Below are 272,973 nucleotides of genomic sequence, written 5' to 3'. Positions count from 1 at the left end.
GCAGGGGGGGAAGTTGGGCTTCAGTCTAAGGAAGACCTCGGTCGGTCCCGCAGGGCACTTGCAGGCTGGGATATCCCCAGTTGGGGCGTGGGGGCCGGGCCTTTATACCGCCCACGTCAACCCATTATTGGATGTGGGCTGCCTGGGGGAGGAGGGGACATGACCTTGAACGAGGGGCTCTCTGAGGCTCAGGCAGTTTCCAGAGCCGGCTGACAGCTGAGGGCTGACAGCTGACACCCTTCTCAACAGCTGGGGGAACAAATCCTTCAGTGCCGAAGGGGAAGCCTGAGTGTCCACAACAGAGGGTCAGAGAGGCCTCTCTGAGAAGGGGGAATTTGAGTAGGAAACCAAAGAATGGAATCAGAAATACAAAGAGCCAGAAAAAGAGCATTCCAAGCCAAGGAAACAGCACATGCAAAGGCCCTGAGGCAGGACCCAACTTGGCATGTACTGTAGAACAACAGGGAGAGAATAGGGTAGCTGGAGCTCCTGGGATAAGGGGGGAGGGTGGGAGATGAGGTTGAAGCAGTGGGCAGGGTCGACCAGGCAGAGTCTTTTGGCTTCATCAAGGAATGTGGCCTTGATGCCCACGGTACTGGGGAACCACCGCAGGATTTTAAGCAGAGGCAAGGGCTGACCAGTGTGTGTTCTGAAAAGATCCCCCTGGCTGCTCAGCAGAGGATGGACCAGAGAGGATAAGAGTCTTGCCCAGTAGGGAGACCAGTGAGGAGGTGACTGCAGCCATGAAGGCAGTTGGACCCTGGGGTCAGAGATGGAAAGAAGGGAGAAGATCCATTTGTGGGGCGCGGCGCAGAGCAGAGAAATATTTGCTAAAAGGATGGGTAGTACAGAGGAGAAGGCCAGGGTGTGGGTGGTAAGTCAAAGAAGGAGCGCCTCACACCTCCAAGGTTATCCATTAACCTTGGGCCCAGACATCAGCTCTGGAGGCAAGTGGCCGAGGTGGGCATGTATTTTGGAGTTAGATTCCTAGATCTGGGCTCCAGGGCCTGGCTGGGAGAGTGGAGAGTTCATGGCGCTGGGGAGAACTTGGCGTTCTCTGCTGACGATTGTCCGTTCACGTCTGCACCCCCAACAGCCCTGGAGAGTCCCTAGCCGAGTGGGTGAGGGTCCGGGGAAGGTGACAGTCTGTACCCCCCCCTCCAGACCTGGACCCCCTGGAGCTCAGCACTGGGGAGGAGCTTTCCTTACCCCTGGGCAACAGCACAGCCGTGAACTGCTCCGTGCGAGGCCTGCCCACCCCAGCCCTACGCTGGACCAAGGTGAGAGGGAAAGACATCCCCCCAGCACAAGATACCCCCGCTCCCATCGACCCCTCCCTTCTCTCACGGCCGGCCTGACCTTCTCTTTCTCTCCCCACCCAGGACTCGGTACCCCTGGGGGACAGCCCCACGCTCTCCCTCCGCTCCGTCACCTTCGATTCCGCCGGCACCTACACGTGTGAGGCCTCCTTGCCCACGGTCCCTGTCCTTAGTCACACCCGAAGCTTCGAGTTGCTGGTCCAAGGTTTGGGGGCGGCAGAACAGGGGTCGTGTGGGAGAGTGGGGGGCCAGGACCAAGCAAGACAGGGTCCACAGCTGGTCCTTCTCTCTCTCCTCGTTCTCTCTCCCTCTGTCCCCTTCCCCGGGGTGCCTCCCGCTCACCTCCTTCCCACCCCACCACCCGCAGGCCCACCGGAGTTAAGGGCAGAGGAGACTCAGCCCAAGGCAGAGGGCGGCTGGAGGGAAGGAAGTGAAGTCAGGCTGACCTGCTACGCACGCGGCTACCCAGAGCCCAAACTCAGCTGGAGCCAGTTGGGCGGCAGCGTAAGGGACCCTCCTCTGCATCCCGAACCCTCTGGCACCCTCCCCAAGTCCCTGCCCCCCAACGGTCCAAGCACTGTGTGTCACCCACCCCACGCCCCTTCGCCGACCACTTCCTCTTCACCTGTGCCCTCACCCGAGCCCTTGGCCCCGTGGGCCCAGGCCTGACACGAGCCTCCACAGCTAGCAGAGCCAGCCCCCGGAGGCCAGGGCTGGGTGAGCAGCTCCCTGACCCTGAAGGTGACCAGTGCCTTGAGCCGAGATGGCGTCTCCTGTGAGGCCTCCAACCCCTACGGGAGCGACCGGCACGTCTTCCACTTCGGCACTGGTGAGTGACCGCAGTGGGGGGACAGGAGCCGGGTGCGGGGCAGACAGCGCTGCTGGCTGACCGCCTCCCCCTCCGTCCTGCCCCGCAGTGGCCCCCCAGACCTCCCAGGCTGGAGTTGCGGTCATGGCCGTGGCCGTCAGCGTGGGCCTACTGCTCTTCATCGTGGCCGCCTTCTACTGCATGAGACGCAAGGGGCAACCCGGCTGCTGCCGGCGGGGGGAGAAGGGATCTCCGTGAGTGGCGTGCCACCTTGAAATTGACCTCTCGAACCCAGCTCTGACCTCACCCCCAACCTCTACCCCAAACCAACCACATCCCCAACTCCAGCTCCGTCGCCAGTAAGGTGCCGTCCCATCTCCAACCTCAGAGCTGATGCATGACCATGCCCTCCCCCATCCTCATCCCCAGCTACAGCCCCACCCAACCCATAAGCACCTCCCGACCCCCCCAAGCCCACCTTAACCCCAGTCCCATCCCCCGTCTCATCCCCACCTCTGATCCCAACCCCAACCCATAACTATGCCCAAACCCACCCCAACCCCAGTTTAACCCCATCTGTACCCCAGCCTCCTCTGCCGCGACTCCAACCCCAAACCCAGCCCATAACCGTCACCAAACCCGTCCCCGTCTAACCTCCATGTCTCCATCCTCAGCCCTGACACATAAACATCCCCATCTCCAACCCCAATCCTGACCATGCCCCTAACCTCACCCCACACTCCAGCTTCCTGTCCATCCCCAGCCCCTCCCCCAGCCGCATCCTCAACTCCAGCCCGTACCCAGCACCAAAGGCAGCTTCAGCCACATGCCCATCCCCAAGGCCCCCCTGCAAACCCCATCCCGTTCCCATTCCTAGCTCCGAACCCATCCCCATCTGACCTCATCTCCAAGCGCAGCCACATGGCCGCCCTCGGCTCCAGTCCACAGCCATCCCCACACCCATCCGACCCCAGCAACATCACCAGCTCCAACTCCAACAGCATCTTCGACCGTGGCCTCAGCCTATACCCAACCCCAGTGCCTCCTACCCCATCCCGACCGTTCCCACCCGTCCCCAAGTCCATCCCCATCCAACACACGCCGTGCCCAGCTCTTTCCCTGGCCGTGACCACCTCCAACATGCTGCCTCCTCCCACTAGGCCACCTGGGGAACCTGAGCTGAGCCACTCGGGGTCAGAGCGGCCGGAGCAGACGGGCCTTCTCGTGGGGGGTGCCTCTGGAGGAGCCAGGCATGGGAGCAGGGGCTTTGGAGATGAGGTGGGTGAGGGCCTGGGCACCCTGGTGAGAGGGGAGTGCCGGGGGTGGCACAGCCTCTATGAGCCCAGGCTGACCCCTCCATCTTCTCCCCAGTGCTGAGCCTGAGGACCTCCCAGAGGCAGTCACTGAACCCGACCTGGAGTTGCGGGCACCAGAAAACCAGCCCTGCCCACGCCTCCGCCTGCCCCCGCCTTCCCGGCTTCCCCTCATCCCTCTCGGGCCCTCCCTTCCTTCCTCTGTAGGCTGGGCAGGGACCACAGCAGCCCTACCGCTGCTGGGAGGGAGGAGACCTTCCTCCAGGGAGTATGACTCTCCCAGGCCCCAGAATAGCTCCTGGACCCAAGCCCAAGGCCTGGCCTGGGACGAGACTCGAGGGTCGGCTGGCCGGGGCTATTTTTACCTCCTGTCTCCACTGCTGGTCCCCCCACCTGACGTCCTGCTGCAGAGTCTGACACTGGATCCCCACCTCACCCCCCACCCCTGCCCTCGCCCCCTCATCTGTGGACACTGGAGTCTGGAATAAATGCTGTCTGTCACGTGGACACCATCCTGTGGCCAGAGCCTCCTCCGGGGGATGAAAGGGGAAAGAGGCGCAGGTGATGTTCCCCTCCCCCCTGGCCCTCCCGCCCCCTTGCTGCACCTCGGGAGAATCTGATGTCACGGAGAAAGAAATGAGAGAGAGAGAGAGAGAAAGAGGCGACTCAGCTGGATGCGGGTGGAGGAGAGAGGTGCTGGGGGTCCAGAGGGAGGTGAGCCTGGCCCCTGAGGACCAGTGCCTATTTGCGGGGTGGGGTGCCGCCCCCTTAAGTAAAAGTTCCCAGTCTCTCTTGCCAGAGACCCAGGGGAATTGAAGTTTCCAGAGGAAAAGCTCTCTCTGAGCCGTAGAGTGGGTGGAATTAGGGATTTAGCTGTCTACTCTGAGGGTGGCCTGGTGCCAGCAGTTGAGGACTCCCTGGGGGAGGAGGGGTGACTTGGAGGAACCCCAGTGAAGGGGCCTGGGGCAGAGAGAAGAGAGGGTAGAAACGGCAAGGCCAGCTAGAGAGACTTACTGAGGCAGAGGAAGAGGGATTTGAAAGGAGGATAGAGAGGCTTAAGGGGAGGTAGAGGGATGGACTGGGGCGGCTCAGAGAAGAGGGAGAGCCATTGAGTCAGACAGAGATTTGGGGAGAGAGGCAAAGACAGACTAATACAGGCATACCTTGGACCTATTTCCAGTGCAGTTCCAGACCACGGCAATAAAGCAAATATCACAATAAAGCGTGTCACATGAATTGTTTGGTTTTCCAGTACATGTAAGTTATGTTTGCATTATACTGTAGTCTAGTAAGTGTGCAATAGCGTTATGCCAAAAAAAACAATGTGCGACTTCCCTGGTGGCGCAGTGGCTAAGAATCCGCCTGCCAATGCAGGGGACATGGGTTCAAGCCCTGGTCAGGGACGATCCCACATGCCGCGGAGCAACTAAGCCCGTGCGCCACAACTACTGAGCCTGCGCTCTAGAGCCCGCGAGCCACAACTACTGAAGCCCACGCACCTAGAGCCCGTGCTCCACAACAAGAGAAGCGACCGCAATGAGAAGCCCGCGCACCACAACGAAGAGTAGCCCCCGCTCGCCGCAACTAGAGAAAGCCCGTGCACAGCAACGAAGACCCAATGCACCCAAAATAAATAAATAAATTTATTTTAAAAACCAAAAAAACAATGTACATACCTTAACTAAAAAACACATTCTTGTTAAAAACACTAATCATCATCTGAGCCTTCAGTGAGTCCCAGCAGTCACATCAAAGATCACTGATCACAGATCACCATAACAAACAGAATAACAATGAGGAAGTTTGAAATATTGCAAGAATTATCAGCAGAGACAGGAAGCGAGCCAAGGCTGTTGGGAAAATGGCGCCAACAGACTCCCTCGACACAGGGTCGCCACGAACGTGCAGTTTGTGAAAAATGCAGTATCTGGGAAGCGCAATAAAGCAAAATGCCATAAAGAGAGGTAGACCTGTAGAGACAAAGACAGAAACACAAAACTGGGATTCAGAGAGAGCCTTCCAGTTAGAAAGGAAGAGAAAAAATGTTTGAAAGGAACAGCTCCGAAGCAGGAGGAGGGGGCTGGGGAGGGCGGGGGCGGACGGACATGTGTGACTTTGGGCAAGTGACTTCACCTCCCTGAGTCCATCAAATGGAGATAAATCACACTTGGGCCATGGATGGCCACTGTGAGAAGTGAGAGCAGCCATCCCTGTGCAATGCATGCTGGGAGGTCTCTGCAGGTGACCCCACCCCCTGTCATCAGTTTACTCAGCCACGAAGTGGACCAGGTGGGATCTGTGGCCGTGCGAAGTTGGAGCCACGTGAAGTTGATGCTATGGGAGCCTCCTTGTAGGCAACTGAGCAGACGCCCAGAGGCCCCAGAGCAGAAGAGCTCACAGTGGCCGAATAAAGGTGCTCAAATCCCATGGTTTATTGAATCAGATTAAAACAATCGTGAGAAGCAAGCGAGTTGGGGCGCAAGCCATCAAAGGGCCCCCTACCTGACCTCTGGTGTCCATATGGCTCTCTTGTCCTTTCACTGTGGTGTGGTCTCCATGCCCAGAGTCGAGGGGGAGCCAGGAGGCTCTGCACCCAGAAGACGCCAGGGCCACATGGGGGCAAATGCACTCGGCCACACCTGCAGCTGGAGGAATATGTGCTTGGTGGCCATGGCTTTTACCTGCATGACATACGTGGGCACAGGACTCACCAAGCAGAGCGAGAGTCACCAGCGAGAAATACCTTAAGGACTCTCAGATACTTGGGGCTTACTCGATCTTTCCATCCTTCCCCTCTACGTTCAGCTCACTTTTTTAATCCAAGTATAGTTGATTTACAATGTTGTGTTAGTTTCTGCTGTACAGCAAAGTGATTCAGTTATACATATATATACATTCTGTTTCATATTCTTTTCCACTATGGTTTATCACAGGATATTGAATAGAGTTCCCTTGGACCTTGTTGTTTATCCATTCTATATGTAATAGTTTGCGTCTGCTAATCCCAAACTCCCAATCCATCCCTCCCTCCCCAGCTGAATATTCTTTTTTAAAAAAAATACAGCAGGGCTTCCCTTGTGGCGCAGTGGTTAAGAATCCACCTGCCAATGTGGGGGACACAGGTTCGAACGATGGTCCGGGAAGATCCCACATGCCGTGGAGCAACTAAGCCCGTGCGCCACAACTACTGAGCCCGTGTGCTGCAACTACTGAAGCCCGTGTGCCCAGAGCCCGTGATCCGCAACAAGAGAAGCCACCACAATGAGAAGCCCGTGCACCGCAACGAAGAGTAGCCCCCCCACCCCGCTCACTGCAACTAGAGAAAGCCCTCGTGTAGAAATGAAGACCCAATGCAGCCAAAAATAAATAAATAAAATAAAAATACAGCAGACACACATAAAAATCATAGGGTGGTTGGGAGAATTTGATAACTGTGGAAAGTGTTTGGTACAAAGCCTTGCACAGAGCATGTGTTCATTATTATTATTGTTATTATTATTATCATATCATCATTAATGGAAAATGGAGGGACAGAAAGAAAAGCAAGGAAGGGACCAGGTGGAGAGAGGTACCACTCTAAGGACAGATATTGGTGAAGGGGGATTTGGGGAGCTGGAGAGGGAGTGAACAGATGGCTGGGGGAGGGGAGAAAGGGGACCCCAGGGAGGAAGGGGTGCTCTGCCCAGCACCTGGTCCCCGAGTTAATGAAGGGAGGGTCCTGGCCTGTCTCCCAGTAGGGCATATATTTGCATAAGGTCCCTTATCTGCATGGCATCCCAGGCAATTTGCATACAGATGGTATCCTGTGCCCTCCTCAGTCTGACCCCTCCTCCCACCTTGGCCACGGGTCTGGTGGAAGGGGAGAGGGGGAGGAATGAACCACCAGGATCTGGGGCTCCAGGAAGTGAAGGCAAGTTTGGAGTGGACTCCCCTTGCTCCTCAACTTTCTGTGGCTCCCTATTGCTTTCAGGACCTGCTAAGGTGTTGCCCCTCACACACCCACTGCTCTCTCTCTCACACCTTGTGCCTTTGTGACTTTACTATTCCTCCCACCTGGAACGTCCTTCCTCGTTTTCTCCAGCTGTAACAAGGCTTGCCTGTCCTTCAAAGCCAGGACATCTTGAAGAATTCTGACAAGTTTTCACTCCCTGTTCCTTGCCCTTGGAACTTTACCGGAATTTGTGCCACCTCTGGACTCGTGCAGATTTTATTAGTAAAGATATGCTTCGTTGCAAGTGACAAAAAACTGAAGCCAGAAAGTTGTGTAAGTGAAAAGGGAAAATTATTCACTCATATAACCAGGAAGATCAAAGGCAAAGGCTGACTACCTTCAGGCATAGCTGGATCCAGGGGCTCAAATAGTCTCATCAGAAAACTGTCTTTTTCTTTTTTTTTATAAGGGAGGTTTATCCTTTTTTTTTTTTTTAATTTATTTTTGGCTGCATTGCGTCCTCATTGCTGCAAACAGAGGCTACTCTTCGTGGCGGTGCGCAGGCTTCTCATTGCCATGGCTTCTCTTGTTGCAGAGCACGGGATCTAGGCACGTGGGCTTCAGTAGCTGTGGCACACGGGCTTGGTTGCTCCACGGCATGTGGGATCTTCCCGGAACAGAGCTCAAACCCGTGTCCCCTGCATTGGTAGGTGGATTCTTAACCACTGCGCCCCCAGGGAAACCCAGAAAGCTGTCGTTTTCCATTTCTCAGCTCTGCTGTCCTCCATGCACGGACAGGGTCTTTTGCCTCTGGAGGCATCTATAGTACCAGATTTCTACCCTACAAGTTTAGCAACCCCCATCAAAAGAGGGTGTCCCTTTCCTATTAGTTCAAGCAGAAGTCTCAGGGCTAATTCTTATTGGTCAGGAATGGGCCCCACCCCCATCACTGAACCGATCCCTGTGGCCAGGGGATCGAATGCTCTGATTGGCCAGGACTGGCCAGGCTCACTCTGAACCAGAAGGGCTTAGTATGGAAGAGGTTACTGGGCGGGTAAAATACTTGGCATCAACTCCCCAGCTCCATCAGGAAGCCTTTGGCCCTGTGCCCCTACCTCCTGGTGGTTATGGCTCTTCAGTGAACTGTCACCTCTGAAACTCCTTGACACTGGAAATAAACTCCCCAGGTATGAGACCCACCCAGTCATTTGTCAACAAACACACAGGCAGTGCTCAACCTTATCCATGTGACCGGGGCCATGAAACTCTAGCCTACCACCCTCCTGGGCTCACCCCAGCTCACAAAGAATAGCCAGGAGACAGCTGAGCACGCTCCTTGACAGACCAGGAGAAGAATGGGTGCTAAGGGGGGCTTCCTGGAAGAAGTCTCCCTGGGGACTGGTTATTTTATTCAAGGGAGAAATGGGGGAAGGGAGAGAATTTTACAAAGCAAGTTAGTAGCAAAGATGGCACTAACCCAAGAGATCCTGGCCTTAGTCTGGCCCCAGATGGGGAGAAGACAGAGAGTTCTAGAGAGAATTTATTATGTACCTACAGTAGTTCTCCCTTATTTGTGGAGGGTATGTTCCAAGACCCCCAGTGGAAACATAGATTGTACTGAACCCTACATATACAATGTTTTTTCCTATACATACATCCCTGTGACAAACTTTAATTTATAAATGAGGCACAGTAAGAGAATATCTGAATTGCCAGCATCTTTTTTTTTTTTTGGCCACGCCCTGTGGCATGAGAAATCTTATTTCCCCCACCAGGGGGCGAACCCGTGCCCCCTGCAGTGGAAGCATGGAGTCTTAACCACTGGACCGCCAGGGAAGTCCCCAGCATTGCTATTCTTGTGCTTTGGGGCCATTATTAAGTAAAATAGGGTTACTTGGACATAAGCACCGCGATACCGCCGCAGTCGATCTGATAGATCTGATAACAGAGACGGCTACTAAGTGACTCACAGGCAGGTAGTGTATAAGTGAGGATATGCTGGACAAGGGGATGATTTACGACTAGGGCTCGAGACTTCATCACGCTACTCAGAATGATTTAAAACCAACGAAGTGGGCTTCCCTGGTAGCGCAGTGGTTAAGAATACGCCTGCCAGTGCAGGGGACACAGGTTCGAGCCCTGGTCCGGGAAGGTCCCACATGCCATGGAGCATCTAAGCCTGTGCGCCACAACTACTGGAAGCACCACAATGAAGAGTAGCACCCGCTCGCCGCAACTAGAGAAGGCCCGCCTGCAGCAACAAAGACCCAACGCAGCCAAAAATAAAAAAAAAAAAATTAAATTAAAAAAAAAAGATGAAGTTTTATTTCTGGAATTTTCCATTTGATATTTTCAGACTGTTGTTGACTGTGGGGTAACTGAAAACGCAGATAAGAGGGGACTACTGTATTTGTCCAGCTGGCCTCACACCAGCCTAGTGTCGAGTCTGAGAAACACATTATGGGGAGCTCCCAGTCTGCTACTTCCTTGCTGGGTAGCGTGGGGCAAATGATCACTCTGTGTTCTGTGTACTTTTCAGTGAAATGGGGATCATAAGTGTCCCCTTCACGGGATTCTTGTGCGGAATTAACTGACAAGTAGCAAACCCTTTGACTTTGGGTCCAGTCACTTCAGCTCTCTTTGTGCCTCAGTTTCCTCATCACACAGGGTGCTGTGGGGGTTATTTGAGATAATACTTGTAGCGCACTTGGATCAGTGCCTGGCACATAGTAAGTGCTAAATACATTTATTAATAGCATTTTTACCAAGACGTGAATGCCAGTCAGTAAGAGTCTCCACCATGTAAGATCTTGCCCTTCTGAAGGGAAAAACTCAGGTGCGTGGCAGGTGGGAAGAGAGGACAAGTCTATGGGGGTCCTCCTGGTAGGGCAAGAAGCTCCCAAGCATCTGCCCCCAGCTGATCAGCTCCTTTTCAGAGGAACTGGAACGGAGGGATTTCAGGCGCTCGGTGGCATCCCCTCCCTCGGCCTCCTGTTTCCCGCCCTCGTCCCTACACGCTGGGCGGCCTCACCAGCTCCCCCGGGCAGTCCAAGGAATGTGAAGAGGTAGGTGGGGGTGGGGAGGAGCGGGAGCCGCCGGGGAGAGACAAAGGGGCCGAGTCAGAGCCAGAGACACAAAGACGCGAGGAGGCTGGGAAGATAGAAGTGGGACAAGGACACGGGGAGGGACCAGCGGAGTCTGGAGGCCCGATCCTAGCCCAGCCCCGCAGGGCCAGCGGAGCGCCAGGGGTGGTCTGTGCTGCCCCCTGGCGGAAGGCTGCGGTAAGGAGACGGTGCGGACCAGATGCAGGAGAGGACTGGGGAATGCAGGGAGCGAGAGAGAGGTCAAGAGAGACGCAGAGAGAAACAAGAGATACCGAAAGAGACACAGAAACCCACAGAGAGACAGAGGGACAGAGAAAGACAGAGATAGAAACATACAGAGAGACACAGACGCAGAGAGAGACACAGATGCAGGGAGCGAGAGAGACAGAAACACAGAGAACAAAGTCAAAGGGATGGAAAGAGACAAGGAACCAAGTGACACAGAAACAGTGATCGAAAAAGACACCAGGAAGAAAGAGACCAGAAACACTAAGAGACACGGAAACGTGAAGACTGAAAGACCCAGAGATAAACACAGGGACGGAAAAAGAGGCAAAGATAGACACAAAAACAGAGACACTAAAAGAGACAGAGAGAAATCTAAAAAGAAACGACTCCCAGAGTCGCAGGCAGAGATTGAAAAAGATGAAGATAGGCTGAGAGGCGTACAGACCGGAGAGACAGTGGCCCCGGGGAGAGAACTGGGGAAGTCTCGAGGCGGGGAAGGGGGTGGGGGTGGGCTCTCAGCGTGGGGGCGGGGCTCCAGAGGGGCGAACCTATGAGAATCCACGTGCCTCACGCGGGTGTGACGAGACGGCCAGGACTAATACTGAAGGGGGCGGGGTTAGGACTTTGGGCGGGACCGAGGCCAGGGTATACTTAGCTCCTGGGAAGGGGTGGGGCAGACTACCTGGAGAACGAATGGGAGAGGCCGTGTTGGGGGGCGGGGCTTCACGGAGGCGGGACGTTCGGAAGCCCCTAACCGTACCCCGTTAGACAGGGGGCGGGGCGCGAGGACAACCTCTGGTGTAAAGGGGCGTGGCTAGAACACTAAGGGGCGGGGTTTGAACGCTAAGAGAAGGCAAAGATAGAATTCTGGGACAGGGGGGCGGTGACCAAAGAAACCTGGGAGGGGCGGACAGAGAATCCTGAGGAGCAGCGGGTGTAGGTAGAATCCTACGACAGGGAGGGAGAGGAATGCTGGGGGGCGGGGCGGGAGTGGAATCCCAGGAGGGGGCGGGGTCAGACCAGCATGAGGGGGCGTGGCCCGAGCCTAAGAGCGGCTCGGTGCCCGGGGGAAGAAGGGGGTGGGTCCTGTGACGTCAACGAGTCCGAAGCCAGAAAGAAGCCGGGGGCCGGGGGCGCTGAGCCGGGAGAACCGGACCGCGAGAGCAGAGACGGGAGAGCAGAGCGCGGCGGGAGCCAGCCGGGAGCCGAAGCCACTCAGGCACCTGCGCGTCTGCCCAACCGATCGGCGCACGCAGAGTGGCCTGCAGGTCCCCGCCTGGGCCCAGTCCCTCCCCGGGCCCCCCATGGCCCGGGACGCAGCCCTCCCGCCGTCGAAACTGTCGCCGCTGAAGCTGCCTCTACTGCCATTGCTGCTGCTACTGCTCCGGGAAACCGGTGAGAGACCGCAGGCGCCTCCCCGCCGCGCGCGAACCCATCCCCTTCCCTACCCCCAGCAGGAGAGTGGCGATGATGAGGCGAGACCACCCCCCTTTCCTTCACCCAGAGTTGGGAGTCTGAGGCCCGGGGAGAATTGAGGGCAGGGAGCCAGATGCCGAGGTCCTCGAGAGGGGCGGGGAGCTCGGACTTTGGGTCCCTTAGAGGGCCAAGAGTGATAATTCGGGCGACCTGGGGAAGGGCCTGCGAGCTCCAACCCCGAGCCCGAGAGTGCTAAAGGCTCTGACTCCCGGGCCCCAGAAAAATTAGGGGCTGAGGGCTCTATCTCTTGGGTCCCAGGAAGAATGAAGGCTAGGGGCTCTGTCTACTGGGGTCCTGGTAGAATTGGGGTCAGGAAGGGCTCAAACTTGTGGGTTCCAGACTGTGAGCACGGGGCTCTGTCTCCTGGGTCCCAGACAGAATTGGGGGGAGGGGAGGGCAAAAGGCCCTGTCTCCTGGGCTCCAGATTTAATTGTGGGCATTGGAATGTCTCCTGAGATTCAGACATAAATGTGGGCAGAAACCCTGACTCTTGGGTTATAGATATAATTAAGGGCCGGAGACCCTGTCTGGAAGCTGGAGGCTCGGTCGGCTGTGTCCCAGGTAGATTAAGGAGGCCGAGTCCCGCCGGCTGGGACACTTCCCTTTCCTTGAGAGCCGTCGGCGGGGCATCCCTGGGGAAGTTTTCCGGGTTTCACTTTCGCCGAGCCAGGGCAAGGCGGGGGCGGGCGCTCTCCTGGCTCCCGGTCCCGGACTCCCGGTTTCGGGACCTTATCTTTCCTCTAGTCGCGCCTTTGTCCTAGGAACCGCAGCGGGAGGTGGACGCGAAGAGATGCCGCCCTAATCCGCTGTCTCTCCCTCTGCTCGGCCCACCCCCCGCCTCCCGTTTCCCCCACCTCCCGTAGGGGAGGGGTGCAGCCCCGGGAGAGGGAGGGGATGGGAGGAAGCAGGTGAAGGAGGCTCTGGCCCCGCCCCTTTGCAGGTGACCCGGCTGTTTATTCCCAGCTAGAAATTCAGGATACTGGAGTTTCCCAAAGGTTTGCCAGAAACTACGGAGGGAGCTTGCGGGACCCCTGGTCTTTTTTTCCCAGCATGTGTCTGAATTGTCTCCCAGCCTTGACCCAGAACTTTGTACTGACTCTTCCATCGCCTGCCTCTCCCTCTGTGTCAGAAATAGGGAGATAAAGTCAGAACCTGCCACCTCTGTGAGAATGCTCAGAATCCACCCGTCCTTGGGCCAGACATTGACTTGGTGCGTGATCTCATGGAAGGCTCTTGATCACCCTGGGAGACAGGTCCAGTTCCTGTTCCCATTTTGCAGATGAGGAAACAGAGGCTTGGAAAGGGCAAGCCACCTTCCCAGGGCCCACAGCCAGTCTGCAGATTTCAGAGCCTTTCTTGCCTCTGCCCCGCCTGGTGGGCTTCAGAAAGTGTTTCTGAGCCTCCATTTCCTCCTTTGGAAAACTGAGATAATTCCTTCCCTGCGGGGCCATTGGGGGAATCTAGAGGTCCCACTAGTCCCGGGGGGGGGGGGGGCGGGGAAGCTCTTAGCACCTGAGGAGGAGGTCTTCCCCTTTCCTGACCCTCCATCCTTGTGCCTTTTCTCTCTGCTCTCCCTCCCCTCCTTCCCTCACTTTCTCTCCCCGCTTCCTCTCTCCATTTCTCACCCTCTCCCTCTGCTCCTCTGGCTCTCTAATCTCTCTCCAAGCTCTTTCTCTCCTCCTTTCTTGCCCTCTCTCTCCCCTTTCCATCCATCTCTGTTTCCCTGTCCCTGGCTCCTCTGCCTTCCCCCTCCTTGGCCTCCACGGAATGAGGGTGCACCACCTGGGCTTCCTGCTGTGGCTGCCCTCCCCAGTCCTCCCAGCTTTCACTGCTCATCCATGTCAGCCAGGCAGCCCCACGGTAGCGGAGGGGGATGGGAGGACAGGGGACTGCCCGCCTGCTGTCTCTTCTTGTTAAGGAAGGGGGACTGGACAGGGGAGAAGTAAGGGTGGGTCTGCTCACATCCTAGGGGGAGGAGAGGGGAGAGAGGGATACAGGGAGAGGCTGGAGATAAAGGGATGGGGACAGAAGCCAATAGAAGGAGGGCATCGGAAACAAATTTAGGGATGGGGTCAGAGACACATACAGGAATGGAACCGAGAGATGGGGGAATGAAATGCAGCCACAGGGATGGGGCAATGTGGGAGTGGGAGCGGGGGGAAAGGGAGCTGGAAGGACATCTGGATAAAGGCAGGAACAGCATAAAGAGAGAGACAGACGTTTGGTGACAGGCAGGGGGCCCAAAAGACCCCAGCCAGTCAGTGACGGTGATGCCATGACCCAAGGAGGTCGGGGCACAGGCGACCCTCAAGGCCAGCAGTGTGTGGGGGCCACGGGGAGTGGTGGACACGGAAGGGACAGGGAGTTGGGCACTCTGGCCAGCTCCCCCGCCTCCGCCAGGGATGCTGTTACATTTTTAATGTCCCGGTGATGCTGAGAAATGGAGCAGGAGGGGGAGGAGAAGAGGGGACCCAGTAAGATGGCCCAGCAAAGAGAAAGTGTGTCACAGGTGTGGAGAGACATGCAGAGATGGGGAGACCCAGGAGGCAGAGAGAGCTGAGGGTCAGAGACACCGAGAAACGGCGGCCCTGAGACATGGAGACCAGAAACCTGAAGAGATTAGGGACCCCAGGAATCGGTGCAGGGAGCCAGATTCCAGAGACTAGGAGACCCAGACCTCAGATGTTGGGGATACAGAAGAAAAAGAAGATGAGAACAGCTAGGATTTTTTTGGCCTGGTGAAAGTGATCTGAAATTGATTGTGGTAATGGAGGCACAAATCTATGAATTTACTAAAAGCCATTGAGCTGGACACTTTATTTTTGTTTAGTTATTTATTCATTTTTGGCTGCATTTGGGTCTTCGTTGATGCATGCGGGCTTTCTCTAGTTGTGGTGAGCGGGGGCTACTCTTTGTTGAGGTGCACGGGCTTCTCATTGCGGTGGCTTCTCTTGTTGCGGAGCACAGGCTCTAGGCATACGGTCTTCAGTAGCTGTGGCACTCGGGCTCAGTAGTTGTGGCTTGCGGGCTCTAGAGCGCAGGCTCAGTAGTTGTGGTGCCTTGGCTTAGTTGCTCCACGGCATGTGAGATCTTCCCGGACCAGGGCTCAAACCCGTGTCCTCAGCATTGGCAGGCAGATTCTTAACCACTGTGCCACCAGGGAAGTCCCAAGCTGGTCACTTTAAAAGGGGGAATCGTATGGTATGGGAATTGTATCCCAATAAAGCAGTTAGAGAGAAAGACAGACAGACACACACACACACAGAGCAGAGACCAGGGACTCCTGGGAGACACAGCGGGGGGCAGACTCGGAACCCTAAGAATCAGAGACAGAGACACAAGAGATCAAAGAGACAGGACCTGCAGGAGGAGGAGGCCAGAGTCTCAGAGACAGAAATGTTTTGGTGTAAACTCTACGCTGGGCAGATCGGTGGGAGTGGGGTTCTGTCTGAGGGTCTTGACCAGGAAGAGATTCACCCCCAGAAGTATCAGACCCCACAGGAGAAACCTTCAGGGGGGTCAAGCCCCTGCAGAAAGGCAGGGAAATCTCAGACCAGGGAGGGAAGGGGTCCCCCGAGGTGAGTGATGACCACGATCAGAGAGGTGGGCTGGGGGAGGGAAATGCGGGGAATGCATTTCCTGGGGGAGGGAAGTGCCGAAATGCAGGCCCAGACAGACAGCCCCATATCCTGGCTACCGCTGCGCACGCCCTCCTCAGACCGGCTCCTGGATGTCTGCTGTGAGGGTGGGCACTGTGATTAATGCAGTCAATTAATTGGCAAGGTAGCTGAGGCAGCAGCTGAGGCCAGCGCTCCAAGCACGCCGGCCTTCAAGGACCTGCTGGAGTCTGCTGCACCCCATGGTGAGAGGGCAGGTCATGATGTGTTATTGGTCTGGAGGGCGTGAGACAAGCCTGGAGGAGCCAGCCAGGAAGGGACCCAGGAGTCCGGGCCCCCAGCCCCTTCCTCTCTGCCTTGATTTCCCTTCCCCAGATCTCAGGGTCTCAAACTATAAGTCTCTGCACGCCCCCAGATGTTTCCCCTGGGCTCACACAATGCCCTGGGCAGCCCCGACTCTGCCACCATAGGAAGCCTGCATCCCACGGCCCAGGCAGAGGAAGCGTGTCTGGGGACCCAGCTGACACCTCATGAAGCTGTCACCAGCCTGGCTGGCCAAGGGAAGCTGAGGGAGGGCGATGTTCCCATGGCCACACTCTCCCCTGCTGTGGTGCTGGTCACGTCCTGGCCAAGGTCAGGGCACAATCACCTGCCCAGCAGCGTGCTGGACACTAGGGTCCGAACTCCAGGCCAGCCTTCCTCCTGGCATCATTTCTCCTGCTTCTGCCTGAAACGCAAAACATCTGGGCATCAGCCCACACTAACCCCGTCCCCCTCACCCCCACAGCCAGTCAGCTTCTGTGTCCCAACCATTCCAACTTCTGAATGTGTTTCCAATCTGGTTCATCCTCCATCCCCACAACCCTGACCCCTGAAGCCCGACCCACTCCATTCTGAGGGATTTTTCTAAAGCACAAACCAAACCCTGTCCCTCCACCTGCCTATAACTCTCTGTGGCTCCCCAGTGCCCCCAAGAAAAAGCCCAAACTCTAACTCAGCCTCAGCCTGTATGATCTAGTGCACTGCTGATTCCCCGTCTTCACCTTTATCGAGCTCTTACAGTGTGCCAGGCACTGTTCTAGGCTCTGGGGATACAGCAGTGAGCAAGACAGACAAAGATCCCTGCCCCCGGCACTGATGTTCTAGTGGGGAAGAGACATCAGCTGCTATGAGGAAATTGAAGCAGGGTCAGTGGAGCTCCTGTTCTCATCATTAAGGTGGTCAGGGAATGCCCCAGAGCAAAGATCCAAAGGGAGGGAGGGAAAGGGAAGTGTTCCAGGATGAGAGAACAGCAAGTGCAAAGGCCCGGAGGTGGGACTTGCCTGGCATGTCTGAGGAACAGCGAGGAGGATGGTGTGGCTGGAGCAGGGTGAACCAAGGGGAGAGGGTGAGAGATGAGGTCAGAAAGAGGATGAGCACAGGTCACGCAGGGCCTTGTGGGCCGCTGTAAAGACTTGAGCTTTTCTCTGAGTGAGGAGAGAGCCACAGCAGGGACCTGATCTGCTGTAGCTTCTCTGGCTGTGTGTGGGAACAGACTTCAGGGGCAACGGCAACCCTCCCTGGGGGGATGACCCAGGGGAGAGATGCCACTGGCTTAGACCAGGATACAGGCAATGCAGGGATCAGACCTGGTCCGCTTTGCAGATATATTTTGAAGATGGAGCCGACAGGATTTCCTGATGGATTGCATGGGTGGCGCGGAGTGGGGGGCGATGGTGAGAGAAAGAGAGGAGTCAGGGATGACTCCAAAGCTTCCATCCTGAACCTTTTACTGAAGTGGAAATACCTAATAAATGGGCCATTAACCCCACAGGGGCTGAACCATCCTATTCATTCATTCAGAATGAGACACTTAGAATAGGGATTGTAGAGCCATGGGATTTTTTTTTTTTTTTTTTTTTTTTTTTTGGCTGCACCGGGTCTTTTTTGCAGCATGTGGGATCTTAGTTTTGGGGCATGCATTGCAGGATCTAGTTCCCCAACCAGGGATCGAACCCCAGCCCCCTGCATTGGCGCTGAGTCTTACCCACTGGACCACCAGGGAAGTCCAAGCCATGGGATTTTAGAACCTCATTCATTCTGCAAATATTAAGCATCTACTAGAAGCCAGTCTCTGTTGCAGATACTGAGGGTGAGCAAAGCCAGGCAAAGAATTCCTGCTCTCAGAGAGCCAAGAAGGTCATGAAACTCTGCTGTGTGAGATGGAGAGAAAGTGAGGTGCAGGGTGAGGGAACAAGGGCCAGCTAGTTGGAGAGAGGAGGGCTGTGTGGCCATCGGGGACAGAGTACTGGTGATGAAAGAACTTGCTGAGAACCTTGCCCCACAAGAAGCTAAACGTGGGTTTTTTAAATTTAATTTTTATTTATTTATTTATTTTCGGCTGCGCCACTTGGCTTGCCAACCAGGGACTGAACCTGCGCCCTCCGCAGTGAAAGCACAGAGTCCTAGCCACCGGACCGCCAGGGAATTCCTAAAAGTGGGTGTTTTTTTTTTAATCCTCTGAAGCAGCCAGGGCCACTCTAGATGCAGGAGGGCAGCCTCCCTCAGAAGAGCGGATTGAACCCAGGTCACAGCAGTGAAAGTGCCGAGTCCTAACCACTGGACCGCCAGAGAACTCCCCAGAAGAAGACAGGTATCTTGCAGCCACAGTGACTTCCTTAGGACAGGAAATCTGAGTCCCAGAAGGGACCCAGTGACCCAAAGAGGGGTGTGGGGCTCTGTGGGCTATAGCTTGGCTTCCCTTGGCAAGGGTCTCCTCCTCCAGGAAGCTCTCCTGCCTCTCCCCTCGGCTGGGTCAGGCCCCTGCTCTAGGTTCTCCCCCTCCCCCCCAGCCCCACCCCTTCAGTTTTTCCAGCGAAGTGCTTGGTGATCACTGTCTGTACAATGTCTGTCTCCCCTCCTGAATGTAAGCTCCTAGAGGACAAGCAAGTGATTTGTCCTGACACATCTGTGGTACCTGCCCCCAGAACAGAGTTTGATATTTATTCAACAGGTTTTTTTTTCTTAACAGTATTGATTGAGCACCTACTATAACCAGGCCCTGGTGTAGGCTCTGGGGATACAGTAGGAAACAAGACAGGCAAATCCCTGTCCTCAGGGGCTAACCCTCTAGCACCCAGGGCCTGCGGGTTGAGTCACTGTTTTTTGCCCACTGGTTGGCATAGTCTGGGAAAGAATAACTGGTGGGAAGGTTCCTACCATTCATGCCCTTGAAGTTCTAAATCTTCGCTTTAGGGACTTCCCTGGTGGTGCAGTGGTTAAGAATCCGCCTGCCAATGCAGGGGACACAGGTTCAAGCCCTGGTCCGGGAAGATCTCACATGCCGTGGAGCAACTAAGCCCGTGCGCCACAACTACTGAGCCCATGTGCTGCAACTACTGAAGCCCGCGCGCCTAGAGCCAGTGCTCCGCAACAAGAGAAGCCACCGCAATGAGAAGCCTATGCACTGCAACGAAGAGTAGCCTCCTCTCGCCACAACTAGAGAAAGCCCGTGCGCAGCAACAAAGACCCAATGCAGCCAAAAATAAATATAAAATAAGCTTAATAAATAAATAAATAAATAAAATCTTCACTTTAGCCAAGTCCTTCTCCAAGTGAAGAACCCTTAATGGCTCCCACTTACCTCAAGAAGAAAACTTAAGCTCTTGGCCCTGCCCTACTTTGCTTCTGCAGCTCACACTGGCCTGGGTTTTTCCCTGACGGAGTGCCCTTCCCTCCTCACCCAGCTAGAAAGGGGCATAGCCTTTGGGAACCCTTGTCCCATACTCAGTGCCTTTGGGGGCCATGTGGGTTCCTGGCACCTTGAGGGAAGGGGGTGGCCCTTCCTCAGCTCCACCTAACTGTTGCCACCAGAGCCTCATATCCTGATTTTTGTCTGGATTCGACCTTTAATCTCCAGACCCTTCTGTGGTGCTAATTCACTTCTGGAACAATGTTATGTGGGCCAAAAGTAACTATGTGGGAGAGCCGGATTTGGCCTGCAGCGGATGGCTGGCCGCCTCTGCTTGACTCCCCCGCCCTGCCAGCCCTTTGAGGATCTTACAGGAGAAAATCATTGCAACGGAATTGTCACAAGGGACCCTGCAGGGCTGCTTAAACATCCCCATTTCACAGATGGAGGAAATTAGGCTCGAGACAAGGTCCCCACCTGGAAAGGGACAGAGCCAGCTGGAAGCCCCCAGCCAGGTGCTCCGGGGGCCCACACATGACACTCTGCAGTTTGGTCCCGCCGCAGAGGAGGAGCCCATCTTCCAAGGTGGCACCCTTGGGTTTGAGTTGCAAGATATATGTGGGGCTTCCACGAGATGACGTCTGTGTCACACAATGGCCTTCACTGATGACTTGTTTTGAGAAGTGCTTGGGACGGGTCCTGCCCAAGGGGCTGCCTTCTGCTGGGGACCCTCTCACTAGGGGCCCCTGTTAATTTTCCCTGGGTTCCTGTGTGAGGCCAGCGGTGGCACACGCTCCTCCCCTCACATCTGGAGACAGCTGGGCATGGGCCTTGCCTTGAGGCTGGGTGTCGAGGGCTACTTGTAATTACACTTACCTGGCTATGTTTATTTACCAAGCACTGATCTTGTGTTTCCGGTGACCCTGTGTGCCAAGTACTCTACAAACATCCTTTAATCCTTAAACGGCAATCCCTAGGAGATGGGCACCATTATTACCCTCCTTTTACAGCCGAGGAAACTGAGGCACAGAGAGGTTAAATGACTTGCCCAATGTCACACAGTCAGTAAGTTGCCGAGCCAGGATTCAAACCCAGGCACTCTGCCCTCAGTCACCATGCTGTACTGCCTTACACAGCAGAGAAACATTCATCTTTATTCTGGTTTTTATTTTTTTTATTATTTATTTTTGGCTGCGCTGGGTCTTCGTTGCTGTGTGCGGGCTTTTTCTAGTTGCTGTGCGTGGGCTTCTCATTGCGTTGGCTTCTCTTGTTGCGGAGCACGGGCTCCAGGTGCACGGGCTTCAGTAGTTGTGGCTCACGGGCTCCAGAGCGCAGGTTGAGCAGTTGTGGCGCACGGGCTTAGTTGCTCCGTGGCATGTGGGATCTTCCCGGACCAGGGCTCGAACCCGTGTCCCCTGCGTCGGCAGACGGATTCCCAACCACTGCACCACCAAGGAAGCCCCAGATTTTTTTTTTTGGTCACGCCGCGTGGCATGCGGGATCTTAGTTCCCTGACCAGGAATCGAACCCGTACCCCCTGCAGTGGAGGCGCAGAGTCTTAACCACTGGACCACCAGGGAAGTCCCCTTTATTCCAGTTTTTATTAACAATCAGAAAACAAAAGATAAGCTGGGAAATAAAAGCCATACGTTCAGACAAAAACTGGTACGCAAATGCTCACAGCAGCTTTATTCATAATTGCCAAAAGGTGAAAACAACTCAAATGTCCATGAACTGATGAACGGATAAACACAATGTGGTCAATGCATACAATGGAATATTACTGAGCCATAAAAAGGAACAAGGCACTGACCCATGTTACAGCGTGGGTGCACCTTGAAGACATTATGCCAAGTGAAAGAAACCAGACACAAAAGGCCACATGTTGTATGATTTGATTTATGCAAAATGTCCACAAGAAGAGAATCTACAGAGACAGAAAATAGACTAGTGATTGCTAGGGGATGGGAGGAGGGGGAAGGGGAGGGACTGTTTAATGGGTACAGGGATTTCTTTGGGGGATTTTAAAAATGTCCTAAACTTGATTTTGGCGATGGTTGCACAACTCTTGTGAATATATGAAAAGCCATTGAATCGTACTTTATTTATTTATTAGTCTAACTTTAAAAAATATATACATAAGATATAGACATTTATTTATTTACATACTTATTTTGGTTGTGCCAGGTCTTAGCTGCGGCACGCGGACTTAGTTGCAGCATGTGAACTCTTAGTTGCGGCATGCGTGCGGGATCTAGTTCCCTGACCAGGGATCAAACCCAGGCCCCCTGCATTAGGAGCACGGAGTCTTACCCACTGGACCACTAGGGAAGTCCCTGAATTGTACATTTTTTCTTTTCTTTCCTTTTTTTTTTTTTTTTTAGCGGTACGCGGGCCTCTCACTGTTGTGGCCTCTCCCGTTGCGGAGCACAGGCTCGGGACGCGCAGGCTCAGCGGCCATGGCTCACGGACCCAGCCGCTCCGCGGCATGTGGGATCTTCCCGGACCGGGGCATGAACCCGTGTCCCCTGCATCGGCAGGCGGACTCTCAACCACTGCGCCACCAGGGAAGCCCTGAATTGTACATTTTTAATGGGAGAGTGGGAATTATATCTCAGCAAGGCTGTTTTCAAAAAAATAGGCACAGCAACTACTGAGCCCGCGTGCTGCAACTACTGAAGCCCCGCGCGCCTAGAGCCCGTGCTCTGCAACAAGAGAAGCCGCAGCAATGAGAAGCCCGCATGCATCAGTGAAGACCCAACGCAGCCAAAAAATAAATAAAAATTAAAAAAAAAAAAAAGGCACAGAGGGCTGTAGGTTTTATAGAAAGGTGAGAGAAAGTATTATTCCTAGGTAGGAAAAAAAATGAAAACTGTCCTCACACTTTGAATTTTTTTTTAATTTCTTTTGGGATAGATTCAGGTTTTTGTTATTTTTGGAGGATTCTTTTTTCCCTCCAAACATTTGATGATGAAAAGTTTCGAACACACATGTGTAAGTTGGAAGAATGACCCAGCAGCCTCCCTCATCCTCTGCCCCTAGACTTGACAAAGGGTCACATTTTGCCACGTTTGACTTCGTGACTTTATCGTTTTTGTTGTTGTTGTTTTTGATGAACCATTTGAGAGTACCTTACAGATACGACATTTCCACCCCTTATCATCTCCTTCTCCTTCTCCTTCTCCTTCTTCTCCGCGCAGCTTGTGGGATCTTAGTTCCCAGACTAGGGACTGAACCCAGGCCCTCGGCAGTGAGATCGCAGAGTCCTAACCACTGGACCGCCAGGGAAGTCCCATCCGCCATTTATCTTCTAAGAAAAAGGAATACTACATAAAATAGATAACCAGCAAGGACCTATTGTATAGCACAGGGAACTATACTCAATATTTTGTAAAACCTATAAAGGAAAAGAATCTGAAAAAGACTATACAATACACATATATGTATTGAGAGATATATATAAACTGAATCACTGTGCTGTACACCTGAAACTAACACATTGTAAATCAACTATACTTCAATAAAATAAAAATAAAATAGGGAATTCCCTGGCGGTCCAGTGGTTAGGACTCCAGGCTTTCACTGCCATGGCCTGGGTTCAGTCCCTGGTGGGGGAAATAAGATCCCGCAAGCTATGCGGCACGGCATAAAATTAAATTAAATTAAATTAAAAAAATTTTTTTTAACTTTAAAGGAATACTACATAACCACAATTTAATCATCACACCTAAGATCATGAATGGTAATTCCATAATCATATGTCATCTAGCCTGGACACAAATGTCCCTAGTTTTCCTCAAACTCTTTCTGGCTGGCCTTTTGGGAATTGGGATTTCATAAAGATCCCTGCATTGCATTGCGGGTCTGCATTTCAGGGGGCGGCCCCTCAGTGATGGCCCGGCCTGGCCCGGAGGTGTCTGGGTCCTTCACTGACCCGACCTCTCTCTCTCCTCTCTCCGCAGGAGCCCAGGATGTGCGAGTTCGGGCTGCAGCCGAGGTGCGGGGCCAGCTGGGGGACACCGTAGAGTTGCCGTGCCACCTGCTGCCCCCAGCGCCTGAAATCCGAGTGTCACAGGTGACGTGGCTGCGCCTGGACGCGCCTGAGGGTAACCAGAACGTGGCTATCTTCCACCCCCAGTATGGTCCCAGCTTCCCCAGCCCGAAGCCTGGCAAGGAGCGGCTGTCCTTCGTCAATGCCGGGCAGAGCACCGGGGCCGGGCAAGGCACAGAGCTGGAGGTGCGGGACGCCACACTGGCCCTCCGGGGGCTGACGGTGGAGGACGAGGGCAACTACACCTGCGAGTTTGCCACCTTCCCCCGGGGCACCAGTCGGGGAGTGACCTGGCTCAGAGTCATAGGTGAGCAGGGTGGGGGGCAGGGCTGCAACGAAGTGGGAGGGTCGGGGATGCAATGCACGAGAGCCCCTCAGCGGTCTGTTTCTCCTCTTTAGCTGTGATATCGACCTTGTCCGTGATCTTCAGCCAATGGGCAGCTGAAGCACCTACTGTTTGCCACACGCTGTTCTGCAAGTTGGAGAGACAGCCGGCAACATGTGTTCAGCAAATTGAGTACCTACTCTGTGCCAGGCACTATGCTAGGCTCTAGGGATAAAGCAGTGAGGAAGACAGCACTCCCTGCCCTCCTGGAGCTTATACTCCAAACAAAGGAGTAGATAACATCCATAAGAAAAATAAGAGTGAGTCAGGTGGTTATAGGTGCTTCAGAAGTTGGAAGGGAGCAGGTTACAATTGTAAGCGAGGGTGGTCTGGTGCTAACCCATAACCCAAACTAGGAGGTGAAGGAGCCCTGCAGGTCTAGGAAGAGGGTTTCAGGCAGTGGGAATAGCAAGTGCAAAGGCCCTGAGGCAGGGCACACCTGGGGAAGAGCAGGGAAGTCAGTGTGGCTGGAGATGCATGAATGGAGGAAAGTAGAAGGAGACAAGGTCAAGGAGGTGATGGGGGAGCACAGATCACAGCCTCACGGACCACGTGAAGATTTTGGCTTTTGCCTTGAGAGAACAAGAGCTACAGGAAATTCTGAACAGAAGAGGGATGCGATCTGGCTTGGGTTTTCACAGGCTCCTTCTGGCTATGTGGTTGGTGAGGGTGGAGGCTGGGAGACCACTAAGGAGGTGACGGCATATGTCCAGGTGGGAGGTGATGGCATCTAGACCAAGATGGAGGCAGTGGGGGTGATGAGAAGAGATTGGATTATGGAAATATTTTAGAGGTAAAGCCAGAGAACAATCAATTTGGCAAACAAAGGAAACACCAGGATGTTGCAATACTCAGAGTGAGGGCCCCAGTGGACTCATTTAGATAGAATGGTCAGCAAAAGCCTCTTCGTCGAGTCCCAAAGTGTGAGCAGGAGCCACCCCCAGGGACACGTCCACGGGCAGAGGAATGAAGGCACAAGCAGAGGGAACAGCCTACGCACATGCTGGGACATGAGAGCCAGCTTGGCATGTCCTAGAGAGGAGGCTGGTGGGGTTGGTGGCAAGGGCTTGAGTGACCCTCAACAAGGCAAGAAAACAGACAGGGTCATGACGATTGCATGGGCCTCGTAGACAGAGGCCAGGTGGCTCGACTTCATCTGAATTTTTTTTTTTTTTTTTTTCTGCTACGCCGCTCAGCTTCCCGGATCTTAGTTCCCCGACCAGGGATTGAACCCCCACCTTCGGCAGTGAAAGCTTGGAGTCCTAACCACTGGACCACCAGGGAATCCCCTTTATCTGAAATATTATTTGGAGCCATGAGAGGGTTTCAAATCATAAGAACATCCTGACAAGGCTTTTGAAATTGCTTAAAAAAAAATGACTGGCTGCTGTGTGTGGGCCATCAGAAGGGTAGACGAAGGTAGAGGGAAGCAAGGAGACCAGGTGAGAGGAGGCCTTGGCTTGGAAGGGGGAAGCAGCAGGAGGGGAGGGGAGGGGGATAAAAAGAGAAGTGGAAATAATCACATTTTTAAGAGACAGAAGGTGCTTGTTCGTGAATTAAGGGAGGAGGAGAATCAAGAACTCCCAGCCCTCTGGTCCAGCAGGAAGGTGAGCCGCACAACCACTTAGCGAAATGGGGAAGACTTAGGGAAGGCGTCTTTTTGAAGATGCTATTTCTTGCTAAACCTAGGCAATCCCCTGGGATCCCATCGTCCCCCGGCAACTCCACAGAAGCCACGTCACTCTGGACACTTCAGTCCCCCCCTCTCAGCCCCAGAGAGTTGGGGAAGTGTACCGTGTACTGTCCCTCAGTACACACTTCCCTTCCCAAGGTGCCCCAAAACCACAGTTGTTTCACAAAAAGCACAGCTGTTCTCCCCGCTCATCCGTCACAAAGGTCTCTCTTCTGCAATCATTTGTTCTATTCAAGAGATGCATAGAGAGCGCCTACCATGCACCAGGTGCCTACAAAGGTGCAGAACAGAACAGTGAAGCCTCTGCTTTCTTGGGGAGTCAGATGTCAGGGAAGTTTCCTTGAGGAAGTGAGGCTGGGATCTGGAGGAGGAGGAAGAACAAGACAAGGAGAAGGGAGGCCAGAGCACTCCAGGCAGTGCAAGTCGCTAAGACCCTGCAGTGGGTGGGAGCAGGGATGGGGTGGGTGTGCCTGGAGCTGTCATAGGACTGATGGGAGGGTGATCAGGGAGGATGTGAGCAGGCCCATCAGACTTTGGCGGTCAGGAGAGAATGCAGGAAGGATAGGAAAGGAGAGGAAGGCAGTACCACGTTGAGAAGCTCAGGACATATCCAGGTGGAGAGATCCAGGAGGCAGCTAGAGATGCTTCCTGGATCTCTCCACCTGGTGGAGAACTCAGGTGTCTGGTTATGGGCACACATTAGTAACTGTGGGTTGTCATTATTATTCCTCGTGGAGGTTTACCCTGCCTCATATTTTTCCATGTTTTCCAGGAGGATGAGTGAAAAGGGCAAAAAATTTCCAGCTTTGGGAAGCTCCATTGCCTTTATCCCACTTCTGGCACCACAATCTAATGGTGATTAAAGGAAAAGAAGTTGGAGGGCTTTTCAGCTGGACCTTTGAACCTCATTATTCTGCTTTGGCTTTCCTTTTAAAATCTCGGCCTCTTCCAGACTTGTGGACATTGTCTGTTTTTCTAGCAGAGCAGAACAGAAAATATAATGGCTAATACTTAGGTAGCACAGTGAGTGTCCAGTACCATCCAAAGTGCTTTACATATCAATTTATTTAATCTGTACAACAATCCTACGTGGTGGGTACTATGATTATCCCCACTTTACAAAACAGGAAGCTGAGGTACAGAGTTGGGAAATGACTTGCCCAAAGCCATGCAGCAGCAAAGCAGCAAAGCTGGGAATTGAACCCAGGCAGTTGGGGCTTAACTGCTCAGCTCCACTGCTGCTGAGGTGTTTGTTGAATGACTCTAGGTGTGGAGTGACCCATGCTGCCCTCTGTTCCTCTCCCCAGCCCAGCCCCAGAACCATGCCGAAACACAAGAAGTCACACTCAGTCTGGATCCTGTACCCGTGGCCCGCTGTGTCTCCACGGGCGGCCGGCCACCTGCCCGAGTCTCCTGGCTCTCACCCTTGGATGGGGAGGCCAGAGAGAGCCAGGTGTCAGGACCCCTGCCTGGTACAGTCACCGTCACCAGCCGCTTCACCTTGGTACCCTTGGGCCAAGCAGATGGTGTCAAGATCACCTGCAAAGTGGAGCACGAGAGCTTTGAGGAGCCAGTTCTGCTGCCTGTGACCCTCTCTGTGCGCTGTGAGTGCATCAGGATATGACCACACCCCCAATACAGTCTACACCGGCTTCTCTAAGGCACCGTATACATTATCCCTGAGTGTTGTCTACATTGGCATTCTGGGTCAGATTCTGCACTGCCTTCCTGCCCATTGTCTACACTGGCTCCCCGGGACAACATCTGCACACTGTCCCCTCATTGTCTATACTGGCTTCACGAGGCTCTCACCTTGCTGCCACAGTCAATGGTAAATCAGAACGGGTTTGCAAGGGTCGGTATTATACATTTCTTCCCGATTCCACATCCAGTGAAGTCTTACCGGTAGCTTCAATCAGCTGTGTGGAGTATTTACACCAAGGAAATTGGCAAACACCTCAAATCAGGGCTATTCTATTTTTTTTTCCCCTCCCTTTTCAGAGAGCCAGTTTACCAGCACACAACTGCACCCAGCAATCTTCTGGCTCTCATGGACCCCAGTTGACACTGCTCCCTCACTGTCTATATCCACTACTCTGTCTATACTACCCAACCCAATATTGTCTACATACACACCCCCATTCATACTGTCTAAATTGGTTCCCTGGACACTGTCTATACTGACTCTCCTACTTCTGCCCCCCAGTGTAATCACATTGGCCCCTCTGGACCCTATCAACAAAATATGTGTTTTGTTGTTGTTGTTTTTTGGCCACTCTGTGGATTAAACCCGGGACCACGGCAGTGAAAGAGCCGTGTCCTAACCACTGGACCGCCAAGGAATTCCCCGCTGTACGCTGTCAATATCAACCCCTTCTGACATGTGTTGCGCTAGCTCTTCCCCAAACTGCTTACACCGACACTGCCTGATATTACCCAGAGAGGCTCCCCCTGGCACTCTTCCCACAGACCCTGCCAAACAGTCACTTTAGCAGCTTTTCCAGCTGCTGTCCAGTCACACCCCATACCCCAACTCAGCATTTTCTATACTAGTTCCCCAGACAATGCCTTCAGTTAAACTAACTCCCTTACCCACTCTGGGCATGTCAGAAATGACACACGTTATCTAGAGTGGCTGCCCCGGGCGCTGCCTGCGACGAACAGTAACTTCCTCAAAATGACCCTCAGCCGTGTCCCTGGACAGTGTCTATACAGCCCGGATTGATTTGCCCCAGGCATTTTCCATGGGTCCACCTCCTGCCAGCCCATTTCTTTAGGATTCTTATCTATCTGCTCACCTGTCACCCCCTTTGGGATTCTCCCTGTCACTGAGCCAGTCCCCCCATTTCCTCCAGACCCCCCTGAGGTCTCCATATCTGGCTATGATGACAACTGGTATGTCGGCCGTAGTGAGGCCTCCCTGAACTGTGACGTCCGCAGCAAGCCAGAGCCCACAGGCTACGACTGGAGCACGTGAGTCCAGTTTGGACCCAGACTCCTGGGTCTGAGGGGGGAGGGGCCGGGGTCTGGATCCTGGGTCTGAGGAGGGAGAGGCCGGGGGGGCCTGGATCCTGGGGCTGAGGGAGGAGGGGCCGGGGGTCTGGATCCTGGGGCTGAGGGGGGAGGGGCCGAGGTCTGGATCCTGGGGCTGAGGGGGGAGGGGCCAGGAGTCTGGATCCTGGGTCTGAGGGAGGAGGGGCTGGGGCCTGGATCCTGGGTCTGAGGGGGGAGGGGCCGGGGGTCTGAATCCTGGGTCTGAGGGAGGAGGGGCCGGGGGTCTGGATCCTGGGTCTGAGGGGGGAGGGGCTGGGGGCCTGGACTCTGGGTCTGAGGGAGGAGGGGCCGGGGGTCTGGATCCTGGGTCTGAGGGGGGAGGGGCCGCGGTCTGGATCCTGGGTCTGAGGGGGGAGGGGCCGGGGTCTGGATCCTGAGTCTGAGGGAGGAGGGGCCAGGGGCCTGGATCCTGGGGCTGAGGGAGGAGGGGCTGGGGGCCCGGACTACTGTGCTGTGAGAGAGGAGCTCCAGCGGCCTGAAACCGTGATTCCTCCAGAAAGAGGGACTCGCAGTTTGGGGTGTGAAGGAGTAAGTTTCAGGTCCGTAGAGCTTGGCTCCTGAGGGCTGTGTGACCTGTACTCCCCGTGGACCATGCTGTCCTTCTCATGTGACCCCCAAACCCCCCAGGACTTCAGGCGTCTTCCCAGCCTCAGCAGTAGCCCAGGGCCCCAAGCTGATCGTCCACTCGGTGGACCGGCTCTTCAACACCACCTTCATCTGCACCGTCACCAACGCCGTGGGCACGGGCCACGCCGAGCAGGTGGTCCTAGTTCGAGGTAAGCGGGTCTTGGGGATGGTGTGTACGCCTGGGTCTGCTCCCCAAGTGTTCCTCCCTTCTGGGTCCTGGGGCTGCACTGGAGGAGGCTGCGCCGCCGACTTGGGGAGAATTCAGACCCGCCTCAATGATGGGAGGGGGACGGTGTGGCTTGCCCCCAGGTGGGATCTGGATTGGGGTGACAGGGTAGGTGCTGACAGAGGAGTTAGGACGTTGAGACCTGAGCTGGGGTCTTCCTAGAAAGTAGAGGCCTGGGAAGGGCCTTCAGGGAGAGTTCCAGGGACATTGGCCTGGCCTCCAGCCAGTGAGACACGCCCACAGAATTGCACAACTAACAGTCATGTGAGGGCAGCTAGACAAACACTGGGGAACAATGGACTTCTTACAGTGAGGGCTGGTCAGTATGACCCAGAAACCTGTTTGAGTGTGTGTTGGGATGTTTGTGTTTCTAGAGGTGGTATTTTGGGTTTGTTTTGCTTTGCTTTGGTTTTTGGATTTTTTTGGCCTACCACTTGGCTTGTGGGATCTTAGTTCCCCGACCAGGGATCGAACCCACGGCAATGAAAGTGTGGAGTCCTAACCACTGGACTGCCAGGGAATTCCCTGGAGGTGATATTTTGGAAATGGTGGCTGATGTGTCTATGGGTCAATAGTTCTCTGAGTCTCCACAATGGGAACTCAAAAACACAGATAGGACCCAAGACTTAGCTGGAGAGGAAATAAATAAAGCCAAAAATAAAGCCCAGGTTCGGGCTGATGGAAGTGGGGTCGCCATCACAACTGTAGCCCAGGAGGCTTAGAGGGAGGCAGGGGGCCTCAGTGGGTGGGAGGAGGGCCCCCTCAGAAACACAACCAAAGACAAACTCACAGGCATGGGTGTGAAGACAGACACACCCACACCTGGAGACAGACGGAAGCAGGCCCCCTTACTGAGATGATCAAAACACACACGCACACGCACACCCGGAAAGACACCCAAGTGAAAACGGATCCCTCTTGAGGAATTCAGACACTCGCCGGGGAGATATGACGTAGCTACTGAGAAATAGTGTCACAGACCACACACCCAGAAAGACTGTTGGCCCACCTTCAGCGCATCTGACACGGTCAGGTGCACAAACACACACACCTGGAGGCAGACACCATCACGCAAACATGCTAGAAGCCAAAAGAACCGCGGACAGCAACAATTCCACGCGCGGAAACATCGGCGCTCACACACAGATGCTGAGAAGGTAACTCGAAGACGTTCTCAAGTGCACACCCTCGGAAACTCCAAAAACCCCATTGTGGAGATTCTCTTTCAACAAACCGTCATCTGACAAGTATTTGCTGAGTCTTCCTGTTGGCCAGGCAGTCTCCTCTATGTGGGGAATACAATGGTGACCCAGTCTCAGTCCCTGCCCTCAAAGGAACAGCTGGAGGAGGGTCAGCTCCACCCACCCAGCGAGGTGCCCAACTGGAAATACACCCCCTGAACCTCTATCCCAGAAACTCACCAGAGAAACTGGTCTCCCCACCCGCACTGGGTCACTAGGCACCTCTGTGGGGTGGAGCCTGCAGAACACAGGCGGGATCACACTTGAGGGCCATCGGAGGAAGACAGAGCCACGAAAGCATGGACATGCCCCCGAAACACCCAGAAACCCCAGGGATATCCACCATTGGAAACCCCAAAGCGAACACGCTGGGTTCAGAGTTCAGCCTCGAGTGATATTCACCAAGTGAAACACACATACTCAGAGCCCCATCGGGAACCTGGGCAGTTGCGGGCTGCGGGTAATGCACAGAGAATCACACCCCCAGAGACTCTCCCAGTGGTACCCACAGACCCGCAGACAGTCAAAAGCTTCATGGCAAAGACGTGCACCTACGGATGGACGCCAACAAACATGGGGACACCCTCTGAGCACCCTAGAAATCATCACGGGCAGTGAGTGTGCCAACAGGTGGCCTTGCCCGGAGAGGAGATTCACTCACAGCTCTTGACAGGGTCACGTCAGAGGGTCTCAGAGACGCCTCACGTCCCCACGCGCACTCAGAACCGCATACGCTCGCACGCTCGGTTTGGGGTTCGCGCCAGCGAAAACATGAGAACACAGGCAAGGCCACAGGCTAGACATTGCTTCAGAGAATTTCTGACCCACAGACAGGTACACGCTCACCCACCATCTCCAAATCATCATCCCCAGTAACACAGACACACGTTCCGACACGTGCGAAAACTGGGCTCCAGACTTCACTGAAAGAAATCTTTCCCATCTCCAGGGTACAGACAGGTACAGGAATACATTCCCCCTAAAAAGCTTCACAAAATACTACTTACCCTTCACACTTGAGGTAAACTTTTTCTGTTCTATTTTGTTTTACTGCTGCTTGTGAGGCACCAGACTGATCTGCAGCCCGCTAGGTCGTGACCCCCCCCTTTTTGGAAAGCATCCAGAAACAGATGCCTGGGTCCCAGACCCTCTAGTGTGCAGAGGCGCAGGGAGGGGAGGGTCAGGTGTAAGTGGACCCTCCCCATCCCGCCCCCCCCCCCCCCCCCGCCCCGGTCTCTCCCAGTCACACCCTGCATGCAGGGGTGGGGGAAGCGGGGGATCTGATAAGATGCCAGTTGCATCCATGTCTATTCCTGTTGTGGGGCCTGGACGCCCCCTCCCTCATCCTCACTCCTCCCCGCTTAGGGCTCCCTGACTTCCTTCTCCGCCCAACCCCACCCCCCATCCTCCCCCAGACCCCTCCCCTCCCACAAGCTCAGGCCCTGCTGGGAGAGGAAACCGGGAATGGGGGCTTCAGGAGCCCCATTCGCCACACTGGGGACACGTGCTCCCAGCCACTCCCGCTCCCGGTGTGTGTGGGGGGGAGGAATTACCAGGAGGCCCCTGGCCCTTCTCAATCCCCTTTCTCTCAAGTGCAAAGAGCTTTGGAATCAGACAGCCTCACACAAATCTAGGCTGCCTCTTCCTGGTTGGATCAGCCCCAAGATTCCGTGACGCTGACCTCAGAGTTTCTGGGAGGGGGTCTCAAACTCAGATGCCTACAGGGTCCTGGCGAGTGACCGGGGTGGCCAGGTGTGGAACTCTGTCCCCTTCGGAGTCACCAGCCTGACTCATCCACAGCCCATCTCACCAGGTGGAGGAGATGAAAGTTTAGTGTTGCCAGAAATGATTTTTTTTTTTTTTATTTTTTGGCCACGTCTTATGGCATGCAGGATCTTAGTTCCCCCACCGGGGATTGAAGCCATGCCCCCTACAGTGGAAGCGCAGTCTCTTAACCACTGGACCGCCAGGGTAGTCCCTGGGATCTGATTTTCTTTTTCCCCCTAAAAGAAATCTGGAATTTGCAGTGAAATGGCCTAGTGCTTTAAATGTTAGCTGGCAAGTTTAATTTTGGTTGTTGGTTGGTTGGTTGGTTGGTTTTCTATTTTGTTAGCAAGTTTAATTTGGGGAAGACGCTGTGCAGGTGTAAAGAGATCCATCTGGAGGCCACCCACTGGCAACCCCTCCGCATACAAAGTGCCCAGCCTGTAGTGAAGAGGGAACGGGCTCTCCCTTCCCCCCACCTTCTTCTGCCCAAGTTGAGTCACCTCCCTAGTTCCCGTCACTGCCCTGCTGTGTCCTGGGTCCCCCCTCCCCACTCCCAGATGTATCCTCTTGACCTCGTGTCTCCCTTTCTCTCTCACCCCTTCTTCTCTCTCCTCAGACACCTCCCGGGCCTCGCCCCGAGACGTGGGTCCAGTGGTGTGGGGGGCTGGTGGGGGCGTACTGCTGCTCTTGCTGCTTCTGGCTGGGGGGCCCTTGGCTTTCATCGTGCTGAGGGTGAAGAGAAGGCGGAAGAGCCCAGGAGGAGGACCCGGCGGCAGAGGAGGGTCCTACGATCCGAAAACTCAGGTGTTTGGGAATGGGGGTCCCGTCTTCTGGACGCCAAGTGCCCCTGGTCCCCTGAGGCCAGAGGGTAAGGACGAGGAGGACGAAGAGGACGAAGAGGCAGAGAAAGGCCTCATGTTGCCTCCGCCCCCGGCACTCGAGGACGACATGGAGTCCCAGCTGGACGGCTCCCTCATCTCCCGGCGGGCAGTTTATGTGTGACCCCAAGACAGGCAGACAGCCAAGGGTCCCATACTGGTTGAACTTGTTTGTCCGGAAGACACTGGAGTTCAAAGCTACCTCCCGCTTCCTTTCCTGGGATGTGGAGGGAGGTGGAATGTCACACACTGGACTTCTGTCTCCAGGGCTGCATGGGGCAGGGGAGCCCCCCACCCCGGGGAGCTCGGGAATGGGGAACCACAGAGCACCCTCCCCCCCAGAGACTCGATTTGGGCTCCAGCCTGCTCTGGCCCCATGACACTCAGGAGTTAATAAACACCTTGGAGGAAAACATTGGGGGTGTCTTGTAATACATCGGACCCCCTCCTTGGGGGGTGGGACAGGGACTGCTAGGTCCCAGGGGGTGGGCCCTGGAGACTGGGAGCCTGGTGGAGGCTAGACTTGGTGAGGCTGGGGTTGGGGGCCGGCGGGGGTGGGCTCTGGTCACTTGGGTCCTTGAAGGACACATTGGATGCCCGAGACACCTAAAGCCAGTGGGACTGGGAACTGGGCTTGGACTCGGGAGTTCCAGGACAGAGGCTGCCTCCCTGGGTGGAGGGGCCAAACTGGAGGGAGAACTGAGCTCCCCGGGAGAGCGGGGCTGGGATCCTGGACTTGTGGGCCCTTGAAGGTGGGGAGGTGCTGTGATCTGATCCTCTGAGGGCAGCTCAGACCCGACCTCCCAGAGCTTGCTGAGGATACTGGGAGGGAGGACCGCCCCTTCATTCTCGGGGGCCCTGAGGGGATGGGGCAGGGGGGGTTGCTGAGGAACCAGGAAAGTCCCGCCTCTGGAAGAACAAGGCAGTGGCCTTTCCTACCTCCTTTGTGTTCCCTTGTCCCCAGGCTGTGCCCAAGGGGATTTTCGGTGATTCAGAGGGAGGGGCTGCAGCTCTGCATCCTTCTCACTCCCCGCCACCATTAGAAAATCTCCCAAACCCGGGCAGGGAACTGCGGTGGAGGCATGACGGGGGGCAGGGTTACCTCTGCTCTCCTGAGCCCCGTGACCACCTTGGTAAAACACCAGTGGCCTTCATCTCTGCTCCTGAGGCTGTCATGGGATTCAGTCAGGCTGCGCCCGAATGCCCAGCGTGGGGCTGAGCACGCAGGAGGGGCTTGGTGAGCCCGTTTCTTCCACCTGCATTGCCTTCCACTCACGGTGCGGGGACACTGCGGTGACTCGGGCAGAGCTTGCCTTGCCCTCCCGGATATGCAGTCGACAACAGGAATAGCAGCAATTTTAGGGTGAGCGTGTGTAGACTGAGCAGCAGTTACTCTGATATTCCCCCGCGCTCTGAAGCCCTCCAGAGGATGCCAGGCTGTGTAACAGGAAGTTGTGGAAATCGGAGAGTCCAGGGATCCAGGCAGCGTTCCTACCGGCAGCTTTCTCTCTGCATCTGTGAAGTGGGGTGGATGGAAGGGGGAAGCCTGTGGTTGGGGCTTTGGCACACATGTTATTTCCCCTAGTTGTTTATTGTCTGTACCACCCTGTCCAGGGCCGCCCCCCCACCTCCTCCCACAATGGGAGGTAGTGCCAGGAGGGCAGGGGCGGGAATTTGGCTGTTCTGGCAGACAGTAGGTCCCTAAGTGTCCCTGCCGGGCCCCGCCTTACATGTCTAGAAAAACACCAACTGTGTGCCAGACCCCACCCCTTGGAGCGCGCAGTGTGGAAATTGGCAAGTAAACAGGTAATTGCTCCGAAAACGATTCAGGAAGTGGGAAGTGTTACAAAGGAGAGGCCCAGGGGGTCACGGGCTTCTCTCCACCCCTTTTCCTGTTAGGTTAGAGGAGCTATGATTCTCTGCCTAGGATGACTCCATTCTATGTAATGAAGGAGGGGGTCTGATCCCAAATCCAGAATCACGCTCCGCCCCCCCAACTTTTTTGCCTTTTCTCTCCATTCCCCATCACCTCTCTTCCCTTAGCTCCACACTCTCGCGTCATCATTCTGCTCTGGCCATATGGCCTCCTTGCTGTCTTTAAAAACAACTTGAAAAACTGCGCCTGGTGGCGCAGTGGTTGAGAGTCCGCCTGCCGATGCAGGGGACACGGGTTCGTGCCCTGATCCGGGAAGATCCCACATGCCGCGGAGCGGCTGGGCCCGTGAGCCATGGCCGCTGAGCCTGCGCGTCCGGAGCCTGTGCTCCGCAACGGGAGAGGCCACAACAGTGAGGCCCGCGTACCGCAAAAAAACCCAACAAAACAAACAAAAAAAAACCTTGAGCCTTCCTCCCCAGGACCTTTGCGCTGGCTGCTCGCTCTGCCTGGAATGCGCTCATATTCTCATGGTTCACCCCCTACAGCTCCTTCCGATCTTTGCTCAAATGTCATCTCACAGTAAGGCTCTCTCTGACTGCCCTTGAGGACCCCTGCTCTGTCACTTATCACCTACCCTACTACACACTATTATCCTCTATCACTTACTATCACCCGGCATATTAGCTATTGTGTATATTTCTCTACTGGTGTCCTCCCTGCCCAACAAAACATGAGTCCAAGGTGACTAGGACTTTTGTATGTTTTGTTCACTCTATCACACAACAAATGATCATTAAGGATTAAGTGAATAAAAAGAATGTCCTCTGCCCTTGGGAAAAGAGGTAGACAGGTGGGTGGTGACTTGGGAGGTGGGGCTGGGAATAAGGCACTGTGGCTTCCGCCTGGAGACTCCCTCACACTGTCCCTCTTCTTGCAGAGACACCCAACACAGCAGGCGCAGGGGCCACAGGTGGCATCATCGGGGGCATCATTGCTGCCATCATCGCGACTGCTGTGGCCGCCACAGGCATCCTCATCTGCCGACAGCAGCGGAAGGAGCAGAGGCTGCAGGGGGCAGAGGAGGTGGAGGAGTGAGTGATGGGCCCTAAGAAGTGGATGAGGGAGGGGTCCCAGAACTGGGCGCACAGAGTTGGGGAGGAGGCCGGGAGAAAGTCATCAGCAATGGCTGAGTGACCCAAAATAACCATGACTTAAATGGGGTGGAGAGGAGAGTTTATTTCTGTCTCCTAGAAATCACGTCTATGACAGTTCTGCTCTGTGACATCATCAGAGCCCAGGCTCCTGCTATCTTTTTGCTCCACCTTCCCTAGTGCGTGACCTTCATTCACATTCCAAGATAGCTCCCCTCTCTTTTATTGTTGTCTATGTACATGACAACCAGACATGGCCATCCTGGCCTCAATGACCCCATTCCTTTCAGTGGGAAAGGGAAATGGAAATGGAAATAGAAGGCAGTCAGCAGCCCTGTAAGGGAACCCATCACTTCCTCTAATTTCCCATTTCCCAGGGGCCTAGTCACATGGCTGCCTCAGCTGCAAAGGAAGCTGGGAAACGTAGTCTTTATTCTCGTGGCCACGTACCCAGCCAAAATCTCTATTACTATGAGAAAAGAGGAGCCTAGATATTGGGGGAAACTAGCCCCACTTCTCTGTGTAGAACACTTATGTGACAGGCTTGATGAGATGTATGTTATGTACGTGATCTCAGTGAAGCCTCCTATCCATTCATTCATTCGTTCGTTCAATAGGTATTCAGAAAGTACCCGCTTGGGGCAAGACCCTGAAAGCTAGGAACACAATGAGACAAACACTTAAAAGATGTCCAAAAAAATAAAATAAATTTAAAAAATAAATAAAAGACGTCCGCACACAAAAACATATCATATCATGGAAACCTGATTTTCAGATGGAGCTAAGGGTACCCATTTTCTCAAAGAGGAAACAGGTTCAGAGAGCTGAAATCACTTGCTGAAATTCATCCAGCAAGACAGCATTTTGGGGGCAAAATGGTTCTGAAATAATATGACCCAGTGTGTGTGAGGGGGAACACTTGTTAAAAATGCACCTTCCTGGGCTTACACCAAACCTATTGAATCAGAACTTTTACAAGAAGGGCTTGGCATCTGTATTTATAACAAACTCCCTACGATGCACAAGAAAGTTTGTGAACCACTGTCTTAATCATCTAGTCAATGCAAACCAACAACTTGCTGTTGATCTCTTTTTCTAAGCCCATGAGACCCAGTGGTGTCTGAGATGGCCCTGGCCCTGGTCTCCCAGGGTTCACAGTCTCAAGGAGACAGACCTGTTCCCAGACAGTGGCAGTCCATCATGGCCAGGGATGGGCTAGGGAAGCTGAGGGAGCTGGGAGAGGCTAGAAGGGGCACCTGACTCAGCCTGAAAGATGAGGGAGGGCTTCCTGGAGGCAGGGACATCTGAGATGGGGATTGAAGGCATAGTAAGCCTCCATCATTATTATATATATAGGATGCTCTGGTCTGAGGGTGTGTAGAATGAGGGAATTTAACAGAGTTTGGGGGGCAGAAAAGCATTTCATTCATTTTTTTCATTCCCTCTTCTAGATATTTCCTGATATTCCTCATAGTGTGTTCTGGGAACGCCATGTTGACAACACAGATCTCATTTTTTTCCCCTCACTTTGCTCACAGTGGGGTACAGTCGTTGAATGAGATCAGAAATAATATTTCAAATACAAACTCAGTAAGTGCCCTGTGAGGGACGTATAGGTAGATATGATCATATAACAGGAGTTCCAGATCCTCCTGGAGAGTCAGGAGGGCTTCCTGGAAGAAGAGAAATTCATGGGATGAGTAGGAGTAAGCTGGGTAAGGGGAGGTGGATGATGGAAAGAGAGATCAGACAGAGGAAAGAACTGTGCAGTGGCCCTGGGGTAGAGGGCTTCTCAGGGCTTAGCCTTCACCTGACCTACCTCCTACCCCACAGCCTAGAGGGGCCTCCCTCATACAAGCCGCCGACTCCAGAGGCAAAGCTGGAGGAGCCGGACATGGTGAGCACTTCCCCTGGAGCCCAGGCTGCCCCCACATCCCCACACCACTTTTGCCACTGAGGCCAGGGCTGGGAGCGGGGACTGGTGGGGAGAGGCTGTCTGGGAGGGGGGGTGGTCCTGACCTGTCCCTCTCTCTCGCATCACAGCCCTCCCAGCTCTTCACCCTGGGGGCCTCGGAGCACAACCCGCTCAAGACCCCCTACTTTGATGCTAGTGTCTCGTGCGCTGAGCAGGTAGGAGCTCGGGAGAGGACAAGGGTGAGTTTGGGATCTGAGTTTAAGGGCCTCCTTACATAAGAGGTCAAGGACTAACGGTTACAACTCAAGTTCAGAGCTGTATCTCTAGTTAGACCTTAGAGCTCTGAGATACATTTAGGATTCAGTGGGGGAGGTCTTGGTTGTAGAAGTCCAAGGACATGGGGTGAGAGTTTAAAGTCATCCCATCAAAGAAGACTGGTTGAGTATCTCCATTTGCCAGACACTGTACCTGGAGCTGGGACAAGACAGACAGTCACTCCCCTCAGTGGCCTCCTGGAGATCAGAGGTTGAATGTTGAGTTTGAGACAAGTCAGTTTTCAAGGGGCTATTTAGAGCTTAAGTTTAGGTCAAGATTGAAGTCAAAGACTCATGGGGAAAGACTTGGGGTCAGTGATCAAAAGAAAAGGAGAGGCTCAAGATTAACAGGGTAGAGTCCATGCTCTGGGCTTTGAGTTAGGGACCAGCTGTATGATTGTCCCAGTTCAATATCAACCCAGGTGACAAGGGGTGACATAGGGTGAGGTCAGGTCTGGTTGGCATGGGGAGATGGTGGTCAGGATTTGAGGGTCAAGGAGCAGAGTGGGATTCTGTGTCATGTTCAAGAGGTGACCTTGGGTTCATTCCCTCCCGATCCCCAGGAAATGCCTCGATACCATGAGCTTCCCACCTTGGAAGAACGGTCAGGGCCCCTGCTCCTGGGGGCCACGAACCTGGGGTCCCCCATGCTGGTGCCTCCAGGGATGCCTGCTCTGGAGACGGTTTCCCTGGATCTAGAGGACGAGGAGGAGGAGGAAGACTATCTGGACAAGATCAACCCCATCTACGATTCCCTGTCCTACTCCAGCCCCTCTGAGTCCTACCAGGGCAAAGGCTTTGTCATGTCCCGGGCCATGTATGTGTAAGCCGCCATGGTCCTGGCCTCTCATCTCTCATTTTTTGATCCCTCAACTTTCTGCCAGGGATCTAGGGCCCCCTGATCTCTCGCTTGGCCACTGTCAGTTAACACACATGCATCTCATCTGTGTCTTCTATCTTGGTGGCTCCACTGTGACCTCTAATCCATGATCTCTGACTCAGAGAAATGGGCCATGACGATGGAAAACTGATAACCTTATCTTAGAAGGGGCTGGAGAAGGTAGGTTTCTTCACAACCTCTTACCCAAGGGGTCCTCAGACTGTGACCTTAGATTATACCTCTCATGTCCCACCATCTCCAGACTCCCCCCAAATCCCAAAGAAGACCCCAGACCTCTGATTGAACCTCAGGCAGTCACTCCTAACAGCTCTGCTTGGGTGGGTGTTGGGGGCATCCTGTTGCTCAGACCTGAGCCCTCCAGGTGGCAGAGCCCCACTCGCCCAGTCCCCACCCTGTCCCCAGTGGTGGGAGGGAGGGGATTTCCCCAGCCCAAAGCAGAACTTCCCCATCTCCTCCCTCCTGCAGGCAGGAGTCTCAGGGTACAGACCCTTCCCTGAGCTCCCACTACCCCAATTCCTGTGTACAGAGAATTATGCCCCAGCTCAGGGCTACATGGGGTGAGCTTCATGCAGAGTGGACCTTGCTGACCCCAGCCTTCTGAGAATTTGCTGTTAACTTTGAAGACTACTGAGTTCTCTTACTCCTGCCCAGTGGGGTTGGACCCACCCGCCTGGGTGGGGGGTGGGGAATGGATCACCTGGATCAGGGGTAGGGGATGTGATATTGTTTTGTAATACAGCATTTCCTACAAAATGAGTTTGTACTTTGACCAGGTCTCAACTCGTGTTTACTGTGGGCTGTGAACGGGATGGGGGTGGAACATAATGGGTAATGAATAGGGGGGTCCAGGGCTTGAGGGAATCAGTAGACTAGAAGTCAAGATGGGTTACAGACATTAAGAAAAGAGCCAAAGATGTGAAAAAGATAATTGAGGGGATAATGAGCAAAAATGCATAGCCAAAAACAGTGCTGGGTAATGGAAGGAGTGGGGAGGAGTCCAGGGCATTTTTATTAACGAAAAGGAATCTGCAACAGCAGTCTAATGGGTAATGGACCGAAATAAACGAAACAAAGTAGAAAGAGCAGTAATTAAGTACGAGGGGCTCGGGCGTAATGAATAAATGGCAATAAGAATAGGCCAAAGGCAAATTATGAATAATGTTGTAATAGGAGCTCAGGGCGTGATGGGTAATAGGTCTGAAAGAATGAGCCAGGGGCAGAGGGATGAATAATGGAGAAATAGGGGCCGCAGGCATGATGGGCAATGGACCCAAAACCTTATGGTCAATTAAGAATTAGCTAAAAGAATTAGGGAAATGAACGGGCATAAATGGGCTAAAGGTAGTACAGGCAACCAAGCTGAAATGAATGGAGCAGAAGGCATGCTGGGTAATGGGACAGGAATGAATGGGCCAAAGATGGAAGACGCAGTGACCGGGGCAAGGGTTGGGGGGAGAGATCCCGAAGGCATGATGGGTAACGAAAGGGGTGGGTCTACGGCAACTGTCCCGTTAAATAGGTAAGGGGCATTGTGGGTAACAAGAAGCAGGACAGCGTTCACATAACGCGTTAGAAATCTCCCGTGGCACTGTGGGAAGGGCTAGCACTTCCGGCGTTCGGTGTACGACTCCGGACTAGGGGGCCTCCCCTCTGCCGCGGTGCCTGGTGGGACGCGAGGCCTGACCTTGCTGCCTAGCAGCCTCTGCCGCGCAACCCACCTTTATCCGTGTCCCTTGACCCTGGCACATTAGCCAATGAACACAAAACGTTGATTACGTCACCAGGGTCCGACCCCTGTACATGCTGGAGCCAATCAGGATGCTTCAAGGGCAAAGGCCGACCAATTATCATGGCAACTTCGCTGAGGGGCGGAGTCGAAAGAGGGGCGCCTTCTGGAATGGGGCTGAGGCGATTCGCCAATGGGCGTTGCAAAGTGTGCAGCACAGACCAATGGCGGGCGAGCACCGGAACCCGCGGCATCTAGAGCCAATCGGTGTGGGCTCCCCGAGCCAATGGGAAGGCGGGGAGGTGTGCTTTGACCTGTCTGCGAGTGGGAACCAACAGAAAAGGACGTTCCAAAGAGGTGGGTGGGACTTTCATCCATGACTCCAATAGTAAGGCCAGACACTGAAGCTGGTGGGCGGACACCAGGGCCCGGTAAACCAATGGGCTAGGCGGGGCGGGGCGACGGTGGTGGCGGCGGCGGCGGCAGCGGGTTCGGTTGCGCGTGGCGCACGGGGTGGGAGCGGAGCACACCGGGGGGAGGCGCTGCCGCGCGTGAAAACGGGGCTCCGAGCAGAGGGGTGTTCGCTGGCGCTGGGCCTGGAGCCTGCGGGCCTTGACCTCTGCCCTCTGACCTTTCCCTTTGCAGGCGACCATGGGGAACGTGTTGGCTGCTAGCTCGCCGCCCGCAGGGCCGCCGCCGCCGCCTGCGCCTCCCCTCGTGGGACTGCCACCGCCTCCGCCCTCTCCTCCGGGCTTCACGCTGCCGCCGATCGGGGGCGGCCTGGGTGCTGGAGCTGGCGCAGGTCGAGGTTCCGAACGGACGCCGGGGACTGCGGCCGCCAGCGCTGGAGGGACCGGGGATGATAGGGCCTGCGGCTGCCTGCCCAACCCGGGCACGTTCGAGGAGTGCCACCGGAAGTGCAAGGGTGAGGGGCTAGGGGCCCGGCGGGCTTGTGATGGCCCGGATATCGGGGGAAGGAGGAGCACACTGAGGACCTTGGGAATTGGCACGGACCGTTGGAATCATTTAACAGAGCGTTAGGAGTTGACATTGGGATCGAATGGTGGCACATTGAGCTTGGGGCTTAGAACGATGGGATCAAATGGTGGAACCTCAGGATAGAATGCCAGAGCAGTAGAGAAAGCCTTAGGGACCTCAGGAGCCCCAGGAATCAGCCAACCCAGACTCTTGTGATTGGGAGGGAAACTGTGGCCCAAGGTCACAGTGTCAGCAAAGGGCCAGTGGAGGTGGGACCCAAAGCTTCTGGATTCTGGCTTGGAGTAATTGTGATAACAAAAGTGGTGGCAGCAGCTTACTGAGCACCGTCCTGGCATTCAGTATGTGTTAACTCATTAAATCCTTGCAATATTTCTACGTGGTGAGCATCTTCAACTTACAGATGATAAGTTTGACATAGATAAGGTAACTTGCCTAAGGTCACACAGGTAGTAGGTGGTGGCCCTGGAATTTGGATGCAGGCAAAGGCCTTGGTCCTGGGCCCATCCACTAGGCTATTTACTGGTTGGGATCCCTGGAGAAGGGAAAGCGGGGACGGTACGGAAGGAAGGGATAAGAAGTGTGTGTGTGTGTGTGTTGGAGTGTGACAGCACTTCTCTCTCCTTTAGAGCTGTTTCCTATTCAGATGGAAGGTGTCAAGCTCACAGTCAACAAAGGGTTGAGTAATCATTTCCAGGTGAGCCTTCCTGGTCCCATTATCCTCCAGAGGTCATCCCGACCATCCACCTGCATCTGCACGTACAACCCTTTTACTCCTCCCTAAAGGTCTGGGCTCCTTGGTACTTGGAAAGACTCAGAGACTCAGTGCCGGGCTGATCACACAATAGTGGCCAGTGGTAGGGTTTAGGGACCCAGAATCCAGAGATACACCATCCCCCCTCACCCAGCATCCAGGCAGGAATGAAGTACCAGGTGTGTAGCCCCAGCCCCAGCCCCAGCACATCCCTTCTCTGAGTCTCTAATCCAGTCAGGCCACACCTCCCAGTCTTCATCCCCTGTCCAGCCTAGAGATGCCCTGATGGGGAAGCCAGATTGGCAAGTATCTCCCATCCCAGGCAGGAGAGGAGCTGTCCTGGGAGTGGGCTCGACTGGGTTCCTTAAGGGGTGGCCCACAGACTCGTCACCACAGCCCTCCGTCTTATCCCAGGTGAACCACACAGTAGCCCTCAGCACAATCGGGGAGTCCAACTACCACTTCGGGGTCACGTACGTGGGGACAAAGCAGCTGAGTCCAACAGAGGTGAGGTTCCTTTTGCCATTCATTTACTGTATCTTCTAACAATGCAGCCAGTCAGGCGAAGAAGGCCTTGTCAGTAGGAGGCCAGGACTGCTGAGAGTGTTGGGAGGTGGAGACTGTCTCTCCAAGGTGCATCGGAACCTGGGTCATCCCTTCATCCTGACGCCCACGTCTCTGCCCAGCCCTGTGCTGGTTGAGTCTGGGGACACCAAGGTCACCAGACAGTGATGACCCAGAGTGGGCAGGGCTGAGCTGTAGGTCTTGCAGGGCTTTGAAGGCCAAGCTAGGCATTTGAACTTTCGCTAGGGGGCGCAGGAGAGCCACAGAAAGATTTAAGTGAGGGAGACGTGATCAGATGAATGCTTTGGAGGTAGATAGCATTTCTCAGGCTGTCTGCCAAGGCTAGGTTAGGGGAGTGAAGGCAAAACTGGAGACCCGGAAGGAGGCTTGGGCAGGACACAGAGTTGCGGGACTAAATTAGGTCTTTGATTATATTAGTGATTTCCATGCAATAAATTCATTTATTCAACAAACCTTCATTGTAACTCCTATTCTGTGCCCAGCCCTGTGCTGGGTGGTGCTGGGGACATAGCAGTGACTGAAACAGCCATGGGGCTCACAGCCTACTGGAGAAAGGGAGCAGCCTGTCCTCAGAGAGTAACAGTCCAGGGAGAGTGGGACTGAAATGGGGGAACCCAAAGGTTGTGTGAGCCCAGAGGGGAGCCTAACTCAGCCAAGGTGGTCTTGGAGGGCTTCCTGGAGGAGAGAACCTCATTCTGAGGCTTTCTAATCCTAGGCTTCTCACCGAGGCCCATCACGCATATACTTCTATGATGCTAGACCTCTAACCCTGCCCTCTGCCCCACAGGCCTTCCCCGTGCTGGTGGGTGACATGGACAATAGTGGCAGCCTCAATGCTCAGATCATTCACCAGCTGGGCCCCGGCCTCAGGTCCAAGATGGCCATCCAGGTGAGTGGGGGTCGAGTCGGCTGCTCCCCCAGCCACCCTGAGCACCAGGCTGCCCTTGGCATTGAATCCAAGAACCCAACGCACAGTGAGGCCAAACAGACCAAAGCATCAGAGTTTGGTGCAGAGAAAGGTTTATCGTAAGGACCAAGCGAGGGATACAGGTGGCTTGTGCTCTGAAGACCCAAACTCCCCCATAGTTTACACAGAAGAGTTTTTAAAGACAAATTCGGGGGGGGGGGGGGAGGGCTGCAGGACGTTTGACTTTGTTCTGGTTGGTTGATGGTGAGGTAACAGGGTGGAATGCCAGGAATCTTTTGCTCCACCTGAAGTTACCATCCTCCACCTGGGTGGGGGGCCTTTTATATCCCTGAGAAAGAGCTAGGATTCCGCCTTATCGAGGCACTATTGTTTGACTATTATTTGATTGCTTTTCCTTTGTTTCTGCTTTCCCTTCCTTCCCTGATTAGAAAAGGTTTGGATTTGCCCTAGGGGAAGGTCTAGGAGACTGAAGCCTTTTCTCTACAAACAAGAAATGGGGGTTGAGTATGGGGACTAAAAGGCTTTTTGTACCTGGGAGGGCCCCATGGGGTCCTCCTCGCTTTCACCCTCACACTTGCCCCTCCCCTCCACAGACCCAGCAGTCAAAGTTTGTGAACTGGCAGGTGGACGGGGAGTACCGGGGTTCCGACTTCACGGCGGCTGTCACCCTGGGGAACCCAGACGTCCTGGTGGGTTCAGGTAAGAGGCACGGGGCTTGGCGGGGGTGGGGTGGGGGGATCAAACCCCAGTCCCAGCTTTGCCAGCAAATCCATTTCTTTCGCTGGCCCTCTTCTACCATCCAAGAAACAGTCACGGGCAGGTGTGACTTCAGAACACAGAACATCAAGCCCGTAGCATTGTTGGGGAGAAAGCAGGTTCAAGTCCCAGCTCTGCCACTGGCTTAACTGCGATTGTGGGAGCTTCCATCACCCTCGTGGGCTTCAGTTTCCTCATTTGTAAAATTGGGTTGCCTCACAGGGTTGTTGAGTGGGTCATGTGTGGAGAGCTTCGAATGGGGTCAGGCATGTGATGGGTCCCAAGGAAATGAGCTGTTCTTGTTACTACTCGTGGGGCTCTGGGGTTGCTCGGGGGCAGGCAGAGTCTACGTGCAGCTGAGGGGAGGCAAGTAAGTCTGAGATGGAGTTGGAGGAGGAACATTGCTGTTTAGGTTGGCTGGGGGCAGGCACCAGCTGACTAATGTCTGGACTTCTGATCTCTTCAGTTTGCTTCCCCCTTTTTTATTTTTGTCTCTGAGTGTCTGCTTTTGATTTCTCTATATTCGTTGAGTGAGTTTATCAATCACGTACTCTATGTCTTCCGCGTCCAGAGGATACGGTGGTGAACAAAGGAAAATTAGGTCTGTCCTCTGGGAGCTTCCATTCTAGTGACATAAGTAAAGCAGATGGGTGATGGAGCTGTGTGGAAAAATTACGGCCTCGGGAGGGGTGGGCAGCATCTTGAGAGAAGGCCTCGTTACATAGGTGATAACTGAAAATGAAGACTGAAGGATGTGAGGGAAGGTGCCAAGCAAATATATGGGAAAAGAGCTTTTCAGCCGGAAGGAACAGCAAGTGCAAAGGCCCTGAGGTAGGACCCTTCACTGGAACATCAAGGAGGACTGGGGCTATAATGAATGAGGAAGGAGGGCAAGTGGTAGAAGAAGTCAGAGGCTAACAGGGCCAAGTCACTTAAGGCTTTGTAGAGCGTTGGCCTTTACTCAGATTGAGTCTGGGGCCACTGGAGAGGGATAGGATCTGACTTAGCTTCTAACAGGACCACTTGTGTTGACATGTGGAGAACAGACTACAAGGGGTTCCAGCCTGGTGGCAGCAGAGGGGGTGAGAAGTAGTCCGGGATCTGGATGTACTTTGAAGGTGGAACGATGGGATTTGCTGCTGGGTTGGGTGTGGGAGATAGAGGGAGGTCCGAGATGAGAGGTCAGCCTTTTTTGTCTTGAGCAACTAGAAGGGTGGAGGTGGTGATTCCGGATTCTTGTGTCTGCTGTTGGCTCTGTCAGGAAGAGCAGGCTCTTGGGCAGTGCGTGCTGAGCACAGGTGTGTGAAGGTGGGAAGCCAGGATACCTGTATGCCCAGCACCTGGAGCGCTGCTGGGAACAGAGTAGGCGCTCAGAAAATACTGAGCAAAGGAGTGAGCGGTGGTCACAGCAGGTCCTGTTTTTCACCTCCTGCCTTTCATCAGGTCCTAAGCATACTGTGCGTACCCGGTCCTTCATTCAGTCCCTCGAGGCACTAGGGATGGAGCAGTGAGCAAATGGTTCGTGGAATCCTCTCAACAGCCTTGTGGGGTAGCACTGCCGTCATCCCCGTCTGATTGAGGCCCAGAGAGGGCAAGTAACTTCCCAAGGAGACACAGCAAGGCTGCCTCCAGAGTCCATGCTCCTCTCTAGGGCACAGGGCCCCCTGTCCCCTCAAACACTCACCGGCATCAGCCTTTCGTGTTCCTCAACACTGGCCTCTAGGTCCCTCCTCCCTGGAGCCCAAGCCAGTGACACTCTCGTCTCTTAGTTCCTACAGGTGTCCCTTCCTCCCTTCAGGGACTGATCAAAACTTCTGGTCCCAGGTCAGTGCTGAGCGCATGAGTAACTGACCACTGACAGCTGGGCGCTCCATCCGCTCTGAGCCTCAGTTTCCTCATCCATCTCATGGGCACAATTGCAGGGAGGTCACCTTGCTGAAGGAGTCAGTGGGAGAAGCTGTCAGCCCCAAGTGCGGGGCCTGACATGCCTAGTTAGGGTTCGCTCTGGGTTGGATCTCCATGCCACCCCACGTGGGCAGGCGGATCAGGGTTCTCACAGATGAGGAGAGCAAGGCCCAGGGTGAAATCAGTCCCCCAGGATCACAGCTAGGAAGCAGAGGAGCTGGAGTTTGAATCACGGCCTAGGCCTAACTGAGGAGCCACTGGTCGTACGTGGTCCCCAGCCGTGGCCTCGGCCCCTCGTCTGGAGCCTCTGCTTCATTCTGAGCACCTAGCATGTGCCCACCTTGGGCGGGGCGTTGCTGGGACACACACACGTGCGCGCACACGTACACACACAGCCCTTCCCTGTCCTCACCGGGCTCTTAGGCCGGTGGGGGAGACATTTGCCTCTAAACAAACAATCACACGGTGACTGCATTACTGTTGGGAGAAATCCTACGCTGGGAAGGTCCAGGTTGCCGTGAGAGCTTATAACGGAGGTCCCATCTCTCCTGGAGTGACAGGGGCAGTGTCTAGACCGAGGCAGGGGAAGAGGAGGGCACCGCTCCCAGAAGAGGGCTCTGCATGGACAGAGCCCCAAGGAGCGCAGTGAGGGGAGGGTGGGAAGCCGTTCTTTTGGGCCGAGGTGAAGAACCACCTTCCCTTCGGTGCTTGCCTCCCCGCCGCAGCATCTGCCCTGGGTGCCTGCCCTTCCTGCCCGAGGTGACTTTCCGCAGGGATCCAGATGTGGCCCCAGCCCTGCAGGTTTCGGGAAACCATGCTCCTTTCCCAGGTCTGCGCTCTGCCCCTTGCCCAAGGCCTCTTCTTTGCTCACAGACCTCTGACTCACTTTCTTTCCTTCTCATGGGGTTTTGAACTCAACAGGTTCTTCATGGCCACTCCAGACATTGCAGAATGGCCCCTGGTTGAGAGCCACTGGCTTTCACAAAGCCCCTGCCTTGGGGAGCTCCCGGGGGAGCTGGGTGTGGACACAAGTGGGAGGAAAAAACAGAGCAACTTAAGGAGAGAGATGCAGGAAGGGCTGGGATGTTCAAGAAAAAGGCCTGTGTGGAGATAAGCGCTGCACAGTGAGTTGTGAAGCTCTCGGAGGAAGCCTGTTTCAAAGCTGGGGACGAGCCACGTGGGGCCTTGCACCTGTGCCCTGAGGAGCTGGGGTCTCCTTGGCACTGGGGAGCCATAGCGGGTTCTGGAGCGGGGAAGGGGGAGCAGAGCCAGGTGTGTGCTTTAACAAGATCCCTGTCTGCTGCATGCGAAGCTGCTTGGAGTGTGTGAGACTGGGGCAAGAGACCAGGGAGAGGGGTGGGGCTTGGGGAGCAGAGGGCGAGGCAGGCCCGGGAGATGGGGCGTGGGAGAGAAGTTCAGGGCCCGCGAGGCACTCAGTTCCAATCGTGGCCAGAGACTCTTGAGTTAAGTCCCCTTGTGATCTCTGGATGGTCACTTTTCCCTCTGTGGGCCTGAGGTCCCTCTTCTACTGAAGGAGTGGCTGCTCCTGGCCAGAGGTGTGCTGGTAATGGCTTAATAGCCGCCTCAAGGGGTAGGGGCCAGGAGGTGGATCTGTGTCGTCTACTCATGGGGAGAAGCCAGCTCCAGCCCGCCCTGACCACAGCCTCCCCCAGGGCACCTCCAGAGCCCTGGCCAGCAGCCCTCAGCCTTGCTCAGCCCCCGTGGTGGCAACCCTCACCCAGGTGTGCCCGAAGATATGAGCAGCCTGATCCTGTCGTCCCGTCCTGCCCTGCTCCCAGAGCCGGTCCCTAGTCTGTGCCTCTGATCTCTGTCTGGGAAGCGTCTTCCCGTCTCCGGTTCACACCTCGTGCTCCTGTCCCCGAGGTTTCGTCCCACTCCCACCCCCGGCTCTGGGCTTTCCCTGTCCCTACCTTCCCTTCTGCTCTGGTCTCCCTCATTCTGGCTGGGGGTCCAACTCTAAGCTTATGTCGCCTGTCCTCACCTGCTCTGTCTTGTCAGGTTGGGAATCTTCAGTTCCTCCACCCCTCTCCATTTCTTTTCTTTTTTTCTTTCTTTTTTTTTTAATATTTATTTGGGTGCTTTGGGTCTTCGTGGTGGTGCACGGGACCTTTCGTTGCGGCACGCAGGCTTCTCTCTAGTTGCGGCTTGTGGCGCGCGGGCTCCAGAGTGCACGGGCTTAGTTGCCCCGCAGCATGTGGGATGTTAGTTCCCTGACCAAGGATCGAACTGGCATCCTCTGCATTGGAAGGCAGATTCTTAAGCACTGGACCACCAGGGAAGTCCCCATCTGTCTGTTTCTGATTGTTTCCCTGTCTCTACAGAGATGTCTCTTGTTTTCTTTTTCTCTGTCACCACTCCTTCTGCAACCCCCAATCACTCTCTCTTCCTCCCTGGTTTTTCCTCTCCACAGAGATTACATCTGTGGCGTCTCCTCTCCTGGGCTTTCAAAGACAGACGCGAATGAGTCCTTAGGCTCAAGGAATTCAGCCCAGTGGTGGAGTCATGGGTTAACAGACACTCAGGCGGCCTCAGTCAGAGCCATCCCTCCTGCCGAGGGACAGAGGTAGCAGGGCCCGTCCTCCTGACTGCCGGGTGCTGGCTGTGTGCCAGGCACTCCCTGTGCACCGCACCTGCATCCAGCCCTCTACTTCTTCTCACAACCTCATGGGGTGTCCCGTTCACAGCAAAGCGAGGCCAGTGGCCCGCGGCTACTCTACCAGCAAGTGGTAAGGCTGGGATTTGAACCCAGGCTGTCTGGCCCCCGAGGTGTGCTCTTACCAGCCCTATCCTTCCTATTGCTCGCGGCGGCATAGTGTCTCAGAGCCTGGGCTCAGGGCTTGGGGGGGCCTGGATTCTGCCCCTGATGCATCGTGTGACCGTGTGGAAGCGACTTACCCCCTCAGCCTCTGTGGCTTTCTCTGTAAATGGAGACAAATCAACGCAGAGCAGATGAGGTCCCAGGGCGCCTGGGAGGCTGACCTCAGAGCCCTGCGAACTGCTTGAGCAAGGAGCCCGAGTTGGGGCTTCCCCGCTGGCGCAGTGGTTAAGAATCCGCCTGCCAATGCAGGGGACATGGGTTCGATCCCTGGTTCGGGAAGATCCCACATGCCGCGGAGCAACTAAGGCCGTGCACCACAACTACTGAGCCTGCGCTCTAGAGCCCGCAGGGCTTCCTGCGCTCTAGAGCCCGTGCATGGAAGCCCATGCACTGCAACGAAGAGTAGCCCCCGCTTGCTACAACTAGAGAAAGCCTGCGTGCAGCAACAAAGACCCAATGCAGCCAAAAATAAATAAATCAGTTAATTAATTAATTAATTTTAAAAAAGAGCCCGAGTGGGAGGCCTGAGGGAGCGGGAGTCCAGCTGGGCAGAAACTAACCACCGAGCCCAGAAGTAATACCTTCCCATCTCACCTGCAGGAATCCTCGTGGCCCACTACCTCCAGAGCATCACGCCGTGTCTGGCCCTGGGCGGAGAGCTGGTCTACCACCGGCGGCCTGGGGAGGAGGGCACTGTTATGTCACTAGCTGGGAAATACACATGTGAGCCTGGGGACCCTGGACTCCTGGGTCTGAGGGAGGAGGAGCCTGGGGCCCTGGACTCCTGGCTCTGAGGGAGATGGGGGAAAACCTGGGTTCCCAGATGCCGAGCCCCCTTGGTAACCTGCCCCACCCCCCACCCTGCTCTCTTACAGTGAACAACTGGTTGGCGACAGTCACGTTGGGTCAGGCGGGCATGCATGCAACATACTACCACAAAGCCAGTGACCAGGTGAGCTGGTCCAGGGACTGGCCGCGCGGCACACGTGCTGGGTGTGGGGTGCCCGGGGCTGGCATGCCTGAGAGTTCAGCCTGGGAGGCTGACCCGTGTGTGTCGCCCTGGCCCCCCCAGCTGCAGGTGGGCGTGGAGTTCGAGGCCAGCACCAGGATGCAGGACACAAGTGTCTCCTTCGGGTACCAGCTGGATCTGCCCAAGGCCAACCTCCTCTTCAAAGGTACAGGCCTCCATTTCCCTGTGTGGGAAACAGGCAAGAGGTGGCTCTGAGTGGGTATACCGGCCGGGGAGATGGTAGAGGGCAGTGTGCCGGGCCCCCAGGTTGCCCAGGAACACTAGTTGAGAGGGTGGATGGGTGCCTGGGCCCTGAGCTTTGCACCTACCACCCCCCGAGTGGCCCTCTCCCAGTCTGCGCACACGGCCCTCGCTTTTCTTTTTCTCATGAGTGGAAGGCGACTTGGAGCACAGCCGGCCGACCCCACAGTCTCACGTTAGGGAGGCTGCCCAGTCACAGCCAGATCCGGAACCTTCCCCGAGGCCGACCGACTCTAGTCTTAAGTTTCCTCTTGGGCCTCAGTGGCTCTCAGGTTTGGGGTGTGTGGAGAGAGCCCTGGAAGGGCCGCTTCAGTGGGCCTGGGTCAGGGTTTCCGAAGGCAGCCAGGAGGGCCAGGGATTGGGTTTGGGGGTTTTTATTGTTGTCGGGTTTTGTTTTTTTTTTGCTTCTGAAGCCCGCCTTCCCTGCCCACCTCTCGAGCCCTTGCTCTGCAGGCAGCCGGGGTCAGAGGCTGGGTTTGGGTTCAGTGAGTTCTCAGGCTCCACCCTGTGGGGACCGCACCTAGTACTTGCACACCTGTCAGGTCCTGGGGCACAGGCCCTGGAGGAGATTTCAGTCTTTCTCACTTTTTTTAAAAAAACTTTTATTGGAGTATAGTTGATTTACAATGTTGTGTTTCTGCTGTACAGCAAAGTCAATCAGCCATATGTATATATATCTCCACTTTTAGACTTTTTTCCCATATAGGCCATTACAGAGTATTGAGTAGAGTTAGACATTTCAGTCTTTCCTTCAGCAGATGCTCAGCACCTGCTCTGTGCCCGGCCTTGTGCCGAGGATGCTGGGGACACAGCAGTGACCAGGCCCCTTCTCCCACCTCCACCCCCCAAGCCCCGGGGCTCACAGTGGGAGGGACAGACCCATCCCCAGAGAGCAGCGACCTGGTGTGGACAGGACTGGGATGACAGGGCCCATGGGGTGGCGGAGGGCTTCCCGGAGGGAAGGGGTCACTGAGCTCAGAGCTGAAGTACTTGGAGGGCGTGAAGAGGTTTCAGGTGGCGGGGACAGCACGGTCCGTGGTCTGGCCGGTGGTATCTGAGGTGGGCCGGAGGGCAGCTCGCGGGGATGGGGCGAGAAGCCAGCGCAAGGCTCTAAGCTCGGTTGTTCACCCATAGGTTCCGTGGACAGCAACTGGATCGTGGGCGCCACGCTGGAGAAGAAGCTCCCACCCCTGCCCCTGACGCTGGCCCTCGGGGCCTTCCTGAATCACCGGAAGAACAAGTTCCAGTGCGGCTTTGGCCTCACCATCGGCTGAGCCCCTCCTGGCCCCGGCCTTCCACGCCCTTCCTCCTTCAGATCCCACCTCCCCCTCCCCCTGCCACGGAGGGGAGACCTGAGCCCCCCTCCCCCTCCCTTCCCTCCTCCTCGGGGGTCAGGGGGGCAGCGGAAAGGAGGGGACCCATCACCCCCGCAGCTGGCGGGGGGCTCCTGGAACCACAGGCACGTCAGGATTCGGAGTACCAGGGGCGGCGTGCCCGGTGGGCCTGGGGTCCAGGAAGGGATTCTGGAATCTAGGGGCGCCCGGGATTCTGAGCACCAGGGGCAGAGGCGGCCAGACAACCTCAGGGAGGTGTTGGGGTGTCCCCGTGCCCCAGAGGGCCCTAGGCCTAGCCCCCAGGGGGCAGCAAGAAGAGGCGCTTCCCCATCCCCAGTCACTCTACCCTGCCCGCTTTCCCATCCACCCTTCGGTATAAATCATGTTTATAAGTTATGGAAGAACTGGGACATTTTACAAAAAAAAAAAAAAACCTACAAAAAATATACATGGAAAAAAAAAGAAATGGCAGGCGTCTGTTTTCCTCCACGTGTCTGTGGTCCATTTGGCCTGTTCATTTGGTCTGACCTCCCACAGTGACTATCAGGGGCCAAGGGAATCGAGCGGAGTCCCTGGCCAGAGCCCAGACCAGAGAGGGGAGGGGCCTGGCCGAGGATCACACAGCCTCCCTGTGACCTTCCCTACAGGGGCATCACAGGCCTTCCCTCGCATGGTCTTGTGGTCTTGGCCTGGCCAGCATGGCTGCAGAGGACTTTGTCCCTGTGAACTGAAGCAACAGGGGTGAGGCTGTCTCTGGGTGCAGGGGTGGGGGTGGCGAGCTGGGACTCCGGGGTCTTTCCAGGTTCCCCGGGGTCTTTCCAGGTTCCCAAAGGGGCAGGGCACGAAGGGGTGTGAGGACTTTCTGATAGGAAGGTCAGAGCTTCCGAGAAGCTTCAGGAAGCATTCAAGCACCGGATGGAGAGAGTTCAGAGTCGGTCACTCCTGCTCCAGGCAGACCCACATCCTGAGCCCCCGCCAGACAGAGGAGCCGAAACCCCGCCTCTCACACTGGGGAGGGAGGCTGCCGACCTGACCCGTGATGAGCTGTCAGGGCCCAGAGACCACCCCACCGGCTCCATGCCAGCACCAGCTGAGCCCCAAACAACAGGCCTGGGCCTGGCTGGCACTGGGGCTCCCTTCCTGGGATCAGGCATCCAGCCTCCCCTGACCCCATGGCATCCAATGTTCCCACCCCTCAAAGGACCAGGAGTGAATCCCAGCTCCTCCAGTTCATCCAGTGTGGCTTTACCATCCACCTCAATCCTGAATCTTGTCTCAGTTGTCTCCCATCTGTGTAACAGCTGGCGTTCATGTCACAGAGGTGCTAAGGAGGGAGGGGACAGTAAGGGCCCACTGTGGCGCATCACAGAAGTTAACTCCAACTCAGGGCCTGCTGTTCGCGAGGAACTGCTCAGTACTTCCTACATATAGTAGCCTGTTGCTTCGCCGAACGACGGTGTTAGGTGCAACTGTTTTCCCGGTTTTGTGGACCAAGAAACTGGATGTTCAGAGAGGCTAGGTCATTTGCTCAAGGTCACACAGATGGCAACCGGCAGAGCCTGGATTCAGGCCCGGACAGTTCGGTTCCGGAGTCCACAGTCCTAACCAGGCAACACAACACGAATGCTTCAAGCCCTGCGGAAGTTACAACACGCACCGATTCCTGGAATCCACGATGCTTGTGTTGGGGAGAAATGCTGGATTTCCAAGTCATAAATGGGGAAGGGGACTCAGAGAGGCATTCACCCATGCCCCAGGTCACAGCCCAAGAGGGAGCTAGGCTTAAAACCCAGGTTTCACTCTCAAAGCCTGGGCTGTTACCAGATGCCTTACACTGTCCCCAGAACTCCCATGCCATTTCTGTCTGGGCCTCCAGCTCCTCTCTCCCCCAACCCAGAAATCCCAGACCGCAGCCCCGCTTCTTCCTCGGACCCAGGATTTTGGGCCCCCAGCCCTTTCCTCAAATTCTATTCATCCATCCGCTGGAAAAGAGAGGAACAGGGAATGGGTGTTCCGGGCAGCCGCCTGCTTCCCCTTCCATGCCCAGCACCCTGCCCCCAACTCACCCACCCACCAGAATGGAGGAAGGCGCCTGAGTTACTGGGTGAGATGTCATCTCTTTTCACGGAGGCTGGGAGTGGGAGCTGCTAGCCTCCAAGCCCCACCCCCCTCCGCCTCCCTGCTGTGTGTGGAGGGGGAGGAGAGCCCACCTCGTGACCTGACAGGGGCTGGCCCAGCTTGCCCTAGATCTGGAGGAGTGGGCGGGGCAGGGGGAGCCCTATAACTGGACGAACCTGGGATCCCTGACTCCTACTCAGCCCCGGAGGAAGCGAAGGACACCATTCCCCAGGAACGGGTGAGAAGCAGAGCTGGGGGCGCAAAGTCCAGCTCAGGGCTTCTGTGGGGGATGGGCTGGGGGTGCACGGGGTGGGGGGAGGAGGAGGTGGCGGTCCTACGCCCGGGCCAGGACAGAAGCAGGAGCAGGGGATGAGGCCAGAGGCAGGGGACTGGACCTAGAAGAAGGGGGGGCAGCAGGGGCATCCCGTCTGGGCTGGAAGGTGGGGTCAGGGGAGCAGCTGGACCTGTAGGAAAACCAGACGAGCCATAGCAAGAGCCCACCAATTGTCACTGTCGTTTATTGAGCACCTACTGAGTGCCCCCATCATCCTAAGATCTCCGTTCGTGGGAGGCGCAGGGGTGGCGGCGACCAGGGGTGTCGGCAGGGTAGCTAGAGCGTCGGTTGAAGGACTTTTGAATGAGGATTAAATTAGCGAATATGTGGAAGATACCGTTTAGATGTGAAGTTGGAGCTTAGAATGTGAAGGTACGATGAGGAATGCGAGGTTGGAACTTAGAAAGTCCAGTTGGGGCTCACAGGGAACTCCGGGGTGGAGGGGAGGGTGGGGTGAGTGGAATTTGAACCCTGGGAGAGAGGGATAGAATTTTTGGCAGGGACCGCCTGAGGATGGGGAGATAGGAGAAGACAATGGGAATTAAATAGACAATGAAGGGGCCGGGCCGCTTCGTAACTATTTGTGATTGGATTAGCTATGGGGTGCAAGGCTTTGAGGGCCGAGACCTGATGGGGCGGGGCTCTGAGTGGGAGGAGTCCCCACTGCTGTTGAGTGACAATGTCTCCCTCCCCCAGGTTGGCCAATCGCAAGCCAGAAAATGAAGGTTCTGTGGGTCGCCTTGGTGATCACGCTCCTGGCAGGTATGGGGATGGGGTTTGCTTAGGTTCCTTGCCCCTCCCCCTCCCATCCTCAGCCGTACCCCTTGCCCTCTTCCCGTCCCTGGGTCCCCTCTTTTGCTGGTCTATCTCCCCAGGTCTGAGGTCTCTCCGACATTCATTCGTTCTGAGCAGCTGTTTTATTCGCTCTGAGCCTCAGCTTCCCCATCCTTAAAATGAGAGTTGTAACAGTTTCTAATCCTTTGCTGTCGGGCAGGTAGTGAGCAGTAGTTAAGCGTCAGCTGTGATTAGTTTTATTCTCCATCACCCCAGCATGGCGGTGCATGGAACACACAATCAATGCTTGCCAAGTGATTAAAACAAGCTGGGTGTCCCTCCACCTCCTCCCTGCCCACCAGTGCTCTGATGAAGCCCACCAGCCTTTGTGGAGCACCCACTCTGTACCAGGTACTGTGTGCCTGGAGGGGACAGAGGAGGACATTGACTGCTGTGAACTTGCTCCGTGCAGGATGCCAGGCGGAAGTGGAGCCAGAGCCGGAGCCCGAGGTGCAGCTGGGGCGGGAGTGGCCCCGGTGGCAGGGCAGCCAGCCCTGGGAGCAGGCGCTGGGCCGCTTCTGGGATTACCTGCGCTGGGTGCAGACATTGTCTGACCAGGTGCAGGAGGAACTGCTCAGCACCCAGGTCATTCAGGAACTGACGTGAGTGCCCCTGCCCTGGCCCCTGACCCTCCTGGTGGGCAGTGCGTTCCAGACCCTCAGCTTCCAGTGGTCTGGGTTTCTTTCTGTCCCCATCACCAACTCTTGGTGGTCTGGATCTCTCTTCACTTCTTGCTTTCTTTCCCTTTTTAGCTCCTGGCTTTACCTCTCTCTGATTCTGTTTTTCGACCCTTCCTGTCTCTGGCATGTTCCTCTCTGTCTCTCGCTCCATCACTCTAGCTCAGGATCCCTGTTCCGCTCTCTTCACGCCCATGCTCCCTCCTTCTCGCCCCTTAGGGTGCTGATGGACGAGACCATGAAGGAGGTAAAGACCTATAGGGAGGAGCTGGAGGGGCAGCTGGGCCCCATAGCCCAGGAGACGCAGGCCCGTGTGTCCAAGGAGCTGCAGGCAGCGCAGGCCCGGCTGGCCTCTGACATGGAGGACGTGCGCAGTCGCGTGGCGCAGTACCGCAGCGAGGTGCAGGCCATGATGGGCCAGACCACCGACGAGCTGCGTGACCGCCTGGCCTCCCACCTGCGCAAGCTGCGCAAACGGCTGCTCCGCGACGCCGAGGACCTGCAGAAGCGCCTGGCCGTGTACCGCGCGGGGGCGCTCGAGGGCTCAGAGCGCAGCGTGAGCGCCATCCGCGAGCGCCTTGGGCCCCTGGTGGAGCGGGGCCGAGTGCGGGCCGCCACCGTGGGAACCCTGGCCAGCCAGACGCTGAGGGAGCGCGCCGAGGCCTGGCACCAGAAACTGCGCGGGCGGATGGAGGAGATGGGCACCCAGGCCCGGGACCACCTGGAGGAGATGCGCGAGCAGCTGGAGGAGGTGCGCGCCAAGGTGGAGGAGCAGGGCAGCCAGATGCGCCTGCAAGCGGAGGCCTTCCAGGCCCGCCTCAAGAGCTGGTTCGAGCCTCTGGTGGAAGACATGCAGCGCCAGTGGGCTGGGCTGGTGGAGAAAGTGCAGTTGGCTATGGCCACCAGCCCCACCTCTGCGCCCATCGAGAATAACTGAGTGCCCGCGCATCCCCCTGGGAGGCCCCGCTCCTGTGCTGGCCCCACGTCCCCCCAGCCTACAGGAGGCCCTGTCCCTGCCCCAGCTCCCGGTGGGCCCTAGCTTAATAAAGTTTCATCAAGCTTCACGGCAGCTGCTGGGCGTCCGTGTGTGATTTCTCACAGCTCAAGCCTCAGTTTCTCGTTCCTTCCCCACACCGGCCGTGCAGCGCTCCGTCCTGCCCCCTCTGCCTGTGTGTGTCTGTTTCTTTGTCTCTTCGAAGTCTGTCTTTGCTTCCTTCTGCCCCTTTCTGAGTCTCCTTTTTTCTTCCATCTCTGCTCACTCTCTTCCCTGCCTCTCTTACCCTTCTGTCTCTGAGATGTGGTTCTGGAACCAATCCACCAGTGGGTTAAACCCTACAGTTGCCCCTGACTACTGTGGGCAAAAAAGCAACGCCTCTGAGGGATTTCCCTGGCGGTCCAGTGGTTAAGGGGGGATGCGGGTTCGATCCCTGGTCGGGGAACTAAGATCCCACATGCCCGTGGGGCAACTGAGCCCCGTGCTCCGCAGTGGGATCTCCCACGTGCGGCAACGAAGACCAGCCCAAAATAAAATGAATTCATTAATATTTTAAAAATTAAAAAGCAACCTTTGTGAGCCTCCAGGGGCCCAGCTTCACAATACCTGCTTCATAGCCTGTGACTCAAAAGACCTAAGATCGCTGTCGTTAATTGTGAGCCATTTTCACTTTTTTTCCCCCCTCTCTCATTCTCCCTCCTGTCTAATCTAATTCGGCTTTCTTCCCTCTCCTGGGCTTTGTCTCCATCCCGCTGTCCCAGAGAGGCTTCGTTTTTCCAGCTTCCTCTTTTCCTCCACCTCTGTCTTTTCTCTCTCCCTCCTCCAGTTTCTCTTGCCCCTGGTCCTGTTTATTTCTTTTTTCCCTTCTTCATCCGGGTTTGTCCTCGCCACCATTTTGTTGCATTTGTCTTTCTCCCCTCATTCTTGTTCCTTCTCTCCTCCGGCTGGTTGGTTAGCCTCTGGTCTACCCTGACGAGCCTACCGGGTGCTAGGTTCAGGCTGCCGGGTTCGGGCTGCCGAGAGAGGCACACTCTGCGAGGGTCTGCAGCAGGCCCCTTGGCGTTTAGGGCTGGACAGTCCATTTGGAAATGGACACACAGAGAAGCGTGGCTGGAGCCTGGAGATGCCGGGCGCTCTCCCCTCTCACGTCCTCAGTTCTCCGAGGAGCAGAACAAGGTTCCCATCACAGGGACGGGCCAGGACTTGTATCTCCCAGGCCGACTTCTGCCTGCCTGCTTTGGCTCCAACACACTCTGCACTCCGAGCTTCGCCCAAGCTGCCTCGCTTGCCCTTGTGGAATCAGCCCCCCCCCCGCCCCCACCAGATGATTCACCCTTGGGGCCGAGGAAGGAGGGGAGGTTATCTGTGGGCTCAGAGGCAGGGGGCCTAGTCCCACCCAAGTTTCTGCTGACTCACTGTGCCCAGGACCTGGGGCCAAGTCCCCTGAACCTGTTTCCCAGATGTCAGTGAGGGCGGGGGCGTCAGCCATATCGCCCGCTTGAAGATCTGAATCTTGAATTCGGTATGAAGCCGGCTAAGCGGAGAGGGTGTCCCGCCTCACTGCAGCAGCCCCCCACCCCGGTTAGTTTTGTGAAAGGAGGCTGGAACGGGGTGCTGTGGGGTGGAGGCTGACCCCAGCAGGGATCCAGAGAGACAGCCTGAAGTCCAGGAAGGGGAGGGAGAAGATGACGGACAAAGAAGGGGAGGACACTTAGAGCCTCTCACTGAGCCGTTGAATGTTCTTGGCTACCCCCCAGTTGCCCCATCTGTAAACAGAAACTCCTACAGCTGACATGAGGATGAGCCTGGCAAGCTGAAGTTGGCGTTCTGGTCTCGTGGGGTGGGGTGAGGAGGAGAGGAGACATTTGGGGGATGTGTGGGGAACGCTGGGGGCTCACAGAGGAAGCAGATGTCTGGGAAGGCTGCTGAGGGGCCAACAGGGATTGGCAGCATGGAGCTGGCCGGAGGGCTGTTGCAATCCCGCCAGGGTGGTGTCTGTGCTTCCCTTTCACAACCATCCCCCTCACCCCAAGGCTGATACGTGCGTGTGGGGACACGAGGCCAGCCAACCTGGAGTCTGGGGCCAGGGCCACCCTCCCCCAGCGGCTAGGGTTCATTAGCAGTCAAAGGCAGCTGGGATGGGACTTCCCTGGTGGTGCAGTGGTTAACTAATCCGCCTGCCAATGCAGGGGACACGGGTTCGAGCCCTGGTCCGGGAAGATCCCACATGCTGCAGAGCAACTAAACCCGTGCACCACAACTACTGAGCCTGCGTGCCACAACTACTGAGCTTGCACTCTAGAGCCCGCGAGGCACAACTACTGAAGCCCGCGCGCCTAGAGCCAGTGCTCCACAACAAGAGAAGCCACCGCAATGAGAATCCCGCGCACCACAACGAAGAGTAGCCCCTGCTCACCACAGCTAGAGAAAGCCTGTGTGCAGCAACGAAGACCCGATGCAGCCAAAAAAAAAAGGCAGCTGGTAGGAAGGGGGACGGCAGCCCTGAGGGATTGATGTGGTGGAAGGAAAGGGCGGTGGTGCTTGGTGTGCGGAGCGGCCAGAGAGGGTGCACAAGAGCAGATGGGGCGTTTACAGGGGCCCTGGAGGCTTGGACAGTGGGGAAGCAGAGAGAAGGGAGTTTCTGGTGGAGTGGTTGGAGGGGCACACATCGGGAGCCTGGCAGCTGAGATTTTGCACTTTTGACAGGTTGAAAAGACCTCTCAGGCTTCCCTTGTGGCTCAGTGGTAAAGAATACGCCTGCCAGTGCAGGGGCCATGGGTTCGAGCCCTGGTCCGGGAAGATCCCACATGCTGCGGAGCAACTAAGCCCGTGAGCCACAGCTACTGAGCCTGCGCTCTATAGCCCATGAGCCACAACTACTGAGCCCACACGCCACAACTACTGAAGTCCATGTGCCTAGAGCCCGTGCCCCACAAGAGAAGTCACTGCAGTGAGAAGCCCACACACTGCAACGAAGAGTAGACCCCACTCGCTGCAACTAGAGAAAGCCCACGCACAGCAACAAAGACCCAAGGCAGCCAAAAATAAAAAATAATAATAATTTAAAAAAAAGACCTCTGTCCAAAAGGGAGATTGGGGGAATAGAGACCCCAGAGAGCATCCAGGGAGGTTTGGGAGTCTCCCAGAGGCAGAAAGGTGGGGGAATAGAAGAGCTAGTATGAGAGTGACGTTGGAGGTGGCATGGGGTGGGCAGGAGCGTGGAGGCAGATTGTGTGACCCCAGATTCCCCTGAGCTGAAGAGGCCTGCTAAGAAGGGGGAGGGGACGGTAGAGGTGGCCTGGGGACACAGTGTGAATCGAGTTAGGGAGTTATTGAGGGTTACCGAGAGACACCCACTGAGGCTGGGAGAAAGGTATGAAGACCCATAAGGGAAGAGGCCACAGGGAGAGGGGGAAGGCTGTCCCCTGAGTGGGGAAGGGACTCTGGCAGCTGGGGGTCCCCAACAGTCAGGGAAAGTTGGAGGTGCAGGTGCTGAAGAGCAAGACGCTTTGGGCCTAAGGCTTCAACCCTGTGCCCCACCTGGTCCCCACCACCACGAGGGAGGGGTGAAGGAAGAGAAGTGGGTGGGCACAGGGAGGCACGTGGCCAGGTGAGGCTTAGGGTGAGGGAGATTAACTTGACCACCCCCCCTACCACCCCCCCCCCCCCCCGCCTCAAAAAGGTCCCGGGCCAGGCCACCCAAGCCGGCCTCAGTGCCCAGGAAGGAACATTCGGAGTGCCTCTCTGGCCCCACCCCACCACAAGGCTCATTCTGTCCCTCCTGGTCGTGACGGTGGCTCTCTTTGTGGTTTTGGGAGGTGAAAGTGGGATGGGACACTGAGAGTTTGAGATTTGGAAGAGTGAAGCGGTCATGGGCCTGGGGCACAGGCTTAGATGACCCTTGGGCACTCTGGGGCCCCTTCTGTGCCCTGGTTCCCATGTCATCCCCCAATTGCCCCCATCTCTACCCGCCCAGCTGAGTTTCAGCGTTCTCTAAAGGCTAGTCCAGTGGGTGGCAATCTGCCCAGGGGAGCCCTAGCAACCGATGACGTCCTCAGTCTTGTTCCTCCGGGATTGGCTGGCTTGCTTTTACAGCCTTGAAAGGGCGGGGGACCAGTCCAGTGCTGAGAGCAAGGCAATTCTCAGCATCTTGATCCTGATCTGGGGGTTCTGGTACCCCTCGCCGCATTCTAACACCATGACCCCCAGAAACACATTCAAGGATCTCCTTTCCCATCCCTGGAATCTCATCCTAAAGGGCTTCCATTTTGAAAATTTTTGCACACTTGACCCTCTTCTGGGCACTCCTGGCCCCAGCCCAGGCGGCCCCAGGCCGCATCAGATTCCTTTCCATCATCAGAGGAGTAACGTGGTTGAGTCAAGTCGTGAAGACAACGCAGCGAGTTGCGTTGAGATATTTAACGCAAAGAAATTGAGATATTCAAAAAACAAAACAAACAACAACAAATTGAGACTCACATACCATAATTGTCACCCTTTGAAGGTGTACAATTCAATGATTGTTGGTATATTTGCGAAGTTTGCAACCATCACCACTATCTAATTCCAGAACATTTCATCACCCAGAAAGGAAACCCCACACCCTTTAACCCTCATTCCCATCCCCTTCTCCCCAAGGCAGGGCAACCACTAATCAGCTTTCTGTCTCTATAGATTTCCCAATTCTGAACATTACATATGAATGGAATCATATAAGATGTGGTCTTGGGGCTTCCCTGGTGGCGCAGTGGTTAAGAATCCGCCTGCCAGTGCAGGGGACACAGGTTCGATCCCTGGTCCGGGAAGATCCCACATGCCGTGGAGCAACTAAGCACGTGTGCCACAACTACTGAGGCTGCACGCCACAACTACTGAAGCCCACGCACTTAAAACCCATGCTCCACAACAACAGAAGCCACAGCAATGAGAAGCCCACGCACTGCAACGAAGAGTAGCCCCCGCTCACCGCAACTAGAGAAAGCCTGCGTGCAGCAAAGAAGACCCAACACAGCCAAAAATAAATAAATAATTTTTTTAAAACATTAGGTGAAACAAGTATGCTAAATCAGAAACAAAACAAAACCTAAACTAAATGTGGCAGTTTCACAAAACCCGTCTGAGGCAGATACTGTCACTGCTCCTACTTTACAAAGGAAGAAACTGAGGCACAGAAGGCTAAAGTCACTTGTCAGACATCCCAAAGCCCAAAGTGATTAGAGACGGGATTTGAACCCAGGTGGGGATCCTGGGGCCACATCCTGACTGATTTCCTCCCCTGCCGAATCACCCTGCCTATCATATGGGCTACAGCTATGCACACACACCTGGCCCCAGGCCCCACTGGCATTACATCCAGCATATTAAAATGCACCCACGTCCCTTATTATATATAATTCCTATGAGGAGTCACACTGCTGTTGGCTAGTTAGTATGTGGGTATATTCTGTAGCAATTTCATTTAAAAAAATACTAACTTTTGGACTTCCCTGAAGGTTCAGTGGTTAAGGCTGGACCTTCCACCGCAGGGGGAGCGGGTTCGATCCCTGGTCGGGGAACTATAAGATCCCGCATGCCAAGCGGTGCAGCCAAAAAAAAAAAAAAAAAAGTTCAAAATTACTAACTTTTAACTTGGTCAATTTTTTTTTTTCACCTTGGAACCAATCAAATGATTTCCCAAGCATTTTCCTAAATTCCAAAACATCGCTCAGGTTAAAGACTCGAAAGACACACAGGGGGGCTTCCCTGGTGGCACAGTGGTTAAGAATCCGCCTGCTAATGCAGGGGACACGGGTTCGAGCCCTGGTCTGGGAAGATCCCACGTGCCGTGGAGGAACTAAGCCCGCGAGCCACAACTACTGAGCCCGTGCGCCCCAACTACTGAAGCTTGCGTGCCTAGAGCCCGTGCTCCGCAACAAGAGAAGCCACCGCAATGAGAGGCCCGCGCACCACAACGAAGAGTAGACCCGCTTGCCGCAACTAGAGAAAGCCCGGGCACAGCAACAAAGACCCAACACAGCCCAAAATAAATAAAATAAATAAATTTATTTAAAAAACAAGGGGCTTCCCTGGTGGCGCAGTGGTTGAGAGTCCGCCTGCCGATGCAGGGGACACGGGTTCGTGCCCCGGTCCGGGAAGATCCCACATGCCGTGGAGCAACTAAGCCCATGCGGCACAACTACTGAGCCTGTGCTCTAGAGCCCGTGCTCTGCAACAAGAGAAGCCACTGCAGTGAGAAGCCCACACACCACAATGAAGAGTAGCCCCCCATCGCTGCAACTAGAGAAAGCCTGCGCACAGCAACCGAGACCCAACGCAGCCATAAATTAATTAATTAATTAATTAATATTTAAAAAAAGGAATCACCTTTGGAGTTTTTAAAATTAAAAAAAAAACTGCTGTGTGTTATATGAAAGTTATTATGAGAGTAAATCCTAAGAGTTCTCATCACAAAAAATTTTTTTGTATTTCTTTAATTTTGTATCTATATGAAATGATGGATGTTTAATAAACTTGTGATAATCATTTCATGATGTATGTAAGTCAAATCCTTATGGTGTACACCTAAAACTTATACAGTGCTGTATGTCAATTTTAACTCCATAAAATTGGAAGAGAAAAAAAGTTAAACAGAGTTACCACATGACCCAGCAATTGCATTCCTAGGTCTCTATCCAAAAGAACTGCAAACACGTTCACAGCAAAAACTTGTACACAACTCTTCATAGCACTATTATTCATAATAGCCAAAAAGTGGAAAATAGCCAAAAAATACCCATCAACTGATGAATGAATAAATAAATCTATACAGTGTTTGTATATCCACCGTATATCTGTATAGGTACAGATACAGTGTATACAGTGGAATATTATTCAGCCATAAAAAGGAACAAAGCACTGGGAATTCCCTTGTGGTCCAGTGGTTAGGACTCTGAGCTCTTACAGCCGAGGGCCCAGGTTTGATCCCTGGTCTGGGAACTAAAATCCCATAAGCCTTGCGGCGAGGCCAAAAAAAAAAAGAGAGAAAAAAAAGAAAGGGGGATCAGAGCACTGACACACGCTACAACAAGGATGAACCATGAAAACTTCATGCTATGTGAAAGAAGCCAGTCACAAAAGATCACTTTTTAAAAAAAAATTTATTTAATTTTTATTTTTGGCTGCATTGGGTCTTCGTTGCTGTGTACTGGCTTTCTCTGGTTGTGTCGAGCAGGGGCTACTCTTCATTGTGGTGCACGGGCTTCTCATTGCAGTGGCTTCTCTTGTTGTGGAGCACGGGCTCTAAGAGCACGAGCTTCAGTAGTTGTAGCATGCGGGGTCAGTAGTTGCGGCACACGGGCTTAGTTGCTCCGCGGCATGTGGGATCTTCCCGGGCCAGGGCTCGAACCCGTGTCCCCTGCATTGGCAGGTGGATTCTTAACCACTGCGCCACCAGGGAAGCCCCAAGACCACATGTTATATGACTCTATTCATATGTAATGTCCAGAACTGGGTAATCTATAGAGACAGAAAGCTGATTAGTGGTTGCCCTGCCTTGGGGAGAAGCGGGTGGGAGTGAGGGTTAAAGGGTGTGGGGTTCCCTCTTGGGGTGATGAAATGTTCTGGAATTAGATAGTGGTGATGGTTGCAAACTTTGCAAATATACCAACAATCATTGAATTGTACACCTTCAAAGGGTGACAATCATGGTATGTGAACATCTCAATTTTTTGTTGTTGTTTTTTGGGTTTTTTTGAATATCTCAATTTTTAAAAAATGAATGGAGATCTTCCAGACAAAGGCAGAAAGAAGAGATCAATGAGGGGACAGAGCAACCTCTCTTCCACCCCACCCCCCCGACTTCCCTGCCACAACCCAGAGCAGCCAGGGAGGTGAGTGGTGAGGGATGCTGGAAGGGAGGTGGCTGCAGGGATTCAGGGGAGAGGGGATGGGGTCCAGACTGAAGCAGGGACCCTGGCGTGGAGAGAGTGATTCGGGAGTCTGGTGGTGGGACTGACGATCTTGTGGACACAGAGGTGCAGGCTCAGAGATGCTACCTGTCCCCAGACACCCATGCTGGGGTCTCAAGGCCCGCCGCTCCCAACCCCCAGTCCCTCCTTGTGACCTCTCTGCCCCCACCTCCCAACTGCTGTTGTTTTTGAGCTGCCTCTGAGGTCCACCCCGAACGACCTTCAGCCCATTCCTGCCCTGGATAACAGATGGGCAAACACTGCAAGCGGCAAACAGCTCATGCTGACCTTGGAGCCAGGGCAGGGTCAGAGACCTTTTCCCCCTCCCCCGGGCCCACCCAACCCTGGCCCTGCTTCAACCTCTTTCTTGCCCTCTAGAATTGGGGTGGGGAGGTGAGGGCAGAGGTCGTTTCTGGCTTAGCTAGCCAGAAACGGCTAGCGAAGTATGAAAGGGCTGGGTTCAGATTCACCACTTGGTGGCTGGGGAGCCCCACCCCCACTGTCTCAGTTTCCTTATACGTAAAATGAGAATGAAAAAGATGCCCACTTCATAAGGTCTGACGTTAATTCAGTGAATTCGTGCGCTGAAGCCTTGCGGTGGCATCTGCTGTGTAGTGAGCGCGCGGGAAACACAAGCTTAATGAATAGCGGCTGGCGTTGGCAGCACGGCTCTGCTGCACGTCTCCTGTTGCTTGAGGCACTTTAGGTAAACGACCTGCTTTACTCTCCTGTGTAGGAACGTGACTCTGGTTCCTGGACGGAGAAACAGGCCCAGAGACATCAAGTAACATACACCAGGTCACACAGCAGGAAGGAGGTGGAGCCGGACTGTGAACCCAACACCATGCTGCTTCTCCTAACACCATGCAAAGTGGGTGTTCCCTTTTTCTTTTGTTATTATGGTAAAATACATAACATCAAGTTTACCATTTTAACCACTTTTAGGTGTACGGTTCAGTGGCATTGACTACATTCACAATCTTGTGCAACCATTACCACTATCCGTTTCCAGAATGTTTTCAGCATCCCAAACAGAAACTCCAGGAGATTTTATTTTGCTGATTAGTGTCATTGAGGAACTCCAGGGAGCATTCGTTGAGCAACTGCTGTGTGCTAGAGCCCACGCTGGGGCCATTGGAATGGACAGCATTCTTCTGGAAGCCTCTGGATTTGTCCTGTACAATCATCCAGGTTGTGGCCAAAGTGGGGTTGTCAGATTCACCACATAAAAATATGGGACGTGGGACTTCCCTGGTAGTCTAGTGGTTAAGAATCCGCCTTCCGATGCAGAGGATGAAGGTTCGATCCCTGGTCGGGGAACTAAGATCCCACGTGCTGCAGGGCAACTAAAAGCCCGCGCGCCGCCATGAAAGATCCCGCGTGCCGCAACTAAAACCCAAGGCAGCCAAAAATAAATAAATAAATATTGAAAAAATATATAGAATGCCTAGTTAGATTTGAATTTCAGATACACAACAAATAAATAAGAGTATAATTCCCAAAGATTGCATGGGACATACTCAGACTAAAAACAGATTCATGGGACCTCCCTGGCGGTCCAATGGTTAGGACTCTGTGCTTCCACTGCAGGGGGCACAGGTTCAATCCCTGGTTGGGGAAATAAGATGCCGCATGCTGTGCATGCCCCCCCAATTTTTTAAAATAAATCAATTAATTAAAAAAGATTCATTATTTATCTGACATTCAAATATCACAGGGCGTCCTGTATTTTATCTGGCAGCCTTAGAGCAAGGAATCCAGCCCATGGTTCCCTGGCTAAACTGTGCACCCTGGCTCATGGCTGGGTCCTCTGGGAGAAAAAGGCTCATTTTCTTTCTGGCTGGTGTTTGGCCCAAGCCTGATGTTGACAACCTCTCACTAATCTCTCCCTCACAGGGCCTCACCCAGCCTTCATGTGGACTCTGGGAGGTAGGCACTTACTACCATCCCCATTTTACAGATGAAAACACTGAGCCCAGAAAAGTGAATGCATTTGCCCTGGTCACGCAGTGAAGGTGTGTCTGGCCCTGCAGTCCAGTGGCCAACGGATCTCAGAGACAAAAGAAATAATGATAAACAGGTCTGATCTGTGAGCACTTGTGTTGCCAGACTCCACATTAAGAATGCCCTTGAGGACTTCCCTGGTGGCGCAGTGGTTAAGAATCCACCTGCCAATGCAGGGGACACGGGTTCGATCCCTGGTCTGGGAAGATCCCACATGCTGCGGAGCAACGAAACCCGTGTGCCACAACTACTGAGCCCGAGTGCCACAACTACTGAAGCCTGCGCACCTAGAGCCCGTGCTCCGCAACAAGAGAAGCGACCGCAATGAGAAGCCCGCGACCCACAACGAAGAGTAGCCCCTGCTCGCCGCAACTAGAGAAAGACTGCGTCAGCAACGAAAACCCAATGCAGCCAAAAAAAAAAAAAAAAAGAATTTCTCTTGTTCTCACATCATTTAATTAACGTCCTAAAGTATGGACTGTGAGCCCATTTTACGGAGGAGGGAACTGAGGCCCAAAAGAGGGGCTGTCACACGAGGTGGAGCCAGAATTTGAACCCAGTTCAGCACAGGAGGCTAATCCTCCCCTGTCAGTTTAGGGTGGTGGGAGGATAGGAAGGAGAAAGGAAGAAGGCCAGCAGGGGCGGGCATGGCCTCGGATCATCACCGTCACCTGGGCCCCTCTCTATCTGAAGTCCTTGCCAAGGGGCGTGGGGAGGCGGCCAGGGGAGGGCTCTGCTCAGCGCAGCCTCCCCCTCCCCCAGCTCAGAGAGCTGAGCACAGAAGGACAGAGGGACAGAGGCCCCCAGAAATGTTGTTCCCTGGATGCAGGTCCCGGGCCCTGTCCTCCCTCTGCTTCTGTGTCCTGGTCCTGGCCTGTGTCGTGGGTGAGGAGGAGTGGGTGGGCGGGTGTGGGGACCCCGATGCAGCATGGGGTGTGAGTGTGACCGGCTGTGAGGCGTGCAGATGCGCGTGTGTGTCTGGGGGTGTGTGTCACGGGCGGCCATGAGTGAACAGTGTACACGGGGTTGGTACAGATGACAGTGATCGTGGATATGCATTTGTGCGTGTGTCAGCAGACGAGTATGCAGTCATGGTAAACATGTTAAGTCTGTGAACATGCATTTGTATGCTTGTGCGCACATGTGTGTCTTTAGGGGGTATTTATGCAAAAGATTTGACAGTCTGGGCATGTGGAAGGGTATCTGTGTGTACTGGTGTGTGAGTATGTCTGGGTTCTGCACATGTATTTAAATTGTGTGTATATATATATATGCAGTGCATCCGATGTGCAGGAAACCGGTGCAAGTGCCTTCTACATGTTAACCCCTAACTCTCACAATAACCCTATAAGCTAGGACCTGTCATTATCCCATTCTACAGAAGAGGAAACTGAGTCTTGAAGAGGTTAAGTCATTGGCCAAGGGCACACCACAGGTCACATGGGTGCCTCTGTACACATGTGTACCCGTGTACCCGTGTGATGGCTGGTCTCTGTAGGTGAGGCTTTGCCCAGGTGCATGGGTGCTGGACAGACAGGTGTGTGTGATTCCTGGCAGAACCCCTGGCCCACCAGCCTGACATATGGCCTTGCCAACCTCCATCCCCGGGGACATCCTTCACTGCCTGCGGAGGTTGTTCAAAACGTGCGGGAGTCACAGGAGAACGGAGGGGGCGGCAAGATCAGGAAGTGAGGGAGGCATCAGGAGCGGGGCAGGGGGCAGAGAGGCGGCGTTACAGACTGAGGGAGGAAACCCCAGGCAGACGCAGGGGTGACGGGGCTCCCGGGCACAGATGGTGAAAGGAGATGACCGCTGGCTGAAGGGGGGGCGAGGGGCAAGAGGGACATAGAAGGCGATGAGAGGACCGGCAAGGGGCCACCAGGAGCCACGGTGACGGTGAGCATGGAGGGAAAAGGAGATGGAAGGGTTCTGGGGTCCCAGCCGTCCCAAGTTGCCCTCTGATCCCATCTAGCATGTCAGCAAGAAGGGCCTGGGGGAACCTCGAGCCCCCCGCCAGAGCCGGCCAGTAGTTCCTGGAGCCTGGTTCCGGGCAAGGTGAAGGAGTGGATGGAGTCACTCGTGACAAGGACAAGAGAGAGTTGGCAGTGGTTCTGGTGTGTGTGCACAGAACGGGGCTGGGGGCCTGAGTCTGAGGGAGGAGGGGCAGGGCCGGAACTCGTGGGTTCCCAGGGAGCAGGACAGGGCGGGGGCAGGGCTGTGACCCCTGGGTCCCAGAGGGGTAGAGGGTAAGAGGTGAGAGCAGGGACTCCTGGGTCAGAGGGAGGAAGGGGTCAACGGGGCAGAAGTCTCGGGGGGTAGCTGGGCTCTCCACTGTGATGTCCACAGGGGCCCCAGGGCCTTCCAGGGCTTTGTGCAGACCTTCTATGATGACCACCTGGGGGACCTGGGTTCCCACACCCAGGCCTGGCTCCACAGCTCCAAGGACAGCCTCCTGAACAAGGCCTACAACCTGTGTCCCCAGCTGCTCTGCAGGGACAGCTACTGGGATTAAAGTGTTCACAACCTCTGCAATAAAGAAGTTCTCCTCTGTCCCTGTCCCAGTCCCTCCCGGATGCTGCCAGAGATAACCCCACCCCATCTGCCCCCCGGAGGTTAAGGAGTAGAGGAAGTGACAACACGAAGTGACACACGTGGCAGGGGAGCGACAGTGGGGGCGGGGGAAGGAGTGGGGGCCGGTGGGGGGGGAATGACCCTGCTCCCCCAGTGCTGAGACCCACCACTGCAGGCTTGTGGGCGGCGCAGAAGACCTCAGGCTTCTCAGTTTGGGGTGGAGGGTGAAGGCTGGAGACCAGGCAGGGTTAACAAGCCCCCCAGCGGCCCCTCCTTCAGCGCTCTGCGTTCACCTCGCACGGGATGGAGACCCCAGGCCTCATGCCTGGCGGGCACCCAGAGCCCCCATCGCCTCCACACTCCCCACCCGGCCTGTCTCTCTCAGCGGTGACTCTTCAGAGTGGAGGCTTCCTGTGGCTTGACCTCAGGGATGTCACTGCCCTCTCTGCCCGCAGCCTCCCCCCCACCCCCCACAAGCAGTTCTGTTGGCCAGGACTTTGGCCTAGGCGTTGAGGTCGGGGTGGTGGCTGTGAAGGGGTGGACCTCAAGCGCTATAAAGCCTTTCTCTGCCTGATTGGAGCTGGTGAGGACAGCCTGCCAGAGTCCGGTAAGAGAGGGACATGGCGGGTGGGGGACTGCAGGAGGTGACCAAGATTGTTAGAGCAGAAACTGCGAGAGTCAAGATATTAGATTCCAGTGATAGAATCGTGGAATTTAGAGTATTCCATGCCAGTCCAGCAGTGAGGACTCGGGGCTTTCACTTCTGCGGCCGCGTTTCAATTCCTGGTCGGGGAGCTAAGATCCTGCAAGAGCACAGGACTGCCAAAAAAAAAAAATTAAGATGTTACAATCAGCCATCGGGAGTAGCATCAGAGAATGTTAGGAAGTGAGGCCCAGGTCAAGCAAGTCAAGCCATTAGGGGTTTGACTCAGGTGGGGGGGAGGGGGAGAGGGGGTCCCAGGCTGGTATCCCTGAGCGCAGGGGACCCTAGGATTAGACACCTCCAGTGGCCCTGTCCCACACCCTCCTCAGCATTCCAGGTCTCCTGACACCATGGGCACCCGATACTTCCTGGCTCTGTTTCTCATCCTCCTGGTGTTGGGATTCGGTGAGTGTGGTCAGTAGGAGAGGAGGGGTTATGAGGGGAGGGATAAGCCCCAAGCATCTTCCCAGCCCAATTCTTGTCTGGCCCTGCCCCTGCCCATTCCTCTCCTTCCCCGCTTCATTCTCCCCCTGCTGCAGGCCCCTCAGCTCCCCTAACTCACTCTCCTCCTGCAGAGGTCCAGGGCGACCCTGTACCCCAGCAAGAAGAGACTGCCAGCCCTGCCATGCTCACCAAGGTGCAGGAATCACTCTTAGGTTACTGGGATCTAGCCAAGGAAGCTGCCCAGAAGCTGTACAAGAAGACATACTTGCCCGCCATGGATGAGAAAATCAGGTATCACCGGCCTCCCACCCCCACCCCAGGAACAGGGACTCCCAGCCCCCAGCCCCTTCTCCCTCAGACTCAGGAGTCCAGGTTCAAACCTGGACCTGGTATCTCAAGGCCCAGAGATCTCAGCTCCCAGCCCCCAGTCCCAGTAGAACCTGGGATTCTGAGATGCCAGCCCTGTCCTACTTAGGGATCCAGGAGTTTGGGTTCTAGCCACGTTTTCCCACAGGACACGTGATTCTGGGCCCCAGCCCCTCCTCCCTCAGACCCAGGAGTCCCAGCCCCCAGCCCCTCCTCCTCAGCCCTTCTGTCCTTTCTCCCCAGGGACATATACAGCAAAAGCACGGCAGCTGTGACCACCTATGCAGGGATTTTTACTGACCAGGTCATTTCTCTGCTGAAGGGAGAACATTAACAGCTGGGCCCCCAATCTCGGGGGGAGTCCAGAACCCAGCAACCCCTTGGGTCCCCTGATCTATACCCCATCCCACTTCCTAGCAACTCTCAGCGTCCTGCTCCCAACTCTAGCCTGACTTCTTATCAATAATAAAAAAAAAAAGCCAAGTTTATTCTTCTGGATATGGTTGCTTTTCTGAGACCTCAAGGTCAAGATGGAGGATCTGATGCTGTCCAGCCAACATTTATTGAGTGTCTATTCTATGTATATTGCCCTAACCTGGTCAATGGGAATAAAGAGGTGAATAATAATAATGAATAATCATAACAACAATAATTGGAGACTGCCTTTCACCAAGGTCTGGCTTTCTCTTCTTTTTTTTTTTTGGCCACACTATGTGGCATGCGTGGTCATTCCCTGACCAGGGATCGAACCCATGCCCCCTGAAGTGGAAGCACAGAGTCTTAACCACTGGACCACCAGGGAACTCCTGGCTTTCTCATTTATAAAATGATAAATGGATATAGCTAATCTGCAGTGGACTCTGGCCATGTCCGGGTCCTGGGCTGACACTTTGAATGTGCCATCGCAGTGAGGTGTCCAGTGGCCCTGTGGCAGAGGGGAGAGCGGTGCCCATGAGTCATTGCTGAGCGTGGCAAGGCAGCGCCCAGGTTGGCTGAGACCCGAGAGGACAGAACTGTAAACGCTGTGCTCTGTGCCACTTCCTATACATTTGTCCCACGTGTATTTATTGAGAGAAAACCAGGTGCTGGAGACACAGCAGGGAAAAGACCTGCCCTCACGTGGCCCCCGCAAAAACGTACTGATTGGGTCCTGACCCAGTTTCACACGTTTTTTGTTTGTTTTAATTTATTTTTGCCTGCGTTGGGTCTTCGTTGTGCGGGGGCTTTCTCTAGTTGTGGTGAGCAGGGGCTACTCTTCACTGCGGAGCACAGGCTCTAGGTGTGCGGGCTTCAGTAGTTGTGGCTCGTGGGCTCTAGAACGCAGGCTCAGCAGGTGTGGCGCACGGGCTTAGCTGCTCCGCAGCATGTGGGATCTTCCTGGACCAGGGCTTGAACCCGTGTCCCCTGCATTGGCGGGCGTATTCCCAACCACTGCGTCACCAGGGAAGTCCATCACATGGTTTTATTGATTACCGTTTTGTGGTATGCTTTTTAGCTGTTCTCTTCTTATTAGCAATAGTAATAACACTTCCTGAGCTCCTACTCAGGGCCAGGAGCTCTGATCCATCCTGAGCCACACATAGAGAGGCTGAGGGGGTGGAAGGCAGAGGATGAACAAGAGGACCCATGGATAAGATAACTTGAGACAGCAATGTGGGCCATGAAGAAAAGGAGAGGAAGTGAGTTCAAGATCTGGGGGTGGCCACCTTGGGTTGGGGCACAGGGAGAGCCCTCTAGAGGACCCAGCTGGGCTGGTCACAGGGCATGCGTCACAATGCAGTGTGGTAAGGACTACTGTTGATGGCAAGGAGGGGGAGGGGAGTACTCACTTGGCTCCCAGGTCTGAGCAGATGGAAGAGGGTATCTGGGCAGTGGGGGATTACAGGCCAAAAGCACAGGGTGCAAATAAGAGCAGAGGCCCTGCAGTCTGAGAAAGGACAGTGCTGGGGCACATGGTTAGATGGGCTAAGAGCCTGGACTCCTGCATCTGGAGGGAGTAGAGAGTGGTCCTGGGCCGCCAAGTCCTATGGGTGGGGCTATTGGCCTCTGAGGATGCGGGGCCTCTATTCTCCTAACAGACTTGGCATTAACTTCCAGCCAGCCTTTTCAGTACTCTTGGGGCAGTTTTCCCAGGTTCTGGGGCTGGGCAGCTGTGAATCTAGCAGAAAACAGGGGCCTTGGGGAAGTGTTGTGAGAGATGCCCCCAAGTCCCCAGGGCCTGGGAAGAGCTGAGGTTGCCAAGCCCAATGGGTGATGGGGAGGGGGGAACCCTGGAGGAACAATCCCTGCTCTGTCCACTTGTTTCCCACAGACTCAAGCCAAACCAAACCACTGCCCAGGCCAGTTCTGCTTCCAACCAATCCTGGTGTACCTCCCAGACTCCGCCTTCCTTTCTCAGGCTCCCAACCCCAGTCCCACTCCCTTCAGGACCCCAGGAGTCCAGGCCCCAAGACTCCTCCTCCCCCAGAACTCAGGACCTCCAATCCATTCTCCTCAGGACCCAGAAGTTCAGGTCCCCAGCCCCCTTAGAACCTGAAATCCCAGCCTCTGGTTGGTGTTGGGCGTCCCCTAGTGGAGCACAGTGTGGGTCTGGCCTGTGATTCACTTAACAGTTAGTAGGAATGGAAGAGTTTACTTGGTCACTCAGCAGACATAGGGGAGGGCTTTACAAGGGCCCCATCTGAGGTCACAGTCTAGCTAAGAGCCTCTAGCGTTCCAACAGATCAGGACTCTGCGGTATATGAGACAGGACGTTAGGGGACCTAGAGCTGAGAGCAGAGATGGGGTAACAATGAAACCGGAGAAGATGAGCTTCAAAGCCCCTCACCTGCCTGGGCTTTCTGTGGTTCTCTATTTATATGTGTACGTGTAATTTTGTACTTTTAAAAAAGAAGCCCACAAAAATCTCAATCTGCCCATCTTCTGAGGGACTTCATCAGTATGTTCATTTCATCCCTAGACTTGAAGACTGGGTCTACAATTTCACAGAATCGTTATTACTGTCATTGTTGTCTGTAAGAGAAGGGGACCGGGCAAGTTTTCTTTTAAAAAAAAATTAATTAATTAACTAATTACTTAATTTGGCTGCGTTGGGTCTTCGTTGCTGTGCGAGGGCTTTCTTCGTTGGGGTGGGTGGGCTTCTCACTGCGGTGGCTTCTCTTGCTGCAGAGCACCAGCTCTAGGTGCGGGGCTTCAGGAGTATGGAGTTCGCAGGTTCTAGAGCACAGGCTCAGTAGTTGCGGCACGCGGGCTTAGTTGCTCCGCAGCACTTGGGATTTTCCTGGACCAGGGCTTGAACCTGTGTCCCCTGCATTCGTAGGCGGATTCTTAACCACTGCGCCACCAGCGTAGTCCCGAGAAGTTCTCCAAGGTTTCTTCTTGTCCTTGTGTTGGTTCACAGAGGTAATTCATTCATCTTTCCCACTCAAAGTTTCATCCTTTCACTCGGCAATCATGCCCTGGGACAGTGCTGGAGACACACCCATCTCTGTCAGTGATGACACAAAGTGGGCAGGGAGGGGGTGGGTAGTCCAGGGATCTAGGAGGACTGGGAGGCGGTGCCCCGCCCAGTCTGGGGGCCAGGGAGGAGGGATAATACTATTGAGCTGAGACCGCGAGGAAAGTGGAGGATTATCAATAGACAGTAAAATGATAAATAAATAATTAAAATATCTCTATGCAAAGCCTGCTCTCCTTTTCAGATAATATGTAAAGTTCATAATAAAAGTGCGTGATACTGATCACTTAGCCCCACACGGAGAACCCGGGCCAGGTGTTTTATATTCTTGATTTCACTGGGTCTTCCCAATAACCCGACGGGGCAAAGGCGGAGAGGAATAGCGGGTACCATTATAATGCCTAGCTTATAAAAGAGGAAGAAAATGAAGCCCAAAGAGATAGGTCACTTGTCCGGGATCATTTAGTCGGTCAGTAGCACAACCAGGGTCTGAACCCAGGTCAGACTTCCACCCAATTCATTGATGAAGGTTTAAAAGCCGCTGAGTCTTCTGTCCTCTCTGGGCCTCCATAATTCCTTCTCCGGGCCAAGGGTCTTTCAACACGTGTCCAAGCCCGGAGCTGTAGGAAGATAGCTAATGAAAAAGTACGGAGTTCTTAGAGCCCTTGAAGCCGAGGCCATAGCCGCGAGGTTTACTAGAAAGCGGACCGCTGAGGGAACGCGCATGCGCATTAAACTAGGCGGCCCGAAAGCTTAGGGAGGGGCTGACAAGGTCCGATTTGGAAGTGTGGTGGCGTGAGAACACTGAAGTAGTAACTAAATGCACAGAACTATAACCTAGGGAGACTTGTCGGAGGAAAGGGCTGTGTTACGAAGACGGGTCTGAAAGCGAAGCCACCGACCAAAGATCCTGCCCTCCGAGTCTTGGGTGCGGAGGCCAGGAAGGTTCCTTTAACGCAGGAGGGGCGTGGTTCAAGTGGAGCGTCTCTAAGAGTTACGGTGGCCGGGAAAGCTCAAGAACTTGGAACTTAAAGAATAGGCGGGGCAAAGTGGACAGAATGACCCAGGAGGTTTGTATAACTGGAAGAAGCGGGTTATTCGTGGGGGCAGAAAGAACGCAGGCTGTGGGAAGCGTACATGTTGGCCAAGAAAGCCCTGGGAGTTCGGGGCATGCAGTGTGTCTACTACGCGAAAACAAACAGGCTGCGACGCGACGGAGAGTACGGTGGCCTGCTTGGTCTTTTCATAGACTTTAGCGGTTCCTGAGAGGCGTGGCTGAGGCGCTCTTGCGGGTTACGGTGGCCGGCAGGTCGGGGAAAGCGTGAAATCTCGCGCGATCGCGCTGGCGCCGTCGGGGACGGGGCGGGGCTGGCGGCGGGGGCGGGGACCCGGAGCGGGAAGATGGCGGCCGCGCAGGAGGCGGACGGGGCCGGCAGCGCCGTAGTGGCGGCCGGGGGAGGCAGCTCCGGTCAGGTACGGAGGCCGAGAGGGGCCTGAGGGGCTCTTCCCCACCCGGGGGGCCTCCCACGGGGCGTGTCCTGCCTCTTTTCACAGAATCCTGTGCACTGGGGGCTCCTTGCCCATAGGGACCTTGAATACCGGGCCCAGGTGGGGCCGGGCAGCCCGGGAGGCTGGACAGTGTAGGGAGCGGGGCCCTGTTGCGCGCCGGGTCCCCTGCATGCTCGCGCCGGGCGGCCACCAGGCTCGTTGCTCGAGCTGAGGACACAGTGGCGCGGAGGGGCGCAGACTTGTACCCAAGCGCCCTGGGTTCTCGACTCCGTGATTCCAGGCTGCAGGACAGTTCCTAGAATGGGCTGACGTTCACGGGGTGCTCTAGGTGTGGGCAATGATTGATTGATTGGGAGTTTTCTAACTCTGGGGAAGTCAGGTAATCATCGTGGATAAGGGCACGCGCTGTGGAGGCTGACAGACCCATTTTATAGTCAGGAATCCAAGGAACAGACAGAGGCGCCTACAGAAGGTCACCCAGGTTAGCTCTGGGATCCATTCCCTGTAGAACTTACCAGCCATTGCTGAAGCAAGGTGGTCGGGACTGAGATGGGTTTATTTTCAGCATAAACTAGTCCTGTGCCGGAATAAGTCCTGGTACTGATGACTTCTGACCCATTGCCACTTGAACTAAACTGAGGCTGCAGAACATACTAGTTCAGGCAGCCACCCTTCAGACGCTTAGGGAATCGATGGAGTGACAGGGAGGTGCTGTCGACCCACCCACTGGGATGTCACTGACACGTGGGAGGCAGCACAGGGGAGAAGAGTGCAGGTTGGGAGGGGAAAACGAAACTGAAGCTGACACTCTGTGACCTTGGAAAGTTCCTTTTCCCCTTCATTTCTCCAGTGGTAAATGGAGGGATTGGATAGGAGGGCCAGCCCTGTGATGGGCCATGAAGATAGCTCCAGCCATGTCCCTTCATCAGTGGAGTGAGAGAGAAGACTGGTGTGTAAACAAAGAATTATAATCCTGGATGACAAGGATGGTGACAAAAAGTCTGTGTTAGAAACTGAGGGAGCCCAGAGGAGGAGCAAATAATATCACCTGGGGAGGACACTAGTGTGAGATTTGTGTGACAGAGCCAGCATCCCTGGTCTGGATCTTTTCAGCATCTTCAGCCAGGGCCTGGCCCTGGGGGCAGCCCTAGGAAATGTTCGTCTCAATCTTTAGGGGCTTCCCAGTCTCGCTGAAAGAAGGTCTTTTCCCCCTCTGCGTTTCTGTTGATTATTGGGTGGGGGGTGATCGGAGAGACTAGGGCTCAGGGTGCCCCGATTGCCCTGAGCTTACAGAGGACCCCTCCCCCACAAGATCTCCTCTTGTCCCACTTCTGCTGAAAATCTTTCAAGACTTACTCCTTTGCTTTCAGGATTAAGTACAAATTCTTTGGTAGATCAAGGCTTTGCATGATCTGCCCTTTTTCCTCAGACTGGGCTAGGATTTCTCAGCCTCAGCACTATTGACATTTGGGGGTGGATAATTCTTCATGGTAGGGGGCCGCCTTGTGCATTGTAGGATGTTTAGCAGCACCGCTGGCCACGCTAGATATCAGTAGCACACACATCTCCTTCCCCAGTTGTGACAACTAAAAATGTCTCCAGATGTTGCTAAATGTCCTCTGGGGGGCAGAATTTTCCCTGCTTGAGTCACTGGACAAGAGGAGCGTCAGCCACCGTGAAGCTCTTTTATTTCCAGGAGTGTGCCTTGCGCTCTCTCTGCACCTCGTAGCCTTTGCACATGTTTCTCTTTACTTGCCTGATCCTTATTAGTCCTGTGCATCTCAGGTGTTCTCTCCCCTAGGAAGCCTCTCTGACCCTCTCAGACTGGGTCAGGGCTCCGACAGTCCCTGGGCTCCTCTGTCCCAGCCCTGCCCACTCTGGGTTGTCACTGTCTGTCTCCTCCAGTGGACTGGGAGCCCCTGGAGGGTAGAGCAGGAACTGTCTTGGTCACCACTGTGTGCCCAGCGCTTCCCAGCTCAGGACCAGGCACAGAGCAAGCCCTCAGCGTTAGTGGAATGAATGGGTCTTGAGGCAGAGGCTGGGCTGAGGTGGAATTCCCATGGGGGATCCAGGCAGTCAGGGAGGATGCCCTGACTTCCTCCCAGCCCCGGCCCAGTCTCGTGGCCTCAGCTGCTTCCTGGGCCCCATAGTGGGTGTTCTGGGGATTGTGTGTGAGAGTGGGCTCATGGGTGCAAGAGCAGGAACTACTTCTTAGTCACTGCAGTGTCCGCAGCCACCGCTGCCCTCTCCTGGCTCATGCGCAGACCCTCAGCAATCTGCTGCCCCAGCCAGCCTGCTCCTCCTTCAGGCAGGGACTCAGACACCAGGCCCACAGCTCTGGTAATCATTGCTTCAGCTAACGTGGGTTGAGTCCCCACTACATGCTAGGCCCCATGCTGATGCTATGGCTATGAACAAAACAGAGGCCCTGCCCTCTTGGAGCCCATGTATTTGTTGAGGGCTGGGAGTGGGGTGGGGTTGGGGACAGGGACAGTGAACAAGGTAAATAAGAAAAGTATACAGCGGTTCGGATGGTGCTAAGTGCCATGGGCAGAACTAAAGGTGGGGAGGAGCATAGGAAGAGAGGGGTGGGGAGGAGGTTGCCATTTAAATACAGTGGTCTGGGAAGGGCTTTCTGAGGAGGTGACATTTGAACAAAGACCTAAAGGAGATGAGGGAGGGAGTCACACATATGGTGGGGGAAAGCCTTTCAGGTAAAGAGAACAGCCAGTGCAAAGGCCCTGAGGTGGAACAGGCGTGATGAGGGAGCAGCAGGGAGGCTGATGTGGCTGGAACTGGTGACTGAGGGGAGAGGGGTGAGAGCAGATGGGCACAGAGGATCATGCCAGGCCTCAGAGGCCATGGTGACAACTTTGCCTGTACTCTGAGGGAAGTGGAGCCACAGGAGAGTTACCTTTTTATTGAAGTGTAACTTAGATGCCGTAACATTCACCTGTTGTCAGTGTAGAGTTCAGTGGCTTTCAGCACATTTATGCAGTTGTGCAGTACAGTCACCACCACCGTGTGGTCTGAGAACACTCCCATCCCTGCAAAACACTCCCTTGTTCCCTTTTGCGCTTTCTCTGCCCCCAGCAGTGTCCCTTTTTATTGCTCAGTAGTATTCCATTGTGCAGCTCCATCACCGGTCATTCATCGAAAGACTTTTGGGTTGTTTCTGGCTTTACAAGTAACACTGCTATGAACATTTGCGTATACGCTTTTGTGTGGACGCCGAGTTCTCGTTTCTCGGAGGCAGAGACCTCGGAGTGGGATTGCTGGTTCGGATGGCAGGGGCACATTTAGCTTTTTAAGTAGCTGCGTATTTTTCAAAGCAGCAGCTCCACTTCTCCCGCCAGCAGTGTACAGCTCTTTCAGTTTCTCCACGTCCTCGCCAGCACTTGTGATTGTCCATCTTTTTGATTACGGGCATCCTAGTGAAGTGGCACCTTTGCATCTGGCTTTCCTTTGCATTTCCCTGGGAGGGTTTCCAACCAAGCTTGTCCACCATTGCAGGTAAGAGAACAGACCTGGGGGCCAGCCAGACGTGAGTTCAAATCCTCGCCCGGCCTCAAGCTTCCTTTTCTTGATCCAGAATCAGCTCAGACCTGCTGCAAACCCTTGCTTGCCCCCCCCACCCAGTGCTCCCATGAGCGAGGCCAGCCCTGAACAAGGGGGCCCTGTGCCTATTCGACCTCGGCCAAACCTTTGCCCACACCTCTTCTCTCCCTTAGACACCCTTCACCCAAATGTCAAAGACAGCTCCTCGGGAGGCCTCCCTAACCACCCGGTCACCCCCTCTGCTTGTTTCCCCTGGAACACTTTCCTGTTTACCTTTGTTAATTATCCTGTTTACTGTTCTGCCAGCACCTTTCCCTCTAGACCCTGAGCTCTGGGAGGGCAGAGACCCCAGAGCTGTGTGGCTACCACTGACCCTGCTGCCCAGCACGGGCCTGGCGCACAGTAGGTACTCGGGAGTTACTTTTATCGACACACAGAGGAAATCTGTTCTACCCTAAACGTACTGGTATGATCACAGCCTGGCCCTTGGGTCAGAGAGCTGAAGAGCCAGAGAGGGAAGTGACACACCCAAGCTCTCACAGCCAGGGACCATGGGACCGGTCCACAGCCCAGGTCTGTCAGACCCCAGAGCCCCACCTTTTACCGCAGTGCTCTTCTGCACTTGGGAGACGAAAGGGAAGAGCTCTTGCTGGTGAAGGGGACAGGAAGTGACAAGTGACGCCTTTAACAGATGCTGGCCTCAGCTTCGTGGCAGCCTCATCTGGCTTTGGGAGCCTCTGTCCCTACTCTTGGGGGCATTTGAAGCCGACAGAAGATGTTGCAGAGGAGCGGGCTTGAGGCAGGAGTCGGGGGACTGGGGAGGCCCAGGAATGGGTGGATTGGTGGCCTGAGTGTTCAGGGCAAGCCCTTCAGAGAGCATTTGTTGATTTCCCGGGTGTTTATTGAGCCCCTGCTCTCTGCCAGCCCTGGGCTGGGCAATGCTCCCACCTAACAGCCATCATGACAGTCCTGGGTCCTGTCTCTTTTTTTTTTGGCGGTACGCCGGCCTCTCACCGTTGTGGCCTCTCCCGTTGTGGAACACAGGCTCCAGACGCGCAGGCTCAGCGGCCATGGCTCACGGGCCCAGTCGTTCCGCGGCATGTGGGATCTTCCTGGATCAGGGCACGAACCCGTGTCTCCTGCATCGGCAGGCGGACTCTCAACCACTGCGCCACCAGGGAAGCCCTGGTCCTGTCTCTTTAAAAGCTGGAGGGTGAGGGGACAACTGGCGGGAGTTGTCACTTCTGAGCTTCTGTTTCTGAATGAAGATTGTTTCTTTGGGAAGTCCTGCCTGACTCCCTGGCCTGCCCACACTCCTGTCATCGTGCTGCCATCATCCTTCCTGAGTGACCCAGACAAGTGGCTTAGGCTCCCTGAGCCCCCGTTTGCTCGGCTGCCAAATGGCGGTGTTCCTAGTTCTGGCCTCACGGGGTGGTCTGTGCTGTGTACATCTCACACACCTCTGTGTGGCTCACAATCTGATTGTATTTTTCTGTGTCTGTCTCACCTGCTAGATCCAGAGCCCCTGGAGGGATGGGCCCCCCACAGGGCTGGCCACAGAGGAGGCGTCAAGAATTGTTTGCCCACGGAAGGACCTTTCAGATAAACCCAAGCCTTGCAGAATCTGACACCTGCCGCCTAACCCCTTCTATGGTGTCCCCAGTAGCCATCTCCTTGCATCCTGGGCTCCAGCCCCAGGGTGCTTTGGCCCATCCTCGGAGTCAGACTGTCTCTCTCACCTTCTTGTCTGCACCTGCTGCTTCCCTCATTGCCTCCTCTGCACCAGCCAACTGGTTATGATTTAGGGCTCAGCTCTGATGTCTCCTCCTCCAGGACCCCTCCCTGACCCCCAGGATGGGCCAGGCGCCCTCCCTGTGGTCAGCCCTTACTGGGCCTCGGCACATGGTGGTGCCTACAACAGCCTTGGCGCCTCAGGATGCATCCTCCCTCCTCACCCTGGCCTCTGTCCCTGCAGGTGACTAGCAATGGCAGCATCGGGAGGGACCCGCCGGCGGAGACCCAGCCCCAGAACCCACCACCCCAGCCAGCACCCAATGCCTGGCAGGTCATCAAAGGCGTGCTGTTCAGGTGAGCAGATGTAGCTTTGGTTCTGTTCATTGAAAAAAGTTCAAGTAAGAAAAGCATAAAGAGGAAGGGAGGGAATTCTCTGGCAGTCCAGTGGTTAGGACTCCGTGCTTCAACTGCAGGGGGCACGGGTTCGATCCCTAGTCGGGGAACTAAGATCCCGCAGGCCATGTGGCACAGCCAAACAAACAAACAAATTTGTTTTAAAAAGAGGAAAGGAAAAAATCACTGAGGATTACCATCATTACTGTACTGCTGGAGACCTTTTTACTTTCTCATAATTCTGGGGGCTGGAAGTCTGAGATTAAGGTGTCAGGGTGTCTGGTTTCCTCTGAGGCCTCTCTCCTTGGCTTGTAGCTGGCCGTCTTCCTGTCTTCACATGGTCTTTCTTCTGTGTTGTCTGTGTCCTAATCGCCCCTTCCTATATGGGCAGCAGTCATACTGGATTAGGGCCCACCCTAAGTAATGACCTCACTTAGCCTTAGTCACCTCTTTAAAGGCCCTATCTGCACATGCAGTCACTGAGATACTGAGGGTTAGAAGTGCAACACATGAATTTGGAGCGGGGCGGGACACAATTCAGCCACAACATCTGCATTACATAAAATTTAGCATTTTAACTATCTTTACGTGCACCACTCAGTGGCATTAAGTATACTGACATTGTTGTGCAACCATCAGACCATCTATCTCCAGAACTTCTTCATCTTCCCCAAACTGAAACTCTGTACCCGTTAAACACTAACTCCTCGATTCTCCCTCCTACCCCCGGCCCCCGGCCACCGCCATTCTCCCTTCCATTTCTGTGAATTTGACTGCTCTGGGTCCCTCCTGTAAGTGAAGTCATACAGGCTGTGCCTTTGAGAGTGGCTGGTGCAGATCCTTTTACACGCGGATGCGTGTGACTGTTCCCAGGTACCGGGAGCACAGGGCCTGCCTTCTGGAAGCCTGGCCTCTGAGTGAGGCCCTGGGGAGCTGCTGGGAGGGCGCAGGGGGATCTATCTGGGACTGGGTTTCTTCATCCGTGGAGCCTCTCCTTTCTCTTCGCCGTGCCACTCCCTCCCCTCCCCCCGCCTCCGTGTCCAATAAGGACTTAGGATTTTCTTATATATCAGTTTCTTCTTTTCATGCTTCAAGCAGCTAGGAATAAAGATTACTTTTATCTTTCCCTTCATTGTTACATGAGAGGCAGCCTATTTTACACAGTTCTACACCTTGATCTTTTTTCTCATTAACACTATATGTTAGAAATCTTTCCACATCAGTACATAAGGGAGCTTCCTTCAGATAGACGTTTTGAATACAGCCACAGTGCAGGCTAATTTCCTTCCTTAGGGCCAGGCGCCACCAAGAATCCGCCCCGGTGGGTGCTGGAAGACCGTCTCCATCTGGAGTTCGTAGATGGGATTCAGGGTTTGTTTTCAGGGGCCTGTGAGCTCCTGAAGCATCAAGCAGATTGCGTGAGAATGGCCTGTTTTGAGAGTAGAGGGTAGAGCCCGTGGTTTTCAGCACTTCCTCCAACTAAACCAGTGGTTACCTGGAGTGGAGGGCGGGGTGGGAGGGAGAGTTGTCGTATGTCTTTTCATACACTTAAAATTTCCCCGTGAATGTAGAATGCCTACTTGGGGTGGGAGGGAGGATATGAGCATTAGGTGAGGGCCAGCCCTGGTGTCCTAGGGCGGGGCTTCCTGGTCTGGGATGCGGGGATGGAGGGCCCACGGTGAGCAGATGTTCTTCAGGGAACTGGGGATCTGGAATCCGACAGAAAGTCCAGTCCAGTCTGCTCCTGGAGACCCAGGAGCCCGGAGTGCGTGGGCCCCCTGCAGGCCACACGCTAAGCCGGGGCACAGCTGCCTGTGGGTGTCTTTGCTCACACTCTTCCTTGGCATATTTACTAAAATGGGAGCCTCCCTTGGAAATGGAGGGGTCCCCAGGAATGGCCAGTTCCAGACCTTCCCCAGCCGTGCGCATCAGGGACCTTCTGGGGTGGTGGGAGGCAGCAGATAGCTCAGCTGGACCATGGCCCCTGAGACCCCGGACCCCAGGGCTCCATGGCTTGTCCAGGCAGAGGCAAGTCCCTGCGCCTGATGCTGCCCTTTGGCGAGGTTTGGGGCTCAGCAGAGAGGCACCCACTCACGCTAGAATTCTCTTGTAGTGTTTTTCCATTCTGAAGTTTTTGGTATGCCTTTTTCCTATGATGAAAATAACAATAATAGCTAACACTTCTAAAACACTTACTGTATGTACCAGGCTCCATTCTAGATGATGTATTATATCGTGTGTGTGTACATATCAATGCATTTAATGCTTGTAGACAAGCCTACGAGGTAAGAAGTGTTGTTATCCCTTTTTTTTTTTTCATTTATTTTTGGCTGCTTTGGTTCTTTGTTGCTGTGCGTGGCTTTCTCTAGTTGCGGCGAGCAGGCACTACTCTTCGTTGTGGTGCGTGGGCTTCTCATGGCGGTGGCTTCTCTTGTTGCGGAGTGCAGGCTCCAGGCGCACGGGCTTCAGTAGTTGTGGCACATGGGCTCAGTAGTTGTGACTCACGGACTCTAGAGCGCGGGCTCAGTAGTTATGGCACACGGGCTTAGTTGCTCTGCGGCATGTGGGATCTTCCCGGACCAGGGCTTGAACCCGTGTGCCCTGCATTGGCAGGCGGATTCTTAACCACTGTGGCACCAGGGAAGCCCTGTTATCCCTATTTTAACTGTTGAGGAAATGGAGGCCTAGAGAGGTTAAGAGTCTTGCCTAAGGTCACCCAGTCGGGAAGTAGGAGAGCTGGGCCTCAGATCCAGATATTGCAACTTAGAGGCTGAGCACTTAACCTCTCTGCTATACAGTTGATCCTTGAACAACATGGGGATGGGGGGGGCCGACCCTGTGTATCCACGTATCACTTACAGTTGGCCCTCTGTACTAGCGATTCCTCCATATCTGTGTTTCCACATCCACGGATTCAACCATCCATGGATCGTGTAGTACTGTAGTATTTACTGTTGAAAAAGATTCGTATAAGTGGTCCCACGCACTTCAAACCTTTGTTGTTCAAGGGTCAACTGTATTGCTTTTCACACCAGCAATCAATAAGTACTTGTCTCATCTAATAATTATAGAGCTGCATGTATCTGAGAGACCCGAATTAACACGATAGACGTTTCCCTGTCTCTCATGTACTATCCTGGGCCTAGGCAGACCAGGATTCTGCGGGCTTCTGCATCCCAGATTGCTTCCTGCCCTTTGTTCCACCATTGCTAGGTTTTGCCCTTTATCCTCATGGCCTAATACAGTTGCTGAGGATAAGACCATCACGTCCACATTCCAGGAGGGAAGAAGAAATAAAGGAGGGATGCTCTTTCTATTGAAGACACTTCCCCAAAGTCCAGTAAACACACTGTTTTTACATTTTATTGGCCAGAACTTCACCATGTGTCCACACCTGGCTGTAAGGCTGGATTTTGTAGTCTTTATTCCAGGTAGCCAAGGGGTCCAGTTAAAATTTAGGAGTCTTCTTTCTGAGGGAAAAGGGAAAGATGAATATTGGGAAACAACTAGCAGACTGCTACAGTTTCATTGTGGGGCTTTTATTTTGTTCATTAAAAAATTCAAAAAGAAAAGCATAAAGAAGAAAATCAAAAATCACCTGAAAGTAACCATTATTCATCATTCCTGTATTGGTGGCGGTCCTTTCCCATGTTGATTCACGTGCATGCTGTTTTCATTGTGCAGAGTTTTTTTTAAGACAGTATTGTGTTTTGAGGCATTTTGGGTTTTTTTGCTTACCCCTAGGCCTTCCCTATTCCCCCAAACCAAGGGAATCCATTTTAAAGTCTGATGTGTATTTTATACCTTTCTCTACTTTTATGTTGACGTAAAGGTGCATTACAAATTGTTGGGTTTTTTTTTTTTATTGTGGCAAAATACGTATAACAAAATCTACCCTTTTAACCATTTTTAAGTGTATAATTCTGTGGCATTAAGTACATCCACGTTATTGTGCAGCCATCACTGCCATCCATCTCCAGAACTTTTTCATCTTCCTCAACTGAAACTGTCCCCATTAAACACTAACTCCCACTTCTCTTTCCCCCAGCCCAGGTTTTTGTTTTTGTTTTCGTTTTCACATAGTATATTATACGAAAATGGATGGCTACTCTGTACACTTTCCTTCATCTTGCTTTTCTCTTTAAACAGTGTATCCTGTAAATATCTCTACTTCATTTACAACACAAAGACTGTGTATTATGTCTATTCAGTTTTGTAAATTGAGAAAATGACTCTGAGTATATTTGTTTTAACTGTCATTTTGTTTCTATTTTGATTTCTTTCTATCATGTTATTCAGAGTGGATACTTCTGAAGCTCTCTCTCAATATACATTTTGAGGGTTTTATAACATTCTGAAACCTCCAGTGCTTCTGAGCATCTCAAATTTTGGGTTCTTTTCTTTTCTGTCTTTTTTTAAATTTTTATTGGAAAATGGTTGTTTACAGTGTTGTGTTAGCTTCCACTGCACACCAGAATGAATCAGCCGTACACGTACAGCTGTCCCCTCCCCTTTGGATTTCCCTCCCATTTAGGTTACCACAGTGCCATTAGGTAGACTGGTTTTGGTTTCTGCTGCTTCTCACTCATAGTGTCTTGTTTCCTTGTGCGCCTGGCTTATCTGTGGCTGTGTGTTGATCATCATACTTGGAAAATTATTTATAGGAATCATTCCAGGCCTAGGATGAACCTGTTTTCCTACAGAGAGGACTTGCTTTGCCTCTGCTGGCTGCCTGGAGCATTGTCATTCGGGCTCTCCTTGGTACCAGGTTCAAGGCTCTGGCTGTGCCCACCTGGCGTGCGACTCTGAGGAGGGCTAGGCCACACCTGCTTCCCCGTGTCCTTGGCAGGGAGCCCTGTGGAGTCTTAGCTTCTCATAGAGTAGGTCTCTGGTTACCCTGTGTGGGCCCTGGGCTGGCGTTTTTGTTCACCCATCAAAACACCTAGCAGATGTCCTCAAACACCAAAAAGAAGCTTCCAAAAAAAAGGAAAACTATATTCAATATCTCATAATAACATATAATTGAAAATAATCTGAAAAAGAATATATATACACATTATATCATACATTATCAATTATATATATATAAATATGTGTATATATAACTGAATCACGTTGCTGTTTACTTTTTTTTTTTCAAATTAATTAACTTTTTGGACTGCGTTGGGTCTTTGTTGCTGCGCGCGGGCTTTCTCTAGTTGCAGCGAACAGGGGCTACTCTTCGTTGTGGTGCGCAGGCTTCTCGTTGTGGTGGCTTCTCTTGTTGCAGAGCATGGGCTCTAGGCACATGGGCTTCAGTAGTTGTGGCACGAGGGCTTAGTAGTTGTGGCTCGCGGGCTGTAGAGTGCAGGCTCAGTAGTTGTGGCGCACCGGCTTAGTTGCTCCGCGGCATGTGGGATCTTCCCGGACCAGGGATCGAATCCGTGTCCCCTGCATTAGCAGGTGGATTCTTTTTTTTTTTGTGGTACGCGGGCGTCTCACTGCTGTGACCCCTCCTGCCACGGAGCACAGGCTCTGGACGCACAGGCTCAGTGGCCATGGCTCACGGGCCCAGCCGCTCTGCGGCATGTGGGATCCCCCCAGTCCGAGGCACGAACCCGTGTCCCCCGCATTGGCAGGTGGACTCCCAACCACTGCGCCACCAGGGAAGCCCAGCAGGTGGAGTCTTAACCACTGCGCCACCAGGGAGCCCTGTAAACATCTACTCTTAAAAGCATTGAAGGATGGACAAGACCGCAGACTTACCAGGCAAAAACTGAAAGGAAGGTGGGAACCCAAGAAGTAAAGAAGGACTTCCCTGGTGGCGCAGTGGTTAAAGATCCACCTGCCGGTGCAGGGGTTCGAGCCCTGGTCTGGGAAGATCCCACATGCCGTGGAGCAGCTAAGCCCGTGCGCCACAACTACTGAAGCCCGGGTACCTAGAACCCGTGCTAGGCAACAAGAGAAGCCACCACAATGAGAAACCCACACACTGCAATGAAGAGTGGCCCCCACTTGCTGCAACTAGAGAAAGCCCACGCAGAGCAACGAAGACCCAACCCAGCCAAAAATAAATAAATTAAATTAAATAATTAATTAATTTAAAAACGAATATATGTTTACATATTTATATATAAACTTGATTAAAATATATAAGAAAATAGAAGAACACATAGAATATGTTGCTATATCGTGATATATAATTGTAAATGTAAAACTGGTGTTAGTATATTCTTAGTATATTAATTTTTATCAAGCTTTTCCAAGTTGTTTCCAACAGGAAAGTTGGTCTGAATAACCTAGCCCAGTGTTACTAAAAATAGGGACTCACCCATTACTTACTGTTTGCTTCTGCAGTTTTCAATTGATTTGAAGTTCTGAAATGTTGCTCTGCCTGATGTCTGTGTCTCTAAAATGCTGGGATTCCAGGTTCTAGGGTTCTCACACTTTGGGATTCCAGGGGACTGGGACGTTAGGTTTCCTAGTTCGGAGGTTTCGAGGGTCGAAGCCCCTGCAGCCCTGTGGCCGCCAGACTCCAGGGAGTCAGTGCCAGGCATCTGGGGTCTATCCCCGGGCATGGCCTTTGGGGGCATCTTGTCTTCTCAGCAGCCCTACAACTGCCTTCTCAGGGACCCTCCCTACTCGATCAGCCCCCGGGTCAGGCCGCAGCAGGTGCTGAGTCAGAAGGTCAAGCAGATCCACGTTGGAAAGAAAAGGCATGGAGACTCACCGCCTGCCCTGCTTGCCTCCTCAGGATCTTCATCATCTGGGCCATCAGCAGCTGGTTCCGCCGCGGGCCGGCCCCTCAGGACCAGGCAGGCCCCGGAGGAGCCCCACGCGTCGCCAGCCGCAACCTGTTCCCCAAAGACACTTTAATGGTAACCACTGGCTGGGAGGCCAGACCCGGGAGAGGAGGCGGGGAAGGTGTGGGGGAGTGGCATGGGCTGCTGGGACAGACGCGATCCCTGGTCACTGTCAGGTCTGTGAACGGGTCAGGGATTGAGAGACTCCAGGTGCGTCTTCAGCCCATGAAATCTGAGTCACTCAGGTGACACTTACAAGGAGCAAGTAACTCTTTTGGGTTTGTGGTGGTGGTCTTTCTGCGTGGAAGGACTTTGTTCAGGAGCACCTGCAACAGGTGTTCTAACCTCAGTAATCTCGGCTTCTCCCACCTCTGCGGTTCTCTGCAGCTCTGGGATGCCTGATTTCGTGGAATTCTGGCCAGCAAGGCGACCACCACTCGGCTGTTCTTTATCAGTGGGCCTTCTGGGCTCTGGACAAGGATGGCCACGGGGACTTGGGAAAGGAGGGAGTTCTGAGGCCAGCTCCCCAGTGCCCCTCGGTTCTCAGTAGCCGGCTGACACTCCTGCACATCTTGACTGTGCTTTATCCATAAGCCTGTGGCGCTCTGACCAAGAAGCCCATGAGAGGCTGAGAGGGGAGATGATTCAGGGAGATCCGGATCCTTTCTAACCCCAAATTCTAATTGGCAGGCTGGACATTGTTTAATTGTTTTTTGCTCTCAGACCAGGACAGACGTGGTGGGGGTATGAGGAAAGAGAAAGTTTATTCTGCTAGCTGCTGCTCTTCTCTCCACTAACCTCCCCCCCCCCAACCCGCAAATTGTTCATATTAGTGGGCCATTGCTGCCACGGCTCTTCATCTGCTCTTTATCTGTCAGCCTTCAGAGGGTCCTATAAGCAGCCCTAACGAAGCTCCCCCCACTTCCCCTCCCAACAGAACCTGCACGTGTACATCTCAGAGCACGAGCACTTTACAGACTTTAATGCCACATCAGCGCTCTTCTGGGAGCAGCATGACCTTGTGTATGGCGACTGGACGAGTGGCGAGAACTCAGATGGCTGCTACGAGCACTTTGCTGAGCTCGACATTCCACAGGTGGGGACAGCTTCTGGTTTCTGGCCCCAAGGCTGCTCGGCTAGCACTAAGGGCATTTCCTTGAACCAGCTCCCAGTCCTGCAATCGGGAGTCCAGGTTCCAAGCCTGGCTCTACTCTCAGTTCACATGCTTTGTGACCACAGGCAGGTCCCTGAGGTCTCTGGGCCTTGTCTTCCCCACCTCTCCACTTGGATGGAGTGGGAATTGGCGTAGGATCCTCCCAGCTACTTTCAGGGTTGTGTAAATCTGTGGTATAAACCAGTGAAAGATTAGTAATCATCCCTGGGGGTGGCCGGTCAGCCAGCCTGGTTTGAAAATAATAGTTAATGTTGATTGAGTGCTTCCTACGTACAGGGCACCAGCTGGGCTGACTGGTGGAAACCTCCCAGCAACCCTAGGAAGTGGGAACTGTTATTTCCATTTGACTGATGAGGAAACTGAGGTACAGAGAAGCCCCACCCAAGGTCACACAGCCAGTGTTAACTGAACTGAACTCAGGCTATCTGGCTCTGGACTCTGGCAGCCCCAGTTCAAATCCTGCCTCCTCCAGGGAGCTCTCCCTGACACTCGCTCAGCCAGCACCCTCTCTGGGCTCCCCAGCTCAAGCCGTGCCGGCTCTGGGGGGTTGTCACTACCTGAATATGGATCTGTTTTCCCCATGGGACCATCTTGGTCACAGCTCTGTCCCCAGCTCTGCCCAGCAGAGGACTGGGTGCAGAATCAGTGGCTGCTGAATAATCGATGAGTTTGATGAACCTGTGAATGTTGGCCTCTCTTTGGGGCTGCTCTCTCATTCCTTTCTCCCCGTCAAGTCTTCTCCTCGGCCTCCTGGGGAGGAGGGAGCATCTCTGCTCTGTCTGGCTCTGTCTGGGTCTCTTTGGGTAGCTGGAAGCGGTGGGTGGATGCGTTCTTTCTGAGGCAGACAGGATAGCCCGTGCTGAGAGGTGGCTCCCGCTGAGACTTCACGTCCAGCCCCCAGACCCCAACCCCAGATCCGAGGAAGACAGAGGGGCAGTAAGCCAGGCAGTGAAAGAAGCTTCCAAGGACTTGCTGCTAACCCTCCTTCCCAGCTCTGTGATGGGAGAGTGTCTAAGTTGTACTTGACTTTAATTTATGGAGGCGACTGAGCAGCCACACAGGCCAAGGCCATTGGAAGGAGAATTTACTGCTTACATTTCCCAAGAGGAGGGGGCCCACCACACTACGCAGGGCCACGTGGGGAAGCACCAGGTTTGGACAGGAGCAGAAGGGGCATGGGGAGGCCTAGGCCGAAGCCTTTATCGAGGTTTCCGCAGGAAAGGCAGGGCAGGTGGGGAAACACCTTAGGACTGACCTGCTTGCCAGTCCCTAAGGGGGTGGCTGGGGTGTGGACTTGGGTTTGTTGGTTTGCATTTTAAAGTTATATTCAAAGTTAGGCGAGTTGTTTATTATTTCCAGGAATCAGCTAGACCTGGGAGGGGCGGTCTCTTCCCTGCCAGATGTGAAAACAGCATGAAATATAAAAACATGGTTGACACAGAGGTGGATTTAAAAGGCAGGGACGTGAGGACACAGCGTGGCCAGGTGAATCCCAGCTTACCACGAAGGTCAGACAGGCTGCAGTGCGGCCTCGGCCACCCACCCTGTGCCTCAGGCAGGTGGCCACCCCACTTCAGTTTCCTCATCTGGGTGGGTGTGGCAGGGGGGTGAGAATAGTAGGTGAAAGACCCGGGCAGAGAGGTAGGACACAGACGGTGAGAGGCAGGGCCACGGGAGAGCCCACAGACTGGGTTCGGACCCACTTACTCGCTGCATGTAGCCTCTCTGTGTGAGCCCCAGTCACCACATCTGGAAAATGGGATAATAACATGCCCCAGTGCCCAAGGTTTACGTGAGTTATACGGACGTGACTCACTGGATCGGGCAGTTACCATTTGAAGTGCCAGAGTGGTATCTGGCCTTCGTTGTTCTACCGTTTAATGAATTAAGGCTGCTGACGTTTGTTGAGCTCCTATTCGGTGCTTGAGTAACCGTGCTCAGCGCTCTCAGATAATCTTTACGGCCCTGCTGTGCCCTCAGTGCTGATGATCTGCGTCCTGCAGGTGGGCCCTGAGGCTCAGCGAGGCGAAGCCTGAGGCCACACAGCCATTGTGGGCTAGAGCCTGGTTTTGAATTTGAGCCTAACTCCAGTGTCTGGCCCCTAACCACTTAACTACACTGCCCACCCTGAACACTCAGTAATGGGGATGAGGAAGCCGTGGGGGGCGGGCGTCGTGAGGGGCTTCACTGTTCCTTGTCCCCGTCGGACCGCCTTGCAGAGCGTCCAGCAGAACGGCTCCATCTATATCCACGTCTACTTCACCAAAAGCGGCTTCCACCCAGACCCCCGGCAGAAGGCGCTGTATCGCCGGCTCGCCACGGTCCACATGTCTCGGAGTAAGTCCCTCTCCATCTTGGGGCCCCCGTGGTGCCGCGGGCCTGGACTCCCAGGTCCACGAGGGCAGGCAAGAACCCTGTGCTCAGGGAGGCTGGGGTTGGTGGCCGGGCTCGAACCCCACGTACCCTGCATGCCTCTGGACACCCGTGGGCAGGCAGGAGAGGAATCGGCTTAGAAAGAGCAGGTGGAGAAAGGGACTTCGGAGAAGAGGAAGGGCGAGGCCGGCGTGTGCACAGTACCGGGCCTGGCAGAGCAGACACTCCAGAATGGCCCATGAGAGAACGATGGCTGATTAAACGAGCAGAGGGAGACTGCAGGCCCTTTGCCATTAGTTGCATCCGGCGTGCTCTCTGTGATTGCATCTGTGTCGGCCGCTCCTGGAATGGGTGCTGCACAGTGACCGCCCTGGGGGCTCCTGCGGGGCCGTGCGAGGCTCCCAGGCTGCAGGTTTGAACGCGTCCTGCATGGCTGCGCTGTGAGCCTCCGCCCCCGCACGCACACCTCTGAGTAGGGCCTCCCTTGACGAGGCAAGCTGGTGAGGGCCACGTCACCGGACAGGCCCCGTTCTCACCTCGCTGGCCACCCTCCTGGTGCCCCCCCTGAGAATCCTGATTGGGTGAGCAAACCGCAGGACTGCCAGTGACCCCAAGAAGCCCTGGGTCAGAACTGTGGCCATTTGGGACTTCTGACACGACCTCATTTTGAAACAGATTCTCTCTGCCCAGGGCATCTTCTTTAAAAAAAATGTTTTTTAATCTCTTGTTATAAGTACATGGTTTAAAATTCAAGTAATTTAACCAGACAGTGACACTCATGTGTCTCCTGCTCTCCCCCTCTTGTGTTCCCCCAGTTTCCACTCCCCACAGGCAACTGCTTTAGCTGTTTCTGCGACTTAATCTCCAAGGCTCCCAATAATAAGATGATAATGCAATTTCTTGGTTTTTCAGATTTGACATTATCTCTTGACTTCCTTCTCCGGAAGGGAAATCTCAACTCAGGAGCATAATTTGATTAGATTCATATTCAGCACTCAAATGGTTTTGAGTCTGTGCCTCTTCTTCCCATCTGAACCATACAGTGTGTGTAGTTTATTTTTCCTTTCCTGTCCAACATCTCCTTTTCTATGAGGTTAATAATTGTTGGCATTTTTTTGCCTGCCCTTCGTGTCTTTTGTTCTTGAGTCCACTGTCTCCTGATCGGCAGCTGTGGGACTCTCTCGCTGCACTTCAGTTTCAGCAGATCTAGAGAACAGACAGCCCCCCACACCCCCCTCCCAAAAGCCCCCCATTCCCTTCGTGTGAATTTTGCGTGCTCCACCTCACTTCGATTCTGCTGCGCCTGTGGACTTGGTTAAGATCCCTGTGGCTGTTTTGTGTGGCGCAGAGACAGATGTGCTTTAATTTGCATGGGTTAGGTCTTTCCCTACCTCTTCTGGTATAAAAATAACCCAAAGGATGAGAACTGTTTTGTGACCATCTACACTGGATGAGACAAAACTCTAGTGACTGTATTTCAGTACCCAAAGCTGATTTGGAAAAGTCCCCCAGGTGTGCTAAGCGCTGTTCTAAGCAAGTACGTCTGCGGACTGTGCTCTGTAGGGCGTTCCGCCCGGCTGGCTGGCTGGCTGGCTTCCGTGGAGTGCATCTGCGAAGATGTGGGCAGAGGCAGGCTGAGGGGTGTGGCCTGCAGGGGCCATCCCCACGGAGGTGTCCCCGAAAGTCTGGGTTACATGTGCCTGACGCGTCAGAGGTTGCTTTGAACGTGACCCAGGTGGGCGGCCGCTCGCTTGCGTCCCAGTTACACCGACCAGCCTCGCTCAATGCCAGCATCTTCTGTGGTTTTGTCTCTGGTGAATGTGATCCGTGTCACTGTGTGGTGAGGTCGTGTTCATGGTCAGCGTGACAGATGTTGGTGTGGTCTGCAAAATAGAATCTGCAGCCTGTGGACCTGGGAAACCACCAGGATCCCCCAGGCTTGCCTCACACCTGGGCCCGCTTAGGGCAGGGGCTTGGAGGGACACGGAGCTGGCCACCGGCCCACTCCAGGGCATAGAGCAAGAGTGTGGGATCGGAAGAGCCCCCTCCTCCCTTCCCCAAAGGGCCAGTGATCAGCACCCTAGCACAGTACTGTCCCAGAGGGATACAGTGCCCGCCGCAGAAGGCATTGTAAGTTTTCTAAGTGGCCACGTTAAAGAAAAAAAAAAAGGCCATGAAATGAACGTTAGTAATTTATTGAGGTCAACGTGTTGTCATTTCAACATGTAATCAGTATAAAAAAATTAATGAGGTACTTTCACTCTTCTTTTTCCTGCACTAAGTTTCAAATTCCAGTGTGTGTTTTGCACTCACAGCACATTTCAGTTTCAACGAGCCACATTGTCAGTGCTCAGGGTATAGTTTAACTCCAAGAAAAGGGGGCTTCTTCCTCCCTACGGAAGCCAGGTCCATCTCATATCATAACCCCATCTGGATGCCACCAAGTTGCAGAATGTTCTTCACCTGAGCCAGAGCCTCTCGCCTCTGGGGCTGGCCGGGCACGGTCCCTCCCTGCCCTGGACAGCCTCTCATGGGTGTGGAAGACAGCAGCGGAGCATGTCCCCGGGGAATTTATTCTCCAGGATGCCCACCCTTGGGTGTTTACTGCTTTCCCCTGACGTGGGAGCAAGGTCTCAAATGCGTTAATTGTGATAGAAGTGATGGGATGATATTCATGGAAACCGTAAGAGCAGCTGGCCCCCGGGCTGAAACCCTGAGTCAATTCCCAGAAGTGGTTTTGAACTTGAGCTCATCCATAGACTCCAGAAGCCCCTGGTTCTGAGCGGGTGGGAGGGATCTGGGCCCTGTGGCGTGCGTCAGTGTGACATGCAGGGGTGCTCTGCCGGCTGGGCTCTGTAGAGCAGAGAGCCACTTCGCAGTGGTCCTGCCCAGAAGAGGCGAGGCTTTAATCCCCATTCTCCAGAGGGGGGACTGAGGCCCGGGGAGGTGACGTAGCTCACCAGCGGCCCTCAGTTCATGGGAGACAGAGCCAGGATGTGACCCCAGGGCCCCCGCTCTTGGCCAGCTCCCTCTTCCATTTCCCCATCTCCCTAGCACCTGGGGGCAGGATGGAGAAGTCACAGGAGGGACAGGCCATGTGTTGTCCCAGCATAAGGGGGAGCTGAAGAGTTACCCAGACCCGGATGGAGGCGGGGAGGTGGAGCATGAACAAGCACGAGCCCTGTCGTCCTGGCATGTCTTGGCAGGGTTTGGGGCAGCGTGGCAGGGAGCCCGTGTCTGACCTGGCCTCAGCAAGAGGAAGTGAGGTCCACTCCTGCCCGGGGATTCACAGCCCCAAAATATTTCTCGCGTCGGCGGCTCTGGGCCTTCTCCGGCCCTGTCTCGGCCCACCTGTTTATATTTATCAATGCTGCTGTTCGTCACTGGGGGGGGATACTGCAGGGCCAAAACGGGCCCGGCCCCACCTGGGGTTTGCAGACTGGTTGAGGGGGCAGACAGCAAACAAGTAAACCAGTGGGCAGGTGAACCAGTGGGTCGTGATGAACTGTGGTGAAGGAAACAGAAATGGCGAGGAACCCACCCGGGCTCCAGGAGCCGCCCTCAGTGGAGTGGGCGGAAGGGACATTTAACCAGGGGCTGGAAGGGGGAGAAGGAGCCAACCAGGAAGATCCCAGCCATGCTGGATCCCTGCCGGGGAGGCGCAGCAGCACGTCTGCAGGCCCAAGGTCGGCGCATTTGAGGAGGAAGGAGTGGGGTGCGCAAGGATGAGAGGTGGCGAGGGCTGAGGTTGGTGGGGCCGTGGTGAGCACATCAGGGGCCCTGCCCGGGGCAGCGGGAGCTGTCTAGGATTCTGAGGCAGTGGGATGACTCGATCAGTTACTTGGATCTTAGGGGCAAGAGTGGCCACTGGGAGGCCAGTGAGGAGGTGACTGCGGTCATCCAGGAGGGGGCGCCGTGGCCGGCCTGGGGTGGGGCTCTGGAGGTGGGAGGCAGTGCTCGTATCTGAGGCATGTGTCGGAGGGGCCGTTCACCCGGGGTGGGCTGATGGAACAGATGCAGCAAATCCTGGAGGAGGAGACTCCTGGTGCAATTTGGTAGATGCCGGTGTCACTGTAAAGATGGGGAACCTGGGACTGGGGTGAGATTTGAGAAGGCAGTGCAGGCTTTCTGGTTGCCGTCGTCGGTTGGTGGGTGGAAGAGTGGGAGCCGGGAACCGGGTGGGCAGAGGCCTGGGGCCTGGGGCCTGCGAGTGCCAGCAGGTCTCACATCCACCCCCTTTCCCTGCCTCCTCGCCCTCAGTGATCAACAAATACAAGCGCCGGCGGTTTCAGAAAACCAAGAACCTGTTGACGGGAGAGACGGAAGCTGACCCAGAAATGATCAAGGTAAACACGAGCAGAGCCGTCGAGTTCTGGGGGTGCCGTCCGGCCCGTTCCCAGCCCAGCAGCCGGACCACGGGGGTTGTCTTCTGACACCACCACTGAGCCACTGGCAGCCGGGGGCTTTCACCTTTCTGAGCCTCAGTTTCCCTCCCTGGAAACTGGGTTAGAACGTAGAGCTAGCTCTCAGGGAGTGGGGGCGTTGCCGGCGAGGTTACAGCTGACCTCCAGCAGTGGCAGGGCGGGTGCTCTGTGCGCCGTACACGCACCCACCTGGAAGCCTCGCGCCAGCCCTGTTGGGTGAGTCCCGTCACAAGGAGACTTACACGAAGTATCACAGCCAGGAAGTGGCAGGGCTGGGATTCACACCCAAGCAGCCGGACCCCAGAGCCCGGGCTCGACCCGGCACAGATGAGGTACCTGCTAACGTTGGCTCTAGAAGGAATACTCCCGGTTAATCCGGGGACGTTAACCCGCGGTGGCACCAAGAGTCTTCCTCTCTCCACGAGGTGGTTCCAGGCGGGAGGGCGGCCCCTGAGTACGGAGGCTGCACGCAGGTCCCACACTGTGCGGTCGTGAGGCTGTACTTTGCAGCCTGGTGCGCCGTGCCATCCATATGGGCAGGCCTGGGTTTTCTGCTCCGTGAGGTGGCTGGGGGCAGCCAGGGCAGCGGGGTCTAGAGGCTGGTGCGGGGACTGGCCAGGCTGAGCCCTCGGCCAGTGGTCGCTGTGGTGGTTGCTCTTCTGCTGTCGCGACTGTCACGGGAGTCCTCAGGAGGAAGCGAGCAGGTGCCTCTGAGACCCACCACCCCCTGTCTCCCCTCAGAGGGCTGAGGATTACGGGCCTGTGGAGGTGATCTCCCACTGGCACCCCAACATCACCATCAACATTGTGGACGACCACACGCCGTGGGTGAAGGGCAGCGTGCCTCCTCCCCTGGACCAGTGTGAGCCCCCGGCCACCCTCTTGGGCTCCTGACCAGGCCATTTTCTTGTCTCCTGGCCCCACCCCCAGCCCGAGATCTCTGACTAGGTCTCCACCCTCCCAAGCTTCCTGCCCTGCCCCTCTAGACACTCCCCTTTCTCTTCCTCCCACACCCCCTGGTGACCCCAGCCCTGACCACCTTGTGTCCAAACTGGTCTCATCTAGCCATGAGCTTTTTTCGGAAAAGGTGCATCCGTTGCCAGCCTTGGAAATTGGGGCAGCATCACTTAGGAACCCAGGTTTCTGACTTCTTTTACTGAAGCCTGACGAGTGGAGAGCCTCGGGGCAGCCACAGTCTGGAGCTGAGCTGCAGCTGTCCCCTTCAGCCAGGGCCTACCCAGCCCTCCCTAGCCTTCCCTCTCCCTGACTCCTTGGCACAGCCCAGAAATGTTCCCTGTGCCCCAGTCTCTGTCCCAGGGGCCCCACTGGATCCCTGCAAACATCCGAATTTGACACCTTTGTCCTCGGAGGCTGAGGGGTCTCCCCACCCCCGTGGGTGCCTGTGGCCTCTGGTCCAGGCTGAGCGGTAACCCCTGCCCCGTGTGCCTGCAGATGTGAAGTTTGATGCCGTGAGCGGTGACTACTACCCCATCATCTACTTCAACGACTACTGGAACCTGCAGAAGGACTACTACCCCATCAACGAGAGTCTGGCCAGCCTGCCCCTCCGCGTCTCCTTCTGCCCGCTCTCGCTCTGGCGCTGGCAGCTCTACGCTGCCCAGAGCACCAAGTCGCCCTGGAACTTCCTGGGCGACGAGCTGTACGAGCAGTCAGATGAGGAGCAGGACTCGGTGAAGGTGGGGGGGGGTGGCGGGAGGCTCCCAGCCCCTTCCTGGCGGCAGGAGGGGAAGGGGAAGTGGGCCAGGCTGATGGCCTGGGGGCTGCGAGCGGATGCTCCCCTGCCCACAGTTTCACAACCTCCCAGCCGCCCTCCCTGCAGTGGGCAGGAAACGCACTCGGTCCTCTGGCTCTGGCTGACTCTGGGGGTCCTGCCTCTGAGGCTTCCACGGTCCTCCTTTTTTTTTTTTTTTTTTTTTTACATTTATTTACTTATTTTTGGCTGCGTTGGGTCTTCACTGCTGCTCACGGGCTTTTTCTAGTTGCAGTGAGTGGGCGCTACTCTTTGTTGCGGTGCGCGGGCTTCTCATTGTAGTGGCTTCTCTTGTTGCGGAGCACAGGCTCACTAGTTGTGGCTCACGGGCTCTAGAGCGCAGGCTCAGTAGCTGTGGCTCAGGGGCTTATTTGCTCCGCGGTACGTGGGATCTTCCCAGACCAGGGCTCGAACCCGTGTGCCCTGCATTGGCAGGAGGATTCTTAACCACTGCGCCACCAGGGAAGTCCCCATGGTCCTCCTTGTCACGGCTTTTCTGTTTGCAAGGCCTGGCCCTCAGGGTCTGGATCTACCCCTCCCTGCTTCTTCGGCCCCATGTTGTGCCTCCCTGACTTTGGGCTCTGACTCCATGTGTCTGCTCCCTCTCACTGTGTCCTTGAATATTCTTCTCTGCCTGTGTCTGTCTTGTTGAGCCTGGTCTGTGCTTGCCCGGGGCTGTCTTTGGTGTTGGGTTTCTGTCCCTGGCTCTGACAGTCCCTTCATCTCTCTCAGTTATTTCTCTGCCTACCCCCATCACTGTCTCCCCATCTCTCCTCTGTCTCCATCTTTCTCCCTCCCTCTCCGTGCATCCCTCGCCCACCTCTCTGTGCGCATCTACCCATCTCTGACCTGCTCTCCTCCCGGCCAGCACCACACCCCGCTGGGAAGCCCTGGGGTCAGGTCTGGGGAATATCAGGAGGTTCTTCCGGGGCCCAGAGCAAGGAGAGATGGGTCGGCTGATGAGGGCACGGCAGCGCTCACAGCATCTCCCCCACCCCCACCCCAGGTTGCCCTCCTAGAGACCAACCCCTACCTGCTGGCGCTCACCATCATCGTGTCCATTGTCCACAGTGTCTTTGAGTTCCTGGCCTTCAAGAACGGTAAGGGTGGGACCCTGGGCCCCGTGAGAGGCCGTGGGGGACTGGGGACAAGGGGGTGTGTGGTGGGAGGATAGGGCCTGCTCCCTCCCTCTTCCTCTTGGGCCCTCCCCCTACCTGGGGCCTGTCAGCCCCACTCCAGAGGCCTGGTGAGCAGCCGCCAACTCCCAGCCCAGAAACTCCCATCTACCGGGCGTGGCGCTGGGGGAGGGGCTGGGCCTGGCGTTCTGGCAAAGGCCAGGACAGCCGCCAGGAAGCAGGGCCGGGGAACTCCAAGGCGGGGAGCAGGGAAGCCCCAGAGCTGCTTCTGCCGCCCTGCCCGGCAGGCCGCCTGTTGGGGAAGACCCCTCGGGTTGAGTGGACAGGGCCCACCTGAGTGGGAAAGTGACAGCCCTGTCCCAGAGGGCCCCGCGGTTCCAAAGGCCAGCAGTGGTGATGGCCAGCGTTTGAGGGGGACCGGCCACATGCCAGGCACGGTTGGAACGCCCTCCAGTGAGCGCATTGAGCCCTGCAGCCACAGCCCCGTGAGGAAGCGTCGTTACCCCCACTATCATAGCAAGGACCCGGAGGCTTGGGGAGGTTGGTTACCTGCCCACAGTCACACAGCTCCCAAGTGGCAAGGCCAGGATTTAGATCCAGGCAGCCTTCTCCGTACTCCAGGCCCTGCTGGCCACTTCTTCCTTGTCCTAGAGAACCCTGGTCTGAAGGAGGCCTGCTGCTCTGCAGCTTCTGGAGGTGGCAGTAGTAATGGGTATTATTATTATCATCATCATTCTTATTAAGAGGACATTGCCATGATTGAGTTACCTTCTGGAAAATTATGACATCAAAACCAAACAGTAAGTGGTGCTCACCCCAGTAGGGAGGCATGTGTTAGCCGTGGTGCGTGGAGCCCTGGCTGTGCAAGGTGGGCGCATGCTTGCAAACGCTCTTGCTGACTGCAAGCTGGGTCCCTAGGGTCCCTTTTTCCCTAATGACAGATGAAGGCACAGAGGGGGTCGTTACTTGCTCAGGGTCACAGAGCAAGGGCATGGGCCCTGGGCGAGCCCGGCCTTACACCCCGTGCTTGCTGCCTCTCTGGTCTGAGGCAGAACTCGGATCCACCCACCCCCACCAGAACCCTGTCTTCAGACGCATTCTTCCCAGTTAGGATTGGGGGGGCTCCTGTGAGTATCCCCTTCATATCTCCTCAGGGTCTGATGGTTTGAAGGGAGAGATGTAAGCCTACCGGGTGTGCTGGAGCTCTGGAATCAGAGTCAGAGCCGGAGGGGTGGCCAGCACCCGGGTCTCGCCCCTGTGTGACCTCGGGCATGGCTTCTCGCCTGGAAGACGGGCATCGTGCTGGGTCGGCCTGCTGTGGCGGCAGGTGTTGGACACACAGCCCAGGCAGAGTCCAGCGGTGCCGTTTTCCTCGTCTGGCCGATGGGAAGACCAGGGCTGGGAGAGGGGCTGAGCTGGGCCCTGTGGGGGGTGGCGGGGGCCCGGGAGAGTAGTACTGGAAGAAGCTCTGGTTGGAGAGCAGAGCCCATGGCCCCCTGTGCATGTCCTGAGCGTGTCTGTGGGCCGGTCCCCTTTTTTTTTTTTTTTTTTTTGGCCACATCTCGCGGCATGCGGGATCTTAGTGCCCTGACCAGGGATTAAACCCACGCCCACTGCAGTGAAAGCGCGGAGTCTTAACCACTGGACCGCCAGGGAATGTGGGCTGGTTCCTTCACAGGTTCGGGGTGGTGGGCTGGAAGAGGTGGTCTTGAAGTGCATGTCCCGGACCTTCCCACCCAGCGGAGGCGCCACGGTGCCATGGCGGACAGCTCAGGTCTGTTGTCACACAGACCCGGCTTCCATGCAGATTCCGCCGGGTCAGGCTGTGTGGCCTTAGGGATGTGGCACATGGCAGCAGTCTCCGCCACCGTCACTGCCAGGCAAGGGACCGACCGCACCCTGGGGGGCAGGGTGTGTCCAGTGTGAGGCTGCAGAGATCCTGCCTGCCTGGGGCTCCGGCTGGCGCCTGTGGAGCAGACTCTCACCGCAAGGGGGAGTAGTGTGCACCCTCCTCCCGTGGCATACCCAGCGCCGCCCCGGGGGTGTGAGGAGGACGGAGGACGGGGCTTGAGGGAGCTGCGGGAGGGACTCGGGGGCTCCTCACCCTCCTGGCTTCCTCCCCAACTCCTGTGCACAGATATCCAGTTCTGGAACAGCCGGCAGTCCCTGGAGGGCCTGTCCGTGCGCTCCGTCTTCTTTGGCGTCTTCCAGTCTTTCGTGGTCCTCCTCTATATCCTGGACAATGAGACCAACTTCGTGGTCCAGGTCAGCGTCTTCATCGGGGTCCTTATCGACCTCTGGAAGATCACCAAGGTCATGGATGTCCGGGTAAGGCCAGGCTGCCATGCTGTTTCAGAAGCTGCCAGGGGTTGGGAGCAGGGTCGTGTGGCCCAGCCAGACCCTGGAGCTGGCCCCTAGGGGATTCCCAATGCCTGCCACACTCCCAAGACCAAGGGGATTTTCGCACCAGGGGATTTTTCGGGTCACACGTGGGGCAGGGGAACTGGGAACGGTGGGGAAGGGCAGGAGCTGGAACTGGCTTGGGGGACAGGAGCCAGCGTGGCAGCTGACTGCAATCTCCCTCCCTGTCCGCAGCTGGACCGGGAGCACAAGGTGGCAGGACTCTTCCCCCGCCCAACCTTCAAAGACAAGTCAACATACGTTGAGTCTTCGACCAAAGTGTATGACGACGTGAGTGTCCCCCACAGTGGGCCTCAGGGAGGGTCTGCAGGTACCCACACGCTCCTGGGGACCCAGGACATGGCTAGGATGTCTGCCTGTCGGCTGACAGCCCCATGCTTCATGGCTTGCATCATACCCTCTAGTGTCCCCTGGCTGCCACATATACTTCCTGGCCGAGTCCAGAGTTCCCAGGGCCACCTGGAAATTCCCCCGGGCTGGCCTGCCAGACCAGGTGTGGGTGTGTGAGGGCGGGGAGCAGGGGTGCCAGGTGGGGCCCAAGGAGCTGGGTCCCAGCCCCACCTTGTGCCCCACAGATGGCGTTCCGGTACCTGTCTTGGATCCTCTTCCCACTCCTGGGCTGCTATGCCGTCTACAGCCTCCTGTACCTGGAGCACAAGGGCTGGTACTCCTGGGTGCTCAGCATGCTCTATGGCTTCCTGCTGACCTTCGGTGAGCAGGCCCTCATCATACGCGGCCCCCGCAGTCAGGGCAGGCGTCCAGCAGCAGTCCTCAGCCGCGTGCTGGGCCGTGCTGGGCCTCGGCAGTGAGCGAGTCAGCCTGGCCCCGCCCTCCCGGCACTTGGGGTCCAGTGCGGGAGACAGACCTGTCTCCAGACAGGGACACTTCAGGGGGAGCAGGGATGGCACGTGGACAGCCTCAGAGAGGTGCCCGGTCCGGTCTTGGGAGTCAGGGAGGGCTTCCGGGAAGCCTTGGACAGTGCATTTCAGTCCTCGTCCTCAGGGGAACGGACAGAGTAAACAGACAAGTGAGTTACAGCCTGTGATGAGTGCTCTGAAGGGGCCAGGGTGAGAGGGCCATGGAGGCTGGTCAGGTGTCCCTGACCTCCATCATCACCTCTCCGAGGAGATGATACGTAAACTGAGGCCTGAAAGGTGCCAAGGAAGGAGCTGTGCAGAGATCTGTCAGAAGGCAGAGCAAGTCCGAAGGCCCTGAGGTAGGATGTGCCTGGGGTGTTGGAAGCAGCACGGGGGCCAGTGTGGCTGGGACAGAGTGAGTGAAGGGACAGAGGCCAGAAATGCAGGCAAAGAGGTGGAGGGTCAGGACGCCCCTTCCTCTGCTCATGGACGCCCCTTCCTCGCCGCGCAGGCTTCATCACCATGACACCCCAGCTCTTCATCAACTACAAGCTCAAGTCTGTGGCCCACCTGCCCTGGCGCATGCTCACCTACAAGGCCCTCAACACCTTCATTGATGACCTGTTCGCCTTTGTCATCAAGATGCCTGTTATGTACCGGATCGGCTGCCTGCGGGACGGTGAGGCCCGGTGGGCAGGTGGGGGGCTGGCCGGCAGGCTCCCACCAGAGCTGGGCACGGGCAGGGCCCTGGTCTGAGGGAGGCGCGCCGGCCTCAGCCGGGGGGCTCAGCCCACCCTGCGCAGGACCCCCTGCCCCGAGTCTGACAGCGAGCCGGTGGCCTGCCCCTTCCCCTCACGCTGCCCCCTCGCCCCACCCCCAGATGTGGTCTTCTTCATCTACCTCTACCAACGGTGGATCTACCGCGTCGACCCCACGCGGGTGAACGAGTTTGGCATGAGTGGCGAGGCCCCGACAGCAGCAGGGGCCCTCCCGCCGGCCCCCGCCCCCGCCACGACCGCCGCCGCCGCCAGGGAGGAGGCCTCCACACCCCCGCCCACCAGGCCCACCCAGGGGGCCAGCTCTGACAGCGAGCCCCAGGAAGGCCCTCCAAAGCCAGCAGAGGACAAAAAAAGGGATTAGCCGCTCCTGGTGACCCCCCCCCCCCGGCCCCCTCGCCTCCCCTCCTGGTCGCCGCTTCCCTGGACAGATCGGGCTGGGGCCCGGTGTGTGGTGTGGGGGCCAGGGCGCGTCGTTTGTGGAGGCACCATCTGTCTGTCCCTCTGTGTTTCCAGCCATCTCGCCCCGCCAGCCCAGCACCATCAGGAATCATGGTGAAGCTGACATGGCACTGCCGAGGGGGTGGGCCAGGCGGGGCAGGGGCCGGGCCCCTCTTTGGGACACCCACGGCCGTCCATCATCTTGTCCCTCGATCCCCCACCACTCCCTCCTCCCAGACCGCCGCCCTTTAACACAGTCTGGATTTAATAAATTCATATGGGTGTTTAACTTAAACTCAACAGAGCCCCCCGCCTTGTGCCTTCCTTCCCCTGCCACCTTGGAGAGCAGGTGGGGGTGTCTCTCCTGAGTCTGGCAGGGAGACGGAGACCTGCAGGACGCGGGACATGCTAAACTGGGGACAGTGACCCTCTGGGCCAGGCCCTTTCTCCTCCTCCTCCCTCTCCCAGGAGCCCTCTGAGGGGGCTTCGTAACCGTCCCCATTTCACAGATTGGGAAGCTGCTCGCCACGACCTCACCGCACCAGTGCTCTTAACCACGAGACCCGCCGAGGCGCGGAGCCTCGCCTGTGCCACTGATTATCTCCTGGCCTCACACAGCCCGGCAGGGCAGGAGCGTCTACCCACCACTGATGCCGTCCCATTAGCCTGCCTTGTTCAGCAATCCTGGGACCTTGGCTGCCTGACCTTGCTTCTCTGGGCTTATGAGCTCGTCTCCAGGGGACCCTGGGAGTGAATCCTGGCTCAGAGTGGTGCCCAGCTGTAGCGGCCATAGCTTTTGGGGTGTCATCAGCACCCTCAGGGCTGCCTGTGCCAAGGACCCAGCCAGACTCTTAGTATGTGGCGCCTATGCCTTCCCAGCAAGCTGGGTTCCAGAACTGTTCACCCACTTTATGGATGAGGAGACTGAGGCCCCTGGGTGACCCTGCACTCTGAGGGGTTGGGACCCCACATTCCCAGGTTTTTTTTGGGGGGTGGGTGTTCTCATCAACACTTCTGGGAGAGGAGGCCCGGGGCTGGGAACCAAGCCAGGTTCCCCTGGGCTCCACCACCACAGTGCCCTGCAGAGCCAGGCAGGGAATCCACGAGGTCCCAGGAGAGTTGTGTGCAGACACCTATGTACACACACACTCTGCAGGCTCCATCGCTGAGTCAGCCACAGACGTGCTCTCCTCCCTCCCCTGCTGAGCTCATAGAACCAAGCCGGGTGTCGGCTTTCAGGCCACCTAAACTCACTGGCCTACCCCCTGCCCAAATCCTCATCCCACAGTCTTTGGCAGGGCCTGTCAGCTGTACCCCACAATTGCTTGGCATTCTCACCTCTTCACTTGCACTGAGACCACCCGGTCCCGGCTCCTCCTCATAGGCTGGGATCCCAGCTCAGCCTCCTCCCTGGTCCCCTGCTCCTCCCATTCACTTTTCATCCAGCCCGGGCCACGTGTGGGATCTTAGTTCCTGGACCAGGAACTAAGTGGAAGTTAGTGCTTCCTGCAGTGGAAGCATGGAGTCTTTTTTTTTTTTTTTTTTTTTACCATCTTAACCATTTTTTAAAAATTTATTTTTGGCTGATTTGGGTCTTTGTTGCTGCGCGCGGGCCTTCTCTAGTTGCGGCGAGCTTCGTTGCAGTGTGCTGGCTTCTCAGTGTGGTGGCTTCCCTTGTTGCGGAACATGGGCTATAGGCGCACAGGCTTCAGTAGCCGTGGCGCACGGGCTTAGTTGCTCCGCGGCATGTGGGATCTTCCTGGACCAGGGATGGAACCCATGTCCCCTGCATTGGCAGGAGGATTCTTAACCACTGACCAACCAGGGAAGTCCCCAGCAGCTAGAACTTTCTGAAGCACAAACTTGACCCTGCCCGTTCTTTGTTCAGAACCTACCATGGCTCCCCAGTACCCTTGGGAGAAGAGCCCAGGCTGCTAACTGTGGTGAACGATACCTTGGGGGGAGGGGACTTACTAACTCCTACAGCCTCATCTCCCTTGCTCTAACTAGCTGTGACTGCTTACCTCCTGGCACCCTTCCCTAAACTGAGACACACCTCCAGGCACGCAACTCTTCACCTTGCCCTATGCATCCTCCAGTTTGTAGCTCCATGGCTCCTCCTCCAGGAAACCCTTCCTGACCACCTCCTCTGGGACACTGCCCCCCATCCACCAGCTCCCTGGGTTCCCACATCCCAGCCCTGCCTGCTGTGGGTCATCACTACCTGGAGACAGGTCTTTCTCCACTGGACTGAGCCCTGTGAGGACAGAGCCAGAGCTGTCTTGGTCACTGCTGTGTCCACAGCACAAGAGGAGTCGCTCTGGGATCATTTGCTGAGTGCATGTTTGCATAATCCTGACTTTCACAGACACAGGCACACAGCCAGAAGTGTGGACCTTGATGAGGTCTGCATTAAGACATCGGTGGAGAGACTGACATACAGTCAGTCAACAAATGTTTCCTGAGCCCCTCCCCTGGACATTGCTTTGAGCTGGGGGTTCTGTGTACACAGCAGGGATCAAGACAGCCCCAGGCCTGCCCTCATGGGGCTCAGACCCCCACAGAAATCCTGAACGCTGAGGATTTCTGATGTGTCCTTTCAGCCGTTGACCCAACAAACAGTTGTGAGGCCTGACATTTCAAGGGGCAGAGGGGAATCAGGTAGGCTCCTACTCCTACACGTAGGAGCCACTATTCAACAGTTATCATGAGCCAAGCTCTAGTCTAAGTGCTGCGTGTGGTTCGCTTCCTTAAATTTAATATTACCCATCTCCACTACTTCCCCAGCTGTCACTCCACTCCAGCCTCCTTGCGATTTGTTCCTTCAACATTGCCATGCATGTTCCCACCTCAGGGCCTTTGCACTTGCTCTTCCCTGTGCCTTGAACACTCTTCCCTAGATATCCACGTGGATCCTTCACTGTCTCAGCTGTCTGCTCAGATGTCACCTTAGACCCTCCCTAAACTTCCTAACCCAAATATCACCCTTCAAACTCAAACCATGTATCCTGCTTTAATCGTCTGTAAGACTGCCATCACCATCAGACATATATTTGCTTATCTCTTTTCCATCTGTCTCCCCCACTTGGATTTCAGTTCCATGATGGCAGGGGCTTTTGTCTATTGTGTTGTGTGCTGTGTCTCCAGCTTTTGGAGCAGTGCCTGGTACTGTTACCCTGTGTGCAATGACTCTAAGTCAAATGTTCACAAGAGCAGATGAGAAAACTGAAACCCAGAGAAATTAAGCAATGTGTCCGAAGTCTCACAAAGTAATGTGACATAAAGTGCTAGAACAGCGCCTAGCACATGAAAGAGGTCTATACGTGTCAACTATTATTAGTATTTAATCCTCACAACCATCCTATTACACCCATTTTACAGATGAGGAAACAGAGGCTTACAGAGATGAAGTCAGTTTCCTGAGGCCTCCTAGTAAGTGACAGACCTAGGATTTGAACTTAGGCAGGCTGATTCTGAACCTTCAAATCATAGCGTTTCTGGCAATGCCCTTGTCATATGCAGACTACAGCCTGCAGGCCAAAACCAGCATTTTCCAGTTTTTCTGTAATTTTTAGATGTTTTAAGTGGTTGGAGAAAATCTCAAGAAGAATATTTTGTTTCACATAAAAGTTATACAAAATGCAAATTTCAGTGTCCATAAAATAACGTTTTATTGGAGCACAGTCATGCTCGTTGTTTCTGTATGGTGTTTGGCAGATTTTGTGCTATGGCAGAGTTGAGTTTTGAAACTGTCTGGCCCTTAAAGCCTAAAGCAGAGCATATTTTCTATCTGGCCCTTTGCAGAAAAAGTCTGCTCCATATTTTGCATTATAGCAGTAGTTCTCCAGCTTGGGCTTGCATCATATCACCTGAAGGGCTGGGCCACAACCTTGAGAACTGTTGTAGACTAGTCTGCCTCCTACGAGCAGGTGCCAGGGCTGGCTTGGTGAGCGCTGTGCCTGAGTACCCAGTGCAGGCCCTGGCACACAGCAGGTGCTCAATAAATGTATGTCGACTACTGAATCAGTGAGTCCATGTAGGCCATGAAGAGTAGGAATGGAACACTCCAACTTTTCACAGGGAGACAGAGGACATCAAACCTTGGCTCTGTGATCTGAGGGTGCCCGGCATCCAAGCTGGGACCTAATGTCATCCCATCTTTCTTAGGAATAGGCCTAGAAATGTGATCTAACCAAATGGCTGCCCCTCTTTGAGCCTCAGTCTCCTCCTCTCTGCAGTAATTCCAATTCTATCACCTTCCTCTGATGCTGGTGCAAGGTGTGAGGTATCTGTGAGGCCCCCAGGTAAGCCCAGGGGTCAGGCACTCAGCTCAATATGTATCCTGGGGGCTACACTGTTACCATTCCTGGACTAAGTTACTGAGCCTTTGAGCTGAAAGTGCTACGGGCTATTAGGAAACTTGGAGGAGCTGTGGGGAGGAAAAAAACATCCATCCATTCACTTAGTAAAAACTTATTGGGCACCTACTGTTTTTCAAGCGCCGTTCTGGGTGCTGGGGATACAGCAAGGAACAAAACAGACAAGTCCTACAGCTGACATCCTAGCTTTAAACTTTTACGTAGGATCACTCCTGATTTACTCAGGTTAAGGAACTGAGCTGTAGAGAGACCATGGAGGTTTCGAAAAGATTATCATCATCGGCAGCTGTGGAGCTCTGGTAACCTCCTGATCCCAAAGCTTCCCTTCGAGACAGAGAAACAACAGGTCAAGTCCGGTTGGCAGACCTGGGGTGGGCAGGCCTCAGTCTTCTTACTTGCTCCATGGGTAGGTTGTGAGTGGCCCCAAGCAGGACTCAGTGGTCTCCACCAGAGCAATGGGCATCGTCGCGGGCCGGGCCCCTCCTGTGCCTCGGCCTCCTCTTCCCGGCCGACCCCGCCCCCGAGGCCACGTGACGCGTGGGGGTTTTCCCGTTTCCCTGACGTGACGTAACGACAGGGTGCAGGCCAATGAGCGCGCAGGCCGGCGGCGCCGGGGAATTCCGCCGCCCCGCCCCCGCCCGCCGCCCGCCCGGCCCGGCCCGGCGCCCCCCGCAACCCGGGCGCCGCGCGTCCAGCCCGGCCTGCGGCCCCAGCCCCTGCGTCGCTCTCCCGACCCGCGATCGTCCGCCAGACCGTGCCACCTGGCCGCTCGGCCTGCCCGCGTGTGTGTGTTTTGGTCTGGGCTGGCCTCCGGGCCGTCAGTCCCCACTGGTTGGGCCATGCCGAGTCGCCGCGTCGCCAGATCGTCCGCTGCGCCGGAGCTGGGGGCCTTGGGTAAGAGGGGCCGGGGTTCAAGAGAGGAGTCTGGGGCGGGACTGGAGATGCGGGAGGCCTGGGGCCCTGGAGTGGTCTAGGGGTTCCTACAGGAGTCTTAGGGGTTTTGCGGGGAGAGTGTGACGGTACCGGGGACACTATATCAAAGGGAAGGAAGGAGGCAGAGGATGGTGACCGGGTCCGGTCCAAGGTAAGAGAGAGACGTCCCACTAGAGAGTGAGAAGGGGGCGGGGCCTGACCCTGAGGCAAAGAAGGGGGCGGGGCCCGACTACGAGAGGGGAGGGGCAGAGCCTGACTCGGAGAAGGAGGAGCGGGAGCTGCTCCTGAGGGACTGGGCGTGGCCAGACACAGAGAGGGAGAAAAAGGAGAAGCCTGGCCCACAGAAGGGGGCGGGGCCTGACCATGAGTGCGAGAAGAGGGCGGGACCTAAACTCAAAGAAGCAAGGTCTCACCTACTCAGAGTAAGGGGCGGGGCTTAAGGGAGATACGGGGGCGGGGCCGTACTCGGAGAGGGAGAAGAGGCGGGCCCGACTCTGGCAGAGAGAAGGGGGAGGGCCTGCTCTGAAAAAAAGAGGGCGGGGTCTGACTCAGAGAAGAAAGAGGAGGTGGGGCTCGCCTTTGGAGAGAAGTGGCAGGGTCTGAGGGAGAAGGGGACGGGCCTGACACTGGAAAAGTGAAGAGGGAGGGTCTGACACTGAAATAAGGAAGAGGGTGGGGGCTTTCCTAACTGAGGCTGAGAAGAGCTCCTCCAGGCCCTTCTCAGCCTTCTTAAGGGAGAGAAGGAGCAGGGCCTGAGTGTGATGAAGGGTGGGGTGACTGACAGAAACTAGGGAACCTGTCCATGAGTTAAGGAAGGAAGGCCGGACCATGCGGGCTAGAAGGGTGAGGGGCATGCTCCAAAGGGGCGGGGCCAGGAGAGGAACGGGGTGGGGCTTGGGAGATTCTCTGGTTCTCCCGCCGTATTACTATCACCTCCTGAGACATGCCTCCATCCCTGCAGGGGCCGCGGACCTCTCCTCGCTCTCGCTCGCCGTTTCCAGGACCACGGGTGAGCAGCCCTCCACAGTTCCTGCCCATCTGCACGCTCAGGATGGGGCAGGAGGAATCCTATGGAGGTGGCGTTGTGTACGCCTCTGTCTGGGGGTTTTGCGGAGGTCTACCCCAGCTTTCCTCAGCCTGTATCCCTCCCTGCCCGTTGAGATGGGGTCCCCAGATGCCCCTACCTCCCGGGTGATAGGGAGCTGGGGAAGTAAAACTAACCACCTATTCACTCTCTAAGAGAGTCCTCTTTAGAGATTCACTATGGTAGTGCAGAGCGTAATAATTACATACTGGTGCCACCACCCCTTCACTGTAAGTCACTTCCCTTCTCTGGGCCTCAGTCTTCCTCATCTGTAGGATGGGCATAATATCAATGCCTCAGAGGGACCGAGAGGATTCAATGAGCTGATACAGCTAAACAGTATCAGTATTAAAGCAATAACAGTATTAAAGCAGTGTCTGGCACGCAGTTAAGGGTCACCCAGAGAACTGTTAAAACAGAGTTTTGGGCCCCACCTCCAGAGTTTCTGATTCAGTAGCTCCAGGATGGGCTCTAAGAGTTTGCATTTCTAGCAACTTCCCCAGAGATGTTGAGAACCACTAGTCTCTAAGGCCCCTCATCCTGTGCCATCCAAAATTCAGTGCTGCCCAAGGAAATGCAGAAGCAAGGCCAAAGGATGACATCATCTCTCATAAATGTGCTGGAATTTGGAGGGCAGGGATTGAGTCCTGCCACCAGGAAAACTCAGTGGCCCCAGTGGGCTGGGTCTGAACCTCTCTCTGGAGGTAAAATCTTGGGATGGACCCCAGAAGTGCTGGCGTGGCCGAGGAGGAGGCCCTGCGGGTTCTCTAAGAGGTTTGTGAGTTTGGGAGATAGTGAAAGGTGGGAGATGGCATTGGGAACAGGTACTGCCAAGCACTGGTTCTGGGCAAGAGCAAGGTTGAGACTTTTCTGACCCAAGACCTAGATCTTTGGTTTCTTTCAATTGAGAGTAATTTCTGACGTTATCCGTTCAGCAGATATTTATTGAGTTCCAATTGCATACCTGGCCCTGTGCTGGGCAGTGCTGAGCACTCAGCAGTGACCAAGACAGCCCTGGCTCTGCCCTCACAGGGTTCCCTACCTAGATGTGGAAGCAGATATGTACACAATGAATTATATGTAGGATTATAAAATGTGATATAAAGGCCCTAAACAAATCTTGGGATCAGTGACACCTAAATAACATGGTGGGGATGGGAGAACGACTGAGATAGACTGGGAGGGAAATTTTCCCTCATTTTGATGGGCCAAACACATACTGGGCCCTGGGTATACAGTGGGGATGGGGCAGGTGTGTTTCCTACTCTCTGGTGTTCACAGTCTACAGGAGACAGATATGAATCACTCTAATATAAGGTCATGTCAAATCCTAGCCAGTGCCATGAAAATGATAAAACCAAGGCACCTAACTGTGAGTGACTGGAGTGGCGGTTCTGGGGGCTATCTTGGATAAAGTAGTCAGGGAAGACCCATCTAGGAGGTGACATTTGACCAGGGACCTGAAAGGGGAGGAGGAGGCATGCAAAGGTCGGAAGGAAGAGCATTCTGGTAGAGACCAGCCTGTGCAAAGGCCCTGAGGCATGAAAGACAGCTGCTCAAGTGTGGCCCATCCTGGCTGGCCCTGAATGGTGGCAAGTTTGTGTGGGAGTTTGGGAGGGGGGCAGGTTGTTAGTTGAGCTGAGCCCTGAATAAAGAGAAGTCCCTAACATTTCCTGGATGAAAGAGGATTTTAGATAATAATAATAATGGCTAAGTTTTATGGAGGGCCTGAAGTGTCGGACCCTGTGCTAAGCAATTTCCCAGTGTGCTTCTAAATCCTCATGTTAATGCCTGAGATATAGCAGACCTTTTTATAGAGAAGGAGGCTCAGAGAGGTTAGGCAACTTTCCCAAGGCAACACAGCCAGAAGTGACAGCCGGGATTCAAACTAACATCTGTGTGACTCCACACCCCGTGCTCTGAAACCATGTCTTCCAACCTCCCCATTTTATAGACAGACAATCTGAGGCCTAGAGAGGGGAAGCAATTTACCCACATCCATAAAATAATGTCTCCCAACACCTTACCCAACAGCAGCATTTATGTATCGTCTACTATTATGGCAGTACTAAGTGCTTCCCGTATATTAAAGAGCCCAACCAGACAAGCATTATTATTGTGTCCATTTTATAGAGGAAGAAACCAAGGCACAAAAAGAGTTTAAGTAATGGGCTCAAGGCCACATGGTTAGCAAGGAACAGAGCCAGGATTTGAACTGAGGCAGTACAAAGCTTCAGCCACAGCTGCCCGGGCCTCAGTTTCCCCTCGCAGCCTGGGAGCTCCTTGAGGGCTCAAAGTCTAACTCATCTTTGGATCCCCAGGTCATCCAGCACGAATGCCTGAGAAGGTGTTTCCAAGTTGAAGTGACTTGAAGTTGGCCCTGCCAGTGATCTGTAGCGTGTCCCTTCCTCTCTCCCAGCCTCAGTGTCCCCATCTACCAAGTGGGGATGTCCTCCCCACCCTGGTGACTTCACAGATCACATGAGATAAGCGGGGCGGGAAGACTGCTTTCCAGGGAGCAAAGGTCTGGCTCTGGGAGCCACTCCCCGAGAGTGGAGGAGGAGGACAGGTCTGGCAGCAGGGCAGGCTGGCAACGATTCAGTGGCCAGCGGCCAGCGCAGGCAACCCTGGATGGGGCATCTGGCCCCGGTCTGCCCTCCCTTGCTGTGTGACCCCACAGGCTTGCTTGCTCCCTCTGGACTCCCCTTGTTCTGTCTGTGGAATCATGGGAGGTTGGTTTCCATCCTTCACGGTCCCTTCCAGGCTGAGCTTTCCTGAGGAGGTGATAAGGGGCTTCCCCAGCATTGCTGTCATTCCCCCCTCAGGAAGTAGGGGCAAATCCCGGATACCGGCTGGGTACCGCTGGGGACTGGCATGGGACGCAGAGGGAGGTGGTTGCCGAGAAGCGAAGGATCAGCCTTCCTGGATCTTCAGACACCAGGAAGTGATCTCCCAGGGTCTAGGGTGGGCTTTAGGGAGGGCTCCACCCCCACATTTTGTTTAGAGTCTTGGGCATCCATTTTTTCCCCTGGTGATGAGACCCTTGGCTTTTCCTTAGATTCTCAACACTGCTTCATAATCCCCGATCTAAAGGTTTTTAGGGGGAGGCATTTGAGGGTAGCCTGACCCTGGGACCCCAACGTTGGTCGCTGAAGGGAGGGTAGGCCAGGAGGGAGAGATGGGGGTTAGGGCTTAATATCCCAGGGAGTCAGAGCCCAGGATTTCCCAGGATGGAGGAAGGGGGAAGGGCTCCGGGAGGGGATGGGGTTGGGGAATCTGTCTTAAAAGATGAAAGTCTTGACCACTTGCTGGACCTCACCTTTCTCTTTCTCTTCCTTCCACAGATGAATTGGGTGAGTATCACAGGGCAGTTCTGGGGGGAGGCTGGGGAGTCCAAGTGCTCACAGAGAGGGACCTTGGCCTTCCTTGTTGGGGAGGAGGTCACAGTATGACTTCTGGGACTGCTGGGGGATTTTAACAAAGTCATGTGCTCCCAGGGTACTTAGCAATGCTTGACACTTAGTGAAGATTCAGCATAGGCCAGCCGTCTTTAATATTAGTTACTGTTACTACAACTATTGTTCATTCCTTCGATGAGTTGTATTGAGCACCTGCTGCACGCCAGGCACCGTTCTAGGCACCGGGGATTCAGCCACGAACCAAAGTCCCTGCTCTCTTGGAACTGATACTCTAGTGGCAGAGACAGGAGGAAAAGGAATAAAGAACAAAATAACGTTAGACTGGGCTAAGGAAATAAACAGCAAGAGGCCTGGGGAAAACACACTAGGTTGGGCCTTTCTGAAGAGGTAGGCTGAGACCGGAAGGATGAGAAGGAGCCAGCATGGGTTCAATGGGGGGAAGCGTGGAACAGGCAGATGGAGGAGCCAGTCCAATGCCCTGAAGAGGGAGGGCCGGGCTTGGTGGGTGCAAGTGACAGAAAAGAGGCCAGAGCATGATGACAGGGGGCAGCGGGAGGCAAGAAGCCCAGGACAGAGGGGGCCCGTCCACAGAAGGCTCTGTGGCCAAGGTCGGGGGTGTGGGTTTTGTCTTTGTCCTGTTTTCCTGAGATGAGTGGAGTTTGGGGAGAGTTTTATATGGGGAAGGTGTTGACTTTGACTCTTAGGGAGATGGGAGCCACTGGAGGCTTCTGTTCAGAAGCGGACAGGGTCTGACATCAGATCCCTCTGGCTGTGTTTGGCAGATAGACTGGAAGAGGCGAGGTGGGGAACAGGAGTAGTGGTTCAGATGGAGAATGACGGAGGGTGGCCCAGGGAGGGAGCAGTGGGCGTGGGGACAGGTGGTGGGAACGTAAATGTATATTCGAGGTAGAGGCAGAAGTTCATGGATTGGACATAGCAGATGTGCGATCGTAAGCAGCTGATAAAGATGTGCGTCCTTACAGCTTGAGCACCGCGGATGGTGGTGCTGACTTCTGAGATGGGAACGGCTTGGGCAGAGCACCTGTTATTCTCGTTGTTATTAAATGGGGCCAGATGGAGGCAGGGGTACCTGTGACTTGGTTCTACCTTGATCCAGGTGAGAGGTGATGGAGGCATGGGTTCAGGAGCTGTTTCGGAGGCGGGTGGACAGGAGGGTGCAGGAGAAGGAGAAACCAGGCCGACCCCTGGGGTTTTGGGCTTCAAGAAACTGGGGGACGCTATGCGTCTGTTTCCAAGAAGGAGGGCAGGGGCTTTTCTGTGTTCGGAGCTGACGCCCCTGCCCTTGGCCCACAAGAAATATGTCTTGAAGAAATGAACGGACGGGAAAAGGCGAGAGCAGCACAAGTCTGGGGGTAAAAAAAGCCTTTTCTTTGACAATCAGCGTCATCCCTAGGTTTTGCTTCTCCCGCAGAGATCATCGACGAGTACATCAAGGAGAATGGCTTCGGCCTGGAGGGGGCGCAGCCGGGCCCGGGCGAGGGGCTGCCGCGCCTGGTGTCTCGCGGGGCGGCCTCCCTGAGCACCGTCACCCTGGGCGCCGCGGCGCCCCCGCCCCCGGCCACGCCGCCGCCCTGGGGCTGCCCTCTGGGCCGGCTGGTGCCCCCGGCTCCGGGCCCCGGGCCGCGGCCGCACCTGATCATCACCGAGCAGCCCAAGCAGCGCGGCATGCGCTTCCGCTACGAGTGCGAGGGCCGCTCGGCCGGCAGCATCCTCGGGGAGAGCAGCACAGAGGCCAGCAAGACGCTGCCCGCCATCGAGGTGGGCACCAGGGGCGGTGGGACTCGCGTGTCCCCGCCCCGGAGATCCATATGCATGTATTTAATTATTCATGTATTTTATGGTGGTTATTATTATTGCTGTTGCTATTGTTGGAGCGGATGATACCACTGTCACTTGGCCTTAAATTTAAAGGGCATTCAAAGAAAGGCCTTCTTCCCGGCAATTTGACAGTATTGGTCAAAATTATCATTGGTAGCCTCCTGGTTCACCAGTGAGGCCTTAAGAATCAGAGTATCTGGATTCGAATCCAGGTACTGCCTTAGGCAGGTTACTCGGTCCCTCTGTGCCTCCTCCTCTACAAAATGGGATAATACGGACTTCCCTGGCGGTCCAGTGGTTGGGACTCCACACTTACACTGCTGGGGACCCGGGTTCGATCCCTGGTTGGGGAACTAGGATCCTGCAGGCCCTGTGGCATGGCCCCCCAAAAAATTAAAAAACTGAATAATAATAATAACCAAGCACCTGGGGTTGCTGGGAGGAGTAAATGAGTTACTTATACACGCCAAGTACCTCCAACATGGTGAGTGCTCGAATGAGAGAGCTTCTAGTATTACTAGTATAATTATTATTATCATTATTACTCTTAGGCCGGGCCATTCCACTTCTAGGAACTTATCATGTAGATATGCCTGCATCTGGGTGAAAGAGGGACGTACAAGTTTCTCCCTTGCAGCCTTGTTTGTATAGAGAAGAATTGGAAGTTTCCGTGTTAATCATCAGGGGACTGGTGAAATAATCGATAATCTACCGATTGCAATCCTATGCAGCAGGGACAAATGTATCTGTGTAAGTGTGCAGATAAATATAAATACATACAGTTAATACAGAAAAAATTTTAAATGAAGCCATCCCTGAGGTACTGATGTGGAAGTATCCATCTCCATGATATATTGATTTTGTTTAAATTGAGGTGCAGAATTTTGTGGGTATTATACAGTTGACCCTTGAACAACATGGGTTTGAACTGGGCGGGTCCGCTTAAACGGGGATTTTTGGGCCTCTCACTGTTGTGGCCTCTCCCGTTGCGGAGCACAGGCTCCGGACGCGCATACTCAGCGGCCATGGCTCACGGGCCCAGCCGCTCCGCGGCATGTGGGATCTTCCCGGACCGGGACACGAACCCGCGTCCCCTACGTCGGCAGGCGGACTCTCAACCACTGCGCCACCAGGGAAGCCCAAACGGGGATTTTTTTCAACAGTAAATACGATCCCCAGTTGTTGGAATCCCCCCAGGCGGAACCGCAGAAACACGGATACTGAGGACCAGCTATAAGTTATAGGTGGATTTCCCACTGCAGGCAGGGTCGATGCCCCAGCGCTCCCTCCCCCACTCCCCACATTGTTCAAGGTAAACTGTACTACCGTGTGTGTCAAAAAGAGGGGAAAATAAGATTTTCAATTGGTATTTGGTAGTATTTGCGTACAGAAACTCTGGAAAGGAAAACAAATACAGGTGAATTCTTTTTTGGAGGCAGTGCTGAATGGATAAGGTACAGACAAGATTTTCAACTATACCCATCTTTATTTTATTTTATTTTTTATTTTATTTTTGGCTGTGTTGGGTCTTCCTTGCTGTGCGGGCTTTCTCTAGTTGCAGTGAGCGGGGGCTGCTCTTCATTGCAGTGCATGGGCTTCTCGTTGCGGTGGCTTCTCTTGTTGCAAGCCCAGGCTCCAGTAGTTGTGGCGCTGGGGCTTAGGTGCTCCGCGGCATGTGGGATCTTCCTGGACCAGGGCTTGAACCCGTGTCCCCTGCATTGGCAGGCGGATTCTTAACCACTGTGCCACCAGGGAAGCCCTTTATTTTGTTTTAAAATTTTGAATCATATGACGTGGATCAAAACGTTCAAAAATATGAAGAGTCATGTTAAATTAACATAATTTAAATTAAATTAAAATGAACAAAAGTCCCCCATTCCTGCCTCCAGGTTCCCCCCGCCACCCAGAGGTAACCATTGTTATCAATATCTCATGGAGCCTTTCAGGAGTATTTTATGATTAATGATTATACAGGCAAATATATATATACGTATATACTATCCCCCTTTTTTACATAAAGGGGAGCGCGCGTGCGCGTGTGTATATAAAATGTGTGGGGTTTTCTGTTTTTTGGGTTTTTTTGGCTGTGCCACGCAGCTTGCGGGATCTATTTCCCCAACCAGGGATCGAACCCAGGCCAGTGGAAACATGGAGTCCTAACCACTGGACCACCAGATTCCCTTCCAGAAGTTATTTGAGTGACACACATGAAGGAAATAATAGATGAACTGAGTCGTTCTCTACAGCCCTGCTTGTAATAGCGGGAAACAGGAAACAACCAAAATGTCCACCAATAGGAGACTTGCACAATATAGTATCCTATGTCCACACGGTGGGATGAGATGGTAAAGAGAATAAGGCAGCTTCAGTCATGCTGATGTGAGCTCAGCTCCAAGATACATTCTTAAGTAAAAAAAAACACATTTTAGGACTTCCCTGACGGTCCAGTGGTTAAGACTCTACGCTTCCACTGCCGGCGGCACGGGTTTGATTCCAGGTGGGGGAACTAAGATCCTGCAAGCTGTGTGGCATGGCCAAAAAGTAAAAGTTAAAAAAAAAAAAAACAACTTCTGGAAGTGGGATTGCCCGTCAAAGATAATTTGACGGCTGTTGCCGAATTGCCCTGCCCGGGGGGTTGCATGCATGACTGTCTCTCCCAGTGATTTCTGAGAGGCCTGGTTCCTGTGCCTTTCCAATACGGAGACTTCATGTGTTTCTGGATCTTTGCCCAAGTGTCCGTGGACCCTGAATTATGTCCTCACCATCCCACCAGCCCTGGATCCCGGGCTCATCTGCTCCCTGACCTCCAGCTTCCTCCCTGGTGACCAGCTCTCAGTCTCCTCCAGATTTCCCCATACAAGACCGCCAGAGGGGTGCTGTTAAATTACACATCTGCTCCTCTCCCCTGTTCAGAATCCTCCTTTGGCTTCCTAGCACCCTCAGGAGGAAACCCAAGATCCTCCCTGAGCCTCTAAGACCTTTCATGGTCCGGCTTCTCCTGCCCATTCCCATCCAGCCCTCCTCACTCACCACCATCCAGCCACCAGCCCTTTGCCTGTGCCATTCCTCCTGCCTGGAGTGCTTTCCACCTGCAGCCTGGTCACCTCCTATTCACCCGTGAGGCCTCAGCCCACCTCAGGGACGCCATCCCTGACCCCGGCCCCAGGTCCCAGCTCCCTCGTGTGAGATCTGTTTCCCTTTCCTCTTCCTCAGTGGGATTTGTACTCAGAGCTTTACTTGGGGGATTAGCAGAGCAACCCTGTCGTACCCCAACAAGTTTGGATGTTAGGGTCAGAAAGACTTGGGCTTTGGTCCTGGCGCTGCCATTTACCAGCTGTAAATGTAGGGCAAGTCCAGTGCTTCCCTTGGCCTCAGTTTCCTCATCTGTAAAATGGGGATGAAGCTCCTGCCCCCACAGGACACTGTGAGGAAACCAGGGAGATGGCCCAGCACTGGTGTGCAGGACCCCTTACTCAGACAGGTGGTTGTAGTTGTTGTTATTGGATTTGGCTCCAGGCGTTGTGGCCAGAAGTAGTGTGTTAGCAGGACATTCTGGTGAAAAGAACGGTTTACTTTGAAACGTATATTCCATCACTGGCTTTTCAGGAATGGGCAAGTGTGGTACGTTAAGGGGCAATTTTGTAGCCCCTCATTTATCTTTAAGCATTTTGTCTGTTTTTCCAATTTGATAAGGGATATTTTTTCAACTTTATGTCTCAACTTTTTTGGAAAAATTTTAAGCCTATGCAAAGTAGACAAGGATAGCGCAATGAACACCCACATCCTTTTGCCACATTTGCTTTATGCCTCTCTCTTGGTTTATTTTTTTGGCCATGCCGCGAGGCTTGTGGGATCCTAGTTCCTGGACCAGGGAATGAACCCGGGCCCTCGGCAGTGAAAACACAGAGTCCTAACCACTGGACCGCCAGGGAATTCCCAATGCCTCTCTCTTTTTTTTTTCTTTTTTTAAAAATAAATTTATTTATTTTATTTACTTTAGTTTTGGCTGTGTTGGGTCTTCGTTGCTGCACGCCGGCTTTCTCTCGCTGCGGTGAGCGGGGGCTACTCTTTGTTGTGGTGTGTGGGCTTCTCATGGCGGTGGCTTCTCTTGTTGTGGAGCACGGGCTCTAGGTGCACAGGCTTCAGTAGTTGTGGCTCACGAGCTTAGTTGCTCCGTGGCATGTGGGATCTTCCTGGACCAGGGCTTGAACCCATGTCCCCTGCATTGGCAGGCAGATTCTTAACCACTGCGCCACCAGAGAAGCCTGCCTCTCTTTATATAGACATTTACGGAGGAAGATTTGAAAGTGAGTCAGAGATATGACACTTCACTCAAAATGTTTCAGCCTGTATCTCTCAAGAGCCATGACTTTTTTCTACAATGTAGGACCTTGTCTAATCACAACGCTGTTATCACATTCTAGAAACGTAATATTCCTGCAAGAATATTATCTAAGATTAAGTCCATAGTCTAATGATCCCAGCTGACCCCAGATATCCTTTATACCTGTTTCTTTTCTTGTCTGCTTGTTTAAAATCCAGTCCAGGATCACGTGCTGCCTTTAGTTGTCAGGTGTTGCTATGGTCTGAATGTTTGTGTCCCCCACCCTCCAATTCATATATTGAAACCCTAACCCGCAAGATGATGGGGAAGGTCCCTTCCACCATGTGAGGTCACAGTGACACAGTCTGCACCCAAAAGAGGCCCTCACCAGAACCCAATCGTGCTGTCGCCCTGATCTTGGGCTTCCAGCCTCCAGAACTGTCAAGAAATAAATTTCTGTTGCGTGTACGCCACCCAGTTCATGGTATTTTGTCACAGCAGCCCAAACAGAGGAAGACAGGTGTCTTTGGTATCTTTTGACTTGGGTTCATTCCTCAGTCTGTCTTTGCATTTCAGGACAGGGACATTTGTGCAGGACAGGAAAGGCGTTTTGTAGAATGTCCCACATTCCGGATTTATTGGCTGTTTCCAGATTAGATCAGGTTATTCATTTTGGTGGGAATACCCCAGCGGTGATGCTGTGGGCCTCTAAGAGTCTCACATCATGGCCATGGGGTGGTAGTTTAATACCTGATGCTGAGTCGGAGCCCGTGGTGAAGGTGGTGTGTTAGTCAGCTCGGGCTGCCATAACAAAGTACCACAGACTGCGTGCCTTGAACCACAGGAAGTTACTGTCTCACAGTTCTGGAGGCTGGAAGTCCAAAACCGAGCTATTGTCAGGGCTGGTTTCCTCTGAGGCCTCTCTCCTGGGCTTGCAGACGGCTGCCTTCTCGCTGTGTCCTCACTTGGTCTTTCCTCTGTGTCAGCACTGGTGTGTGTCCAGTGTCAGCCGTGTCAGCACACTCTTTGTGTGTCCAAATTACCTCTTCTTATAAGGCCATGAGGAGACTGGATTAGGACCCACCCTAAGGCCTCATTAATTTACTCACCTCTTTAAAGGCTCTATCTCCAAATGCAGTCACATTCTGAGGTACTGGGAGCTAGAGCTACAACATATGAATTTTGGGGGCGTGCAGTTTAGTCCATAACAGGGAGTGACCACCATTGAAAAGGTATAGCTTTCTCTTTGTAATTAATACATTACCTGTGGGGTGATATTTTGAAGCTGTGTTTTCCCCAACTTTTTATTTCTAAGTCTTTCCAGGCAGTTATTCTAGCTTTGTGTTGGTTTTGATTTCAAAGAGTTAGAACAGTAAATGTCCAACAATAGGGGGTGACCTGACTCCGAATTTCGATTTAGTATTTTCATCCCCATCTTTTAGAGGAGGAAACTGAGGCTCAGAGAGTGTAAGTTACTTGCACAAGGGTACACAGCAAATTCATTGTAGCAATTACTGCCATTTACTAAGTGCTCTTGTGTGCCAGGTACTTAGTACCTATTTTACAGATCAGGATGGTAAGACCAGAGAGGTTTATCACCAGGTAGAGCCTGGTTTGGTACCAGTTCCGACTGACTTCAAGGCCTAACGTCTATCCACAATCTCGCATGACATCTCAAAGATGAAAAGCTTTCGTGACTTCCCTGGCGGTCCAGTGGTTAAGACTCCGAGCTTCCCCTGCAGGAACCGCGGGTTCTATTCTTGGTCAGGGAGCTAAGATCCCACATGCCGCATGGTGTAGCCAAAAAAAAAAGGAATGAAAAGCTTTCAGCCTTGCAGAAATCTTGCTTTTCAGAATCTCCTAATGTTACATCAGGGAGCTGGTTAAACTAATGATTTTAACCCATCTGACTCAATGAAATTTGTCTACTCATAATCATCCCTGAAATCCATAATGCCCCAACTTCAGTATGAAGGAGAAATAAAATTATACAGCCTATACAAGCACATTTACTTCAGTATGTAAATGCTTGGGCACAGCCTCAGGGAAATGGAAACAAAGTAGCAGTTGCTTTGGATTTCATTAATACCGCAGCATGAATGCAGCCCGACCCAGCGTGGGGACTTGGCGACTTAAATGCCACACGTCCAGCGTGGCCATAGGTGACAGGATTTTCCAAAATGGTGAACAACTGGGAATTCCCTGGCAGTCCAGTGGCGCAGCAAAAAAAAAAAGGCCACCAAAGTGGTGAACAATTCTCAGTTCAAATGAAACCAGTCTTCTCTCAATTAACATGGTGATTGCAGTCCTTGAAAATTCAGTGTGTTTGAAAGTTATGGGAAAAAATACTGTACATGTAAAATGGAAGGAGGTTCTGGGTTCTGACCATTTAAAACAGGTTTGTCACTGATGTGAATGTTGGCGGGACATTCAGAGGTCTTGCAGGACTTGTGTGGGACTGTCCTGGTATTGCAGGCTGTGTAGCATCTGTGGCCCTGTACTGCCTGCTGTGGGTCCCGATCCCAGTGTCAACCAGAATTGTCCTCAGTATCCCAAACGCCCCCTAGAGGGCAGTACTCCCTCACTGAGACGCGCCTGTTCATTGTATTTTATAGGCACCGGCTTTACACATTCGGAGCAGGCTTTTGTGGTTCTTTCATGCCAGTTAGGGCCCTGTGAGTGACCCAGGAAAGCCAAGCGGCCACGTGGGTCTGGGCCCTGTCTCAAGGGGCTAGTTTCTATCTGCTGCCCCACATGGCTGCTGAGTAGAAGTCCTGCCCCAGTTGCCATAACTTCCCTTTTAAAAAAGAGAATCTGGAAATCTGGAATAACGTGATGTCTCATACTTTTAAAATGTAAGCTCCAAATTTTCCCCAACTTTTTAAAAACATTATTTTATTGAAGTATAGTTGATTTACAATGTTGTGTTAATCTCTGCTGTACAGCAAAGTGATTCAGTTATACATATATATATAAATATATATATATATATATATATATTCTGTTTCATGTTCTTCTCCATTATGGTTTATCACAGGGTATTGAATAGAGTTCTCTGATATACAGTAGGACCTTGTTGTTTATCCATCCTATATATGAGATTGCATCTGCTGACCCCAGACTCCAAGTCCTTCCCTCCCCCACCCTGCCCCAACTTTTTATTCTGAAAAAAAAAAATCCTTTAAATCTTTTTTTTCTAGGTTTTTTGTTTGTTTGTTTCATTGAGGTATAACTGATATACAAACAAGGCATGTATTTAATGTACACATTTTGATGAGTTTAGAAGAAAAAAATTTTAATCTTCAGAAAAATTAAGAGTACCATAAACACCTGTGTACCCTTCACCTATACGTACCAGTTGACATTTGGCCCTATTCGCTATATCTGTCACTCTCTCTCCATACACACAAACACACACATACACGCGTGCACAGCGCTCACACACACACAAATACACATTGTGTTTTTTGCGGACCCATTTGCAGATAAGTTGTAAATATCATGTTATTTCACCTCTACATACTTCAATGGGCATCTCCTAAAAATAAGCTCCTGCATGTCTAGGACACTCATTACCATCCCTAGGAAAATTAATAATATTCCATAATATCATCTAATATACAGTCTATACTTAAATTTCCCAATTGTCCCCCAAATGTGTGTTTTATAATTGTTCCCCCCCAATCCAGGATCCAGTCAAGGATCCTATGCTGCATTTGGTTATCATGTCTCTGTAGCCTCTCTCCTCTTCTTTTTTTGAAATTGAGTTATATTTAATCAAATCTTAAGTGTATAGCTCTAGGAATTTTGACAAATATATATATATATATATATATATATATATATATATATATATATATATACACACACACACACACACACACACACACACACTGTGTAACTACCAGCCAGGTCAAAATACATTTTTTGTTCTCTTTTAACCCAAAATATGACACCCGTATTTTTATTGTCTTTCATGTCTGACCAGATGACCACAGTTTGGGCTTTTCTGATGTTTCCTCCTGATTAGATTCCGGTGATGCACTTCTGAAGGGGCTGTCATAGAAGTGACGTGTCCTTCCCAGTCCATCCCATCAGGGGATACCTGTGTTACTTTGGCCCCGTAGTGGCGACACTGACCTTGATCATATGGTTAAGGTGGTGTCTACCTGGTCTCTCCACAATTAGTATGTTATCTGTGGGCTGTGCTTGGAGACCTTGTGTGCATGCAATGTTTTTAAAGTCAAGTGGCGAAAGAAGGCACATCTGTGGGGCAGCTCTCATGTTATGAGGCCCCCAGGTTGGAAGCCTTCGGTTTAGGATCCTGGAGGGGTCTTCAGCAAACATTCCTCCATCGTCGGGGAGAGGGGAGGGGCGGGGAGCTACCAAAGGAGGCTTGGATGGGTGCAGGTGTTTGCAAAGGGACCCCAAGAGCACCTGTCTTCCTGCAGCTCCGGGATTGTGGAGGGCTGCGGGAGGTGGAGGTTACCGCGTGCCTGGTGTGGAAGGACTGGCCTCACCGCGTTCACCCTCACAGCCTCGTGGGGAAAGACTGCACGGACGGTGTCTGCAGGGTGCGGCTCCGGCCTCATGTCAGCCCCCGGCACAGGTACCTGAGCCCTGACCCCTCACCCTTGGTCACGGAGATTTTGAGGGGCTGAGGATCACCCCGGAAAACCTTAGGAGCAGAGGCAGCTTAGCCAGACTCTCCCCACTGCATTTCCTAGATGGGGAAACTGAGGCCTGGGGGCCGTGGAGGGTCTTACCTAGGCCTGGAACCCTGCCGCACACGCATTCACACGCATTATATTTATCCCCATTTTGTAGAGGAGGAAACTGAGGCTCAGAGAGGCGAAGGAGCCCAGATAGCCAATGGCAGAGCTGGAATTTGACTGCAGACCTGACTTAGCTGCAAGTCCCATTCTTTCTTTCGCTTTATAATTTATATGCTTTTAATTTAAAAATTTAAAGGTTCAGAAAGGGTGTGCAGTGAAAAATAAATTTCCTTCCATCTTTGGTCCTCTGGCCACCAGTGCCCCTCTCTGGAGGCAGCTAAAGATATGCTAGGCATTTATCTTTTTTTCCTTCCCTTATGAATGGTAGCAGACATTTGCACCTTGTTTTTATGTTCCAGTACATCTTAGAGCTAATTCCCGTCAGTACAGTTAGCGCTGTCCTGTCCTTTTTATTGACTGCATAGTATTCCAATGTATGGCTGCACACAATTAATTAAGTCCCTATGAATGGGCACCCACAATGGTTCCAATCTCTTGTTGCTCTATCACTGACTGTGCTTCAGTGAGCAGCTTCACATAGATACTCTTTCTTCTGCAGGATGAATTACTAAAAATGAAATTGCTGGCCCCAAGTCTGTGCATTTATACTTTTAGTGATTTATAGACTTAGTGAAAATGTCAGCACCATGAAAGCAGGGATTTTATCTCTTTTGTTCCCTGCTGTATCCCCCAGTGCCTAGCACAGTCCCTGGCACACAGTAGGTGCTCAAGAAATATTGGTAGAATGAATGAATACTGCCATGTTGTCCTCCAATATGTGATTGCTGGGGCAATTTACAGTCCCGCCAGCAATGGGTGAGAGTGCCTGATTCTCCACAATATCACCGGCAGAGGGTATTGTCAGATGTTTTGATCTCTGCTGTTTTGATGAGTTTTTTAAAAAATTGGCATCACATTGCTGTTTAATTTGCAGTTTTCTTATTATAAATGAGGTCAACAGGTGCTTTCCTGGGGTAAAGATAAGTTCTCTCAAGAACTCTCCACACCCCTGAAAGGTTTGAACCCCAGTCCCTTCCCAATGCTGGGACCCCTGGGCCTGGGGTCTCCAGCCTCTGAGACTGTGAGCCCTGAGACAGCATCTACCAGAGCCGTCCTGTGGGTTAGGGCTACACCTGCCCCCTCAGGATTACCCCCCTTCCCCCTTCCCCCCGACTCAGCTTTAACAACCTGGGCATCCAGTGTGTGAGGAAGAAGGAGATCGAGGCGGCCATTGAGCGGAAGATTCAGCTGGGCATCGACCCCTACAATGGTGAGTCCCCAGGCCTAGCCTCAGCATCCTGTCCTCTCAGACCCCTCGCCCCCTCTGCCACCCCTGTCCCCTCGCCTTCTCCAGTATCCGCCATCACCACAGCCCCACCCCTTCCCTATCCCCCATCCCCCACCAGGGTCTCCACCCCCCACACTCAGCCTTCCCATATCTCTCCTGCAGCTGGGTCCCTGAAGAACCATCAGGAGGTGGACATGAATGTCGTGAGGATTTGCTTCCAGGCCTCATACAGGGACCAGCAAGGACAGATGCGCCGGATGGACCCTGTGCTCTCTGAGCCCGTCTACGACAAGAGTGAGTCGAGGGTGCTGTTCCATTAGGGTTGTCTTTGGCTGCAGGTACCAGAAAGCCCCACATACAATGGCATGAACAAACAGGGAGTTCTTTTTTTTTTCTCAGTTATTAAGGCTGTTCCTGTTGGTTCAGCTGCTCAGCTATATCAGGGTGCTGGTTCAGCAGCTCTGTGATTCTCTTGGGCTTTCCCTCATGGTCAGGAACTGGCTGCCACAGCTCCAGACATCATGTCTGTGTTCAAGGCATGATGGGCAGTGACACCCTGTGTGGTGTGCAGGCTGTACACTGCCCAATTCTAAGGGTCAGCATTTACTAGGTAGCCTCTGGGAATGGGGCTTTCTGGTGTTGCAGAATGCACAACCAGGACAACTATACTAGGTAGCCCTTGAGAAGAGGCAGCATGAGTAATAATCTCTCTCTCTTTCATAGAGAAAATAATATATTCCTCAGAATCACCCTGGTAGACATCTCCTTATGTCTCATTGGACAGAACTTGGTCCCACGCCACCCTTAGTTGCAAGAGAATCTGAGAAAGCAAGTATCTAGGTTTTTCATCCTCTGTAGAGAGGTACAGGTATGGAAGAGGAGATTGGGAATGGCTGTTAGATTTTAGCCAGCCTGCAGTGACTGCCACAAGCATCAAAATGGGCAGGGATATTAACTCAATCAGGACTTTTATGGGTGCAGGGGATAGAATCCCAACTCAAATAAGGAAAAAAAGAAGAATTTGTTCCATTAACTAAAAATATCCAGAGGTAGCACAGTGCTTCAGGTCTGGCTGCATCCAGGTTCTCAGTGATGTCATTAGGGATCTCTTTCCATCTCTCAGCCATGCTTCCTTTATGTTAGAGTCACTCTTGGCAGGACCCTCCCACGCAGGGGCAAAATAACTGTACGCAGCTCTAGTCTTACATCCTACCAGCATGACACTTCTCCCCTGCTCCCAAAGAGAGATTCTCTTACTCAGCATTTTTGCTCCAAGTCCCAGGGCTGTCTCTCATTGGCCTAGTTTTAGTCATGTCCTCCTCTCTGACTAATCAGCTGTAGCCAGAAGGAGGCGATGCTGTGATTGGCCAGGTCTAGGGCACATGATCACTGCTGATCTGGGAGTGGGCTCCGCCCTACCCAATCCCCATGACTGAGGTGGGGGGTGGTTCCTTAAAGGAAAACTGGGGGGGCTGTTAACAAAAGAAGGGCCAGGACTGCTAGACTGGCAAAACAACATGTGTCCACTACAAGTTTCAGGCCATTAGCCCTCATCTAAGACTCATCCCTGACTCCTGACCCACCAACCCCTCCCTCAGGTCTGAGGGTCTCCCTTTTGGGCAGACACTCGCCGGACCTCAGCACGGAGGACTCATGATCGTCCATTAACCCCTCCTGCCTGGGCATCTTCTTTTTCCACCTGGACCACAGGTTCCAGAAGGATCAGGCACCCTGGCTTCTCCATTTCCCACCTCTCCACACCCCAGGGTGGGCACCCATGGGGTACCTGGTAAGGGTTTGATGACTGAATTCTTGTTTTTTTCTGTGTGCCCCTTCCTCTCCTCTTTCCCAGAGTCCACAAACACGTCAGAGCTGCGGATTTGCCGAATCAACAAGGAGAGCGGGCCGTGCACGGGCGGCGAGGAGCTCTACCTGCTGTGTGACAAGGTGCAGAAAGGTGAGGGGCCTGGGGCAGCGAGTGGGCGGAGTGGGGTCTGCTGGCTTGCAGGGGCAGCTGGGGAGCCCGGAGGATGAGAGGGTGAAGAAGAGCCAGTTAACCAGGGGAGCCGAGTGGAAGGGTCCAGAGCTTTGGTTTTGGAGGCAGACAGAAATAGCCCATTGATTCATTCACTCACTGAGTCACTCGCTCACCTGCTCACTCATTCATGAACAAAGAAGGAGGCACAAACAAACAGTGCTGGCCTGCGCTGGGTACCTGGCAGGCCTTGCCATCATGAGTTCCGGGGGGACTCTGGTATTAAAATCGTGGAGGTGCATAAATAAGTGCTTTATGACAGTTGGATCAGGGCTACGAATGGAGAAAATGGACGATGTTTCCCCATCTGTTCAAATGTCAAAACCCTTTTTCAAATAGGGTTTTTGGGTTTTTTTGTTGGTTTTTAAAAAAATTTTTTGGCCCGCGGCCCCTGCATTGAAAGGGCGGAGTCTTAACCACTGGACCAATTAAAAATAGGATTTTTTTAAAAAGAGAAAACAACCCAGGATTGCCTGGGGGGGGAGCTTTCTCTTTTTTCTTTTTTTAATATTTATTTATTTATTTGGCTGCGCTGGGTCTTAGTTGCAGCACGTGGGATCTTCGTTGCTGCATGCGGGATCTTTTTTTTTTTTTTTAATTCCACATTTATTTATTTAAATTTTATTTATTTTTGGCTGCCTTGGGTCTTCGTTGCTGCGCGTGAGCTTTCTCTAGTTGTGGTGAGCGGGGGCTACTCTTCATTGCGGTGCCCACGGGCTTCTCATTGCGGTGACTTCTCTTGTTGTAGAGCACGGGCTCTAGGCACGCAGGCTTCCGTAGTTGCAGCACGTGGGCTCAGTAGTTGTGTCTCGCGGGCTCTAGAGCGCAGGCTCAGTAGTTGTGGTGCACGGGCTTAGTTGTTCCGTGGCATGTGGGATCTTCCCAGACCAGGGATTGAACCCCAGGCCCCCTGCATTGGGAGCATGGAGTCTTAGCCACTAGACCACCAGGGAAGACCCTCTCTTTCATTATATTCTTTTTCATTATATATCTTTTCTCTATCGTTTGTATCTTCTATCATGTGACTCTATTATAAATAACATCACCACCAACAGAAGAGCAAACATTTGCCTTGCTCTTTTTTTTTTTTTTTTTTTGCGGTACGCGGGCCTCTCACTGTCATGGCCTCTCCCGTTGCGGAGCACAGGCTCCGGACGCGCAGGCTCAGCGGCCATGGCTCACGGGCCCAGCCACTCTGCGGCATGTGGGATCTTCCTGGACCGGGGCACGAACCCGTGTTCCCTGCATCGGCAGGCGGACTCTCAACCACTGCGCCACCAGGGAAACCCTATCTTGCTCGTATTTTATTTTAATTTTTAAAAATAAATTTATTTTATTTATTTATTTATTTTTGGCTGTGTTGGGTCTTCGTTGCTAAGCGCGGGCTTTCTCTAGTTGTGGCAGGTGGGGGCTACTCTTCGTTGCAGTGCGTGGGCTTCTCATTGCGGTGGCTTCTCTCATTGTGGAGCACGGGCTCTAGGCGCGTGGGCTTCAGTAGTTGCAGCACGTGGGCTCAGTAGTTGTGTCTCGCGGGCTCTAGAGTGCAGACTCAGTAGTTACGGCACACGGGCTTAGTTGCTCCGCGGCATGCGGGATCTTCCCGGACCAGGGCTCGAACCCGTGTCCTCTGCGTTGGCAGGCAGATCCTCAACCACGGTGCCACCAGGGAAGCCTATCTTGCTCTTATTAAGTGCCAAACTCTGTCCTAAGCACTTTGTATGCGTCATTTATTCAATCATCTAATTGCCTAACAGTTCTATGGGGTAGATTCTCTTATTCCCCGTTTACAGATGAGGAAACCGAGGCACAGAAAGATTAAGTAACTTGCTCAAGGTCACAGAGGTAGTCAGGTAGAGACAGGATTTGAATCCAGGTGGTCTGTGCTTCTGGGAGGAAAAATAAAGAAAGGGAGTTGAAAAAAAATCAGGAAGGTGGTGAAAAAGTAGTATCTGGAGATAGATAATGCTGAGGAAGGGGATAGAGAGAGATGGCTGGAGGTGTTGTGGGGCACAGTTTGACTTAGTGGGGCCAGGGAGGACCGCTCTCAGGAGGTGACACTGGAGCCACGAAGAATCTGTGTGGCCATGAGAGGAAGAGTGTTCCAGCAGAGGGAACAGCAAGTGCAAAGGTCCTGTGGTAGGAGCAGGCCTAGTTGTTGGAGGAACAGTGAGGCCAATGGGGCAGGAGGGCAGTGAGAGGGGAGGAGGGGAGGAGAACATGCTACAGCCTCAGGAATCCGCCCACAATCCTTTCTCAGGTTGTATGGTTATATAGTTAACGTCTATCTCCATCCCCACCCTCCCGCCACTGGGTTGTCTGGGCAGGACCTGGGAGCATCCTGGTGAGCAGCTGTGTCCCCAGAACCACCCAGTCTAGGGCCAAGCACACATGAGGTTCTCAGGGAAAAAAAAAACAAAAACCTTTTTTTTTTTTTCCCCTGATTCTCTCTCTCTCTCTCTCTCTTTTATTTTTCTTTTTTTCTGCAAGGTTTACTCTTAAAACAAAACATTTTAACCATTTTGAAGTGTATACTTCATTGACATTTAGTACATTCCCAAGGTTGTGCCACCACCACTCTCTAGTTCCAGAACATTTTCATCACCCCAGAAAGAAACCCAGTACTCTTTAGGCAGTGACTCCCTATTCCCCTCTCTTCCAGCCTCTGGCATCCACCAATCTATTTTCTGTCTCTATGGATTTACGTATTTTGGACATTTTATATAATAGAATCATACAATATGTGGCCTTTTATGTCTGGATTCTTTTACTTAGCGTAATGTTATGAAGGTTCATCCATGCTGTAGCAGGTATCAGTGCTTTGTTCCTTTTTATGGCTAATATTCCATATATGGATATATCCCATTTGGTTTATCCATTCATCAGTTAATGGGCATTTGGGTTATTTTCACCTCTTGGTTATTATGAATAGCGTTGTATTCGACATTTGTGTATAAGTTTTTGTTTGAACACCTGTCTTCAGTTCTTTTGGATATGTACCCAGGAGTTGAAGGTTCTTATAAGATTTTGAATGAACGAGCAAATGGTTATTGGGTGGCTCCTCTGTGCTGGGTTCTGTGCTAGGCAGTGCTGGGACACAGCAGTGACAGAGAAAGCCCCAGCCTCTGCCCTCACACGGCTCTCAGTTCAGAGGGAGGTAGGGAAAGAAAGACAAATTACAAATGTGAGTAATGCTGAGAGGGAAGACAAAGTGCTGAGATTGAACAACAGGAAGTCCAGACATGGTCCGGGCATCTGGGAAGGCTTCCCAGAGGAGGTGATATTTGAGCTCAAATCTGAGGAATGACAAGGAGGCTGTTAGGAGTCTGGGAATTGGGGTCAGGGCAGGGAAACTGTTCCTGCCCTGGGTGAATGATTTGAGGTACAGGTGAGTTCTGTTCCGTTACTCACTCACTGACTGATCTCGGGCAGGTGACTTCACCACCCTGAGCCTGTTTCCTCATCCCTAAAATGAGCTGGTGTTAGGATGAGATGGGATCCCACGTACCTAAAAACTACACTACAGAGAGTTAGCATTTACTGAGGATTTCCTGAGTGCCAGACCTGGAGTTAGTATTTTGCATAATACTAATAAAAACTATCATACTTAACATGGACTGAGCACCTATTATGTTAAGCCCTCTTCTAAGTCCTTTTCTTGGAGTGACTCATTTAATCCTCCTAACAACTCTTGTGAGGTGAGTACTATGACTTTCCCTCTTGAAGGTGAAGAAACTAGGCCCAGAGATATCAGTAACTTCCTCAAGCTGTAGCAGCTGGTGGTGAAGAGCTCTAGCCTGCCTGGATCCCCATCTTGGCTCCACCACTTGCTGACTCTGTGACCTTGGACAAGTGACTTAACCTCCCTGTGCCTTTGCTTTCCCCTCAATATAATGGACTTCCTAAAGGTAGTTTTTTCATAGGATTTTTATGTGTCTTAGAGGCAAACCATGTCTGTCCAACACATATAAAGCCTCAGTATATGGAGTTAGTGTGATGAGAGGCAATGCAATAAGACAAGAAAAAGAAATAGTAGGCAGAGTAGCATACTGAATCCCGACTATTCTGCTACCAGCTGTATGACCTTGGGTTAGTCTCTTAAACCCTCCAAGCCTCGGTTTCCCCATCTATGAAGTGGGTGTCTAGAAAAGAGTTAACATAGCAGGTCTGAGACTGTTAGTGTTTGGAAGCCCAGCTTACAAGGTTGACCCCTGGCTGGCTTTTGGGAACTTTGAGAGGGCTCCTACCATTCCCTGACTGTTAAGAGTGGCTCACTGTACCTAAACCGTACAAACAATATGGTTTGTGCAGATCATTTGCTTTCCTTCTGGGAGTCTGGAATTTTGATATGTGCCAGTTAGAGGGAGCCTACTTGACCAACTCCCAGTAAAAACCCTGGGCAGTAAGTCTCTAATGTGCTTCCCTGGTAGAAGCATTTCATGTGTGTTGCCACTGGGGGCAGCAGTGTGCGGTGTGCATGTTCTGTGTGAGTCCCCTGGGGAGAACTCTTGGAAGTTGGCACCTGGTTTCCTCTGGACTTCGCTCCAGGCACCTTTCCTCTTAACTGCGCGTGCATATGTCTTTTTCCTGTAATAAATCATAGCCATGAGTACAACTATATGCTGAGTCCGTTAGTGAATCACTGAATCTGATGGTGGTCTTGGGGGCCCCTGATAAGGTGGAAATATTAAATCTACCTGCCTTTTGGATTGTTAAAGGATTAGATGAGTGTGTGTGTGTGTGTGTGTGTGTGTGTGTGTGTGTGTGTGTGTATGTCAGTGACTGGCACATGGTAGGTGCTCAACAGAAAGTTAGTTGCCACTATGATTAGTTTTATTATGACTAGTTTTATTCTTAGAAATATTGGTGTTGATTTTGGGGGAGGCTGAGTGAGTTGGGTCTCCGGTGGACCAGTGTCCTGGCTCAGCTGACACCCCCACTTTCCTGCCAGAGGATATATCGGTGGTTTTCAGCAGAGCCTCCTGGGAAGGCCGGGCTGACTTCTCCCAGGCTGACGTGCACCGCCAGATTGCCATTGTGTTCAAGACACCACCCTACGAGGACCTGGAGATTGTTGAACCTGTGACAGTGAATGTCTTCCTGCAGCGGCTTACTGATGGGGTCTGCAGTGAGCCTCTGCCCTTCACATACCTGCCTCGGGACCATGGTAACCAAGGCCACCCAGGGTGACCCACCGCCCCAGAGACTAGGTCTTTGGTCTTGTTGTGGTGACCCAAAGGGGAAAGGGGAAGTGGCAGAAGTAGAATGCAGGCTCAGAGTTGCACAGACTGGGGTTCAAATCCTGGTCTGCTGCTTACTGGCTGTGAGATCTTGGCTTCTCCTAGCCTCAGACTCCTCCTGTGCAAAATGGAAATAATAATAGTACCCATTTTATGACATTTTGGGACTGTTTAATCATTCCTCCCCTCAGCACGCCTGCTCGTGCCTGGCCCTCGCTGGGTAGTGCTGGGAACGTAGCGGTGACTGAGACAGCTCCAGCCCTACCCTATGAGGCTCATAGTCTTATGGGGAGAGGGGGCACAGATCCATTCCCATACAGTGACAACCAGAGTGGGCAGGGCTGGGATTGGAATTGCTTACAGAACTTGGATTGCCCAGAGTGGGGCACCTGACCCAGCCTTAGGGTTCAGGGAGAGCTTCCTAAAGGAGGGGATGGCTGACCTGAGAATGGGAGGATGACTAAGCAATTCTCCAGGGAAGTGGTAAGAGTTGAGGAAGAGTGTTTTAAGCAGTGGGAACAGCAAGTGCAAAGGCCCTGAGGCAGCATAGTGCCTGGGACATTCCAGTGTAGCTAGAAGTGGATTTGGGTTTTATTCTGATTAAGATGTGGACACCTATATGCATTGTTTGGGCAAAAACCAGAACAGCATAACAACTTCCCAAATGGTCTCTATAATTAATTCTTAATTAATTCTTATTTTTAATGGATTATTTTGTATGCCTCTGGTATCTCCTAAACAGACAGCTACGGTGTGGACAAGAAGCGGAAACGGGGGCTGCCCGATGTCCTTGGGGAGCTGAATAGCTCTGGTGTGTTCACTCTGCCCCTTTTCACATCCCTCTCCAGGTTACTGGGAGGGGATGACTGACCCCACTGCCCTGGCCCACCCCAGGTTGGGGAGGAGGGGCTGTTGGGATCCAGGGGTCCTCATCTCTGTCTTCCCTCAGACCCCCATGGCATCGAAAGCAAACGGCGGAGGAAAAAGCCGGTCTTTCTGGATCACTTCCTGCCCAGCCACAGCTCAGGTGGGTCCTGGCTCAGTGCAAGCCCCTGCCCGCAAGGTGGGCTGAGGGTGAGCTGCATCCCTGCTTTTCTGGCCTTTTCAGGTCCCCCAGGAGCTCCTACTAGGGCAGTGCCTTACCACTTAGCCAGCAACATAAAGTGGAAAGAATAGTGGTTCTGGACACGGTCTGGAGGCTCTGATCTCCGCTGGGCCATTTACCTGCTGTGTGACCTTCATCAAGTTGCTCTACCTCTCAGATCCTCAGGGCTCCTCTGAAAAGTCTCACCACATACCTACCTCATTGACCTTTTAAAATTTAATGTACTTATTTTTACAGACACTATATAATCACATAACTGCTTTGTGTGTGCTTACTCACTTAATCTGGGTAATCACCCTGGGGGGGTGGGTGCTGTCATCTCCCCCCACGCCCCACCACCATTTTACTGGTGAAGAACTTGAGGCCCAAAGAGGTGATGTCTCTTGCCCAAGGTCACACAGCCAGTCTGAGGTGGGGTGGGGAGCTGCACCTGGGTATAGGTTTAGATTAGTGATGACATGTGAAACCAGTAGTAGGGAGTAGACGGTGGATAAATGGGGGTGGTGTCAGAGCCAGCCAGCCTTGAATTCAGCCACCCTCTGGCCTCTTCTACCGCGGCCTTCGTCTCAACTCACATGCCAGCCTCCAGTTCCCATGAATTCTAACCCTGTCTGGCTGCCATCCAAAGCCCCCCCACTCGCTGACCACTAGCTCTAAGAATGCTGTCCCCAACACCCCAGCTACCCCACGGCGCCCAGCTCCCAGCCAGCTGCCAACCACTCAGAGTCTGCTGAGCCTGGACCACTCCAGCCAGTCCCACCTTGAAGGTTTCAGTTATCACCTGTTGTCCCCGCAACCCACTGTAACCAATGCCCAACAGCTCTGCCCCTAGAAACCCCCCATCCTAGTCTATTTCATCAACCTTCGATTCCCAATCCCCAAAGCCTCTGCTTATCAGCCACCTGTCATTCATCCACTTGTTCTATCACCCCGATTTCCCAGTGTCTAAAGTTCCCCTCTCTCATCCTTGTGGCAAAGCTGCCCTGGCACTAGAGTGTGGTGGTTAGGAGCATGGCCTCTGGAATCAGACTGGGTTTGAATTTGAGGACACAGTTTAGCCACTGTATGACCTCTTTGGGCCTCAGTTTACTTAACTTGCAGATGGAGACCCTCCCTCTTAGGGTTCCTTCCAGAATTTAGTGAGATCACATCACACAGTTATTTAGCACAGTGGCTGACATAGAGTTGGTGCCCAGGAGATGTTAGGAACTTGCCAGAAAGCAGGAATGCCACCTGCATTTGTTTAACTGCATTTGATCATGTTTAACTGGATTCATAGCAAAACCCCAAATAACGCTTCAATAGGATAGAACATTATTTCCCCTCTCACATAAACACAGTCCAGAGGTAGGTGGTCCATGGGTGGTTTGGTGGCTGCATGATCATCAGAGACCCAAGCTCCTGCCATGTTCAGCTCATAGTTTCCACCTCATGGTCCAAGGTGGCTGTTGCAGCTGCAGCCATCACGCCCAGATTTCAGCCAGCAGCACTTAGTCACATCAAGCTACAAGGGAGGCTGGGAAATAAGAGTTCCAGCAGCGCAGCGTCTCTTTCTGAGACAAGTGTAGTCAGCCTTTGCTGGTGAGGTTTGTCTTGTCTCAAAAAGAGAGACTCTCCCACAGTGACACTTACCATTTTACTATACAATTTTGGGGCTTGTGACTTCTCCCTTGGGTCTCCCATGGTGTGGATGTTTCACTTATCGGGTTGTCTTTATTTTGCTTGGGGGGGGGGGGCTTTGGAGCCTCCTCTTCTTCCTCATTCTTGGGGAAAACTCCCTAGCACTACAGGAGCATGGTTTCTACCCTGCTTCTGCAACTCACCTGTGGACTGCAAGTTATTTTGCCTGTTTGCTTATTAAATGAGAATGATCCTAGTTTTAGTTTTTTGAGGAACCTCCAAACTGCTTTCCACAGTGGCTGTACCAATTTACACTTCCACCAACAGTGTAGGAGGGTTCCCTTTTCTCTACATCCTTGCCAACATTTGTTATTCGTGTCTTTTTGATGATAGCCATCCTGACAGGTATGAGGTGCTATCTCATTGTGGTTTTAATTTGCATTTCTCTAATGATTAATGATGTTGAGCATATTTTCATGTGCCTTTTGGCCAACTGTAATGTCTTCTTTGGAAAAATGTCTGTTCAGGTCTTCTGCCCATTTTTTTAATTTTAATTTTTAATTTTTGATGTTGAGTTGTATGAACTGTTTATATTTTGGATATTAACCCCTTATCAGTCATATCATTTGCAAACACCATATGACCCAGTAATTCCACTCCAGGTATATATTTTTAAAAAAATGAAAAAAAAAAAAGAAAACACTAATTTGAAAAGATACATGCACCCCAGTGTTCATAGAAGCATTATTTACATTAGCCAAGAAATGGAAACAACTTAAGTGTCCATCAATAAATAAATGGATAAAGAAGATGTGGTACATATACACAATGAAATACTACTCAGCCATAAAAAAAAAAAAAGAAAATTTGCCACTTGCAGCAACATGGATGGACTTGGAGGACATAAGCTTAGTGACAGAGAAAGACAAGTACTGTATGATACCACTTACATGTGGAATCTTAAAAAAGAAAAAAGCTAGTGAGTATAACAAAAAAGAAACAGACTCACAGATACAAAGAACAAACTAGTTGGTTACCGTAGGGAGAGGAAAGGGAGGAGGGACAAGATAGGGGCAGGGGATTAAGAGGTACAAACTACTATGTATAAAATGAATAAGCTATAAGGACATATTGTACAGCACAGGGAATATAGCCAATATTTTATAATAACTATAAGTGGAGTATAACCTTAAAAAATCGTGAATTACTATGTTGTACACCTGGAACATATAATTCTGTACATCAACAAAATTATTGTAACAAAAAATTACAAAAAAATTGTAATTATTTTGTAATTACAAATGTTTTGTATTTTGTAACTTTGTAATTTAAAAAATTATTGTAACAACAACAAAAAAAGGGAGATAGAGAACGGTGATAGTCCCTACTCAGAGTTTCTTGGCATTATAAGAGGCCACACCGATAAAGCATTTAGCAACAGAGGGCGCATTTGAGTTAGGGCCTGGCCAGAGGTCGACCCTAAAAGCCCACCATACTTTCTTCTTTCTTCTCATCCCTGCAGGCCTGTTCCTCCCGCCATCAGCGCTGTTGCCAGACACAGACTTCTTCCCGGGCACCGTATCCCTCCCAGGCCTGGAGCCCCCCTGCGAGCCGGACCTCCTGGACGACGGCTTTGCCTACGACCCCGCTGCCCCCACGCTTTTCACCATGCTGGACATGCTGCCCCCAGCGCCACCACTCACCAGCGCTGTCGCGGGCAATGGGGGTGCAGGGGCCGCGGTCGGGGAGCCCCCCGGCACTGAGCCGCTGACGCTGGACTCGTACCAGTCCCCGGGCCCCGGGGACGGAGGCACTGCCAGCCTCGTGGGCAGCAACATGTTCCCCAATCAGTACCGCGAGGCGGGCTTTGGGGGCAGCCTCCTGTCCCCGGGGCCTGAGGCCACGTAGCCCCCGCGGCGCTGGAGGAGAGGCGCTGGGTGGGGAGGGAGGTGGAAGGGGCCGTGCGAACCCAACCAGGATATCCAGCACCCCCCATACCCTTGGGCGGCCCTTGGTCAGTCTTCCGACGTTCTCATCCTTCTGAATCGGACATCTTCAGCGCTGGCGAGAAACTCCGTAACATCGGTTTCCCCTGAGCCCATTTTACAAGTGAGAAAACTGAGTCTGGAGAGGAAAAGGGGCTTGCTTGGCTCTCAAGCGCTCGCTTGTTAAAGCTGCTGCCTCAGCCCTCACAAGCGGGGGCACCTTCTCCAGGCGGATTCTGTTGTGTACCTATGGGAGGAGGGTGCAGATCCCCCGCCCTCCGTCCCCAGGCTTGAAGGTGGGGGGTAGGTTGTTTGTTCTGAGTCTTCCCAATAAAGATGAGATTTTGAGCCTTGGGGGTCTCTTCTCTTCTCCGCTTGAGAAACACCCGCGGCCCTTACGTACAAAGTCTCCAGGATCTCCTGACACACCGCTTATCTCCTTCAAGCCCCGCCCCTCCCTCCTCGCCCGAATATAGGCCCCGCCCCTCGCGTGAGCGGAAGCACCGTCCGCGAGGCTCCGCCCCTCCCCCTTCACTCAGCCTCCCACTTCCGCTTCCGGTGCGGGCCGCGCGCGAGCGCAGCAGTGGGAGGCGGCGGCGAGCTGCCGAGTGCAGGCTGCTGGCCGTGACCTCCTGGCTTCGGGCGGACGTCAGCCCAGCTTCGTCCTTGCCTCGACCCCTCCCCGGTCTGTTGTGAGCCTTCGCTCGGCCCCGGCCTCGAGGGCCGACCGCTCCGCACCCCCTCGGCCTGCCGGGCCTGAGGCCGCGCCCTGCCCCCGCCGTCGGGCCGAACTCGCCGCGTCGGACCCCGCCGCTTGCCACAGGTCCCTTCCTCTTGTCAAAAAAACTTAACCCGAACCCTCAGGCCCAGACCCGGTGTTCGGCCCTGTCCAAACCTTCGGGCTCTGCCTCTGTCCTCCAGCCTCGCCCCGAAGCTCAACCCACCCCGTCCTGTCTGCCCGTTCCGCTTCCCTCAGTCTCTACCCTACCCTCCCGCCCCCAATTTAGATTCCGTCTTTAGACTTAAGCCGCGCTCTGGTCTCTCCTTAACAGCACTCTCCCATGCTCCCCCTCCTCCCCCAAGGGTCGACGTCTTCCGTCCACGCCCTTCACCTGCCCTCGACCCCTACCGCCAAGCCACTACTCTGTTCCCATAAAATCTTTCTCCTCTTCGTCCACTTGCCTTCATCTCCGGACCCCTGCTACCCATAGGCACACCCACAGATGCCCCCTGGTGGGAGCCCTTTCAGCTCTTTCCCCTCCCTTGAGCTCCAGCCCCAGCTGCTCCAGGTCTGTTTCCAGACCTTGCTTCCAACACTCGCTCCTTCCATTCCCGAACCTTTCATCCTTGATTCTGGCTCCTCGAACACAGGATACCCCTTTCCCAGGGATGCTCACTCCAGAATCACCCGAGGGGGCGGTTTCAGAATGCCCAGGGTACTGGATCAGAGTTGCCTGGGATACACCTGAGCATCTGGAGCAGGGTTCCATAGCCTCACTTCCCCTCCCTGAAGCTGCTCTTCAGGATCAACTCTGTCACCAACTTGTTAGATGACATAGAGTCTGTCTATATGGTTTTTAAAGCCCGTCTGACACCCGTCTCCTTATCCCTCAGGTTGAGGCCCCAGGCTTGGCCTCACCACGATGTGGCACGAGGCTCGGAAGCATGAGCGGAAGCTTCGAGGTATGATGGTCGACTACAAAAAGAGGGCAGAGCGGCGGCGGGAGTACTATGAAAAGATCGTGAGTAACCTTTAATCTGGGCTGGGAGCTCTGCTGGAGGGTGGGGCCCGGTCCTCCTGGTACGATTTGGGCTTGGAAATGCGCTAATGTTAGAGCCCAGTTTCCTCCAGAGAACGTCCATTTTTTGAGCATAATCATTGGTAAAAACTTGAGGCATTCTGTTTATTGTAGTATACTGCGCTGTTTGGTGTGGACTCAGTACAGAGCTGGGGTCAGTAGGAAGGAGGAAAGTCTTTGTAACACTCAGAGCAGTCCAGACATAAGATTGGCCACCTCCGAATGGTGTCTATCCTGCTTATTGCTGTATTCACAGTGCCCAGAAGAGCTCAGCATTCTTGAGGTTGAATTTGGCACCCCGAAGGAGTGCCGTCATCATTCACTAAGTCAAGTCTGACCATTTCCCTCCCCTGTTTGATGCTTCAGTTGCTTTTGGAGAGAAGAGTGCACTGCATCTTGTGATCTAAAAGGCCCTTGTGGTCTGGCCTCTCAGCTTCATCCTTAGGTAGCTCCATTGGCCTTTTTTCCGTCTCTGCCACCACAGGGATTGAACCTGTAATGCATCCTCTCACCTATTTAACTGTTACTTGCTCTTGAGACCCCAGCTTGAAATGGCATTTGCGTACTAGGTTCAGTTCTCCTGTTAGATGGTATTTGTTATAGACGTTTTCATTTACCATCGCATCACTGCCTCAGCCTCCTCCCTTGTCTCCTGGCCTCCAGTCCTGCCGCCTCTAATCCACCCTCCAGGGTGGAGGGGCCAGAGAGGTCTTTCTAAAGCACAAAGCTGACCCTGTCCCTCCCTTGCTCAGAACTTCTCTGTGACTCCCTAGTGCCGGGCTCCTCAACCCAGCGTTTAAGACCCTACATGTTCTGCCTTTTACCACCCCCTCCAGACTCTTGTCACTCTGCTTTCTGCCTTGTTCCTTTGCTCACGCCATCTGGCGTCCTCAATATCTAGGCTACTTTTTCTAACAAAAAAAAAAGATGTATAAAGAGTTACCATTTTACTTCCCCAAATTATATAGCCCTCTCCAGCCACAGGGCCTTTGCATGAGCTTTTCCTATTACTCGATTAACTGCTGCTCATCTGTCAGATCTCAATCCTCAGGGAAGTCTTTCCTCATCCTCCATACTCAGCCGTCATAGCTCCCTGTCATTCCCCTTTGCGGAATTTAGCACACATATCCAGCTCTGTAGCATTGGAGACTAGGTGTATTTGGGTCATGTTTGCATTCCAAGCTTGAGCCCAACGTGGTTTAAAAGAACAGATGAATAAAGCATAGCAGTTACCATTTTAATTGGTCCTTCGCAGGCACCAGGCTCTGAAAAGAGCTTTAGATGCGTGATTTCTTTGAATCCCCACAGTCACCCATGAGACAGAGGCTGCTGTTACCCTAGGAGAGGAATCTTTGAGAGCGCCTCAGTTGCCTTCTGTCACCCGGGAGGGAACCACTGGGCTGTAGAGAGAGCCCCTCTCCAGTGGTGTCAGAATAACTATAACATGACCACAAGGGCAGGGGTTGGGTCTATGTTGCTTATTGGTGAGGCCCCAGCAGTGGACCAAGAACACAGTCAGTGCTCAGGAGTGAATAGCTGCCATTTGTTAAGGGTTCGTGGTGTGCCAGGGCCTGTGCCTGCTACTTTGGCACATTCTTTCTAGTCCTTTCAGCAGGCCTGAGAGATTGGTATTGATCCCTGTGTTAAAGGTGATGCTGATAACAATGGCTAATTCTGTTGAGCATTTATGTGTTATCCACTGTGCTGAGCACTTGATGCGTCTCCACTTCATCAAATTGTCACCCCCAGCCTGGGAGGTGGTTTGCTTTTTATTGATTCCATTTCACAGATGAGCAAACTGAGGCTCAGAGAGTCATGGCCTAGATCATATAGCAAGAGGGCAGAGCTGGCATTCTAACCCAGACTCTCTGACCCTGGACCTCTCTTAGCTCTTCACCTGGGCTTTCTACTGCAGAAATAGAAGTTCAGAAAGGTGCAGCAGCTTGTTCAAGGTGACACGGCCGGGAGGCAAAATACCAAACCATACCAGGTCCTTAAGAGTTTGGAGTCACAGGGCTCTGGGTTCCAATTCCAGCTATTCCACTTACATACCATGTGGCCCGGGCAAGTGACTGTATCCCTGAGCCTGGTTTCCTCTTCTGCATGTGAAATGATGTATCCTATAAAATCACGTTTGGCTGTGAATAACGGAGACCTAAAGCATCAATGGCTTAGACAAGATAGAAGTTTATTTCCTTTTCACATAAAAGCGCAGAGGTGGCCATTTCTGCTCAGGGACCGTTTTGTTGTTCAGCCATGCATGGCTTCTCTTCCCAGTGTTGTCTTAAGGTCTAAGAGGGCTGCTCAAGCTCTAGCCATCATGTGTTCATTACATCCAACGGGGAAGAAGAAGGGAGGGAAAAGAGGCCAGGGGGCTCATGCCAGTTAAGAAAGTCTCCAGATGTTTGCACATGGTATGTCCACTCATATCCCCCTGGCCGGCAAGTAACCCCATGGTCACAAACAGCTGTCAGGAAGGTTAAGAGGCGTAGACTGTATCCTGGGTGGCCTAGTGCCAGTTAGGAGTCTTATTACTATCGAGGAAGGGGCAATGGATGTTGGTTGCCAACTCATGGTCTGCCACAAATGGTGGGGACAAGGACACCTCTCTCCCGGGCTGTTGGAGTGTAGTGAGATTGGGCACAGAGACCACTGAGGGCAGGCCTGCCCAGGGTAACTTGCTCAGTAAATGCCGGCTCTTGTTGGTTCTGAGGTTGTTGTTATTACCAAGTAGAGCTGGACTAGCATCCAGGTTGATGGATGATGTGGAGGAAAAAAGGCTGGAATTGGGCCACTTAGAAGGCCTGGGACTCCGTGCTCTTGTTCTTGTAGCTGGGGAGCTCCCTGAGCTTTGTTTTCCCCCTTGGGACAGTGGTGATGACAGGGTGACAGGGAAGAGCTTCAAGAATACAACAGTGTCTGTGGGGTGCTTTGTGGTGCAGGCCTGTACAAGCAACCATTGTCCCCGTACGAGAACGTGATGAGCATTCAGATCACGGCCACCAAGCTGTGGATGATAGCTGCTTTGAGGAGGGGATGGGGCTGTCACACGGGTCTCTCATCTTGCTCTTGGGCCTAGGGAGGCGGCTGAGGCGAGCACTGAGGAAGCTGAGGTCAGCTGTGATGGGCCGGGCAGGTGTGTCTAGGCAGCCGGTTTCTCTGCTCATCTGTCCATGGTGCCTGCTCTCTCTCCCTAGCTGACCCTAGTTCTGTCATTTCTCCTGTCCTTGTCAGCTTTCTTCTGATCAGCGGTTTGGATAAAGAAACAATTCCCTGTTGATGTGAAAGTGGGAAATAAAACATCTCAGCTCCGGCATCTCCTTCTCCAGGAGGGCCCAGGCTAAATGACGCATCACCTGGCTCCCCTATCCCAGCACTGCCCACTCTAGGTCGTCACTGTGGGGGATGGGTCTGTCCCCCACACTGGACTGTGAGCCCTGAGGGCCAGGCTGGCTGTCTCAGTCAGTGCCATGGCCCTAGCACAACGCCTGCACCTGGCGTCGGTGCCTGCTTAACAGTTGACTCCATGAACTCCTGTGACCCCCTCTGATCCTGGAGATGTAATGATCCGTTGGTTAAGAATAGATTTTGGGTCTTGAAGAAATATTTGTACCTGTTCGTTGGAGTATGATTCACCATAGCCAAGATGTAGAAACAACCTAAATGTCCATCAGCTGATGAATGGGTAAAGAAAAGTGGTCCATACATACAGTGGAATATTATTCAGCCTCAGAAAGAAAGGAAATCTTGTCACATGCTACTGCGTGGAGGCACCTTGAGGACATTATGTCTAGTGAAATGAGCCAGTCACAAAAAGACAAACACTGCAAAATTCCATGTGTATGAGGTCTTAGAAGCAGTAGAAACAGAACAGAACCTTAGAAACAGAAAATGGTTGTTGCCAGGAGCTGCGGGAGGGGAAAAGGGGAGTAGTTGTTCATTGGGTATAGAGTTTCGGTTTTGTAAGCTGGAAAAGTTCTAGAGATCCGGTGCAGAGCAAGGTGCATATAATTAACGCTATTGTACCTTTCACTTAAAAAAAAAAAGAGTGGATTTTGGAGTCAGGACCATTTAGGCTCAGATCCTAGTTTTGTTTATGGCTGGTGTGATCAGGAGCAAGTGAGCCTCCCCACTCTGAGCTCCAGTTTCCTCATGGGACATGGGGGTAAGAGTAGCACCTTTCTCCCAAGACTGAGACGTTTGAGATGTACATAAAGCACTTAGTTCAGCGCCTGGCTTTTATTTTTATTATTATTATTATTATTTTAATATTTATTTATTTGGCTGCACCGGCTCTGTAGTTGTGGCACACGGGATCTTAGTTGTGGCATGCATGCAGGATCTAGTTCCCCGACCAGGGATCAAACCTGGGCCCCCTGCATTGGGAGCATGGAATCCCAACCACTGGACCACCAGGAAAGTCCCCAACTCCTGGCTTTGAGTACGGTTCCTTGACTTTTCCAGACGCTCCCAACAGAGCCAGTCCATGGACCCAGGTTTTTACTCCCCGCCCAATGCTATTTTCCTTGTTGTGGTGCTGGCACTGCCAGTGGCTTCACGCTACAGGCCGAAGTCCATCCTGCACACAGTGTCCCACGTGAGTCTTGGCTGTGGGAGCTGGGCATTTGGCCTGGCGCAGCCTCAGAACACGAGGGGCTCTTGGCCTTAGACCTGGCTGGGGCGGTCACGGACCGAGGGCGCTGTGTGTCCCAAGGTGAGGGACTGAGGGAGGCAGGGGAGGTGCGGGATGAGGAGTTGGATTCCAGCAGCGCCACCCCGCTGGACTCCGTGGGCTCGGGTGTACCCCACCCTCAGCGTCTTCACATGTGAGAGGAGAGGGAGAGCGGCCTGGCGCCTAGTGAGCGCAGGACAGGTGGTAGCCCCGTAGCAGCTGTGGTCACTGGGGAGCGTCCTTCTCAGCTCCTGCTCGCCTGGCAGTTGGGGCGGGAGGTGGAGGCAGAGCGGGAAGTGCAGGCGCTCGGGAGCTTGATGCTGACGGTTTTCTCCTGCAGGGGCTCGACCTCCTCGGCTGTCGGTGAGGGTTTGTTCTCTTTCCTTCCGTCAGTGTTCCTGAGCGCCTGCCGTGGGCCGGTCCCTGCTCTAGGCGCTGGGGATACAACAGTGAGCAAGACAGGTCCTGCGTCGTGGAAGCTGCGGTCTAGTGTGGGAGACAGGTGACCCGTGAGGGGCGGTGCTCCGAAGCAGACAGTGCGGTTAAGGACCTAGAGTCAGGCGGGTTGCGGGGGAGCTGTTAGGCAGAGCTGACAAGGAGGGCGGCTGGAAGGAGATGGGGAATGTGTGCTGTGGTCTGGAGGCCAGCCGCCTGGAGCAGAGGCGGGGGAGAGAAGTCAGAGAGGGCCAAGCTGGAGCGGAGCGGCGAGGCTCTGAGCAGGCGGACGTGGCCTAATAGGTTTTAGCAGAACCCCTCAGGCTGCCTCGTGGAAAATGGGCTGCAGAGGGCAAGGGTGGTAGCAGGGAGCGGGGAGGAGGCCAGGAGGCCGCAGAGTGGTTGGGGAAGGTGGCAGTGCTGCGGGGGAGGGGGGAGGCGGGATGGGAAGTGGTTGGGCTCTGGGGTGGTGGTGCTGGGAGCTTGGCCAGGGTTTAGTGGGGAGCACCAGCAGCCCGGCTCGTGGCTCCTGTGGGTTCCTCTGACGTGGCAGGGGCTGTAGCTCGCCAGGGCCCGGCTCTCGGGAAGCTCAGTGGTGGGAGCTGCTGCAGCTAGATTTTATCCTTTCCTGACGCAGTTCTGGTGACTTGGAATCGTGACTCCCCACAGGAGGCCTCAGGCCTGAGGCGATAAGTGAGTGTAAGGTGTAACATCAGGTGGTGGGAGCGACTCAGGGGCCGTTCTCCGTCTAGGTACCTTTGTTCTTTAAAACAGCTTTATTGAGATATAATTCACATACTGTACAATTCAGTGGTTTTCAGTATATTCACAGGGTTGTGCAAGCATTTCCACAATGTAATTTTAGAAAATTTTCATAAGCCCCAAAAGAAGCCCCATACCCATTAGCAGTCGGTTCCCCGCGCCCCGCAGCTCTGGGCAGCCACCAGTCTACGTTCTGTCTCTGGATTCGCCTGTTGTGCACATTTCACATAAATGGAATCATACAATGTGTGGCCTTTTGTGACTGGCTTGTTTCGCTTAGTGTAATGTTTTCAGGGCTCATCCGTGTGGTAGTGTAGATCAGTACTCCATTCCTTTTTACTTCCAAACAATATTGCATTGTCTGGATATGCCATGTTTTGTTTATCTGTCTTGCGTTGATGGACATTTGGATTGTTTCCAGGGTTTGGCTATTGTGCATAGTGCTGCTGTGAACTTTTGTGTACAAGTATTTGAGTCTCTGTTTTTAGTTTTTTCAGGTATATACCTAGGAGTGGAATTGCCGGGTGTCATACGGCAGTTCTTTGTCTAACCTTTTGAAGAACCTTGTTTCTGCATACTCTTGTCAATATTACTTGCTATCATCTGTCCTTTCAACTTTAGCCATCTTAGTGTGAGGTGGTGTCTTGTAGTTCTGATTGCTGTGTCTCTGGTGAATAGTGACATTGATTGTCCTTTCATGAGCTTATGCAGTCCTGGTGTCTTAGAGGCTGGTCCTGGCCAAAGTGCTCACACCTGCCTCTGAATGAGTGGCCTTGGGGTGGGGGTGGGGTGAAGAGTTGGGGGAAGTATTTTAGGGAGGTGGGTCTTGGTACTGGCTGTGTAGAAGGTGGGGCCAGAGCTCAGAGCCTCTTGCTACCACCTCGAGAGGAAACCCTTCCCCTGTCTCCAGGGGTTAGGTGGCCCCCGTTAGTGCTGCCAGCCTTGTGTAGGTTCTTTTACCTCTGAAGTAGGGCCTCTTGGCGTCAGAGGTGAGCCTGCTGCTAACTTGGTTGTGTGGGAGTTGGCAGGGTTTGGGGCTCCGTTGGGTGGTGACCTCCATCTTGTCCTTCCCTGCAGAAGAAGGACCCAGCCCAGTTCCTGCAGGTGCATGGTCGAGCTTGCAAGGTGCACCTGGATTCTGCAGTTGCCCTGGCCGCCGAGAGCCCCGTTAACATGTAAGACTGGGTCTGGGGGTAGGGTAGTGTCTGTGACTGAGGGTTGGAGGGCCAAAGGGACCTGGGGTAGGACACAGACCTTCGGAGTCTGAGAGAGGGAAGCTTTGGCCTGCATGGGAAGGTGAAGGTCACTAGCTAAGGCTGTACGGCAGCGGTTGGGATAAAGGCCCCGTGGTGTAGTGGTTGGAGGAGGACTTAGAGGAGAATGAGTGGGGCCGGGGCCAGAGGCCCAGATGCAGCAGAGAGTAGGTTGCCAGAGGGGGTGTTTTGGGGTGACTGGGCTTATAAAGGTGGCTCCTAGGACGTGGTTCGAGTTCTCCACTCTTGCTTGGTTCTGAAAAACAGGGCCCCAGTTTCCCCAGGGCCCTATTCTTGTCAGGAGCCTGAATGTAGATTTGGTGGGGGGGTTGGTGGCATAAGGGACTGCGTGGTGGGGGGTGAGGGTGGGGCTGGCATGGGGATCAGAGGGCTTGGGGGCCAGACTCCCAAGCGTGAGGTGGCAGGGAGCAGGTACTTTGTGTCCTGGGCAATGGGGACCCTAGGCTCCTTGCTCCCCTGCTCCCCACTTCAGGATGCCCTGGCAGGGGGACACCAACAACATGATTGACCGCTTCGATGTCCGTGCCCACCTGGACCACATCCCTGACTACACCCCACCTCTGCTCACCACCATGTAAGCTGCCTCCCCCAGGGGTTGCCAGGCAGGGAGTCCTACCCAGCAGCACCTCTTCTTTCCTGAGCCCTGGCCTGCCTGTCACCATCCTGGGAAGGAAGGAGGTGTGCACGTGGGGAGGCCCCCCCGCCCGTCAGACTGAGCCAGGCCCCTCATCCCCCTTCCTGCTGGCTTGGGATGGGGGTCTACCCTCTCCCTGTGGTCTCAAGACCTTGGCCTCCCCCAAAGCTCCCCAGAACAGGAGTCGGACGAGCGGAAATGTAACTACGAGCGCTACCGAGGCCTGGTACAGAACGACTTTGCTGGCAGTAAGTGACCTGGGGCGGCGGGGGAGTGGGGTTTTTTGGCGGGAGGGGCGGAGGGTGTCCCTGGAGACTGGAAGACCTCGACAAGGTTGGCAAGAAAAGTTATCCCAGGCCTTTCTACTAAGGGGCCTTGGGTTTTGGTCCCAGCTCTGTCATGGACCCGCTCTGTTCACATCCCTTTCTCTCTTGGGGCCCTCTGTCTCTCGAATTGGTACAGGAGATGTCTGGTGAACTAGATGGTCCTACCACATCCCATGCCCTCTAACTCTGTGGCGTTTTTTCCTAAAAAATTGGTGAAAATAGCAAGAATACATTATTTTCCTCTGTGTATTTCCCCCGCCTGCATGGGTCAGAATGTTAGCTCTGGAAAGGAAATTTCTCCTTGTTTTAAATGAATATTTAGACAGTTTGGCAGTTTGCCAAGCGTTCATATATGTCCAGTGTTCTTTTCCCAAGCCATCACCGTTAACACTTCACAAATGAGAAAACAGGTTTAGAGACTTTTCCCCTCTCTGGGCTTGTGGCGGTTCAGACCCTGACAAACTTAGAGTTTTTTGTCTCTGTTACCTCAGTACATCTGCATAACCTCCCAGCAAGGTAGGGATGATGCCCCCATTTTACAGATGAGGATATCGAGGCTCAGTGGTTGGGGGGGGAGGACACCATGTCCAAGGAGTTGGGGTTCTCACCCTGCCCTTAACCACTGCTGCCTCCTGCTGGACAGCTCTGAACTTCAGCTCGCCTCCTGAGAAGGACTTTGAGATACCCCCACACACACTCCCAGGATCTCCCTGTGAAATTAAGGGCCACACACTTGTCCCTTAGCCTGGCCAGTGTCGGTCTCCTCCTGGGGAAGGGTGATAAAGGTGGATTCTGTCCCTTGGGGTGGTTGTGAGGGCTCGGTGAGGAGTGCATAAGGCCCCGCACCGCGCCTGGCAGTCAGCCCTCCCAGTGGGTTCACTGTCCCCGTATTTGTTTCTAAAATAGGTGTTTTAGCATCTCTAAAATCAGAGATTGTCAAATTTCGGCAATCACTGAGGCCTTAGAATCAGGGGGAATGCGTCATCATTGATGCCGTTGTTGTTTTTGCCTTCCCCCTAGGCTACATAGATTCTTGGTGATGGAGCCAGGGTTTCCCTCAGTTCTGACTCTATTCATTCGTTCATTCCCGCAGTTCCTGAGCACCTGTGGTGCGTCAGGCACTCTTCTGGGAGCAGGGGTCTAGTGGGGGAGCCATGTAATCACGAAAGCAGGTGGTAGTCACAGCTAAGGCGCCGTCACGACAGATGTGTGCTGTCTCAGGCTGGCTCAGGGAAGGGTGGGCAAGATTTCCCCAGTGAGGAGAGGCCGCTGGACTCCGGGCCAGGAGGACAGCCCTTTGGGGGAAGGGGGCGGGTGGCCTTGGGGGACAGGGAGGGCTGGCTGGCTGGAGCTCACGTGAGGCAGGTCAGCGGGGCTTTGTGGACCTACCAGCAGAACCGCGGAGGCTGCGGGGAGGGCTGTACCGTGGCCCGCCTGGGCCCGCCCGGCCCACGCACCTCGCTTTACAGATAGAAGAACTGAGGCCCACCGAGGCAAGGCCAGAGTCCCACTGGGATTCGGGCATGTCTCACTGCAGGAAGACCCGGGGAGGCTCCAGTACATTGCTGAGCTCCTTGAGTTGCGTGTTGTGGATGAACGAGAGCCCAGATTAACCGCGCTTAATTTAAACGCCCACAGAGGCACAGAGTGGAGTGGCCCGTGGGGTCCAGGTGACTGACGTCCAGTGCTCAGGATAGCTTTGTCGTTCTGAAGGGTCCAGCTGAAGACCTTCCTAACAGTGGTAACAGTAGCAGCGCCAAAATACAACGCGCTCGTTCTGCCAGTGATCCCATTTTACAGAAAAGGAAACTGAGGCACAGAGTGGCTCATTTCCTTGATCAGGGTTGCATGGCGAGTCAGTGGTGTCACCAGGGCCCTCCTGCAGGTGCTGTGTCCTCAACACACACGGTGTGATTATCTGGGAATCCGTGACTCTGACCCTGGCTGTGCTTGGGTCACACCTGTCCTCCTACCCCCCCCCGTTCTCGTGTCCCCCCTGAATTCCCAGTGTCCCCAGCATCCCCTGACCCACGTGCCTCTTGCCTTGCCCCAGTCTCAGAGGAGCAGTGCCTGTACCAGATCTACATTGACGAGTTGTACGGAGGCCTCCAGAGACCCAGTGAGGATGAGAAGAAGAAGTGAGCCGGGGTCTGGGGCACCGTGGGCTTGAGGGAGGCAGGCAGACTGTGAGCCCCACAGGGCACAGCCTCGTCCATCCTGTCCACCTTGGGCTCCCCAGAGCCGGGGCTGGTGGTTGGCACAGGGTAGGCGCTTGATTGATCAATGTTTAGAGGAGGAAGCAGCAGCTGGACAGGAAGGGTCTGCTGACAAACCTCTACACTGCGTTTGCAACCCATGGGATGGTAGGAGGTGAGTTAGGGCAGGGAGTTAGAGCAGGCCCCGGGCTGGACAGGCCTGGGTTTGAAACCTGCCGGTGAGGACTTCCCTCCGAGCCTTGGCGGGCTCCCCTGTGAGGGGGCTGGCGGCAGTGCCCCCTGCCTGGACTTTCCAGGGCTGCAGGAGACGGAGCTTGTGAAGTGTTTGTCCTCTGCTGCCGTGAAGTAAGCTTGTGGTCAGCAGCGGCTGATGTCGCTCTGGAGAGGAACCTCTCCAGGCTGTGTCCCTTGAGGAATGGCCCCCCTTCGCCAGGACAGCCGCTGCTCCACTTGTTCCCCAGCGGTCCTGGAGCCCTGCCTCCTTACCACCTGCTGCTGCGCAGCTCCCCCACTGCGATCCTAGTGCTTGCTGCTTCCCTCCCTCTGAAGAGTTCTCACGGTGTGGCGGGAGCTTCCTGATGACTCTCATCCTTATCCCTGACACCCCCCCACCCCCACCCCCCCGTTCAGGACGAGGCTGGCGCTGGGACAGCGTCAGGGAGTGTTGACTGAATTCAGCAGCAGGCGTGCACTAGGCCCCTACGCCGCTCTGGACCAAGCTGGGCCGTGCTGTTACCCAGGATAACGCGGGCCTGCCCTTGCAGGACTCACAGTCTGGGGCCGGGGGAGACAGATCCAGTAGCAGTGGGGCTGGGGATCTGACGATGGGGCTGGACCCCGCCTGAGGGAGGACTTTCTGGAGGATGGTGCATTGGAGCTGGAGGAGGAGGGAAGAGCCGGTGGGAGGTGGCCACAGAGGGTTCTAGGCTGAGGGCGAGCGTGAGTGAGGGTCTGCAGGCAAGGGTGCCGAGCTGCCCTGGAACTTGGGAGGGCGGCGTGCGGTGTGCGGGCCCTCGAGGCTTGGCCTGGGCTGCATCCTGCCCATAGTCTGCGCCCCCACCCCGCACCTCCCTGGCTCATGGCTCCCCTGTCCCAGGCTGGCGGAGAAGAAGGCTTCCATTGGCTACACCTATGAGGACAGCACGGTGGCTGAGGTGGAGAAGGTGGCAGAGAAGCCGGAGGAGGAGGAGTCACCGGCCGAGGAGGAGAGCAACTCGGACGAAGATGAGGTCATCCCCGACATCGGTGGGGTCCCCTCTCTGCCCTCCCCCCCCACAGTCCCTGGGCGTTGTTTTCATGTCTCGTCCCGCCCCCTCTGTGGGGTGCCCCCGTGCTTAGGAGCCCCGCCTGTCCTGCCCCTGCTCCAGGGCGCTGCTGTCCTCCCTTCTCACTCGTGTCCTCCTGGTCCAGCCTCCCTTTCTGTGTCTCTCTCCTTCCTCGTTTCTAGGATTCTGCTTCTATGATATTGTCCCCACCTAGGTTCTGAGTCTGTCCTCCTTGCTTGTGTCAGCCTCTCTGTCTCTCCCTCCCCTTCTCTTTCTCTCTCTTCTGGAAAACAAGTGTTCCTCCAGTTATAGAGCCTCATCCCCCATGCTGCCACCCACCTCCACCTAAATGCCTGTCTTCCCTCCACCTCTCACCCTTTCTCACTCAGCCCACCCACTGTTTATTCAGACTTACTCAGACATATGTGAAGTGTCCGTCCCCCTTCCACTGAGTCATCCAGCATCTGGCTTCTGAATGCCTGTGACCCGAACCCCCTGCCTCCCGCCCACCTAGATCTTCAGCCGCCCTCTGTCCGTCCCCCGTTCACTCCCCCGTTTACTTCCTCCACATCACACACCCCTCCCGGCCCCCACGCACCGTTTGTTGTGCTTGCCTCTGGCCAAGCCCTGCGCCAGCCTGGGGATGCCAAGATGAGCTGACTCGTTCCCTCCCTGCAGAGGCCTGCGGTCTGGTGGGCACCCCCGCCCCCAACTCCCGGGGCACTGCCCCTTCTCCCCTTCTCGCTCGGCTTTGGTCCCTGACAGCCTTTCTTTTGATGTAGACGTGGAGGTGGACGTGGACGAACTGAACCAGGAGCAGGTGGCAGATCTCAACAAACAGGCCACGACCTATGGCATGGCCGATGGCGACTTCGTCAGGTGAGGCCGGCGGGCTGACGCCTCTCCACGTCCTGTGGACCTGGCATATGTTGTTACCCCTCTTCCCGAGCAGTTGTGTGCCTGGCCCTGCGCCAGGGCATCACACACAGAGGCTCCTGAGCTCGTGGGGTGGGTACTTGTGACTGGCTTCAGCCTTGTCGAAGCGGAGGCTGCCCCCAGCTGTGTGACCTGAGGCCACCGGACTCCTGGAAACTCCCGGGTTCCTGGGCCTGGTGGACAGCGCCCTCCAGTGGAGAGGCTTCGCTCCCCGGATCATTCACTCGCAGTTGCTGGTTGAGCCTCTGCCCTGTGCCATACCTGTGTGGGTCACATAGACCGGTCCCATCTGACAGGGTATTGAGCTGGAGTCTGAACACAGCGTCCTCTGCCCAGAACCCTCCATGACTCCCACCTCCCTCAGGCGCAGCCAGCCTCCTCACCACGGCCGCAGAGTCTCACCTGTCTGGTCTTCTGCCCACATACTGCACCCCTGCCGGCCTCCATGGCCTCTTTACCCCTTCGGTGCCTGAGGCCCCACCTGACCTCGGGGCCGCTCAGTGTGCCGTTGGCTCTGTCGGCACCTGCTCAGCTCACTGTCCCAGGTTTCTCATCAGCTGTCACTTTTCTCTGGGTGGCTTCCCCAACCTCCCTGTTGAAGGCTGCAGCAGCCTCTACCAGTTCCCTGGACTTCCTTCCCTCTTCTGAGATTTACTTTCCCATCGAGGCTTTCACCGTCTAACATACCATGTTATGTGACCTTGGCCATTGTGTCTCTTCTCCCCAGAATGGTAGCCCAAGGGGGTGGGGATTTTTGTTCGTTTTCAGTAATCCCTAATACCTGAAATAGCACCTGGCATGCAGTGGGTGCTCAATAATAGCGCAAAATGAATGCGAGACCCCCAGGATGGCTTGGGGTTTCTCACTTCCTGCAGTGACACTGCCTGTGGCCTGGCCCCTCCTCCATCGTGCCCCTCGTGCCCCTCTGTAGGATGCTCCGGAAAGACAAGGAGGAGGCAGAGGCCATCAAACATGCCAAGGCCCTTGAGGAGGAGAAGGCCATGTACTCGGTGAGGGCTGGGCCGGGGTGGTAGGGCAGGTGTGTGCCTCATGGACGGCACACCCTCACCAGCCTCGTACCCACCCTGCTCCAGGGCCGTCGCTCCCGGCGCCAGCGGAGGGAGTTCCGGGAGAAGCGGCTAAGGGGCCGCAAGATCAGCCCACCCAGGTAGGACGGGTTCTGCCCCATACCCCCACCCTGCCAGCACCAGTCTTTCAGGGCTCTGGGGGAGGAGCCGGGGCTCAGGAAGACCTTGGGGGCAAGCTCGCCACTTGCAGGCAATTCCCTCCTAGTAGGGCAGTGAGTAGGGAAAGTTTGGAGTAGGCGTGGCTGTGAGGAGCGTGTGGACACCTGCCCTGCCAGCCATTCCCCTCACCCTGCTGGACTCGGGACGCTTGCCGTGCTCCCTGAGAGCCAGTGGCGAGGTGGCATGGGGTGGCTGGAAGGGTTGAGAGCAGAGTCAAGGGGCACGGGCCTGGCCCTGGACTCTGACCTGGTTCTGCTGCTTGGCCGCTTCCTCACGGTCAGAGTTTGGGCAGGTGACTTTCTCTCTTGAGCTGCAGTTTCCTTTTTGGAAAAGGGGCACCATCACCTCCCAGGAGAGGGGCTATGCCAGTGCCCACAGCGAGGTCTCGGGCAGGTTTGGATGCGGCAGTCTGATGTGGAAAGCCCAGCCTGGGGCTCCAGGCAAACCCATGCTCTTTGACACATCTCGTGTGTTTAATGGGAGTCATTGAGGGTTGCTGTGAAGCTTAAGGGACCTGTTGTGGGTTCAGGGTTTGATGTGCGGTCTGGAAAACATTCCTTAAAGAGTTGTAGAGATGCAGGTCAGTGCAGTGCATAAAAGCTTGGACTCAGAGCCACATGGCCTGGGTTGGAATCCTGGCTCTTTTCGTTTATGAGCTGTGTGGCCCTGGGCAAGTGACTTCACCTCTCTGGGCCTGTTTCCTCAGCTGTGAAGTGTGAAGAATCACAGTACCCACGTCAGAGAGTTGTTAGGAAGAGCGATTGAGTTCACTGAGTAAAGCACTTGGTGCCTGGCGCATAGTGTGCCTCTAAGACGTGTTAGCTCTTCTAGTTTCAACATCATCATCAGTAGGAAGCCAGGACCCAGTAGAGCCAGGGACTTGGAGTGGGAGGAGTGTCGCTTCTAGTCTAGGGTCCGGAGGCCAGCCAGGTCGGAGGCTGCTGAAGTCCTTGTTGCTCAGGGTCAGGGTGGGTCTGGCACATTGTGGGTCAGGGCTGAGGTTCAGGCTTCGGACAGATGTGAGGTGAGTAGGAGGAGGGATCAGGGCCCGTAACCTGGCCAGCAGCCCCCTCATCACTGTGCCCAGCGTGTGGCCTTGGGCGCCCAGGTTGGGGGTTGGCCTTACTTCTGTGCACACTAATCCCAAACCCCCCCACCTGTCCCATCCCGTTCTTCTCTTCATAGCTACGCCCGCCGAGACAGCCCCACCTATGACCCCTATAAGCGGTGAGTTCGCAAGGCCCAGCAGTCCTCCTCATGGAGGGCAGGGGTGGTGAGGAGGGCCAGGGGGCCCACCCTGTAGGCTGCCCTGAGATCACAGACTGGAGAATGTGTTCTGGGAGTCTGAATCATTTTTTGTTTCCTAGAGTGTTAGCCTGCTTTCCTGATTTCTTTTTCCTTTAAACGTGAACCTTAAAAATTTGTTCTCATTTAGCTGTAACGTAGTCTTGTGTGGAAAATGACCAGACGTGGCAGGAAGGCAGGACTTAGAAGTCAAGTCCCTTTAATCTGAACTCCCGGAAATAAGCAGTGAGAAATAACAGGCACAGAAGGGCCTGGTTGCATACGCGTGTGTCTCCTGGTTGTGGGAGTGGTTGGAACAGAGGCTTTGAGGGTGACAGACCTCGGTCTGACCCCAGTTCCCTTTGCAGAATGGTGTGGGAGGGCCCCCTCGGGGCTCCTGGGAGGATAGGTGAGATGAGGCAGGTGCACCTTTTGATGAAAAGTCTGGCACAGTAAGTGCTCAATCCGTGGGCGCCATTAGGGATAAGGTATACTTTTTTTTCACAAAAATGGAATTAAATCACAGTTAATGCTTTAGAACTTGCTTTCCACCTGACCTGACATCTATGTTGAGGAAATCTTTTCCTGTTACATTACAGATGTGCTCATCCCTTTTTAATAGTACAGTTTGCTGTTCCTCCTTTTCCTGGTTGTTCTGAGAAGGTTTCCGTGGTCAGGAATCCGATCCTTGCACAGCTGGTGTCTTTCTGCCCATTGGCTCTGCTCGTTGCGCCGGTGGCTGCCGTTGCTCGGGGCTCTGCTGTTCTGATTTCTGTTGCTCTGTGGTGGCTTCTGTTAGCCAGTGGGCAGCCTCCAGGAGCCTGGCGTTCGAGCCCCCTGCTTCCTGCTCTGTAGGTCGCCCTCGGAATCCAGCTCCGAATCCCGCTCCCGCTCCCGCTCCCCGACCCCAGGCCGAGAGGAGAAGATCACGTTCATCACCAGTTTTGGGGGCAGCGATGAGGAGGCAGCCGCAGCCGCAGCTGCAGCAGCTGCGTCAGGGGCCGCCACAGGGAAGCCTCCCGCGCCCCCCCAGCCAGGCGGCCCCGCACCGGGACGTAATGCCAGCGCCCGGTCGGTAACGCTCACGCTGCCTGCCCTACACCCCGGCCGCCGTGGGGGGGACTCGGGACGGCGGTGGGCCACGGCCCGGGCCGGCGCTGACCCGCCCTCCGTGCCCCACCTGCAGCCGCCGCTCCTCCACCACCACCTCCTCCTCTTCCGCCTCGAGGACCTCCAGTTCCCGCTCCCGTTCCAGCTCCAGCTCCCGCTCCCGCCGCGGCGGGGGCTCCTACCGCTCTGGCCGCCACGCACGCTCCCGCTCCCGGTCCTGGTCACGCTCCCGTTCCCGCTCTCGGCGCTACTCGAGATCCCGCAGCCGTGGCCGGCGGCACTCAGGTGGGGGCTCTCGAGACGGACACCGCTACTCCCGTTCGCCTGCCCGGCGTGGCGGTTACGGGCCCCGGCGCAGAAGCAGGTGCGTGGGGCTGGGTTGTGGGGACTGGGCTGGGCGTGGGCCCCGTTTCAGCGAGACCAGGCTCTGGGAGGGGAGACCTGGGATTGGTGCAGGGGGGAATGTGCTCACTCCAGGTGTGGTGCCGGGGCTGGAGCACAGCCTCCTTTCTCAGGGATGCAGTGGGGAGGGAGACTGAGCTGTGCTTGTCACGGGAAGTCCCCAGGTGTTTGCAGCTGGCGACCCTTAGGACTGGGGTACTCCGTGGGCAGGGGCCGGAGAGTCAAGGCAGCCCTTTGAGAGAAGGCGGGGCGTGAGACAAGCGCTGCACATGGGGCAGGAGGAAAGTGACCTAGGGACGGGAGCATCCCTCTGGTCCTATTCCCGGAGGGGGCCTGGTGGATGAGAGCATGGACTGCGGAGCCCCTGGCTTGGTATGGATTCTGGCCCTGCTAGTGAACTCTCGGGGCCTGTTTCTGCATCTGTAAAAAGAGATACAGTCACGGTGTCCCCTTTATTGGGTCGTGAAGTTGTGACAAGTGAATTCTATGTAAGTGTTTAGTACAGGGCCTGGCACTCGGTGAGTGCTTTTATTGTCATCAGCATCATTACCCGTGTTATTGTTGTGTGGATCTCAACGTCAGCTACCTACAAGGTCTAGCAGGTAAAATAGAGGGGCCGCGTGGGCCCCGGTGAACCGGGAGCATACGTCCCATCTGCTGGGCTCGTTGGCCACTCAGTGGCAGGTGTGGTGTTGCTCAGTCTTCTGGTTTTTCAAGAGAAGTTGGGTTGGATTTTTAAAGGACAGCTCTTGTTTTCTCAATATTGCCAACAAATTTGAATTTTGTAAAAACCCAGGACAGTCCCACCAGAATCAGTGTGTGGCGTTGGTTTGGCTTCTGGGTCGTTCCCTGGAGCCTGACACAGGGCAGTGTCAGGAGAAAGACTGGGGTCGGAGGGGGACCCTGGTCACATCTCTGAGGCCAGCCTGAGGGTCCTGAGCAGAGAGAGGGTGGGGCTTGCACGTCCCCAGACTGGATCCTGTGGGTCTGTGCTGCAGTCTTGCACGGGGGCGGGGGGGTCATCCCCACTAGTGGCGAGACCGTGGACCTGGCAAGGTGAGGAGGCCGTGAGCATACAAGGGGGGGCCGCCAGCCAAGTTCTGCCCCCCCAGAAGTCACCTCTCAGAGAAGTGGGTGAATGGGTGTCTAGTGAGAAGTGAAGAGCCGTCTTAGGGCCGGTGTATCTAGAGGGCGGTCTCTGTTTAGAGACTGAGGGAGGCCAGGGAGGATTTCTGAGGAAAGTAGCGGGAGAGGAGTGGAGACACAAGGACCCCAGGGCCTCGGAGGAGGCTCGTAGATTCAGTGCCTGGGTGGGGCATTGCGCACCTGGGGTCCCTGGAGCCTCACGGCCTCTCTCCTGCCTCACCGCACCCCCAGGAGCCGCTCCCGCTCAGGGGACCGGTACAGGCGGGGCGGCCGGGGGCCCCGGCACCACAGCAGTAGCCGCAGCCGCAGCAGCTGGTCCCTCAGCCCGTCCCGAAGTCGCAGCCTGACTCGCAGCCGCAGCCCCAGCCAGAGCCGCAGCCCCAGCCAGAGCCACAGCCGCAGCCGCAGCCGCAGCCGCAGTCGCAGTCACTCGCCGTCGCCCCCAAGGGAGAAGCTGGGCAGGCCGGCAGCGTCCCCCGCTGTGGGCGAGAAGCTGAAAAAGTGAGTGGGGCAGGGCTGGGGGAAGGGGATTGTGAGCTCGGGTGAGCAGGTGACTCCACTGTGCTCTTTTTGAAGGAACTTGGTCCTGTCCTGGGAGGTCTGAGGGGGCCACAGCTCTGCCCTTAGGGGCTCTGAGGAGTCACGCCCTTGCCTTGGGTCGGGGGTCAGAGGGGGACATGGCCCTGTCCTGCAGGGTCCGGGAGGGACCTGGTTTCTCCCTGGGGGGTGTTAGGGGCCCATGACCTTGGCTGTCTGCTCTGAGGGCAGTGCTGAGGGCGCGTGAGGTCGAAGGTGGCAGCTGGTTTTCTTTCCTCCCAGGACCGAACCTGCCGCTGGTAAAGAGACAGGAGCTGCCAAAGTCAGTAAGAATTTGGAACTCGCCCGTGTAATTCCCGCCAGCAGCAGTGCCCGAGAGCTGGGCCCGGTGGGCCTGCAGGGGGGCCCGGGTGGGCCGGGAGATCCAGCCCCGGGGATTGAGATCTGTGCCTCCCTTCCCTCCTCAACTGTCCACTGGGGCTCCCAGACCCTCGTGGCCAGTCTCCACAGCCTGCCCGTCCTCCACACATGCCCCCGCAAGTCCCAGGCTCTTGGATGAGGTGGGTTGTGGAAGCTCCGGGACACCCACCCGGTCTCCTGCCTCTTCTCCCCCTCCCCAGCCCAAGCTGACGCCACAGGAGAAGCTGAAGCTGAGGATGCAGAAGGCACTGAACAGGCAGTGTATGTCCCGCCACCTGCCCCTCCAGGGCTCCCCTGCCCCTCCTTCTTCTGGCCTGGCCGTGGGGAGGCCCTGCCCTTTGCCAGATAGGAGGCCCTTTGGGGAGGAGTGGGTGTGCACCTGCCCCGCGGCCACCACGTTTAGGGCCTTGGCAGTCTGGTTGGCCTCTCTGAGCTCAGCTTCCACATCTTGGGGGCGGGGCTTGAGGGCACCCCTCATCACTGTGTCTCTCCCTCCCCACAGTCAAGGCGGATAAGAAGGCGGCTCAGGAGAAGATGATCCAGCAGGAGCATGAGCGCCAGGTACGGGTTGGGGTGAGGGCATGGGGCTCACACAGGGTGCCGGCCCGGCCCCGCCCTCGCTGCCATCCTGCTATCCTGCCATCTCTGCCGTAGGAGCGGGAAGACGAGCTTCGAGCCATGGCCCGCAAGATCCGTATGAAGTAAGACCCCTTCCCTCCCACCTGCCTCTGGGTTGCCCTGTGTTCCCCACCACCTGCTCCGATCCAGAGCCCTGGCCGATCCCTCTGGGTGGATGAAAATAATCAAAGCCCTCGCCTGGCCTTCACGTTGTCCCCCAGTCTCCTTCCCATCCCCAGCTTACTTCGGCCACTGTGACCTCCTCCCAGCTCCGCCAGCCTCCAGCTTGGGTTACCTTTCCTGCTGTTCCCAAGATACCCACCCACTTCCCTCCCTTGCTGAACTCAGGGGTCCTTCCTGACCATCCTTTGTGGAGTAGCACCCCAAAACACGACATCCTCCAACCCCACTCTGCTTTTCTTCATAGCACTAATCTGCACCTGGCATCCCAGTGTGCACTGTCTGTGTCCTTCACTCATTCTTGTTCGTGTCCCCATTAAGAAGTCGGGTGTGGCTGCTGGGTTCCTGCTGTGTGCTTTGCCCCTAGAACACTGGTGTTCGATAAACGTTTGCCGAACGGAACGGCTGAATGCAAGCCAGCCCCGCGCTGGGAGCCAGGGCCTCTCCCCTCTCCCATTCTGCTCCAGTTCTCACCTTGACTCTTCCCCTGCAGAGCTGAGTGGCTCAGAGCCTGGGTCAGGCAGACTCAGGGTTCATTCCCAGCTCCGCCTCTCTGACTGTGTGGCCCTGGGGTGGGCACTGGCCCAGAGTCTGAACAGACCTTGGTGCCAACTGCACAGGGTAACTCAGGGGTTAGTGTCCGTAAAGCCTCGGCCCACCCAGTACCCATGGGCAGAACTGGAGGCCGTAGCGCTTGGTGTTAGCAAAGAGGAGAGTTGGTCAGTCGCAGGGTCGGGTCACCTGTTGTTTCTGGTTCTACCCTGCGCTTGCTGTGGGTCCTTGGACAAGCACTTTAAGCTCTCTACGCCAGGACTCACTGTATGAGATAGATGTGATAAGGCAGCCACCTGCATGGGGTTCTCCCGTTAAGGCACCTGGTGTGTGGTTCCTGGCACGTGGGGAGGCTTGATGGTTGGAGCTGCTGCTGTTAGTTGTTTATTACAGGCACATCAATGCTGGGCTTCCAGGGCTGCCATGTGCTCCCATCGGGGGTGGAGGAGCAGAGTGCCTAGGGACTCAGCGTTGTAGTCAGTCGGACCTGGGTTCTGATCCTGCCTCTGCTACCCACCAGCTGTGCGCCTTCCTCCTGTCTGAGCCTTCGGCCTATAGATAAGCCTAAGTTTGCTTATCTACCGAATGCGGATGGAATAGTTGTCCCAGCTCTTAGGCTGGTGGGGAGGATTCCGTGAGATCAGAGCCAGGCACGAAGGCACCCAGTAAATGTAGCCCTTGGGGTTGCAAATCCTGGTCCTTCTGACAAAGACCAGTTAAGCACTTAGCATGTAAGTCCCTTTGTTCTGAGGCTGTGCCCTGAGTGTGACAGGAAATTATCGAACTCTCCAGCCCTTCAGCAAGCCTTTCATCGCCAGGCAGACTGGGATTCAGATGCTGGCTCTGCCAGCCAGTAAGTATCCCCTCTCCGAGTTCAGTGCCCTCATTTCCAAGTGAGGAGAGGAGCAGGACATGCCCCCTTGGCTTATTCTTCCACCTGGACTAGGTTATCGGCAGCACCTGCCCTGACAGGGACCCAGCCAGCCATCGAGTTCAGTTCAGTGTTATCGCCAGCCGAATGCCCACCCCTTCCCCTGGTTTGCCTCCCCTTCCCCGTGCAGGGAACGGGAACGCCGAGAGAAGGAGAGAGAAGAATGGGAACGCCAGTACAGCCGGCAGAGCCGCTCGCCCTCCCCCCGTTACAGTGAGTGTCCGCGTGGTCGCTTGGTCTGGAGAGCCGGGCTGGAGGCTCTGTGGCATTAAAAAAAAAGAAGAGATGTCAAACTGGGTTACAAAAAAAACATGGTAGGGCTTCCCTGGTGGCGCAGTGGTTGAGAGTCCGCCTGCCGATGTAGGGGACACGGGTTCGTGCCCCAGTCCGGGAAGATCCCACATGCCGCGGAGCGGCTGGGCCCGTGAGCCATGGCCGCTGAGCCTGCGCGTCTGGAGCCTGTGCTCCGCAACGGGAGAGACTACAACAGTGAGAGGCCCGCATACCGCAAAAAAAAACCCAAAAAACAAAAACAAAAAAACCATGGTACATTTTTTTCCACATCAGCCTTCTATAAATTAAAACTTTTAAGTCACACACACAACACACGGTGATTGCTTTAGTCACAAGGGACTTACGGGAATTGGAAGAAAAGCTCATTCTTAGCGCGTGGGTGTGGGCCAAGGGGCACAGGTAGCGTCCAGCAGCGGACACGCCGGAAGCGCCGGCACTGCCTTAGCTGGAGACACTGGAAGCCCAGCCCTGGAGCCCACTCCTGGTCCTGGGCACTTACTTTGTTTTCACCCATCCTTTCTTTCCAGGTCGAGAATACAGCTCTTCCCGAAGGTAATAAGCAGGCTGGCCCAGCTCCCTGGGAAATCACAGTTGCCCTTTGGCACGAGGTCCCAGCCCTGATTGCTCCATCCCGACGCAGTCCCCTCCAATCCCCTCCAGTCATAGGGCCTGGCCTCACCCCTCGGGAACATCCCTCTCTGCAGCTGAATTCCCCATCACTGAAGCCCCAGTGGTCCCAAGCATGTCAGTGTATGTGTGCACGTGCCTACACAGCAGGGCTCCCTGCTTGCTGCCCAGCCCTCACGGGGCCTCTCTCTCCCCTCTCTCTCTCCAGGCGCTCAAGGTCCAGATCCCGAAGCCCCCATTACCGACATTAGGCAGAAGCGTGGCGGGGCAGAGGGATGAGGGGGTGGGGCGAGGGCTCAAGCTGTGATGCTGCTGGTTTTATCTCTAATGGAATAAAATCACACATTATTTAATTCTCTTCACCTGGCCTCCGTGTCGTCCGTGTGGTTGGTGCAGGGCTCCCAAACCCCAGTGCCCGCCAGCCAAGGCCAGCTGAGGAAGGATCTTGGTGGGTTCAGCTGTGGCCCAGGTGGAGGTCCCACCCACGTCTGGGCATTGGACCGGAGGCTCCTTGGTAATCAGAACTGCCACTCTCAGTGAGGGCAGGGGTGCGACGCGGTGGGAACGATGGGCCAGGAATCTGCCCAGGGGCCTGTGGTGACAGGTCCAGGCCTCTCCCAGCTCTTGCCTCGGCCCCTGCCCTGGCCTCACCCACACCCACGTTGGGAACCGGGAGCACAGCTTTCAGTGCCAGTCCTGCTGTGCCCCAGGCACTGGGTGCTGGCCTTTCCCCTCACCCCCTCGTTCCAAACCGGTCTGTCCAGCTGTCCACCCCAAGGAGTGAAGCCTCCCGCCCCACCTCAGACACCCCAAGAAAGCCAGAGTCCAAACGCGTGTGTAACTGTGGGGAGGGAGGATTTACTTGCAGGGGAAGGACAGGGAGGTCACAGAAGCGGTTCACGGCGGTGCGGGGGACCGCAGGGGGCATTCCCGCGGCTCAGGCATCCCCAACCACGTCGGGGTGCTTCTGCCGCAGATGCTTGTCCAGGGTGGCCCGCAGGCCGAAGGGCACGCAGCAGTGGGGGCACTTGAAGCGGGGCCCGCCAGGCCCCAGGCCGTGCATGCGGCGGTGGCGGTTGAGTTTGCTGCTCTGGGCGCAGGCGTAGGAGCAGAGCTCGCAGGCGTAGGGCCGCTCGCCCGTGTGCGAGCGCCGGTGCACCGTCAGGTTGCTGCTGTTGGTGAAATGCTTCCCGCAGAACTCGCAGCTGCCCCCGGGCCCGGGGCCCCGGCTCTTGCCCGCTGGCTTCAGCGTCTTCTTGGGTGACGTCTTCTGGTTCTTCTCGGGGTCAGTTCTCTGCTCCTTGGTGTCAGCTCCCCAGCCGTCCACGCCGGGGCCCACCTGGGCCCCACCGCCAGGAGCCCCAGGTTCCTGGACCCCCGCCGTGGCGGCTGCTCCGGCCCCCTCTCCGCCGCTGCACTGGAGGATGCTGGCCGGGGCGGCGGCATGGGCGGCCGGCTCCGGAGGGGCGGCGGAGGCCTGCTCCCGACTGGCATCGGCCACGCAGGGGCTCTGGGGCTGTAGCTGCTGCCGATGGGTCTTCTTGTGGCGGTTGAGCTTGCTGCTCTGGGCGCAGGCATAGGGACACTGGTCACAGGCGTAGGGCCGCTCGCCAGTGTGCGAGCGCATGTGCACCTTCAGGTTGCTGAAGGAGCTGAGGGTCTTCTTGCACACGGGGCAGGTGGGGCTCCGTCGGGTGGAACCCAGCCGGGGGCCCTTGGCCTCGGCTTCTGGCCCCGCCACCGCCGACACGGCAGCAGCCACCTCGGCCAGGCCCAGCAGCGGGGCCTCTGGGGCCTCGGGTTCCGTCTGGTAGATGGACAGTCCGTGGTCCCACTGGGCGTGGCGCAGCAGTTTCCAGGCTCCTGTGAACTGTCGGCCGCAGCGGAGGCAGCTCAAGGCCTTCAGGTCCTCGCGTTCTGCAGAGAAGAGAAGGGCCAGGGGTTAGTGTGTCAGGCAAGTCAGAGCAGTTGCTGTTCACAGCTGCCGGCTGGACACCTGCTGGGGGAGAGGCTCTATTCCAGGAGCTGAGAGGCAGCAGTAAGAGGCGAGACTCCCTGCCCTCAGGAAGCTGGTGTTCAGAGAGGTGAGTGGACAGACAAGAAGCAAGGAAAATCCGTGCAGTGGATGATAAGTACTTGGGGATTTTCTTTGTGTTTGAAAAATCTTCAAGAAAAACTTAAAAGTTAGAGCAGAGGGCTTCCCAGGTGGCGCAGTGGTTGCGAGTTCGCCTGCCAATGCAGGGGACACGGGTTCGTGCCCAGGTCCGGGAAGATCCCACATGCCGCAGAGCGGCTGCGCCTGTGAGCCATGGCCGCTGAGCGTGCACGTCCGGAGCCTGTGCTCCACAACGGGAGAGACCACAACAGTGAGAGGCCCGCGTACCGCAAAAAAAAAAAGAAAAAAACAAGTTAGAGCAGAGTGATGGATGGGGGGGTGTTATTTTATTACTGGGGTTAGGAAGGCCTTGCTGAGCAGGTGATCCAGTTCAGTGCGCTAGGCACCTGCCACCTGGCACGCTCAGCTCCCTCTCACAACTTTCCTTCGAGGCAGGAAATAAGACCTCCGTTTTCCAGACGGGAAAACTGAGGCAAAGAGACCTTTCCCCAAGGTCACACAGCTAGGAATGGGTGGAGCTGGGGTTTCAATCCAGAAACCCAGGGGGTGGGAGATAGAGGTTTTCAAGAAAAAAGATTGGTTTAATAATCAAAACAGCTCTTGATAACTGAGTGGGTTTCTGTGCCAGGCCCCAGGCTCCTGGGTCCCACGCATGATCCCCTTTTCCTGCCTTACAGAAGAGGGAGCCAAGGTCTAAACGGGGAGAAGGCTTAGCAGCCACCTAGAGAGGTAGGGGTGTGGACGGTGAGCTAGGTTCCCCTCCCTCTTTATGGAACCCAAATTGAGAGTCCTCCAAATCAAGACACTCCAGGTACTGTCAGTAAGGTACTGCCAGATCTATTTGCCTTTATGTCTTGGATGGGGGTGGCTTTCCTGATGCAACACCAGGGTCAAGAGCATGGGTGGGGTTGGAGAGGGCCAGCCTGGCCTGACTTCCAGCTGGCTCTCCTGCTCCCTAGCTGTGTGACCTTGGGCAAGAAATACCCCTCTCGGAGCCTCAGTTTCCTCATTTGCTAGAATATGGGGATCTAGGGGTCTTCTCCCTTTAGACTTGCTGTGAGCTCAGAGCCAGCTGAGAGCTGGGATCCATCAGGCCCTCAGTAAGCATTAGCTGAGGTGTCCACAATTCTCCCAAGTCCAAGCACCTAAGAGTGTAATGTTCTAATGATCCCATCACAGCCCCTCCTTTGCCCACCAGGCCCTAACTCTACAGCTGAGCCAATCATAATTCCTCCTCCCCCCCTCCCACCACAGGACCCTCTCCCTGGCCCGGCCCTGAATATAATTCCATTTCTCACAAATCCCCAGGAGCACATGGCCCAGAGACTGGCAATCTAGAGCTGTGGATGAGCCCCATCATCAACGCTGACCAAAAGCTCAGCTCGCCAAGAGTCTAGTACCAAGTTAAGAGTTTTAATTCCTACCCGAGGGGAGGAACCCAGGTATCCAGACACCCAGGACCTGGCTCAAAACAGGGCCTTCCCAGCATGCAAGGCTGGGAGATTCCATCAGGAAGGGAAACCAGAAGTCCCTTCCCTGGCTCTGAGCAAATGCCCAGCACCTCAATCAGAAGTGATAAAGAGGGGGAGGAGGTGACAACACCCCCCGGTCCAGCTGGCCTCAGCTCCCCTCCCCCAGGCCGCTGCCCTCCCCAGAGGTGCCCCCTGCTGCCACACTGGTCCAGCCACCTGGCCAGTTATTTCTGGCCAAGGGGAAGGAGAAGTGAAACCAGATTGGGGGTGTGTGTATGGCAAATCCCCAGACCAGTCTTCTGGGGCTGGCCACACCCTGTGGGTGGCCCTGCTTCCCTGCCCAGCCCCCATCCTCACCCACCCCCCTCACCACCACTAGTCTCAGCCCTAGGACAGGGCAGGCTCTGGCCACGCCTAGGCTGCACCCAGTGGGGAGCCAGAAAGGGGAAGTAGTGCTCACTGCCCCGCCTGTCCAGGTCAGCCCCTTCTCCCACAGGAAGCTGGGCCCTTGAACTTGAGACCAGGGACTGCATTCCGGCTTTACTCACCTGAGCTCTGGCAGGGGCTGGGGCCTCTGAAGAGCTGACAGCCCAGCTTCTTGTGGTCCATGAAAGCAGTGATGGCCTCCAACGGGAAAGTCTGCAGGCAGCGGCCGCAGGTCAACAGATCTGGGTGTTTGTCGGTCCACGGCTGGCGGTCTGCAGGGAGGAAGCGGGTGGTGAGCGTGGGGTGGGGCCAGGATGGGGCCTGGGGGTTCCGAGGGAGAGGGGAAACCCGAAGGTCAAAAGGGGGGCTGGAGGCCAGGACCTGGCGAGGAAAATAAGGCAGGGGGGTTAGTGCGGGTGGGGGGATGCGGGGGGCGGTGCCCCGAGAAGGAGGTCCCACGAGAGAGAGAGAGAGAAAGAGAAAGGAGAGGAGAGAGGAGAGAGAGGGGAGGGAGGCGGGCGGGCCCGGGGCAGGGGCAGGGGGCGCTCACCGGGAAGGTGCGGGGTCAGCGGCGTCCACGGCGCCCACTGGTTGCGCAGGCCCAGGGCGTGGAAGAGGCCGCCAGCGGGCACGGGGCCGGGGGAGTGGCGGGGTTCGCCCTCGAACCGCCCCGGCGCGGGCATTTCCTTCGGGTTGAAGGGCCCTAGCCGCCGGGCCTGTAGGGGCCGCGGGTCCGGCTCGAGCTTCACATCGATGAAGAGGTCCGGCATCTCCATCTCGTCGTCTGAGTTGGCGGCGGGAGCGGGCTCTCTTCGGCGAGGCATGCAGCCGGCCTTGCGGCGGGACATGGGTCACGGGCAGGCGGACTGGCGGGCGGAGGACTCGAGAGCCGTGCGCGCTCACACCGAGGCGCCCAGGTGAGTGACTGCGGCGACCCGCGGCGAACTCTTACACGTGCTGGCCCGGCCCGTGGCTCCGCCCACCGAGGCGGGGCCTGACGCGAGAGGACTGCCCCACCCTCAGCCAAACTTAATCTGGACCATGCCCCCTGCGTTTCTCTAAGTGATCAAATCTTAACCATAACGAGTTCACACAACCACGCATAGAAACAGCTATTCCTGATCCCGTTTTCGGGCTGGTGGAAACTGAGGCACAAGGTGCCCACACACACCCCCAAGCGAGAAAGTGGTAGGGGCCACGTTTCTACCTGGGCGCCTGGTAGTAATCTGGTCTGTTCCACTAAACGCATTACAATAAAAGTTCCCTTGGGCAAACACTGATTGAGCGTCTACTATGCACCGGGTTCTGGACCAAGTACTGGGGATGCAGCAGGGTACAAAACACGATAACCCTGGCCTCATGCAGTCTATTCGTTCAGGGAGACAGGACTCTCAACAAGATAACTATGTAAAATACAGAGTGCCTTCCGTGACACCTGTCATGGAGCAAAAAAAAAAAAAAAATCCAGGAAGGATTATAAAGGGACAGGATTACTGGGGTGACGGGTGGGCCTCAATTTTCTCCCCATGCCGGGCCTGCGTATTCTAGGAGTTCTGTAGTGATTAAGTTCTGTATTGATTGAGTTCTGTGAGAAAACGAGGTCAGCTTCAAGGGCGTCTTTTGACCACTTTAAAGTCTTTGGCTTTTCTGAGATGGAAGCCCTGGGAAGGTTTTGAGCAGAGGAGGGTCGTGATCATATACATTGACTCTGCTCTTAGACCTGAGATCGTCTTTAAAACCAAATAGCCAACCGTCTTGCCTCCCTCGGATGGGGCCTCCTCGAACTTCCCTCCTCAAAGCTGCTCTCTCTGATCACTGTTTGAAGTGGTATCAACACCCTGCCCCACCCTTCAACCCTGCAAGTTTTCTTTTCTTCCTGGCACCAACCACATCAGCTCTACAACTGTTTGTTTACTGTCCTCTCACCCCTTCCCCCAACACAAGCCCCCTGAGGTCAGGGCCAGGGTCAGTCCGCCCCTGCCGTGTCCCCAAGCCCAGCACTGAGGGAATTTCACATGCTAATCTCCACTGCAGGCCTGAGGGTTCCTCATATTGTTATTCAGGTCTCAGCTCAATTGTCCTCCTGAGAGCAGAGGACCTCCCTGACCACAGGATCTAAAGGAGCCCCACCCTGCTGAAGGCCTTACAATTTACACTCCATGACCTCCATCTGTCCCCAGTTCCCTCCTGGGCCTCAGGTTTCCCATCTGTTACCTAAGGTGGCTTCCTCAGTGCCACCTCCCCTGACCACCCAACCTCCCCCAACCCTGCCACCCATTACCCCATTGCCCTTATTTTATTCCTTTTACATCCTTGTCAAGCCCTGAAGGATCTTGTCGACGTATTTGTTCATGTAATAACCTGTGGTGTCCCTCTCAGCCTCCCTAGAATGTAGGTTCTGAGATGGCAGGAGCGGAGTCTGTCTTGTTCACAAATAGAGCCCCTAATCGTTCATAGTTCAGTTAACAAATTGTGTACTGAGCTCCCGCTATGTGCATTCTTTCAATAGATATTTGCAGAGGGTCTGCGTACCAGGCACCGGGTCTTGGGGGTCCCCCGGGAAGCCAAGGCCCACAAGGCCCTGCCTTACTGAAACCGTGTGGAAGAAGTGAATTCTGAGCCCACAGCAGCGCGTTTCCACCTCAGGCCATACATTTTGCCTTTCAGGACCTCAGTTTCCCCCTGTGTAAGATGGGGCTGCGGGGAGGGCTGCAGGAATGACCGCCTCTGGTCTCTCCCAGCTGCTGCTCTCCAAGGCTTTTTGCCTGGTGCGTGGCTGCTGAGAGCATGATCAAGTAGGGAAGGTGGGGTCCGGACTGGAGGTGAGGGGTAGGAGTGTGCACGTGTAGGGGGATGGGGGTGCCAAGTCCAATCTGCACTTAACTCAGACGGGAGGCGCCTCAATTTCTTCTTCTGTAAAATGGGTATCCTGGACGTCCCCACCTCGCAGACTGGTGGATCAGCTCTAAGCGCTGGGCCAAGCCGCTGGCAGGGTGGCGCCCGGGTCTGTGCTGGCTTCCGAGCCCGCGAGCCCGCCCGAGACCACGTGGGGCGTTGGCGGCGCGGGCGGAACCCAGGCTCGGCGGCTCGCGGCCCGCCCGGGCCTCTGCAGCTGGGGCGCCGGCGGAAGTGGGGGCTCCAGCCGCTGCAGACCTCGGTGAGTGCGGGATTGTTGCTGGTGGGTTGCGAGCACTTTCCCGTTCCCCGGCACCGGCCCGGGACGCCCACCCGCGTGCAAGACCGGGAGTGGCGGCCAGAGTCAAGTCCGCGCCTGCAACGCCGGCTGCTGGGACGTTCTGGTCCCCGAACGCCTGCACCCGGGACTCTGGTTCCGAACGCAGCAGCGCACACACTCCCGCGCCCGGGGTGGAGGTGGGGGCGGAATGCACCCCCTCGGGAAAACAATAACGACGACGATATTATAACAGTAATAACGGCTGCAGTCTTGAGACTCCCGCCTTTCCCGGAGTGGAATCGCTCGCCTAATCTGAGCCGGGAGGTGGGAAGAACGTCTAGCCCAGGGCGGAGTGGGGAGTGGACGCCTGAGGGCCGGGAGGACCTACTTAGTGTAAGAAAAGGAGAGCGATGCGTGGCCAGAGCGGAATTGAAAGGAAACTGACCGGCCCAGTGGGCGGAGGTTGAGGGGGTGGGATTCTGCATTTGGGGTCCCGATCCTCACGGGGTGTGTGTGAGTGTATGTGTGTGTGTGGCCCATTTAACTAATTTGCATCCAGACAGGGCCCACCCATGAGGTGGGTGTAGGCTGGTCAGTATCTCGGTTAAGCTGGTAACTCAGCTGGTTCTCCACCTGGCAACTGAAGGGTTAGTTTGTCCACGGAACACATCGTTCCCATTTTCTAGAAAGTGAGTACTGAGGCCCCAGGGATGGAAGTCTGTGAATCTCCTGGCCCTGCCATTGACCAAAGCGATGGGCACTTTAGTTTTTCTAGTGGGAAAGGGGTTTGGACATTTTTTCCTGAAACCTGGGCAGGAAATCCTTGGCTTGGAGACTGACAGGATAAAGGACTCTCAGGCTTGGTCACCAGGGAGAATGGATAATACCTGCTTTTGCTGTCTTGGACACACCCTATGTGACCTTTCTCAAACCAGTTTCTTATCAGGTCACACCTTGACTCCCAAACCTCCAAGGACTCCCCTATGCTGGCTGAAAAAAACTGCCCTGCTCCCAGGGCAGGGGTGATGGCCCTGACTGTTAATCAGACCAGCCTGGATTTGCTCCCTTTTCCTGCCAATCGCAAGCCTGCACCCAGTCAATGATTTGGCATCGTCCAGCTTCAGTTTCCTCTTCGGGAAAATGGGGCTTGTGCAGGTATGACCAAATCTTTTTTTTTTCCTCCCTAATGGAGAAAACATGACTAACATGTTTAATTAGTCATGTAATTAAACACGTTTAATCCAAAGAACATAATTCTTTGGACACTTGCATAATTCCCATCGGTCCTTCATTAAGTACTAGCCCTAGAGAGGAGAGTGTTTCTCCTAAAATACTTAAGTGTTAACCTAGGTTGGGAGAGAAAGCCCTGGGAGCTGATGACCCTTGACTAAACTGGGAATGCAGTGGTCAGATACATTAGAAAATGTATATATCCCTTAATCTCATTCACAGCCAGTAATTGTGAGATAATGAAAATGTACCAATCCCATTAATTCCATTCACTGTGGTCTTGCCCATCAGGCAAAAACCAGGGAGTCTTCCTCGGCTTTGCTCAGTCCATTAGCAAATAGTGAGGGCTCTCAACCCTCAAAAGATAGCCTAATCCAATCACTTCTCCTCACCCCACCCCCCACCCCCAACCCCCCAACCCCCATCCCAGACACCTGTCATCTTCCACACCACCCACTGCAGTGGCTTCCTCACCAGGCTGTCTGCTTCTCCCTTTGCTCTCACAGTCCATTCTTCCTTGCAGCAGGCAGAGGGATCCCGTGATTACCACCAGTCAGACCCTGCCCCTCCTCTGCTCAGAACCAGCCCCTGGCGAGACCCCAGTCCTCAAGCCCCTGCACATTCTGCCCTTGCCCCAGCCCCCTGCATACTGGCCTCCTTGCTGTGCCTCAGTCTCCCTTCCATGGGCTTTGCATTTGCTGCTCCCTCGAACTGCAATGCTTTCCCCCCAGATCTCCACATGGCTGAATTCCTCATTTCATTCTGGTCTTTGCTCCAAAGTAACCTTATCAGAGAGATCTTTCCTGAGCCCCTTCCTGAAAACCACCTCTTATCCCCCAGGCAGGGCCAGGTGTCTGCTCTGGGCTCCTGAGGCCCCCGGGCTCCTTCATTCCAGCCCTGCCCACTCTGGGTTGTCATTGTGTGGAGACCTAGTGTGTGTCATCCACTGGACTGTGAGCCCAGGAGGGCAGGGCTGGGCTCTTTCACTCCCAGCTGTGTCTCTAGCACCACCCAGCATGGGCCAGGCACAGAGCAGGCACTCAGATAACAGGGGGAGTGAATCCTTCCACAAAGGTTTACTGAGTCCCCCCTGGTTGCCAGGCCCTAATTAGGGCTGGGGATGGAGCTGTGACGTAATCAGATATATCCCTTCTCTCGAAGGCTTATGTCCTGTGGCAGAACAGACAGCGCACAGGCAAACAAGTAAATGCATATTGTCAGGAGGTGATAGTGCTGTGGGAAAAAAGAGATACTGCAGGGTGAAAGGGCTATTATTTTCCTCCCTGTAAAGATGATGTTTGAGCAGCGAGCTGAATGAAGTAAGGGAGGAAGGTGAGTCATGTATCTGGAAATATATATATGTCTCCCAAATGGAAGAGGGTTCCAGGCAGTAAGAACAGCACATGCAAAGGCCCTGAGGCAGGAATGTGCTTGGCATTTTCAGGGACTGACACTGGTGACCAAAGGGTAGAAGGGTGGGAGATGAGGTCAGAGAGGTGATAGAGCCTTGTAGCCATCGTGAGGACTTTTGCTTTTGCGCTGGGTGGGATAGGAGCCATGGGAGGCCTCTGAGCAGCGGAGGGGTGTGATCAGACTTAGTTCTGACGGGAAGATCCCTCTGACAGCCATGTGGGGAAGAGACTGGGGTGAAGGTGGAGGCCAGGAGCCCAGTGGAGAGGCTACTGAAATAGTCCAGGTGGGAGGTGATGGTGGCTAGACCGAGGAAGGGTCAGAGTAGGGATGGTGAGAAGTTCCCAGATGCTGGATGCATTTTTGAGGGTGGAGCTGACAAACTTGACTGAAGGACTGGGTGTGGGTGGGAGAGAAAGTGAGGAGCCCAGGATACTGCAGATGTCCTTTGCCTGTGTGATCGGCAACCTCCCCCTGAAAGATCTTCCCGACAGCCCTAGGAGGTCTTTTTTTAACGTTTCATTTCACGGATGAGGAACCGGATCAGGGAGCCTGCTCCTAGAGTTGCAGGGATCTGCCCAGACCCCTTGTAGTGAATCTGGGAGGGCTGGGACCCACCCGCTCTCCCCCAGACCACACCCTCATCCCCTATGCCAGGTGGTGAGCTGTGGCCTGCCGCACGTTCTCATATGGCTCAAGAGCTGAGAGTGGGTTTTGCATTTTTAAGTGGTTGAAAAACTAACAAAATCTTTTGTGGCGCATGAAAGTATATAAAATGCGGTATCAGTGTCCCAAGAAGTAAGGTTTGATTGGAGCACCGCCACGTTTCCACGTGCTGCTGTATTGTCTGGCCACTCTCCTCCTACCCTGGCAGGGTTGAGTAGTTGTGGCAGAGACAGAGACAGGCCCTTGAAGCCTAAAATATTTACCATTGCGCCCTTGACAAAGGAGATTTGCTGACCTTTGCTATATGTTCTGCTAATAAGATTTGGGCCAGCAGCGGGGATGTCCTATCAGGAGGACTTGGAAAGATCCAGGTGAGGGACAGAAAGAGGTTTGGGGAGTGCGTGACAGTAAGACTAGGAGAGGGAGTTCAGATTCCTGAGGGAGGATCTAACATTTTTTAAGGGACGTGGAAGCATTCCGATATGTCCCTTCCTTTTTAAAAACTAGAATTTCAAAATTCTTTTGAAAAGGTTATACAGATTCAAAATGGATCCAAATTCAAACAGAATTTAAAAGGTAAAGAAAGGTAGACAGCTAAAAGTCTCCACCCCGGGCCCTGCATGGGCTGAATGACCCATGTGCGTTTGCAGTTTTTTTGTTTGGTTGGTTGGTTTTAGGCCGTGCCACACGTCTTGTGGGATCTTTGTTCCCCAACCAGGGATCAAGCCCAGGCCTCCAGCAGTGGAAGTGCCGAGTCCTAACCACTGGACTTCCAGGGAGGTCCCTGTTTGCAGTTTTCATGGAGACTGTCAAACTGCCCCTCTTTGAGTGTCCGTGAGGCTGTGAATATGTTCATGTGTTCAGTAGTCATTGTTACCCACCGTCCATCTGTTTGTCTGCATCTGAACCAGAGATGATTTTTTTTTTTTTTTTGTCCCCCAGAGGACATTTGGCAATAGATGGAGATCTTCTTTTTAAAAAAATGGCTTTATTGGGTTGTAATTCTCCTACCGAAGTATTCACCAGTGGAGACATTTTTGGTTGTCGCAGCTTGGGGTAAGGGTGGGGGACGTTCCTGCCTCTAGCGTGTAGAGGCCAGGGATGCTGCCCAAACCCTACACCTATGCACAGGACAGCACCTTACAACGAGACCAGGAATAGTCCAGGCCCAACTGTCAATAGTGCCGAAGTTGAGAAGCCCTGGTCCTTTGCTCTGCAGGATCCTTTCTTGCAAGGAGCTGACAGTTGAGCTGCAGAGACAGGAAGAGCCTCACAAGAAAAAGGACAATCCCAATCACCCCTGTACGGTGAGTGGCCCTGGGATGGGACGCTGGGTGCCTGATGCGTGTCAGTCACTGCAGTTAATCACTTTAGAGAAGAGGGGACGGAGCCACAGGGAGGGGAGGGGTGCAGCTGCCTGAAACTTAGGTCCTTCTCTCTCTCTCCTCCTCACAAAGCCTGCATCTCCCTGCATGCAGTCAACAGCAGTGCAGTGGCCGGGGAGGGTGAATTAAGAGTTTGGGATTAACATATAACCACACTACTATATGTAAAACAGATAACAAGGACCTACTGTATAGCACAGGGAACTCTACTCAATATTCTGTAATAACCTATAAGAGAAAAGAATCTGAAAAAGAATATATATATATACACATATATATGTGTAACTGGATCGGTTTGCTGTACACCCGAAACTAACACAACATTGTAAACCAACTATGCTTCAATAAAAATAACCCCCCCAAAACAAAAAAAAAAAACCACCCCAAACCAACAACAACAAAAAACCCCAAAAAAACCCCAAACACCTCAGTGCAGTGGCATGTAATATGTTCCAGGCCATTGCTTAACCTGCACGTTTGTTAGGTCATTTAGTCCCCGTGACGACCCTGTCAGGTTGGTCCTCTTATCACCTCCATTTTATAGATGGGGAAACTGAGGCACAGACCGTTTAAGCAACTTACCCTAGGTCACACAGCAATACTGATTCTAATACAGTCGGTATTCAACTGTAACTTTCATGGAGAACCTAGTACATAATAGGCCCCGTCCGGCATGAGCCTGTTGAATCCTGATAACAAGGCGAGGTGGCCAGCCATTGGTGCAATTCCTCCACACAATGGAAGAGGAAACTGTCTCTTGCTTGAGGTCACCCAGATAAGCAGGCCTGGGAGCTCACTCTCCACTCCATTCATTCCAGCAGAAACAGTATTTAAGGAGCCTGGTCCCTGAGCCACTTAGTGTTCAGGAGCTGGGGGCACAGCAGTGCGAAGAAAGCAAGGTCACTGCCTGTGGGGAGGCAGCCGTCTCGCAGGGAGAAAGACCAAAGCAGAAAAATAAATAGACAACGTCACGTGCAGGAGTGGTGTGTGCGACAAAGGATGAGGAAGCCCGTTTGGACGGAGGGGGCTGAGGGGTAGATCTTGAAGGCAGGGTGGTCAGGGAAGGGGAGGGGAGGTACAGGCAGAGGGAACCGCAAGTACCAGGGCCCACCAAGGGGTCGCGCCAGGCATGCCTGAGGCCCAGCGAGGAGGCCAGTGTGGCCGGGTGGAGAGGGTAAGCGCCGCGCTTGGGCGAGGGTGCTGGCTGGATCTGGAGCATTCAGGGCCTTGAGGGCTGTGGTGAGGACTTTGGCTTTGACTCTGAGCAAGACAGAAGCCAGGGGGAGGGCTCCGAGCAGAGGCGGGATGTGATCTGACTCAGGTGTTAACAGGATCCCTCTGGCCATGTGTGCGGACAAACTGGCAGGGGGTGAAGGTGGAACTGGGAGTCCAGTGAGGAGCTGACTTCAGTAGTCCAGGCAAGAAGTGACGGTGGCTGGACCGAGATGTTGGCAGTGGACAGAGTGAGAACTATTAGGTTGTGAATACATATACACATTTTTTTTTAATTAAAAAAATATATTTTCCCCCTGTTTCTTTTCTTTTTTTTTTTTTTTTTGGCTGCCTCAGTTCCCCGACCAGGGATTGAACCCCGGCCACTGTAGTGAAACTGCCCGATCCTAACCACTAGACCAGGGAACTTACCCCCCCCCCAGCCCCCACCCAAGTATTTCTTTCTTTGTCTTTTATGGTTTTGATATTTTCGAACAACAGGATAATTTTTTTTTTTTTGTAGAACGCCCCTCAATTTGAGTTGCCTCGTGATTAGATGCAGGTCATCCGTTTTTGGCAGGAATACCACAGAAGTGGCGCCCTGCCCTCAGTGTATCGCATCAGGATGCACACGGTGTTTGTTTGTCCTATTGCTGCACATGTTGGCTTTCGTGCCTAAGTTAGGCTGGTGTCCACCAGGTTTCTCCACCATAAAGTTACTCTTTAGTCTTGACAAGGACTATCTTGTGAGGAGGTACTTTAAGGCTTTGTAGATATCCTGGACCTTCTGAAACGTTCACTGACAAGTTTTAGCATCCACTGACAATTTTAGCTGCCGTCGTACGATTCGGATTTTTCCCTCCTCCCCCTTTATGTATCTCTTCATTTATCTATTTACAGTAAGTATGGACTCAAGGATTTGGCCCTTTCAAGCTGACTCCTGTGTGACTGGGAATTTGTTTGGAAGATCGCATTTCATGATGGATTGGATGGGCTGTGTGTGAGAGAAGAGAGGAGGCCAGGACTCGTTCTTTCAGCAAATATATTTATTGCCAGGGACTGGGGATAAAGCTGTGATCAAAGCAGTGCAAAGGCCCTGCTCTCGTGGACCTCATGAATGGTGGTGCCAGTTCCTGGGAAGAGGGGGACTGGGTGAGGGGTGGCACAGATTTTAGGAGGGGGACTCAGGAATTGGGTCTTGGTCAGGTTAAGTGGAGGTGGGGTAGACAGCGCTCTGCTCCCAGGCCTCCGGGCTCCCTCTTCCTGTAGCCCCACACTCCCCATAATGGCTCCCTGCTCTTCTTCTTCACCCAACAGCCAGGATAATGCAGACTCCACTGACCACTACTGTGCCCGTGCTCCGGCTCCCCCGGGGCCCTGATGGCTTGAGCCGAGGCTTTGCCCCCGACGGACGCAGAGCCCTCCTGACACCGGTGGTTCCTGAACTCCCGGAGTCTCAAGAATCCCGGGAGTCCCAGGAACAGCGGGCCCGAGCCGCCCTTCGGGAGCGCTACCTCCGCAGCCTGCTGGCCATGGTGGGGCGCCAGGTGGGCTTCACGTTGCACGAGGGTGTGCACGTGACCGCCCACTTCGGAGCCACTGACCTGGACGTGGCCAACTTCTACGTGTCGCAGCTGCAGACTCCGATAGGCGTGCAGGCTGAGGCGCTGCTCCGGTGTAGTGACATTATCTCATACACCTTCAAACCGTAAAGATGTGATCGTGTTCATCTTTCTTCCTTGGGCGTAGCCACAGCCTCCCAGGCCTCCGTATTCTCCTGAGCTTGGACCTCTGGGCCCCAGAGAGTTCGGAACACCCTTGGAATTTTGAGCCAAGCTTCAAGCAACTCTGGCTTCTTGGGACAGTAAAATTCTGCGGCCCCAGGAGTTCTAGATCCTCTTGAAAGGAAGGCTGTACCTCACAGAACTCTAAACTGTACAGATACATGGGCCTCATGCCCATTCCTGAAGATTCCGGGTGGAGAAAGGGAATAAAGGAAGGCAAATTGTCTAGTGGGAAATTGTCTGTTGAAGAGGCTGCAAAGTTCAGCCGCCCTGGAAATACTCCCCTCCTGCCAAAGTACCAGTTATCCCAGGAAAATTTGCCTCCTTTTTTTTTTTTTAATGTACCCTATAGGGATTGAGCCAGACTTAGGGAGTAGCGGGGTGGCTATCCACGGGCTGAATCCCATGGAGCTGGGCCAGGAAGGGGACACGTCAAGGGAGTGGGAGGAACTCCGATAAAGTTGTGGTGATTGGACCTCCCGCTAGTCTCTGGGAACGCTGGAGCGACCTGGATGCCAGACTTGGGAGATTTAGACTTGATTTCTTTTTCGGGTGGTCTAGGATGTCCATAACGAGTTGCGCGGCTCGCATTGGGTCACATGGTCACGCGCAAGGGCTCCTCCTATTGCCTGGCCTCTGGGTGGGTAGAGTCGCTTCCCCGCCCATACGGGGACTGGTTGGGACCTGTCTAACCCTGTGTGGCGGCACCACTGGGAAAAGGCAGAGGATTAAGGGTTAGGGTGAAACTTTGCCCTTTCTCCATTTCACCCCAGCTGTGTAGCGTGGCCGTCCGTATCACTCGCTTTACTTAGCCCCATTACTAGTAGTCTTTCAGCAGATTTGTTTTTATTTATTTATTTGGCCGCCGCGGGCGGCATGCGGGATCTTAGATTCCGGGCCAGGGATCAAACCCTTGCCCCCTGCAGTGGAAGCGCCGAGTCCTAACCACTGGATCGCCAGGGAATTCCCTCAGCAGATTCACTTTTTTTTTTTTTTTTTTTTTTCTGTACGCGGGCCTCTCACTGTTGTGGCCTCTCCCGTTGCGGAGCACAGGCTCCGGACGCGCAGGCTCAGCGGCCATGGCTCACGGGCCCAGCCGCTCCGCGGCATGTGGGATCTTCCCGGACCGGGGCACGAACCCTCGTCCCCTGCATCGGCAGGCGGACTCTCAACCACTGCGCCACCAGGGAAGCCCAGATTTACTTTTAAAAAGTAATTTCTGCCCCCTCTGTAGTCCCATCTATTTAAGAAGGTAAGTGAAGATTCCATTAAATATGGATGAGATTTGCTTTGTTCCTCCTCAGTCGTCAAAGCGCGGTGGCCAGTGAAGTTGAATGAAGCATGTGGAGAGCCTCAGCTCCCATATGTCCATTCACAGAGCTACCTTTGGCGACTCCTGGGCCTAGCTTCGAGTTGCCTAAGCAACGATGTCGCCTGCTCCTCCCCACTTATCCTTTTTTGGTTTTAGCTCCTCCTTCCCCGAGTTGCCTGTTGGGCTGGGATAGCGTGGAGAAAGTGCGGATGCGAATATTAAGCGACTGAATCGAGCCCTTGTGGGGGTGTGGCTTGAGTTCGTGCTAGTTCGCTACTGGCTCCGTGATCTACCTGGTCCATCGCCCGGTATTTTGGTTGGCAGATTGGTCCCTTGCTTTTGGCATTTCTTCCTTCGTTCAGTTTTTTAAACAACTTAAATCAGGGCTATAATATTCCTTATGGGCTCCTATTTCAATTTTTAAATTTAAATTGTATTTTATACAACGCTATCCAAATACAGAGGGTTATTGATGAAGCTGCAGTCTGCAAATGGAAGGCTAGAGACTAACCAGCAAGTGGGGACTGGCTTCGTCTGCAGGCAGATGGTCCCTCTGTCCGCATCCATCACCTGTACTCATATATTCAACACAGCTTCTGTCGCCTTCCCTTTCAAGTTCTCCATCTCTTTACTTCTGTCCTTACCAGTTGGCCTAGCCCCACCAAGCAGATATTTTTATTTCTATCAACTCCATTCCCTTCTCCGTGCCTGAGCTCGTGACGAATATCTGAGAGCCTAAACATTAGTTATCTAGATTAAAGCCGGGAGGCGCGGTGGGGGCGGCTCAGGTTCGCGCTTGCGCGCTGCTCTGGGAGACGGCGTCCACCTCGCCCCGCCCCTCATATTCTGCAGTTCCGGCTCTGCAGATTCACTGCTCACGTTTCTTTTTCCTGTGGCTCTTTCTGCCTTTTGTTTGCCCCCTTTAACAAAGCACGAGACAATTCTACCTGCAAATAACTTAAATTGATTTTCTGCTTTTCTGGGTACTCGGCGGGCTCACCGGCCCTTAACGAAAGTGCGGCTGCGAACGAGCAGGCGCGCACCGGGCTCGGGGGAGGCGCGCTCGAGCTCCCGGCGGCGACGACTACGACGACCAGGAGAGCGGACGGAGGCGGCGCCTGAAGCAGTGGCTGAGCCCATGCCCCGGGACGGCGGGAGGGCCCGGAGAGACAAGTCCGGGGCCCGGGGCATGTCCCCAGGGCCCCCGTGAGGAGGTGGCGGCGGCGATGGAGGTCCCGCCGCAGGAGGTGCCGCCCGAGCCGGGCGCGGACGGCGAAGCCGAGGAGGCCCCCGCCGAGGCCCCGTCTCCCAGCCCCGCATCGCCCCCGGCCGACGGGCGCCTCAAGGCTGCGGCCAAGCGCGTTACATTCCCGTCCGACGAAGATATCGTGTCCGGAGCTGTGGAACCCAAAGACCCGTGGAGACACGGTAGCTACGGCTGGAGCGTGGAGGCGGGCTGGTGGGGGACCTGGGAGTCAGTGCAGACCCCAGCACAGAGGTGGAGCTCAATAAGTTGCACCTAATGATTTAAGGAGACAGTCGTCAGTTTAGAGCTGGAGAGTGTTAGAGAGGAGGTGGCTGTTGGGTTGGGAAGGTGAAAAGTAGCTGGTTTATGCTACTCCCCCCCTCACCCCCCCCAAGGGACGCTGAAGGTGATCTGTTTAGGAATTGAAACGGTGAGCAATCAAAGAAAGTTTGGTGGCTGGGGAGATTAGGAGGGCGGTAGCCTTTGAGTTTATAGTTTCCCCAGAGAAGGATAGAGCGGTCAGGGGAGGAAGAGTGGGTCAACATTGGCGCTGAAAGGGCAGTTGGAGGAGTTTGATGGGCCCATGGGGACAGAAAGGTTAAGTTGCTGTTCTGCAAGCCTCGGGGCAAGGGATGGTCATGTGGTTCACTTCCTTGGGTGAAAGAAGGAAGAGGAATAAACCTGGATTATGGCTCTAGACCAGTCAGTAGATCCTGGGGCTGGGAAAAGGGAGTCAAAGTAAACAAACTTGCCAGAAAAGTAGCAGAGTTGGTGGTCAGTTTGGGGGTGGGTAAGATAGAGGAGATATTCAGTCTTGGCCTTAAGAAAAGTCACTGCGTGCCTCCTTTTCCTCTCCCCCCAAAAAAAGGGAAGCACAGCACTGTCAGTCACTCAGGAGCAGAGGAACTTTGGAGCCTGGCTCTAGGAGGGTGTTTTTTTTTTTCTCTTTCCCCTGAGGAAGCATTGGGGAATTGGAGTTGCCGGTCAGTTGAAGGTGAGAGCATTGAAGAACTTTGGTGGCTTGAGGTGTGGGGAGAGAGAGCAAGTCCATGGGCTGTACGTCCTCTGGAGAAGGTCGGCTCAGTGTTGAAACTGAAAGGGCAGTTGGAAGAGTGTGTTTTATCCATAGGGCTGGGAAGGTGGAAAGTTGCTTCAGGGGTGGATTGGCAGTGTTGAGTCCTGGCCAGGTCTGGCAGTCTTGCTGGGATGGAGCCCGCAAAGAGAGGGATCAGCCTGGCCCCGGCTCTACAGAAGTTGGTCTGTTGGCCCTGGGGAGAGAGGAGGAACTGTTGCTAGTCTGTGGGCGGTGGAGAAATTGGTGGCTTTGATGTGAGCGTGGGAGACGTGGGAACTGGAAGCTGAACACACGGGGAACCACCATAAATGCCATCTTGGCCATTAATTGTTAAAGAGACGGTGGTTAATTTAAAATTCTTGGCCTTGGGAGCCAGCCCAGTCCCTGCGCTCTTGGCCCCAGGAATAGGCGGGCACTTTTGGGTTGGAGGGCTTGGGGGACTGGGGCTGAGGAAGGGAAGAGTTGGAATGGGCCTCGGCTACAGCATGATATCCAGTCCAGGAAGCGGGAAAGACCTGGAGAGGCAGAGCAGGATGGTGATGAGACGGTGCTCCAGTTCAATCCTGACTCCCATGTACCCGAAGCATAACCTCAGGCTGGGTACCTCACTCCTCGGAGCCTCCGTTTCCCATCTGTAAGTGGGCGAGAAAACTACGTCACAGGGTTTCAGAGAGGACTGACTAAGATTGTGTGTGCAAAGTGATTGGCCAGGGTGAGCCTTCATAAAATCGCAGGTATTGTTGGTCATTTTAGGGGAGATGTTAGGTGCTACTGGTCATTTTAGGGGCCAGCCTAGAGGAGTTGGTTCACGGAGCTGGGACCTGGATGTTTCCGCTTCACAGGCTTCCAGGAGAGGGCCAGAACGGTGGTCCATTTGTGGGCTCAGGGCAAGGGGAAGGGAAGGTGTTCCGTTTGTGGACGTTAGCGTAGCTGGAGATTCTGGAGCGGGGAGGGGTTGGGAGTGGGGGAAAGTTTCTGGTCTGCAGGTTCCCAGAAGGGGAACAGCTGTGTGTTACCAGCTGTTGGGCTTTGGGGAAGCCATTTTTCCTCTCTAAGCCTCCTGTTTCTTTCTCTGCAAATGGAGGTGCTAATTTCTACTGTGGAGTAGTCGTGAGGATTAAATAAGACAGTCCTTGTAAGTTCCTGCCACATAATAAGAGCTGCTGTTATCCAGGCAGATTCAGTCCGGTTTTGTTTTTGTTGTTGTTGTTTTTTCTCTTGTGGGCAGTTGTGGAGATGCAGTGAAGGAGTTTGGGGGGGGGAACCCCCGGGGGGGGAGGGAAGAATGTCGAGAAAGAGGGTCAGTTGGCGTCTGGCTGGGAGGGGTTGAGAGGATGAGGATGGTCGCTGACTGGTCTGCCCCCCGGTAAGGGGTGGAGGTGGTGGTAGCGCACGGGCTGGGGGAGTCTCTCATGCCTGGAAGTTTAGGGAGGGGCGGCAAGGACGGGTGTGGACTCACACTCTGGAGGAGTCGGTGGGTCTGAGGTGGAGAGGTGATGACATGGAGAAATGGATCGATATTTTCGGCTGGGAGAGTTGGTCCGTCTGGGCCGGGGAGAGGAGTTGCCACTGACCTGACAGTTGGGGGATCTTGGGCCCCAGGCAGAGGGGGGGTTGTTGGTGAAGTTGGTGAGTTTGGATGGTGGGATTTGGCGGGCCTGGCAGTGCCTGAGGAGGACAGTGGAGGGGTGGGCTGGCCTGGGAGTGAGGGAGGTGGAGGCTCGCCCCCCAGGCCGTGGCAAGTCGGGCCAAGGGACTGCCTAGTTGAGAGAGCCAAGGATCTTGGCTGGGGGCTTCAGGGAGGAGCCGCCGAGACTTGCAGGAGGGGCAGGAGATCTGTTGGAGTTGGTCTGTAAACTGTGGGAAAGCACAGGGGGTGTCATTTGAGCTGTGGCCCTAGTGGGAAGCGTGAGGAAGGAGTCATTCTGGGGCCTGCTGTGGTGACACGACCCCAAGGCCAAGGGTGAGGGAGGAGTTGGCGGATCTGAGTTGCAAGAGAGGTCCTTCAGAAGCTGTTCTCCATCGCAGAGTTGGAGAAGTTGCCTGGGCCAGGAGGTGCAGGAGCTGGGAGCTGGGAGCTGGGAGCAAGCAGCCACTAGAGGAATTGGGGGCCCCAGCACAGGGCGCCCTTTCAGCAGGGCCTTGCCCTGGGAGGAGAGCTCAGCTAGGCCCTGACACAGCCTCTGACTGGGGTGGAGGAGGGCTGGGACTGAGACTAGGTGGTGGCCCAGCTGGGTGGGAGCCTCTGGAGGTGTCTGCCTAAGGCAAGAGCCCCATCAGGCCCTGTCAGAGGTCACGTGTTGGGGGATTCCTGGAGACCAGACATCTGAAGGAGGGAGATGGTGCAGGAGGGTCTCAGGCCTACAGAGGGTCAACCCGGCCCAGCACTCAGAAGGGCCTTCCCTGGCTCCCATGTCACATGGTGTCCCCGCCTGCCCCCAGTGCCAGGGGCCTGCTTATTTTCTCATTGCACTAAAGGCCATCTCCTGTTACCATGCACGTTTATTTCGTTTCGGTGGTCTCTTTCCCCCGCTGGAATCGGGGAATAGACACTGTCTGTCCTCGTTTCTACCCAGCCTCTCGAAAGACACAACAGTTATCGTGGTTGAATGAACGCCAGGGGCGTGTGTGCAGCCGTTTTGGAAGGGGTGAGGCCAGGCCATCCTTGGGGCCCCTCTAGCCGGGGTGCGCCTCCAGGCCAGCCCTGGCCGCAGCATATGCTGCGGCCCTAGCAAGGCACTTATTCTTGCTGAGCTTGTCTGTCTCCTCATCTGTGAAATTGTGATCCCTGCCCTGCTGACCACCCAGGATATCTGAATGGAGGGCATGGACCTGGTGGGGAAGGCAGGGTCTCTGTGGCAAGCCGGTTGCGAGTGGAAGGGACGTGAAGCTGGGGAGGAGGCTGCCTCAGTACTGCCAGGCTGGGCACAGGGTGCGCTCCACTCCCTGTGGGGGGTGGAAGTGGATGCCGGTGGAGGAGGGGCTGGCCTGGTGCACGCCCCCGCCCCCCAGTCCCGTGGCGGCAGGCCCTGCGTTCCCAGCTCCTCTGAGGACCAGGGCCGGTTGTGTACCAGGAACTCTTCAGACCAAACTGAAAGAATGACCTGAGGCTCAGCTGTCTCCCCAGTCCCAGCTGAACGTCGTGTGGGGAGAAGACATGGGGTTTGCGAGGCAGGCATCGGGAGAGCACATGACGCCGGCTGCGGTCTGGGAGGCTGTCTCCCCTCCCTCCAGTCCCGCCCATGACTCATTCCCTGCTCCCTGACCTCCAGCCTGCGGAGTCTGTCCTGGAGTGGGGGTAGGGGAGTTGTGCCCACCAGGAAGTTCCTCATGTGAAGTGGAGGTGTCTGCAAGGTGCAGGGGGCCGGAACGTGCCCACCTCTAGCTGCCCAAGCTTCGAGGCTGGGGTGGGGAGGGGGGAGGGGTGGTGGGGACAGTGGCCACGATTTTTTTTTTTTTAACATTTTTATTGGAGTATAATTGCTTTACAGTGGTGTGTTAGTTTCTGCTTTATAACAAAGTGAAACAGCTATATGTACACAGGCCATGATGTTCTTAAATGACGATCAGAGAGGATGGAAATAAATGCCTTACTGTTTGTTCTCATTGAAACCCGTGCTGCAAATTTAGTCCTTGAAACTGGTTGGACTGGTGAGAAGGTACCTGTCAGTGGTGGGAAGAGGCTCTCTTACTAGTTAATGGCTCGTTTTAGCCTAAGTGGTGGGTGGTCTTGCTGGGGCGGAGGGAGTGGGGTCTTGGGGGGCGGCTTTGATGCTTTCGCCCAGATTTCCATGTGGGCCCAACCTCACCTCCTACTGCTGGTGTTGGCACGTAGACTCTGCCGTGTGATTTTGGGCAATTGTTCTCTCTGCCTGTGATTTTTCTCTCTATAAAATACAGCTGACATTAGTACCTCCTCACAGGGCGGTGAGGATTAAGTGAGATAACAGCGTCAACAGCAAGCACTCGGTGGGTGTCCCCCTCGTTATTCCGGTCGTTGCCAGCCTCCCCGCCCCGCCTCGCCTCCCCCCCCCCCCCCCCCCGCGCCCTCAGTGCATTACTGTCTCCCCTAGCGTCTCCCTCGTCAGAACCCTGCTGTCTGTCCGTCAGAGGCCTACTCGAGTGCCCCGACGTCCCTGACAGGGATGATCCTGCCCGTTACAAGCTGGGTGACTCTGGGCAAGTTGCCCGGTCTCTCTGAGCTGAAACTCAATCAGCCTGTCTCGGCCCTCCCCCAGCCTGAGAGGCAGCAAGGGCACCAAGAGTCGAGCTCAAAGCATTACCTGCAGCCTCTCAGCCGCTGGCCGTGACTGTCGACAAATTACGGCTGCCCCCTGAGCCCCTCCCCTCTGTAGAATGGCCCGGCTCCCCGGCCCTCTGCCCCGTGGGGACCCGATTGTGTGGACGGGCCTGTGTGGGGAGCGCCTGCTTCGCCAGGCTGGGCCCTCTGCGCCCTGGGGCTCAGGTGGGCCACCCTCCTTCCTACACCCGCTGCGCTTTCTCATCGTGTTTCCCTCTTCAAGGGCGAAGACCACGAGAGTCACCTCTGTGACCTCTGCCTGGCGCCCAGGAGGGCTCGGGGCACCAGCCGGGGTGATGAGTGGCAGGAGAGTGAGGCTTTCCGTCGCATCTCATGTGCCGCCGTGGCATTTGGGAGAAAGCTTCTGGGAGGACTTGACTGGCCTGTGCCCGGACGGGGCTCTCCCTCAGCGCCCCGAGGAGGAGCTCTCGGGCCCCGTGGGGTCCCCTCACCGCGGGCGCTCGGCACACGGTCATCCGGGGGGTCGTCTGCGGTGTGAGCGCATGTTACTGGGAGCCAGGCGTCTCCTGTCTCTCACAGGCGTTTGGCTGCAAAAGTATTAAGAAGCATGGAGCCAGGCGCTCCGGGCTGAACTGGCCGTGACTGAGGCAGCTTCTGGGAATGGAGGCCAGGAATCTGTGTTTCTAGAAAGCTCCCCTGACGGCCAGGTTTGGCTGTCCTTCTGCTGAGGGCCCTTGATTCAGCTCAGCCACTCAGCACTCAGTCCCAGGGCTGCCTTCCAGACCTCAGTTCGGGGGTTGGCCGGGATTGGCCTCATGGACTTGTTTTAGAGCGAATTGAAGTGTCGGACTTGCGGGAACTGCAGAAATGTGATTTGGGCGGGCAGCCTGCTGCGGTGGAGCGTAGAGGGGCCCAGGCCGAAGTCCCTGCTCTCCGGGTGACCCTAGCAGTCACCGCTCACTGCTCCCACGTGCCCATTGCTGGGTTGGGTCTGTATCTCTGTTACATCTCCCAGCTGCCCGGGAGGTAGGTGCTATTCTTTCCGGTTTGTAGATGAGGAAATAGAAGCACAGAGAGGCGAGGTCACTTGCCTGAGGTCGTCACAAAGCCAGGCAGCGGGGACCGGGATTCAAGCCCAGGCAGTCTGGCTGCGGGGCCTGCGCTCTTTGCCCCTGTGTCCCGGCTGCGTGGGCTTTGGCAGCTTGCTGCGTCCAGTTCTGCATGCCGTATAGTTTCTTCATCCTGAACCCATGACCGTTTGTAAGACGGAGATGACGATTCCAGCCTCGCCGGGTAGTGGAGGGATGAGAAGCAGACTGAGTGAAGGGCCCAGCTGGCTGGCACTCAGGAGGGGCTCGCCGTCGTTCTTGGACAACTTCGGAGGCCTGGGAGGTTCACGCAGCTTCCCTGTCCTCCCCATCGGGTCCTTATCCTGACCCTGGGCCCAAGTTCCTCGCGTGCTACACAGTGTCGGTACATGGTAGGCGCTCAGTACCTCCCGGCCGAATGCGTGAGCAGCCTCTCATTTAGTGAATGCGAGTGTTAGGGGTCTGGGAAGAAGACAGGCCCGGCCCCGCCTCCATGGAGGTCACAGTTGAGTGAGGGAGACCCACAGTAAACAGTTCTAATCCAACCGGGGTGCCCAGGACCCTGACTGGGAAGAGCTGAGGGCTGACGGGCAGGGCAAAGGTGGCTTCCTGGAGGAAGGGCCATCTCAGGCCTGAAGAAATCACTGGAGTTAGCCCCTTGAGGAGCAGTGGAAGTATGTGCGAAGGGTTGGAGGCAGAGAGAGCCAGTGAGGAGCATCTGGGAAGAGAAAAAAGCTGACCTTACTGGAGTCGGAGGTCTGGAGTTGGCTGCAGGAGGGTCGCAGGTGAGACTGGAGAAGGCTGGGGGGGACCACCCAGGTGGGACTTTGTAGGCTGTGTTAGCCTGAGGGTGGCGGGGAGCCAGCAGGTGGGGCATGCCTACTGTTTTTAACAGAACCTTCTGGGAGTGTGGCGTGAAGAGGATGAGACCGAGGCTGGGGACCAGGGAGGTAGCCGTGGGCCACGAGCCTGTAGGCTCTTGGCTCCATGTGGCCCTGCACTGGCCAGTAGCTGACTTTTTTTTTTAAATAGATTTAATTAATTAATTAATTTATTTATTTTTGGCTGCATTGGGTCTTTGTTGCTGCGCGCGGGCTTTCTCTAGTTGCGGCGAGCGGGGACTACTTTTAGTTGCGGTGCGCGGGCTTCTCATTGCGGTGGTTTCTCTTGTTGCGGAGCACAGGCTCTAAGTGCGCGGGCTTCAGTAGTTGTGGGTCGTGGGCTCTAGAGCGCAGGCTCAGTAGTTGTGGCACGCGGGCTTCATTGCTCCGCGGCATGTGGGGTCTTCCCGGACCGGGGCTCGAACCTGTGTCCTCTGCATTGGCAGGTGGATTCTTAACCACGGCGCCACCAGGGAAGCCCCTAGTAGCTGACATTTGACTTCTTCATTTATTCACCAGATTTATCTGAACCTCCCCCTCCCCCAGAAGGTTTTGCCATTGCAGTGTTCTCCCTAACACTTCCAAGGTGACAGTTTCCCCCATCCGTTCTCTCCTTGGGTCTCTGAGCTCCAGCCCCCCCGCCCCCCGTTAGTTCCTCCTGCCCTTGGGTGAGGTGGTGGGCAGTGGCCGCTGTGCACTTGGGTGCTCACACTACCTCCCCCGTGTGACCTCAGCAGCTGGCTTCACCTGTAGAATCCCCTTAGGGCCCCCACTTCCCGGATCCAGAAAGCTCTAAAATCTGCCCCAGGCCCTGCTGGGGGTCTTACGTAATATTTCAGTAGTAGGTATCCTATCACCTTTCTGAAAGCCAGGAAATTCTGAATTCTAGAATATGTGGTCCTAGAGTTTCCAGTAGGAGACCGTGGAGCCGGCAGTGGACCCCGTTCCCGTATCTGTGAAGCGGTGGTAACAGGAGAGGCAGCCTGGGGCTCGGGCTTTGGAGCGTGCTGGTGCCAGTCCAGCTCTGCCCTGAGGTGGTCGCCCAGCTTCTCTGCCTCAGGATCCCCATTTGTATGGGGATTGAGGATTCGATTATTCGGAACTTGGGAAGCGACTGGCCCAGTAACCAGCTACTGCGGGCACTCAGTAAGGGCTTGTTAGAGTTGAATGGGGTCGTGTCCCTCGTGAGCCTGCCCGGACTCCCTCCTCTCTGAGAGCAGGCTGACCGTCCCGTGACCCTGGGCTGGATGGGATAGGCGAGCACTCTGCCTGCTGTGAATGCAGCTGCAGGAATTCAGGCACGTCCCCAAACCTCCCTGTGTCACAATTTGCTCATTCGTGAAGCTATTTTGGCAGACGAGGAGTCTATTTCAAAGGTTTCTGGCTCTCTGGGAGGAGCCAGGCCCGGGGCCTTCGCAGCCAGGAGCACACTCCAACTCCAGCAGATCTGGTGAGAATGCCCTGGGTCCTGGACGTCACCGCTTCCCGGCTGCCACCGTCACTGCCCACCCTGGCCCCGGTGCTGCTCGTGTTAGGGCAGCCCCCTCTTCGGGGGGCTTTGCAGGCTAGAGCTGCAACAGGAGGCTGGGGTCTGGCGTTTTCAGTTGGTGTGGGAGAGATGGAGGGGGTCCCGTGTTCCAGAAAGGCGGTTCCGAGGCCAGGTGGCCACAGGAGTGATTGACAGCCATCATGCTTTGGTTGTCTCCCCCCCTGTCGGGAAGGCAGTTCCACGAAGGCAGAGCCCATCTTGCTTTGGCTTCCCTCTGGGTCCCCAGAACTTCTCGTGGTGCCTGGCGCTCCGCAGGCCCTCATGTGGATGGATCGGCGGTGGATGGAGGTACACAGTGGGCACTCTGTAAAGTTATTCTCACCCCCTGCCTTACTTTCTGCAACTGCTGTGGAGCCGTTGCCTCAGGGTGGGGGTGGCAGCTTGGAAGTGTCTGCTGGCAGCCGTTCGGCTCATGTCACTTGCCTGACACCCTCTCCCTTTCAGCGGAAGCCTGGGGTGGGAGCCCTGTGGTCTGATTCTGCGGAGGCCTTGTTGGATCCCAGCTGGGATGTCCTCCCCAGTCGGGTGGGCGGGCCCCTCTTGGAACCCGTTGGGGTCTGACTCGTGTGCCACCTTCACGCCCACCCCTCCGTCTCTCCACAGCCTTAGTCTCCTGCCAGCTGCCATCAGCAGTGTAGTGGGAGAGCCGCTCGTGTTCTGGGCAGCCCTCCCCTTTGTGCAAAGCAAAGCACCTTCCCAGCTGAACTCACTGGGTTCCTCAGAGCAACAGGGCTGGTGGGAGGGAGGAAGGGTGGGACTGCCGGAAGATGAAAGCAAACGCCAGGGAAGTGACCCTGCGGAGGGTCATGCTTTGGGATGGTGATGACGATGGTGGTGATCTAAGCTCTTCACAGCAGCCAGAAGGGAAAGCTGAGGCTCACGGGTGCCAAGGCCACACAGATAGTAAGGGAAGGAGCCGTGTTTGAACCAGAAGGCACAGGGCTCATCCTCTGCTCCCGAAAAGCCTCCAAGGGCTCCTTCGTCACCACAGGGTAGAGGCCACGCCCCTGAGCCTGGTGGGGGCCCTTCCCAAGCTGGTGTCTGTCCTCCTCGGTCCTGACCCAAGATCCTGGTTCCCTGTGCTCAGCCTTCCTGCACTGGCGCGCAGGTTGTCCCCACACAGAGTGCTGCTCTGCTCTTCCAGGTTCCCGTGACACCTCCTCACGCTGTTGTTATTTGTTTGGGTCCATCTCCCCTCACTGGACTCAGCAGCGCCGTGAGGGATGACATCTTATCCATCTGGCTCCCTGGAGGAGGCAAACCACCGAACACACCCAGGCACCACAGGGACTCTGAGCAAAGTGGGTCTGCCAACGAGTGCCCCAGGCCAGCGCCTCGGGGCCCGAAAGAGAGCAGGGGCCGAGGAAGATGTTCACTGGGTCATTTGTTCATGCTTCCATGCATTCATTCATTCCTTGCCTCCACCTCGCTCTGCTGTGAGCCAGGTGGAGGAGTCCTGACTGCTCTCCCTGCCCTCTCGTGCCCCTTCTCCATTCCCGAAAAAGCGGACCTTGTTACTCCCCAGCTTCCAGTCACACTAATGGCCCACTTCCCCCCCACCGCCTTTCACACCCCATGCAGAATCCCTAAAACAGCTTAGGAGGCCGGTCCCCGCCGCCGTCGCTGACCACGACTGGGCTCTCCCTTCCCCATGTCCTCTCTGGATTCAAGTGCCGTGGCTTCTTTTCAGTTCCTACATGCGAGGAGCTCCCCACATCGTGTCCTGGAAGGCCTGCCTTGCTGTCACAGCTCTAGCTTGTCCTTCAGGTACCAGCAAACCCTTCTTTCCTGGCGCACTAAATAGATTCCCGCCAGGAGGTGTCAGCGATCTGTTTGTCTGCAGGCCTGCGGATGTTCTCTCTTGCCCGCTTGACTGTAAGCATCGTGAAGGCAGGGGTGGGTTGGGTTCGGTGCCACTGTATCCCCTGGTGCCCACAGCACGTGGCACTGAGCCTGGCCCCGAGCAGGAGCTTGTATGGTAGGTGGAGAAGGAAGCGCAGTGGGATGCTGGGCCTCAGGTAGTAGATGGGCCCCGCCCTCACGTAGCCCAGGGCCAGAAAAGGAAGTCTGAAGAGAGGAGGAGGGCACCGAGCGCCCCTGCCGGGTCTGCCAGACCCCCAAGCTAGCCAGCCCAGTGGAGTGCGGGAGTGCAGGTCTGGGGTTGCAGACCCACTTCTGCTGTGGACTTGCTGTGGGTGGTAGGCCACGGCACTGCCCTTTCTGTGCAGCAAGGTGGTGTCTGAGGTCTTTTCCCACTGTGTGTGTTTCCCTGTCTCTGTCCATAGGTCGTCCCCACCGTTTAGGGAACTGAGTGCCAGGACCTCCTCCTCGTCATGGGGGGTTGGGGTGGGGCAAGAGAGCCCAGGTTTTGGTAACTTGGTGTGCCTTTCTACCTTTGTGGCGGGTGACCTGATCCCCTGCCCCACCAGCAACAAGGTGTGTCACAGGAGGAGGTGGAGGATGTCAGTGGTGTCCAGCCTCCGGCCCCCCAGCTCAGGCCTCCATCCTCTCCTTTTCCCCCATCTCCCTCCTTGTCCTGTGAATCCCCTTTGTTCCCTGGGATCTTTGCTTCCTGACCCAGCTCTCCCTACTTTGATCACAGTGACTAGAAAGTGCTGCATTCCTCGGGGGGTGGGGCTCGGGGGGTCTTCTTCCTGCTGGGCCTGGGCTCGGCCCTCGGGGTCTGAGCTTCCCTAGGCTTCCCTGCCCTATCTCTGTCTTCCCACTGGACTTTGAGCCCCAGGAGGGCGGGGCTGGGCTGTCTTGGCCACTGCTGTGTCCCCAGTGCAGCTCCAGGCGCAGAGCAGGTGCTCAGTGAGCGTTGTTCCGTTAGGATAGAGTTGGGGTGTGGGTACTGGCAGAGCCCAGAGACAGAGCCCTCTGTGGAGCCCTGCTTAGAGCTCCCACTCCTGACAGCAACCTGACCCTGTCTGGTCCTGGGGGAAGAGCTCCCAGGCTGGTGAGCGCAGTGGGGGAGGCAGGGCCACCTGGCTTACTGTGCCGCCACCAGCTGTTGGGTCGAAACGCCTGTGCTCACTGACCACCCAGCTGTGAGAATCCCGGGCTGGCACAGGCCCCTTCCCTGTTCCCAGCATCCCGGTTATCAGGTGTGGAGGGATAACCTCCTTGTTTTCTAAGTGAGACAGCAGGCTGGAGAGGGCTGGCCTGGCATTCAGGATGGCTTCTCTGTAGCTTTGAGGGGCGGAGTGACACATCCTAGGGGTGGGCAAGTGAAGAGACCTGCCTCGTTGTGAACCTGGGTTCCCCGCCCCGACTTGCTGTGTGGCGTTATTATTAATAGGAAGTCTATGGGCTCTGGGGAAATGGAGATTCTCTCTCCAGCCCACTGGGCAGCAGAGTGAGCTTGCGCTGCGCGTGGCTCAGTTTTCTCCTCGCCCCCTTCCTGGAGCTGGGGGAGAAGGGCATGCAGTCACCCTGGAAGCTCATACTACTTTGCTTCTTTTCTGACTTTAAAAGTAAGGTATGTTCACTGTAAAAGAGAAAAAAAAAAAGAAAGAGATGGAAAGTCTAAAGGAGAAAATGAAAATCACTTCTTAATCTTACCATCTGGAATTTTTTAAAAAGCTCTATTGAGATGTAATTCACGTACATTTCACCAGTGTAAAGGGAACAGTTCAGTTTTTCACAGAATTGTACATCTGTCATCACAGTCAATTTTAGAACATTTTCATTGCCCCCCGAAGAAACCCTGTACCCGGCAACGCCAGCGCCCCTCCCCCACCCCCTCAGGCCACCGCTGATTGGCTTTCTGTCTCGTTAGCTTCTGGACATTTCCTATAAATGCAGTCATGCAATACGTGGACTCTCGTGTCTGTCTTCTTTCCCTGAGCTTAGTGTTTACAGAGTTCACCCACGTTGTGCATGTGTCTGTAGTTCATTCCTTGTTCCTGCTGAAGAACGTTCTGTCGTATGGATATACCGCTCTCTTCATCCGTCGATGTCCATTTGGGTTGTTTCCACTTTCTGGCTGTCATGAACAATGCTGCTGTGGGTATCCACGTTCAGGTTTTTGCGTGGCCGCACACTTTCATGTTTCTAGGAGTGAAACTGCTCGGGCATCTGGTGACTCTAACCATTTGAGCAACTGCCCCACTGATCGTGCCCCTCCGTTGAATGAGGGTTCCGCTCCCTCCACGCCACGTCCTTGTCGTTAGCCACCCCAGAGGGTATGAAGTGGTGTCTCATCGTGGTTTGGATCTGCATTTCCCTGACAGCCGATGATGTGGAGCATCTTTTCACGCGCTTCTTGGGCCCTTGTATATCTCCTTGAGGGAAATGTCTATTCAGATCCTTTGCCTGTTTTAAAATTGGATCATTTGTCTTCTGGTTGAGCTGTGAGAGTTCTATATATATTCTAGATGCAAGACTGTTATCGGAAACGACACGCACCACATGTGCATGAATGTCGTCAGCGTGAAATGCCAGAGCACTTCCTTCCCATCTCTTTTCTTTGGCTCCATACACTGCCACAGATGCATAAAAATAAAACTGGCTGGAGCCTGTGCATACGGTTGAATGTCCTGCATTTTTGCTTCATTTTCCATTTTTTACGAAGCATGGTTACAATCCATTGTCATCATCAGGCCGTTGCCATTTGTTCCAGCCATTTCCGCGTTGCTGAGCATTTGGGTCCTTTCCAGTTTTCAGCTGCGTGAATAATGCAGTGACGTTCAGCCTTGTCCATAAATCTTTCTGTTCCTCACGGGCAGCTTTCTCGGAAGAAATTCTTAGAAGGTGGTTTTACCAGGTCAGAGGGTAGGAACCTTTGAAGTCTCATATACTGTCTGTGCCCACACAGGACTGGAAGCCTTGAGGGACTTGGTTGTATCTCTTGATTTTTTTTTTTTTTTTGTGGAAAGAATGAATAAATGAATAATACTTGCATTTGGGTGTCTTGATGCCAAGGTGGTATTTTGTTTTAATGAGCATTCCTTTTTTAAAATTAATTAATCAGTTAATTAGATTTTGGCTGCATTGGGTCTTCGTTGCGGTGCGCAGGCTTCTCATCGTGGTGACTTCTCTTGTTGCGGAGCACGGGCTCTAGGTGCACCAGCTTCAGTAGTTGTGGCGCATGGGCTTAGTTGCTCTGCGGCATGTGGGATCTTCCCGGACCGGGGCACGAACCTGTCCCCTGCATCGGCAGGCGGACTCCCAACCACTGCGCCACCAGGGAAGCCCTGGCAGGTGGATTTTAACCACTGAGCCACCAGGGAAGCCTTTAATGAGCATTCCTTAACTAGTAGTTAACCTGTTTATCGTTACCATGTTAGTTACATACTTCCCAGAGTTGCTTCCTCATGCCCTGTGCCCATTTTTGTTTTGGGACTTTTTGTAAGCATTCTATGTCTATTTCAGATATTGAGTGTTTGGAATTTCATTATGCAGATAGATTTTTCCTCATTTATCATTTGCCTTCTGGAAAGGTGGAGGCGGGGGAGCCTCCTTAGAAAGAATCACTTTCCCCTTTGCTCTTTCACTGGCTCTCCAGCGCAGAGGAGGGGGAAGCAGCCCGGGCCCTGGGGGCAGTGCAGTGGCGGCCAGGCCCAGGCGAAGGGACGGCAGGTTCCGGAGAGGTTCTCCTGTAAACACAACTGCAGCCACTGTTTGCTGAGCACCGGGCCGAGCAATCCGGTGCAGCTGGTGGGGCCCCTCATTTTGTGACTTGGTACCATCAGTCACTTGCTGAGGTCACGCTTCTTCGCGGCAGGTGGCAGAGGCCAGGGCGGCCCGGGCCCTGGGCACATCCAGTCTGCCTCCGCTGCAGCCTTCATGAGTCCCCGGGAACCTATACCCCAGCTCCTCCAGCACGCACGTGCCAGGCCTCTGCGCTGGCTCTTGCCTCTGCCTGGGAGACTCTCCACGACTTTTGTGCATCTGCTGACTGTCTTGTGCCTGCCTCCTCCAGTGTAAGCAACTTGGAGGGGACGTTCTAGCGCTGTGGTCACTGCCGCAGCCCTGGCATCTAGAACAGCGCCTGGCACAGAACAGGCACTCGAAAAATATAGGAATATAGGAAGGAATGGGTTTCTGACTCTTACTGGTCTTTTAGGTCTCAGCCTAAATGTTCCTCTCTCTTACAGGTCTTGCCCAATGACTCCCTCCAACCTAAATGATCATCACCTCTGCCCTGTAAGAGTGTTTTCTTTCTTATAATTTGTCATTTTTATCTGTGTGATTATTTGCCTTCCTAGTAATTACTGCCCAAGGGCAGGGACGCAGATCTGTTTTGCTCTCTGTTGTCTGCCCAGCCCAGATCGTTAGGTAAAGAATGATACGTCCTTTAGTTCCCAGACAGACCTCGTGAGGGTAAGTGGTGTTACCTTTCGTAGAGGAGGAAAGTCAGGTTGGGCAATGAGAAGTTCCAGGCACCCAGTGTCCATCCCTGGAGCCTTTGCTGGACCAGTAAACAGCTCACAGTTACTTGATTTTAAAATTCCAAACTCAAACTCCCCAGTGCCTCCGAGTCCAGCTGGCCATCTGGCGCTTCTGCCCGGAAGCCTGAGGTGGGCAGCCTGAAATAGCCCAGCTGGTTCTGGCAGGGCTGGTTGTTCCCTGACGGGCACTGGCTTTCTCAGAGGTCCCCTTCCCCGAGCTTGGCCTGTCGAGCTTGGTACCTAGGACTTCAGTGGGTAGCAGTGATGGGAAGCAGGGAGCCCCTGAGTGTCTTGCAGACCCTTTTCAAGCACCTCGATACCCCCAGCCCCATGCTGGGTCCCTTGCCTGTTTGCCTTATTTGACCCTGACAGCGACCTTCAGTTCCCCAGAGGCGCCTCAGTTCTCTTTCCTCTGAGACTTTGCACGTGCTGTTCCCTCCGCTGCAACACTCTTCTCCCTCCTCCTGCTTTTTTTTTTTTTGGCCATGCCAGGTAGCTTGCGGGATCTTAGTTCCCCAACCAGGGATCGAACCCATGCCCCCTGCACTGGAAGCACGGCGTCCTAACCATTGGACCGCCAGGGAAGTCCCTCCCTCTCTCTGCTTTTAAAATTATTGTTATTAAATTCTTTTCTTGGCATATGAACTGCATATGTAACATACGCGTAAGTTCAAGCGTAGTGTAATGAACACCTCTGAGCCTCCCAATTTACGGCTGAGAGCATTGCCATTGACTTACCTCTATCTCTGGGTGGGCGGGTGGAGCACAGAGCCCTGTGACTACTACGACGCATACTGTGAATGTCATGCCTCTTTTTTTTTTTTTTTTTTTAAGTTTTATCACCTATGCGAGTATGCTGAAAAATAAGGTGTTTGGTTTAGCTTGTTTTTGAGTGTTATAAAAATGGCATTGTGTCGTGAGTGGACTCCTGGGGCTTGCCTTTCCTCTCAAAGTTAGTGTCCCAGTTCCATCCATGTAGATGCTCTAGAGTTTTCCATTGTGCGACTGTGTCTTAGATTGCCCGTTGTGCCGTTGGTGGACCTTTGGGCTGTTTCTGGCTTTCAGTATTACAAACCGGTACAGCTGTGAACTTTCGTGTACACGTCACCTGGGGTGCGAGCAAGAATTTCGCCAGAGTACAGACCTTGGAGTGGAATTGCTGGTTGTAGTTGGAGCTGTGCAGCGTTACGTGATCGTGCCCAGCCCTCTCAATTGGATATTCCCTCCTTTACTTGGCTGACTCCTACTCATTCTCCCTGGGTCTCCTTACCCGCTTTCCTTCCTTCAGCAGATGCCCGTGGAGCACCTGCCCTGTGCCAGGTACAGCTGTGTTCCAGGGTGCAATGATGAATGAGACTCACAGACCCTGTGCTCACATGACCAGCATTGTTAGGTAGCCTCTCCTCCAGGAAGCCCTCCCTGACCCCCGGACCAGGTTAGGTGCTCTTCTGGGCTCTCCTACCCTAGCCCTGCCCCCTCGGGGTCATCACTGTCTGGGAATGGGTCTGTCTCCCCCACTGGACTGGGAGCCCCGTGTAGACAGGGATCAGAGCTGCTTTGGATACCGTTTTCACAGTATCACCGCCTGGGGTGGGGCGCAGAGCAGCTGTGAAGGATCTGTTTAGTTACTGCTGAGACACTGACCCTTGAGGCAGGTGGGATTAAGAGAGAGAAATGGAGTCCAGTATCCAGTACTTGTTGGAGTTAGACTCAGGCCCCAGGCCCATGTGGTCCAAAGTCCAGCACCTCCGCAGATGGCTGAGCACGCAAGATGCCTGGGACCCGTGCTTGGCCCCGTGGCAGAAGGAGGGACCGTGGCCTCTGCCCTCGGCAGCTGAGAGACAAGCCACTGCCCCAGCTGCTCCCTCCTCGGGCAGTGGGGAGGGCTGGGCAGCAGTGCCTCGCTGAGGAGCGGGAGGCCTGCCCAACCCTCTGGGACTTGGAGCTGGTGTGGGTGTTCTTTTTTTTTTTTTTTGGCGGTACGTGGGCCTCTCACTGTTGTGGCCTCTCCCGCTGTGGAGCACAGGCTCCGGACGCGCAGGCTCAGCGGCCATGGCTCACGGGCCCAGCCGCTCCGCGGCATGTGGGATCCTCCCGGACCGGGGCACGAACCCGTGTCCCCCGCATCGGCAGGCGGACTCTCAACCACTGCGCCACCAGGGAAGCCCGTGGGTGTTCTTTTGAAGAGGGCAGGACTGGGAGGTGTGCGAAGCCTTGCAAAAGGTGGACGAGGCAGGAGCCGAGGAGTCCCGGAGGAGCAGTCGGGGCTGCGAGGGGCGTCTCGGGCCTGTAGGTCTGTACCAGCTGGGACGGTGGTGGCTGCTGTGCTCAGAGCGCCCGCTGTGTACCGGGCGCAGCGCTGAGTGCTCTCCGTGCGCCAGCTGGTCCTGTGTGCACCCCGTCCCACGGGATAGGTGGTATTGTCGCCCCACTTCACAGATGAGGGGGGACCGTGAGTCGCAGAGGGTGGAGTCCAGCTCTCCCGGCTCGTCCCCCAGGAGTCTGCTGCCTTCAACCCTGTGCGGCGCAGTGGCAGCAAGCGGGTGCCTGGAGCGCTAGGCTGAGAGCTTTCCCTCCCGCTCCTGATTCTTCTCGGCCCCCTGCAGGGTGGGGAGCAGCACCGCCCGCTGCAGGCGGGATGACTAAGGAGCAGCGCTGCGTGGCCCCGCGCCACACCTGAGAGGCCCGGCCAGGCTGCTCCCTGGAGGCCTTTTCTCCTGCTGCTCTTGTTGGTCCTCATTTGTCCCCAAGGCTTCACTTCTGCGCCCTTGGGTGCCCAGCCCTGGGTAAATATTTGTCTTCGGGCAAGCAAGAGTGGTGCGACCAGGAGGCAGGGGACAGGTGGAGGCAGCTGGTTTGTAGCCAGATGCTTGGGGAAGCTCCGGGTGGAGCTGAGCACTTTGTTTGCCCTGTTCTCATCCTGCGTCCGCTCTCGGCGGTGCTGCCGAGGCGTCCGGCTGTGCGCCGCTGCTGATGGTGACTGCAGGTTAACGACGCACCAGCCTTATGCCAGACACTTCACACGAGTGATCTCAGTGACTGCTTCCAGAAGCCTGTGTGTGTGTGTGTGTGTGTGTGTGTGTGTGTGTGTGTGTGTGTGTGTCTGTGTCTGTTTCATTGGCACCATTTTCCAGAAGAGGAGACTCGACCGTAAAGAGATTAGGGCCTTCTCCTGTAGCGGTTAGGATCTGTTTAAGTTGTCAAGGCCAGAATCATCCACTTGGGGCCATGTGAGGTAAATGAGAGTGTTCACTGGAAGGGCACAGGGGCCTCTGCCAGTTCCCGGGCCCGGGGGAGGAGGTGGGTGCCTGAAAGCCGACGGGAACCAGAACTGCTTCCAGCTCTTTGGGCCACAGGCACTGCTGATGTGTTCCTCTTTCTGTCTGCTCACGAGCCAATAGTTTGGCCGTCCTGGTGGTCAGGACAGGACTGCCCAGTCCAAGTCCCTGGCGCAGGAGGCGCATGCAGGCTGAGCAAAGATCCCATATCCTTCCTGTCAAATGGGGCCTGAGAGGGCCAGGCTCACCCTCGTGGGGGCTTGGGGACAGCTCTCAGAGAAGGGGGCCTGGGCTCCACAGGCACCGCCGAACGCACAGTCTGCCTCCAGAGGCCACGCCCTCCAGCATCGGCCACACTGTTCTGTGTTGAGAAGGCAGGTTCGTGCCACGAGGCAGAAAGTCACCAGTGTCCTCAGATGTACACGTCTCTTTGGGAAGCTCCTTCCAGCTGGAGGCTCATGGAGGCCTCAGCGGACCTCCCGAGACACACACACACAGACACACACACACAGACACAGACACACAGACACACACAGACACACACACACAGACACAGACACACACACACACACACACACACACACACACACACACAGAAGAAAGCCCTCAGTCAGAGGCACAGTCTTGGACACTTGTGTTGGGTGGGTGTCGTTAGGCTCCACCCACCCAGGGTTGGACGTGTTTCCTTGGTGGTTCACGTGTCAGCCAGTGTTGAGCTCTGTGCCTGGACCTGTGCCGGGGATGCAGCAGGGCCAAGGGAAACGTGGCCCCTCCTCATGGGCTCGTGGTCCAGAAGGGGAGTCGAGAGAGACAAATCAGGCTGCCAACACAACCCACACAAGGGGGTGGGAGGACACGAGCCCAGGGCCGGGACAGAGAAGAACGTGGTGGGGCCGGTGGGCCAGCACGTGGCTTAGGTAAGAACATCAAACACCTCGGACTGTCCCACCCCCTCTCCGAACCTGATGAGTTGGACTCCAGACCCAGGCCTGTCTGCGCTCGTCTCTGTCCGGGCTGTTTGTCCTTGGCAAGTCCTCCACCTCCCTGGGCCTCGGTTGGTTTCCTCTTCTGGAAAGGGTGGGGGAGGGATATCGTACCCCAAACAGTGGCTGTGGACGGAAAGGTGGTCAGGTTTGGTTAAGAGCAGACTGTGGAGCCAGACTGCTTAGACCTGAATCCCAGCTCCTCCCTCGCTGGCTCTGTGGCCTTGGGCAGGCTCCTTAACTTCTCCTGCTTCAGGTGTATTTTTCACATGGGGAGTAAATCCTACCTCATTGGGTTGTTAAAAGCAGTAAGTGGGGACTTCCCTGGTGGCGCAGTGGTTAAGAATCCGCCTGCCAATGCAGGGAACACGGGTTCGAGCCCTGCTCCGGGAAGATCCCACATGGCGCGGAGCAACTAAGCCCGTGCGCCACAACTACTGAGCCTGCGCTCTAGAGCCCGCGAGCCACAACTGCTGAGCCTGCGTGCCACAACTACTGAAGCCCGCGTGCCTAGAGCCCGTGGTGCTCCGCAGCGAGAGAAACCACCGCAGTGAGAAGCCGCGCACCACAACAAAGAGTAGCCCCCGCTCGCCGCAACTAGAGAAAGTCCATGCAGAGCGACAAAGACCCAACGCAGCCAAAAAAAAAAGTAAATTAAATTAAAATAAAATAAATTTTAAAAAAAAGCAGTAAGTGAAGTAATACACTAGCAAAGTGCTATGTGTTTGCAGTTGTTAGTAGTAACACTTTAGAACTAAAAGTTACCCGTCACACAGCTGGCTCTTGGGTCCTTAGTGCGCCCTGTGCAACTGGGGACCCAGGGATTGAGGCCTTGACTCCCCCCCTCACCCTCGAGCACTGTTGGCTTTATCAGACTCCTGCTGAGTGTGAGGCTCCCTGGTGGGCCCGGGTAAGGCACATGTGACTTGGAAAGCTGCAGGCACCTCCTGACTGCACGTGTTTCTGTAACAGGATCTTCAGCTGGGCCAGGCAGCTTGGAGGGTCCGGATGGAGGTGTGAGGGTGCAGGCCGGTGGAGTAGGCAGGTCCTCCCTCTTCCTGGCTGGGGGTGTAAGCCCAGCCCGACCCCTGCAGGTGGCCATCCTGCAGTGCGTGGTGGTGGTACCGGCTCCCCGAGTCGTGATGCCTCCCTCCCAGGAGGAGGCAGGGAAGACCACTCTTGTCACCCCGGAAGCTGTGGGCATCACGGCCCCTTAGCAGGCCCAGGGCCTGAGAGGAAAGGACTGGCCATCCCAGCCTCTCCGGAGGGGCCTCCTGTCCAGGGCACAGTGTGGTTTCCTGCCTCTGTCACGTGGTTCTCTGGGGAGAAGGGAAGGGAGGCTTTGTTCGGTTCACAGAGCAAGTCATCTCATTCATTCACTGCAGGGATGTCCCTAGACTCAGGGAGCCCTTGGTCTAGGACGGAGAGTGAGCAAGCAGACAGGTACAGATCGGGTGTGTCCCATGAGGACTCAGAGGGAGGTAGTGGAGAATAGTGGGTGTGGGGGAATGCTGCTTTAGAAAGGGGCCGGAGATCCTATGCTAGTAAACTCACTCTTTGCCTGTTAAAAAAAAAAGGCGGGGGGCCAGAGAAGGCTTCTCAGAGGAGGTGACCTCTGAGCTGAGACCCGAATAACAGGTTAGGGAGAGCTGGGGGAGGGGGAGCTCTCTGACCCGCGGACCTAGAGGCAGGAGCAAACAAGGTTAGGGCTGGGGGGGCAGTGACGGGGAGGATGGGGTGAACCCGTTGCAGGGCTGAGTCAGGGGGCCTCATCCTGGGGCAGGTATTGGCCGTTTCAGTCCCAGTGCAGGGACAGACAATGGAGACAAAAAGGGCCAGAGCCCAGCCTGTTCCTTGCCACGGTCACCATGAGCTCCTTACGTGCCCGCCTGTCTGAAGGGCAGGCACTGCGAAGTGGTGGGTTTCCCTTCCCTGGGGGATCTGCCTGGAGTGTCCCTGCGCATCCTCACCGGGTTCTATGCGCAGCCCGCCCTGGCGTGTGTTTCTGAAGGTGCAAACCCAAACACACCACCTGGGGATCACCTCAGCCCCCCTCAGCTCTGGCAGGGACAGGCAGAGGGGCTGCCCAGGCAAAGGCCCAGCCTCGTAGACCAGGCTGGTTGGAGTGAGGCGGGTGGCAGCCCCCTTCCCTTCCAGAGGAGCTAGTCCTAGAGTGGCCCCTGGCATTGGTGTGGCTCCGGGACAGATCGAGCTTGACATCACCATTGGCAACGTCGTCTCTGCTGGGTGGGCATGCGCTGCTGGGAAAGTTACTGCTTCCACCCTCGACGTGCTCTGCGCTCCCTCGGACCCTCTGAGTTGCTGCAGGGCTGGTGGGAGTGGGGGAAGCCTCAGTGATTCGTCGTTCGGAAGAATAACTCATGACCGGCGTCCCTTCACTCTTCCTGAGGAGTCACAGGCGGAGGTTCTTCCGAACAGGCCGAGCTGCTAGAAATCCCCACTGGCTGCTCCCCTCCCCTCCGTCTGGGCCCGTCACTGCCCTCATTCTGTGTCCAGCCCTCCTGGCACCCAGCCGCTGTCCCCCAGAGCACCCTAAGGGAACAGGCGGTGTACTCATCTCGGCCGGGTCCTAGGGGAGTCCCCAGCCTGGCGGTGGGCTCGGAAGCCAAGCCTGAGGGGTTGTAACTGCTGTGGACGGGGGCATCCAAGGACGCTTCTTCCTGGCGGGTGGGTAGCCGTGGAGCTGACTTTGGCCAACTCTGAAGGCCGTAGTGGCCCAGCAGTGAAAGAGGAGGGCCCGTGGAGTGCGGGGCCTGCGTGGTCACTCACGTGTCGCCACCTCTCTGAACCTCCTTTTCTTTGCCTTAGGTTGGAGGACTGTGAGGCTTCAGCTAGGGCACATGAAGGGGCTGCCCGAGGTGACAGCATAGTAAATGTCACTGTCAGTGGGCTCCCTGCAGAGCTCAGGGATGCCGCCATCACCAGGCTTGCGCTGGAGCCCTTGGTCCCCCTCCCTCCCCCTCATTGTGTGCCTCAAATTCCCCGACAGCCCTCCATCTAGCTGTCCTGTCCCTGGCCTGGGTGTGTGTTCCTTCCTTTCTCCAGGCCATATTCCCTGAGTACCTGCTGGGCCAGGCCCTCGGGAGCCACCCAGGGTGACCGCCACCACTGGACGCCAGGCCCGGCTTTGTAATTAAGGTTGTCGTGAAAGGCTGGCCTTGGCCTAACGCAAGCTTCCAGCCCCAGGCGTGAACCAGACTTTCCTCCCATCCCAAATGCTGCCTCTGGGCCCCGTGTGGACCACCAGCTCTGAGCGGCTGCTCCCCGCACCGCCCTTTAACTTTATTACAGAGATTTCCAGACATATGCAACAGTAGGAGTATAATGACCCAGGTGAACCCACTTCCCAGCTTCAGTAATGACCAGTATGTGACCGATCTTTATCCTCCGTGCTGCCCCACCCCCATTATTTTGCAGCAGACATCCTAGATATTGATCATCTCACCTGTACATTTTTCTGAGTTGCTTCTGAAGCTGTGGGGACGCTCCGCCCCAAGCCAGCTACCTCTGTTCCTCTGCTGTCATCTCCCCCCGGGCCAGGATGAGGCCGTGCTCTCTTGTGGCCCTGCACACGGTGGGTGGCTGTATGTGGTGCTCGGGGACAAGCACAGCCTCCCCCCGCCGAAGGAGGCCCCCACCCCGGGACGTGGCTTTGGGGGCCACCAGGAAGCCCAGTGGAGCGACTGGGAGCCTTCCTGCTCTGATTCCTGTGGCTTCGCTTGCTGCTCCATCTCTGTGTTAGTCTGCGTGCTAACAGCAAGCGCTGGTTTTTGTTTTCTTCCTTTATTTCCTAAAAGGTGGCGTTCACCAGCACAGTGTTCTGCACTGTGCTTTTTATTTTTGTCTGCGTCGGGTCTTAGTTGCGGCGCATGGGCTCCTTGTTGTGGTGCGTGGGCTTCTCTAGTTGTGGCGTGTGGGCTCAGTAGTTGTGGCGCGCGGGCTTAGTTGCCCCGTGGCACGTGGGATCTTAGTTCCCCGGCCAGGGATTGAACCGGCGTCCCCTGCATTGCAAGACAGGTTCTTAACCACTGGACCACCAGCGAAGTCCCTGCACTGTGCTTTTTCACTTGATGTGTCTTAGATGTTGTTCCCTATTGGCTCAGAGAGAGCTGCCTCATTCTTTGTGGCCGCAGAGAGTTCCTGTGCACGGGTGGACCAGGGTGTATTGACTGCTCCCCTACTGATAGGTACTGGTGTCAGTTCAGGTCTCTGTTTGCAAACAGTGCTGCCATGAGTAACCTTATAGGTATATAAGTTTGCACCTTTGCAAGGGTATCTGTAGGATGATTCTCCAGGAGTGGCGTGGCTGGAGCAAAGGGTACATGCATTTGTATTTTGGAGTTTTGACTGGTGTAGCCAAATTGCTTTCAAAAGGGGTTGTACCGGTTGCTGGGGACACCGCTGCTCGAGGGCGCGCCTGCTTCCCACGGTCCCCAGCGTGTGCTGTCCAGCTCGTGGTTGTTGGCCTCTCTGGTAGGTGAAAAATCTGTCAGCATACTTCTGTTTAATTTGAATTTCTCTTTATTCTGAGAATCACTGAGTGTGTAAGAATTCTGCACCTCAGTTTCCATCTTTGGGGAATGGACTGGAAGAGGCCTTCTTGGAGGGGCAGAATGGGGAATTCAGTGAGCTCCCACAGCGAAGGGCCCCTCCCCAGTCGAGGAGCCAGCCCAGCGGTAGGGAATGCAGGAGGACAGCATATGGGACCAGCTCCTGCCTCCGCTTCCAGCTGGAAAAGTGTCCCTGGGCAGGTGACTCGCCATTTGCAGGCCTCATCTGGAAGGCAGTGGGCTATAAGCCCTACTTCTCAGGGCTGTTAGGAGGCGTAAATGAGATCAGGTTCGTAAACCCCTTAGTCTGTCTGGGGGTAGGTGCAAAACGATGGCTTTACCAAGTGCCAGAGAGGCCCCTGCACACGGTGTGTTCCCTCCCCTCCTCTGCTGTGCGCCGGAGAGGATTCTGGGCGTGGAGGGGTGGGAGGCCACGTTTGGAAAGGCAGGGCATTGGCTGGAGGGATGGGGTCAGAAGCGCGGACCTGGATTTAGATGCCCCACCCCCCGGGCTGAGGGACCTCCTCCTCGGCGCCCCTGTCTCCCCGTGTGTCCAGCCTGTGTTCTCGGTTGCAGACCTGGAAACAGGTCCCTGAAGGACTCATAGCAGAGGAGTATATGGGGGGAGGATGTCACCAGGCAGGCAGAGAACCAGGCCTAGGAGGGGTGGGAGCGGGCAGCTGCACACCTAAGGTAGGCGCTTCCTCAAATACAGGGAAGGGGCTGAGAGTGCCTCCCCCACCCTCGAAAAGTGACCAGTGCCCCAGTGAAGAACGACGGCCGCATCCCAGGGTTCTCATGCAGTGACCTTGGAGGCGGCCGTGGACAGCGGTGAACAGGTGGTGCGATGCCTGGTCTCCTGGCGTCTCTGGATGTTCACAGTTGGGTGCTGGGTGCTCCATGGCATCCTTCTGTGGCTGCCCACCAGTCCTTGGTACCCGTGGCCTGGCCGAGTGAAGTACCCCCGTGAGAAGCCTCTGAGGGCCCCGTACACTCTGATTCCGTGCCCAGGGCAACACGGGCCAGGGAATGAGGAAGAGCCGCATGTCGGCAGCATGAGGCACGTGGCTCTGCAGAGACAGGGGCCGCAGAGCCTCACGTCTGCGGCGGCGGTGGGACCCCCGCCCACAGCTTTGTGGGTGCTCACTGCCTCCTCCCTACTTGGGGCCCAGGAGCCCTTGCGTTGCTCTGCCTCTGTCCTGCCCCCGCCCCACCTTTGGGGCGGCCCAGGCCGTGGGAGGGATGTGTGTGGCGTTGCGGGAGTGCAGGAAGCATCCGGGCCCCTGAAGGGGATGTCTGGAAGTGGCTACTCTGGGCTAAGCAGGCCCATCTGTGACCTCATCATACGCGCACCCTCACTGCCTGAGTAGGGGGCGCCGAGAGAGAAGGCATCTTCCCTGAGCTCACCCGGCTGGCCTGGGCAGAGCTGGGGACTCAGCTGCCTGTCCTTCTGACTTCAAGGACCCACCGCCTGCCCCAGCCTCTGCCTTCATTTGCTCTGTCAGCAAATGGTCAGCACCTGCTGTGCACCCAGTGTGTGCCCTTCTGGGGTTGCTTCAGTGAACGAAAGCAGTGACATCCTTGCCCTCCTTGCAGCATAAGCACACACAGATCCTAAAGCTTTCTGCTGGTCGTGAGTAGTGCCGCACGGAATGAAGCCGGGTACAGGGATGGACAAGGACACACACAGAGTGAGGCCGGGTACAGGGATGGACAAGGACACACACTGAGTGAGGCCGGGTACAGGGATGGACAAGGACACACACAGAGTGAGGCCGGGTACAGGGATGGACAAGGACACACACAGAGTGAGGCCGGGTACAGGGATGGACAAGGACACACACAGAGTGAGGCCGGGTACAGGGATGGACAAGGACACACACAGAGTGAGGCCGGGTACAGGGATGGACAAGGACACACACAGAGTGAGGCCGGGTACAGGGATGGACAAGGACACACACAGAGTGAGGCCGGGTACAGGGATGGACAAGGACACACACAGAGTGAGGCCGGGTACAGGGATGGACAAGGACACACACAGAGTGAGGCCGGGTACAGGGATGGACAAGGACACACACAGAGTGAGGCCGGGTACAGGGATGGACAAGGACACACACAGAGTGAGGCCGGGTACAGGGATGGACAAGGACAAAGGGGGCTGTTTTCTGTAGGGTGGTAGGGGAAGGCCTCCGAGGAGGCAGTGTTGGAGCAGAGACCTGCAGGCAGGGAGGGAGAGGAGACCATGAGGATATAAGGTAGAAGAGTGCTCTGAGCAGAGGCGCAGCAGGTGCAAAGGCCCTGAGGCCTTATATCCAGGTGGCTCTGTCACTGATGAAGATCGGGTGGGGACCTTGACTACTGTAGCCCCTGAGCCGGGTCTGCCCTCGCACCTCTAGGAAGACACCCCCAGTCCATGCTCAGCGGCTGAGGCCTCCATGGGTGGCCTCCCCCAGCCTCCTTGCCAACCCCCTCCTCTCACATACCCTGGACCCTCCCAGTCCTGCAGCTCACCACCCAGACGCACAGTGCAGTCTCTGCTTCTGTACTTTGTCCACAAAGCTCCCTCTGCCCAGGATGCCTTTCCCCCTTTGCTGTCTCACTCTTCAAGACCTTCTCTGGGAGACGTTTCCAGATGCTCTCTTCCCAGCAGATCCCAGCTGGCCTGTCCTCCATGCCTCCGTGATCCCTCCTCACTCCCTCTCACGGCTGGTGATGCTGCGTTGCGAATGCTTCTGGGTTTGTCTCCTTGTCCACACGGGGGCTCTGGGATAGGGCCAGCATGTGGGGGAATTGGTGGCTGCTTACTAGGGGACTTTGGGGGAGGGGAGAAGGCTGTCCCACACCTGCACTTCTCACCTGAAGCCACCGGTACCTGTGGATGTCCTGTGGAGACCCGGTCTCAGCAGGTGCTGTGGGGAAACCCCGGAGGGCGTCCCTGCTCAGGGCAGGACTGGCTCTCCAGGCCCCAGAAACCACAAAGAGAAAGACGAATCCCTCTGGCAACCTCCCTGTCCTTCTGTTAGAGAAGGCTGCGTTTCTGCCGCCCACCAGACCCCTGTGTCCAGCCTGAAGCTGAGGGGCCTGAGGACCGCAGGGCACCAGCGTCAGACGGGAACAGTCCTGGCTTTGACACCCCACCCCTTCCCAGCTGCATGACCCTAGGAGGCCAGTTAGCATCCCCAGAGGTGTCCTCCTCTGTGCATTGATAGGTAGTGCGCTCGGGGTATCTCTGCTCTGCGGGACTCTGATGAGGATTAAAGATCCAGCCACAGGGTGCCCGGCAGGATGCCTGGTAGGGAGTCGGGGTGAAATAACGAGCATCTTGCACCTTTCTATACCGGGAGCGCTCTGAATTTGAGAGCCTGCCTCACAGAATGAGTAGTGTCTGGCCGGGTCTGGGCCTTGGCGTCCCTCTCGCCTTTCTCCGGGCCTCCTTGGTCTTCTGCACGTGGAGCAGGCCCCCACGCCCACCCCCGGCCCTGCAAGGTCAAGAGGGCTCAGTGTACCTTTGAGGCCTGGGACACTGGCCGGATGAGAGCTCCTCCATCTGTCCGTCACTCCTTCGCCCTATCCTGGTGCCCTCTCTGTGCCTGGCCCTGGTCGGGGCAATGCTGGGGACACGCATGGACCACAACCCCGGGGCTCCCAGTCCAGTGGGGGGAGACAGACTGGTCCCTTAGACAGTGACAGTTCAGTGTGGGCAGGGCTGAGGTGGGGGAGCCCAGAGGAGGGGTCATGGAGGGCTCCCTAGAGAAGGGGACCCTTGAGCCGAGGGTTGAAGTCAGAGTGTGATGCGTAGGAGGAGGGAGGGAATGAGGTGTGATGAAGCACTGGGCCTGCACTGGGAGGAAAGGGAAGAGGGGGGTGAGGCTAGAGCACAGTGCCCGGTGCGGGGGGGGAGGGTCCCGTTCATGGACAAGGCTCCTAGCTCAGTCCGGAGCCCTCACAGCGCCCTTCGAGGGCCTCCCTGGGTCGTCTGCATGCCCCCCTCCGCAGATGAGAAGCCCTGAAGGGCAGGGCACCCGGTCAGAGCCTCCCTGTCCTCCTAGTGCCAGCGCAGAGCTTGGCATGCAGTCGGCCTCGGGCGATATTTACTGATGAATAGCAAGATGGTATCTAAGTTGGCATCCTGGATTAGAAGCCTAACTCCAAGGGGCTGAAGCCGAAAGGGGGAATTTATTGGCTTATGGATCTGAGGAGCCTTGAATAGTTTCACTTCAGGCCTCGCTGGATCCAGGGTCTCAGACAACGTCGTCCGTCGGGACTCTGTCTCTCTTCACCTCTGAGGTCACCTTTCCAGTGAGTCGGCTTTGTTCTCGGGAGGTTCTCTCGTCTTGGTGGCTGCCAGGGTGGCTGCCAGCAGCTCCAGAAGTGGGAGGCGACCTCAGCGACCCCTGCGGGCAGAGAGCTCTTATTTCCCGATAGTTCCAGCACAGGCCCTGGGAGGGGCTGTGGCTGGCCCTACACGGGTCAGCCACTGTGACAGGGGCTTTGGGAGGACAGTGGGGAGTGGAGGTAACATGGACGTCCCCCCCTGGGGTCCTGGGATGGCGTCACGAGGGAGGTGGTGGGACCAGTGCCCGTCTACCCAGGGAAGCAGGAGGCGAAGCGGGCCGGTTGGTGCTTTCACAGGCCAGGGCAGCCTCACCACAGGGGCAGGTGTGCGCCTGACGCGCCGTCTGCCTGGGGGACTGCTGGGGGTGTAGGCTTTAGCTCCCAGCTTCCACGTGCCTTTTCAGCACTGGCCTGGTCCCCTCTGAAGGTGTGAACCCAAGCGGCCTGGGTAGGGCAGGACTGTGTTCCACAGACAAGAGCCTGGGGAGTCCTGCAGGAAAGAGCCTGGAGAGCCGGGGTCCTGGGGTCCACATGGGCCTGGTCGCCCACTTGCCACGAGACTCTCAGTTTCCACTGTCAGGTGGGGTGACGGCGATGGTGCCCTTCCCTCTTGGGGAAGGAAGGGCGTGACAGAGCCTCCCAGGGTAGGCTCTGCTGATGCAGTGGCCAGGCCCTGGGGAGTGAAGGCCACCTGCGGTTAGCTAATGGAGGGGGTTAGAACCCAGGCCTGGCTCTGGGCTGCCCAGCAGCTTCTGCCTCGCTCGTCACCTCTGGTGTGCCCAGTCCTGGCGGCCTCCCTGTTAGGGGACCCAGTGGGCTCCCCCTCCCCAACCCTGCTCTCCTACAGATTCAGTCCTCCCTAGACCTCACGTAGTTCCTGGCGCTGCTCTGCACCAGCCCCGGTGGCCCCTGTCTCAGGCTGAGAGCAAAGTCCTTCCTGAGGCTGTGTCCCCGTCGCCTCCCGCCTCCGCCTCCTGCCACGCTGGCCTCCTGGTGCCCGGGATCCTGCCAAGCCTGTTCCCACCCTGTCACACTTCCCCTCCCAGGGGCCACTGCCACCGCTGTATTTGTATCTGTCTCATGCGTGTCTCCAACTAGCTGTTGAAGCCCCAGCAGTGAGAGTTGGCCCCCTACCCCCTTGTCCCCACTCCATCCCCACCCCCCACTGTTGCTTCCTGGTTTTTGACTCCCACTTGAATGAGTACCAGCTCCAGGCTGGCAGGGGTGGCCTGAGTCATCGCCCCCTGGTGCCCAACCTGTCCTTGCATCTTGTGGGTGCCTTTGCACCTGTGTGCAAAGGAGAGACAGACTTTTCTGCCTGTCACCTGATGCCTGGCCTCAGGTTTCTGTCTGTCCCTTTGTGAGGGCAGGTGGGAGGGGGAGCAGTCTCCGCTTGCCCCACAGCCTCTTCCTGGGAGACCGGTACCCGCTGCACACAGCAGCGTCCCTCCCCAGGGCTCAAACCTTCGTCTTGGCCCCGGCCCCTGCCTCCCGCTCAGGCCTGTCAGGGTAATGTGAGAATGAAGCCGTGTCCAGTTACAGAGCAAGACAGGTCTGGGTGTGCGTTCCAGTACTGCCGCTCCTGGCTCCGTGGCCTTGGACAGACGGCTTGCCCTCTCTGCACTTGCTTCCCTCTATTACGAAATGGAGACAGAGCTGCCAGTTTCATAGGATCGCGCAGCTGGCTGAATGAAACTGTGCGTAGAAGTGCTCAGAGTGGTGTCTTAACACCGAGTAAGTGCCTGATACCTGGGAGTGGTGACCACGGCCACCACCATCGTCATCTTTTTCTCAAGCTCTGTCTCCTGTTGAGTCAGGCCCCGCACTGGGTAGCTACTTGGCGGTGCCCTCACGTCCCTTATCTCCTGAGACCCTACAGATGTCCCTTTCAGAGAGGGAAAGAGGTTGTTGAGAATGTTTATCACGGTCTCACCAGGACAAGGATTGGAATGCAGGTCCTCTTATTCAAAGCCGTGACCTTGGCACATCTCATCCCGTGCTCTCAGCCCGTGCTCTCAACCGTGCTATGAGATGCCCCGTCTCCGGTGGGCAGCGTGAGATGCTGCCCGGGGAGGGCCTTCCCAAAGTCGAGCTCGCAGAGCACGGGAGGGAGGAGCCAGGATCCAAGCCCCCTGACTTCGGGCTGGAGTGGGGCCCTCACCACTTTGCAGCCCCGCCCTCTGGAACCTGGCCCCAGAGCTCCGACTCGGGCCTCCCAGCCCGGCCCAACCCTAGTGTCCAGCCAGCACACCGCATGGGCGGCCCTCCTCCTCCCCAGCTCACCGCCCGCACGCTGAATCCTCAGGGTAGACCGGGCACACATGCATGTCTGTGGGTGCCGAGCTGCAGCCTGGAGGGCCGGGCCCCGTGCTTTGGAGCCACTGCGGCCTGGGAGAGCGGCCCATTGACTCGCCGCAGCCTGTGTGGTTCGCTTAAGGCTGGACAAATCGAGGGCGGATGACCTGAGGTAGAGGTCTTGATGATTTCGTCACAACATCACAAATGAGCAAGTGTGTGGCGGCCGGGGCTGAGCCAGCCGGCCTGGGCCAGCCCTGCCAGCTTGTACAGTGCTTGGGTGGCGCCTGGCGCGGCGGAAGTGCTGTCTCGAAGCTCCACGTTATTTCTCCGAACCACCTGTACTGCCGTTCCCTTACCATTTTTTTTTTAATTGGTTCATTTAAAAAATTTGAATATGTTTCATCTCATTCATTTCCAAGTGATGGTTTTGATGTGATAGTTCTTTCTTCTTAGTATATGAATGAAACACACACATACGTAATGATTACTGCGAGGTTCTTCCCGACCCACCTGACACTCACGTGTGCCCACTGGTGACGGGCCAGGCCTGGGGACGTGCTCGTGATGCTGTTGGGGAAATCGAGGCAGGGTTGGGGTGCCTGCAGGCTGCCGAGCCCACGCCACAGTGCACCGACTGAACCCCCGCTTCTCTTCCTTTGGTGTCTTTCCCCAGTGCTGTCCCCACCTTGAACATGTGTCTCAGCATCAGAGGAAAGTGACAAGATGCACTTGTCATTCTTGTCTCCAGTTGCCCTGGGCCTTGGACCCCCATGTCTCTGAGTATGTCCATCTTTCCTACCCCCTGCTCTCAGCTTCCCCTGCTGTACATGAGTGGGCAGATGCAGCCTCCCCGAACCCTGGCTGTGACCTTGTATGAGGCTGTGCCTGCATCCAAACCCCATGGGCGCCTGGCTGCAGGGGTGGCTGGATGGTACCTGTGGCTGGTATGGAGGTGGCAAGGTCAGAGACCCTGGGCCTTGAACTCACCAGGAGGCTCGTCAGAACAAAGACCGACCCACTGGGCAGGATCCCAGGGGACTTCAGGAGCTGAAAGTCCTAGGCGGTCAGGGAGGGCTTCCTGGAGGAAGGGATGTCAGAGCTGAACACCTAAAGGACCAGCTGCAGTTTGAGAGATCGCTTAGGGCTCTTATTCCCTGTAGACTGTCTAGGACCGCGGTCCCCAACCTTTTTGGACCGGAGGTGGAGCGGGTGGGGGTTATGGTGCAGGCGGTAATGCGGGTGATGGGGAGCAGCAGATGAAGCTCACTCGCTGGCCCTCTGCTCACCTCCTGCTATGCGGCCCGGTTCCTAAACAGGCCGTGGAACGGTAGCATTCCGTGGCCCGGGAGTTGGGGACCCCTGGTCTAGGACACCGAGAACTGCTAGTGATGACCCCATGTGTACCCAGTACCCTACTTCATCCCCATCTGACATGAGCAGGCCAACCCCACCTTGGCCTGGGGGCCTTTACTGAAGGGAGTGTGTCTCTTTGGCCATCTGATAAAACCTGTGTGCCCTTTCTTGGAGTGATGATTTTTAAAGGCAAAAAGTAGGATTACAAAGGATATCAGTTAAAATACAGTTTATTAAATATTTAAAAAATCGTGATCTAGTAATTATGCTATTCCTTGTTGACACCTGAAATAACAGGATGTAGCAGCAGCTCGAATGACTTCCAAAGTAGTGATGAGCATTCAGAATCTACAAAAACTGTTACGTGATGTGAAAACACCTGCCATTTCTATTGAGGACAGAGTCCCAGGGTCTGCTAAACAATATTTCTTTTTTCTCTCTTTTTTGTGCTGTGTTAGTAAGAAGGAAATGCTGAATTTCATTTCAGTTCAGTTAGTGCAAATAAAAAGGCAGTTTTTCCCCACTCAAGTTCATGGACCCCCTGGGGGTCAGTGGCCCCTGCTTGGCTGGACTCCTTGAGGCAGCTGCAGGCCAGCTCCTGTTCCCCCGCCCGCCCCCAAGAGCTGGGAGCCACCAGGCACACGCACGTCAGAGAGCTCCCTTGCTAGGCCTGCGGGGGGGGCAGCTGACACTGGGGAAGGCTGCTGATCACCTATAGCTTCACCCAGGCTCCACCCCGCCTGCTTCCACCCAAGGAGGAAGAGAGGGGCAGAGGACCGGGCCTGCCCTCTGGGAAGCCTGGGGCCTCTGTCGGCTTCTTTCTTCCAGCAGCCCCACCCAACACAGTGGAGAGAGTTCTAGAGCAAATATTTGACTCTGCCTTTTACCAGCTGCCTGACCCCAGGGAGGCAGCTTTCCTTCCCTGGAAGACAGGGTGCTGCTTGATGAGGTCGGGGCATACGGCCCCTGGCCAGAGCAGTGGCCGGAGGGAGCATCCTCTCAGAGATGCTTGCCCAGAAGCTCAGCAGGGGCTCCCGCTGGCCCATCTGCTGCTCGGCTGGCCCTGAGAGCTTTCTGCTCCCAGGCCTGACCTTGTCCCTCCCCTGCTCAGAGCCTTTCCTTCCTGCCCTCCTGGTTGCCCCAGCACAAAATCCAAGCTCTTATAGCCAAAAACTGAAAAGAATACAGGTATCTTTTCACCTGGCGAATGGATAAACAAAATGCATACATCTGACAGTTACTACGTAGCACTACAAAGGGACCGAAACTCAAAATTGTTATGTTCCAGAAAGAAGCTGGCCACCAGAGGTCACATACTGTTTACCACCATTTTTGTGAAATGTCCAAAAAAGGCAAATCTGTGCAGACAAAGGCCAGCCTTACTTTCCACGTGGTGACAGGCCCTGAGCTTCCCGAGGACAGGGCTGTGCAGTTGTTGGGTTTGGGCTGCATCCCCTTGTTCATGTTGGGAGCCACTGCCTGTAACCATGGGGCACCAGGGCCGTGTCAGGGACTCTGACGGCTGCCATATCCCTGGGACAGGAAGCCCCGTCCTGAGTACCGTCCAGGAATATTTCACTGTTGAGGGAGCGGGGAGTCTGAGAAGCCACGTGGCATCTCAGTTAAGAGCTGAGTTCCGGCTCCACCGCTTAGCAGCTGTGTGGCCTTGGGCAAGGTGTTTCACTTTTCTGAGCTCCACTTCCTTATAAGGTCGAAGTGTGGATTCATTCTCTCATTCAAAAACAAACCCGCACAGATCAAAACACCTGCTCTGGGCCTGGCGCTGTGCTGGATGGTGTTGGGGACACAGTGGTGACCAAGACAGCCCCAGCCCTGCCCTTCTGGGACTCGCAGTCTAGAGGGGGAGACAGCTGACAAGTAGAAAAATGGCATGATAGTAGTTGTGTAATGTTCACGTGAAGGTGTTTGGGGAGCCTTGGGGAGTTGGGGAGGGTGGCGCTGGCTTGGTTTGGGGCCATCCGGGGACACCTCCCCAGAGCAGCAGTCACAGCGAGGCACCTCAAGGCAGGACTGAGCTCAGTGGGTTGCTGGAAGGAAGGTTTATCGTGGAGGGGGAGGCGGAGGGGGGATGGCACAGGCCAGTGGGCGGGAGTGGGGGAAAGAGACCCAGGGGTGTGGGAAGTCACAGGCCTGGGTCCTCTCTGCCTGCAGCCCAGAACGTGACCGTGGATGAGGTCCTCGGTGCCTACAAGCAGGCCTGCCAGAAGCTAAGCTGCAGGCAGATCCCCAAGCTCCTCAGGCAGCTCCAGGTAATGCCGCGTGCGGGGGGCGTGGCGGGTACCCTCCCCCCGCCCCCCAGCCCCCTCCGGGCAAGAGAGGGTGTACAGAGCACTCCCCCCGCCCCGAGCCTGGTCGGCCAGCCAGGGGACTGTAAAAGTAATCGGGCTCTTCCTGAATGTTTAAGCAGTACAGAATTATGTGAAGTAGGAAGTTACTTGTCAAGAATCTTCCACTCCCCAAAGCAATTCTCTTCCCCAGGGGAAAAGCCACGTATACCAAATTTAAAAGTCTGAATGACAAAAGTAATGTATATTCTCTGACTTGAAAAAAAAGTTAAAATACTACAGATACAAAAAGCAAAACCTGTTTCTCACTTCTTGCCCACGTCCCATGCCCCAGGAGTCCCCGCTGGTGAAAGCTCGGGGTTTTCGTCCCCTGGACTTTCTGTGCCTTTATAAATAGAGAACGAGTCACTATCTAGAGGTACACAGACGCGAGGGCAGGTTCCGTTTTTATATGACGAGGGTGTTGCTGTACGCCTGGCCTGCTCGCCCCCAGCCGTCTCTCACAGGTGCCTTTCCTGCCACCTGTCCAGCCTGGTCGTGCTGGTAAAGCACTGCCTCAGTGCCTTCCCTCTGGATGGCTCATTCCAGAATGTTCCAAGGTTGCTTGTTTCAGAGCCCCGGCTGCCCCACTCTCAGGGAGGTCCAGCCTGGCGCCTGCAGGTGTCCTCCTGCCTTAACCACCATCCACTCTGCTTTCCCAGGAGTTCACGGACCTCGGGCACCGTATCGACTGTCTGGACCTGAAAGGTGTGTGTCTGGACGGGGCCGGGGCCCCTTGGGTAGCGAGCAGGGAGGTGTGGGCGCCCTTCCTGAGGTGAGGCAGGTGCTGCGAGCCGTGGGGAGGGGCAAAGGACCTTTCCTCCCCCGCTTGGCCCGGAGCCCGTGTCTCCACCCAGCCCCTCAACCCACACGCAAGTGTACACGCACAAGGGCACTCGTAGATGTGCACGCACACGGCGCTCTGTATCGTCCCAGGTGAGAAGCTCGACTACAAGACCTGCGAGGCCCTGGAAGAGGTCTTCAAGAGGCTGCAGTTCAAGGTCGTGGATCTGGAGCAGACGAACCTGGACGAAGATGTGAGCAGCCTGCCACTGCCCATACCCACTCCCTGAGCTCCCTGCCTCTTAGAGGTTTGGGGGGAGGGCATGGCAGGAGGAGGGAACCCCCTTGGACCAAGGCTGGGCGGGACTTCTTGAGGGACAAGACTGGGGAGATGTCCACTGTGGCCAGAGTGAGCGGGGGATGTTGGACTGTGTGTGAGGCCCAGAGAAGGGTCTCACAGACCCACCCCAAAGGCAGGGGTTTGTAAGCAAGGGAGAGACTTGGGGAGCCAAGCCGGAGGGGAGGTGTATGACCACCAGGAAGGAGCCTTTCCAGGAACGCGTGCCCCCCCGCCCGCTGAGAATCACAGTGCCTGCAGGGGGGAGAGTTTAAGAAACATTCTGAAAGCAGCCCCCGTGTTTATGCCCAGGTGTCCTCACCTCCCCAGGTCCGGAGGCCACCAGGAGCCCGGGGGAGGGCTCCTGGAGACCTGAGGCCCAGGGACGGCAGAGGCCTGTCCTGGTCATGCAGCACCATCACTTAGACCGCTCTGGGGAGCGAGTAAGAGGAAGCAGACCGGCTGCAGCAGGACAGGGGAAGGGTTGGTTGCCGGAACCCAGAGGTGCCAGAGCAGCACCAGGGCTCTCCCGCCCCCAGTCGCTCAGCCCCTGCCTCCTGGCTTCCCCGGGCAGCCGCACCCTGAGGCTGAGCCCCGCTGTCTCTGCCCAGGGTGCCTCAGCCCTCTTCGACATGATCGAGTACTACGAGTCGGCCACCCACCTCAACATCTCCTTCAACAAGCACATCGGCACCCGGGGCTGGCAGGCCGCCGCCCACATGATGCGCAAGGTGGGTGCCCCCTACCCATTCCCTCTCCAGGGCCCCCAACCTGTAGGGCCTGGGTCCACGAGCCGTCAGAGGGTGCTGGGCCCCAGCCTGCAGGCCAGTGAGGAGGCAGTGCCAAGAGGCACCTTGCTGCAGGCCCGCCCCGGCCCCTTCTCCCCCTTCAGGCGTTTCCCCTCCTCCTCCACTTGCCTGTAACGTGTCCCTTGGAGGTGGCTGTGGTCACCATTCCCGTTTCACTCACATACGGGGCGTCTCTGCCACACACGAGTCAGCGAGCTCAGCTGTCACCAGCACTGCCTCGCTCACCCCCGCGGCCCCAGGCTGGCCTTCCCTCACCAGCCAGTGTCCCCAGCCACAAAACCAGGTGGCCCTGCTGCTCCCGGGGATACTGGGACGTAGGGCGGGAGGTCCCCCAGAGCGGGGAGGGCCGGGGCCAGCCTGACCCAGCCCCACACCTGCCACGCAGACAAGCTGCCTGCAGTACCTGGACGCCCGCAACACGCCCCTGCTGGACCACGCGGCGCCCTTCGTGGCGCGTGCCCTGCGCATCCGCAGCAGCCTGGCGGTGCTACACCTGGAGAATGCCAGCCTGTCAGGGCGGCCCCTCATGCTGCTCGGTGAGCCCCAGGGCGGTGTGCTGGTGGGCTCGGGCTGTTGGCCGGGTCCCCTGGGCCTGGCCAGTCACAGTACCCTCCCCTTCTCCCCCAGCCACGGCCCTGAAGATGAACATGACTCTGCGGGAGCTGTACCTGGCCGACAACAAGCTCAATGGCCTGCAGGACTCGGCCCAGCTGGGCAACCTGCTCAAGTCCAACTGCTCCCTGCAGATCCTGGACCTCCGTAACAACCACGTACTGGACTCAGGTGTGTGCGAGGGCCGCGCGCCCCCACCCAGCCCCAGTCGCCCAGCACCCACTGTGTGCCCAGCCGGGTGCTCGTGGTACGAGAAGCACAGTAGCGGCCGAGATAGTCCCAGCCCTGCCCTCGTGGTGACGCCTCAGACTGGGCTGGGCTGTGGGAGCCCAGGGCAGGTGTCTGACCCAGTCTGGGGATCAGAGAAGAATCCTGGAGGAGGGAACAGCTCAGCGCTTCCTTCAGGATGAGGTGGGGTATTGAGCAGATAATTGAAATAATTCAATCTGGGGAAAGTGCCCTGGAGGAAACAAGGATGTTGGGATAAAGGGTCAACTGAAAGCTGTTTAAGGTGTGCAGGAAGGGGCCTCTGGGCGGTAATGAGGAGGCTGGGGTGGAACCAGCCGTTTTAAAAGCCTAGGCAGAGAATCCAGGCAGAGGGAGTAGCAAGTGCAAAGGCCCTGAGGTGGGAAAGAGCTTAGATATTAGATATCTGGGTGGGGGGAAGAGCCCTGGTGAGCCAGGAGGTGAGTGAGAAGCGAAGAGGGAGTAGTCAGCAAGGCCTTGCCAGCAGGAGGAATTTGATTTCGTCCCTGTTCACCGTCGAGCAGAGTCCCCTGGCGTCAGTGTGAAGACAGGGTTGCGGGAGAGGGTGCAGAGTGGGACAGTGAGGCCAGTGCCCTCCTCCAGGGCAGCTGGGCCTGGACACTACGTGTACTGAGCACCTCCCACGCGCGGGGCCTGTCGGCTCGGGGTTCACAGCCGTGAGTGCGGCAGGGGTCTCTGCCCTCAGGAGAGACAAAGCCAAGGTATCTTAATGGACTGCTGAGCCTGTCGGCTGGTGAAACGTGCTCTGGAGAAGAATAAAGCAGTGGTGGCGGGCTGAGCTGCCTGCTGAGGTTAGGCTGACCGGGGTTGTCCCGTGAGGGGGAGATTTGAGCAGAGATCTGAAACAGATGGTGGAGGCCTTCATCAGGGTGTCCAGAGGAGGAACGTCCCCGTTCCAGGAGTCGGGGAGCTGTGTGTGCCGGGCCCAAGGCAGGGCGGGCAGTAGCAGGAGGTGTCAGGGCCAGAGCCTGTGGGGCCGGGCAGGCTGGGGCAGGGGCTTCTGAGCGCTGGTGGGGTGGCTCCCGGGCCAGTGTCCCCCGGGGAGATTCCCCGGCCACAGACAGGACTTGCCCACGGGCCTCCCCAGGTCTGGCCTACATCTGCGAGGGCCTCAAGGAGCAGAGGAAGGGGCTGGCGACCCTGGTGCTGTGGAACAACCAGCTCACGCACACGGGCATGGCCTTCCTGGGCATGACGCTGGTGAGTCGGCCGGAGAGGGGAGGGGGGCAGCGCGGTCCGGCCCAGCACCTCTCCCACCCCCGGCTCTCGCCATCTTCCGGCTGTCGCGGCTCCCCGTCCTGCTCGTCCTGCCAGTTCAGGAACCTGCTGTCTTCCCCCAGCCCTGTTTGGTCTTTGCTTCAGCTTCTGCACCCTCTTTCCCTTGAGGAGAGTAGCCCTTCTTTCATTGTCTCTCTGCATCCAGCACCATAGCCTGGTACAACGCTTTGTACGAGGTGAAAATGTTTTGCATAGAAAGTTAGCATTTCTGGAAGCCATCAGGAAGTCTTAAATCTTTCCGTTATGTGGTACTTAAAGCCAGCCCACAGGGTACAGAGACTCAGACCCAGGTTGAGAATTACCCACGGTCAGGCCTGTGCCCAGAGTCCTTGGGCTGCTGGCGAGGGCAGAGGCTGGGCCCGGGCTGTGGGGACAGGGGCCTGGCTGGACGCTCGCAGGGCTGCCGAGTGGACGGGGCAGCTGGCTCTTGGGAGACTTCTGCGTACACGAGGGATTTGGCCCGAAGCGGGAACGTGCCGGTGTTCGGACTGGGGCGCCCTGCCGAGGAGAGAGCGTGTGCGTTTGCCTCGTTCCTGACTGGCCTCCTGAGCCTTTCCTGGCTCTCGTGCGCTGCTCCCTCCAGCCGCACACACACAGCCTGGAGACGCTGAACCTGGGCCACAACCCCATTGGGAACGAGGGCGTGCGGAACCTCAAGAACGGCCTCATCGGCAACCGCAGCGTGCTGCGCCTCGGCCTGGCCTCCACCAAGCTCACGTGCGAGGGTAGGGCGCGGGGCTGGGCGCGGGAGGCGGGCTGGCCAGGCCGGGGGGCGGCCAGCCGGGTGTGGGCCCGTGGCCAGCCCCTGCGGTCCCCCTCCCAGGCGCGGTGGCGGTGGCGGAGTTCATCGCCGAGAGCCCCCGCCTCCTGAGACTGGACCTTCGGGAGAACGAGATCAAGACGGGCGGGCTCATGGCACTGTCGTTGGCCCTCAAGGTGAACCACTCTCTGCTGCGCCTGGACCTTGACCGCGAACCCAAGAAGGAGGCGGTGAGTGCGCTCTTCCCTGCGGGCGGGTGGGGGGCTGGCTGGCCTGGGGGTGGGCCACCCAGAGCCCGAGCCAGGCCCGCTCTGCCCACAGGTGAAGAGCTTCATTGAGACGCAGAAGGCGCTGCTCGCTGAGATCCAGAACGGCTGCAGGCGCAACTTCGCGCTGGCGCGGGAGGAGCAGGGGCAGTGCCTGCAGCCGTCGGCCTCCATGGCCGAGATCGCTGTCTCTGAGCCCCAGCCAGACGCCGGCGCGCCCGCGGAGGAGCCTGCCACCGAGGCGCAGGAGAACGGGGGCCCCGGCCCCGGCGCCGGGCCGGACTCGGACTCAGACTCAGACTCCGAGGGGGAGGATGGGGACAGGGCTGAGGCCCCCTGCCCCGCCCTGGTGCCCCCCACGGACTCCCTGGGCCCTGGGGGCAGGAGCCCCCCAGGCTGCCCCCCCTCCCCCACCGAGCAGCGCATTTCCGTGTCCAGCCCGGGCCGGGGCCGCAAAGTGTTCGTGGTGACCCGGGTGGAGAGTCCACCCGAGAGGGCAGAGCCTCCTGTGCCACCCGCCTCTCCTTCCCCACCTGCCCCTCCTCGTCCTCCATCCCCACCTGCCGTATCCTTCCTGCCCACCTCACCTGCCCGGACGCCAGCTGAGGCCGTCAGCACTCGGGACCCAGGGTCGTCTGAGCCTCAGCCGGAGCCGCCCCAGTCAGGGCCACCGCTGCCCAACGGCCTGAAGCCCGAGTTCGCTCTCGCACTGCCCCCGGAGCCGCCCCCAGGGCCCGAGGCCAAGGTGGGCAGCTGTGGCCTGGAACACGGTGAGAGGACCTCTGGGGCCAGGTGACTGGGGCCCCTGTGTGCTGTGTGTGACCCCGGCCGAGCACCTGCTTGTTGGTGTGCCTCGGTTTCCCCCTCTTTAAAGTGGCCCTTGAAGGGGCAGGGACAAGTGGGGCTTGGTCCTCAGTCCCCGCCTTACTTCCCTCGGATCCCGGGGAGCTCCTTGGGGGCGGGGCACGCAAGTTCTGTTGACTCTGTCTGATGGTCTCATTGGTACCTAGGCCTGTGCTCCCCTGCGGCTCTAGCTGAGGCAGGGCTGGTACCCCCCAGCCCACCCGCCTGACTGGAGGCCGCCCACCCTTCTTCTCATGCAGAGCTGAGCTGCTCCAAGAACGAGAAGGAGCTCGAGGACCTGCTTCTGGAGGCCAGTCAGGAATCTGGGCAGGAGACACTGTGACACCTGAGGTGTGGTGAGGGCCTGGGGCCCCGGGAGCTGGGGAGCCAGTGACGGAGCACCTGGCTCTGACAGGCGCCCCCCTGCGATCTCTTCTCCCTAAGTTCCCTTCTTCCGGTCCGTCTTTGAAGAGCTGAGGCCAGAGCCATGAGAATCTGCTCACCCTCACCCCCAGCCTTCCTGAGGCCTGGGACCCCAGGGGGTGGGGGCCTTCCTGGGGACCCCTGCCCCCCACAGCAACACTACACGGGGTGCAGGAGCTGCAGGGAGTGGCCCCCCCCCCCCCCCCGCCCTGACTTAAGCACTTCTATTTATGTGTCTGACACTCGAAGACTGGGCTGGGGGTGGATGGGAGGAGGACGCGGGGGAGGAGTGGATACCGGCCACAGGGCCGGGCACCTTTCCCCAGGGCTCCATGTGGCCAGGCTTGCCCCCGGTAGAGGTCAGGAGTCCTAGGTGGTGGCGGGATGATCCCCTGGTGGCCCCGGGCACAGGACCAGGCAGGAGGCATGGCTTGGGAGGGGCGGTGAGTGATGGTGGTGGTTGGAATTTGTAGAGCAGCCCCAGGCGGGGTGAGGGCCTGGGCTGGGGTGGGTGGGGGAGATCAGAGGATCAGAGCTTTCTTTTTCTTAAGTGCAATAAATCTATCAGGGAGCTGGGGTGGGGAGCAGCCAGGGCTTGGAGACCCTGCTGTCCGGGCCACTCGAGGCTGTGCCCTGAGACGCACTACAGCCCAGGGTGGGGGAGGCGCGGGTGTGGGGTGGGGGGCGGTGGGGGGGAGGGCTGCTCCTGTCGGTGCAGGTCTGCTCACACCTTTTCTAATAAACCAGAGCTGGGTTCCCCACTGGCCTGCTCTCTGCTTGTGCTGATGCTGGGCTCCCCCTGCGGGGGTTCTGGCACAGAGACGGGGAGGGCAGGGGCCAGGTGGGTCGTGGCCGCGGAACATCTGCTGGGGCGTGTGAGGATGGGCCCCACAGGAGAGGCGGGACAGGCAGGCCCCTTCTTGGCGCGCGCACCCACACTCCTGTGTCTGACACAGCTGGCCATCCCATGTATGATCCCACTTCCACTTCCCTCTCTTCAGAGGAAACAGCCCCCAAATACCGTCCAGCTTCTCAGGGTGGTGGACCTGGCACGCGGGTCCAGAGGTCATTTCTCTGCCCGGTCGCCTGTGGTCCAAGGAGGACAGACACCAGCCTGTCGCCGGCAGCCCTAGATGTTCAGGCAGGAGGGCACTCTGCCCCGGAGCCCGGCCGGTCGCCTGCAGGCGCCGAGGTGCGCCCAGGGGGCTCTTGGGCATTTCTGTGAAATCTGAGTTTCATCCTTCAGAAAAGGCGAGAACCACTTACGGGGAAGGCCTTTGTGCCCACTCCTCCCCTGCATGGGAGGCCGGCCCGGGGTGGGTGGAGACACGGTGGAAAGGTTATGAGAATCACAGCGTTGCCGATTGGGAGCCCGTTTGGTTCCAGCACAAACCCCGGAATCTTCTACCGCAGCTACCTGGGTGTCTGGGATGAACACCTTTCCTGTTTAGGCCACTTTCTGTTCGCTCTTCAGTCACCGACAGCTCCGGTGTCCTGACCGCTCCTTAAGGCAGCCACATCTGGGGCTCCCTCTCATCTGGGTGAGGGGCTGGGGGAAGCCACCCACGTCAGCCAGTGGCACCCGCCCCGCTGGCAGCCAGGGAGACACCCGCACAGTGTCATCCTCCGGCTGGCGCAGCTGTGCCCGGGTGTGACGTGGGTGTGGAATGAGCCCCTCCAGGGTGCCCTGCCTCCTGCCCAAGTCTTCTTGGGGAGACTGGGGAGTGCGAGGTTTGCTTCAAGATGCTGAGAAACCGCAGTCCTTTGCCAGGTTGGGGTCTGTCAGTACAGTCCCCTAAGAATCTCGGTAGGCCTTTGGTCGCATCTAGCCATTGCTCAGGAATCGACCCAGGTGGGGGCTTTTGGCCCTTATGGCGGTGTTGGTTGCTTGCCCATCCCCTTTGCTCTCTGCCTCCACCTGCAGGCCAGGTGATCAACAGATGGCTGAAGGGAGGGGCGGGGAGGGTGCCTCCCCATCCTGTGGTGCCTGGGAGGGCCTGGGGTCCTGTTCCCAGCCTTGTCCCCGCCCTTCACTCTAGCTTGTGGTGAGGAACTCGGCCTTTTCCACTGTTCGTTCAGGGTTGAATTGTGCCCACCTCCCCACCCACCAAAGATATGTGAAGTCCTAATCCTCGGTACTGCAGGATGGGACTTTTCTTTGGAAATAGTGTCTTTATCGAGGTAATCAAGTTAAAAATGAGGTTATAGAGTACCCCAATCCAGTATGAAAAGGGGCAATTTGGAGACAGTGACAGAACAGATATGCTCAAAGGAAAGACGTGAGAACACAGAAGACCTTGGGAGGATGGAGGGCTTATGATGCAACCCCAAGTCAAGGACGCCAAAGACGCCAGCAAAGCACCGGAAGCTGGAAGAGGCAAGAAAGGGTTCCCTTATGGGTTTCCGCGGGCGTGTGGCCCTGACAACTCCTTGATTTTGGACTTCTGACTTCCAGAGCTGTGAGAAAATAAATTTCTGTTGTTCCAAGCTGCCCAGTTTGTGGAACTTTGTTACAGCAGCCCCAGGAGACTAATAGACCAATTCTGCAATGCTCTGATTTTCCGACCTTTTAGGGGTCTTGGATCATGGAGTTAGATCCCTTCGGCCGAGTATTTTCTTACCTTTGCCTTCAGCCATCCAGGTATCGCCCAAGCTAGACGCTGTACCACATCTTAGATCTCGATGCCCTAACATGGGAGATGTTTGTTTTCCTGCATGTGGGTGTTCTGGGCGACAGGCACCTTCTCTCCACGAAGTGACTCCTGAAGCCAGGCCCCCGCGCCCTCTGGTGGCTCTGCCATCCCCTAGGGCCTCAGGAGACCCTGCATCCAGCAGGCAGGTGGGGGAGGAGAGTGGAGACGGCAAACCTGCCTCTTAACTCGTTGCTTCAGTGGGAAACGGACACACGTCACTTCCACTCCCTTCTAGGTGCAAGTCCCCAGCAAAAGCCCCACACTGTAGGGGCCCATGAATGCCGGGGGACAGGGAGCCATCTTTGTTTCTTTGTCTCCCAAAGCTCTAGCTTTGGCAGGCACACGGTCAGAGTCTAAGATAAATCGGGCACCAGTCTGACCACTGCTCGGCATCATGTAACGGCGCACAGCCTCCTCCTGGGGCCCGGGGGTGTCCTCAGTCCTGCTCCTGACCGCCAGCCAAATCTAAGGGTTAGTCCTGCCTCCCCAACAGCCCAACACTGCTGGGGCCAGTTTGTTTCCAGCCTGGACTCTGGGTGGTAAGAAACAGAAGCCCAAGTCAAGTTGGCTGAGGGAGCTGCGGGAAGCGATGTACGTTGTCTCCAGTAGCACATCTACAGAGACGTCGGTCTAACAGCGTCATGAGGACCCGTGCATCTCTGTGGTGGCTTCATTCTTGGGCAGGCTCTCCCTCTGCTGTTGGAAAACATCTCTCAGCACGCCCAGGATGGTGCCGCTAGCTCAGCCATGCCAGAACTGCCAGGGCTTCATATGCTCCTCAACTTCCCTGTCCTCATCGAGGGGCTCCTTGGGTGGCCCTGGAGTGACCCGTAAGGCAGGTACCCCCTGGACAATCACTCGTCTGGTGGAGGCGGCGCTGCCGGCCCCAGCTGACTGGGGTGCTGTCGAGGCCTAATTAACCCATTATGCCAGGGGAGGAGCCACCCCGAGTGCAGTAGCCTGCTGAGGTCACTGGGGACACCACCCTCAGAAATGCCAGCTCCTGCCCCGCCCACAGAGGGGCAAGCTCGGATGTGGGGACAAGGGCCTGGATCCCCTGAGGCCTGGGTGCGCTCCACTGAGTCAGCTGGGCGCACCCCTCTGTCCTTCATCTCCCCTGACTCCGCAGCCTCGCCCGCTTCCCCCACAGCCACTCCCGCGTCTGGGATGCCAGGGAGCGGGCTGCCAGTTGAGGCTGCCCGACTCCCTGGGGATGAAGTGGGCTTGGCAGAACAGGGCAGGTCTGGTGGCCAGTCCTCACTGAGCTGGGAAGACTGGGGCATGAAGACCAATCTGGGGTTTTTACATCTTCATTTATTGCACTTGAACCCCGAGTTCCTCATGGGTCCTTCTGCCCGGGCTCTCAGATGCTGTCACTGATACACTGCCCCACTCCTGGTGGCTACTGCCAACAGTTCTCTCTGGCTCACAGATTCACCTGGGGAATGTGGCCACCACAGGCCTCATTCCGGACACTGGACCCTGGGACTTGGACCCAGTTAGGCCCCCTACACCCTCATCTGGGCAGAAGGAAGTGTTGCCCTCTGCTGCGCCCAAGGTCTTCCATTCAAGGCCCACCTGGGCTAGACTGACCCCAAGTGAAGGGCACTCAGGCCATGGGTCTGGACTTGCCCCCGTCCTGGGGTTGGTGGGCTTCGCAGACACGCGCAGGAGCCTGGCAGGCCGCCCCGGGGGCGTGGTTGGCTCCGCTGGCGGCGTGCGGGTCTTTGCGGGCAGGGGACTCGGGCGGGCGGGGCGTCTTGAGCGTGCTGACGGCCCGGATGAGGCCCATGCGGTGGCGTATGGAGTGGTCCAGGTTAACCGTACAGCGCAAGAGGCTCTGCGCCTCGGCCACGGTGAAGGGGAAGTCAGCGCCCAGGAAGCGCCGGAAAAGCTCGGGGTCGCCGTCCAGGTCGAGCACCTTCTGCAGCGTCGCGGTCAGGGTGTGCAGCTCGAGGCTGTGGTCGCAGAACACGTCCCAGAGGGGCGCGTAGGCTTCGGGCGCGCTCCCTGCCTGCTGCTGGTCCTCCAGGCACTGCAGGGCCCAGCTGAGACGGCACGGCCACTGGTTGGCGAGCACGACCCAAGCCACGGCCTGGCGCGGCGAGAGGCCCTCAAAGTCCCCCTGCTGCCGTTGCAGCAGGCGCACGGTGATGGGCACGGTGTTGACGATGCGCCGCATGGACACCACGTTGTCGGGCACGTAATCGATGAGGCAGTCGTACTCGTCGTGCAGGCAACAGAGCGCCTCCTGGATGCTGCGCGCCGCCTTTACTTCCAGGAGGCTTTGCGCGCTCTCGGCCCGGGCCGGCCCCTCCATCTCCAGGAGAGGCGCGACGTCTCCGCCCCCCGCCCCCGCCTCGCCCCCGGCCCCCGCCCCGCCCCCGGTCCCGCCCCGCGACCTCACGTTGAGCGTCATCTCGCGATAGAGCAGGTCGTCGCGGCTTCGCACCGCATCGTGCAGGAACTGCAGTTTGGTGCGGCGGCCCATGATGGGCACGGAGAAGGGTAGCGTGACGGTGCGGTTGAGGAAGAGGTAACCGTTGTCGGCCGTGCCCTTCATGGAGCCGGCGCTCTCGAGGCACGCGGCCAGGATGCTGGGGTCCACCACCAGGATGAAGATGAAGGGCGCGTGGCTGTCGGACAGCAGCGTGTTGATGGCATTGAGCACGCCCACCACGCGCTCCGGGTAGCACGTGTCCAGCCCTGTGATCTCGAGCACGACGCGCAGCCGGCGCCGCTGGTAGATCTCCAGGAAGCACAGGAAGTCGGTGAGCAGCCCCACCTCCTTCTTCACCTCGCACATGAATCCCAGATGGCTGCTGAACCTCTCCTGCGACACCAGCCGCTCAATTCTCTTGCGCTGGCTCACGAACAAGTGCTTGCCCAGCGAGAGCAAGGCCATGAGCAGCCCGGAGCTCGAAAGCGTGGTGGCCGCGCCGCCGAATGCCCGGAACATGTTGCCGTGGCCCAGTACGTGGGAGCTCATCGACAGGTAGAGCAGGCTCATGCCCAGGCTGAACGCCGCCAGCAGCCCCAGCATTGCCAGGCACACTCGGCTCCGGCAATGCCACTCGCGATGGCGGTAGTCCAGCCTCGTGGCCGCCTTCCTGCCCAGCACCGAGTACAAGCTGAAGGGCAGTGCGCCGTATTGCTGGCGGATGCCCTCGCACAGCGTGGCCACCAGGCCGGCCCACAGCTTGTCACTGCCTGCGTACTGCCAGGCGCTGAAACGGATGAAGAGGAATTTCACGTTCTTGCGCCGCAGATGCAACTCGGTGATGATGGGCTGCAGGAACACCAGGTACCACAGCAGCTTCGAGAAGCCCCAGCCCCGTACGGGCCTCAGCTGCCACTGCACGTGCCGCAGCTCCTCGGCCTCCCTCTGGGTCGCCTCCTGCTGCATCAGCGCTGCCGGGACCGAGGGCGCAGAGGAAGGTGTGAGCGTCTAGACCCGGCTTAGGCCAGGCCAGGGCCTGGATGTTAGACGGGGAGCCAGGGCCCGTCTCCAAGTGCTGGGCAGGTGCAGAAGTGCAGAAGGAGAGGCCTGGAGCTTGAACAGGCTTGAACAGGAAAGGGTCTGAGGGGGAATTGGGGGGGTCAGGGGAGGGAGGAAGTAGAGCCCCCAGAGGAGAGAGGACCGGTGGGGGCAGGGAGGGCTCTAAGAAATGAAAGAATGCATGCCAGGTGCTGAGGAAGAGAAATGCTGGGCAGCAAGTGTACACCCTTGGTCCAGTTTTCCTGGCTTACTGCCTCTCCTCCAGCTCTCAGCTCAGTTATCACCTCTTCCAGGAAGCCTTCCCTGATCCCCAAGCTGGGTCAGGTGACCCTGGGCTCCCCCACTGCAGTCCTGCCCTCTCTGGGTCATCCCTGTCTGGGGACAGCTCTGTCTCTCACGCTGGTCTGTGAGCCCAGGAAGGGCAGGGCCCTGGTTGTTTGGGCCACCCTGTGTCCCTTGGGTGCTGAGGAAGTGCTGGGAGGAATGTCTGGAGGATGGATCATGAGAGACTGGGGACATGATCTGCCTGCTGTGAGGGTAGTGAGTGAGCCAGTGGGAATGAGTCGGAGTCAGCGCAGAATAGAAGCTCTGTTTCCTTTTACCTTAGAGCTGAATCTTTTCTCCTTCCAGGACCTTGTTTGTTGCTCTGTGACAACACAGGAGCAGGACGTGAGCTTGTTCGATAGGTGCTCACCAGGGCTGGGCACACGGAGGTGAGTCACCTCCGGCTTCTCTGGCCATGATTGGGGCTGGGGTCTGAGCTCCAGCAGCGTTTGAACCAGGCTAAGTTTCAGCTCATGTCTTCAATTAACATTATCTGTCAGGGGTCTTGTGGGCGCCAGGCCCTCGGCCAGGGCTGAGGAGAGGAGATAGGTCCGAGGAGCACAGAGGTCTGGAGGGACTTGGCAGGAGCCAAGCGAGGAACCTGGGCTTTCTCCCTAGGGTGCGGGGAGCCGTGGAAGGCTTTTGAGCAGGGGAAGGACAGGGCTAGATGTGTATTTTAGAAAGACTCCTTGCAGTGGATTTGGGGGGGGAGGGGGGCAAAGGCATAGGAAGGGACCTGGTTAATGCTGGTTTATGGGCGTCTGGCGGACTCGCCTCAGGGGTGAGCAGGTCTTAGGGAAGCCTGGGGCTGGGCAGGGACCAAATGTTCCGTTTCCCTTAATCCTCACCCATGATCTTGTCCAGCATCATGTGCAGGCGGCAGCCAAAGGGGGCGTAGAAACCCACGGTCACAGGGACAGGCACGTGGCAGAGAGTCTTGGCCAGGCAGCTGCAGTAGACGTCATCCTCTGTCAGGATATCTGAGGCCCGGGGGTGGGGAAACTGAGTCAATGACGCTGTCCAAGCACCACCCTGCTCCCCGTCTACCCTCCGGAGTGCTCGCCCTCAGCCCCTCCCGGCACCGGCACCCCTCCTCCCTGACTCCCAGCCATGACTCAGGTCAAACCCTCCGACAGAGGGTTTCTGCGGCCGCAGGCAGCCCCCTCCTTCAGGACCAGATGTGCCCTTCTGGGCCCCGGATCCACCAGGCAAAGGCCAGGAGGCCAGACCCACCCGGCCCTGGCCCAGAGGTGTGTGGGAACTTGGCTGCCCTGGCCCCAGGTCACCGGGATCATGGTTCACCTGGGAAAATCCCACAGGCTTTTCTTGAGACTCCCGGGCCCTAAGATACCGCTGTACACGCTCAAAAGTTCCGCCGAGTCCGTTCCTTTCTGCTCTGCTAGCCTGACTCGAGCGTGGGCAGGCTCCTCGGCTGCCTGTCCACCCCTGTGCCCACAAGTCACTAGTTCCGCCCTGAGCCCCAGGCAGACGCGTCCTCTGGTCCTGGCCCCGCCACCCTTCCCCGCATGACCCAGGCAGAGCGATGCCTCTGGGAGGCACCTTGGACCTGTAGTCAGGGCACCAGAAAGGTAGGGCTCAGTTGGCGGCAGGGCACGGGGGGAGGCCAGGCCAGCCTCACGGTGTGTGGTGGGGATGACACGCCCACTTTCATAGAGGCCTGGTGGGCTGCAGCATCCATCCCTCGCTGGGGGCCAGCGCTGGGCCTGGAGGCACAGCTGGGAGGGCAGGAGGCAGACTCGGGCCAAGGTCAGCTGAGGTGGCAGCTGGGGAGGACCTGAGCCTGCTCTGCCTGGTCAGTGGCTGACCTCACCTCGCCGAGCCTCTACCAACCTGTGTGTGAAATGGGCATCGAGGCCCCGAGGCTATAGCGACGGGGTTGTGCCTGACCTGGAGCCGAGTCCCCACTCAGCTGTGCTCTGCTTTCAAACCCGACCTGGAGACTGCCACCTCCCTGGTCAGGTTGCCGGCACCCCTCGCCGGGACTCCTGCTTTCCGCCCTTCCTCCCACAGTCAACTCTCAGGTCACATCCCGAGTCAGCTCTGGGCCCTTGTGGCTCCCACCTCCCCAGGGGGAGAAGGCTGAGCCCTCACCACGTCCGCGAGGCCACCTTCCACCCTCTCGGAGCCCGTCTGACCCTCGTCTTCACCTCCCCTGATCCAGCCGCGTGTCCCTCCGTGTTGCCCCGTGAACAGGCCACCTCAGAGTCTGCACTTGCTGATCCTGTTGCTATTTACTCGAGAGAACTGCCCCATCTTTGCTTAAATGCAGACTTGACGGGGCCTCGCCAGATGCCCTTGTTTAATTTGCAAACCCCGTTTCCTCTTCCTGCTTTATTCTTCCCCCCCAACGTGGTTGTCACCCGGCGACACACTTTTGAACTTCCCTGTTTATCTTTTTTCCTGTACCCGCCTCCCGCCACCGCCTATAGAACGTGAGCTCCACGAGGGCAGAGATCTCTGTCTGCCCTGCTTCCTGTGACACCCCCAGAACAGAGCCTGGCGCCCCTGTAGGCGACCAGTACCTGGTCACAGAGTGAATGAATGAATGAATGAGTGGGTGGGTGGGTGGATCCCTCCCATGGCTGTGTTGCTCTCTCCGTCCCTCGGGCCACTCCCTACCTCTTGCTGCAGCTGCACTCCCCAACACCAGAGCAAGCTGGTGTTCATCCCCCACTGCCCCAAGTCAGGAGGGCTGGGGAGAGAGGAAGCAGAGCAAGGGTGTCACAAGCTGGGGCCCGGGCCCCTGGCCCGCCCGGGATGGAGGCAGCATGGACGGGCCTGGCCTGGAAGCCTTGGATCCCAACGGGTGAAGGAGCAGCGGCTGCCCAGAGGCCCAGTGTCAGGGACGAGCGCCCTCCCAGACAGGAACCAGAGTGAGGGCTGAGGAGGGCAGGCCCCAGGCCTAGGTGGGAGGCGAAGTGGCAGGGACAGAGCCCCGGCAAGGGAAGGCTGGGTGAGCTCTGGACCTGTAGGAGGTGAAGGAGCTACGGTTTACGGTGTCAGGCAGGTGCCAGGTGTCTGTGGGCCTCCTGGGCTCCAGGAGGGCGTTGGCTGCAGAGGGCAGGGCTGGGCCGCTGCTGGCTGTGGTGCGTGCCGCAGCGGGTGAGGGGGTGCGTGTGGGGGCTGGCTGGGGGGTGCTGGCTAGTTGCATGGGGGCGGTAGTGGTTGCAGGCGGCCCCTTCTGGGTGCCGTGAGCGGGGCAGAGCCGCTGCCACGGGGGGCTGGGAAGTGCGGGCTGGGATCGCCGCTGCAGAACAGGGGGCTGGAGGCCCCGGCGACAGCCATCGCTACCCCATGGTGGCCTAGCATGCCTGGGGGGTGGCGACAGGGCCTGTAGGCTTGAGGTGCCGCTGGGTCATGGTACTACTGGTGACAGCATCCTGGAAGGAAGGAAGTGGGGGGTGACTGGGCCTGAGGGGCACTGGCAGGAACCAGGTCAGGTCTTCAGGAGGAGGCTGGGGCTCGTCACTCAGCTGAGGCCCAGGAGAAGTCAGAAGACGAGGAGGGGCTGTGGGCCGAGGCGGGGCCATGCCCTGCGCTCTCCCACGGCTGGGGCAGGGGGTGGGGGGTGGGAAGAGGTGCAGGGGCCTGGGCTTCAGCTATGTGAGGAGCTAGAGGGGGGATGATGCCCCCAGAGCTTCTGCTACCCCAAGTTCTTCGGTCCCTGGGGTGTCCCCAAGTGGGGGGGCGGGCGGAGAGGACTCCACTGGGAGCTGGCCTGGCTGGTCCACAGGAGGCCAGAGTGACGAGACGTGACTGTGGAGGGGGACAGGGTGGGGACTAGGAAGGGGGCTGCCCTGGGAGGCCTCGAGGAGGCTGGATCAGCCCTGACGGGAGTAGCTGCCCCCTCCTCGCCCGGAGCAACAGCGACTGCGGTCACCATGGGCGGCTGGACCCCCTCCTCGTTCATACGCACTCAGTGTGGGCTGCGGGCTTGCCCTCCGACCCCTCCCGCCCACCGCACTGCTCCCCCCAGGTTGTGGGGCAGTCCCCACAGGCCTGGCGATTTGGGGAGGGAATTCTGTCCACGCTAGGGGCAGGGGCAGGCCAGATGGGCCCCCACTGCTGGCATCCCCAGCCCAGGCTCCCACCTCCGGCCTCCCAGGGCCTACGGTCCCCACGGCCCCCTGTGCAGATGCCTCCATGGTGAGTGCCGGTGGCTTTTCCCTCCGGGGGCCTGAAGTTCTGCTTGGCCATCCGCTCAGCAGCCCCCCACTCACAGGTCTCTCTTGCGATCAGGGCCGCCCAGACTGAACCCCTACCTTTTTGGTGCCCCAATTCCCTGTCCGAGCAGTAGCGCTTGGTGGGCGTCCGGGGGGGCAGGGCACCCTTGGCGAAGTGGATGGTGTAGTGCTGGTTCATGGCGGCGGGGGGCCTGCTGGGGGTGGGGACGAGAGGCGGGCTCAGTACCCAGCCCCCTCGGGCGCCAGCAGCGAGAACCCACCCACCGGACGGCCCCGAGACCTGCGATAGATGAGACCTCATCCCGGATGTTGGGGTCCTGGGCTACCCAGGTGGCATGGGGGTGCTCTTCAGAGTAACAGGGAGAGGTCAGGATGGGGGGACGGGACAGCCAGGCGCGCGAGGATGAGAACGCTTGGGGGGTAATTTGGGGTGGGTGAGATTTCCAAGGCCTGGGTGTTCGGGAGCTGCTGGGAGTTTCCAAGAGGCTGGGACAGTGCGGGTGCTGAGCCGACGTGGGCTGGGAGCCAGGGGCTGGCTGAGTAAGATCAGGGGGGAGCTGGGTACTGGGCAGGTGCGCTGTGGGCAGTGGAGGCCGGCACCCTCTGAAGGGACTTGAAACCAGTGCGGTGAGAGGCGGGGAGCAGTGAGCCACCGGGCAGGCGAGCGGCTGAAATGTCAGGGCTGAGACATTTGGGACCTAATGAGGGGTTGGAGGGAGGGGCCTCTAGGGGAGCAGATGAAGTCGGCGTGGTCCAGTCTGGGGAGAGGCTGAGCAAACTGGGGATGAGGCGGGGGGCACTGTGTTTAAAATGTGAGGAGCGGAAGCGAGGGAAGGAGGCTGTTGAGAGGCAGGCACGGGAGAACCCGAGGGGCAGAGGAAACGGGTGAGAGCTGGAGTTGGTGAGGGTTGGGGGCCTGGCGCGTGGCCCCTGCCCACCTCATCCCCCCGGCCTGGGGTCCCCCATACCTGATGGCAGCCTCGCGGCCCCAGCTCCCTGCCCCGCCGCTGCCGCCAGCCGAGCCGCTGTGCCAGCCCCACCGTCTGGCAGCATCAGCGCAGGCCAGACTGGTGAGAGGCCCGGGAGCTGGGAGCCAGGAGCCCAGTGGCCCGACCGGTTTGCCCACCTTGTCCCCGCCCCTTCCCAGCAAGCCTGCCCAGTCCCTGTCCCGTGCGCTCAGCTCTCAAGGACTGGGGGCTGCCGCCGCCCCCCCACCCCACCGCGGTACCCCAGTAAGGGATGGAGATGGCAGGCCACGCTGCTGCCCAGGGCGGGGCCCGCCGGAGGGTCTGCCGGTCTGGGCACTTACGCTGTGGGAGGGAGGGAAGCTAGGATATGGATTTGGAGTCCAGGCCCAGAGAAGATGCACCCCAGGTTCAGGTGCCAGCTCCTCCAGGGCCCAGCCGTGTGAGCTCGGGCGGGTGACTTCAGCTCTCTGAGCCCCGGCTTCCTCGTGGCTGAGCAGGCCGGCGTCCGTGCCTGCCTCTCGTGGTTGTCAGGAGGAGTCCCGAGCCCAGAGCCCAGTGCTCAGCAACGGTGGCGCCAGCTGGCCCATTTGCCAGCTGCTCCAGATGCTTCACATAAAATGACGACGACACGCGCGTTCCAGGCTCGCCAGGAGCCGTGCTCAGCGTACATGCTTCTCTTTTTTTGACTCCAACACGCGGATTGCGGGATCTTAGTTCCCCAACCAGGGATTAAACCCAGCCTCAGCAGCGAACGGGCAGAGTCCTAACCACTGGACCTCCAGGGAAGTCCCAACATGCTTTATTATCTTCAGTAACCTCTTTCCTCGTTGCCACGCTCCAGTGGGGCGGGGGTGATGCCCCCTTAACAGGTGAGGAAACGGAGGCCTGGACTGGGGAGTCCCTTGCCCCGGGTCTTAGGGAGGCAGAGCCAGGCTTTGCAGGCAGTGGTTTGTGCTGGGTAGGTGGAGGTGCCTTGTGGACATTCTTCGAGAGGTGAGAGCGGGGTTGGGGGTGGGGATGGCTGGGCAGGAGTTGCCTTAGACACAGCGTGTGTGGGGGGCCCCTCTGCTCTCCAGGGTCCTGTCTCCCTGTGGCTGCTGCTGGCGTGATGGGTCGAACAGAGGTTCGTTCCCTCGGGAGATGGGGGAGGCAACCACAGAGCTGTGCCCAGTGACCAGACACTGCCCCCTGTAGCCCAGCTGTGCCGCTTCCCTCGCCTGGGCTACTGCTCTCTCCCCTCACCAGGCTTTCAAGCAACTTCCTCCTCCCTGTCCTCTGCCACTTTAGGACTCTGCCCCCCTCCCAGCACCCCTGCCCCATCAGGGAGGCCAGGCTGATGTGTCTGAGTGGGGGTGTGGTGAGTCTGGGGGGGATCCTCCAGGACAGCCCGGAGTTCTTGAGGGCAGGGCTGGGCCGATCCCCCGCCTGTCCGTGCGCACAGTTTAGCTGAGTGACTGCGATTCATTTGGGAAACATCTGCAGGCTCTGTGCTGGACAGTGCCAGCACCCGGCTGAGGGACCCAGAGGGACCCACAGGGAAGCGCGGCGGAACATAAACAAGTAAACACGGCGGCAGGGCAGGACAAGGCAGTCTAGGAGCCTCCCCACCCCCCCAGGGCTGCAGGTGCCGGGCGAGTGAGCAACTGCTCCGAGGGATGTGGTGGGCAGCTGAGGCTGGTGGCTGCTGGACACCGGAGAGGGAGCAGGAGTTTGGGGAGTGGGCCAGGCAGGGAATGGCATGTGCAAATGCACGGAGGCAGGCCAGGGACCCGCGGTGCTCAGCTGTGTGCGCTGGGGAGGGGCCGGATGGGGTGTCTGCAGAGGAGCCCCACCCACTGAGGAGACCCCTCCTTCTCCCGTCTGGGTCTGTCGCAGCCTCGGCGTGCAGATCTGAGGTGGGGGTACTTACCCACATCAGGCAGCAAGTGGCAGAGCTTGGCAGAGTCCAGACAGGTGATGCCCTCGGATGCTATGAATGTAAACATTGGAGGTGGCGGCAGGGGGTGGGGTGCAGGCATGGAGGCCGAGCTGCCCAGGGACTGGTCAGCCTGGCCATTGTTCTTTTCTTGGTATGACTCGCATCCGCCAGGCACATGAACTGTGTGTGTGTGTGTGTGTGTGTGTGTGTGTGTGTGTGTGTGTGTGTGTGTGTGTGTGTGTGTGTGTGTGTGTGTGTGTGTGTGTGTGTGTGTGTGTGTGTGTGTGTGTGTGTGTTTTGGGGGAGCCGAGGGTGTCTAGCCCACCTCACCTGCATCCATCCTTGGTCCTGGCAGCCCCAGCCCAGCCCACCCCTGCCAGCACCCTGGGGGCCCTTGGCCCTGCTCCTAGGGAGAGGTCCGTCCTGTGGGCCCCGCTGGGAGGAGAGCGGCCCCAGACTTGACGCTGGCAAGGGTGCCAGCGCCAGGGGCCACCCTCCCCTGCCAGGTGTGCAGGGCAGGAGGTGGCAAGCTGCAGGGCTGAGGCCGAGGAGGAGGGGGCCCAGGAGAGGAGGAAATGTGGGCTGGGGAGCCACACAGGGTAGCCTGCTTCTCCCCCAGGACCTGCGACACAAACAGTCCCTTTGCAGATGACCCTGCCCCCAGCACCCTGCGTGACCCCCACCTTCCACTTGGAATCTGGTCCCACGTACAGAACCTTTATTGAGCACCTGCCATGTGGAGGGACGTGTCCGATGTGGGCTCCCTCCACACCAGCCCCGACTGGGGCGGGGTCCACCTTGCCCCCGGGACACCCCCACCTCCCTATGACACCCATTTGTTGAGGCCCTGAAGCGGTGGGGGGACCCCGTCTCCCCAGCACCAGCCACCACCACGGGCAGCAGCTGGGTCCCCGGGATGGGGTGGTGCCTGGGGCTCCCTCAGGATCTCTGGATCACCACCTGGAACTTACCTGGAAGAGAAGGGCTGGCTTTAGCCTGAGGCTGGGACCGGAGGGGAGAGGCAGCATCCCCGTAGCTCAGAGATATTCATCCCTGCCCTGCGCCAACAGCCTGGGTGGCCTCAGCTGGGCCTCAAGTTTCCTCACCGGTCTAGGGTAGAGATGCTTCCTGCCCACCTGGCCTGCATCCCACGGCTGCGTGGGTGACTGGGGGCATGAACGCCAAGCATGTCGGTTGCTGGGGAAGGGGCTGGCACGGGCTTCTGGGGCATGTATTTCTCAGATCCTCCCAGGTCCCCGGTGATGAGTGGGCCTGGGGACTGGCAGAGGGGAAGACACCTGGAGGGAAGGGGACTAGAGGGTTGGCTGCAGGCTGCCCCCAGGTAAGGGTGGGGCCTCGGCCTGTCTGATGGAGGGCACTGTGGGCCAGCGGGGACCCGGGGGTCAGGAGGACAGCCCATCACACCGGCTGCAAGTTCCATGGGGCCTGGCTGCCTGTGGAGCCCCTCAGCACAGCACCAACCCGGGTGACTTCCATTATGTCCACCTGGGTTCCCGCACCGGGAAGAGTGTTCGAAACCACTAGACCAGGTCATCGTCAAGGGTTGTCTCCTCCAGGCTGGCATGCCCCAGGGGAAGCAGGCTGCGGGGGACATCCAGGGGCAGGGGCGTGGATGCGCTGTACCAGCTGTGTGGCCTGGGCATGTGACTTAAACTCTCTGGGCCCAAGACTCCCCATCTGTGAAATGGGGCTGGGGTGGCCCGGCCCCACCTCCTCGGCCCCCCTGGAGCAGGGGGACCCCTGCCTCACTCGGACGGGAGCCCCCCCACACCAACTCACAGGCGGGCAGGGCTGCCACGGAGGCGGTGACCAGGCTCTTGATGCCCAGGGTGCTGAGGGTGCCCCGTAGGAGGCCGCAGGTGAAGGCCAGGAACTGGGGGCGGGGGACACAGGTCACTGTGGGCAGAGGGGGAAGGCCAACACCCAGGACCAGGGGGGCCACGCTGGGCCCCTCCCTCTCCCGGGGTCCTGGGCTCGGGGAGGGGCCTGCCTGGGGCTGGAGTCCCAGCACCGCCCCCGTACCTTGGGCGCTTCCTCCAGGTACTGCAGACCCGAGGCCATCCGGATGAGAAGGGGGAAGCTGTGGTCCTGCAGGACGTAGGTCCCCTGGGGACAGAGGAGGGGCCCATGGGGGCTGGGGTGGCACCTGTACCTTTGTTAGCGAGGAGGGGAAGCAAGGACCCAGGGCCCAGCCCCGCTGGGCTGAGGTCTGGAAGGACCCTTCCCTCAAAACCGTGGTGGTCGGTCACGGGCCGTCCTTCAGAGCTGCACGAGGACCCACAGGCCTTCGGCCCCGGGCCTGGTGTCCTGCCCCGCTGGGTGCGTGACCTTCCAGGGTGGTGGTGAGAAGCTGCAGCCCAGGCCCGTGGAGCGGCCCGCCGGGCCCCGGCACAGCACGGGCTCCTAATGGGAACTAGGACCAGGTCCGGACAAGAAGCATCAGGCCGAGGCGAGGTGCCGCCGGCCGCAAGGGGCCTTCTGCCGGCTCTGGGGCCCATCTTGGGAGGCCTGCGGGGAGGCTGGAAACGGCTGCCACGCCCCGCTTCCCCTGGAGGATGACACAGAGGCCCCGAGGGGGCCCGTGCCTGCCTCCCAGCTTGGGCAGGTCCCCGTGGCCGGGCTGGGCCTGCTGCAACCGCCCCGCGCGGGGGAGTCCCCTCCCCGGCTCTTTTGGGCGCTGGGCGTGGCCACACACCTGATGATTGGTGCGGAGGCTGTCCATCTGCTTTTGAAACACGGCCGCCCACACGTCTTTGCATAGGAACTTGAGGGCGTCCAGCTCCTCCCTGAAGGCTAGCGTCTCCCGGGGCAGCCTGGGGTGGGGCCCAGGCCAGGGGAGGGGGAAGCCCCGAGATGAGGAAGAGGGAGGAGACCAGGCTGGGTTCCTGTGTGGAGCAAGGTACCCTCCCCGCCCGGCTGTGCCCAGGAAGGGACCCCACCTCAGCTCCTGCCCACCTCTCACCTCTCGCCCAGGGCCTGGCCCACGCGGAAGCCCATGCCCTCCAGGACCGACAGGCTCATCTTCTGTCCCTAGAAGGCCAGGGAAGAGAGGCGCAGGGGCCCTCGGTCACCTGAGGGAGCCGGGAGCCGCTGGGTGTGAGGGCTGCGAGGGGACTTGCCCGTCCCTGCCCGTGCAGGGCGAGGAGGCCCAGAGGGGAGGGCCTTGCTGCACAGGCTGGCAGGACAGCCCGGCTTTGCCCCTTCACCTCCTCACATGCCTCCAGAAACCCCATCAGCCCTCAGGACCCGCTCCCCTTCATTCCAGGAAAAACGGGGGTTTTCCCCAGGCTCAGCTTCACCCTGCCGGTCAAGTCTTTCCTGATAACACCCATCACTTCTTATATGCGCTTTCAGTGTCTGTCCTTACAACACCCTGTGGAGTAGCACTCCCGTTACCCCAGAAACTCAAGGCGACCTGCCCTGGGGCTCATGTGGCGAGTAAGGGGGCCACAAGGCGTGGGCCCTGGCCTCTGGCTAGCAGGGGGTGTGAAAAGTCAGCTGTGATCATTAGGCCTTAACATATTAGCTGAGAATCCTGGGAGGGACGCACAGGGGCACAGGGGAGGGAAGTGTTCCCTCGGTGCCTGGTGAAGGCGGTGGTGGCAAAGCGGCCTTCTGGAGGGCAGGCCAGGGTCTCACGGTGGAGGGGCTGAGGGACAGGGGTGGCAGGAGGGCTGCACCTGGTATCTGTCCAGGTGCCCAGGAGTGTGGGCGGCGAGGCTGGAGGAGAGCTGACCTGTGTGTGTTTTTGATCTGTGTGACCTGGAGAGAGCTGAGCAGGCGAGGGAGGCTGGCCCAGACTGGGGGCGTCAGAAATACCAGGACGGCTTGTGGTGACCAACACGGGGCCGGGCACACCGGAGGAGGTGCGTTAGAAACAGATGCTGAACGAGCAAAGTGAGGAACTGGGACTCAAGCACACACTGTGCCGGGTGCCCTGTACAGACCCCCTTGTTTAATTTTAACAACCCCGTAAGGTAGGTTGTATTTCACACCTGGAGACCAGGCACAGAGGGGTTAGGTCACACCTCCCAGAGGCCCCCTCAGCCACGGGGCTGTCCTTCGGACCTGAGCAGGTCTGGCTCCTGCCGGTAGGTAGCAGATGGGTGGGCGGCCGGGGCAACACCCCCAGCTGTCCCTGCGCCAGGGAAGTGGCAAGGGCTGAGGCCCGCTGGGGGGACGCGCCAGGCGTAGGGAGGTCGGAGCAGAGGCGGCCTGCGTGCCGGCCCTCTGTTCTGCTGGGCTACGTGATATGCAGGCCCTGTCCCGCTATTCTGTGCTCTTCCCGCGAGAACCAGGCCTGGGGAAGGACACAGCTTCCTGCTGGTGGCACTGGCGTGCGCTCTCTGGTTTCTTCCAGCACAGCAGGGCCAGCCTTGCGGGGAGGGCTTGTAGACTCAGGATGTGCGGGATCTCAGCTTGGGGCATGAGAGGCAGAGAGGGGGACATGTGCCTGGTGGCTGGTTCCGGGGTCCGGGGCCAGATCAGCCCCTGACCCCTACCAGCTGCCCCGTGCCTCAGTTTCCTCACGTGTAAAATGAGGACCTTTCCAGGGTGTGGGTAAGTGCAAGCCAAGCGCTCTGAGTCAGGCTCAGGAAGCGCTACTGTCATTGTCATCTGCAGCCTCTGCACCTGTCAACCTGCATGACGAGCTGATGGGGAAAGGGAAGGAGAGACCCGTTAAGGAGGGGCTCTGTTCTGTGGGCTGGCGGATCTCAGCACCTGGATCACTGCCACCCTGCGTCACCTCCCTCCTAGAGGCGAGCTACCCGAGGGGGCCTGGCTGGGCTTCACTCTAAGTGCATCTGTGTCCCGAGGGACAGGGAAGACCCCAGGACTCCCCTGTTCATCCCACAGACATTTCCTGACTGGCCTCCGGGAGCTCGCCTAGCAAGCCTAGTGGGGATGACGGGCACCCAGGGGATGACAAGCTGGTGAGAGGGCGGAGGGTGGTGTGACCGGCACACTCACAAGGGTGGTGTGACCGGCAGCTCACTCTACAGCAGCTGTTGCTGTTGGCTCCATGGTCCCCAGCCCTTGAAAGGGGCCAGTTAAATATCTGCTGCACTGCAGAGACTGGGGGTGGTGGGGAGGGGGAATAATGCGAGCAGGGAGGAGGAGAGGCGGTGGGGAGGGAAGGGCGGAGGATGAGCGGGTGACTCGGGAGAGAGGGCGGAGTAGGAGGGTGGCAGAACCCCACCTGCTCTCTGGCAGCCGCCTCCCAGGACTCAGCAGTGTTCAAGCCCCAATCCCTACCAAAGCTCTCCAGACACTAGGGGTTCGTCATTCCTGAGGAGGGAGGGCAAGGCGGGACACTCCCATCCCATTGGAAGCCTCTGGAGCCCAGCCCAGAGCCAGTGCGTTTCTGGGCTCCCCACGCCTGCCTCAGCCGAGTTGACACAACAGCCCATGGAGAGGAACCGAGATAATGGGAGAGACAGGGGGGACCCCTCAGAGGAGGCTTATCAGTGTGGCACGAGGGGCATCCACGAAGCAGCACGGGCACTTGGAGGAAGGGACAATCGGACAAGGGAACGTTCTTAGAAATGAAATGGTAGCCAGAAGAAACGTTTGTTCATGAGGGAGCTGAAAAAGAGACAAATCCGGAAGGTAGGTAAAACCTCACAGATGGTTAAGAAAAAAGGGAACCACGAGGTAGGAAAAAAATGAGAGAAAAGTTGACATGCGGAAAGAGACCTAGGGAGTCTAGGATTCCTCTGACTGCGAGAGATGGAACAGTGCTGGAGAAGAAATAATGAAAGGAGCCTAAGAGGAACATGTGCTCTGCTAAAGGCAGATTCAAGCGTCCAGACCGAAAAGGGCCGCAGAACTCCGAGTAGGATGAATGGAAAACAAGTAAACCAAACTGCCTCCCCCCTGGTCCCGTCCTGGACTGAAACTCGATGGAGCTGGGTGGGGGGCTGTGTGCCTGGCCTGCCTGGCCCCTTAGTTATTAGTTATTTGTGAGGTTCGAGCCCCACCCATGGAGCCACTCTGTGCTGGCCCAGGGCAGGGCGTCCCAGGAAGGAGGAGCACTGGTTCCTGCCTTAAGAAAAGCACAGGGAGGGCTTCCCTGGTGGCGCAATGGTTCGGAATCCACCTGCCAATGCAGGGGACGCGGGTTCGAGCCCTGGTCCCGGAAGATCCCACATGCCGCGGAGCAACTAAGCCCGTGTGCCACAGCTACTGAGCCTGTGCTCTAGAGCCCGTGAGCCACAACTACTGAGCCCGCGTGCCACAACTACTGAGCCCATGTGCCACAACTACTGAAGCCCGTGCACCTAGAGCCCGTGCTCTGCAACAAGAGAAGCCACCGCAATGAGAAGCCTGTGCACTGCAATGAAGAGTAGCCCCCGCTCGCCGCAACTAGAGAACGCCCGTGTGCAGCAACGAAGACCCAACGCAGCCAAAAATAAATAAGTTTGTATATATTTTTTAAAAAAGCACAGGGAGAAGGGATGACTTCCGGCTTCCCCAAGGTGAATGGCCCCAGAAGACCCAAAAGAACTATGCTGCGTGACCAGGTGAGTGACAGGGTGAGAGCACACCTCCCACCCCGTCGCCCTGTCCTCATGCACCCAGGTGGTGCCCAGACAGCCCCAAATCCCACCTTCTCCCCTGACACTCTGAGCTCACCCAGCCCCCCTCCACCTGCCTTCCGTCTGCTCCTCACCGCTGCTCGGGCTCCTGCAGCAGCACCCTTCCCCACCCAACCTCCATCCAGTCTCATCCACGTGGCCAGGGAGGACTTCCGGAGAAGTAAATCTGAGCCTGGCACACCTCAGTGTAAACCTTCTATGGCCCCCACCGCCCTCAGGACAGAGCCCCAGTTCCCGCACGGAGACCCCACTGCTGGCTCTGTGGCCTCAGATGCACTGCGCCCCCTCCAGGGCTCTGCCCCCTGCTGTCCACTGTGCCAGGAACTGGTTGGTTTTCCAGGCTCTTGCGTGAGGACAGGACTGTATCTGATGGCTGCTACACCCACCACAGGCCCTCCTGAGAGAAGGGGCTGGCCTGGGCACTCACTGGGCCTCGGTGGACCAGGGCCTGCCCAGCAGGGCCGTTCCCGGGCCAGCGGCCAGTGGATGACAGCTCATTACACACACAGAGGGGTTCACTCCTTTGCCCACATATCTTCAAAGTTCCTGAGGTGGACAAACCACAGCCTCTTCCTCCGACTCCTGGAACTTTTCCCTCTGATAACAAAGGCCCTTCGACCTCCCAGTTCCTCCGGCCAGTCTTCCATTCAACCCGTAACCGTTCAGGAGAATCCATTCAACAGCCACAAATAACCAGGCAGGACATGGAGATCAAAAAGCCCTAAACAATGACTGTGGCTCCTGGACGCCTGTGCTGCGGGGACAGAGATGAACCAGCCACCATCGCTTTCCTCAAAGGGCTCTGGGGCAGGTGGGCGGGGCAGGCCTAATGCCACAGACAAGCTCCGGCACGGATGCCCGAGTCCTGATTTTGCCTTTGATCCTGGCTGTGCAGCGTCGGAGAAGCCCTCCTTCTCTGGTGCCTCAGTCCCTCCCCTGTAAAATGGGATGATGACGTCAACCTCAGAGTGCTGTTCTGAGGACTGAATCAGATAAAATCCTGTGCTGGAGACACGATAAGTACCCAAGAAACAGAAGGTCTGCGTGGCGTTCAGACAGGACACTTGCCGGACCAAAGAGAGGAGCAGAGAGGGGAGGGGCCGGGAGCAAAAGAGAAAAGACTGCGTGAAAACAGCGCAGCTGCCCACGATGTGCTAAGAAACGGGGCTCCCCAGCTTGAAAGAATGTGGGGAGATGGTAGTCCTTCCCCTGGCTGCACACAGGAACCACCCAGAAGCTCTGAGGCCTGACGCCCGGGCCACCTTCTGGCCCAGCTCCACCGGAATCTCTGGTGTGGGACCCCAGCATCAGAACTGCAGAGGCAGCAGGGCAGAGAGCCACGCCCAACGGTCACAGGCGCGTTCGTGCTCTAAAAGCCCTGTGCTGAGCAAAGCTGAGTAACCGCCTGTCCCCCCTACTTGCTTGGCCACAGGAACCCATTAAAATCCTCCCAGAGTGTCAGAGAAGACACTAAGACAGGAGAGAGTTTATAGCACAGGCTTTGGAAGTGGGAGGCCCAGTTACATTCCTGACTCTGCCACTTGACAGTGAAGACTCCATCTATAAAAGCCTCTGTTTCCTCATCTACAAAGTGGGGAGGATCGTGCTGACCTTTGTGGGTTGTTAGGTGGATCAAATGAAATCAGGAATGTGAAGCCCACCAGGGCACACGATAGGTGCTATTATTGGCCACGATACTAAGTGAATGCCAGTCCCCGCCCACACCCTCCATGGCACAGGGGCTGCACTCACTTCAACAAATCCATGCTGAGGACCTACTATGGGGTGATCAACACAGACCCGGTCCCCATCCACACCACACAGCAGGCAGCCTGGCAGAGGAGAGGCTGTGAATCGAAGGATCATGTGGGTACATAATTCAGATACATACTTATTGTGATGCAAGGATACCCCACTTCCACTGGGGGCTCAGGGAGGGCTTCCCCGAGGAGGGGACATTTGAGCCAAGATCTGAAGGATTAATAGGTGTCAAGGCAGTGACGATGTGACAGGTGAAATGAGCTGGAAGATGAGGGAGGACGCTGGTACAGGGCAGAGAGGAGGGAAGCCAGACTAAAGCAGGGAGGGGCCAGATGGGAACCATATTTGGACAGCACAACAGGAAGGGCCTGGCTGATGGCTGGAGGTGAGGGAGGAAAGGCAGATGTCAGGGACTCCTGGGTTTCTGGTTTGAAAGCCAGGATGGATGGGGTGCTGAGACACTGCAGCCCCCTCCCCAAAACACAGGTCAGTGCACACTCCCTCTCCCACGCGCTAACGTTCTCATAGCATTTTCCCAAGGTACAATATATACTCATTTATCTGATTTGCCCGCCTACCCCACTATAACGTAAGCTCCAGGAGGGCAAGGGTTTTGGCATGGTTCGCTGAATAATCCCCAGAGCCTACAGTAAGGCTTGGCACCTTGCAGGTTTTAGTGACAGTCTGTTGAATGAATGAACTTGAAAAAACTATGTTGAGATGATAACAAGCAACACCTTTGTCCTTCTGAATTGGGAAGAAAACATAGACCAATAAAAATGTCTTGCATATTGACGATGATGATCATAGAAAGAATAATAATGAAAAAAGTGAGCACAGCCCCACTTAAGCACCTACTCTCTCCGTCACCCTTTCTTCTTGGTAACAGACTTTAAAACAAGAGCTCCGTGTTTTGAGGGCTGATTAGGTGCTAGACATCGTACTAAGTGCTTTGAAGTCTGAGCATTTATTTTTCATAAGGGCCAACTTCCAAGATGCCAAGCACGCTCCTTCCGCAGGGCTTCGCAGAAGGCTTCCCCCTTCCTGGAATGCTCTTCCCCCCACTTATCCCCGGGGCTTGCTTCCTCCCTTCTCTTCCTCAAAAGGCTTTCCTCCACCATCCAGCACTCCACCTCTCTTCTTCCCCCACTCGGCTGAAGTTGTCTTTATAAAACTTCTCACTAGCTGGTGGCACATGCTATGTTTATTTATTGTTTGTTTTGACTCCCCTACTAAAACGTAAGCTTCACGAGGACAGGGAAACAGTGCCCTGAATACAGCAGGGGCTCAGTAAGTTTGCTGAATGAATAAATGTCTCGCTCGGAGTCTTAGGTGCTGTTACGATCTCATTTTACAAGGGAGGAAACTGAGGCACACAGAGGTCGAATCACTGGCTCTCGCACCCTGTATGAGTGATGCAGGCGGGATTCAACCCAGGCTCAATATACGACTTCTCAATATATAGCCAGTAATCGTAATTACTGTAATTGCTACCCGCTTACTCTGTGCCAGGCTTTGAGCTAAGAGCCTGACCCCGAACTGTCTCGCTCAGTTCTAGCTGCGACCCTCGAGGCCGGCAGTGCTGCAACCCCGCTTTGCAGAGGCGGAAGCTGGCGCCTGAAGTCGCCCAGCGAGGCAGGGGCGGGGCGGAGGTCCGACCCGGGCCGCTGCCGCGCCCTCTGCTCCTCCCGGGGCCTCGACCCAGCCTTCCCGCCGCGGCCCGTGCCTCCTTCCCCCCGGGGCCCGGCGCTCACCCCGGGGCCGGGGTCCGGATCTTGCGCCCACAGCTCCGCTACCATTTCCGTGTGCAAAAACTCGAACAGTGCCGCGTCAGCCATGCGCCGACCTTCCCTGCCTAACAACCGTCCAGCGCCTCGTGTCCTCATTGGCCCGGCTGGGCAAGCTCCGCCTCCTGCACCTAAGCGCGAGCCCGCCCACTCTCGCTTCCATTGGTGTTTCGGGCTAGCCCCGCCTTTCTTTTCTGGGCTCTTGTGGTGCGTGCCCGAACTTGGGAGACTAGGGGGAGGGCCTGCTTTGTCTATATTGGCCGCACGTGACAAGCATCTCCGCCCTTCCCTCTGCTTCTTCCCCGTTTCCGGGTCCTCGAGCATTTCCATTGGCCGAGTCGCTTGTTACACGTGACTTCTCGTCATTTAGAGTCCCCGTCTGTCTACACGCCTCGCAGCACAACGCGGAAGCGCCAGCCCAACAGCTTTCCTATTGGCCGTGCCCATATTCACGTGGCTCTTCACACACACCCCTCAAAGCTGGTCCTGAGGGCTTGCTTCCTGGTTGGCAGGCGAGCGGCCCAGGTGATTGGCCGCCAACACCCACCCAACCTGCTCCCCTATTGGTTGGGGCTGCCGCCTTCTCCTTTCTCGGTAAAGACTCCGCACTTCGGCTAGGTAGCGGATCCCGCAGGCTGGGCGCTCCGGTGACTCGGTACGGTCTTCGGTGATAGCGCTCCCTACCCCGCCCTTAGTGCACCCTTCCCAGAGTCCAGTTGGGCTGTTACCCTTTCTGTGACCCAGGCACTTGTACCTGAACGGCTCAGGAGCCCGTGTGCTTCCGAATCTGACACAGGCTTGGAGGAGGGTGTGGCCTCTGCTAGGAGGCAAAATCGGAAAGAGCTTAGTTTGGGACTCCGGGTACTCGTGCCTCAGCCTTGATCGAGCTGGTGGTCCTCAGTTTTCCCATCAGTACACTGAGGAGGCTGGGGTCTAGTAGCCCCCATCATCATCATCATCATCAGGGATGATGATGCAGAAAAGGAAACTGAGGCCCAGGCAGGGGAAGCAGATGGCCCCAGATTGCTAAGGTAGTCAGTGGAGGGGCTGAGAATCCAGAACTTGCGCCTTTTAACCACGGCAGGGCGCCCGCCTCTCATATCATCCCTTCGCGCGTCTTCTCCCTAGCTCGCGCCATGGCGTCCCAGAGTCGTCGGCGGAGGCCGCTGCGGAGGCCTGAGACGGTGGTGCCGGGGGAGGCGGCCGAGACGGACTCGGAGCTCTCTGTGTCCTCGTCGGAGGAGGAGGAGCTGTACCTGGTCCTCTCGGGCCCGACGCGCGGCCGCCCCACGGGACTGCGGGTGGTCGGGGAGGCCGCGGAGACCGACTCGGACTCGGAGCCGGAGCCGAAGGCCGCGCCGAGGGATCTGCCTCCGCTCGTGGTGCAGCGGGAGACTGCCGGGGAGGCCTGGGGAGAGGAGGAGGCCCCGGCGCCCGCCCCCGCGCGTTCGCTGCTGCAGCTCCGGCTGGCTGAGAGCCAGGCGCGGCTGGACCACGACGTAGCGGCCGCGGTGAGCGGCGTGTACCGCCGCGCGGGCCGTGATGTGGCCGCCCTGGCCGGTAGGCTGGCGGCTGCCCAGGCGGCGGGATTGGCGGCGGCCCACAGCGTGCGCCTGGCGCGGGGGGACCTCTGCGCGCTGGCCGAGCGCCTGGACATCGTGGCCGGCTGCCGCCTGCTGCCCGACATCCGCGGCGTGCCGGGCACCGAGCCCGAACAAGACCCGGGACCGCGGGCCTATCTGTGACCCACTCTCCCGCCTGACTGAGCCCTGGGGGTAGGCCTTGCGGCCTCTGGGACCTGGCTCTGTGCCGTGTTTAGCCACCCACCCATCTTACTGTCACCCTCAGAGATAACCCCGCCCCCTGGATAATGCTCTGTGTGTGGGGGGGAGGATGGGGGGTTAATGCTGTGCAGCCCTGCCAGGCCCTAGCATCTGGTTCCTCCCCCTGGCCCTGGCGCTTGCTCCCTGGTTCAGAGCTTGTGTGTGTCTGAAGCTTGGCTCAAACTCCTGGGTAACTAGCCACTCCTTAATCTGTCTCCATTTTAGCGGTACACAGAGCCTCACCTCTCCTTTCTGTCTGCCTTCCTCAGTTTGGTTTCTGTTCACAGGGGCTGGTCCTGCTTCTGGCGCAGATTCCCTGATGTCTCCGGCCCTAGTCCCACTTCTGGAATTCTGCCCTCTAATCTGGACCCTTTTTCTGCTCCTCAGGCTTGGCTCTGATTCCATCTCCTCCTAGTCCTTGCCCTTCCGCCTCCTGGCTCCTTCTCCTTGGGCTTAGCTCCACCCCCTTGGCCTGATCTTGTTTCCTGGGTCCAGCTGTACCCTTAGGTTTGGTTCTGCTTCTTTTTGCTTCTCCCATCCTGTTTAACTACGTACTTAATTATGGGCTCCAGGGACCCCCTATGGTTTTCTTCATCAGGCCCAAGATGAGACCCCCTCTTGACCCGAGTAGGTCCCCCTCCCAGCTCTCCAGGCCCAAGTTGGTGTGTCCTTCCCACCCTCCAGGCCAAGATCGCGCCTTCTGCCCAAGTTCCAGGTACAGGATGGGCCTCCTCCTGACTTCAGGCTGCGAGTGCCGCCAGCAGGCACTTAGGGCCCAATACAGACTCGCCCTGGAAATTTGGGCACAATATGACGCCACTTTGCCGATAAGGACCACATGTATTTTATTTTGTTTGGTCACCGTGTCGTTCCCTGGATGCTAAAAGGGCTTGGCTGTCTGGCTTGTCTCAGGGCCTGGGATTAGCTCCTTCTTTCTGCTCCTCACCTGGTCCCTCTTCTCCCAGCCCCAGTCCCTCAGTCCCATTCACATTTATTCCCCTCCACTGCTCTTACCCCAACCTGACCTGAGATCTGGGCCCCCAGGATGGAGAAGTGGGGAAGAACGCTCTATGGCAGACTCATTAAAACTCAAGACATTTATTGATATGGTCCGTTCCTCTTATCTCGCCATCTAAGCTGGGGGCGGGTAGGTTGGTGATTTTGCCGAGAATGTGGGTCCCGCGAAAGGGACCCTTCACGCCTGGCCTATTGCAGGTGAGCCTGGACCCTTCGCGCCTGGCCTATTGCAGGAGAGCCTGGGCCCTTCACGCCTGGCCTATTGCAGGAGAGCCTGTGGCCGGGAAATCAGGGCCCCTAGTTGTTGCCCTGGTTCTGCACTTATTTGCATTTTGTTAATTCACCATACATTTGTTGAGCTCCTGTTCCTTGCCTGTCCTTAGCTGGGCACTGGTGGTGCCCACAGGCTGGGCCCTTGCAGAGCGCACAGTCCCCCGGGGGAGACAGCCATTGAAATATTCTTGCAAATAAGTGGATAGTTTTCATAATTGTAATTTATACTTCAACTATAATTCTTCTGGCATTGTGATTAGTGCCGTAAAGAAATATAGGAGCTTTGTGAGGGCGTAACTGAGGTCTGTCCGACCTTGTTTGGGGGGAGGTCAGATGGCTTCCCTGAGGAAGTGATGAGTGAGTTTGAGCCAAGCCCTGAAGGTGTAAAAAAAGTGAAACAGGTCTGGTAGAAAAGAGTTGCAATCAGTGGGAATAGCATATGCAAAGGCCCTGAGGCAGAAGGGGGAAGAGCCTATTTAACAAAAGAGGGTGATATCTTCTATTCTCCACCTTGAGTGGAGAGAGCAGGGGAGATGGGCGTGGTGAGGGTGGTGAGTGCTGTGCTAGCAGGGGCCAGACGGAGCTGAGCTTTTAAACCAGGTAAAGATTCTCGATCTTTATTGAACAGCCAGTAAACAGAGAATGATGCCATCTGATGAATGTGTTTTGTGAAGGAGACTCTGAGACTGGTGCTTCTGCAGTGTGGTTGCCTCTGATAAATACCCAGAAATACTGGTTTAAAGAATCAAACTTCCTTTTAAAGGTACAGCTGAGCTCAGAGAGAACATGAGAAATCTCCTGGGCCCAAGTTAATTTCTGCTGCACAGCAAAGGGGATTTAGTTCTACTCACGTGTATATATATATATATATATATATATATATATATATATATATATATATATATATATATACAGTCTCTTTCATATTCTTTTCCATTATGGTTTGTCACAGGCTATTGTATATAGTTCCCTGTGCTATCCAGTAGGACCTTGTTGCTTATACATTCTGTATATGATAGTTTGCAACTGCTAATCCCAAACTCCCAGTCCTTCCTTCCCCTCCCCCTTGGCAACCACAAGTCTGTTCTCTATGTCTGTGAGTCTATTTCTGTTTTGTAAATAAGTTCATTTGTGTCATATTTTAGATTCCACATGTAAGTGATATATGATTTTGTCTTTCTCTGAGTTACTTCACTTAGTATGATAGTCCCTAGGTCCATCCATGTTGCTGCACATGGCATTATTTCATTCTTTTTTATGGCTGGGTAGTATTCCATCGTGTATATATACCACATCTTCTTTATCCATTCATCTGTCGATGGACATTTAGGTTGTTTCCACGTCTTGGCTATTGTAAATAGTGCTGCTATGAACATAGGGGTGCATGTATCTTTTCGAATTATAGTTTTGTCTGAATATATGGCCAGGAGTGGGATTGCTGGATCGTATAAAGCCTTGGATTTTAACAGGTGCTGGACCTTGGGCCAAGCACTTATTAGAGAAGCAGAGGCTCTGGCATGAAACTTAGTCCCTTGAAGGGCTATATCTTGAATGAAAGAATGTGGTAGAAAAAAATCTGATTGATACCATTGAGGCATACCTAGGAAACTTGTCCATTTTGGCTTAGGCTCTGGGTGGAGGGAATTTTTCCTCAGGGAATTCATAACCACAGGCTTTTCTTCAGGCCTGATTGGGGTTTGGGTATACCCTTACGGAGCAGTTCAGGAAACCCCAAGCATTGAAATAAACTGAAAGTCGGCTCTGGCCAAAGCCAGGGAAAACACCCTCAACCAGCCTCATGCAGAATTACAGCAGACTAATACAGACCAAACCTAAGTTCATAGTTGAAAACTGCAGAGCGCAACTTCCCTGGTGGTGCAGTGGTTAAGAATCTGCCTGCCAATGCAAGGGACACTGGTCTGAGCCCTGGTCCAGAAAGATCCCACATGCTGCGGAGCAACTAAGCCCATGTGCCACAACCACTGAGCCTGCTCTCTAGAGCTTGCGAGCCACAACTCCTGAGCCCATGCGCCACAACTACTGAAGCCTGTGCGCTCTAGGGCCCGCGTGCCGCAACTACTAAGCCCGCGTGTTGCAACTACTGAAGCCCACGTGCCTAGAGCCTGGGCCCAGCGACAAGAGAAGCCACTGCAATGAGAAGCCCGTGCACTGCAATGAAGTGTTGCCCCCGCTCGCCACAACTAGAGAAAGCCCACATGAGGCAACAAAGACCCAACACAGCCAAAATTAAATTAATTAATTAATTAAAAAAAAAGAAAACTGCAAAACATACCAGATGATAAAGTGATGAACCAGTATGGGCTGCTGGTTCCCTTCCCCAAATTTAACCTTGGAGAAACTGGAAAAAAGAAAGAAATCCGGATCCGAGGAATAACAAAATGTTGAGAAGTCCTCAGGGACAAAGAGGTGATCTGACATAGTATTCTGCTGCTTCTTTCTTTGTAACAAATGACCAAAAATTTAGTGGCTTGCAACAGTTGTTTCATTATGCCCACAGATTCTGTGGATCAGGAATTCCAGCAAGGCTCAGCTGGAAGATTCTTTGGTTCCTTGTAGCAATGACTGAGGTCACTCAGGTATTCAGCTGGCAAGTGGGTTGGCACAGAGGGTCCCAGTGACTTCACTCAGGTGGCTGGACTACTAGGACTCAGAGACTAGGATTGCTGACTGGAGTGTCTGTATGTGGCCTTGAGCTTCCTTCAAACATGGCAGCCCCAAAGTAATCAGATTCCTTACATGGCAGCTCAGCACTCCAAATATATTTCAGTAGACAAAGCAGAAGCCCTTGGGTGTCATGCATGATCAGTTCTGCTGTGTTCTATCAGTTATTAGCAAGTCACTAAGTCCAGCCAAGATTCAAAGGAGGGGGTGGAGGGGAAGGAGACATAGACCTTGGATGAATAAGAGTATCAGAATTTGTGGATCTATTTTGAAACCACTACAGTTAGATGGGGCAGTGGGTTGTGGACGAGTCGTTGACTTTTTCGGTCCCTCTCTTTCAGTGTTGCCTTGGGTAAATGATTGCCTGAGACATGAGAGCATCAGCCACTCACACCCTCTGGAGAGGGTGAGGTCACATCAGGGTGCTCCAGATTCCTATTTTATTTAATGGGTTATAACATTGCTCTCTATTTTGATGCTCAAATTGTGTCCAGTTTGGCCAGCAGGACCCCTTTCGAGCTGGCTTCTGTGTCCTATTGACATTTCTTCACCATTCTCTGAATACTTTCTTGCTCTCCGGCACAGAATGATCTAGGCACATCTTGTTTTTTTTCTCTGCCTCAGCCTTGAAACCATCCACCTCTGCAAGGGTCCCTGGTTTCTTTTAGTGGGAAATGGTGTTTAGAAGCCAAGATGTGGGTGCTGGGTGTGCTCATTGCTAATGAGGTGTTGCTACTCCCAGGCCCTCTCAATGCACAGGCCTAGAAGAAAAACACAAACAAGGCAAAAAACGGAATAACTGTCTAATCCCTACACCATACACACATTTTAAAATAGACTTTATTTTTAGAGTAGTTCACAGCAAAAGTGAGTAGAAGGTACGGAGAAGTCCCATATGCCCCCAGCCCTAACCCTCACAGCCTCCCCCGCTATTAATATCCCACACATCAATTGTATATTTGTTACAACGGATCAACCTACATCAACATCATTACTACCCAAAGTCTGTAGATTATACTAGAGTTCACTCTTGTGCATTCTTTAGGTTTGGACAAATGTATAAATGACATGTATCTACCAGTAGAGTGTCTATACAGAATAGTTCCCCCGCCCTAAAAATCCTCTGCGCTCTGCCTGTTCATCCCTCCCTTCCCCCAACCCCTGGCAGCCAATGATTTTTTTAATGTCTCTGCAATTTTGCCTTTTCCAGAATATCATATAGTTGGAATCAAACAGTGTGTAGCCTTTTCAGGTTGGCTTCTTTTGCTTAGCAATATGCATTTACGTTTCCTCCATATCTTTTCACGGCTTAATAGCTCATATCTTTATAGCACTGAATAATAACCCATTGTCTGGAGGTACCGCAGTTTATTTATCCATTCACCTGCTGAAGGGCATCTTGGCTGCGTCCAAGTTTGGGCCATTATGAATTTAAAGCTGCTCTAAACATTTGTGTGCAGGTTTTTGTGTCGATATACGTTTTCAGCTCCTTTGGATAAATACCAAGAAGCATGATCGTTGGCACACACTTTTTATCTTTCTATTCCAATCCAACATCGCTGGTTTGTTCTCGTTTTCTCTAAGAGGGACTTTTCGAGGGCAAAATCCTACAGATTTTGAAAGAACGGAAGACGATGCAACAGCAAGAATGCTTGGAAAGATGAAAAGCACCCAGATGAGTGAAAAGATCTTAGCAGTCCTGAGAAAAATAACCCAGAAGAGAACAACAGCTGAGAACCAACTTTAAGCAGCAAAATTCCCTCAAATTTGAGGAGTCCTCTGAAACAGCTACAGTGTAAGTGGGAAGGGAGTTGATTCCAAGTCTGTTTAAGAAGCAGCCAGATATCCCTGTTAGCCTCTCCTAACTGCAGATGAAGCAACCACACCTCCTGTGTTCTGTGAAAAGCCTAGGGATTCATCCTGGGGGTGGGGGGTGTGGCCGGCTGGAGGGGAAATAAGAGGATATGTGGCCTGGAGTGGGGTATGGGGGAGATCAGTCCATTCTGAAAACAAGCAGACTGACAGAGTGAATGTACACTCTTTCTCTACCTGACGTAAAACAGAAAAACTAAGATATAGACACGGAAGCTTCCTATTAGAGTTGGCCGATGCCCTGCCTTGAGCTGGGCCAATTTACACACCTCCCCCCGCCAAACTCCCCGTGGAAGTGCCCACTTCCTTCCAATGGCAAATAGCGTCAGCAACCGATTTTATCTTTGCCAATCTCATAGGTGAAAAATGGTACTCAGGGTAGTTTTAAATGGCAGGAAATGAAATTAAAACCGTAGTGAGACAGGCATTTCACGCCTATCAGATTGGCAACATTTTTGAAGTCTAACAATACTGATTGTTGGCGTGGAGGTGAAACAACAGAATATTTACACCCTGTGGGTGAGAACGGACATTGACATGACCGCCTGGGGAGACAGCTTAACCGATAGCTGACGACGTTCCCACTGCACACCCCAGTGCATGCTCTTTGTGAATAGAAACACTGGTAACTAAGTGCCCATTGACAGGAGAATGAAGTTGTAAGTTTTGGTATATTGATAGAGTGGAAAGCTATATACAGCAATGAAACTGAATTAACTAAAGATATAAGTATAAACATGGATGAATCCCCCCAACATAACATCAGCAGACCACAGCAAGCTGCAGAAGAGTACATTCAGGATGTTATCCTTCATCTAAAGTTAAAAAATAAGCAAATGGGGCCTCCCTGGTGGCGCAGCGGTTGAGAGTCCGCCTGCCGATGCAGGGGACGCGGGTTCGTGCCCCGGTCCGGGAAGATCCCACATGCCGCGGAGCGGCTGCGCCTGTGAGCCATGGCCGCTGAGCCTGCGCGTCTGGAGCCTGTGCTCCACAACAGGAGAGGCCACAACAGTGAGAGGCCTGCGTACTGCAAAAAAAAAAAAAAACAAACAAATGACTGGTATGGATCGCTGGGTTTGTAAGCACCTGCCCTATAAGTTTAAAGGAATGTGGGAGCAATAAAAGATGCCCCAATTGCGATACTGGTTGCTTCTGGTGGGCAAGGAGAAGGCTGTTATCCAGGAGGAGTAATTAGCAGGTTTCACCTAAATTGATGACATTTTGCCCTTGAACTGGATGGTCAAGACAGGGATGTTCATTGTTCCTTGTAACATTAGCACGTTGTAAATATTTCATAAGGCAAATGAGAAATGAGGGTAGGTGTCCCAGGCAGAGGGAACAGCAGGGATGAAGGTCCTGAGGCAGGAGGCTGGGATGCTAAGAGCAAAGAGCCGGGTGCACAGGGAGTGAGATGTGATGAAACAGCCAGCAGGGGCCAGACCAGGCCGGGGCCCCCTTAAGAACTGTGTTCCTTTCTCCTGAGAACAACAGGGAATCATGGAAAGAATTTAAGCATGTTAAGTTACACGATCAGATTTGCACTTTGAAATGATTGTATCAGCTACTGGATGAAAAGCAGAGGGAAGCAGGAGTGGGAGCCGTAAGCCCAGTCAGGAGTGGTGACAAATTGAAATTATAATAGAGTGACCTCAGTTCAGGTGTTCAAAAACGGAGTCAAGCGGCCTTTGAGCGTCTGGTCTCAGACACCTCTCTGCACCACTGAGAACTTGAACTTTCTTTGAACTGCACGGGATCCGAGGACACCACCAGCTGTAGTCAGAACAATAACCTGCTGGCTGCAGCCTTTTCCTCTCAAGTTCTCTCCTTGTAACTGTGCAACCATTTCGGACCCCAACCAATTCTTACTTAACAAGCACCCTTACTGCTTGCCAGCTCCAATTATAATTCTTGAGAAACAACTCATGTAACTAACTGTAACTTTGCAAGTTTGCTCTTATATGCCTCCCCTAGTTTGTAATCCAGCGGAGAGCAATTCAAGTGCTTCTTGAATCTGTGTCTCCTGGGCTGCAGTCCAAACAAACCCCCAATAAACATCTTTTTATTTCAATCAGGTCTTTGTTTCTGAAATTTTGACTAACAGTAGGTTGGTGTAAGGACCCAGGTGAGGCACAATGGTGGCTTAGATCACCTTCCAAACCTGCAAGTACAGGGCTCTGGAGACAAGTGGTTGGAGTCGAGAACTGTCTAGGAGGTGAAATCAATAGCCCTGCTTAAGGGGGATGGAGGGGAGGAGGAGGTCAAGGGTGACTCCTAGCTTTCTGGCTTGAGCCCCTGAATGGATGGGGGTATAGAAAATATGGTTTCCTATTGTCACCGTATCAAATTACTACAAATTTAGTGGCTTAAAACAACATAGAGGGCTTCCCTGGTGGCGCAGTGGTTGGGAGTCAGCCTGCCAATTCAGGGGACACGGGTTCGAGCCCTGGTCCAGGAAGATCCCACACGCCGCGGAGCAGCTAAGCCCATGCGCCACAACTACTGAGCCTGTGCTCTAGGGCTCGCGAGCCACAACTACTGAGCCCACGAGCCACAACTACTGAAGCCCACGTGCCTAGAGCCCGTGCTGTGCAACAAGAGAAGCCACCACAACGGGAAGCCCGCGCACCACAACGAAGAGAAGCCCCCGCTTGTCGCAACTAGAGAAAGCCCGTGCGCAGCAACGAAGACCCAACGCAGCCAAAAATAAATAAAATTTACAAAAAAGCTTTCAAACAAAAAACAACATAGATTTGGGGACTTCCCTGGTGGTCCAGTGGGTAAGACTCCGTGCTCCCAAAGCAGGGGGCCAGGGTTTGATCCCTGGTCCGGGAACTAGATCCCACGCGCATGCTGCAACTAAGACCCGCCGCGGCCAAAATAAATAAATAATTAAATAAAGTTTTAACGACCCGATGTAGATTTATTATCTTACAGTCCAGGAGGTCAGAAGTCCTAAAATCAGTGCATCAAGAGGACTGCATTCCTCCTGGGGCTCTAGGGGAGAGTCCATCTCCTTGCCTTTTCCAGCTTCAGGGGGCTGCCTGCTTTCCGTGGCTCATGGCCACTTCCTCCACCTTCAAAGAACCACAGCGTCTTCAGATCTCTCTCTCTGCTGAGGTTGTCACATTGCCCTCTCTCTTCTGTCAAATCTCCCTTTGCCTCCCTCCTATAAGGATACTTGTGATTATATTTTGAGCCCATCTGGATAATCAGGATAATCCCCACCCCAAGATCCTTAATTTAATCACAGCTTCAAAAGTCCCTTTTGCCATGGAAGGTAGCTCTCACAGGTTCCAGGGCTCAAGACCTGGAGATCACTGGAGGGCATTATTCAGCCTACCATACCTGCCTGAACCAAGGAGCTCAGTCAAGGGCGCAAGCCATGCTGGGGGCTGGTGAGTGCCCTGTCCTTGTCAGAAGGCCTCAGGGCATCTGAACTGGCCCCAGATCTCTGCTTGCTTTTGCTCTAGCAAAGTCCTTCCCCTGTTCTAGCCTGAGGGAAGAATGAGGGCCTGCTGAGTCCAATTAATGAGGGCTGGCTGAGTCCAATTCCCTTCCTGCTGCATGAGGTGGTGGAGCTCAGTGGTGAAAAGTGTGGCCTCTAGAGCTAGCCTGCCTGGATTCGTGTCTGAGCTTTGCCACCTCTGAGCTGTGTGACTTTGGAAAAATTGCTGAATTTCCCTGTGCATTTCCTTATTAGTATTATGGACTGACTTGTGTCTTCTCAAAATTCATGTTTTGAAACCCTAAGCCCCAGTACCTCAGAACGTGACCGTATTTGGAGATAGAGCTTTTAAAGAGGTGATTAGGTTAAATGAGGCCATTAGGGTGGGTCCTCATCCAATCTAGCTGATGTCCACTAAGAAGAGGAAATTTGGACACAGAACAAGGAGAAACACCAGGCACCTGCAGAGGAGAGACCATGTGAGGTCACCTTGAGAAGGTGGCTGTCTGCAAGCCAGGAAGAGAGGCCTCAGAGGAAACCAAACCTGCTGACACCTTGATCTTGGACTTCCAGCTTCTGGAATTGTGAGAAAACAAATTTCTCATGCCTAAGCAACCCAGTTGGTAGAATTTTGTTATGGCAGCCCTAGCAAACTAATACATCTATTAAGTCAGGATAAGACCATTATCCATCTTCCTAGGGTTGTTATAAATGTGTCAGGTCCTGAGCTAACAGACAGGGCTGTCATTTACTGTGTTCAATGTGCTAGATGTTGGGAAAACAGCAGTGAATAAGGAAGACTGTTGGGATCGTCTGTTGCTACACAACATAGCACCCCGAAACTTAGTGGCTTAAGACAACAGCACTCACTTGTGAGCTGTCCTGGGTTTACTGGGCTCAGTTGGGTGGTTCTGCGCCATGTGGTGACAGCTGGGGCTGCAGTCATCTGGATGCTTAACTAGACTTTATTTATTTATTTTATTTTTGGCTGAGTTGGGTCTTTGTTGCTGCGCGCGGGCTTTCTCTAGTTGCGGCGAGCGGGAGCTACTCTTCGTTGCGGAGCACGGGCTCTAGGCGCACAGGCTTCAGTGGTTGTGGCACGCGGGCTCAGTAGTTGTGGCTCACAGGCTCTGGAGCGCAGGCTCAGTAGTTGTGGTGCACGGGCTTAGTTGCTCCGCGGCATATGGGATCTTCCTGGACCAGGGCTCAAACCAGTGTCCCCTGCATTGGCAGGCGGATTCTTAACCACTGTGCCACCAGGGAATTCCCTTAACTAGCCTTTAAATGTCCAAAATGGCTCACTCACATGGTTCTTGGCTGGAAGCTCAGCTGGGGCCCACTTCAGTCTCCTCCTTGGGGCTCCTCCAGGTGGCACCTGGGTTTCAGGTTTCCAAGTGTATGGAAAGCAGACAATGTAGGTGTTTTAAGGCCAGCCTCGGAAATTACAGTCATTTCCATCTCGTGCTAGTGGTCACAGCAAGCGTCACGGCCAAGGCCAGATTCTAATGGGAAGGCCTCCACAGGGGCTGAGTCCCAGGGAAGTGTTCATGGATGGCTTTCTGTGGAAAGTGGCTGCCACACCAATAAAGATCGTTGCCTCACATCACATTCTAGCTCAGGGCTTTTTGATTGAAAGTTGGGCTGGGAGTTCCCTGGTGGTCTAGTGGTTAGGATTTGGTGCTTTCGCTGCTAAAAAAAAAAAAAAAAAAAAAAGTCGGGCTGCCAGGGATGCTCCTGGTATCCCGTGGAAGCAGGCAGAGTTCTGGGAGCTTTTCTCAAGTGCCCCACAACTTAATATTTTCCTCTCCCACTCCTCATTCTAGAAGGTGCCTTTTTAGGTGAAGGAAATTAGCGCTTATTTCATGAGGCAGTCTTTTTCTTAAACTTTTTTTGGGGAAATTATTATGGGAAAATTGCAAAAATTGGACTGAGATACCCATATAACCCTTTACTCAGCTTCCCCTAATATTAGTATCTCACATAACTAAAGTCCAACTATCAAAAGCAGGAAATTAACATTGGTACAAAACCAGTAACTCAATGACAGACCTTATTTGAATTTTAGCAGTTTTCCCTTTAATGTCCTTTTTTCTGTTCCAGAAACCAATCCAGGATCCAACACTGCATGTAGTGGTACTTCCTCCTGAGTGTCCCCCAATCCTTATCTTCCATGGCCTTGGCACTTTTTTTTTTTTTTTTGATGTGGACCATTTTTAAAGTCTTGATTGAATTTGTTACAAGATCGCTTCTGCTTTATGTTTTAGTTTTTTTGGCCGCGAGGCATGTGGGATCTTAGCTCCCCAACCAGGGATCGAACCCACACACCCTGCATTGGAAGGCAAAGTCTTAACCACTGGACCACCAGGGAAGTCCCAACCTTGGCACCTTTAAAGGATATCGATCAGTTATTTTGTAGAACATCCCTCAGTTTGGGTTTGTCCGAGGTTCCTTCCTGATTATATTGACAATGTGCATTTTTGTCAAGAATACCCCAAAAGTGATGTTTTGCTCCTTGGTGTGTTATATTGAGGGTGCATGATGTAGCTGTGTCTTATTATAGGTGATATTAACCTTGATTACTTGGTTAAGGTGGTGTCTGCTGGGTTTCTTCAGTGTGAGATTACTGTTTTTCCATTGTAATTGACAAATGTCTTGGGGGAGATACTTTGAGACTATGCAAATGTCCTGTTTCTCCTCAAACTTTTGCCCACTAATTTTAGCATCCATCAGTAAGTAGATCTTGCCTGCAACAATTTTGATCAGGCAGTCTTTTAAATCTCTCTCTTTTTTTTTTTTTTGGTGGCATAAATTATGTGTGTGTTGGGGAGGTTGGGGAATCTGACCGCTACTGTAGGGGAGGAGGGACTTCCTTCTACCCTCTTCCAGTTCAGTGGCCGGGTCTGTGAACTAAACTGACAACAGGCAGATTAACAAGAGAAAAGTCATACAGATTTATTAATTTTCAATTTTATGTGCACAGGGGTATCATACAAAAAAAATAGTGAGTACCCCCCCCAAAACAGTGAAATCTGAGAGTTTACATACCATCTTAATAGGGGAAAGGGAAGGGAAGAGAGGTCACATATGGGAGAGAAAGTGATTTTTACAGAAGATAAATGGGCCCTTAGGAGAAAAGATGGGAGAAATGAGAGTTTGTGTCAATGTTTGTCTAGATTTTGTGCCAACTTCTAGTCTCCTCTCATGGGATAAGAGTCAATCTTCCCTGGTTGATGAAATTCCCAGAGAGGCAATTTATGACAACTCCATTTTTTTTGAAGAGGATCTAATTTTAGACAGGTATAGGAAGTTCAGAGAAGGCCTCTGCATTTGTTGATTCTCGAATGTCTTCACCTCAAAACAGTCCTCATGCAAATATGGCATATTTTGATCTCCTAAATTTCCCCCATCTGAAGCTTTGTCCGAAGTTTCACATATGAAAAGTTAAGTGGTTGGCTGTGGAGGGAAGATTCAGGTTAGCAGTTGAGTGGCAAGAGGTCTGCAAAGTGAGATACAAACATAGATTAGAATGAGAATAAACAAAGAGCAGAGAAGAATGCTTCCCCACATCCCAGGAAACCAGCCTCCCAGTCTGGGGAACAGGTCCGTCCAATAAAATGGCTGAGACTCATTTAATTGATGGAGAGTGTTCATCTTCTTCCTTTCTTTCTTTTTTAGTTTTTGGCCGCGCCGTGCCGCATGCGGGATCTTAGTTTCCCGACCAGAGATCAAACCCGCTGCCCCTGCAGTGGAAGCGCGGAGGCTTAACCACTGGACCACCAGGGAAGTCCCCTATCTTTACTCTCTCTCTTTTTTTTAAATGTTTATTATTATTATTATTATTATTATTTTGGCTGCGTCAGGTCTTTAGTTGTGGCACGCGGAATCTTCATTGCTGCATGTGGGATCTTTTGCGGCGCGCGGGCTTCTCTCTAGTTGTGGCGCGCAGGCTCTGTAGTTTGCGGCACGCGGGGCTCTCTAGTTGAGGTGTGCCGGCTCAGTAGTTGTGGCACGTGGGCTTAGATGCCCCGCAGCATGTGGGATTTTAGTTCCCCCACCAGGGATCAAACCCCTGCCCCTGCAATGGAAGCATGGAGTCTTAACCATTGGGCCGCCAGGGAAGTCCCCTATCTTCTCTTTTAAAAGGTATAAACTAGACACTGTTTGTCCTATCGGATTCACATAAAGGCAGCATTTTCTGCCAATGATTGCACAAGCTCCTCCTTGCTTGCAGTCAGTGTACCCAGGGTGGGACAATTTGGGGATACAACAGAGGCTAAACTATTACCTTCTGATTGGAGCACTTGCAATGTCCGCATATGCTATCGAACTCCTGTTCTATGACCACGGAAGATTCGGGATCGCCTTTTCCAACTTTTCCCCAAAGTTGGAAATAAGACTCTCACCACTGAAACTATCCCGGCCATACACAAGTGGATTTTCTGTCTTCTCGTCTTTGTGAACGAAGGAGCACACGTCTGTAATTTGCTGGCATTTAAGGTGGACAGCCTGGCGATGGAGGGAACCCGGTATCCGAGTCACACTGTCCTGACCACTTATTTAGGAAGATACCTTATCACCACAGGAGAGAAAAAGGTCAGTGTGGTTCACCAACAGGGTCAGAGTAAAACCTACAGTTCCCTAGGATCGGGGAGGTTCACAACCTTTGTCCTTTGGGCATATCACCACCTGGACACCTCCATTCTCCACGTGCTTCTGTCCACTTGCAAGAGTGTTGCCAGACCAGGTTCATCTGCCCAACACACAGCAAGCCAAACACGGAGGTGCCGCGGTTTGCAGCACAGAAGGGGTTATTCTCCTCCCAAGGCAGCCAAGCGAGCAGATGGGGAGAGCAGATCTCAAATCCGCCTGCCCAAAGGCGAGGGGCTCGGGATATTGATGGGCCAAAGAAGCAGGGTGGTCTTAGGCGGGGGAAAGGTGATGGGAGGGAGGGAGAAGGTGAGGTAATCGGTGTTCTGCGCAGGCGTATCTAAGCTACATTCTTCTTCATGGGATGCGAGAGCAAAGTTGGGAGAATTTGGGGCTGTGATGTCAGAAGGTCACCCATCCAACAGCAAGTCTGTTCTGTGCAGACTCCCATCAGCCATGTTGCTTGCATCTGGTTTCAGCCAGTTTTGTTGTATTACAAGCAGAGCGGTTTATAACAAGCTATTCCCTTAGCTACTGCTCTGTTAGACAAGCTCTAGACTTTCTGTGAGTCACCAGTTTCTGTTGTGGGTTTTTAAACCCTAGGCTTCGTGGTTTGAAGAGCAGGACAGGTTGCAGAATATCTGATCGGGGAGGCCAGCGGTCCAGCTTTGGCAACTGTAAGGCTTGGCTTTGTCACCTGAGCAAGTGAGTCCAGATTTGGGGTTTCCCCATAGATAACTGGTGGTGTCAGGCAGCCTGATCATGGGAACAGCTGGGCTCCTCCAGGTCGTTCATGGGTGGCCTGTGAACCAACAGAAACTTTTGGTGATCTCACAGTTTTTGTCACAAGCGTTAGTGCTAGAAACACTTATGCCCTCTGTGAGTGGTTTGAGGACGGTGCCTCTAGAATCAAACCACAGGGTTTGGTCGCTGTATTACCTTTAAAGGTCACCTCTGGTCTAGCATCATGCCTGTTCACACAGCAAAGGGACAAGTTCCTTTCCAATGATTTTTTAAAAAATTTTTATTTATTTTTGGCTGCATTGGGTTTTCATTGCTGCACGCAGGCTTTCTCTAGTTGCAGCGAGCAGGGGCTATTCTCTGTTGTGGTGCGTGGGCTTCTCATTGCGGTGGCTTCTCTTGTTACAGAGCATGGGCTCTAGGCATGTGGGCTTCAGTAGTTGTGGCACACAGACTCAGCAGTTGTGGCTTGCGGGCTCTAGAGTGCAGGCTCAGTAGTTGCGGCACACTTAGTTGGGCTTAGTTGCTCCGCGGCATGTGGGATCTTCCCGGACCAGGGATCGAACCCGTGTCCCCTGCATTGGCAGGTGAATTCTCAACCACCGCACCAGCAGGGAAGTCCCTCTTCCAATGTTTTTACCCGAGCAAGAGATAGACCTTGAGCTGCCATAGAGGGATTTCCGAGCCCAATGAACTCACCAGAGAGGGAGATGGAGTTGGGGTGTTTTGGGGTCATGGATACCATATCCTTTTGTTCATCCATCTTCCGTAGTTAGTTCATCAGGTGATCATATTGGCAGAATGAAAACTGGGTCAGGTTCCTTTTCTCGACTAGATTTTTTTTTTTTTTTTTTTTTGGCCACGCTGCACGGCATGCAGAATCTTAGTTCCCTGACCAGGATCCAACCCATGCCCCCTGCAGTGGAAGCACAAAGTCTTAACCACTGGTCCACCAGGAAAGTCCCTCTTGACTAGATTATGACATAACCAGCAATCAGACTGATTCATTAACATGGCCATGATTTGGAAGATGGGTGCAGGGGGCTGCTAGTTTGTCCTTGACCTACGGAAAAAGCAGTCGGAGTGGATAGGAGTAAGATACAGTTTGAAAGAGAGCCATGACGCATGAACAGAGACAGAATAGGACCGATGGAGGCAAGCCACTTCCCATCAGCCTTTCAACAAATGGGAGAAAAGGAGAAACTTTCGTTTAAATTGTCAAAGGAGTTTTGTTTTGTTTTCCTGCTGTCCTGGGAGGGGGTGTTCAAAGGAAGAGGAAAGAAAAACCAAAAAAGTGAAGATGAAGTTCTTGATCTGTGATCTTGGGAAGGAGCTGTCTCCTTCTGGGCATCGTCAGCTGCAGGAGCCGGGGAACTGGCTCCGGAACTTTTTCGTTGGAGGTCATCACCTGTAGGGATGGGCTTGCAAGTGTCCTGGGAGTGCTGACCTGGGTCTAGTTTGGCACGTTTCCTGGGAATCCAGCAGGATCTCTCTTTTATTGTGATGGCAGTGCAGGTGGTCAGCAATACTCGCGAGATCCTTCCCAGTGAGGTGATAGCAGTGCTTTCTTCCAAAACCTTGACATACACTGGATCTCCTGGTCAGAAGGAGGACAAGGCATGTTGATCGGTGGCCGCCTGTCAACAACATGCTCCAAGAACACAGGTAGACCTCTTTTATTGCACTTTGCTCTACTGCACTTCACAGGTGCTGCATTTTTACAAACTGAAGGTTTGTGGCAACCCTGCGTGGAGCAGGTCTGTTGGCGCCATTTTTCCAACAGTATTTGCTCGCTTCGTGTCTCTGGGTCAGTAATTCTTGCAATGTTTCAAACTTTTTCATTAATGGTCTATTTGCTATGATGATCTGTGCTCAGCGATCCTTGATGTCACTATTGTAATTATTTTTGGGGTGCCAGGAGCAGCACCCGTCTGTAAGACGGCGAACTTAATTGATAAATACTGTGTGTGTTCTGACTGCTTCACCGACCGGCCCTTCCTCTGTCTTTCTCCCTCTCCTCGGGCCTTCCTGTTCCCTGAGACACAACAATATCGAAATTAGGCCAATTACTAACCCTACAGGAACCTCTAAGTGTTCAAATGAAAGGAAGAGTCACGTGTCTCTCACTTAACATCAGAAGCTAGAGGGGACTTCCCTGGCGGTCCAGTGGTTAGAACTCCGCACTTGCACTGCAACGGGCAGGGGTTCAATCCCTGGTCGGGGAACTAAGATCCCAGAAGCCACGTGGTGAGGCCAAAAAAAAAAAAAAAAAAAAGGAAAAAAGAGCTAGAAAGGATTAAGCATAATGGAGGCATGTTGAAAGCCAAGATAGGCCGAAAGCTTGGCCTCTCTTGCCGACCAGTTTAGCCAAGTTGCGATCGCCAAGGAAAAGTTCTTGAAGGAAATGAAAAGTCCTACTCCAGTGAACACGCGAATGACAAGAAAGAGAAACAGTTTTATTGCTGATATGGAGAAAGTGTGAGTGGTCTGGATAGAAGAGCAAACCGGCCACAACGTTCCCTTCAGCCAAAGCCTCCTCCAGAGCAAGGCCCTAACTCTCCTGAATTCTGTGAAGGCTGAGAGAGGCGAGGAAGCTGCAGAAGAGAAGTCTGAAGCCAGCAGAGGTTGGTTCCTGAGGCTTAAGGAAAGAAGCGCCTCCGTAACCTAAAGGTGCATAGTGAGGCAGCAAGTGCTGATGGAGAAGCTGCAGCAAGTTACCCAGCAGATCCAGCTGAGAAACTCATGAAGGAGGCTACACTACACAACAGATTTGCAACGTACATACAGTTCATAAAGCTATAGCTGCCATAGATAGTGATTCCTCTGATAGATCTGGGCAAAGTACATTTTTTAATATATATTTTAATTTATTTTTGGCTGAGTTGGGTCTTTGTCGCTGCACGCAGGCTTTCTCTAGTTGTGGTGAGCGGGGGCTAGTCTCCGTTGCGGTGCCCGGGCATCTCACTGCGGTGGCTTCTCTTGTTGCGGAGCACGGGCTCTAGGCGCGTGGGCTTCAGTAGTTGCAGCACACGGGCTCAGTAGTTGAGGCACGCGGGCTCTAGAGCGCAGGCTCAGTAGTTGTGGTGCACGGGCTTAGTTGCTCCGCGGCATGTGGGATCTTCCCAGACCAGGGATGGAACCCATGTCCCCTGCATTGGGAGGCAGATTCTTAACCACTGTGCCACCAGGGAGGTCCCAGAAAAGTAAATTTTGAAACCTTCTGGAAAGGACTCACCATTCTAGACGGTTGAGGAGGATGTTACAAGGTATGACATTTTAGGGAGCATCCCAGAGTTTGTGCAAAGCAAGCAGCTTGTTTCTGCTGTAAATTTATTTATGTATTTATTTCCACCGTTCCTTAGTCTGATTCCAGTCACAGAGGAATACCAAACTGAGGGATAATCTCAGTTCTTCACTTCTTTTCCACCATCATAGCATCAGCACATCTAGTTGGATAACCTCCAGCCCCTCCAGTAAACATGCAATCAGCAAACAGCAGAAATAGCTCGAAGCCGGAGGTCAATGTATGGAACGTGTGTGGGACAGTGCAAGGGTCACTGTGGACCTTGGAGGATTTCCTGAGATAAGCTGTTCTCCAGAGACCTGCTGAGAGTCCCGAACGGCACATCAGGAAATACTTTGCTTAGAAATTTTATGGATGCCGGCGCGGAACCCATTGTCCTTTAGTTGCTTTGTTGCCGCCCGTCTGCACTCAGGTTCCACCTAACGGGAGATAAGGCAGCCAGCAGGTCAAATCATAGCTCAATAAAAAAAGAAAAAGAAAGGGGGGGGGGGCACTGGAAGTCCATTTGGCCCAATGTATAATCCGCTAGTGAATGTTTGGTTCATTTTTTAAAACTTGAGGTGTAATTGACTTTTTTCTTTCTGGCTGCATCTCGGCCTGTGGGATCTTAGTTCCCCAACCAGGGATCGAACCCGGGCCCCCTGCAGGGGAAGCGCGGAGTCTTAACCGCTGGACCGCCAGGGAAGTCCCGACATATAACATTATATTAGTTTCGCGTACACAACATAGTGATTCGATATTTGTATACATTGTGAAATGATCACAGTAAGTCTAGTTAACATTCGTCACCATACATAGTTAAAAAAACAATTTTTTTTCCCTTGTGATAAAGAGTTGTAAGATCTACTCTCTCAGCCGTTTTCAAATATGCGATGCGGTATTATGAACTACAGGCACCATGCCCTACGTTACATCCTCAGGACATACCGTTTGGCACCCTTTTGTAGCCATTTGTCTTTTTCAGTTTGTGGGGCACTTACCTGACTAACTGATAATATCGGTCGGGGATAAAGGCAGGTTTAGACATTGGGTGGAGAAGGGGTGCGGGGGGTGGGGCGTTTAGCACCCTTATGGCCTCTGTTCATCCCTGGAGATGGAGTGTCAGTCTCCACGGTGTGGGCTCCACGGAGGACAGCAGTGATTTTAGCAGGGAGGTCAATGAGACCGTAATAGGGCAGCAGTGATATCCCTGTTGGCAGTCGGGGTACCAGCAGAGGTTAATAAGAATCCGTGGAATTTCCACGTGCGCCAGCAGCGCAGCGGACTCCAAAAGCGAATCTGGAGTCGGCGTATGTACTTGCCTGTTTGCAAGCTCTAGGAAGAGCTATGAGCTGGGCTGCTTGGGCTGATTTCACAGTGGACGAAGCATATACCTCCAGCATTTCATGTAGGGAAATTCGGGCACGACTGGTGATTAGGTATCCCCGGGAATTTCATCTACAAGAGCCATCGCAAAATAGAAGTCCGGGTTGTCTGAGGGGGTGTCTAAGAGGTGCTCTCATGGCTCTGAGACCGTTTCTCTAGCTGCAGGGCAATCGGGTGGATGGCGTGGGGCTCTCCATCACCAGGGAGGGACAGTAGCGCAAACGGGTTTAAAGTATTACAGCAATGGAAGAGGATGGTGGGGTGGGTTCCTAGGGCCAACTGTGTAGACAGGGGCCGTGTCATAGGAACGGCAGGGGGAGCAGAGGGGACTGGGGAGCCCCGTGTGAGGGTGGTGGCTCAGGGGGCCGTGCCAGATGCCACAGGGTCTAACTGACCTGGGAAATACGCTACAGGACTTATCTGAGAAGCCAAAAGTTGTCCTAAAATACTTACAGCACTTCCACCATCTTCATAGCAATAGAGGTGAAAAGCTTTGTCAGAATGAGGTCAGCCAAGAGCTGGGGGTGTAGACAATGACCATTTTAAAGTTTCAGGGGACCGATGTCCATTGCAGCACTATTTACAATAGCCGAGATATGGAAGCAACCTAAATGTCCATCAACAGAGGAATAGATGAAGAAGATGTGGTATATATATATGCAATGGAATATTACTCAGCCATAAAAAAGAACGAAATAATGCCATTTGCAGCAACATGGGTGGATCTAGAGATTGTCACACTGAGTGAAGTAAGTCAGACAGAGAAAGACAAATATATGATATCACTTATATGTGGAATCTAAAAAAATAATACAAATGAACTTACATACAAAAGAGAGATAGACCCACAGACATAGGAAACAAACTTATGGTTACCAAAGGGAAAGGGGGGGGGATAAATTAAGAGTTTAGAAATTAACATAAACACACTAGTATGTATAAAATAGACTGCCAACAAAGACCTATGGTACAGCACAGGGATTTTGTAATAACCTATAAGGGAAAAGAATCTGAAAAAGAATAGATATGTAAGTATATGTATAACTGAATCACTCTTCTGTACACTTGAAACTAACACAACATTGTAAATCAGCTATGCTTCAGTTACAAGAAAACAGTTTCAGAGGACGTTCATGCTTCCGAGGGCCAGGACGTGGGCTCCAGGTAGCATCTGGAAGGAGGGCAAGTAAAGCTTGAACAAGGGCAGCAAAAATAGGAATCCGTTGGCGGCAGTAGCCAGGTGTGTCAGGGATTTACACGGCTGCTTTTTTGATTCGGGGAGAGGGATGGACAGAAGGGATTTAAGGCGTTTTGGGGTGAGTTTTGTGAGTCCCCTGCAATAACTCCTGTCCTGAGTAGGTGGCAGTGGTTAGCAGCCACTGAAACGTAGATCTGAAAGCTTTCTGGTCTTGTCTAGTGAGTGCCCTGAGGAGAATGAGAGGGTCTGTCTGGTCACCATGCTCGTCTAGTTACAGAGTAAGAGACCACCCATGTCTTGAGCAAGGATGGGGCCCGGGGTAACGGCTACAAAGCGAAGTCAACTGTGAGGGCTTGGGAAGATAATAGAGGAAGACACCCAACATCCCTGAGGTACATGAGTCCATGTTAATCGTCTCCCTTGAAACGTAATTGCAGAGAGAAATTGTGAGTGAGGAGTCAACAGCGGGGGAAAGAAAGCTGAGCAGAGGTCAATCCCTGTAAACCAGGCTGCGGCAGCGGGGGCTGATGTGAGGATAGCGGCTGGATTAGGGACTCGGGTGGAGAGGGGTGGCAAGAGTTTACGGATTTACCCCCTTGTACAAATACTAAAATAAATAAAAAATTTTAAACATCTTTATTGGAGTATAATTGCTTTACAATGCTGTGTTAGTTTCTGCTTTATAACAAAGTGAAAAAATACGAAACACTTCACAAATCTGTGTGTCATCCTTGTGCAGGGGCCATGCTAATCTCTGTATCGTTCCAATTTTAGTATATGTGCTGCCGAAGTGAGCATATAAATTTTTTAAAAAAGAAATCCAATTCCCGATCCTCTAACTTTTTAAAAAATATTCATTTATTTATTTAGGCTGTGCTGGGTTTTAGTTGCAGCACACGGGATCTTTAGTTACGGCATGCAGGCTTCTTAGTTGTGGCATGCATGCAGGATCTAGTTCCCCAGCCAGCGATCGAACCCGGGACCCTTGCATTGGGAGCATGGAGTCTCACCCACTGGACCACCAGAGAAGCCCCCTGATCCCCTATCTTAAGTTAAATGTTGGGGGCTGGGGTGTGACTGAGGATAGACTGACCTTGTCCTTGATGGGGAATTGCCCCCAGAAGGGGGAGAACGGACCCTCTGAGGGCTCGGTGTTCTGGGATGATTGCTTTTTGTTGTTGTTTTTTTGGCTGTGTTAGGTCTTCGTTGCTGTGTGCGGGCTTTCTCTAGTTGAGGCGAGTGGGAGCTACTCTTCGTTGTGGTGTGCGGGCTTCTCATTGCGGTGGCTTCTCTTGTTGCGGACCGTGGGCTCTAGGCGTGCGGGCTTCAGTAGTTGTGGCACGCGGGTTCGGTAGTTGTGGCTCGCAGGCTGTAGAGCACAGTCTCAGTAGTTGTGGCACATGGGCTTAGTTGCTCCGCAGCATGTGGGATCTTCCTGGACCAGGGCTCGAACCCGTGTCCCCTGCGTTGGCAGGCAGATTCTTAACCCCTGAGCCAGGGTTAGTCCCAGGGAAGTCCCCTGGATGATTGCTTTTTAAGCTTTCCTTTATTTGAAGTTCAGGACAACTGCTTTCCCAATGCCTGGCTTTTTACACAATGTGCAGTTGTCTTGGGACAAAGGCAAGGACTGTTGATTTTAATTGCTTTTTCCTCCTGCTCTCCTGAAGGCTATTTTGCAGTCTCTGTAATAACATTGAGAGATTGTCCATCCCAACTGCACGATTTTGGATTTGCCTCTTTATATCAGGGAGAAGATTTCCAACTAAAACAGAAATCAAAAGATTTCTGTGTCCTGGGGCTTTTGGGTTTGGTGCAGTGTGTCTTTGAAAAGTCTGCGTAACACCTTCCACAGAGATCTGAGGATGTTCGTCTTCTTTCTGAGCGCACAATTCAACCTGGAACCAGTTCACCTTTGGAGGAAAGGCCTTCAGCATCGTTCCTATCAGCCTCTACCTGCATCATTTCCTGGTCATTTGCAGGAGGGCCTGGGAAGGATCGGCCACCAGTTTCCCCGGTGTGGGGAGTTTTCTCCGGGAGGTCTTGGCGTATAGCTATAGTATAATCACAGGTGGAAAGAACGCCCCTTACAAGCTGCCCCTGTGAGCAGGGTTATAAATGCCCACTAATCTTTCTAGCTCCTCTCACCATTTGGCAGGATCTTCTGCAAGTGAGAGTAAAGGGGCTTTGTAGTTTAAAAGATCTGCTGGTGTCCAGGGCACGTGAACTCGTTGTGTTGGGGGTCCAGGATACATTCACCAAGCCCTTTGCCTGGGAAAGCCTGAAGCGGATGGGTTTTGATTATAGAGCCCTGGGAAGTACTCCTGATGGCCAGGGATGGCAAGACAGATCCTGCAGCCTCTGCCAGGTTTTCTTCCTCAGCATCAGTATTTACATAAATAACCTACATCCCCCAGGACTGGAGGATCCTGCCAGAGTGCCTTCTGGAATTCTCGCAGGGAAAGGGAACTTAATGCTCGCAGCTGGGTGTTTGAGAGATTTTTCTGGGGAGGTTGGAGGAGTTTTAGGAATTAAAGGAATTTGCTGAGGAGGTGAGATTAGATTCGGGGAGGGGGATTTGGGGCAGGGACCCAGAGATCCAAAGATCTTCTGGAGGGTCAGCGACAGGGAGTTGGTTATAAAGGGGCATATAGGAGGGTGGAAAAGGGAAATTTATGGGGGCTGTGGATTTTCATTTTTGTTCTAAGTCTGATTTCTGTTTTTTACTCTTGTTAAAGGAGTCCCTAAGGTTAGCCAGAATGCTCTTTTGTGTCCCTCTATCAATTTGATCTTGGTAACAATAGGACACTTATATAGGATGAGAGGTCTCTAAAATCTTTTTTTTTTTTTTTTGGCTGCTTCGGGTCTTAGTTGCAGCACGTGGGCTCTTTGTTGCACGCGGGCTTCTCTCTAGTTGTGGCCTGCGGGTTTTCTCTTCTCTAGTTGTGGCGCATGGGCTCCAGGGCACGCATGGGCTCTGTAGTTTGCGGCACGCTGGCTCTCTCATTGAGGCGTGCAGGCTCAGTAGTTGTGGTACCCGGCCTAAGTTGCCCTGGGGCATGCAGGATCTTAGTTCCCCGACCAAGGATCGAACCCACGTCCCCTGCATTGGAAGGCAGATTCTTTACCACAGGACCACCAGGGAAGTTCCCTCTAAAATCTTTTAGAAATGTAAATGTTTTTCCAAATCAAAGGATCCCTTATCTCACCATTGATGGGTAGGATCTTCAAAGGTGTATCCATTCTTATAGTGACTCAATCCAATAAGCCTTTTTATGGCAAGACCCAGAGGTAATTTTCCTGGCTTAGAATAAATGTTCACCATGGATCCAAGAGGCATCACCCAAACTGGTTGCAGAAGACATACCTCCCATGATCCAAAAGACCACTCCCAAAGATAGCCCTTAAGGAGGCAAAGATCCTTATTGCCACGGGTGGTAAAAAATATTTATGAAAACTCATGTCTCCAGTCTCCCACAGAAATGAGACACTTCCAGTCACAGACCTGGTAATCTATGACTACAAGCAGACAAGACTGGGATGGGATTTTCCCACCACGACAAGGCAACAAGGTTAGAGCAGCACAGCCCCTGATGCGCTCGGACTCCTAATTAAAACGAACTCCCCTGAGAGCTGGCACCATCAGAGAAAGAAAATACTGCTTGTCACTTCGCATCTGGGGTTCCTACACCCTGCTGGCCGGACACTTGATGGAAGCCGCGCCCCCCAGCCGGGCAAACCAGAGAGAGTGTTCTCACTGGTTACAAAGCCAAGCTCTCGGGACACCAGAGGAGATGAAAGGAGAGTTTCATCTGGTTTGGTTTTTTTTATGGGTGACCCGCAGCAAAGTTTGTCTAGATAGATGCCAGTCTGGGAACTGTAAACTCACCAGGCTGTGAGGCCAGCTCAAACCCCAGGCTTGCAGAACCTTTACCTGTCTTCTACCTTATGATTCTCCTAATGACAATCAACACAAGAGACAACCATCATCAAAAAGTCTACAAATAATAAGTGCTGGAGAGGGTGTGGAGAAGAGGGAACCCTCCTGTACTGTTGGTGGGAACGTAAATTGGTGTGGCCACTATGGAGAACGGTATGGAGTTTCCTCAAAAAAACCATAGAGCTACTATATGATCCAGCAGTCCCACTCCTGGGCATATATCCAGAGAAACTCTAATTTGAAAAGACACATGCACCCCAGTGTTCATAGCAGCACTATTTACAATAGCCAAGACACGGAAGCCACCTAAGTGTCCATCGACAGATGAATGGATAAAGAAGATGTGGTACATATATACAATGGAATGTTACTCAGCCATAAAAAAGGAATGCCATTTGCAGCAACATGGATGGACCTAGAGATTATCATACTAAGCGAAGTACATCAGAAAGAGAAAGACAAATACCATGTGATATCACTTATATGTGGAATCTAAGAAAATGATACAAATGAACTTATTTACAAAACAGAAACAGACTTATAGACATGAAAACAGACTTATGGTTACCAAAGGGGAAATGGCGGGGGAGGGATAAATTAGGAGTTTGGGATTAACAAATACAAATTACTATATATAAAATAGATAAACAACAAGGACCTACTTTTAGCACAAGGAATTACATTCAATATCTTGTAATAACCTCTAACAAAAAAGAATCTGAAAAAAAATATATATATATATACACATACACATACAGGCAAAGGAACACAATGACCATCAAAACAGGGAAAGGATGAATTAAAACCCAGAGTACTCAAGACAAAAAACACAGGAGTCACTATACACCCCCAAAACTAGTTCATATTAATGTTTTCTCCAGCTAAGATAAGTTTAGAAGGGAGAAATACCATAGGGACCTGTACTGCTGGGTTTGATCAGACCCCACGCAGAGAAAAGAAGTCTTACCTTTTGCTGCCTCCAGAGTGGACAGAATGTTCCAGCCAATGAGATCTCATCCCCGTTGCTGGAAATCATAGGGGAGGGAAGACTTGCCTTCTGCTCTCCTGGGTCTCCAATGGCTGGGTCTGCGAACTAAACTGATGACAGGCAGATTAACAGGAGAAAAGGCAGACAAACTTATTAATTTTTAAGAACTGAAGTATAGTTGGTTTATAGTGCTTCAGGTGTACAGCAAAGTGATTCAGTTGATATATATATATATGTATTCTTTTTCAGATTCTTTTCCATTATGGTTTATTACAAGTTATTGAATATAGTTCCCTGTGTTATATATAATAGTAGGTCCTTGTTGTTTATCTATTTTATATATAAAAGTGTGTATCCGTAAATCCCAAATTATCCCTCCCCAAATATATTAATTTCACGTGCATGGTTGTATCAGAAAAGAAGAGTACCCCTCAAAAGCAGTGAGAGTTGAAAGCTTATATACCACCTTCATGGGGAAAGGGAGGGGGAGAGAGACCACTTATGGGAGAGCAAATGATTTTTATGGAAGATAAACGGGCCTTAAGGAGAACAGATAGGCAATTTGATAGTTTGTGACAATATCTGTCTGGGTTGTGCTGTCGACTTCTGGTCTGCTCTCCTAGGGAAGCAATTTCTGACAAGTGAGTTCTTTTTTTTTTTTTAAGGATCGATTTTTAGGTAGATAAGGGGAGTTCAGAGAAAGCTTCTCCTACATTTATTGATTCTCAAATGTCTTCAGCTCAAAATAATCTTTATGCCAGCACCCACTCTCCAAGCACTGTGCTTTTTCTCCCCTAAAGCAGAGGAATCACTATTTACCCAGATAAACAAAAGTTGAAGGAGTTCATTACCACTAGACCTGCCCTGCAAGAAACATTAAAGGGGGTCCTTCAGGTTGAAATGAAAATAAGTTAAACAGTAACTCGAAGCCATATGAAGATATAAAGTCCTCCCATAAAGGTAATACACTGGCAAATATAAAAGCCAGTATTATTTTAATCTAGAATTGTAACTCCACTTTTTAAAAATTATTATTATTATTGTTTTTGTCCATGCCACTCAGCTTGCAGGATCTTAGTTCCCTGACCAGGGATTGAACCCGGGCTATGGCAGTGAAAGCCCTAACCACTGGACCACCAGGGAGTTCCCCACTTGTAATTTTCTATAGAATTTAAAAGACAAATGCATATATTAATTACTTAATTACTTATAGATTATAAATTATTAATGTAATGCAATAACAGTAACAGAAAGAAGAAAAAAACACATGATTATCTCAACTGAGGCAGAAAAAGCCTCAATTTTGACAAAATTCAAAATTTTTCGTGATGAAAATATCCAACAAACTAGGAATAGAAGGAAATTACCTTAACATAATCAGGCCTTTTATGAAAAGCCCACAGTTGACATCATACTCAATGGTGAAAGACCAAAAGCTTTTCCTCTAAGATCAGGAACAAGACAAAAATGCCAGCTTTACCACTTCTATTTAACGAAGTACTGGAAGTCCTAGACAGAACAATTAGGCAAGAAAGTGTAGTGGAAGGTATCCAAATT

General features: G+C 55.1%; 15 protein-coding genes across 23 annotated transcripts in view; 12 read left to right on the top strand and 3 right to left on the bottom strand.

Moving 5' to 3' along the window:
* BCAM (basal cell adhesion molecule (Lutheran blood group)) overlaps positions 1–4,667 on the top strand; it is a 10,750-nt gene extending 6,083 nt beyond the window's left edge. The window contains exons 9-15 of one of the 2 annotated variants that reach the window (XM_082677877.1): positions 1,165–1,280; positions 1,383–1,458; positions 1,687–1,823; positions 2,004–2,148; positions 2,237–2,381; positions 3,288–3,405; positions 3,499–4,667. In XM_082677877.1, coding sequence (XP_082534003.1) covers positions 1,165–1,280; positions 1,383–1,458; positions 1,687–1,823; positions 2,004–2,148; positions 2,237–2,381; positions 3,288–3,405; positions 3,499–3,504 — 743 coding nt within the window. In that variant the 3' untranslated portion in view covers positions 3,505–4,667. Of the gene's footprint in view, positions 1–1,164; positions 1,281–1,382; positions 1,525–1,686; positions 1,824–2,003; positions 2,149–2,236; positions 2,382–3,287; positions 3,406–3,498 lie in introns of both variants that reach the window. The other variant, XM_082677876.1, reaches the window with a different exon arrangement.
* Positions 4,668–11,774: 7,107 nt separating this feature from the next.
* NECTIN2 (nectin cell adhesion molecule 2) lies at positions 11,775–40,274 on the top strand. Of its 2 annotated transcripts, XM_082677610.1 has the most exons (9): positions 11,775–12,098; positions 23,429–23,824; positions 26,903–27,199; positions 28,451–28,568; positions 29,277–29,425; positions 36,202–36,355; positions 38,249–38,312; positions 38,459–38,545; positions 39,208–40,274. In XM_082677610.1, exons 1-9 carry the CDS (start codon positions 12,008–12,010, stop codon positions 39,469–39,471), a joined length of 1,620 nt encoding a protein of 539 aa, XP_082533736.1. In that variant the 5' UTR covers positions 11,775–12,007; the 3' UTR covers positions 39,472–40,274. The 2 variants fall into 2 exon arrangements, with proteins under 2 accessions (XP_082533736.1, XP_082533735.1); XM_082677609.1 differs by lacking the exons at positions 36,202–36,355; positions 38,249–38,312; positions 38,459–38,545; positions 39,208–40,274 and adding an exon at positions 33,127–33,790 and having other exon boundaries at positions 11,792–12,098.
* Positions 40,275–41,738: 1,464 nt separating this feature from the next.
* TOMM40 (translocase of outer mitochondrial membrane 40) lies at positions 41,739–53,077 on the top strand. Of its 2 annotated transcripts, none has more exons than XM_082677489.1 (10): positions 41,739–41,760; positions 41,917–42,196; positions 42,897–42,964; positions 43,436–43,528; positions 44,394–44,495; positions 45,128–45,233; positions 50,635–50,757; positions 50,910–50,986; positions 51,107–51,209; positions 52,439–53,077. In XM_082677489.1, exons 2-10 carry the CDS (start codon positions 41,923–41,925, stop codon positions 52,576–52,578), a joined length of 1,086 nt encoding a protein of 361 aa, XP_082533615.1. In that variant the 5' UTR covers positions 41,739–41,760; positions 41,917–41,922; the 3' UTR covers positions 52,579–53,077. The 2 variants fall into 2 exon arrangements, with proteins under 2 accessions (XP_082533615.1, XP_082533614.1); XM_082677488.1 differs by lacking the exon at positions 41,739–41,760 and adding an exon at positions 41,777–41,784.
* A 1,824-nt stretch (positions 53,078–54,901) lies between these two features.
* Positions 54,902–57,670, top strand: APOE (apolipoprotein E). Of its 2 annotated transcripts, XM_082677129.1 has the most exons (4): positions 54,902–54,994; positions 55,787–55,852; positions 56,337–56,526; positions 56,821–57,670. In XM_082677129.1, the coding sequence occupies exons 2-4, from the start codon at positions 55,810–55,812 to the stop codon at positions 57,536–57,538; spliced, it is 951 nt and encodes a 316-aa protein (XP_082533255.1). In that variant the 5' UTR covers positions 54,902–54,994; positions 55,787–55,809; the 3' UTR covers positions 57,539–57,670. The 2 variants fall into 2 exon arrangements, with proteins under 2 accessions (XP_082533255.1, XP_082533254.1); XM_082677128.1 differs by lacking the exons at positions 54,902–54,994; positions 55,787–55,852 and having other exon boundaries at positions 56,219–56,526.
* Positions 57,671–68,272: 10,602 nt separating this feature from the next.
* Positions 68,273–70,227, top strand: APOC4 (apolipoprotein C4). Its single transcript, XM_082676981.1, has 3 exons — positions 68,273–68,430; positions 69,518–69,659; positions 69,892–70,227. The coding sequence occupies exons 1-3, from the start codon at positions 68,355–68,357 to the stop codon at positions 70,055–70,057; spliced, it is 384 nt and encodes a 127-aa protein (XP_082533107.1). The 5' UTR covers positions 68,273–68,354; the 3' UTR covers positions 70,058–70,227.
* Positions 70,228–70,640: 413 nt separating this feature from the next.
* Positions 70,641–72,286, top strand: APOC2 (apolipoprotein C2). The gene is made up of 4 exons (XM_082676980.1): positions 70,641–70,723; positions 71,149–71,224; positions 71,395–71,554; positions 71,873–72,286. Exons 2-4 carry the CDS (start codon positions 71,170–71,172, stop codon positions 71,961–71,963), a joined length of 306 nt encoding a protein of 101 aa, XP_082533106.1. The 5' UTR covers positions 70,641–70,723; positions 71,149–71,169; the 3' UTR covers positions 71,964–72,286.
* A 4,167-nt stretch (positions 72,287–76,453) lies between these two features.
* CLPTM1 (CLPTM1 regulator of GABA type A receptor forward trafficking) lies at positions 76,454–104,730 on the top strand. The gene is made up of 14 exons (XM_082676680.1): positions 76,454–76,559; positions 82,129–82,241; positions 89,014–89,137; positions 90,000–90,158; positions 92,456–92,573; positions 96,870–96,955; positions 97,775–97,895; positions 98,486–98,730; positions 99,811–99,904; positions 102,078–102,268; positions 102,536–102,631; positions 102,937–103,072; positions 103,730–103,897; positions 104,099–104,730. Exons 1-14 carry the CDS (start codon positions 76,488–76,490, stop codon positions 104,356–104,358), a joined length of 1,983 nt encoding a protein of 660 aa, XP_082532806.1. The 5' UTR covers positions 76,454–76,487; the 3' UTR covers positions 104,359–104,730.
* A 4,762-nt stretch (positions 104,731–109,492) lies between these two features.
* On the top strand, positions 109,493–138,799 carry RELB (RELB proto-oncogene, NF-kB subunit). The gene is made up of 11 exons (XM_082677942.1): positions 109,493–109,708; positions 110,709–110,756; positions 115,665–116,029; positions 124,865–125,022; positions 126,367–126,458; positions 126,639–126,770; positions 128,329–128,433; positions 133,460–133,675; positions 134,491–134,559; positions 134,698–134,775; positions 137,996–138,799. Exons 1-11 carry the CDS (start codon positions 109,654–109,656, stop codon positions 138,379–138,381), a joined length of 1,704 nt encoding a protein of 567 aa, XP_082534068.1. The 5' UTR covers positions 109,493–109,653; the 3' UTR covers positions 138,382–138,799.
* A 233-nt stretch (positions 138,800–139,032) lies between these two features.
* On the top strand, positions 139,033–162,469 carry CLASRP (CLK4 associating serine/arginine rich protein). 2 transcript variants are annotated; one of them, XM_082676113.1, is made up of 21 exons: positions 139,033–139,281; positions 140,073–140,200; positions 147,204–147,301; positions 147,873–147,974; positions 148,203–148,282; positions 150,414–150,498; positions 151,673–151,821; positions 152,624–152,720; positions 153,709–153,787; positions 153,872–153,945; positions 155,210–155,251; positions 156,164–156,379; positions 156,495–156,782; positions 158,198–158,467; positions 158,786–158,825; positions 159,124–159,184; positions 159,426–159,484; positions 159,578–159,624; positions 161,335–161,417; positions 162,026–162,050; positions 162,334–162,469. In XM_082676113.1, exons 2-21 carry the CDS (start codon positions 140,102–140,104, stop codon positions 162,374–162,376), a joined length of 2,037 nt encoding a protein of 678 aa, XP_082532239.1. In that variant the 5' UTR covers positions 139,033–139,281; positions 140,073–140,101; the 3' UTR covers positions 162,377–162,469. The 2 variants fall into 2 exon arrangements, 1 of the variants encoding a protein (XP_082532239.1); XR_014298129.1 differs by lacking the exons at positions 162,026–162,050; positions 162,334–162,469 and having other exon boundaries at positions 158,786–158,829.
* Positions 162,470–163,062: 593 nt separating this feature from the next.
* Positions 163,063–167,025, bottom strand: ZNF296 (zinc finger protein 296; the record flags this gene model as incomplete). Its single annotated transcript, XM_082676558.1, has 3 exons — positions 166,690–167,025; positions 166,262–166,411; positions 163,063–164,042 (listed from the first exon to the last, which is right to left on the bottom strand). Exons 1-3 carry the CDS (start codon positions 166,985–166,987, stop codon positions 163,063–163,065), a joined length of 1,428 nt encoding a protein of 475 aa, XP_082532684.1. The 5' UTR covers positions 166,988–167,025.
* Positions 166,950–177,301, top strand: GEMIN7 (gem nuclear organelle associated protein 7). 4 transcript variants are annotated; one of them, XM_082676559.1, is made up of 3 exons: positions 166,950–167,056; positions 173,840–173,927; positions 176,535–177,301. In XM_082676559.1, the coding sequence occupies exon 3, from the start codon at positions 176,543–176,545 to the stop codon at positions 176,927–176,929; it is 387 nt and encodes a 128-aa protein (XP_082532685.1). In that variant the 5' UTR covers positions 166,950–167,056; positions 173,840–173,927; positions 176,535–176,542; the 3' UTR covers positions 176,930–177,301. The 4 variants fall into 4 exon arrangements, with proteins under 4 accessions (XP_082532685.1, XP_082532688.1, XP_082532686.1 ...); XM_082676560.1 differs by lacking the exon at positions 166,950–167,056 and adding an exon at positions 169,225–169,296; XM_082676561.1 differs by lacking the exon at positions 166,950–167,056 and adding an exon at positions 170,255–170,469.
* Positions 177,302–179,415: 2,114 nt separating this feature from the next.
* Positions 179,416–221,020, top strand: PPP1R37 (protein phosphatase 1 regulatory subunit 37). Its single transcript, XM_082676618.1, has 13 exons — positions 179,416–179,741; positions 213,799–213,896; positions 214,634–214,679; positions 214,908–215,008; positions 215,703–215,822; positions 216,286–216,436; positions 216,528–216,683; positions 217,867–217,979; positions 218,641–218,782; positions 218,881–219,047; positions 219,139–219,853; positions 220,187–220,277; positions 220,371–221,020. The coding sequence occupies exons 1-12, from the start codon at positions 179,540–179,542 to the stop codon at positions 220,267–220,269; spliced, it is 2,094 nt and encodes a 697-aa protein (XP_082532744.1). The 5' UTR covers positions 179,416–179,539; the 3' UTR covers positions 220,270–220,277; positions 220,371–221,020.
* A 3,356-nt stretch (positions 221,021–224,376) lies between these two features.
* On the bottom strand, positions 224,377–231,255 carry NKPD1 (NTPase KAP family P-loop domain containing 1). Its single transcript, XM_082676979.1, has 3 exons — positions 231,149–231,255; positions 227,714–227,845; positions 224,377–226,453 (listed from the first exon to the last, which is right to left on the bottom strand). Exons 1-3 carry the CDS (start codon positions 231,246–231,248, stop codon positions 224,652–224,654), a joined length of 2,034 nt encoding a protein of 677 aa, XP_082533105.1. The 5' UTR covers positions 231,249–231,255; the 3' UTR covers positions 224,377–224,651.
* A 3,397-nt stretch (positions 231,256–234,652) lies between these two features.
* Positions 234,653–244,209, bottom strand: TRAPPC6A (trafficking protein particle complex subunit 6A). The gene is made up of 6 exons (XM_082676679.1): positions 244,092–244,209; positions 236,940–237,007; positions 236,673–236,790; positions 236,000–236,083; positions 235,757–235,850; positions 234,653–234,927 (listed from the first exon to the last, which is right to left on the bottom strand). The coding sequence occupies exons 1-6, from the start codon at positions 244,173–244,175 to the stop codon at positions 234,896–234,898; spliced, it is 480 nt and encodes a 159-aa protein (XP_082532805.1). The 5' UTR covers positions 244,176–244,209; the 3' UTR covers positions 234,653–234,895.
* Positions 244,210–244,753: 544 nt separating this feature from the next.
* Positions 244,754–247,018, top strand: BLOC1S3 (biogenesis of lysosomal organelles complex 1 subunit 3). Its single transcript, XM_082676144.1, has 2 exons — positions 244,754–244,779; positions 245,253–247,018. The coding sequence occupies exon 2, from the start codon at positions 245,261–245,263 to the stop codon at positions 245,867–245,869; it is 609 nt and encodes a 202-aa protein (XP_082532270.1). The 5' UTR covers positions 244,754–244,779; positions 245,253–245,260; the 3' UTR covers positions 245,870–247,018.
* The last annotated feature ends 25,955 nt before the right edge of the window (positions 247,019–272,973 follow it).

The sequence above is a fragment of the Grampus griseus genome (genome assembly GCF_964374135.1).
Source record: "Grampus griseus genome assembly, chromosome: 19".
Taxonomy (NCBI): Eukaryota; Metazoa; Chordata; class Mammalia; order Artiodactyla; family Delphinidae; genus Grampus; species Grampus griseus.
This window is presented reverse-complemented; position numbering and strand designations above follow the sequence as displayed.

What these genes read in the sequence shown, in the direction of transcription:
- NECTIN2 (XM_082677610.1), top strand. Translation starts at nt 12,008, where the DNA reads ATGGCCCGGGACGCAGCCCTCCCGCCGTCGAAACTGTCGCCGCTGAAG. An exon ending in GCTACTGCTCCGGGAAACCG is followed by an intron (nt 12,099 to 23,428) that starts GTGAGAGACCGC and finishes CTCTCTCCGCAG; the next exon opens with GAGCCCAGGATGTGCGAGTT. An exon ending in AGCTGGAGGAGCCGGACATG is followed by an intron (nt 38,313 to 38,458) that starts GTGAGCACTTCC and finishes CTCGCATCACAG; the next exon opens with CCCTCCCAGCTCTTCACCCT.
- TOMM40 (XM_082677489.1), top strand. Translation starts at nt 41,923, where the DNA reads ATGGGGAACGTGTTGGCTGCTAGCTCGCCGCCCGCAGGGCCGCCGCCG. An exon ending in AGCAGCTGAGTCCAACAGAG is followed by an intron (nt 43,529 to 44,393) that starts GTGAGGTTCCTT and finishes TCTGCCCCACAG; the next exon opens with GCCTTCCCCGTGCTGGTGGG. An exon ending in GGCCAACCTCCTCTTCAAAG is followed by an intron (nt 51,210 to 52,438) that starts GTACAGGCCTCC and finishes GTTCACCCATAG; the next exon opens with GTTCCGTGGACAGCAACTGG.
- APOE (XM_082677128.1), top strand. Translation starts at nt 56,234, where the DNA reads ATGAAGCCCACCAGCCTTTGTGGAGCACCCACTCTGTACCAGGTACTG. An exon ending in CAGGTCATTCAGGAACTGAC is followed by an intron (nt 56,527 to 56,820) that starts GTGAGTGCCCCT and finishes CTCGCCCCTTAG; the next exon opens with GGTGCTGATGGACGAGACCA.
- APOC4 (XM_082676981.1), top strand. Translation starts at nt 68,355, where the DNA reads ATGTTGTTCCCTGGATGCAGGTCCCGGGCCCTGTCCTCCCTCTGCTTC. An exon ending in GGTCCTGGCCTGTGTCGTGG is followed by an intron (nt 68,431 to 69,517) that starts GTGAGGAGGAGT and finishes GATCCCATCTAG; the next exon opens with CATGTCAGCAAGAAGGGCCT. An exon ending in GAGAGTTGGCAGTGGTTCTG is followed by an intron (nt 69,660 to 69,891) that starts GTGTGTGTGCAC and finishes TGATGTCCACAG; the next exon opens with GGGCCCCAGGGCCTTCCAGG.
- APOC2 (XM_082676980.1), top strand. Translation starts at nt 71,170, where the DNA reads ATGGGCACCCGATACTTCCTGGCTCTGTTTCTCATCCTCCTGGTGTTG. An exon ending in CCTCCTGGTGTTGGGATTCG is followed by an intron (nt 71,225 to 71,394) that starts GTGAGTGTGGTC and finishes CTCCTCCTGCAG; the next exon opens with AGGTCCAGGGCGACCCTGTA. An exon ending in GCCATGGATGAGAAAATCAG is followed by an intron (nt 71,555 to 71,872) that starts GTATCACCGGCC and finishes CTTTCTCCCCAG; the next exon opens with GGACATATACAGCAAAAGCA.
- CLPTM1 (XM_082676680.1), top strand. Translation starts at nt 76,488, where the DNA reads ATGGCGGCCGCGCAGGAGGCGGACGGGGCCGGCAGCGCCGTAGTGGCG. An exon ending in TCCCCAAAGACACTTTAATG is followed by an intron (nt 89,138 to 89,999) that starts GTAACCACTGGC and finishes CCCTCCCAACAG; the next exon opens with AACCTGCACGTGTACATCTC. An exon ending in CTGAGCTCGACATTCCACAG is followed by an intron (nt 90,159 to 92,455) that starts GTGGGGACAGCT and finishes ACCGCCTTGCAG; the next exon opens with AGCGTCCAGCAGAACGGCTC.
- RELB (XM_082677942.1), top strand. Translation starts at nt 109,654, where the DNA reads ATGCCGAGTCGCCGCGTCGCCAGATCGTCCGCTGCGCCGGAGCTGGGG. An exon ending in AGACGCTGCCCGCCATCGAG is followed by an intron (nt 116,030 to 124,864) that starts GTGGGCACCAGG and finishes GTCTTCCTGCAG; the next exon opens with CTCCGGGATTGTGGAGGGCT. An exon ending in GTGTGACAAGGTGCAGAAAG is followed by an intron (nt 128,434 to 133,459) that starts GTGAGGGGCCTG and finishes CTTTCCTGCCAG; the next exon opens with AGGATATATCGGTGGTTTTC.
- CLASRP (XM_082676113.1), top strand. Translation starts at nt 140,102, where the DNA reads ATGTGGCACGAGGCTCGGAAGCATGAGCGGAAGCTTCGAGGTATGATG. An exon ending in TGAGGTCATCCCCGACATCG is followed by an intron (nt 151,822 to 152,623) that starts GTGGGGTCCCCT and finishes CTTTTGATGTAG; the next exon opens with ACGTGGAGGTGGACGTGGAC. An exon ending in AGCAGGAGCATGAGCGCCAG is followed by an intron (nt 159,485 to 159,577) that starts GTACGGGTTGGG and finishes TCTCTGCCGTAG; the next exon opens with GAGCGGGAAGACGAGCTTCG.
- GEMIN7 (XM_082676559.1), top strand. Translation starts at nt 176,543, where the DNA reads ATGCAGACTCCACTGACCACTACTGTGCCCGTGCTCCGGCTCCCCCGG.
- PPP1R37 (XM_082676618.1), top strand. Translation starts at nt 179,540, where the DNA reads ATGGAGGTCCCGCCGCAGGAGGTGCCGCCCGAGCCGGGCGCGGACGGC. An exon ending in CACCAAGCTCACGTGCGAGG is followed by an intron (nt 218,783 to 218,880) that starts GTAGGGCGCGGG and finishes TCCCCCTCCCAG; the next exon opens with GCGCGGTGGCGGTGGCGGAG. An exon ending in GCGAACCCAAGAAGGAGGCG is followed by an intron (nt 219,048 to 219,138) that starts GTGAGTGCGCTC and finishes CTCTGCCCACAG; the next exon opens with GTGAAGAGCTTCATTGAGAC.
- NKPD1 (XM_082676979.1), bottom strand. Translation starts at nt 231,248, where the DNA reads ATGAACCAGCACTACACCATCCACTTCGCCAAGGGTGCCCTGCCCCCC. An exon ending in GGAATTGGGGCACCAAAAAG is followed by an intron (nt 227,846 to 231,148) that starts GTAGGGGTTCAG and finishes CCCGGGCCTCAG; the next exon opens with ATATCCTGACAGAGGATGAC. An exon ending in GATGCTGGACAAGATCATGG is followed by an intron (nt 226,454 to 227,713) that starts GTGAGGATTAAG and finishes CGGTCCCGGCAG; the next exon opens with CGCTGATGCAGCAGGAGGCG.
- TRAPPC6A (XM_082676679.1), bottom strand. Translation starts at nt 244,175, where the DNA reads ATGGCTGACGCGGCACTGTTCGAGTTTTTGCACACGGAAATGGTAGCG. An exon ending in GCCTCCGCACCAATCATCAG is followed by an intron (nt 236,084 to 236,672) that starts GTGTGTGGCCAC and finishes CTCTGTCCCCAG; the next exon opens with GGGACCTACGTCCTGCAGGA. An exon ending in ACCTGGAGGAAGCGCCCAAG is followed by an intron (nt 235,851 to 235,999) that starts GTACGGGGGCGG and finishes CCCCGCCCCCAG; the next exon opens with TTCCTGGCCTTCACCTGCGG.
- BLOC1S3 (XM_082676144.1), top strand. Translation starts at nt 245,261, where the DNA reads ATGGCGTCCCAGAGTCGTCGGCGGAGGCCGCTGCGGAGGCCTGAGACG.